Source organism: Mobula birostris, chromosome 3, assembly GCF_030028105.1.
Source record: "Mobula birostris isolate sMobBir1 chromosome 3, sMobBir1.hap1, whole genome shotgun sequence".
Taxonomy (NCBI): Eukaryota; Metazoa; Chordata; class Chondrichthyes; order Myliobatiformes; family Myliobatidae; genus Mobula; species Mobula birostris.
This window is the reverse complement of record NC_092372.1, coordinates 194,557,856-194,817,564: the sequence shown is the minus strand read 5'-3', so window position 1 is coordinate 194,817,564 and position 259,709 is coordinate 194,557,856. Positions and strand designations below refer to the sequence as shown.

The window sequence follows — 259,709 nt, the reverse complement described above, 5'->3', positions numbered from 1 at the left end:
TTCACAACCTACAAGTCTGATAGCAAATTTCATTTTGAAAATCTTTAGTCCACAGCCAACTTGTTGGTGAGACCGTTTTGAGATTTTTGTTTTCATTAGGTTGGTTTTACTTTCAACAGTTGCTGTGTAGATCAGGTCAATAATGGCACAACACCATGGAGGAAAGGTCATCTTTTAAAAAAAAATTAACTGGATTTGTGATACATCAAAAATTTGATAAGGATTTTCCTTTCAATTGATGGTACTAGAGCAAAGTTTGCAACAGTTCTGTAATGATCATATAAGAATCTGTACTTTACTGGAAGTCTGTTTAGAACAGATGGGATTGGGAGATTGCAGATAAACATCACTGGACTGACATCAACCTTCAATATCTAAAAGGGAAATCACAGAAAATTAGCAAAAACATGCTGTGTTGATATTTGGAAATTAATTTGTACTAAAGAGGCTGAAAATGGACTTTTTAATTTTCTTGCTTATACACTTTAAAACTGGAAGCACTAATTCAATCCTTCCCACAAGTTTTCCACAATTTCTGCTTCAAAGTTTATCATAAAAACATCGAAAACCTACAGCACAATACAGGCATTTCAGTCCACAATGCTGTGCTGAACATGTACTTCAGAAATTATCTAGGGTTAACCATAGCCCTCTATTTTTCTAAGCTCCATGTATCGTTTCCGCCTTCACCACCGTCGCCAGCAGCCCATTTCACGCACTCACCATTCTACATTTTAAAAAAAACAACTTACCCCTGACCTCTCCTCTGTAGCTACTTCCAAGCACCTTAAAACTGTGCCCTCTTGTGTTAGCCATTTCAGCCCTGGGAAAAAGCCTCTGGCTATCCACACGATCAGTTACACCAGTTCTGTCTGGGGGAATGGAGCAAACTTCCAGCAACGAGAAGCTTGTGGAACGCAAACCAAAACGTTTGACCCAAGTTAAACAATTTAAAGGCAATGCTACCAAATACTAACAAAGTGTATGTAAACTTCTGACCCACTGGGAAAGTGATGAAAGAAATAAAAGGTGAAATAAATCATTCTCTCTACTATTATTCTGACGTTTCACATTCTTAAAATAAAATAGTCATCCTTACTGACCTATGACGGGGAATGTTTTCTCCGATTGAATGTCAGGAATTGTGAAAAACTGAGTTTAAATGTATTTGGCTAAGGTGTATGTAAAATGCTGACTTCAACTCTGTGTGTATATATATATTAATTAGTGGGAAAAAATACGAATGAGTGTTTATGGATTCATTGTCCATTCAGAAATCTGACCATGGAGGGGAAAGAGGTGTTCCTGAAATGTTGAATGTGTCTCTTCGGGTCACCACCTTGATGATAGCAATGAAAAAGGCGTGTACTGCGTGAGGGGGGTTCTAAATGATGGATGCTGCCTTTTTGAGGCATCACCTTTTGAAGGTGTCCTGGATGTGGGGGAGGCTAGGGTCTATGATGGAGTTTGCTGAGTTTACAACTTTCTCCAGCTTTTTACGATCCTGTGCATTGGTTCCTTCATACCAGACAGTGATGCAACTAGTTAGAATGCATTGTACATTTGTAGAAATTTGACAGTGGACTTAGTGACATACCAATTCTCCTCAAACCCCTAATGAAATATAGTTGATGTCATGCCTTCTTTGGAATTGCATGAATATGTTGGGCCCAGGATAGATCGTTAGAGACGCTGGCACGCAGAAATCTGAAACTGCTCAACCTTTCCATTGCTGATCACTCTATGAGGACTCTGTGTTCCTTTGACTTCCTCTGCCTGAAGTCCACAATCAATTCCTTGGTCTTACTAACGTTGAATGCAAGGTGGTTTTTGCGACACCACTCAACCAACTGCTTAATCTCACTCCTGTACACCTCCTTGTCACCATCTGAAATTCTGCCAACAACTATAGATGGCATTTGAGCTGTATTGTACTGGGCTACAGTAAGGCCTTTAATAAGATTACATACAGTAGGCTGCTCAGGAAGGAATCCAGACAGAGCTGGCTAATTGGCTTGGATACGCAATTGGCTTGAAGTTAGAAAACAGAGTGTGATAGTGGAAGGTCATTTCTCAGATACTTCATTGATAGCTACTGATTTGTAATTTTCCCATATTCTCTTGTTCCAGTTGAGTTTTTTGATCTTTAGGCTGTCCTAGGTTTCTTTTTTTTCAATCATTGGAAAATTCCATCTATTTGGAGTGTTCATATCAAATCCCCCAAGTCACAGAGCATCCACCTCTCCAGATTCATCGGCAAGGTATTTGGTTCTGTTCACCATTTGTGTCAGTTACCTACAGCCTGCAGTTGGTGAACAGCATTTAGCTAATGATACGTGATTTATTTGCAATTAGTTAAAATTACAGTACAATAAATATTTAATTACTGCCATGTGACAACAGGTTGTTTGCTGCCTAGTAATCCCTAGAGTGGTAAATGATTAATTACAATGGATTAAAAATTGATTTCTCCGACAATAAAATCAGTCATTCATAACAATATAATTAAAAAGTACTAATTCAGTTGAAACCCATAAAGCTTTATAATGCTGCTGGAGTCCAGTATCCAACTCTCTGCCTTCAAAAAAAAGTTTACCTAGTAAGTGGCAGCTGAAAAGTTTTGAAGTGTTTTATACAAATATTTGGCTCCAACTTAGACTCTGAACATAGCTCCTGCCCAGACTCTTCATTTACAGCTCTTGACCTCTAACACCCCCTCATCCCTGTCCCCAAATCCTAACTCCCTGCCGTGTCCCCAAAAATAACCCTGAAAAGCTAAAAATTAAAGCAACTAAGCCTGAACCATGGTATCAACAAATATCACAGCTTGGCACCATCTTGGTCAGATAAAAATTTTATCATTGAATTTTATAGTAAAAGGCTATTTGGAGGGGTACACGAATAGGAAAAGTTTCAAGGGATACAGATGAAACATGGACAAATTGGTCTAGTTTAGACAGGTATCCTGATTGATATGGATGAGTTGTGCTGAAGGGCCTGTTTCTGTGCTGTATGATTTTACGACTTTTACAATTTTATGTACATGTATCAGGTCAACATTTCGCCTCCTTTGCTCCAGGAGAAATAAATTTAACACATCCAATCTCTCCCCATAACAATACTCCTTCAATCCTGGCACATATCAGGATTAAAATTCATCTGCCAACACCCACTCAACTTTCCAGGTGATCTATATCCTGTTGTAGCCTTAGACATTCTTCCTCCCAGCTCACAACACAAGAACAATAGAATGTCATTTAAAGGTGCATGCAGATACCTTGATGTGTGAATGCTCAATTTCTGAGCCTTTCTGTAGAGACCATACCAGACCAACAGACTGGTGTTGTCCGTGTACCAGATGAACCGAACGCCTTCTCTGCCTGCTTTGAAAGGGAGAATATTACTACAGCTGTGAAGATCCCTGCTGCACCCAGTGACCCTGTGATCTCTGTCTCGGAGGCCAAGGTTAGACTGTCTTCGAAGAGGGTGAACTTCCGCAAGGCGGAAACCCCCAACGGAGTACGTGGTAAGGCTCTGAAAACTTGTGCCAACCAACTGGCGGGAGTGTTCAAGGATACTTTCAACCTCTCGGTGCTATGGACAGAACTTCCCACTTGCTTCAAAAAGGCAACAATTATACCAGTGCATAAGAAGAATAATGTGAGCTGCCTTAATAACTATCACCCTGCAGCACTCACATCGACAATGATGAAATGCTTTGAGAGGTTGGTCATGACTAGACTGAACTCCTGCCCTAGCAAGGACCTGGACCCACTGCAATTTGCCTATCACCACAATAGGTCAATGGCAAATGCAATCTCAATGGCTCTCCACATGACTTTAGACCACCTGGACAACACAAACACCTATCAGGATGCTGTTCATAGACTATAGCTCAGCTTTTAACACCATCATTCCCACAATCCTGATTGATAAGTTACAGAGCCAGGGCATCTGTACCTCCTTCTGCAATGGATCCTCAAGATCCTAACCAGAAGACCACAATCTGTGCAGATTGGTGATAACATCTCCTCCTCGCTGATGATCAACACTGGTGGACCTTAGGTGTGTGTGCTTAGCCCACTGCTCTACTCTCTCTCTATATCTGTGACTGTGTGGCTAGGCCATTCGTAAATTTGCTGATGATTGTTGGTAGAATCTCAGATGGAGACGAGGACGCACAGGAGCAAGATATACCAACTAGTTGAGTAGAGTCGCAGCAACAATCTGGCACTCAATGTCAGTAAGACAGAAGAGCTGATTGTGGACTTCAGGAAGGGTAAGACGAAGGAACACATACCAATCCTCATAGAGGGATCAGAAGTGGAGAGAGTGAGCAGTTTCAAGTTCCGGGTGTCAAGATCTCTGAGAACCTAATCTGGTCCCAACATTTTAATGCAGCTACAAAGAAGGCGAGGCAGTATCTATATTTCATTAGGAGTTTGAGGAGATTTGGTATGTCAACAAATGCACTCAAAAACTTCCACAGATATACTGTGGAGAACATTCTGACAGGCTGCATCACTGTCTAGTATGCGGGGGGGCGCTACTGCACAGGAATGAAAGAAGCTGCAGAGAGACGCAAATTTAGTTGGCTTCATTTTGGGTACTAGCCTACAAAGTACCCAGGACATCTTCAAGGTGCAGTGTCTCAGGAAGGCCATGTCCATTATTAAGGATCCCAGCACCCAGGGCATGCCCTTGTCTCACTGTTACCATCAGGTAGGAGGTACAGAAGCCTGAAGGCACACACCCAGCGATTCAGGAACAGCTTCTTCTCCTCTGCCATCTGATTCCTAAGTGGACATTGAACCTGTGAACACTACCTCACTTTTTTTAATATATCTTGGTTTTTGCATGATTTTTAATCTGTTCAATATACATATGCTGTAATTTATTTATTTTCTTTTATATTATGTATTGCATTGAACTGCTGCTGCTAAGTTAACAAATTTCACGACACATGCCAGTGATAATAAACCTGATTCTGATTCTGATATATTTACTTGGATTTTCAGAAGGCCTTTTGACAAGGTGCTGCACGTGAGGCTGGATAAGAAGATAGAAGACCGTGATATATTACAGGAAAGAGTCTAGTACGCTAGAAGATTGGCTGACAGCAGGAGGCAAAGAATTGTAATAAAGAGGGCCTATTCTGGTTGTCTGCTGCTGACTAAAGATGTCCACAGGGGTCGGTATTGGGGTTGCTTCTTTTCAGACCCTGAATGAAAATCAGGTTTAATCTCACTGGCATACGTTGTGAAATTTGTTAACTTCATGGCAGCAGTGCAATGCAATACATAATAATGGAGAAAAATCTATATTACTGTAAGTATATATGTATATATTAAATAATTAAATAAGTAGTGCAAAACTAGAAATGAAAGAAGTAGTGAGGTAGTGTTCATGGATTTAATGACCATTCGGAAACTGGATGGCAGAGGGGAAGAAGCTGTTCCTGAATCATTGAGTGTGCCTTCATGTTTTTGTACCTCCTTCCTGATGCCAACATGTTATATGTCAATGGTTTCGATGATGGAATTGATGACTTTGTGGCCAAGCTTGCAGATGATATGAAGATAGGTGGAGGGGCAGGTAATGCTGAGAAAGCATGGGGTCTGCAGACAGATTGGGAAAATGGGCAAAGAAGTGTCAGATGGAATATAGTGTACGGTCATGCACTTTGGTAGAAGGAAAAAAGGCATAGACAATTTTCTAAAAGGGGAGAAAATTCAAAAACCAGAGGTGCAAAGGGACTTGGGAGTCCTTGTGCAGGACTCCCTAAACATTTTCTTGCAGGTTGTATCTGTCGTAAGAAAGGCAAATACAATGTTAGCATTCATTTTGAAAACACTAGAATATAAGAGCAAGGGTGTAATGCTGAGGCTTTATAAGAGAGTGTTCAGACTGCACTTGGAGTTTTGGGCCTCTTATCTAAGAAAAGATGTGTTGACATTGGAAAGGGTCCAGAGTGTCGTGGTAGTTGATAGTATTCCTATGCCACTTGGGTAGCCGCTCTCACCTGGAAGGAGTTCAGGTACAGTATAAGCAGTGTTATCAATACAGTTCAGATGATTATCCTGCAAAGCTGGCCTCCGAGTGTCTCTCAGCACTATCCCTCAATAATGAACACAACACTGTGTCAGAAATAGTTGTTTGTCTATGAATTTGTGCTACAGACCAAGTGAGACACCCGACAAGAAAGAAATTACAGTAACACTGATTTTGTTCAAATATATCTATGTAAAAATAGCTAGTTTGCTAGATTATAGGCACCAGGAGGTGCCAGGGTGAGAAATGGCCAGGGTTGTTAGGCAATGCCCTCAAGATGCACCCAAAAGTGGATACATTGTAATAAAACCATAAGACACAGGAGCAGAATTAGGCCATTTGGCCCGACAAGTCTGCTCCACCATTCAATCATGGCTGATCCTTTTCTCCCCCTCCTCAGCCCCACACCCCAGCTCTCTCCCGATAACCGTTGATGCTATGTCCAACCAAGAACCTATCAAGCTCTGCCTTAAATACACCCAATGACCTGGCCTCCACAGCTGGCTGTGGTAATAAATTCCACAAATTCACCACCTTCTGGCTGAAGAAATTTCTCCACATCTGTTGTAAATGGATGTCCCTCTATCCCGAGGCTGTGCCCTCTTGTCCTAGACTCCCCCACCATGGGAAAATCTTTTCCACTTCTACTCTGTCTAGGCCTTTCAACGTTCGAAAGGTTTCAATGAGATTCCCTCTAATCCTTCTAAATTCCAGCAAGTACAGCCCCAGTGCTATCAAACGTTCCTCATGTGATAACCTTTTCATTCTCTGAATCATCCTTGTGAATCTCCTATGAATCCTCTCCATGTCAGCACATCTTTTCTTACATGAGGAGCCCAAAACTGTTCACAATACTCAAGGTGAATCCTCACCAGTGCCTTATAAAGCCTTAGCATCACATCCCTGCTCTTATATTCTTGAAATGAATGCTAACATTACATTTGCCTTCCTCATTACTGACTCTACCTGCAAGTTAACCTTTAGGGTGTTCTGCACAAGGACTCCCAAGTCCCTCTGCATCTTAGATTTTTGGATTTTCTCCCTGTTTAGAAAATAGTCTGCACATTTATGTCTTCTACCAAAGTGCATGACCATACATTTTCCAACATTGTATTTCATTTGTCACTCTCTTGCCCATTCTACTAATCTCTCTAAGTCCTTCTGCAGCCTACCTGTTTCCTCAACAGTACATACCCCTCCACCAATTTTTGTATCATTAGCAAACTTGGAAACAAAGCTATCTATTCTACAATTTAAATCATTGATATACAGCATAAAAAGAAGTGGTCCCAACACTGACCCCTGCAGAACACCACTCGTCACTGGTAGCCAACGAGAAAAGGATCCTTTTATTCCCACTTGCTGCCTCCTTCTAATCAGCCAATGCTCTAACCATGTTAGTAACTTTCCTGTAATACCATCGGCTCTTAACTTGGTAAGCAGCCTAATGTGTGGCACTTGTCAAAGGCCTTCTGAAAGTCCACTGCATCCCCTTTATCTATCTTACTTGTAATCTCCTCAAAGAATTCCAACAGGTTCGTCAGGCAAGATTTTCCCTTAAGGAAACTATGCTGACTTTGTCCTATCTTGTCTTGTGTCACCAAGTACTCCATAACCTCATCCTTAACAATTGACTCCAACATCTTTCCAACCACTGAGGTCAGAATAATTGGTCTATAATTTCTTTTCTGCTGCCTTTCTCCTTTCTTAAAGAGTGGAGTGACATTTGCAATTTTCCATTCCTCTGGCACCATTTCAGAGTCCAGTGATTTTTGAAATGCCTCCACAATCTCTACCATTACCTCTTTCAGGTGTTACCTCAGTTCACCTGGTTCAGGTGACTTATATACCCTTAGGTCTTTCAGCTTCTTGTTCTCCCTTGTAATAGTAACTGTACTCACTTCAATTCCCTTACACACTATAACATCTGGCACACTGCTAGTGTCTTCCACAGTGAAGACTGATGCAAAATTTAGTTCATCTGCCATCTCCTTGTCCCCCATTATTATTTCTCTGGCTTCATTTTCTAGCGGTCCTATATCCACTCTTATCTCGCTTTTATTTTTTACATGATTGTAAAGCTTTTACTATCCACTTTGATATCGTTTGCTAGCTTGCATTCATATTTCATCTTTCCCTCCTAATGATTCTTTTAGTTGCCCTCTGTAGGGTTTTAAAAGCTTTCCAATCCTGCTTTCCCATTAATTTTTGCTTTGTTGTATGCCCTCTCTTCTGTTCTTACATTAGCTTTGACTTCCCTTGTCAGCCACGGTTGTACTATTTTGCTGTTTAAATATTTCTTTGTTTTTGGAATACATCTGTCCTGCACCTTCCTCATTTTTCCCAGAAACTCATGCCATTGCTGCTCTGCTGTCATCCCTGCCAGCATCTCCTTCCAATTTACTTTGGCCAACTCCCCTCTCATACCACTGTAATTTCCCTTACTCCACTAAAATACTGCTATGTCAGACTTTATTTTCTCCTTATCAACTTCCAAGTTGAACTCAAACATATTGTGATCTAGTAGGCTCATCAATAAGCTGCTCTAAAAAGCCATCTTGTAGACATTCAACAAGCTCATTCTCTTGCGATCCATTTCCAACCTGAGTTTCCCAATCAACCTGCATGTTGAAATCTCCCATGACTATCATAACATCGCCCTTTTGACACACCTTCTCTATTTCCTGTTGTAATACGTGGACCACATCCCAGCTATTGTTGGGAGGCCTGTACATAACTGCCATAAAACTTCCTTTCACCCTTGCAGTTTCTTAGCTCTACCCACAAAGATTCAAAATCTTCAGATGCTATGTCACATCTTTCTCCTGATTTGATGCCATTGTTTACCAGCAAAGCCACACCACTGCCTCTGCCTACCTTCCTATCCCTCCGATATAATGTGTAACCTTGGTCATTCAGCTCCCAACTACAACCATCCTTCAGCCACGATTCACCATCACACCTGACAATCTATAATAGTGCAACAAGATCATCCACTTTATTTCTTATACTGTGTGCATTGAGATATAACACGTAGAGTACTGGATTTGCTACCCTTTTTGATTCTGCATCCCTAGAGCACTGATACTCCCCCTTGCTGGCTGCAATTATGTCCCATCACCTGCCTACCCCTCCTGACAGTCTGACTGCATACTATCTTTGCTTTTTTCCACCCGTACTATCCTGACTCCCTTCACTCCGGTTCCCATCCCCCTGCCAAATTAGCTGATACCCTTCCCAAAAGCTCTAACAAACCCTGCGAGAATACTGGTTCCCCTCAGGTTCAAGGGCAACCCATCACTTTTGAACAGGTCATACCTCCCCCAGAAGAAATACCAATGATCCAAGAACCTGAAGCCCTGCCACCAGCTTCTCAGTCATGCATTAATCTGCCAAATCACCCTGTTTCTACCCTCACCAGTGCGTGGCACGCACAGCAATCCAGAAGTTACTTCCTGGGTGGTCCGGTTCTCAGCTTTCTGTCTAGCTCTCTAAATTCTCTTTTCAGGACCTCTTTGCTTTTCCATCCATTTCACTGGTACCAATATGTACCAAGACATCTGGCTGCTCTCCTTCCCTCTCCAAAATGTTGTGGACGCAATCCGAGACGTCCTTGACCCTGGCACCTGGGAGGCAACATACAATTCAGGTGTCCTGTTCACATCCGCAGAATCTCCTGTCCGTTCCTGTGAATATTGAGTCCCCTATCACTACCGCTCCCCTTTTTTCCCCTCTTTCCCTTCTGCACCAAGGACCTTTGCTCAGTGCCAGAAACCCGGTCTCCATGGCATTCCCCGGGAGGTCATCCCCCACCAGAGAATCCAAAGCAGTACACTTACTGGGTAGTGGCTCCATATGTCACTACTACACAGCATGGTGACCCTGCCCTACACAAGTCCCAGGCTCAGCTGGCTACGGCTGACAGTACCCAGTATGGGCCCCTATCCAGGGTGGCGGATCCCATTGCCTTGTGGGTATCTTCGGGAGAAGGCTAACGAGTAAACCCTACACAAATCCGGAGTGGAGCCCCTAAGGCGGTTGGATGACATATCGCGTCACCTCCCGGCAGCTCCTGCAGCCAAGCTGACACCAGATGTACTGCTTCGCATTCCTTTGGACCACATCTGTGAGTCCGAGAGGGAGATCTTGATGTCTGGGTAGCCCAGGATCTCCATATTCATCACCCAGGTCTGCGCCCCCGAACTAAACCGGAAGCATCCATTGTCTACTTAGACAGATGGAGCCATTACATTATTACACTTATTATTGAGTACATCTTAGGGGTGACTACTTCCCTGTAAATCTGATTATCTCCTCGCTCTCTCGTACAAGCCGAAGGTCATCCAGCTGCTGCTCCAAATCCCTAACATGATCTTCGAGGAGCTGCAGCCGGATGCGCTTCACACAGATGTAGTTCCTGGGGAGACTCTGAGTCTCCCAGGGCTCCAACATCTGGCATGAAGAACACACCACAGCCATTTACTACAGTAGGTACAGTAAGAGGGGAAGAAAAGGGACTTAATAGAAGCTTACCCACAGCCAACGCCTCTTTCAAGCCGAAACCTCCTTTGAGCCAAAGCCTGACACTTCTATTCTCACCACTGGCCTGCTCTCAACAATGGCCATCCCAATTGTCCTTTCTGTGCTTTTAAACAAGCGTTGCCGACCTGCGAGAAACCTCATCGTTGTGGTCTGCTTCTGCCGTTGATTGGACCATGGGAATGCCCGTGAAGCTCTCCTTTTAAACAAGCATCAGTGACCAGTGAGAAACCTCATCACTGCAGCCTGCTCCTGCTGCTGACTGGGCTGCCAGGATAATTTATTGAGATACAGCGCGGAATAAGCTCTTCTTGGCCCTTTGAGCTGCGGCGCCCAACAATAATCCAAGCCTAATCACGGGACAATTTACAGGGGACTTTGAGAAATGGCTCAGACAATTTGAAAGATTTAGGGTTACGAGTAATCTTTCTCTGGCTTCAGAACGGCATCGAGCAAACACACAGATATACTGTATGGGTGGACTAGGAATGACAGATGCTCAGAAAGAGGAATACAAAATAGTGCAGGACAATTTCAAAGACTATTTCACAGGAAAGCAAAATGTGATATATGAGAGGGCAAAGTTCAACTCCAGAAAAAAGGAACCAGATGAAAATGTAAATGACTTCATCACAGCGTTGTATGCCCTGTCAGACAACTGTGCTTATGGAAATCCAAGAGATGAGCCCATTAGAGACTGGAATTGTGTCGGGCTACTAGACACCAAATTGTCAGAGAAACTTCAGTCGCAGGCAAATCTCACACCAGAGAAAGCTATTACTATGGTCAGACAGAGTGAGAATGTTCATCAGCAACAGGCAGAACTCAGGCACAGAAACAATGCTGAGGTAAAGTTAGAAGCTGTACAAAGAGAAGGGTAGCAAAAAGGTGCAATCAGTGAGACTACAGAAAGAGGTGACAGTACAGCTTGGCTCAAACAAAACAGACTAGCAAAACAAAGAGCAGGTAAAATGTCCAACTGCAGGAGATGCGGCAAGTCTCCATTCCACGTCAAAAAGCTCTGAGAAACAAAAGAAATGAAATGCCTCCAATGCTATAGAGTTGGGCTTTACAAAATCCAGTGTCACTCAAAAGCATTTCTTCAGCAAGTCAAAGAAGACCATGATTCAGATGAAGAGGGAGCTTTCCTTGGGGGAATAGATTCAAATAGACAAGACTGGTGTACTACAGTTCAGTTGCAAAATGAGGCAGTGGCATTCAAAATGGACATCCCCAAATGTCTGATTACAAAACTGGTGAGGAGAACAGGGCTTACGCTAAACCCAACAAAGGAAGTGCTCATGGGGCCAGGGAAACATAAACTCAGAGTGAAAAGAATGTTTACTATTTCTATCCAGAAAAAATGAGCAACAGTTGAAAGTGGATGTCTACGTTGTTCAGAATCTCTTCTCTCCATTGCTGGGATGACATGCCATTGAGAAGCTGAACCTCATTGCAAGGCTGGATCAATAAACAATGTTCAGTGGCAGACGTACCCAGAGTTGTTCACAGGCCTAAAGGTATTGAAAGATTTGTACTTTATCTAACTGAGACCAGGAGTGACATTCTACTCTCTGACCACAATGAGGCATATACATATCTCATTGGTGAACAAAGTCAAAGCTGAACTTGAGAGAATGGAGGCCCTTGACATCATAACTAGAATAAATGGACTTACTGACTGGTGTATGGACATTGCTCCTGTTACCAAGCCAGAGGGCACAGTGCAGATCTGTGTTGATCTAACAAAATTGAATAATGCAGTGAGGCAGAAGTTTATTCTACCTTCTGTTGAGCACAGATTTGGTATACTAGATGGATCAAAGTTTTTTACCAAACTAGATGCAAACTCAGGGTTCTGGCAGATCTGTTTAGCTCCTGAGTCAGAGAAGCTCACAACCTTTATCACACCATATGGACACCATGACTTCAAGGGACTCCATTTTGGCAAATCATCAGTCCCTGAACTCTTTCAGTTAAGATGAACCAAATTTTGGAGTGACTAGAAGTAGGCTGCCACGCACACAATATACTCATCTTCGAGGGCTCAAGTGAGGCACATAACAAAAGAGTGGAAACTGTCTGGAAAAACTGAAACAGGCTGGAATGGAATCACCCTGAACAAAAGGAAATGTGGATTTGTAAAGTTGGATATGAAGTTCTTAGGCCACCAAACGTCCTCAGAGGGAGTGCAGCCAGATTCAGATGAACTGACAAGAGTTCGGAACGTGGAACAACATACAAACGTATCAGAGATCCGTAATTTCCTTGGCATGGTAAACCAGCTGGGAAAATTCAATCCAGATTTTGCAGGGAGAAGAAAGCCACTACATGACCTCCTCTCTCAGAGAAATGTTTGGATCTGGGATGCAGCACAGGAGAAGTCATTCTCATCACTTAAAGCAGAGCTTATCTCTCCATCAACATTGACGTTCTTTGATCTGAAAGCAACCAAGGTCTCAGCAGGTGCCTCTACCTTTGGCTGAGGGGAGTACTCATGCAACACTGCAATGGTGGATGGAAACCGGTGGCATATCCATCAAGAGCACTGACTCCTACTGAACAGCGTTATGTGCAAATTGAAAATGAGACACTGGCTCTCATGTGGGCTTGTGAACACTTCAGCTGCTATTTGATAGACACTAAATTCCTACTTGAAACAGACCATAAGTCACTTGTCAGTCTCCTCAGCTCAAAGCACTTACCAGATCAGCAAACCTGCAATTCAAAACTGGATGTTTTTCCAATCCAAATCTCAGATCTCAGATCTCAGAAGTGTTGCAACAGTAAACTTGCACTCAATGTCAACAAGACCAAGGGGAAAGTTGGGAGGACACACAACAACCAGTCCTCACAGAGAGTTCAGCAGTAGAAAGAGTGATCAGCTTCAAGTTCCTGGGTGTCAATACTTCAAGGGAATTATCCTAAGCCCAACATCCTGGATCTATCATTAAGGACCCTCACCACCCGGAACATGCCCTCTTCTCATTACTACCATCAGGGAGGAGGTGCAGGAGACCGAAGACCCACACTCAACATTTTAGAAACAGCTAAACAGCTCTGCCATCAGATTTCTGAATGGTCCATGAATAATCCCTCAGTGATTCTGTTTAGCACTATTTATTTTTTATTGTAACGTAAAGTGAATTTCATCCAATCTGACCAAGAAAGCTACCTACCTATTTGCCTGCATTTGACCCATATTCCACTTAACATTTCCTATCCATGTTTTGTAAATTGTACCCACCCCTACAACTTCCTCTAGCAGGTTGATCCATATACCCACCACCCTTTGTGTGAAAAACATGCCCTTTTAAATCTTTGCCCATCTCACCCTTAAACTCTCAGTTTCAGTCTCCCACACCCTGGTAAAAATACTGTGCCCATCCACCTTATCCAATGCCCCTTTTCTGCAACACACACAAAATGCTACAGGAACTCAGCAGGACAGGCAGAACCTTTGGAAAAGAGTAAACGGTCAACATTTTGAGCTGAGAATCTTCATCGGGACCCACTTTAGCTTAATGACGCACTTCCTATACAATAGGGATCAGAACTGAACATAATACTGTGGCGACCCACTTTCTGGGACACACGAACCGGCTCACAACAGCGCGCGCAGGCAGAGGGCCGGCCCCAAAAAGGGCGCCAGGCCATCTTCACCAGCAGGGGGAAAATCCCGCCCGCGGAAAGGGTCTGGGAATATGCATTCCCCACAGCAGTCCCACCCCAGGGAGGGCAGGAACGGGAAGGCTTTAAAGCAGGCCGCGAAATTTGAATAAATTTCTTTCATCGCAACTCTAACTCACCGACTCCGTGTGGTTATTCTAGCGCTGTGTGTAGCACACCGCTACAATTGGTGGCCCCGACGGCCCAAACGATATTTGGACCAGAGATGACTGATGCTGCATCTGTTCACGCAGTTTCGTTAAAACTGCCAAGCTTCTGGACGCTGCGACCCCAATTATGGTTCGAACAAGCAGAAGCACAATTCCACATTCGGCAGATAACCTCGGAGCCCACTCGCTACTACTACGTGCTGAGCTCACTCGACCAGGAGACTGCTGCACAAGTTCCCGGAGGGCGGCAAATACACAGCATTCAAAGCCCTGCTCATAAGGACTTTCAGACTCTCACGGCGCGAACGAGCACGCCGCTTATGCACCTGGATGGTTTGGGAGACAGGCCGCCGTCAGCATTAATGAACGAAATGCTGGCCCTGGCTGAAGGACACAAACCCTGCCTCATGTTTGAGCAGGCGTTCCTAGAGCAACTGCCCGAGGACATATGCCTGCTGCTGTCCGACGCAGATTTCAGCAACCCCCGGGAGGTGGCAGCCTGGGCAGATGTGCTGTGGAATGCCAGGAAAGAGAGAGGGGCATCCGTCACACAGATCACCAATCCGCATGCCCAACGGCAGACCAGACCAGACCAGGCCCGGCAGCAGACCCTACAAAACCCGGCGACGGGAGTGAGGAGCCCAACGAACAATGGTGCTTCTACCACCAGCGGTGGGGCACAGAGGCCTGCCTCTGCAGACCACCCTGCAAATTCCCGGGAAACGCCAGGGCCAGCAGCCGCTGATGGCTACGGCGGCTGGCCATCAGGACAGCCTCCTGTATGTCTGGGATAAGCAGTCAGGACGCCGCTTTTTGGTCGACACCGGAGTGGAGATCAGCGTCTTACCTCCAACGAGTTACGACACCCGCAACAGAGAACCGGGACCCACCCTGAGGGCCGCAAATGGCAGCACAATACGGACCTACGGCACCCGCACGGTGCGGCTACAGTTCAGCTCCAGCCGGTTCACGTGGGACTTCACACTGGCCGCCGTGGCCCAACCACTCCTGGGGGCGGATTTTCTACGAGCCCACAGCCTGCTGGTCGACCTGCAAGGGAAGCGATTAGTCCACGCCAAGACTTTTCAAACGTTCTCCCTGGGTGAAGCACAGTTGCCAGCCCCACACCTGGACTCCATCACGCTGTCCGACGATGAATTCACCAGGGTCCTGGCGGATTTCTCATCAGTACTGACACCACAGTTCATGGCAGCCATGCCCAGACACGGAGTACAGCACCACATCCCGACCCAGGGACCACCCCTCCACGCCTGTGCTCAAAGGCTTCCCCTGGACAAGCTCTGACTGGCGAAGGAGGAGTTCAAGAAGATGGAGGAATTGGGGATCATACGACGGTCCGACAGCCCATGGGCCTCCCCACTTCACATGGTGCCCAAGGCAACGGGGGGGGGGCTGGAGACCATGCGGTGACTACCGCAGACTGAACGAGGCTACAACGCCAGACCGCTACCCTGTGCCGCACATTCAAGACTTCGCAGCAAACCTACATGGCGCAAGGATCTTTTCCAAGGTAGACCTCGTCCGGGGGTACCATCAAATCCCTGTACATCCGGACGACATCCCCAAAACAGCACTTATCATCCCGTTCGGACTTTCGAATTCCTTCAAATGCCGTTTGGTCTAAAGAATGCCGCACAGACTTTCCAGCGGCTAATGGACACGGTGGGACGCGACCTGGACTTTGCATTCATCTATTTGGACGACATCCTCATAGCCAGCAGTAGTCGGCAGGAGCATCTGTCCCACCTCCGCCAGCTCTACTCCCGCCTGAGCGAATTCGGCCTTACAATCAACCCAGCCAAATGCCAGTTCGGACTCGACACCATCGACTTCCTGGGCCACAGAATTACTAAAGATGGGGCAACCCCGCTGCCCGCCAAGGTAGAGGCGGTCCGCAACTTCCCCCGACCCAACACAATCAAAGGCCTGCAGGAACGCGTGGGTATGGTGAATTTCTACCACCGTTTCCTCCCCTCAGCAGCCTGAACCATGCGACCCCTGTTCACTCTAATGTCGGGTAAGGGCAAGGACATTACCTGGGACAAAGAGGCCGCAACCGCTTTCGTTGAAACCAAAGAAGCCTTGGCAAACGCCGCGATACTACTGCATCCCAGAACGGATGTTCTTACTGCCCTCACGGTGGACGCATCCAACACAGCGGTTGGTGGAGTGCTGGAACAACTCATTGAGGGTCGCTGGCAACCCCTGGCATTCTTCAGCAAACACCTACGACCACCCGTACTCAAATACAGTGCTTTCGACCGGGAGCTATTGGCACTGTACCTGGCAATCCGGCATTTCAGGTACTTCTTAGAAGGTAGGCCCTTCACCGCGTTCACAGACCACAAACTGCTTACCTTTGCGTTCACGAAGGTGTCCAACCCCTGGTCGTCCCGCCAGCAGCAACATCTGTCCTACATCTCCGAGTACACGATGGACATCCGGCATGTCTCTGGAAAGGACAATGTCGTGGCGGACGCACTATCCAGACCTACCATACAGGCCCTGTCCCAGTGGGTGGACTATGCAGCACTGGCAGAGGCACAGCAGGCAGACGCTGAGATCCCTAGTTACAGGACTGCAGTCTCCGGTTTGCAGCTCCAAGACCTCCCCGTAGGCCCAGGTGAAAGGACCCTCCTGTGTGACGTAGCTACCGGCCAACCCCACCCCGTCGTCCCAGCAGCCTGGCGCCGGCGGGTTTTCGAATCCATTCACAACTTAGCACACCCCTCCATCAGGACAACCGTCCGGCAGGTCGTCAACAGGTTCGTGTGGCATGGACTGCATAAACAGGTCAGTGCATGGGCCAAAACGTGCATGTAGTGCCAAACGGCCAAGGTGCAGCGGCACATCAAGGCTCCGCCGCAGCAGTTCGAGCCCACCTGCCGAAGGTTCGACCACATTCATGTGGATATCGTGGGGCCCCTGCCAGTGTCGCGAGGAGCGCGGTACCTCCTAACTATGATAGACCGGTTCACCAGATGGCCAGAGGCAGTCCTGCTCACCGACACCACCTCCGAATCCTGCGCCCGAGCACTGATCGCAACCTGGGTAGCCCGCTTCGGGGTACCGGCCCACATTACCTCCGACAGGGGCGCCCAGTTCACCTCCAGCCTGTGGTCGGCTATGGCCAGCCTTTTAGGATTGCAGCTACACCACACAACTGCCTACCACCCACAGTCGAACGGACTAGTGGAGCGTTTCCACCGTCACCTGAAATCGGCTCTCATGGCCCGCCTGGAGAGGCCTAACTGGGTGGACGAGCTTCCCTGGGTCCTGCTCGGAATCCGCACGGCGCCCAAAGAGGATCTGCACACCTTGTCGGCCGAGTTGGTGTACGGCGCACCCCTGGTAGTCCCAGGAGAGTTCATACCAGCCCCAAGGGGGCAAGAGGAAGAACCCACAGCAGTCCTGGACAGACTACGGGAGAGGCTCAGTAACCTGGCCCCCATCCCCACTTCACAGCACGGACAGAGCCCGACCTGCGTACCCAAAGACCTGCAGAACTGTAAGTTTCTTTTTGAAAGACGGGGCGGACACCGGGCACCGCTACAGCGGCCCTACGAGGGGCCGTTTAAGGTGATCAGGAACAACGGGTCCACGTTCGTGCTGGACATTTGGGAGAAAGAGGAGGTTTTAACGGTGGACCGACTCAAACCGGCCCATGTGGACTTGGCACAGCCGGTCCAGGCTCAGGCACCGCAGCGCAGGGGCAGACTTCCCAAACAGAGACTGATCCAGACTGTGGACATTGGGGGAGGTATCGCCAGTTCTGGGAGGGGGGGGTTATGTGGCGACCCACTTTCTGGCACCCACGAACCGGCTCACAACAGCGCGCTCAGGCAGAAGGCCGGCCCCAAAAAGGGCGCCAGGCCATCTTCACCAGCAGGGGGAAAATCCCGCACGCAGAAAGGGTCTGGGAATATGCATTCCCCACAGCAATCCCGCCCAGGGAGGGCGGGAACGGGAAGGTTTTAAAGCAGGCCGCGAAGTTTGAATAAAGCTCTTTCATCGCAACTCTAACTCACCGACTCCGTGTGGTTATTCTAGCGCTGTGTGTAGCACACCGCTACAATACTCCCATTACAGTCTCACCAATGTCTATGCAACTGTAACAAATCATTGCAGCTCTTTTACTCAGTGCCCCAACCAATGAAAGCAGGCATGCCACATGCATTCTTTACCATTCTGTCTAAACGTGTCAGCCTTTTAGGTAACTATGTACTTGTGCCCTAGACTGTTCTGCAACACTCGCTGGAGTTCTGCCATTCACTGTGTATTTCCTGCCCTGATTTCACTTCACACTTGTCTGAGTTAAATTTCTTCTCCTAATCTTTGGCCCAGTTCAATGGTGCAATGGTTCCATTTAATATCACAGAATGTATACAATATACAACCCAAAATTCTCATTTTCCGCAGACATCCTCGAAACAGAAGAAAATCCTAAAGAATGAATGAATGACAGAAAAAACGCAAGAACCCCTAAAGCTCCCTGACCTCCTCCCATGCACAAGCAGCAGTAAGCAGAATCAACCCTCCTGCCACTTATTCTAGCATAAAGCATCAGCATTCCCACCACCCACCATGCAAGCAACAGCAAAGCCCCCAGAGAGAGACCATGTTCTACAGTCCATCAAACACTAACTGTTCACTCCAACATCCCACAGGCTCTCTCTGGGAGGGACAGATATTGCTCCTTCCACAGCAAGAGGGAAGACAACAGTTGCTATTTTGATGTTATAGTCAGTCTGAAGCATAGCACTTTATTTTGAATTTCCCAACTCAAGGATTGGCAGCAAATTCTAGAGAGGGAGGAACAGGAAAGGGAGGGGGAGGGAGGGAGAGGGATATTATCGAGTGCAGAGCCCCCTGACAGCCACTCTATTCTCTTCAATGTTCTGGCTTCTGGCTCCTGAAGTCAGTTTGCAACACCAGCACCGACTTCAGACCGAACCTGGACTTACCAAAACACAGCCGATCGGCAAGCTCCAAGAATGGGAAAATGTTGGCGTGCAGAACTGCAATTTGAGTGCTGCTGTAGATCAAAGAATCTGACAGGACCCCATTACTCTCAAAAGGAAAATAGAGACACTAGAACAGGAAGAATTTAACTGTTTCACTGATGAGCTGGGAGAAGCCACCCTCTGGCGGTACCTTTAGCTCTGCTCCCAATTGTTGAGCTATAACTTAAACTAACCTTCTTTACTGTCTGTCAATTTTGGTGTCATCTGCAAGCTTATTAATTATACTTTCTCATCTAAGTTGTTATTATAGATGACAAACAACAGTGGCCCAGCACTGCTTCCTGCAGCACACTACTTGTCATAGGAATCCAATTTGGAAAATAGCTTTCACTATTACTATCTGACTCCTTTCATCAAGCCAATTTAGTATCCATCTGGCTACCTCAACCTGGATCCCATGTGACCTCACCTTCTGGACTACCCTACCGTGTCAGACCCTCTCAAAGGCCTTGCTAAAGTTGATAAAGACATTGTCCACAGCCTGTTCTCTTTAGTCTTCTTGGTCACCTCTTCAAAAAAAAACTCTCAATCAAAATCATGTGACATGACTTTCCACAGACAAAGCCATGCTACCTGTCTGATTCATTCCTTGCCATTTCAAATGCAGGTAATTGTTGTGTGCCAGAATCCCCTCCTGTAATACTCCCACCACTGATATTAGTAGGAAGCCATCAAAACCTTGAAGAACAACAAGGCCGCTGGACTCAATGGAATACCAGCCGAGGTCTACTAAATTGGAGGTAACTCGCTTTATTATCAACTGCATCAACTTCTCATCAAGAGCTGGATAAATGAAGACGTACCAGCAGACTTTAGAGACTCAGCAATCATTACCATCTACAAAAGGAAAGGCGATCGATCCGAATGCGGGAACTATCATGGAATTTCCCTGTTAGCAACAGCAGGAAAGATCCTCACCCGCATCATGAACAACTGGCTCAAGCCTTTAGCTGAGAAGATCCTTCCGGAGACAGAAGCCGGTTTTAGACCATCAGTGGAGCAATGACATGATCTTCACAATGCGACAACTACGAGAAAAATGTCGTGAACAACTTCAACCTTTCTACATGGCATTCATCGACCTCACCAAAGCCTTTGACTCGGTATCAAGGGAACTCCTATAGGATGCCCTATCCACCTATGGATGCCCTGAAAAGTATATTCAAATCCTGAGACTCCTCCACGATGGCATGCTTCCCACAGTCATGGTCAGCAACAGTAACTGTGAGCCTTTTCAAGTTAGATCAGGAGTGAAACAGGGATGCATGATTGCCCCAACTTTGTTCACCATCTTCATTGCGAGAATCATCCACATTATCAAGGACGACCTACCCCCAGGAATCGAAATTATCTACAGAACAGATGGCAGACTTTTCAATCTTGCCCGTCTCAAGTTCAAAACGAAGACATCCACAAGTTCCCTTATTGAGTTCCAATACGCAGATGACAACAGTGTTGCAGCTCTTTCAGAAAACCACCTACAACAGATTCTGACTGCCTTCAACCGTGCATACACGAAACTTGGACTTACCATCAATTCCAAGAAGACTCAGATCATTTATCAACCGTCACCAATTGAGACAAATCGGATAGAACCATCAATTCAACTTGGCGAAATAACCCTGGAAAACGTGGACCACTTTCCGTATCTTGGAAGTCACCTCTCCTCCAGTGTCGACCTTAACGACGAGATCCAACATTGTCTTAAATGCGCTGGAACAGCTTTTGGACGTCTCCGAACCAGAGTCTTTCATGATCGTGACATCCGAACAGACACCAAAATGTTAGTGTACAAAGCAGTGGTAATCCCAACGCTCCTGTATGCATCAGAAACCTGGACAACATACCGACGACATCTGAAGGCACTTGAAAAGTTCCATCAACACTGTCTTCAAAACATCTTAAATATCAGCTGGGAAGATAGAAGAACCAACGTCAGTGTGCTAAATGAAGCAAAAGCAACAAGCATTGAAGCCTATGTCATCAAGAACCAACTAAGATGGAGCAGTGATGTTGTTTGGATGAAAGACTAACGTCTGCCGAAACAAATCTTCTACTCCCAGTTTAAAGAAGGCGAACGTAAAAGAGGCGGACAACAGAAGAGATTCAAAAACATCTTAAAAGCCAACATGAAGAAATGTAACATTGACATCAACAATTGGGAAACCAATGCCAAGGACAGGAAACTCTGGCAAGACATCATCTGAGAAGGAACAGCAACTTTCGAAGCCAATAGATGTGCAGAATTAGAAGAAAAGAGAAGAAAATGGAAAGCGAGGCAGCAACAGCCAAAGGCCGATCTGCCATCTGGAACTATCTGTCCTGAATGCGGAAGAACTTTCAAAGCCAAGATTGGACTCATGAGCCACTTGAGAGCCCATAAGTAGATTAACAGAACGAAGACCATCATCCTCGACCTCGAGGGATAGCCATGAAAATTAGGCTCAGCAGCTTGTAGTCCCTTAGCATGTCTCTCCAGCCCTTAAGTAAAATCGCAACATTAGCTACCTTTCAGTATTCCATACCTTGGCCATCAAGGGTATAAAAATCTCTGCCAGAGCTCCAACCATTTCTTCCCTTCCATCCCAAAAATCCTTGGATACAAGCTCTTATTTTTATATAGCCTGGGACACCTCTTTTGTAATGATATGTTTCAGAACATCACTGTTCTCTTTCCTGAACTCATTTGCTTCCATAACCTTCTCCACTGTAAATTCAGAACAAAGTATTCACTGAGACCTTGCCCATTATCTATAGTTGCTCCTTACATAGAAAACCACACTAACCCTTATGGGACCTATTCTCCCTCTAGTGTCCTTTTTTCTTGTGTCCTAATATCATAACTAACAAGGCTATCAGTGCTGTCTTGTATATGAGCAGTAAAAAAGGCACAGAACAGTCATTAAGACTTTAATTGATTTCAGTATTATCAGCTAATTACCTTACTTGCTCCACACATATGTGTTTACACATAGGACTTGGGAGTCCTTGTGCAGGATACCCTAAAGGTTAACCTCCAGGCTGAGTTGGTGGTGAAGAAGGTGAATGCAATGTTGGCATTCATTTCTAGAGGCATAGAATATAAGAACAGATGTGATGTTGAGGTTATAAAGCACTTGTGAGACCACACTTGGAGGATTGTGTGCAGTTTTGGGCTCCTTATTTTAGAAAGGACATATTGACATTGGAGAGGGTTCAGAGACGATTCACGAGAATTATCGCAGGAATGAAAGGGTTACAGTATGAGGAATGTCTGGCAGCTCTTGGGCTGTATTCCCTGGAGTTCAGGAGAATGAGGGGGGATCTCAGAAACATTCCAAATGTTAAAAGACCTGAACAGATTAGATATGGCAAAGTTATTTCTTATGGCAGGGGATGACAAGAGGGCATGACTTCAGGATTGAAGGATGTCCATTTAGAACAGAGATGCAGAGAAATTAGTCAGAGGGTGGTAAATCTGTGGTATTTGTTGCTACAAGCGGCTGTGGAGGCCAACCTATTGGGTGTTTTTAAGGTAGAGATAGATAGGTTCTTGATTAGCCAGGGCATCAAAGGGTATGGGGGAAGGGCAGGGGAGTGGGGATGACTGGAAGAATTGGATCAGCCCATGATTGAATGACGGAGAAGACACAATAGGCCAAATGGCCTACTTCTACACCTATGGTCCTATGATGTAGATCTTAATGTTTCACATTGTTTCTTTTTCTTTAACCTATCAGTTTCCAACAGGATTGTTCTAGAGTCATAGAAAACTACAGAACAGAAAAACGTCCTTTGGAACATCTAGTCCGTGCCAAACCATTTAAATACCTAGGCCCATTGATCTGAACCTAGACCATAGCCCTCCATACCTCTGCAATCCATGTACCTATCCAAACTTCTCTTAAACGTTGAAATCAAGTTGCATGCACCACTTATGCTGGCAACTTGTTCTACGCCCTCACGAATCTCTGAGTGAAGACGTTTCCCCTCATGTTCCCCTTAAACTTTTCACCTTTCACCCTTAACCCATCACTTCTAGTTGTAGTCCCACTTCTGACATGTTGGTCCATGGCCTCTTATGCCAAGATGAGGCCATCCTCAGGGTAGAGAAGCAATGCCTTATATTCCATCTGGGTAGTCTTGAATCTGATGGCATGAACATAGATTTTTCCTTCTGGTAAAGAAATTTTTCCCTCCCACTCTCCTGCTCTTCTATTCTCCACTCTGACCTCTTACGTCTTCTCACCTGCTTATCATCTCCCCTCCTCCTTCCCATTCTCCTCTCCTATCAGACTCCTCCTTTGCCAGCCCTTTATCTTTCCTACCCACTTGGCTTCACCTATCACATTTTAGCTACCCTCCTTCCCCTCCCCCACCTTTCTATTCTGGCATCTTCCCCCTTCCTTTTCAGTCCTGAAGAAGGGCCTTGGCCCGAAAAGTCAACTTTTATTTATTTCCATGGATGCAGCCTGGCCTGCTGATTATTCTAGCATTTTGTGTGTGTTGCTCAGTGGGAAAAGCCAGCTTGCATTTACCTCCTCTATACTCCTCATAATTTTGTATACCTCTAACAAATTTCCAAACTCTTCTATGTTTCAAGAATAAAGTTCTAACCTATTCAATCTTTGCTTATAACTCAGGAACTCCAGTCCAGGCAACATCCTTGTAAATTTTCTCTGTACTCTTTCAGCCTTACTTACATTTTTCCTGTAGGTAGGTGACCAAAGCTGCGCACAATATTCCAAATTAGTCCTCACCAAGTCTTATACAACTTCAACACAAGACCATAAGACATAGGAGCAGAATTAGGCCATCTGGCCCATCAAGTCTGCTCTGCCATTTAATCGTGGCTGATCCTTTTCTCTCTCCTCCTCAAACCCAGTTCCCAGCCTTCTCCCTGTAACCTTTGATGCCATGTCCAATCAAGAACCTATCAATCTCTGCCTTAAATACACCCAACGACCTGGCCTCCACAGCTACATGCGGCAATAAATTCCACAAATTCACCACCCTTTGGCTTAAGAAATTTCTCCGCATCTCTGTTTCGAAAGGATTCTGAGCCTGTGCCTTCTTGTCCTAGACTCTCCCACCATGGGAAAGAGCCTTTCCACATCAACTCTGTCAAGGCCTTTTAACATTCGAAATGTTTCAACGAGATCCTCCCTCATCCTTCTGAATTCTAGTGAGTACAGACTCAGAGCCATCAAACATTCCTTGTATGATAACCTTTCATTCCTGGAATTATCCTTGTGAACCGCCTCTGTCCCTCTCCAATGCCAGCACATCTTTTCAAAGATGAGGGGCCCAAAACTCTTCACAATACTAAAGGTGAGGCCTCACCAGTGCCTTATAAAGCCTCAGCGTAACATACCAATTCCTGTACTCAATATTTGACTTTTGAAGGCCAATGTGCCAAAAGTTTTCTTAATGACCCTATCTAACTGAAATGCCACTTGCAATGAATTGTGGACCCATATTCCCAGACCCCTTTGTTCTACCACACTCCACAGTTCCCTACCGTTTACTGTGTAAGACCTACCCTGTTTGGTCCTACAGAAGAGCAACACCTCACACTTGTCTGCATTAAATTCCATCTCCCATTTTTCCAGCTGGTCCAGATCCCACTGCAAGCTCTAATAGTCTTCCTCACTGTCCACTACACCACATCTTGGAATCATCTGCAAATTTGCTGATCCAGTTAACCACATTATCATCCAGATTGTTGATATAAATGACAAACAATAACGGACCCAATATCGATCCCTGCAGCCCTCCACTCATCACAAGCCTCCATTCAGAGAGGCAACCAACTACTACCACTCTCTAGCTTCTCTTGAAAAGCCAATACCTAATCCAATTTACTACCTCATTTTGAATGCCAAGTGACTGAACCTTCTGGACCAATGTCTCAAGTGGGACCTTGTCCAATGCTTTGCTAAAGTCCATGTAGTTAACATTCACTGCCTGCCTTCATCAACATTCCTGGTAACTTACTCGAAAAAGGTTGATTAGGCACAACCTACCATGCACAAAGACATGCCGATGATCCCTAATCAGTCGATGCCTATCCAAATACTCATATATCCAGTCCCTTAGAACAGTGGTCCCCAGCCTCTAGGTTGTGGAGCGATATTGGGCCGTGAAGCATGCAGGGGTGCAGCGGCAGCTGGAGCGCACCCAGCACATCTTTAAGAAAAAAGCCGAAATAAACAAGCTAATTAATTAGGTGCCACCCAGCACATAAATGTCGGCCCAGATCAGAAGCGATTGCCGATTTCACTTGCTCTACGCGATGTTCACTTTTTCGGGTTTTAATTCCTTTATCTGTTTTAGATGTTTAAGTGCCAGAAGACAGTCGCGAAACAAAATGAACGAATTTACAACCAGTTCCTGCCATTACAATCTCAGTTTAACTTTCGATCCACACCCTCGTGTATGGACAGAATTGCGTATGCAGTATAAAAATACCAGAACTAATACGGTACTAATACGGTCGTGGCAATCCTGAAAGGACAGAATACAAACAACATTAGAATCCCACCCTGCATCTTATACATAACAGCGAAAAATGTAAGCAAATACATCTCATCTAAGACGTACGCACATGCTGAACTTCTGAACAGAGACTAAAAATTCACGCTACGCGGTTACATGCGCAATCAGTCCTGATACAATAAAGTTAGACAAAAGGTACACTTTGGCACAACTTTTACAAGGTATTGCCTGGTAGTTAAATTACAAGAAGACTGACCTAATTGGAACTTTGTATAAGCCACGCTACCCAGCGTCGATTCCTTCACTCATGGAAATCTAAAGCATCCACATGTAAAACACGTCAAATTATCGATATTCTTGATCCGCCAACAAGCATAAATGAATTCACATGGATATTGTCAATTAATGCTCACCTTTCCTCACCATGCCCAGCACACTCTGGGAGGAACCCAAATCCAATGCGCTACCACGTCTTCAGCAGAAAGCAAAATGGTCTCCCCACTATCCCATGCATGCGTAATGACATCACCGTCTTCCTTAAAGGCACAGACAACTATTCTGGCATTACCCCGATGGATGCCTCAATACACATTTAACGATACTGAATAAGATCCGATGGGTCACCCGGTTACATATAGCAGTAGAATCTCTTAGGATTCCCCTTCACCTTGCCTGTAAGATCAACTTCTTTTAACTCTCCTGACTGTTTTCTTAAGTGTTCCCTTGTATTTCTTATGTTCCATAAGCACCCCACTTGTTCCTACCTGCTTTGCACCTCCTTTTTTTTCTTAACTAGGACCTCAATCCAAGTTTCCCTAAACCTGTTATCTTTACCTTTTATTTTGTCAGGCACATACAAGCTTTGTACCATCAAAATTTCACTTTTGAAGGCCTCCCACTTACCAAGTACATCTTTGCTAGAAAGCAGCCCATCCCAATCCATTGCCAGATCTTTTCTGATACCATCAAAATGGCCTTTCTCTACTTAAGAGTCTCAACCGCAGACTACACCTATCTTCTTCCATATTTACTTTGAAACTAATGGCATTATGATCACTAGATGCAAAGAAATACAAATGAATGTCATGTAGCCTGAATCAAATTGGCCTAATGTCAAATTGTTATTGGCACTGTCACAGACACCTCTGTTCTCACCATCCACCTCCTTCCTGACTTCAAAGAGCTTTCGACTTTATTCTTTCTTCAGAGACCACTGCTTGACTTGCTGAATGTCTGCAACATTTTCATTTTTGATCAAAAAGACATATGCTTGTATATCCTGCAAATATCTACAGGTTTAGCTAACATCAACAATATTCACAGTGGTAAGATAAAAATCACTGCAGTCTTTAATTCTGGAACAGAGAGGAGAATAACTTTCAACAAAACACTCTCCTTTAAAAAAAAACTTGTGATAAACCACAACAATAAAGTTCTGTTTTATTTTTTATTTAAAAAAAGTATAATATCATGTCCTTTTTATATTGTATCAGTGGTAACAAAACAATTTTATGATAGAACATGTGAACCCCCATATGTCTAAAACAAGTCACTTGATCAAAGAAAGTTGTACAGTGTTTATGACCTGCAAATATAAAACTTAAAATATTGTGCAATGTTGTGATCTGTCATTAACCAGACATTAACTACAATATTATATTTAGAAAGAATGCAAAAATATTATTTTTAAGATAACCATCAGATATAGGAGCAGAAGTAGGCCATTCAGCCTATCGAGTCTGCTCTGTCATTCCACCATGGGCTGATCCAATTCTTCCAGTCATCCCCACTCCACTGCTCTCACCCCACACCCCCTGATGCCCTGGCCAATCAAGAACCTATCTATCTCTATCCCAAATACATCCAATGACCTGGCCTCCACAGCAGCTCGTGACAACAAATTCCACAGATTTACGACCCTCTGCCTAAAGTAATTTCTCCACATCTCAGTTCTAAAAGGATGTCCCTTAATCCTGAAGTCGTGCCCTCTTGTCCTAGAATCCCCTACCTTGGGAAATAAGTTAGCCGTATCTGTTCAGGCCTTTTAACATTTGGAATGTTTCCATGAGATCCCCCCCATTCTCCTGAACTCCAGGGAATATAACCCAAGAGCTGCCAGACGTTCCTCATACGGTAACCCTTTGATTCCTGGAAACATTCTCATGAATCTTCTCTGAACCCTCTCCAATGTCAGTATATCCTTTCTAAAATCAGGAGTCCAAAACCGCACACAATACTCCAAGTGTGGTCTCACGAGTGCCTTATAGAGCCTCAACATCACATCCCTGCTCTTATATTCTATACTTCTAGAAATTAATGCCAACATTGCATTCGTCTTCTTCACCACTGACTCAAGCTGGAGGTTAACCTTCGGGGTATCCTGCACAAGTCCCTTTGCATCTCCGCATTTTGAATTCTCTCCCCATCTAAATAATAGTCTGCCCGCTTATTTCTTCCACCAAAGTGCATGACCATACACTTTCCAACATTGTATTCCATTTGCCACTTCTTTGCCGATTCCCCTAAACTATCTAAGTCTCTCTGCAGGCTTTGTGTTTCCTCAACACTACCAGCTCTTTCACCTATCTTTGTATTGTCGGCAAATTTAGCCACAAATCCACTAATCCCACAGTCGACATCACTGACATACATCGTAAGAAACAGAACTCCACTGGTAACCGGCAGCCAGCCAGAATAGGATCCCTTTATTTCCACTCTCTGTTTTCTGCTGATCAGCCAATGCTCCACCCATGCTAGTAACTCGCCTGTACTTCCATGGGCTCTTATCTTGCTAAGCAGCCTTATGTGCAGCACCTTGTCAAAGGCCTTCTGAAAATCCAAGTACACCATATTTACTGCATCTCCTTTGTCTGCCCTGCTTGTAATTTCCTCAAAAAATTGCAGTAGGTTAGTCAGGCAGGATTTTTTTTTCAGGAAACCATGCTGGCTTTGGCCTATCTTGTCATGTGCCTCCAGGCATTCCGTAATCTCATCCCTAACAATCGATTCCAACAACTTTCCAACCACTAATGTCAGGCTAACAGGTCTATAGTTTCCTTTCTGCTACCTCCCACTCATCTTAAATAGCAGAGTAACATTTGCAATTTTCCAGTCATCTGGTACAATGCCAGAACTTATCTATTTTTGAAAGATCATTGTTAATGCCTCTGCAATCTCTCCAGCTACTTCCTTCAGAACCCAAAGTACATTCCATCAGGTGAAGGAGTTTTATCCACCCTCAGACCATTAAGCTTCCTGAGCACCTTCTCAGTCGTAATTTTCACTGCCCATACTGCACTTCCCTGACACTCTTGAATGTCTGGCATACTGCAGATGTCTTCCACTGTGAAGATTGATGCAAAATACACATTCTGTCCCTCTGCCATCTCTGTGTGTCTCTCATTACAATATCTCCAGCGACACTTTCTATCAGTCCTATACGTACCTACCCTCAACTCTCTTTTACCCTTTATATACTTAAAAAAGCTTTTAGTATCTTCTTTGATATTAGTCGTCAGCTTCCTTTCATAAATGATCTTTTTGTTTCTAATGACCTTCTTAGTTTCCTTCTGCAAGTTTTTAAAAGCTTCCCAATCCTCTATCTTTCCACTAGCTTTGGCTTCCTTGTATGCCCTCTCTTTCACTTTTATTTGGCTCTGACTTCACTTGTCGGCCACAGTAGTGTCCTTCTTCCATTCAAAAATTTCTTATTTGAAATATATCTGTCCAGCACTTCCCTCATTTTTCGCAGAAACTCCAGCCATTGCTGATCTACTGTCCTTCCTGCTAGTGTCCCTTTCCAGTCAACCTTGGCCAGTTCCTTTCCTATGCCATTGTAATTTCATTTATTCCACTGAAATACCGACACATTGAAATTTAGTTTCTCCTTCTTAAGTTTCAAAGTGAACTCGATCATATTGTGATCACTGTTCCCTAAGGGTTCTCTTAACCTTTAGCTCCAGATCATTGCACAATACCCAATCCAGCACAGCTGATCCCCTAGGACTCAACAACAAGCTGTTCTAAAAAGTCATCCCTTAGATATTCTACAAATTCTCTCTCGTGAGGTCCTGGTTTTCTCAATCTACTTTCATGTTAAAATCCCCAATGATTATCATGACAGTGCCCTTCTGACACGCCTTTTCTATCTCCAGCTGTAATTTGTAATCCACATCCCGGCTGCTGTTTGGAGCCTGTATGCAACTGCCATTAGGGTCCTTTTACCCTTGCCATTTCTTAACTCAACCCATAGAGTCTCTACACCTTCCAATCCTATGTCATCCCTTTCTAATGATTTAATATTATTTCTTACACACAGGGTCACACCACCCCCTCTGCCTACTAACCTATCTTTTTGCTACACCATATATCCTTGGAGATTCAACTCCCAATGACAGCCATCCTTTAGCCAAGTTTCAGAGATGGCGACAATGTCATACTTGCCAATCTGTAGCTGAATTTCAAGATTGTCCATTTTATTTCTTATGCTGCGTGCATTCAAATACAACATTTTCAGTCCAGTGTTTGTTGCTTTCTGTTTTAACTGCACCATGCCTCTATTGCCCTGTAACTCATCCCACTGGCTATGATTATGCCTCATCGCCTGCCTGTCCTTTCTATCATCTCTGTGGCACACTATCTTTGATTTAGTTCTGTTTTCCCTTTCCTCAGCCCTATTACTCTGGTTCCCATCCCCCTGCCAAATTAGTTTAAGCCCTCCCTAACAGCTCTATTAAACCTGCCTGCTCGGATATTAGACCCCTTTGGGTTCAAGTGTAACCCGTCCTTTTTGTACAGGTCGTACCTCCCCTAGAAGAAGCCTCAATGATCCAGGAACCCGAAGCCCTGCCCCCTACACTAGTCTCTCAGCCACGCATTAACATGCCTGATCATGCTATTATTGTGCTTGTTAGCACGTGGCACAGGCAGCAATCCTGAGATTACTGCCCTGGAGGTCCTGCATTTCAGCTTCCTACCCAACTCCCTGAAGTCTCTCTTCAGGACCTCCTCCCTTTTTCTACCTATGTCATTGGTACCAATGTGTATCAAGACTTCTGGCTGTTCACCTTCTCCCTTCAGAATATTCTGTATCCAATCTGAGACATCCAATACCCTGGCACCTGGGAAGCAACACACCATGCAGGTATCAGGCTGACAGAACCTCCTGTCTAATATATCTAATATTAACCTACTCAGCTTCACAAAATCCTTCACAAGCCTTAATTCTTGTTTATTCTCCTCTGTGAATCTCCAGAAAACCCACAGAGCTTTTGATTTATACTATTTTAATCAGGACAGTTCTGTTTGATGTTTATGTCGTGGATGATGATTCTGCTTGGTAATCCTCTAGTCCAGTGGAACAATTTACCAAATTAAACACAATGTGTAAGTTGTTAATAACACAAAAATCTGGATTAATAATGTTCAGAATGGTAATTCTCATGGCTTTATCTATTCATTGAATATTGTTGTTCAAACAAGAAAGTGACAGATGAGAGTGTTGGTGAACTGTAAAATTAGATTATTTGTAATTATGCAGTCAGTGGCCACTGTATTAGACCCATATTTTTGACACACCAACATCTGCTGCTGTGGCCCATCCACTTCAAGGTTCAATGTGTTGTGTGTTCAGAGATGCACTTTTGTAACTAGGGCTTACTTGAACATAAGATCATAAGAAATAGAAGCAGGTGTAGGCCATCCGGTCCATCGAGCCTGCCACCATTCAATAAGATCATGGCTGATCTGTCCTTAAACTCAGCTCCACCTGCCTGCCTTTTCCCTATAACCCTTAATTCCCCTATGTAAAAATCTATCTAACTGTATCTTAAACACATTTAGTGAAGAAGCCTCAACTGCTTCCCTGGGTAGAGAATTCCACAGATTCACCATTCTCTGGGGGAAAAAACAGTTTCTCCTCATCTCTGTCCTAAATCTTCTCCCCTGGATCTTGAGGCAATGTTCCCTAGTTCTAGTCTCACCTACCAATGGAAACAACTTTCCTACTTCTATCTTAACCATCCCTTTCAAAATTTTGTATGTTTCTATAAGATCCCCTCTCATTCTTCTGAATTCCAGAGAGTATAGTCCCAGGAGACTCAATCTCCCCTCATATGTTAAGCCCTTTATCTTTGGAATCAACCTGGTGAACCTCCTCTGCACTGCCTCCAAAGCCAGTATATCCTTCCTCAAATATGCAGACCAGAACTGCACACAGTACTCAAGGTGAGGTCTCACCAGTACCCTGTATAGTTGCAGCATGACCTCCCGGCACTTGAATTCAATCCCTCTAGAAATGAAGGCCAACATTCCATTTGCCTTCTTAATAACCTGTTGCACCTGCAAACCAACTTTTCACGATTCATGCACAAGCACTCCCAAGTTCCTATGCACAACAGCATGCTGCAATCTTTCACCATTTAAATAATAATCTGCTTTTCTATTATTTCTTCCAAAGTGGATGATCTCACATTTACCAACATTGTATTCCATCTGCCAGACCTTGGTCCACTCACTTAACCTATCTATATCCTTCTGCAGACTCTCCACATCCTCTGTACAATTTGCTTTTCCACCCAGTTTAGTGCCATCAGCAAATTTTGCTACGCTACACTCAGTCCCCTCTTCCAAATCATCAACGTAAGTGGTAAATGGCTGCGGGCCCAGCACCAACCCCTGTGGCACCCCACTCACCACTGCCAACTGGAGAAACACCCATTTATACCACCTCTCTGTCTTCTACTGTTGCCGTCCTGCCAGCTTGAACCAGCTTAGCCATTCTCCTCTGACCACAGAACTATGCTCACACAGGCATTTTTGCCCACAGGACTGCATTGGATTTGTTTCTTGTACCTGATGTCACAGTAGCATAGTGGTTAGCACGACACTATTACAGCTCAGGGTGTTCTAGCACCTTTCTGAAAGAAGTCTGTCCTCCCTGTGAAATATGCTCCAGTTTCCTCCCACAGTCCAAAGTGTGTTGTCCCATGATTAAATTAGGGTTAATTGGGTTTGTCAGGGGTTGCTGAGGCAGCATGGCTCAAAGGGTCTACTCCATCCTGTATCACTAAACAAGTAAATAAATAATCCATTCTCCATAAAGTCTAGAAACCATTGTGCCCAGGAGATCTAGAAAACCCAGGAGATCAGCATTTTTTGAGATACACAAACCACCCCGTCTGTCAACAACAATCATTCTTTCATCAAAGTCACTTAGATCACACCACTTCCCCGTTCTGATATTTGGTCTGAACAACAACTAAACCACTTTACCATGTCGGCATGCTTTTATACATTGAGTTGCGGCCACATGATTGGCTGATTAGATATTTGCATTAATGAGCAGATGCACAGGTGTACCTAATAAATTGACCACTGAGTGCAAAACTTGCATCATGTTGAAATCAAGTTAGGTTTTCTTGACTAGTGAGTATTGTTAATGGGAGTGGTTTGAATCGCTGGGAACAGTGCTATTTAACAATTTCATTAATTGAGCATTTGTAAATTTACAGCTGCTATAAAACAAGCCCTAGTAATTAATTCAACAAAGAAAGGCTTTGTGACAATTTGGCAGTTTCATACTTACCTGCTGTTAATATGTACCTTTATTCTAAATTTATTTTTAAAATTAATTTAAATTAAAATCTGGCACAGTGTAATTTGATTTCTGCTTGCAGATCAGTAGTCCAGGTTTCTAGGTCACATATTCAGTGCATAATCAGCGTCTTTTCATTCTATTCCTAATATTGCTGTTCTATAAATACTTTTGGTTTGATAATTACTAAGTTATCAAGTGTTGATTGTAAAACTAAATATACAGAACTAACTTAAAATGAAGTGTGAAACCTGTCATTTGCAAATTTTATCTTGCAGGCAGTTTTTGACGTATTAATCCAGCACATTAAAATAAATGTAAGTGTCCTGATGAAGGGTCTTGGCCCGGACTTTTTTCCATAAATGCTGCCTGGCCTATGGAGTTCCTCCAGCTGTGTGTGTGTGTGTGTGTGTGTGTGTGTATGTGTTACCCAAATGTAATCTTATCTACATTCTGCATAAAAATATTACTGCATATTACTCTCTTCAATACATATTTACTAATGTGTCCAGCACCCTGCACTGTGTTCTCCAGCATAAGGCTACTCACAATACTTACAGGCTTTTTACAAACAAGACAGTTTCTTTGATTAGAACAGAGAAACTAAGTCCATTGTAGTGCAAAGTGATCATAGTGTTGCTCTACGGAGGTAGTGATTAAGGTTAGAATTAGAAATGGTGTATTATTGTCTTATGTATGAAAAGCTTATCTTGTACACTGTTCATTCAGGTCAGATCATTACACAGTGAGGTGCAACAAGGTAAAACAATAACAGAATGGAAAATAAAGCATAACAGTTACAGAGAAAGTGTAGTGCAGTTAAACAATAGGGTGCAAGATCATAATGAGGTCGATTGTGAGGTAAAGAGTCTACTTATTGTACTAGGGATCCCTTCAGTAGTCTTGTATAATTTGGGCAGAAGCTGTCCTTGAGTCTGGTGTATTTTTGCCTGATGGAAAAGCGAAGAAGAGAGAATCGCTTTGATTATGCTGGCTGCTTTCTGAGTCAGTGAGAAGTATAGACAAAGTGCATGGATGGGGAGGCTGGTTTCTGCGATGTGCTGAGCTGCGTCCACCAATCGGCAGTTCCTTGAGGTCACGTGTGAAGCAGTCACCATGCTAAGCCATAATATACCCAGATAGAATGCTTTCATGACACATCAATAAAATTGGTGAGGGTCAACAGTGATGTGCCAAGTTTCTTTAGTCTACAGGTTTTGGTGAGCATTCTTGACCATGGTACCTACATGATTGGACTAGGACAGGCTATTTGGAATGTTCACTTGTGGGGAAACTCTCACTTGCCCACAAACATTCCCTAGCAAAGTGATGGGTAACTGAGGGGCAAATTACAGGAGAGGGAAATAAGGGCATAAATGAAAGAGACAAATAAAAAGCAAAAGAAGAAAGCAGGCAAAAGAAGGATGAGAAGCAATTAGACCCACAACAGACCAGGCTTAAGAACTGCTTCTGCCCACTGTTATATAGACTCAACCTCACTAACTACATTGTAATGATCATGATTCTGCACTCTGTTACTGCTTTACCTTGTACTACCTTAATACACTGTGTAATGATTTGATCTGTATGAACAGTATGCAAGACAAGCTTTGCACTGTACTTTGGTACATGTAATAATAAACCAATTCTAATTCCAATTTGTTGCTCCAAGAAAAACAAACTGCTGGAGGAACTCAGCAGGTCAGGAAGCATCTGAGTCAAGTAGAGTTCAGTGTGAATTCATGTAAGGGAAATCAAGTCTGACAAACATTTCATATTTTTGAGTAAGTCTCACTCAACCAGAGTAGATACAAGATATTTGGGCTTTCAAGAGCTGCTTGACAAGGTGCCACATGAAATGTTAGTTTACAAGAACACGGTAAAGGAGATCAAACAAGAAGGAAACAGCAAGGAGAGAAAAGGGGGTTATTTTCAGATAAAAAATCGTAAATTAGAACTCTATTTCAACTTCCACAGAAAATGCCAGACCTGCTGTTTCCAGCATTTCCTGCTTTTTTTTTATGGTTACTTCCAAGTTGGCAATTTGTACCAATGGGGTCACATAAATCAATGCTGGGATAACATATATTAATGACTTAGAGGGGAAAAAACAAATGTACAGTATCCATATCATTATTATTGTGTATATTATTATTCTGTACTTAATTAGTTAATATCATTATATTTATTATTATTGCTAAGTGTGTTTTTAATTGTTGCTGCTGTAATGGAATAATTTTCCACTCGGGATCAATAAAGTTCTTATTATTATTATCTACAGATTATACAATATATGGTAAGGCAAGCTATAGTGAAGACTCAGTTTACAGATAGATATTGATAGGTTAAGCAAGTGGACAAAATACCCAGTAGCATAGTGACTAGCGTAACACTGTACAGTGTTAGTGATCAGAGTTTAGTTCCTACCACTGTCTATAAGGAGGTTGTATGTTCTCCTAGTGACCACATGAGTTTCCTCCGGGTGCTCCTGTTTTGTCCCACATTCCAAAGGGGTATGGATTAGTAAATTGTGGGCATGCATTTTGGCAGGGGAAGCATGGTGATACCTGAGGGCAGCCCTCAGCACATATTTGGACTATGAGAAGAAGCAATGCATTTCACTGTATGTTTCGATCTACATGTGACAAATGAAGATAATCTTTTTAAAGATGTAAAGTTGTTAATATTGCAAAGAGGGTTAATAAAACAGAACTATTATTTAACCAGAGAAGAACTGCAAAAACAGCAGCACAAAGGAATTTAGGGACAATGCCCGTCACAAGGAAAATGAGTATTTAGGTGCAGTAGGCAATCGTGAAAGCTAACAGGATAGTGGATTTTTATTTCAAAGGGATTGGAGTATGAAAGTAGAGCAGCTTGAATGTAACGGTACAAAGCACTAAAGAGATCATATGTAATTTATGACTGAAGTACATATATGTTATCATAAGCTACCTTGAGACTCCTTTTCAGGTAAGCAAAAATACAACAGAATTTTTGAAAAACTACAGACTGTATAAACAGATAGAGCCTGACAACCAACCAACTAACCAATCTGCAAAAGCAGATGAACTACAAATAAAAATAGTACTGAGAACATGAGTTGTAAAGAGTCTTTGAAAGTGAGTCCATAGGTCATAGAAACAGTTTAGATTAGTGGTGAATGAAGTTAAGAATGAATAAATATCCAGAGTACGGTTTTGGGCTCCTTTTTAAGAGAAGGTAATTGCAGAGAATTCAGAGAATATTCACTACGACCATTCTGGCTATAGGTGGATGGTCCATATTCTGATTATGGAAGGAGATGTGATCAGTGATGAAACTTATTTTAAGATTCTAATAGGGTTTAATGGGGTAAATGTTGGGAGGATAGTTCCCCTCATTGGGAGGGTCCATGACAAAGAGCATAGTTTCAGAATAATTTAGTGAATATTTAAGACAGTGACAAAGAGGAACTTCTTTCTTAAAGGATTGTTCTTGAGATAGAAAGCTACGGAGGCTGATTCCTTTAATTTATTCGAAGCTGAGATACATTTTGAATTGTTTAGGAAATTAAGGACTGCTGGAAAGGAGATTAAAGGAAATTTGGATCATAAGGGAAATTTTACTGAAGGGCAGGGCCGGTTCCAGGGGTCAGATGGCCCTCTCAGGTTCCTATTTCTTATGTTTTCATGGTAAGTCAGGAATGTAACTACATATGACCAAGCTGCCTGAATGATTAGCACCACATCAACTGTATTAAACTTTCACTCTTTCCTCCACAGATGTATACTGCTGGCAGTGTGTACCATCGGCAAAATACCAAACAGCAGAAGGACAGTATGTTCATGGGAACCTGTGGGGATTCCTCTCTAGTTTACACACCATTCTATATTGGAAGTATATTGTTGATATTGGGGTACATGTTCTGGAACTTTCTCCCTCACAGCACCATGGGAGTACCTTCACCAGAAGATCTGCAGAGGTTCATGAAGTGGCTCACTGCCTCCTTGTGAAGGGCAGATAGAGAAGGGCAATAAATACTGCTCATGCCACCAATATCTGGTCCTGAAAACTGAATGTCAGTTTTTGAAAAACAAAATCACATTTAAGTGATTGTGTGAACTCACTTTGTAAACTGTAAAGAAACTTATAGTAACTTACTAGCATTTTACAAACATAATAATGTAGGAACAGAAGTAGACTATTTAGTTGTCTAATGATATTTCATCATTCAATGAATGCATCTTTGCCTCATAAGCCTTTATGCTTTTGTTTCAGGAAAATCTCACTTTTAAGTTTGAGAATAGTGTTTCCATCAGCTGCTGTTTATGGAAAAAGGTTCCAAACTTCCCATTTACTTTGCGTGTAGATGTTTTTCCAGCGTCACTCTGATTTACAGGCTAAATCGAAGCAGCGAAGTCTAGTATATACAAGTGACAAGTGACAAAACCTGTTGTTCGGACGGAGATTTAAGTGCTGGGCCAGATTGAAAAGGTCAAGGTGTCAGGGCCTGAGGTGAGGTATGGGCTGGTTAAGATCGCTGCTCCATGATGTTTACTTGGCTTTGTGCAGAACTATGTGTCTTGGATTCCCTTTGCGGACTTCAGTTTAGAAACTCTATTTGCATGCGGTTAATGTTTGCATGATTTGTCCTTTGTCATTGCACACAGGGTGTTCGACGGTCTTTTTTATGGGTTATTTTATTCTTTTATTTTTTATGAGTTCTTTTTTATGGGCATGATGTGGTTTTTATCTTCTGCACATTGGGTGTTAGTTATGCTTTTTTGGTTGTCTTTGTTTTTGGGTGACCCGGCTGGTGGCGTAGTGGCATCAGCACAGGACTGCGGGGCGGAAGGTCCCGAGTTCGAAGCTAGCCGGCTCCCCTGCACGTCTTTCATCTGTGCTGGGTTAAGAGCTGGTGATCTCTTTGAAAAACTCACCCGGCTGAAGGCAATGGCCAACCACTGCTGTAACTTGCCTTGTACGCGATTCCCAACTATGTCAGAGTGGCGTGGGAAGTCGTCGTCGGCTAACTGGAAAAATTCCAGATGCGATGTTCCTTTCCTTTGTTTTGTGGCTGCGTTTTAGGAGATGAATCTCAGGGCTGTATAATCTATATGTACTTTGATAATAAATGTACTTTGAACTTTGATCTTAAAGAGATAGGTTTAATTTTAAGGCCTCATTTATTTCTTGTCCTATATCTTCAATTAAGTACCATTAGTTTCTTTCAATCTATCTTGTGTTCCACTTAATTTGCCAAAAATGTGCATAAAATTAATCTTCTAAATTATAGAATCTTTGTCTTTATGAGCTGCTTCAAACCGCAACTTCAGATCCAAATAATTTTTAGACATCATGATGATGATTTCCTCCACCACCTTTCTAGGCACTTTTCAGCTGCCTGTCTAAGAGCCTCTTAAATGCCACTATCATGAATTACAATAGGGTCTTTTAAGAGGCTCCTGGATAGATATATGGAGCTTAGAAAAATAGAGGGCTACGGGTAACCTGAGGTAATTTCTAAAGTAAGTACATGTTTGGCACAGCCTTGTGGGCCGAAGGGCCTGCATTGTGCCGTGGGTTTTCTATGTTTCTATGTCTACTTCCACAGTCTCTGGACAAAGAAAAACCTGCCCTGCGCATCTCCTTTAAATTTGCCCCTTCTCTCCACAAGTGTTGGCGCGTGGCCAAGTGGTTAAGGCATTGGTCTAGTGACCTGAAGGTTGCTAGTTCGAGCCTCCGCTGAGGCAGCATGTTGTGTCCTTGAGCAAGGCACTTAACCACACATTGCTCTGTGATGACACTGGTGCCAAGCTGTATTGGCCCTAGTGCCCTTCCCTTGGACAACTTCGGTGGTGTGGAGAGGGGAGACTTGCAGCATGGGCAACTGCCATCTTCCATACAATCTTTCCCAGGCCTGCACCCTGGAAACCTTCCAAGGTGCAAATCCATGGTCTCATGAGACTAATGGATGCCTATCTCTCCACAAATAATGTCCTCTAATACCTGATATTTCAACTCTGGGAAAAAGTTTGATTCCCTACCTCATCAATGCCAGTCATAATTTTATACACAGATACTTTAATCAAAATAGCCTTATAACCCTGAAGGAGGCCTTTCAGCCCAATGTAATTGTGCTGAATGAAAAATGGCCACCCAGCGCTTTCTCTCCTTGCAGCACAACCCTGCAGGTCACAGCCCTTCAGCTATATATTCCAAGTACTGTAGTTTTAAAATAGAATGAAGGTTTCTGCTTCCACTGCCCTTTGAGGCACCATACTCCAGACCTCCATCAAACATTGTGCGTTAAGGGTTTCCTCATACTCTCAGCAGTCCTTCTAAAATTAAATCCATGTACTCTGGTTGGAAATTCATTAATAATGTCTTTCCTAGTAAATTGTTCTGACAGAATTTCACTTCCTTGTTGTTCAAAGTCTTACTTGCTTTCAAACAAAAATAGATTTGTTATTGTTTGTATTAAATTTTTGAAACAGAGAAAAACCTAAATTAAATTAGTTGCAGTCAACAAGCAATCAGGTTAATTAATACTGCCAGTCTTGGAATCAACTTTTCAATTAGCAGGAAAAAAACAAACTGCATAAATATATATACAGTAATAAAGAAATATTTGCTTCAGCATAACTTCATTGTTCGTTATTAAGTACTGTAGTGAGTTACTTAAGTGTGTAGCACTTGAGCAGTACCATACTCTCTGTTCCTAAACTTGGTGTAGACTGTATACAACCACACACCTTTGTTGTAAATATTTCTTTGTAATATGGCTCCGCAGCATTTGAAGAATGCCAGACACACCCTTTCTTCTGCAAAACTGTACTTTGAACGAAAATAATTTTTAAGCAGAAGATAATTAGGTTCGGTTCTTGTTAAAGAAGCGTGAAGAAGTTAAGAAACTTTAAGGTTTTGCCAAGTTCACTTCTGTTGGTTTACTTTATAGCATCTTTAAATAGACTTGGATAATATTGCTCAATGACTTTTCAATTAAAATGCCTGATTCATGAATACATATTCTATGGCTTACTTGTTTAATCTCATAGAATTTGACGAATCTCATAGAATTTTTTGAGGATATAACTAGTAGAGTGGATAGGGGAGAACCCGTGGATGTGGTATATCCCAGATTGATTCCTGGGATGGCAGGAATTTCATATGATGAAAGACTGGATCGGCTAGGCTTATACTCGTTGGAATTTAGAAGATTGAGGGAGTATCTTATTGAAACGTATAAAATTCTAAAGGGATTGGACAGGCTAGATGTAGGAAGATTGTTCCCGATGTTGGGGAAGTCCAGAACGAGGGGTCACAGTTTGAGGATAAAGGGGAAGCCTTTTAGGACTGAGATTAGGAAAAACTCCTTCACACAGAAAGTGATGAATCTGTGGAATTCTCTGCCACAGGAAACAGTTGAGGCCAGTTCATTGGCTATAATTAAGAGGGAGTTAGATATGGCCCTTGTGGCTAAAGGGATCAGGGGGTATGGAGGGAAGGCAGGTACAGGGTTCTGAGTTGGATGATCAGCCATAATCATACTGAATGGCGGTGCAGGCTCGAAGGGCTGAATGGCTTACTCCTGCACCTATTTTCTATGTTTCTATGTTAATAAATGTGAAGAAAAAGTAAAGTTTTCAAAAGAATTACAATATTCCTACAATTATATCTTGCTTGCTCCATTGAAGCTGCATAATCCTGGCCTAAACACTAGAGATGCTAGAAATCCAGAGTAACACACACAAAATGTTGGAGAAACTCAGCAGGTTTGGCAGCACCTATGGAGAGAAATAAACAGCAAATGTTTTGGGCTGAGACCTTTCATCTTAAAGGCTCTTGGCCCAAGCCATCAAATGTTTGTTCCTCTCCATGGATGTTGTCTGACCTGCTAAGTTCCTCCAGCATTTTGTGTGTGTTGATCCTATACTACATATTCTAATCTCAGTTTGGTTTATTATATTGAGATGCCATTGGGTACATTTAAAGCAGGGTTTGATGGATTCTTGATTAGTAAGATTTAGACAGGTGGGGCTCATCAGCTTTGGACGGCAGCCCGCCTAGGAGAAGGAAAACTCCAATTTTAAACCTCCGCTGCCTTGCTTCAGGAATAAACCTCAAGGAAGCAATCTGGAGCTGGGACCCTAAGGCAGTTTGATGTTGTTTACAACTTCACTTTGGCAACCTCTGTGATGACACTGGTGCCAAGCTGTATTGGTGCTTGCCCTTCCCTTGGAACGCATCAGTGACGTGGAGAGGGGGAACAGCCAGCCCTTCAAATCTTCCCTCTCAGGCTTGCGCCCTGGGAAGGACACAGTCCACCAGAGGCACAAACCCATGATCCCCTGGGATGGATGGCTGCCTACTATTGACCAGTAAGGGTGTCAAAGGTTACAGAGAGAAAGCAGGAGAATGGACTTGAGAGGGATAATACATCAGTCATAAAGAAATGGCAGAGCAGACTTGATGGGCCGAATGGCTTAACTCTGCTCCTATGTCTTATGGTCACAATAATAATTAGTTGACTTAATCTCCCGTACTTTTTATTTAGAATAATATAGCTGCCAAAGGTGACTGGAGGTCTGGTGCTGTTGCACGGAGTTAATGTTCATGGATAAAGGTGGTCTGTGCACAACAGACACACACCCACATGGGCAGAGTAGTACTTGCCATTGTCCACCCCGTCACATTTCATTTAGTCACCACTCCCTGAGTTTGGGTCTATCCTAACCAAAACATGGATATACAGGGAATTGGATAAAAAGGGAGATCCACTCTCTGCAAAAGTCCATATCTGAGACTTTCAAGATGGATGGTCCTGTTCTATATAAGAAAGACATGTTTGACCTCCATAAAGCTATCAGGGATGGCAAGAGAGAAATCCAAAGCAAGCTAGAGTCTCAGTTTAATCATGTGGCTTCCATGCAACTGGCAGGGACAGTATACCATCATGGGCTATAATGCAAAATTGGGGGCGATCTCCGGTAATGATGCATCTCTTCTGGATAGGCTCAGTGCTTTTATACCCATATTATGTAGGCAAACAAAGCTCCACCAAGGCACAACACTCCATCTCCAACTGGTTCTGTTGCTTACATCTAAGTGGCAGAAGGATCTGCTTTCATGAAGGTAAATTTTTGGAAAGTGAATGGACCAGACGGAGTCCCTGGCTACTATCTTTGCTGACATCTGCAGCCTCTCACTTCAACAGTCTCTGGTCCCCATCTGCTTCAAGAAAATCTCCATCATTCCAGCCCTCTAGAAAAGTAACATCCTGCCTCAATGGTGACTGACCAGTAGTTCTTGAATCAACTATAATGAAATGCTTTAAAGACTTGTCATGACCCACATCAGTACTTGCCTCTCAGACAATCTAGACCAGGGGATCCCAGCCTTTTTTTACGCATAGACCTCCACCATTAACCGAGGGGTCCGTGGACCCCGGGTTGGCAATCCATGATCAAGAACCTATGCAATTTGCATGCAGGAGAAATAAGCCTTTGGAGGATACATTATCACTTGCACAATGTTCAGTTCTGGAGCACCTCAACAATAAAGACGTACATGTCAAGATGTTATTTATTCATTGATGACAACTCAACATTCAACATCATAATACCAAATTAGCTCACCTCTAAATTATGGGAGCTTGGCTTGAGGCCCCCATTTGCAGATGGTATCTAGACTTCTGAACTGAAAGACCTCAGTTTATTTGGACTAATCATAAAATTTCATCTACTGGTGCTCCCCTATGTTGTGTGTTAACTCCCCTGCTCAATTCCCTGTATATCCATGTTGTGTGGCCAAATACACTAATAACTCTATCTTTTAAGTTCACCAATGATATGACAACAAAATGATGAGACAAAAGAGAGATTGTAAACCTTGTGTCAGGACGCCAGAACAACAACCTGGTTTTTATGTCAGCAAGATGAAAAAGTTGGTTGTTGACTCAAGAATCCTGGGGTAAAGAGTGAGGTAAACATAATCCTGTCTTTGTCAACAGAACTGCTGCAGAGATGGTAATAGTTGAGAACCTCAAATTCTTTGATATCCATATCACTAGCAACTTCACCTAGTCCTTCCACACCAATGCAGTGATCAAGAAAGTACATAAGCATATGTACTTTCTTAGGTGTCCAAGAAGATTCAACATGTCCGTGAGAATTCTCTTGAAGTTCTACATGTGCTTTAAGAAAGAACCCTGATGGACTGCATCTCAACCTGATATGGCAACTGGTCTGCTCTGGACTGATTGAACCTGCAAGAGTGTGGTAAGTGCAGCTTGTCACTTCTTTCTGTCCAGTCCATCTTTACGTATGGAACTTTAAGACCAATGATATCAAAGATATCTGTCCTTTTCTTTCTGGGAGAAGATACAAAAGATTGAAAGCCTGAATGTCCAGACTTGGAAGAGATTTTCACCAGCAGCAATCAGACTATGAACAAACCAACTGTTTCAAATCCCCTTACCAATGGTGTTGCCACATTCTCAGACTCCTATTTCTATGTTCTTTAGTTATTCTGTTATTGGCACATGAGCGTTTCTTTTCCTCCTACTTCATACTCTACCCCCCCCCCCCATGAACTGCTTGGCTGTGTGGCACATGTATTTAATATTACCATGTTCTATTTATTAATACATTAACCTGTTTACTCTGTGGGCTTCATCCAAGCAAGGAATTTCATTGGATCTTGGTGTGTATCACTATAAACGAATCCGAATTTATTGAATTCCGTCACTGGACCTCAGTTTAGGTTGAAAGCCTACCTATTTCCTAATTCCATTTCCCTGTCTCACAACTGCCTTCTTTCCTCAGTGCCCAGCAACCCGTCCCCTGCCTTCTGATAGTTTTGGAGGGCAAGTCTTCAAAGATTCAGCTGAGATACTGTCTGGTTCCATAGCCTTTGTTATTTCCAATGCTCTCAGCAATCTTTTGATATTACATGGAAACAAACATACTGCCTATGTAATAGTGCAGATCTCAAGAGGAAATTGAGATAAATAAACCCCTCAGCACTTGAATTCTTGGAATTTATTTCCAATTCCATGTCATGTTGTGTATAATTATTTTGTGTTTGGTCTCTTATTAAAATGTTGCTTATAAATCAAGATGTTATAATGAAAATATTAAATTTTAAATGTACTAACCTAATAAAATTAAAATGATTTTACTGGGAAGACAAGCAGAAAAGACACTGAATGAAACTGTCTAAACACAGGCACTGATTTTGGAAACTGGCTGTTTACCCCAGTGTAAGGAAACACAAGGAAAATTAAATAAATAGGCACTAGAGTAGAAATAATACTCCTGAATTGCTTGCACCAGGAATCTCTGTCACTTCTCATAAACTAAATCAAAAGAACGAGTACTTTTTTAAAAAAAGAACTACACTATATGTTTATCCCAAGCTGAAATTATGTGGAGTCAGCTATGATTGACTCAGTACACCAAGTTTTCACAAATTCAAGTGACTGTGCTGGAATACTCAAAAAAAACCACAAAAGGGGATGAAGTGCCAAACAAGGATTCTTTCAATTCTTGTGAAGATAAGTTTGGCACCGTTATTAATGCAAATCGTTTCGCCTCTTTACTGCAGATGCTGGAAATCTAAAATAAAGTCAGAAAATGCCGGAAATACTCAATAGGTCAAGCTGTACCTGTGGGAAGAGAAACAAGTTAACGTGTTAGAAGCTCGTTCATCAATCAGGTACTGCCCGACGTGAAACTCCGCGTCTCTCCATACGCTCCCAGGGTCCTTCCTGCCGCTCGGGGTCGCTACTAGGCAACCACCGCGCCCTCCTCCAGACAAGCGCGCACACGCGCATCCCAACAGGAAAAAGGGTTGGGAGGAGGTGGAAAGGCGAGCGCATGCGCGCTCACCTGAACCCAGCTGGGGGAGGGGAGAGTGAGAGCGCGAGCGAGAGTGAGTGCTCGAGGTCCCAGACTCCATGGAGAGGGGAAAGGGAAGAAGCTGCACGCGACCCGGCGTCACCGCGAGCGCGCTCGTGTAGGGTGCACGCGCACCGAACGTCACCAAGTGGAAACGAGGCAAGAGCTTGTTTGTTCGACGCCAGGAGGCGGCTGTGGAGCGATTAAAGATTGTAATATAAAATAAAATCTTCAGGGTAGTCGTCAATTCCGAGATATTAAATTAGTCAGTGGGGAAATAAAACAGCGTCGTTCTCCTCTGGCCGCTATCCCGGGCACCCTTCGGAGCAGGTGCGTGATGGTTATTTCTTATTTCTCAAACTTTGATGAGCAGAGCGAATTTTAATGCTAAGTTTGCCCCGTATTTCTTTGCTCTAATTGTTTAATTTATCTAAGATGCCAATGGTCGCTGCCTCCCCTTGCGGTCTGACTGTGGGTGAAGAGGCCGGCTTTAGGGGCCGAGACCGGGGCCTCGGTTAAAACGAAGGAGGAAACGGCAACCACAAGGAAACCTGAGATTTATTTCGTGGCCGCCCTCCGAATAAGTAAATACTAGACATCAACAAACCCACCGAGTCAGACTAGTGTGCATTATTCGCCGCCTCAACCCACGCCCTATGAGATTTGGATTACTTTATTTAAAATTTTGTTATCGTATATTTCAATTTAAATATAGGGTAGATGAACTCTTGCATTTTTTTTACACATTTCTGAGTTGTCTGGCCATTACCCTCTCAACCTCATTTATTCATCTGCAAGGTGGTGGGGTCCTTTTGTTTATTGCTCTGGTTGTGTTAAATCTGGGTCCACTGTTTTCTTGAAGAATGTCACTTAATGAACATGCTTTCACTCGGATGCCAATATATTGGTTTTGAAAACGTGTCAAACAACTACACCTGGAAATGTTTCACTGATCAGGAATGAGCTGATCGGCATGTTGCTACATGACTCATCCACAACTATATTTTTTTCACTGTGAAGGCTTGTTTTAAGCATACTTTTGAGCGTTTTTGATAGTGTCCTTTGCAAATCAGTACCTGCTTTTAGATGCTCTGAATTAAAAGAATGAGCTGTACTGATGCCACACACCAGGTAAAAAGCCTAATTAATCTTGCCCTCACCAGCCTGTCTTAATTACAATGACAGCAAGTATATTTGGAGTTATCACTATTCTGGTCTTCTGGAGGTTGTCCCTCCCATTTTCTTATCGAGAATTTCCTGTAGGTGGATGAGTGCACTGGATACAATAGGGCTGTAGAGCTCAACAACATGCAGCTTTCCAAAACATATATTCCACAACCAAAACTGACATTAGTTCAGCAGTTTCAATACAATCAGAGTATTTGCATGTACCTACAAACAAGAGAAAATCTGCAGATGCTGGAAATCCAAGCCACACACAAAATGCTGGAGGAACTCAGCAGGCCAGGTAGCATTTATGGAAGAGAGGACAGCTGACGTTTTGGGCAGGACTGGAGGAAAAAAAAAACAGATTTAAAGTTGTGGGGGTGAAGGGAGGGAGAAACACAAGGTGATAGGTGAAACTGGAAGCAGGAGGGGTGAAGTAAAGAGCTGGGAAGTTGATGAAAGAGAGACAGGACTGGAGAAGGGTGAATCTAATAGAGGACAGAAGGCCATGGAAGAAAAGGGTGGGAGGAGCACCAGAGGGAGGCAATGGGCAGGCAAGGAGATGGGTGAGAGAGGGAAAGGGGGTTGGGGAATGCTGAAGTTCGAGAAATCGATGTTCATGCCATCAAGTTGGAGGCTACCCTGATGGAATACAAGGTGGTGTTCCTCCAACCTGAGAGTGGCTTCATCGCGACAGTAGAGGAAGCCATGGATTGACATGGAAATGGGAAGTGGAATGAAAATGGGTAGCCACTGGGAGATCTTGCTGCTTCTGGCAGACAGAGCGTAGGTGCTCAGTGAATCGGAATCCCAATCTACATTGGGTCTCACCGATATACAGGAGGCTACGCTGGGAGCACTGGACACAGTACATGATGTCAACAAACTCAGGGGTAAAGTGTCGCCTCACCTGGAGGGACTATTTGGGGCCCTGAATAGTAGTTCAGGTGGATTCCAGAGATGAGGGGGTTAGCCTTTGAGGAGAGATTGAGTCGCCTGGGACTGTACTTGCTGAAATTCAGAAAGATAGAGGAGATCTTATAGAAACATATAAAATTACAAAAGGGATAGGTAAGATAGAGGCAGGAAAGTTGTTTCCATTGGTAGGTGAGACTAGAACTAGGGGACATAGTCTCAGGATTTAGGACAGATGAGGAGGAACTGCTTTTCCCAAAGAGTGGTGAATCTGTGGAACTCTGCTCAATGAAGCAGTGGAGGTACCTCAGTAAATATATTTAAGACAAGGTTGAATAGATCTTTGCATAGTAGGGGAATTAAAGGTTATGGGGAAAAAGCAGGTAGGTAGAGATGACATCATGGTCAGTTCAGCCGTGATCTTAATGGCAGAGCAGGCTTGACAGGTCAGATAGCCTACTCCTGCACCTATTTCTTATGTAGCGAGGGAGAGGTGTAGGGGTAGGTGTAGCTTTTGTTCTGCTTGCAAGTGTAACTCTCGGTTCGACTGGCTTAATCTAGGGGAAGACAACCCTCGGCCCGGCCAAACTTAAGAAATCTTGTTTGGGTGGATGCTGTGCGATGTGTCCCTTGTTAGAAATCAGTAAGTACCATGTAATAACAAACAGTACGCAATATGCAATTAAACGATTGAGCGTTATAATTCTTAATTGGACTATATGGTTAGTAAAGAAACAGAAAAAGAACAGGGCTCATCCTCATGAAACAGTCTAATCAACAACATTGGAGCTCATGGTTTTGTTCATTTGTTCCCCGTTGACCTACTCAGAGCGTAGCTTACCCCCGTTTCAGGTCCCCTCCGTCTGGCGGTCTACCAGCTCTCTCCTTTCTCGTCTTCTCTCCTCATCTCTCCCTGGCAAAAGACCATGAAATCCCTGCTCCCAGACCTATAAGAAAGAACAACATCCTGCTCATTGGCTAGCATACATTCCTAAGCCCACTGTTATTTCTAATCATAACCCAAACATTGCTGCTATAGGGAAACCATTACATTAGCAGTGAAACCTTACAGCGAGTTACACTCTTTACTTCCCCCCCCCCACCCCCAACCAAATTTAGTTATGTCCTCATGGTGTTGAGATAATTTGCTGACCCCTCCTGCAAAACACAAAGTCCAATCCAGGTTTAAAAGGCAGTGACAGCTCCCCAAAACGGTAGGGGCCACACTCTGTTCCCCTGGTGCTACGTAGGCCAGCCTATCCAGTGGTCTCATAACTCTCTGAGACTTCCGCACGCTGTCACCTAACTTCAGGTTCAGCACTACCGGGGATACTTCCAGTCTACCTGCCGAGGCCTCCCCCGACCTATCACTCGTGCCCACCTGCAACTCAACCCCTCTGTCCCGTGGCCAGGACCCAGGCTGTCCACAGATAGCACCCCCCCCCCCACTTCACCTGACTCAGCGGGAGAAGTGCTTGAAGTCTCTTCCTCAATCAATGGGGAGTTAACAAAAGGCAGCATATACCACACATCCAGGTCCTCATTCTCTGAATCAGTATCCCCCTCAGGGATGGGAGCCGGCCTAACCTCTCCTGCTGCAGGCCCTGCAGTTGCCCTGTGTTTCCGCAGAGTCCTTTTACTAGGTGTAGGCTCCAAGTCAGCCTCTGGGTGTACCTGCACCTCTTGTCTCAGGGGCAGCAGGTGGTTCGGATGGAGAATCTTAACAGGCCCATTCCCATCTTTGGTTTCACCCAGAAAACTGGTATGACTCTCCACCATATAGGGCTTAGCCACCCAGCAGTCCAGCAAATTATGTTTCCCAGGTAGCCCCAAATTCACTATGAGGACCTGGTCTCCTGGCAGGAGTTGGGAGAACCCCCCCTTTTGATTGTACCTCTTATTTCCTTGATTCTGCGTGGCAGTCGTGACCCCAGCTAATTCATAAGCTCTTTTCAGCTCTCTTCTCATGTCAGACACATACTTCAGATAAGTCTTTGGTGGTCAATCCCAAAACAAAGGTCAATGGGCAACCTCGCCTCGCGCCCAAACATTAGATAGTATAGAAAGTATCCAGTAGCTTCATTTCAGTGGACCAGATGTTCAGTATGTTGACTCCACCTGCTCTTGGTGATCTCCAAAGTCCTAAGCATGCCTAGCAAGGTCCGATTAAACCTCTTGGGCTGGGGATCACCCTGCGGATGATAGGGCGTGGTCCTCAACTTCTCGACTCCAAGCATGTCCAGTAATTCATGAATGAGTCTGCTCTCGCAATCCCGTCCCTGATCACTGTATATCCGCCTGGGGAGGCCATAGTAAATGAAATACTTCTCCCATAACACTTCGGCCACTGGATGCCCTCTGGTCCTTGGTAGGACAAGCCTGTGCAGGGCCAGTAAAACAGGTCTCTGAGCAATCCATGGGTCTTTTCAACCCCCAAATGTCCAAAATCATCATGAAGTGACCTCAACGCAATTTTCTGATACTTCTCCAGCAGAACCAGCTGGCAACGCTGAGGTCGGTCCGGTGGTGGGGGGGGGTGGGGGCTGACATGACCCGGTATAGGATCTGGTTCCGCAATTTCAACTGAAGCTATTCTAGTAATGGAGGCACCACTACGTGTTTCATCTCTGCCAGAGCCATGTCTCCCTTTTCGACCGCTGACCAAATGATACCGATGCCCGGGTCGTCTCACTGAGCAGCTGCCACTTCCCCAGAACCCAATTCTGGCAGCTGATTTGGCTTCCAACCAGTCAGGTTACAATAAACTTGGGGAATGGCGTCATCAGAAGCTCCCAGTTGATCCACCGCTTAATCCTGTCCTTCCTTTCCCCCTCTCTTCACGGTGATGGCAAACTGACACCTGGCCTTCCCTGGGGCAGGAATGCTCTCCCACTCCTCGTCCTTGACCAGTCCTTCATGCGCCCGTTGGGACAAAGCATCAGCATCAATGTTCCTGCTTCCCGTCCGGTACTTTGGGCTGAAATCATGGGCAATGCCGCCAAACACCGATGGCCTATGGCATCCAGTTTCACTGAGGTCAGGGTATAAGTTAGGGGGTTGTTGTCTATCCTCACCTCAAGCCTGTAGAGGTAGTTACTCAGCTTATCCGCCACCGCCCATTTCAACGCCAGAAATTCCAACTTGTGCGTGGGATAGTTTTCCTCGGGTGACAGACTCCGGTTGACAAACACAACATGTCTCAACCTGGGGTCCTGATCCTGATATAGGATGCCCCCTAAGCCCTCGCGGCTGGCATCCATGTGCAGTACATATGGCAATTGAGGGTCCGCAAAAGCTAGCACCGGTGCCTGGGTCAGCAGCTCCTTTAGTGACTGAAAGTCCTCCTCACATTTTACATCCCATCTCAGTCCAAAGGGCTCCTACAGGCTAAGATACCCTCCACCCTCCTGTCCTTTTTGCCCCCTCCCTTTCTTCCCCAAGGGAGGGTAACCGCACAGAAGCTGATTCAACGGGTGACTCACTTTCATGTAGCCTTTCACAAACCTCCGATAGTAACCACAGAACCCGAGAAATGAGCGCAGAACGCTCACAGTCTGGGTTCTTGGCCAAGTGGTCACTGCCTCTATCTTAGCCGGATCCAACCGTGAGACTATGTGCCCAACATAGATAACAGACGTTTGGCAGGCAGCCCAGCACCTTCAGCAGGCTCGCTTCATATTCTTCCATGGTGGATGCAAACACTGAGGTCATCCAGATACACCAATACCTCAAGCAAGTTTATATCCCCCACTGTCTTCTTCATGACCCTCTGGAAGGTTGCAAGGCCTCCCGATATGCCCTGGGGCATCCTTTCGAATGGGAAAAGTCACAGGGGACATATAAATGTGGTCTTCTCTTTGTCAGCCTCACTCATGTGGATCTGGTAATATCCACTCCTCAAGTCCAGCACACAAAACCACTTCGCACCACTCAGGCAGGCCAGTGCATCTTCAGTCCTCGGGACTGTACACTGGTCAGGGACGGTGTGCCTGTTCAGAATCCTATAGCCCACACACATCCGTACCTTGCCATTCTTCTTTTGGACCACTACTATTGGGGTTGCAAAGGGGCTTTGAGGACTCAGTGATGATCCCAGCTTCCTTCAGCTTACACACATGCTGCTGAATGTCCTCCACCTCTGCAGGGGTCAGCCTCCGCAACCGCTCTCAACAGGTTGTCCTTGGTCACCCGGACAGGTGATGAGGGCTCTTGGAACAACCCACATCAAACACATCAGTGGAAAAGAAGCCTTCCAGCTTCAACATATTCGCTACCTACCTCATCCAACCCGTAGGAACTGGGGCGTCCCCGAAGTTGAATGACTCAGCGGTCAACTTTCTCTCTTTTTCCAGTAGTTTCTCCCTGGCTTGTCTCACAGGGACACTAGACATTACTGTCACTGGGAACAGATGTGCTGGGGCATCCACCACTTGAAGGTGACCTCCCTCTTCATAGTGTTCCTGACAATCACTGCCATCCTGCTTGCCTGTACAACCAAGGGCTTCTGCAATTCGGGCCTCACCAGTACCCCAGCAGAAAATTCCGACTCCCCCTCGTGGTCTTCCGGAACGTCTACTAAGAGGGCCTCGTCCCCAGGCACTCCAGGAAATTTGGGTGTCCCCATCACTCTAGCTACTTTCTCTGGCTGTACCACCATTGGCTTCGACGGGGTGAACCACAGAGTCGCTCAAATAAATTCGGTATCCAGACCAATGCAGCCATGCACATCTCCTTCTCCTTGCAGGCCCCCATGAGTCTCCTCACAAGAGGGGTGTTGGTCCCCACCAGAATTGAAATGCCACCGGAAACAGGGTCCACACACAAACCAGCACTAATGTATCAAGGACCTCAGACACTCCCACATCGGCCTCCGAGAGCTCCAACTTCACTGACAAATAACCATCGTCCAGATAATCACTAGCATTAAGCCCCCAGATCTCCAGTGCCCTGAATGGGGTCAAGGGTAAATGCTTCAGATACTGATTGTAAAATGAACAGTACAACAACGTGACCTGTGACCTGGTGTCAAGTAAGGCTTTAGCATAAATCCTTCTATCCGTAGCGACACACTGGAGCATGGCCCTACTAAGCCTTCGGGAATAGGGCCTTTTTAGATTATGAGAACGCTCAGTCCTCTTTTATTGTCATTTAGAAATGCATACATGCAATAAGAAATGATACAATGTTTCTCCGGAGTGATATCACAGAAAACAGGACAAACCAAAGACTAACACTGACAGAACCACATAATTATAACATATAGTTGCAGCAGTGCAAAGCAATACCATAATTTGATGAAGAACAAACCATGGGCACGGTAAAAAAAAAATCTCAAAGCCCCCGAGTCGATTGACTCCCGAGTCCTCGATAGCAGGCGGCAAAAGGGAGAAACTCCCTACCATAAACCTCCAGGCACCGTCAACTTGCCGATGCCTTGGAAGCAGCCGACCACAGCCAACACTGAGTCCGTCCATCCGAAAACTTCGAGCCTCCGACCAGCCCCTCTGATACAGCCTCCCGAGCGCCATCCTCTGCGGAGCGCCTTCGACCGGCCACTGAAACAAGCAAAGCTGAGGATTCGGGGCCTTCTGCTCCGGAGATTCCCGTTACCACACAGTAGCAGCGGCAACGAAACGGGCATTTCAGAAGTTTTCCAGATGTTCCTCTGTACTCTCACATTTGTCTCCATCAAATCAGAATTGTGCATGGTCCCTTACTTGACAGATTACAGATATTCATCACCGGAGAGGCCGCGCGTGCTGCAGTCGTGCCGCCATCTTCTCCTCACTTTAGGAATAGGGCCTTTTGCTTTCGGGGGTGGGGTGGGAGAGGGGAGGTCCTTGGCATATTGCTGGGAATGTGTTCCCCCAGAGACACCAGGCTGTTCCCTCACTGGGTCTCCTGTAAGTTTTCCCAACAACTCTCTCTGCTTAGGTACCTGAGGGCTCACTCTCCTCCTCGCGTGACACCTGCTGCCAGTGGCCCTCTGCATTATTTGTGCCCTTAGGGGATTTGACCCCCCCCCCATCAGCTCCATCATATGGGAGAGGGTCACACCAGCTGATAACAGCTGAAGCATCTCCGTTCTCAACTCTACCACAGTCTTCTCTACGGCTCCCCCGGATAGGCTATCCATGGTCACATCGCCACAGGGGATCACTACCGAGGACTGCACCTACTGACAGAGGCCTCCCATGCCTCCAATGCATTCTCCTCTTCTTGTACCTCTCTGATCAGCTCAACAAAAGATGGGGGGGGCACGTTTTACGAGACTGTCAGAGACCCCAAGGAATCAGGTCCTGGGACTGGGCGCCCTTGACTATCTGATCCACTCTTAACTGATTCATTCGTAAGGCCAGTGATGTTGTGGGGATGGAACTGGACTCTCTCACGGTGGTGTCTGAAAAGAGGATGGTGTCTAAGTTGCATGCCATCTTGGTCAATGTCTCCCATCCACTACATAATGTACTGGTTGGGCACAGGAGTACATTCAGCCAGAGACTCATTCCACCGAGATGCAGCACAGAGCGTCACAGGAAGTCATTCCTGCCTGTGGCCATCAAACTTTACAACTCCTCCCTTGGAGGGTCAGACACCCTGAGCCAATAGGCTGGTCCTGGACTTATTTCATAATTTACTGGCATAATTTACATGTCACTATTTAACTATTTATGGTTCTATTACTATTTATTATTTATGGTGCAACTGTAATGAAAACTAATTTCCCCCGGGATCAATGAAGTATGACTATGATCCACCTCAGCTGCCTGAATGACCCCTTTGCACTGCAAGCAATTTAGCTGCCTCTAGCCGAAAAATATAAGCATTTATTAAAGCTTCTTCCCTCTTCTCCTGACTCAGGTTCTGAAACCCCACCATGAGCTCCATTGGCCTCCCTGTCGGGCCAAAAACATTGTCCGGTGCTTGCATGTAATTGACAGTTGTCGCGACGGAATACTGCGACCTGCCCACAACCAATCTGTCACTTTACATCATCAGAGCACTGCCACTCATGTAACAACTGAGAGGTCTGCTCCGTCCAGGTCGCGTACTCCTCTTTCCCGTTTAGGGGTGGGCGTTATTCCAGAGAATAGGCAGGGCCTACCATAGCAGGGACTTTGAACTTGGGCATTTTTCCACTTATTTGCCAGAGATACTAACTCAGAATTCTCACTCTTCACTGGGGGACGTGGACTGATTAGACATTCCAAATCTGACCGCTCCTTCCCCTCACTCCTCAGGAACGATAGAACCCTGTCTTTGAAATCCCTGCCCCCAGCTACCGCTACGTCAGCACTGGTCTTCATTAAAACGAGAGCTGTGCCCGCCATTTTATCAAACCTCTGCCCCACAATCGCAATTTTAACAGTATGTAACAGGCAAATTAACAATTCATCCGGAGTATGAATATCTACCCCACTGGTTCAATGCTCAGGGTAATCACACAGCATCCAATGAAATCAATCCTGGATGAGCCCCCACAATTGTAATTCTCTTTTTGGCTAGTGGCTTAATCTAGGGGAAGACAGCCCTTGGCCTGGCCAAACTTAAGAAATCTTGTTTGGGTGGACGCTGTGTGATGTGTCCCCGTTACAAATCAGTACCATAAAATAACAAACAGTACACAATATGCGATTAAACGATTGAGCTTTATAATTCTTAATTTGACTATGGTTAATAAAGAAACAAAAAAAAGAAAAGGGCTCATCCTCATGAAACAGTCTAATGCGCAATGTTGGAGCTCATGGTTCCATTCATTTGTTCCCTGCTGACCTCGGAGCATAGCTTACCCTCGCTCCAAGTTCACTCCGTTCGGCGGTCTACCAACTCTCTCCATTCACGTCTTCTCTCCTCATCTCTCCCCGGCAAAAGACCGCAAAATCCCTGCTCCCAGACCTACAAGACAGAACAACATCCCGCTCATTGGCTAGCATACATTCCAAAGCCCCCGTTATTTCTAGTCATAACCCAAACATTGCTGCTACAAAGAAATCATTACCTTAGTAGTGAAACATCACAGAGAGGCCATTACATTAGCAGTGAAACCTTACAGAGTGTTACACAAGGATAAGTGCCGGGAGGGAGATCAGTGGAGAGGGATGAATGGACAAGGGAGTCATGTAGGGAGCGATCCCTGTGGAAGGAAGAAAGTGTGGGGGGGGGGGGAAGATGTACTTGGTGGTACCACCCTACCAGGGATGGGGTTCCTCTTGTCCTCACCTACCACCCCACCAGCATATCTCCAACGGGCTCCCACCACCAATCCATGGTCTCGTTTACTGTCACGATGAGGCCACACTCAGGTTGGAAGAACAATACCTTACATTCTGTATGGGTAGCCTCCAACCTGATGGCATGAGCATTGATTTCTCGAACTTCCAGTAATGCCTCCCCCCCCCCCCACTTCACCTTTCCCCATCCTCTTTTCCTCCTCCTCACCTATCTCCTTGCCTGCCCATCACTTTCCTCTGATGCTCCTTCCCCTCCTTTCTTTCTTTGGCCTTCTGTCCTCTTCTATTGGATTCCCCCTTGTCCAGCCAGGTTTCACCTATCACCATGTGTTTCTCCCTCCCCTCCCCCACCTTTTAAAACTCGTCATCATTTTTTCTCCAGTCCTGCTGAAGAGTCTCAGCCCGAAACGTCAATTGTACTGTTTTCCATAGATCTGCTTGGCCTGCTGAGTTCCTCCAGCATTTTCTGCATGTTATTTGCATGCACCTAACTGCTTTTGATGTTAAGGTAGTATTTGACTGTAAATAGATTCCAGACTTTAGATAGAGTAGATTCCGGACTCACCTTGAATCAACAAGGATACTCAACAGCTATGGCAGAGCTTAAATACTGTCACCTCTAACAAAGTAAAATCAAGTAAGTTTACTTCCAGATCGGCTCAATGCCTTCTATGCTTGCTTTGACCATCAAAATAGGGTGGAATCATCATTAACTCCCACTGCCCCTGATGATCCAGTAATTCAGTCTCTGAGGCCAACGTGAGAGAATCCTTCAGGAGGGTGAACCTAAGGAAATCTCCCTGCCCAGATGGGGTACCCGGCTGTGTACTAAAGACCTGTGCTGATCAATTGGCTGAAGTGTTCGCCAAGATTTTTAACCTCTCACTTTGGCAGTTTGAGTTCCCCACCTGCTTCAAGTAGGTTTCAATTATACTAGTGCCTAAGAAGAATGTGGTAACCTCCCTCAATAAGGACTGTTCAGTAGCACTTGCATCCATAGTGATTTAGTGTTTTGAGAGGTTGGTGATGAAAAATATTAACTCCTTCCTGAGATGTGACTTGGATCTGGTCCAATTTGCCATTCCGGCACAACAGGTCCACAGCAAATATTGCTTCATTGGCTCTTCACTCAATCCAGGACATTTGGACAGCAAAGGTGCGTAGATCAGGATGCTCTTTATTGACTATAGCTTGCCATGCAATACTGTCATCCTCTCAAGACCTAATGAGTAAGCTTCAAGACCTTGGTCTCAATACCTCCTTGTACAATTAGGTCCTCAAATTCCTCACTTGCAGACACTAATCAGTTTGGATTGGCAACAACATCCTCTCCACGATCTCCATCAGCACAAGTGCACCACAAAACTGTGTGCTTAGCCCCCTGCTGTACTTGCTTTACATTTATGACTCTGTGGCTCAGCACAGCTCCAATGCAATATTTAAATTTGCTGATGACACAGTTGTCGTAAGCCGAATTAAAGTAGTGACAGATAAGCATATAGGAGGGAGATAGAAAATCTGGCTGAATGGTGTCATAACAACAACAACCTTTTTCTCAGTATTGGGAAAACCAATGAGCTGATTATTGATTTCAGGAGGAGGAAACCAGAGGTCATGAGCCAGTCCTCATTGGGGGATCCGAGGTAGAGAGTGTCAGCAACTTCAATTTCCTCAGTCTTATCATTTCAGAGGACCTCTGCTGGGCCCAGCACTGAAATGTAATTATGAAGAAAGTATGGCAGCGCATCTACTTCCTTAGTTTGCAAAGATGGCATGCCAAATCTAAAAAAAAATTGACAAACATCTATAAATATGTGATGTAGAGTATATTGACTGGCTGCATCACACCCTGGTATGGAATCACCAATGCTCATGAATAGAAAATCCTACAAAACATAGTGAGTATGACCCAGCCCGTCATGGGTAAAGTCTTCCCCACCATTGTGCACATCTACATGAAGCATTGTTGTAGGAAATCGGCATCTACCAAGGAGTTCCCGCCACCCAGGTCATGCTGCTGCCATCAGGAAGAAGGTTCAGGAGCCTCAGGATTCACACCACAAGGTTCAGGAACAGTTATTAACCCCCTCAACCATCAGTCTCTTGAACCAGAGGGGATAACTTCATTCAACTTCTCTTGCTCCATCACTGAACTGTTCCCACAACACATGGACTTGCTTTCAAGGACTCTTCATCTCCTGTTCTCATATTTATTGCTTATTTATTTATATGTATATTTTCTTTTTGTGTTTGCACAGTTTGTTGTCTTTTGCACATTGGCTGCCCGCCCTATTGATGTGGTCTTTCACTGATTTTGTTATGAATTTACAGTGCAGGGCAACAAAAGGATTCTTAGGGTTGTATATAGCGACATACATATACTTTGATAATAAATTTACTTTGAACTTTTGACTGTTGTACAAAGAAGCCCCTGTGAAGTTTTGTCAGATTTAATACTTCATTGGCTAGCTCTCTTCCTACATAGTGCTTCAGGATTGAGTATTCAGTCGTTCCATTTAATATCAGAGAAATGTATATGATATACATTGTGAATTTTTTTTCTTCACAGAATTCCACAAAAACAGAAGTACCCCAAAGAATGAATGACAGTTAAAATATTAGAGCCCCAACCCCTCAACGCCCCTCCTACGCAAAGCAACGACCCTCCGCCCACTTCTGCAAAAAAGCATGAGCACTGTCCACTCACCAAGCACGCAACAGTGACGCTCCCGAAACAGATGATGATTTGCAGTACAACATAAACTAATCCTTCACCCGACAATTTGATATGCCACAGACTCCCTCCCTTCCTAATAAAGGGGAAAAATGGTGTCGACTTTCACAGTGAGAGGGAAAACGTTACAAAACAACTTGCTGATTTACGGTGTAAGAAGTCTGTTGTGCTGCTTTTATCCCCCGAGTTCTGTGACTTGAGAATCAGCAACGATGTCTCACCCCACCAATGAGAGAGAGAGTGTGACTCATTGAGTACACAGCCTCCAACAGCTGATCCACAGTTCCTGATGTTCTGTTCTCTCCCGCGACGCTTCATTCGGTGGCACTGGCTTAGATTGAGTCCGTCTCCAAGGCATGAAACCTCAGAACCCTGAAGTCGCACTTGTCATCTAGGCTGTGTCTTTGGGATATTGAATAGCAGCCAGTCATGAGACCCTGAGAGTGGGTTCCACCACTGGGGGGAGAAAAAAACAAACCCTGAGTGTAACTCCAGGTCATGGATTGTTGTGATCCATACCAACCTGTCAGTGTCTAATGGTAGAAGAGCATTAAGTTGTGTTCTTCCTTCAAAGAACCTTTTCTGTGGCTGCAGTGTATCCCACAACAGGTTATCGAAGACCTTGGAACGTGTCAGTTTTCAGCATTTGTCCTTAGCCAGCACCTTGGACTGCAAGCCTAGGTGAGTTTCAGACAGACCAGGAGGCATCTTTCATTAAACTGATAGTTTTCCAACAACAGGAGAGGTAACCTTAGTGCCCCTGTCCATCAGATTCTGATGGGAGTTATGTACAGACCTCCAAACTGTAGTAAGAATGTGGCCTACAAATTTCAACGGGAGATAGAAAATGCATGCCAAAAGAACAATGTTACAATAGTCATGGGGGGGGGGGCTTCAATATGCTGGTAGATTGGGGAAAATCTGGTTGGTGCTGGATTCCAGGAGGGGGAATTTCCAGAGGGCCTATGTGATGGCTTTTTGGAGCAGCTTGTGGTTGATCCCACTTGGAGATCAGCTATTCTGGATTGGGTGTTGTGCAATGAACTGGAATTGATTACATAGCTTAAGATAAAAGATCCCTTCGAGGAAGGTGATCATAATATGATTAAATTGACCCTTAAATATGAGGAGAAGAAGCTAAGGTCAGATGTATCAGTATTACAATGGAGTAAAGGCAATTACAGGGGCATGAGAGAGGAGATGGCCAGAATTGATTGGAAAAGAACACTGGCAGGGATGACGGCAGAGCAGCAATGGCTGGAATTTCTGGAAGCAGTTTGGAAGGCACAGGATATATACATCCTAAAGAGGAAGGGTATTCTAAAGGAAAGATGACACAATCATGGCTAACAAGAGAAGGTAAAACCAAATAAAAGCCAAAGAGAAGGTAGCAGCACGCCACGCGTGCGCAGCTCTCCGGTGAAAATGATAACGTATCTGTTAAATAGGGGCCATGGACAATTCTGATCTGATCGAGACAGACATAAAAGCACAGAGGAACATCTGGAGAAATTTCTGAAACACCGGTTCGTTGCCGCTGTTGCTGGGCAATCGAGAATCTTCCGGAGGGTAGACCCCAAAATCCCCAGCTTTGCCTGCTGCTGGCGACCGAAACTGAGGTCAAATCATTCGGATACAGATGGTACTCGGTGTCGGAGGGCTGATCGGAGGCTCGAAGTTTTCGGACGACTCAAGAGTCGGACTGTGGTCGGGCATGACAGAGTTTTCTTCCTTCTCCCATCTGCGTGAGATGTGGGACATTAGAGAGACTTTGAACTTTTTTACTGTGCCATGGCCTGTTCCTCATCAAGTTATGGTATTGTTGCACTGGTAACTATATGTTATAATTATGTGGTTTTGTTAGTTGTTCAGTCTTGGTCTGTCCTGTGTTTTGTGATATCACACCAGAGGAATATTGTATCATTTCTTAATGCATGCATTACTAAATGACAATAAAAGAGGACTGCGTGTCCTCATAATCTAAATCTAAGCTAAATATAATAGAGCAAAAATGGTGGGAAGTTAGAGGAACACACATGAAAGTTGCTGGTGAATGCAGCAGGCCAGGCAGCAACTTTTATGTGTGTTGCTTGAATTTCCAGCATCTGCAGAATTCCTGTTGTTTGGAAGTTAGAGGATTGGGAAGCTTTTAAAGACCAACAGAAGGCAAGTAAAAAGTCATTTAAGAAGATAAAGATGGAATATGAAAGTAATATGAAAGCCAATAATGAGGATACAAAAGGTTCCACAGGGGTCTGTTGGGACTGATTCTTTTTATGTTATATGTCATTAATTTGGATGATGGCATTGATGGCTTTGTTGTAAAGTTCACAGATCTGAAGATGGGTGGAGGGGCAGATAGTTTTGAGGAAGTAGAGAGGCTACAGAAGGACGGACAAATAAGGAGGATGGGCAAAGAAATGGCAGATGGAATACCATGTTGGGAAGTGTATGGTGATGCACTTTGGTAGAAGAAATGAAAGGGTTGACTATTTTTTAAATGGAGAGAAAATACAAAAAAAACTGGGATGCAAAGGTACTTGGGTGTCCTTGTGCAGGATTCTCTAAAGGTTAATTTGCAGGCTGAGTCTTTGATGAGAAAGAGGTAGTATTTATTCCGAGAGCACTAGATGTAAAAGCAGGGATGTAATGTTGAAACTTTATTAAGCATTGTGAAGCCTCAGTTGGAATATTGAGAGCCATTTTTGGGCCACTTCTCTTAGAAAGGATGTGCTGAAACTGGAGAGCGTTCAAAAGAGGTTCACGAAAACGATTCTGGGATTGATTGGCTTGTCGTATGAAGAGTGTTTGATGGGTCTGGGTCTGTATACACTAGAATTCAGAAGAATGAGGGGTAACATTGAAACCTATTGAATGGTGAAAGGCCTTGATAAAGTGGTTGTAGAAAGGATGTTTGCTATGGCGGGAGAGTCTAAGACCAGATGACACAGCTTCAGAATATGTATCCTTTTAGAACGGAGATGAGGAATTTCTTTAGTCAGAGAATGATAAGTCTGTGGAATTCTTTGCTACAGGCAACTGTGGAGGCCCAGTCTTTATGTATATTTAAGTCAGCAGTTGATAGATTCTTGATTGGTTAGGGCATGAGGGGGTACGGGGAGAAGGCAGGAGTTTAGGGCTGAGAGGAAAATTTGATCAGTCACGATGAAATAGAGCAGACTTGTTGGGCTAAATGGCCTAATTCTGCTTCTATATCTCATGGTTTTAGCAAGCTAAGAGCTCATGGTATTACAGGAAAGATACTAGCATAGCTAGAGCATTGGCTGATCGGCAGGAGGCAAAGAATAAAAATAAAGAGTGCCTTTTCTGGTTGGCTTCTGGTGGGTGACTAGTGGTGTTTCACAGGTATTGGTGTTGGGACTGCTTTTTACGTTGTATGTCAGTGATTTAGATGATGGCTTTGTGGTCAAGTTTGTGGACAGTATGAAGGAGGTATAGGTAGTGTTGAGGAAGTGGGGAGGCTGCAGAAGGACTTGGACAGATTAGGAGACTGGACAAAGAAGCTGCTAGTCGCCTCTGCCACATCTGTTCCCAGGACATCAGATCTTCAAAGAATGGAAGTTTCCCTCCTTACACTATTGATGCTGCCCTCACCCGCATCTCCTCCATTTTCTGAATATCCATGCTCACCCCATCTTCCCACTCTCTTAACAGTGAAAGAGTTCCTCTTATCCTTGTCTATCATCCCATCAGCCTCTGTATTCAACATGTTATTCTCCACAATTTCTGCAGTCTCCAAAGGAAAACTGCCACTAAACATATCATTGCCTCCTCCCAACCCCCCCCAACCCCTTTCCTGCAGGGATCACTCCCTCTATGGTTCCCTTGTCCATTTATCCCTCCCCACTAATCTCCCTCCCAGCAATTATCCCTGCAAATGACCCAAGTTCTACTCCTGCCATGCACCTCCTCCGTCACCTCTATTCAAGGCCCCAAACAGTCCTTCCAGGTGAGGCAACACTTCACCTGCGCATCTCCTGGGGCTGTCTATTATGTCTGGTGCTCCATATACAGCTGCATTGGTGAGACCCTTTGTACGTAGGGGGACTACTTTGTTAAGCACTTCTATTCCATCCACCAAAAGCAGAACTGTGGCCAATTATTTTAATTCTGATTCCTGTTCTGACAGGTCAGTACATGGCCTCCTCTTGTGCCAAGATGAGGCCACGCTGAGGGTGGAGGGGCAACACTTTGTATTCCATCTGTGGAGCCTCCAAACTGATGGCATGAATATCGATTTCTCTCCCCCATCCCCTCCTTCGGTTCCCTTTTACCTGTACTCACCAGCCTATGAATTCCCCTTGTGTCCCCTCCTCCTTCCCTGTCTCCCATGGTCCACTCTCCTTTCCTGTCAGATTCCTCTCCAGCCCTTTATCTTACCCACCCACCTGGCTTCATCCTTCACCTATCACCTTCCAGTTAGCCTCCTTCACCCACCCTTTCCTTCTCAGTCCTAAAGACGGGTCTCAGCCCAAAATGTAGGTAGCTTATTCATTTCCATAGATGTTGCCTGACATAGACATTCCACCAGCATTTTGTGTGTGTTGCTTTGGATTTCCAACATCTGCAGACTTGCTTGTGTTAATAAAATAGAATACAGTACTGTGAAGTGTCTCGTCATGCACTTTGGTAGAAACATAGAAACACAGAAAATAGGTGCAGGAGTAGGCCATTCGGCCCTTCGAGCCTGCACCGCCATTTATTATGATCATGGCTGATCATCCAACTCAGAACCCTGCACCAGCCTTCCCTCCATACCCCCTGATCCCCATAACCACAAGGGCCATATCTAACTCCCTCTTAAATATAGCCAATGAACTGGCCTCAACTGTTTCCTGTGGCAGAGAATTCCACAGATTCACCACTCTCTGTGTGAAGAAGTTTTTCCTAATCTCAGTCCTAAAAGGCTTCCCCCTTATCCTCAAACTGTGACCCCTCGTTCTGGACTTCCCCAACATCAGGAACAATCTTCCTGCACCTAGCCTGTCCAATCCCTTTAGGATTTTATACGTTTCAATCAGATCCCCCCTCAATCTTCTAAATTCCAACGAGTACAAGCCTAGTTCATCCAGTCTTTCTTCATATGAAAGTCCTGCCATCCCAGGAATCAATCTGGTGAACCTTCTTTGTACTCCCTCTATGGCAAGGATGTCTTTCCTCAGATTAGGGGATCAAAACTGCACACAATACTCCAGGTGTGGTCTCACCAAGGCCTTGTACAACTGCAGTAGTACCTCCGTGCTCCTGTACTCGAATCCTCTCGCTATAAATGCCAGCATACCATTCGCCTTTTTCACCGCCTGCTGTACCTGCATGCCCACTTTCAATAACTGGTGTATAATGACACCCAGGTCTCGTTGCACCTCCCCTTTTCCTAATCGGCCACCATTCAGATAATAATCTGTTTTCCTATTTTTGCCACCAAAGTGGATAACTTCACATTTATCCACATTAAATTGCATCTGCCATGAATTTGCCCACTCACCCAACCTATCCAAGTCACCCTGCATCCTCTTAGCATCCTCCTCACAGCTAACACTGCCGCCCAGCTTCGTGTCATCCGCAAACTTGAAGATGCTGCATTTAATTCCCTTATCCAAGTCATTAATATATATTGTAAACAACTGGGGTCCCAGCACTGAGCCTTGCGGTACCCCACTAGTCACCGCCTGCCATTCTGAAAAGGTCCCGTTTATTCCCACTCTTTGCTTCCTGTCTGCTAACCAATTCTCTATCCACATCAATACCTTACCCCCAATACCGTGTGCTTTAAGTTTGCACACTAATCTCCTGTGTGGGACCTTGTCAAAAGCCTTTTGAAAATCCAAATATACCACATCCACTGGTTCTTCCCTATCCACTCTACTAGTTACATCCTCAAAAAATTCTATGAGATTCGTCAGACATGATTTTCCTTTCACAAATCCATGCTGACTTTGTCCGATGATTTCACCGCTTTCCAAATGTGCTGTTATCACATCTTTGATAACTGACTCCAGCAGTTTCCCCACCACCGACGTTAGGCTAACCGGTCTATAATTCCCCGGTTTCTCTCTCCCTCCTTTTTTAAAAAGTGGGGTTACATTAGCCACCCTCCAATCCTCAGGAACTAGTCCAGAATCTAACGAGTCTTGAAAAATTATCACAAATGCATCCACTATTTCTTGGGCTACTTCCTTAAGCACTCTAGGATGCAGATCATCTGGCCCTGGGGATTTATCTGCCTTCAATCCCTTCAATTTACCTAACACCACTTCCCTACTAACATGTATTTCGCTCAGTTCCTCCATCTCACTGGACCCTCTGTCCCCTACTATTTCTGGAATATTATTTATGTCCTCCTTAGTGAAGACAGAACCAAAGTAATTATTCAATTGGTCTGCCATGTCCTTGCTCCCCATAATCAATTCACCTGTTTCTGTCTGTAGGGGACCTACATTTGTCTTTACCAGTCTTTTCCTTTTTACATATCTATAAAAGCTTTTACAGTCAGTTTTTATGTTCCCTGCCAGTTTTCTCTCATAATCTTTTTTCCCCTTCCTAATTAAGCCCTTTGTCCTCCTCTGCTGAACTCTGAATTTCTCCTAGTTCTCAGGTGAGCCACTTTTCCGGCTAATTTGTATGCTTCTTCTTTGGAATTGATACTATCCCTAATTTCTCTTGTCAGCCACGGGTGCACTACCTTCCTTGATTTATTCTTTTGCCAAACTGGGATGAACAATTGCTGTAGTTCATCCATGCAATCTTTAAATGCTTGCCATTACATATCCACCGTCAATCCTTTAAGTGTCATTTGCCAGTCTATCTTAGCTAATTCACATCTCATACCTTCAAAGTTACCCCTCTTTAAGTTCAGAACCTTTGTTTCTGAATTAACTATGTCACTCTCCATCTTAATGAAGAATTCCACCATATTATGGTCACTCTTACCCAAGGGGCCTCTCACGACAAGATTGCTAATTAACCCTTCCTCATTGCTCAAAACCCAGTCTAGAATAGCCTGCTCTCTCGTTGGTTCCTCGACATGTTGGTTCAAAAAACCATCCCGCACACATTCCAAGAAATCCTCTTCCTCAGCACCTTTACCAATTTGGTTCACCCAATCTACATGTAGATTGAAGTCACCCATTATAACTGCTGTTCCTTTATTGCACACATTTCTAATTTCCTGTTTAATACCATCTCCGACCTCACTACTACTGTTAGGTGGCCTGTACACAACTCCCACCAGCGTTTTCTGCCCCTTAGTGTTACGCAGCTCTACCCATATCGATTCCACATCTTCTCGGCTTATGTCCTTCCTTTCTATTGCGTTAATCTCATCTTTAACTAGCAACGCCACCCCAGCTCCTTTTTTTTCATGTCTATCCCTCCTGAATATTGAATATCCCTGAACGTTGAGCTCCCATCCTTGGTCACCCTGGAGCCATGTCTCTGTGATCCCAACTATATCATAATCATTAATAACAATCTGCACTTTCAATTCATCCACCTTGTTACAAATGCTTCTTGCATTGACACACAAAGCCTTCAGGCGCTCTTTTACAACTCTCTTAGCCCTTATACAATTATGTTGAAAAGTGGCCCTTTTTGATGCTTGCCCTGGATTTGTCGGCCTGCCACTTTTACTTTTCTCCTTACTACTTTTTGCTTCTACCCTCACTTTACACCCCTCTGTCTCTCTGCACTGGTTCCCATCCCCCTGTTGTGAACTAACCTCTTCTCGCCTAGCCTCCTTAATTTGATTCCCACCCCCCAACCATTCTATTTTAAAGTCACCTCAGTAGCCCTTGCTAATCTCCCTGCCAGGATATTGGTCCCCCTAGGATTCAAGCGTAGGAATAAGAGAACAGACTATTTTCTAAACAGGAGAAAATTCAAAAATCCGAGGTACAAAATGACTTGGGAGTCCTCTTGCAAGATTCTGTAGATGGTTAATTTGCAGGTTGAGTTGGTGGTGAGGAAGGCAAAAGCAATGTTAGCATTCATTTGAAGAGGACTAGAATAGAAAAGCAGGATTATAATCCTGAGGCTTTATAAGGCACTGGCAAGTTTTCATTTGGAGTATTGTGAGCAGTTTTGGTCCCCTTATCTAATAAAGGATGTGCTGACTTTCAGAAGAGGTTCATGAGAATGATTCCAGGAATGAAATGCTTGTCGTAAGAGGAGTGATTGGCTCTGGGCCTTGATTCACTGGAATTTAGAAGAATGTTGGGGGGGGGGGGGGGTGGAATCTCATTGAAACCTACCAAATGTTGAAAAGCCTATATAGACTGGATGTGGAGAGGATGTTTCCTGTGGTGGGGGAGTCTAGGACTAGAGGGCAGAGCCACACAATAGAGGGATGTCCATTTAGATTGGAGATGAGAAATTTCTTTCACCAGAGGGTGGTGAATGTTTGGAATTCGTTGCCACAGGCAGCTGTGGAGGCCAGGTCATTGGAGGTATTTAATCAATAGGTTCTTGAATTATTAATGGGAGAAGGCAAGAGAATGGGGTTGAGAGGGAAGTAGATCAATCGTGATAAGTGATAAAATAATAAAATTAACCCTGTGCCAATTTGCACATGGCTTTAGTAACAATCCAGAGTTTATTTTTTTAAATCTCTACTTTGTCCCTGTACTTTAGCACACCTTCTCTTATTTTCTCTGGCTCTTGTTTTTAAAATTATATGAGTTAAAGATGATTTTGTTTAGAGGGTGAAAAATGTGATAAGTGGATGCTGTGTTGATACGGTGCAAGGCTTTGAAAGATGGTTTTAATTTACACTTTTGCTAATTACTATAATTTGAATTTGCCTCAAGTTGTGAAAACAAGCATCTTCTAAATTTATCTAAATTTAGCATGTACAATTAGAAACAATTTTCATGGATTTGTATCCACCCACTTTCACTGAAAGTGTGGTGTGTACTTGCTGACATTGCAGCTGATTTCAAATTGGTGATGCATAGTAACTCTGACGTGGTATGTAGTTCCTTATGTGGCATTGGAGGTCTTAGAGGAGAGAATGTGCCTTTACATTGCTGTGGTGCTTGACTTCCTATCTTGTGTGTAGGCCATAGAGTACCTTACTAGGGGTTTCAATGATTAAATACCCCTTTTTCTTCCTAATGTGTAAGACTTATAGGTTGAGTGGCAGAGCAATTTGGGAGAAGTCTACAGAGAATTTACACTGGAAGTCAAATCACAGACCATTTGGTTGCTGTTAGAAAGTACTTGCTGCAAAAGATATCATGCATTCTTGTTCGTAAGTCTGGTTAGGCCACACTTGGAGTATTGTGTCCAGTTCTGGTCGCCTCACTATAGGAAGGATGTGGAAACATTGGAAAGGGTACAGATGAGATTTACCAGGATGCTGTCTGGTTTGGAGAGCATGATTTATGATCAGAGATTAAGGGAGCTAGGACTTTGCTCTTTGGAGAGAAGGAGGATGAGAGGAGACATGATAGAGGTGTACAAGATAATAAGAGGAATAGGTAATGGATAGCCAGTGCCTCTTCCCCAGGGCACCACTGCTCAATACAAGGGGACATGGCTTTAAGGTAAGGGGTGGGAAGTTCAAGGGGGATATTAGAGGAAGGTTTTTTTACTCAGAGAGTGGTTGGTGTGTAGAATGCACTGCCTGAGTCAGTGGTGGAGGCAGATACACTAGTGAAATTTAAGAGACTACTAGACAGGTATATGGAGGAATTTAAGGTTGGGGAGGGGTTATATGGGAGACAGGGTTTAAGGGTCGGCACAACAAGTGCTTGAAAAATATTTAAATAACAACAATCTTATGGTTATTGTTACTGCAATTGGAGTTAAATGTGAGCAATACCAGTCTGTCAGCTCAAGATCCAATTGTGGCCTGGAGGTTAGTTTCCAACAAAAATGGAAAGTTAATCTTGTATTTTAAATCTAAAAAAGTTACGAATACTTTATAAGTGAAATTGAAAATTAATTATGTTCGTGGCATAAACAGTATTTCTGGTGAATTATAAAAAATCAGATTTGACTACTCATTACAAGGTGTAAAACTGCTTCATTTTCAGAAGAGTATTTTTGATTTTTTTTAAATTCTGAGATTACTTGTTAAGAATATCTTACTAGTACAGGATCTGAAAATCGAGCTTTTAGAAATATGTTACTTTTTTAAGAGTATGTTTCAAGGAACTATAGCATTTAGTTCTCATCTGTTTACCATTAAGATTTTATTGATCTTCTATTTCTGAATAAAGATGACAGCTAGTATCATCTAACTTTTTATATATAATGTTGCTTTATCAAGTTTATTCCTTTTTTTGTTTCCTTAATCTGTCTCAGTAATGTTTTGGGCTTTGTATTATCATTGCTTGAGGATTACATTGCAAATATTTTGAAGTAAAAATAGTTGAAGCTTTCAGTAGTTCAGAATTGATTTAATTCTGGAAGAAAATCAAGTGCTAGAAGGGCATAGCTAGTCAAGCAGCATCTGCGGTAAGAGAAAGCAGTTAATGTTTTGATTAATGACCATCACCGTTACCTAAAATGTTAATTGTTTTCTCTTTACACAGATACTGCTTGCCTAAGTTCTTCCAGCATCACTGATCAGATTCCAGCCACTGTTTTACCTTTTCTATTTTGATCTAATTTTGACTGGGACAGAAACTAAAGTGCTATTCTATTCATTTTTTAAAATTGTTAATACACTGCTAAAGCTTACTAGTGATTTTAGATTTGTAATAACATTAATAATATCAGAATGCTATGTTGACCAGTATATTAAAGAAGAGCAAGAAAGTAAATTTGTAATTAATATTTACTATTTTTTTTCTTCCATCTTCAGTGAACAATTGGAATCGCATCATGTGGATTACTGCCAGTTTCATTAAGCATTTTTGAAATGGCTGAGAAAGATCGAAAACCAGATGTACCTGTTGTTCCAGGGCAGGTGTATATTGAGGTGGAGTATGATTATGAGTATGAGGCAAAAGATAGAATAATTTCAATAAAGGAAGGTGAAAGGTATATCTTATTAAAGAAGACAAATAATGATTGGTGGCAGGTTAAGAAGGATGATAGTTCAAAGCCTTTTTATCTTCCAGCACAATATGTTAAAGAACTACCTCGTAAGGCATTAATGCCACCAGTGAAACGTGTACCCAGTTCTGTTAAAGCCAAATCTGCTAGTTTAGGTGCAGATGCCAAACTACAGCAGGTGTCAAATGAAAATGTCTCCAAATCACCAGATTATATGAGTGCTTTCAAGTCCTCTATGGGGCAATTACAAATTAAGGCGTCATCAGAGAACCAGCCGACTAATCTGAACACCAGCCAAATACAAAACGAGGATCATGTTCAAGGGATGGTCCATTTACATTCTGGAATCCAAAATAGTGTCAAAGCTGGAAGCCAGAGTCATGGACATGGTGAAGGTGAAACGCAGTATTCACGAATTACAGATCCAAACCGAATCCTGGTGCATTCACAGGATCTCGATGCAATGGAGGGAGATAAACTAGTTCATGAACATTCATCGGAATGGACGCCAGAGAGTTCAGAAAAGCATCAAGACTCTGAATCTGGAGACGAATGCAGTAGTAGCTCCACAGAGCAGCTACAGGTAGGGAGAATTCGATACTGTTAAGTAGATGATTTTATGGTAATTTTTATTTTTCTTTAAACGAGGAGAAATGCTTTGCCACAGCATTTTTAATTGAATCTTGAACACTTTTTATGGATTTTTGTTATTTTCTTTTTTGTACTTTTTATTGAATTTCATCTTCAAACAAACATTTCCATGATGTATTTCAGATACTGTACATGTATCATATAATCATATTTATCACAAATCTCCACATAATGTTTATCTGAGGTATACACTTATAGAAAGGAGAAGAAAGAAAGAACAATTGAAAGAAGAAAACTATGTACAGAGTAAGGAGTGATTTTTTTTAACAACAATTCATTGACTTGTGAGAATAAAATCAGGCCTATGAGGTGTTATGTAGTTAAACCATTTTTCCAGCATGAATAAAATTGTTCCAACTTATGATTAACAGGTGCTGTTATCTTTTCCATTTTGTAAATGTCCACTGTAATTTCCATCCATACATTTAAAGTTGGGCTCGCCTATGATAACCATTTCTTGGTAAGGGTCTTTTTACCAGCCACCAGCAGTATATTCATTAAATATTTATCTCTTTTCAACCATTCTTGAGGTATATACCCAAAGTATATGGTCTTACTCTCTAAGGGTATTTCACATTTAAAGATGTCTTGTAGGGCATTATGTATCCCACTCCAATAGTCTTTGATAACGGGGCATTCCCAGAAAATATGAAACTGGTTTGCATTTTGATTTCCACAATTTCTACAGCAAGCAGGGGGGTTACTATCATAATGGGATTTCTGAGAGGGTGTAATAAAATATATTCGCAAGTTTTCCCACGTGAACTCCCTCCATTTCTGTGAACTGGTACGCTTCCATTGATACCTCTATATTGTCCAGTCTTCCTCATATTATTATCCCTCCTTCCTTCTCCCATTTTGTTTTAATGTATGAAGTCGAATGTGTTTTAAGATTTGACAAACTCTTATAAACGCTTGAAATTATTCTACTACCCGTTGTCTGAATTATATGCTTTCCTAAATAGCTCCAACAGACATGTACTTGCCTTGGTTACATTTTTAACCGTCCTATTAACATACTGTCGCATCTGTAAATACCGGTAAAAGTCTTGTTTTTCTAATAAGTGTTTCTCTTTGAGCATTTCAAAACTGAACGGTGTTCCTTCTTTTATTATATTGCAAATAGCTGTTATTCCTTCAGCTGTCCAGTCCTTAAATCTAGCATCCAGTTTATTCGGCGTAAAATCCGAGTCATATGCACACCATTTAAGAATTGCAATGTCTCTCTAGTTTATATTCTTTTATAATAGTTTTCCATATTTTAAGAGTCTATTTCAACCACGGGTTGTCAATATTATTTATGTAACTTTGTAGGTTGTTATCAGCCAAAATTGCCTGTATGGGGATGGAAAGTATCCTCTCCTCAGTGTTTTTCCATTGAGCGTCATATGATGGGTTGCACCAGCATATCACAGCTCTCAACTGTGCTGCAAAATAATGATCTCTAAGAGAAGGTAGGCCCCATCCCCCCTTTTCCTTGGCTAATTGCAAAGTTTTGAGACGAACCCTAGGCCTTTTACCTTGCCATATGTATCTCGATAGCATCTTGTTCCATTCGTTGAATTGATTTTGGTTAATCTCTATTGGTAGGGTTTGAAGGAGATATAGTAGTCTGGGCAGTATATTCATTTTAATAGATTCAATCCTTGAACTGAGACCAAGAAAAAGAATTAAGTTTCATCTTGTTATATGTTCCTTAATTTTTTTTATATATAGGCTGATAATTGAATGCTGATAATTTTGCCAAATCTTTTGGCATAATGATGCCCAAATATTTGACGGATTCTGTTTGCCATGCCCAAGGATATCTACTTTCAATCTCTCTTGGTGGGTTATAGTTATATGAAAGTAGTTGGGTTTTATCTATGTTGATCTTGTATCCTGATAATTGGCCACATTGGTCAAAGGATTGCATCAATTTAGGTAAAGAGTATGTTGGTTGCCCTAGACAGATCAAAGTGTCATCTGCGTAACAGGCCAGTTTATGCTCTCTCCCTTTAATAGTAATTCCCCTGATATCTTCATTTTGTCTGATGTATTGAGCTAATGGTTCCAGATAAAATGCGAAGAGTAGCGGAGACCATGCAGAACCCTGTCTCGTGCCCCTTCCTAGGGTAAAACTATTAGATAAATATCCATTGATTTTAATCTTGGCAGTAGGATTGTCGTATAGTGCCTGTATAGTTTTAATAATTGTGTCATGTAGACCAAATCTATGTAAAACTCCGTAAAGAAAATTCCAATTAACCGAATCAAATGCCTTTTCTGTGTCCACGCTTATCACTATTGCTTCAATTTCATTTTTTAATGTGATCCATAATGTGAAGTGTCCTTCGTATATTGTCTTGTGTTTGGCGTTGTTGTATAAAACCTGTCTGATCATTATGTATCAATGTGGGTAGAAACTCTTCTAATTGTTTGGCCATGATGGAGGTTAATATTCTATAATCCACATTAAGAACAGATGTTGGTCTAAATGACCCACACTCCATTTTATCCTTGCCTTCTTTCGGTATAGCTGAGATTATTGCCTCCTTCCAGCTGGGTGGCATTTGTGCCTGTCTTAGGACCCAGTTCAGTGTGGGGAGTAAAATAAGAATTAACTCACTTCTAAACTCTCTATACACTCTGCCGTATATCCATCTGATCCTGGTGACTTGCTTAATTTAAGCCTACTAATTGCAGTTTTTAGTTCAGCTTCAGTTATGTCAGCAGTCATTGTTCTATTTTGTTCTTTGCTTAAAGTGGGTAACTCTAAAGAATTCAGGAAGGTGTCAATTTGGGTTATGCTTCCTCCTGGAACTTGAAAATATAGAGTTTGTAAAACATTTCAAAAGCTTCTTGAATTTCAGTTAGCTTATTTTTTATCACTTTTGTTCTTGGATCCCTTATTCTATGAATTGTATTTTCTGCTATCATTTTTTTCAATTTCCACGCCAGTATTTTCATAGATTTAGATCCACTTTCATAGTGTCTCTGTTTCAGAAACATTAAATTTTTTCTAATTTCTTGTGTAGCCAAACTATTAATTTCATTCCTAATTATTTAAATTTCCTCTAGTGTATCCTCTGCCAAACTCAATTTGTGTTTTTTTTCTAGTTCCTTCAGCTTATTTTGTAATGCCTCTGATATTTTATTCCTTATTTTTTCTTATATGAAGATATCGCTATAATTTTCCCTCTTAAGACAGCCTTCAGAGTATCCCACGGAATGGGAGGTGAAACCTCTGCATTATCATTGAATTCCAAGTAAAGACCAATTTCTTTTTTAATTTATTTCTTAAAATAGGGGTCATTGAGTAGACTCCAATTTAGTTTCCAAATAGTATTCTTTGGTTGTAGGTCAAAATCAACCGATAAATATATAGGTTCATGGTCTCTTACATCTATTGTCCCAATTCCACAGGTGATTATTTTGTCTATCTTTTCCAAATGTCATAAAATAGTCTATTGTTGTATATACGGAATGGGGTGCAGAATAATGAGTGTAATCCCTTCTGTCGGGGAAAAGGTCCCTCCATATATCAATAAGACCAACATCCTCGAAGAGTGTTAACTTTCTTATGTAAAGACTTTGTTTCATAAGTTTTTCTATTGGAAGAGTCTAACTTTGGTTATAATTGTAAATTTAAGTCTCCCCCACATATCAAGAGACCTTCTGTTTCTGTATTATTAAAATAAAAATTATTAAAGTATTAGTAATTTTCTGGAAGAAACTAATATCACTTCCTGGGGGTGCATATATATTCAATAAAGTAACTGGATTTCCATCCACATTTCCCCCTTACCAGAATATATCTGCCCTCCTTATCTCCCATTTCAAAATTTAGCTTGCTTGGGATGAGAATAGCAACTCCTCTTCTATATCCTGATTTATATGAGGAGAAAAACAAATTAATTTCTCTTCAATTTTCCATGCTCATTATCACTTAAGTGAGTTTCTTGTAAATATACTACATGGGCTTGTTCTTTTTTCATTTTTGATAGAATTTTACTGCGCTGACTGGATTCAACAGCCCACTGACATTAAAAGAAATGAATTTTACTTTGTCCTTAGCCATTTATATGTATTTATCTGTTAGTATATCATTGAAATTTGCAGAATATAACTTAATCGATCTACTCCCTGAACAAATAAGAGCCAAGAAATGCGAATAATTAAGAAAAAAGGTAACAAAGGTGTGATTCCAAGGCTGGGGTCTCTAGATGACCCTGGGTTGGGCTAGAAGGAATGTCTAGCCGTGGGGGATAGCCCCTCCTACCTGTGAGTTGAGGCCCCCATTGCAGTACCTATAAAAGTAAGTAAAAGAAACTATGTCCATTACACAGAAATGATTTCCCTATGTATTCCTCCCATGTATATATTGTCATTTAGGTGGGGGGGAAAGGAATGAATAAATTAATTTAAAAAAATTGAGTAATATAAAATCCACATTATAATACGTATTTCTCGAGATAGGTATATCACCGTCTATTTTTGCTTCTGTTTAGTTTATCAGCACTTTTAAAGTTAGCCAAACCTTATGGCTCTTCTGGAGGAGGTGAGGGCTGCCCTCGGAGAACTCACAGTCTCTTTCTCATATCCTTCTCTCGTCCTGTTCCCGTCCCCTGCTTTCTAGGTTCTCTTACTATTTCCCAAGCAGATCGGGATAACTGCTCAGCCAGACTTTCCCTTGGTTTGCCCATGCTAATGGGCAGTCCTCTGTTCTTCATGTCTGTGGTCGCCTCCTCCACCGTCTGATATAATCGTATCCCTTCTTGGTAAAATACCCTCAGTTTAGCAGGGTACAGAGTTTGGAATTTAATCTTTTCTTGCTTTAATATTTGTTTCACTTCGGGATATTCCTTCCATTTCTGTAGGACCGCCAGGGTGTTGGGGGGGGGGGGGGAGGTAATCATGATCGAAGTATATTAACTTCCCGTTCCAAAACACCTCTTCTTACCCCGTGGCCCTTGGTAGAATCTCCACCTTGCTCTTGAATCGAAGGAATCTAAGTACTATTGAGCGTGGTTTACTTCCTCTGTCTCCGGAGGGCCGCGGGACGAGCGAACGATGTGTCCTCTCAATTTCAATCTCCATAGTTGGGGGAATCTCCAGCACTTCCCACAGCAGCTTTTCTACAAAGTCTATCATCAACAATCCCTCTGCTCCTTCGGGAACATTGTAAACCCTGATGTTTTTCCATCGCGATCTTCCCTCCTGGTCAAGCAATTTACTCTCCTGTTGATTTAATATTTTTATCGTCTTACTTAGTATCTGTTCCATGTTTTGCATGTGATCTTCCATCTTCTCAATTTGAGTCTCTGCAACCGCAATTTTCTGATTGATGTTGGCGAGCTCTGACTTGATATCATTGAGTTTCTGTTTTATATCTTTTTGGACTTCCCTTATCACATCCAAAATCCTTATCATATTTGCAGCTTCACCTGCACGAGGCCCAGCGTCAGTTTTGCCACCACGCGCACATGTAGGAGAGCCGCGTGTTGTACCTCTGTCTTCCATAGGCTCTGCAGTGATGCTTTTTTAATCCCCATTTTCCCCCCATTCTTGCCCCCCTTATCAATTCAGATATTTTCGAAAGATCTTATATTTGATGGATTAACGGGGCAAAATATGCGTTTTTCCAGAGGAGCTACTGATTTAAGCTGCCATTCTGAATGATGATGTCACCGAAACCCTCTTTGTTATTTTCTGTTGTGATAATTGTGAACGCCCAAACAGCAACGATACATTTTTCTTTTGTTTAAACAACTTTACTTTCAATATCTCCCTTCAATACCTGATGGCTGGCACCTTTACATCCCATAATTCCTCTCCCTCCGCACGCGCATAACAGGGAGAGTGTGCATGCGTACTAAATATTTATATAGTCCAGATGAACGGAACTCAACAATCTCCCATCCTTGTGTAACAAAAAATTTAATTTGAAAAAGATTTAAAAACAATTCAAATGTCCATTAGGATATGGGAATTAGTTCTAACCCTTGAATTTAATATAATTTTTAAGGTACCAAATGCCTTCACTAAGTACCTTTAACAGCACAAGAATTGGAGCTCCCTTTGCGAGACGGTCAGCTAGTTGTTCCTTCGTAGCTGATCATGACGTGATAAATTTTCTGTGCTTGGACGAGTTCTTTGATGCTGCTCATCTCTAGACAAAGCCTCTTTTCTGTAACTGACTTGGTGGATTTGATGACATCAACCAAAGAGCAGTTGTCTGTGACACAACTTGTATGTAGACTGTCCTTTGGGTCACCATGGAAAACCTCAGAACAGAGTATGGCTTGAAATACAGCATTGTCAATACCTTCAGACATTATGAGAGTTTCTCCTGCCAATGTACTCTGTACAACGCTTCGGATCCATTTTGATTGCCAATAGAGAGGTGAAAATCTTCCCTCTTCCATCAGTGTAATCAAGTGTCCCCCTTGAGTTCCTCCATCAGGAAGATTTCCAAGTGAGGCATCACTGAGGACAATGAGCCTCACTGAGCTAGCTTTTCCAAGCGGTTGAAACTTCAAGACTACTCTTTCAGATTGAATTCTGCACACTATCTTGTTTTCCTCAAATAAAGTTTGTACTGTGCATTTTTTGTGCTGGATGCCAAACTGCAGGCCTCAAACATGATGTCGGTTCTGCTCTGCCCTGCCTTCCATAGAATCTGACCTGCCTTTGACCTAAGTTGTTCAGCTTCAGCTTCACTGAGGAGTGCATCCTATTGTGTGGCATGTGAGGATTCCATGTGGATTGAGTGAAGATTCCTGATGTAGCTTTCTTGATGCAGCTGTACTATTCTGTCAACAGCAAGGCTGGTTATCCCTATATAGCAGAATTTGTCATGTTCCTTCCATCCAACCTGAAAGGCTGACTTTAACTGAGGAATAACTGTTGTGGCAAAGTTTTGTGAGCCTCCCCATATGCAGTCATTTACATGACAGGCAAATATTCCAATCACACAATGTCCTGAATCTTTCTAGTAAAAAAAAACAGCTGGATCCACTTGTGACATCTTTCCACCTGTTTTTAACATTATTTCCTCAATCTTTTATACCAAAGTATGATGCATCTGTTAGACAATATACACACTTCTTGAGCTTCCAGTGTTCCTCCGCTTCTGGCTTCAGGAGGGGGTTTAATGTAAATGTCACGTGACAGCTCCAATCCTGTAAGAATGCGGATTTTACGTCCATGCAATGGGGTTGCCAATGCTTTTGACATATCACTGAGAGAAGTAGTCGGAGAGACTCTGATGCACATGTTTGTGAGTCTTTTTGGAGTTCTTTTATGTTCAGTTCCTCAAGACCTTTAGCCTCCAGGCATGCTTTTGGTGTAATTCCTGTCTAGGTTTCTTTCAGGGTGCACAGTGAAGTGCTTTTCATTTTTTGTCATTTTCCACAGAGTTCTGATGGTGTTCAGTTTATGCTTTGCGTAGTCTGGAATGATGCTCTTTGACATATGTACCTCCATGTCCCATGAATACCACAGACCCGACCAATGACATCTCCAGGACCTTCCCATTCTGCGCAGTCTGCTCTTTTGTAATACACTTTGTCCCCTGTGTCATACTTGTCATTTGTAGGACAGACCTGTGCCCTCAGTTCGAATTCTCTCTGAACCCTCTGCTTCAGTGAAAGCCTTCCTTGATGCGTTCAATGCTGAAATATGTTTCCCAACCCACTCACTCCTTGTAGTGCCCTCCAGAGCAGGTGGTCTGTCAAACAGAACAGAGGGAAGGTTTGGATTCTGGCCGAAGACCAATTGATACGGGCTGTAACCATGTACATTGTGCCTGGTATTCTTTGCCATAAGGGCTCAGTCCAGGGCTGTGTTCCAGTCACAGCCATTGCTTTTCTTTACGTCAGCATTATTTCAGTAAGTGTTTGATTGTGTCGCTCCTGAAGTCTATTACTCCAAGGATGATATGCAGTTGTTGTCTTTGTTTCAGTGTTAAAGTTCCCTGCTATATCTCTGAATTCATCATTATTAAATTCCCAGAATTATCACTGAATACTTTACAAGGTGGGCCATGCACATTTATTCAGGAATGGATGAAGTTTTTTTTACTATCTCTGAGGGTCACTTTTTATTTATGATGCTATTAGCTCTGAAATGTGTGAACTCATCAATGATGTGGCGATACATACTACTTGCTCCAATTCAAGTAGGTCAACGGCTACTATTTCATCGTATTCAGATGCTAGTGGCAGACTAACTGCAGGCTTGGGGTTTCCAATCTTTTGATGCATCTCATAGCTGTCAATTATCTGCTTTTAGTGGACAAATAATTGGCATCTTTGTTTTCTGAACTCTTGAGCAGTTTCTGAAGTCGATCAATTAAAGAGTATCCAAACTGCTTGTGAAGTTTGAGCAACACTTTGCATTTCTCATCGATACTGCTACTACTACTACGTCGACTCAGTCCGAGGGGGCCGGCGTCGGGCACGATGACTTTTCCCTCTTTCCACTTTTCCCTCTCCCACTTTTCCCTCTCCCTCATCAGTGTGTTCAGTTCATCTACATTAGCCGCGCCGCTGTCTTCTAGGAGCGTGTTGACCATAGTCTTGGGAGGGCGCCCAGGGTTCATCCTCCCGTGCTTGGGCTCCCATATGATGACTAGGGTGGCAGGTAGCTCGGGGTGGTGTAGACAGTGCCCCGCTAGTTGCAGTCTTCTCACCTCGATTTTAGTAGAGAGCATCAGTAGGTTGTTATAGAGCTCAACGTTCGTCATGTGTTGTTGCCAACTCTCCATCGATGGTCATGTTTAGTGTGACAGTTAGTAATTCATTTTCACATTGGTTCGCAGTAATAGCTTTATCTGGAATGTTTGCATTCTGATGTCCAGATCTGGTGAGCTCAAGAGACACTGGCTGTTGAAACATCATTGCTTGGTCATTCTTCACATCCAGTATTACTGCTGTTTTCTTTAGGGAAGATTTTCTCAAGAGTAATGGAATGTTCACTGGTACCACCTCCATTTCAATGTAACATTTCGTCTACCTTATTTTTGCAGGAATTTTCACTCTTCTGGTGGAGTGTACAATCTTTCCATCTCCAAATTTGAATGCTTTATTACAAGGTGTATCTGTGTTCACCAGTTTCTGCACTTGATTCTGGTTTCGTTCACTTACATAGCTTTCAAGCCATTTTTGTCCACACACTGTGCGTGTGCGTGCTGTATCAATAACAGCAGATCCTAGAGATTCTGTCATCAAAATCTCTGTCTCCTCTGCATTAGTAAGTGATTCCTTCACAAATAATGTGACATGGCACTCTTGTACATCTTCAGATTTGTTATTTTCTTCAGTTAGCCTAACTTGTTTGGTTCTGTGAGGGCAGTTTCTTGCCCAGTGGGTAAATACTTTGATGTACCGCATATTTCGATCTCCTGCTGTACTTACTGGTTTTGTGCCAGATTGTGGTACCCGTGTCTGGTTCCTCTGGGATCTAAGCTTGTGATTATGCAGTTTCCTGACTTGGACTAATTCTGACAGTTGACTTTGTGGCCTTTTCTCCAAAAATTCTCTTCAGTGATATTTTCATAGATGCAAATACAAATTCTGTGCATGCAGTTAACACTAGCTGTCTGTCCTTTATGTCCAGACATTCAATATCCAACAGTTTAAAAGCTAATACAGCATCAGGAAGATCCATTTGTACACTTACGCATGTAAGTGTACTTTTGTTCCAAATCAATACTATAATCAGCCATATTTTTAGAATTATCTCTATAAATTTTGTCAAAGTCTTCCTTCAAAAAACAGTCAAGCGTATTTATTAGTGTATTCATACTGTCATCTTGTTCAAGTTGTCCACCAAAATTCCCATTGCTGTCTCTCACTCTTCCCGAAAGCGACAGTGCAACAGCCAAGGCTTGCTTTGTCTCCTCCAGTTCCGTAACATGAGTCCATATTCCAATTTCATTTTTCCAGCTTTTGTAAGGCTTACTCTCTTCAAATGCTGGCAGGAACCTATAATTGGAAACCATTCTCTGCTGCCACTGTTAACGCCAAAACAGCAAGGACACATTTTTCTTTTGTTTAAACAACTTTACTTTCAATTAAACTGTTCAATACCTGAGGGCCACCCCCTTTATATACCATAATTCCAATTCCTTCATATGCACACCTGCGTAACAGGGAGAGTGTGCATGCGTACCAAATACATAGTCCAAATGAATAAAACGCAATAATTCTTTTGTTCCTATGATTGATTAAAAAGAGACTATCAGGAATTTTGAAATATTATTTTTGCCATGTGCGAGTGTTTGATCTGATGCATTGTTTACATACCATAGTAGCCCTAACCAAATCAACTTTAGAAACTACTTTATAGAGTATTCTAATATTGCTACATCGTCAATGAACTCTAAGAGTGCATCCGTTTGTGTGTTGATTTATTTTAAATTGTGAAAATTAGAAATTCAAAGGCAATACATTTTAACTACAAATTATAATGTAGAATTTGTAGTCTTAATTTTATTTTGTAAATTACTTTAATTTTTTTGTTGAATATAATCCTGTAATCTGATATTTGCTCATGTTGTTGTTGTTGTTGTTCGTCCTTCGTAGTCGAAGATGACCATGGCTTCAAAATCAAATGGGAGATTGGTGGCTGTGGGTCCGGACGTGACTGATGAGGCCAATCTGGGCCCTGAAGGCTCGCCCACATGTGGGACACAAGTGGGTGGGTGCTGTTGTGGCAGTGGATGCTGCTCGGGCCTTGCGCACAGCACGCTTACGTTGCACCTCAGTGATGCACCTGACTTCAGCTGCACGGGCTCCTGTGGTGATCTTGCTGCGCGAAGCTGGACGGTCGAGGGCAAGCGTCTCCCATGTGTTGATGTCGACACCCAGGCCTTTGAGGGACGCTTTGAGGCAGTCTTTATAACGTTTCTTCTGCCCCCCAACTGAGCGCTTGCCCTGACACAGTTCTCCGTACAGCAGCTGTCTGGCATTCTGACCACATGTCCAGCCCACCTGGCTTGGGCTTTCAGCAGGAGGATGTAGACGCTGCAGAGCCCAGCTCGATCCAGGATTTCCGTGTCAGGGACTTTGTCCTGCCACCTGATGTGGAAGAGTCTGCGGAGACAGCTCAGGTGAAAGTGGTTGAGCTGTTTAGCGTGTCTGCTGTAGACAGTCCAGGTCTCGCTGGCGTAAAGGAGAGTGGTAAGGACCACTGCACAGTAGACCTTCAGCTTGGTGGTAAGGCTGAGTCCTCTCCACTCCCAGACGTTCTCACGGAGTCTCCCAAAGGCGGCGCTGGCTTTGGCAATCCTGTTGTTGACATCAGCGTCTATGTTCACTGCGCGAGAGAGTATGCTGCCCAGGTAGGTGAAGTTGTCGACTGCCTGGAGGTTCTGGCCCTTCACCGTGATGCGCGGCTCCTGGTATGGCTTTCCTGGGGCAGGCTGGTAGATAACTTCGGTCTTTTTGGTGCTGATAATGAGACCGAAGTTGTCGCAGGCTTGTGAGAAGCAGTCCATTTCACGCTGCATCTCCTGCTCTGTGCTGGCGTTGAGTGCGCAGTCATCAGCAAACAAGAAGTCTCTGATGACAGTCTCTTGCACCTTTGTAACTGTCTGCAGGCGCCTAAGGTTGAACAACCTGCCGTCAGTCTTGTACCTGACGTGGATTCCTTCTTCGTAGTTGTGGAAGGCATCTGTCAGCACGGCAGAGAATACCATACTGAACAGAGTCGGGGCAAGAACGCAGCCTTGTTTGATGCCATTTGTCACTGGGAAGGCCTTGGACTCGTCGCCGTCATCCAGAACTTTAACCATCATACCGTTGTGGAACTGCCGGACGATTGTGATGAACTTGCTGGGGCAGCCAAACTTCTCCATGATCTTCCACAAGCCTTCTCTGCTGACCGTATCGAAAGCCTTGGTTAGATCGACGAAGGTCACGAAGAGGTCGCTGTGTTGCTCCTGGCATTTTTCCTGGAGTTGGCGCGCAGCAAAAATCATGTCCGCGGTCCCACGTTCAGCACGGAAGCTGCACTGGCTTTCTGGGAGCAGACCTTGCTCAAGATGTTGGAGAAGGCGGTTGAGCAGGACGCGGGCCAGAATCTTCCCCGCAATGGACAAGAGGGAGATGCCTCGGTGGTTGTCGTAAGACTGGGGGTTGCCTTTCCTCTTGTAAATGCTCATTTGCTCATAGTGTGGATCTGTTTACGACCTGGAAGTTTAGCTTCATTACCTTAAAATTTAAACTAAGGCATCGGATGAGGTATGAACACATATTGAAATTAGTTTCCATTTTCAGGTTTTGGAGCTGACGCTGCAGTATCTAGAATACTGAAATAAAATTGGCTAGATAGGGTTATGTGCAGGTTGTTGTTTTGCAGTGAACCCCCTTCCCCACCCTCTTGGCTTCACTTAACACCTATCTTGTCCTCTTTCCCCTCCCCCCCCCCCCTTTTATTCTGGCACCTTCTCCCTTCCTTTGGTCCTGGTGAAGGGTCTTGGCCCGAAATGTTCACTATATTCATTTCCATATATGCTGCATGACCTGCTGAGTTCCTAAATGTCAAGTTCCGTTTTTGTTTGTGTAGTATTCTATATAAATGTCAAAATTGTTTTCTGCGTTTGTTTGCAGTGGCTAAGCTAAATTTTGCTTTTTATTGAATTGTGGTTTACCATTATAACCATACTCTGATTGCTTCATTTCTCTGTGAAAAGTGTTTTCCTTGTATTGTGTTGCAAAGTGGCACCTGGAAATAATATACACAGACTTGCCACTAGCTTAATCACTGTAATTTGAGGGATTTAGTCATATAAAATATGGTAACACAAGCAGTTCGCAGATGTTGGAAATCCTGGGCAACATACACAAAATGCTGGAGGAACTCAACAAGTCAGGCAGCATCTGTGGAGGGGAATAAACAGATGATATTTTGTACTGAGACCCATCATCAGGATTGGAAATGGAGGACAGAAGCCAGAGGCGGAGGGGAAGGAGTTTAAACTGGCAGGTGATAGGTTAGACCAGGTGATGGGAAAGGTGGGATAGAGGATGAAGTAAGAGTTGGGAGGGGATGGGTGGAAGAAGAGCTGAAGGAGGAATCTGCTGAATTCCTCCACCATTTTGTGTATTGCTCTGGATTTCCAGCATCTGCTGGATTTCTGTGTTTGATATGCTACTGCGCTGCATTGTCCCTTCAAGATGTACCTACTCTGAAGAAGTTTAAATCTTCTCCATGAGTTCTGTGAGACCCTCTCTCACTACTTGCCCTCTCTGCTGCTCTTTGACTCTTTGCCCAGCTTCTTACTTCAACCTCTTCTTCCCCCCCCCCCCTTCACCTTATTCTGGCATCTTCCCCCTTCCTTTCCGGTCCTGATGAAGAGTCTCTGCTTGAATGTTGACTGTTTATTCCTTTCCATGGATGCTGTATGACCTGCTGAGTTTCTCCAGCATTTTATGTGTGATCAGGAGTTCCTAAACGCCAATGTTGATGCTGCCTGACTTGCTTCACAACAGCAGTTATGAAGATTCCTGCTGCACCTGTTGGCCCTGTGATCTCTGTCTCAGAAGGTGATATTAGACTGTATTTAAAGAGAGTGAACCCTCGCAAGGCAGAAGGTCCCAATGGAGACCTGGTAAGGCTCTGAAAACCTGTGCCAACCAACTAGTGGGAGTATTCAAGGACATTTTCAGCCTCTCTCTGCTATGGGCAGAAGTTCCCACTTGTTTCAAAAAGGCAACAATTGTACCAGTACCTAAAAGAATAATGTGGGCTGCCTTAATGACTATCGCCTGGTAACACTCACATTGACAGTGATGAAATGCTTTGAGAGGTTGGTCATGACTAGATTGAACTCCTGCCTCCGCAAGGACCTGGATACATTACTATTTGCCTATCGCCACAATGGGTCAACAGCAGACGCAATCTCAGTGGCTCTCCGCATGGCTTTAGACCACCTGGACAATGCAAACACCTATGCTAGGATGCTGTTCATCAACTATAGCTCAGCATTTAATACCGTCATTCCCACAATCCTGATTGAGAAGTTGTAGAACCTGGATCTCTACAGCCCTCTGCAATTGGATTCTCGACTTCCTAACCAGAAGACCACAGTCTGTGTGGATTGGTGATAACATATCCTCCTCGCTGACGATCAACACTGGCGCACCTCGGGTGTATGCTTAGCCCGTTGCTCTACTCTCTATATACACATGACTGTGTTGCTAGGCATAGTTCAAACACCATCTATAAATTCACTGACGATACAACCATTGTTGGTGGAATTTCAGGTGATGATGAGAGGACATATAGGACTGAGATATGCCAACTAGTGGAGTGGTGCCACAGCAACAACCCATGCCAATCCTCATAGAGGGATCAGAAGTGGAGAGAGTGAGCAGCTTCAGGTTCCTGGGTGTCAAGATCTCTGAGGATCTAACTTAGTCCCAACATATCGATGTAGTTATAAAGAAGGCAAGACAGCAGCTATACTTAATTAGGAGTTTGAAGAGATTTGGCATATCAACAAATACACTCAAAATCTTCTATAGTTGTACCGTGGAGAGCATTCTGACAGGCTGCATCACTGTCTGGTTTGGAGAGGCTACTGCACAGGACCAAAAGAAGCTGCAGAAGGTTGTAAATCTAGTCAGCTCCATCTTGGGCACTAACCTACAAAGTACCCAGGACACCTTTCAGGGAGCAGCGTCTCAGAAAGGCAGCATCCATTAGGAAGGACCTCAAGCACCCAGGGCATGCCCTTTTCTCACTGTTACCATCAGATAGGAGGTACAGAAGCCTGAAGCCACACATTCAGCGATTCAGGAACAGCTTCTTCCCTTCTGCCATCTGATTCCTAAATGGACATTGAAGCTCTGAACACTACCTCACTTTTTTAACATACAGTATTTCTGTTTTTGCACATTTTTAAAATCTATTCAATATACATTATTGATTTATTATTATATTTTATTTTATTTATTGTTTTTTTCACTGCTAGACTGTATTACATTGAACTACTGCTAAATTAACAAATTTCACATCACATGCGGTGATAATAACCCTGATTCTGATTGCTGTGTTTCTCCAGCATTCTGTGTGTTATATAAAATACAGTAATAGGCAAATGGAACACTCTTAGAAGTTTCTTTCTTAATTAGACCCCTTGTAGCTAAAATTAACTTTTTTCCTTTAAATTAATACTTAAATTATTCTCATGAAAATTAAAATGGCCTTTCTAGACAATGACCTACATTTTATAGGCTGGTTGCATTTGCTTTTGATGTTCATTACAGTTGCTTTTGATATTCATTACATTTAGACTTGGCAAAGACTTTTCAATGGCTCTTCACCTTGTATTTTGGGAATCATTAAGTTTGTTAACTTCGAGCTGCCTATCCCCTGCCAACAATCATCAGAAATCTTTGCAGATGGACCAAGCAAACTTGTAATTGTAACTGTCTCAAACTGGAAAATGTAAATGAGACAAACTAAGTCAATGCTAAACAGAACATGCTAATCTGTAAACATATATAATTTAACAGCACATTCTGAGAAGCTGCAATATTATGTATGAGTTTACACTGTTACATAGTTCTTTGTAAGGTTCCAAAAATAAATATTCATTTACAACAAAGTTAATACTGTCCTTGGTGCTTCCGTCTGTTGTATCTGGAAAGGTTAACCTTTCTTAATGTCAGAAATAATCTGCTCATTCCCCTGATGTACCTTCTGTTGTTGAAGTGATGCTGGGAAACATAACTTCAACTGGTTTAACTATTTAGAGTCAGAGTTACTGTATATAGTTCAGATGCAGTCCTTTTTGCCCAACAGTTCCTGTTGACCAAAGTTCAAAGTAAATTTATCATCAAAGTACATGTAGTTGCAAGAAAAAGTTTGTGAGCCCTTTGCAATTACCGGGTTTTCTACATTAATTACTCAAAATGTGGTCTGATCTTCATCGAAGTCTCAATAATAGACAAACACAATCTGCCTAAACTAATAACACACAAAAATTGTACTTTTCGTGTCAGTATCGAACACATTATTTAATCATAGTCTAAGCTGGAAAAAGTATGTGAACCTTTGCATTTAATAATTAGTAGAACTTCCTTTAGCAGCAGTGACCTCCTCCAAACACTTCTTTTAGTTGCTGATCAGACTTGCGCAACAGTAAGGAGGAATTTTTAGACTATTCCTCCATACAAAAGTGTTTCAGTTCATCAATATTTTTGAGATACCTTGCATGAACAGCCCTCTTCAGGTCATGCCACAGCATTTCAATTGGGTTAAGTTCTGGACTCTGACTTGGCCATCCTAAAGCATGAATTTTCTTTTTAATCCATTATGTTATTGATTTACAATTGTGTTTTGGATCATTGTCTTGTTGCATCATCCAGCTTTTATTAAGCTTCTGGTGATGGACTGCTACCCTGACGTTCCCCTGTAAAATGTCATGATACAATTTTTGAATTCATTGTTCCCTCAGCAATTACAAGCTGTCCAGGCCCTGAGGCAGCAAAGCAACCCCAAGACAAAATGCTCCTTCCACCATGCTTCACAGTTGGGATGATGTTTTGGTGTTATTGTGCAATGCCCCTTTTCCTCCAAACATAGCGGTGTGCATTTCTGCCAAAAAGTTCAACTTCTATTTCATCTGTCCACCGAAACGTTATGGAACATGCAAGTGGTCTTTTGCAAACTTGGGATGTGCAGGGGTTTGGAGAACAGTGGTTTCCTCCATGGTGTCCTTCCCATGAACACCATTCTTGTTCAGTGTTTTTCTTATAGTGGACACATGAATAGAGACTTTAGTAAGTTCCAGAGATTTCTGCAGGTCTTTTGCTGTTATTGGGATCTTTTTCACCTCCTTTGGCATTACATGTTGTGCTGTTGGTGTTATCTTTGCAGGACACCCACTCCGAGGGAGAGTAGCAACAGTACTGAATTTTCTCTATTTGTAGGCATTTTCTCTTACTGTGGACCAATGAATACTCAAGTCTTTAGAAATGCTATTTTAGCCTTTTCTAGCTTGTGCATCTCTACAATTCTTCTTCTAAGGTCCTCTGAAAATTGTTTTGATCGAGGCATGGTGCACATAAACAGATTTTTCTTGAGAAGAGCAGGCTCTGTCAGTAACCTGACTTTTTTATAGGGCAAGGCATCTCAACAACCCACACCTCCAATTGCATTTCATTGATTGGAACCCTGACTCCAAATAGCTTTTGTAGAAAGCATTATCTCAGAGTTTGACATTTTTTTTTAACCTAGACTGTGATTGCTTAAATGGTGTTCTTAACATTGAAGTAGTACAATTGTTTGTGTTATTAGTTTAGGCAGATTGTGTTTCTGACTGAGCTGAAGATCAGACCATAAGATATAGGAGCAGAATTAGGTCATTCAGCCCATCAAGCCTGCTCCACTATTTCATCATGGCTGATCCAATTTTTCTCTCAGCAGCAATCTTCTGCCTTCTGTGTGTATCCCTTCACGCCCCGACCAATGAAGAATCTATCAACCTCTGCCTTAAATATACTTAAGGACTTGGCCTCCACCGCTGTCCGTGGCAAAGAATTACACAGATTCACCACACTCTGGCTAAAGAAATTCCTCCTCATCTGTTCTAAAAGGATGCTCCTCTATTTTGAGGCTGTGTCCTCTGATCTTAGACACTCCCACCATAGGAAGCATTCTCTTCATCCTCCTCCCACCATAGGAAGCACCCACTCTATCAAGGCCTTTCACCTTTTGATAGGTTTCAGTGAGGTCACCATCATTCTTCTGAATTCTGATGAATACAGGCCCAGAGCCATCAAATGCTCTTCATATGACAGGCCTTTCAATCCTGGAATCATTTTCATGAACCTCCTTTGAACTCGCTTCAGTTTCAGCACATCCTTTCTAAGATAAGGGGTCCAAAGCTGCTCACATTACTCCAAGTGGGGCCTCAACAATGCTTTATATAAAGTCTCAACATTACATCCTTGCTTATCTACCTTCACACCTTTCGGTTTGCCATGAATCTTCTCTCTAGTTATGGTGACTTCACACATTCCATGACCCCTGACACCTGGAACTTCCACCATACTGCTAGTATCTTCCGTAGTGAATACTAACACAAAATAGTTATTCAGTTTGTCCACCATTTCATTGTCCCCATCACTACTTCTCCAGCTTTGTTTTTCAATGGTCCGATATCCACTTCCCACTAATTATTGCTGTTTATGTCCTCTCTTTGGCTTTTATGTTGGATTTGAATTCTCTTGTTAGCCATGGATGTGTCATCTTTCCTTTAGAATACTACTTCCTCTTTGGGATGTATATATTTTGTGCCTTCCAAATTGCTTCCAGCTGCTCTGCCATCATCCCTGCCAGTGTCCTTTTCTAACCAATACTGGCCAACTCCTCTCTCATACCTCTGTAATTCCCTTTACTCCACTGTAATAGTGATATATCTGACCTTAGCTTTCCTTCTCATATTTAAGTGTAAATTTGATCATATTATGATCACTTTCCTCGAAGGGTTCTTTTATCTTCAGCTTTCGAATCAATTCTAGCTCATTGCACAATACCCAATCCAGAATAGCTGATCTAGTGGGCTCAACCACAAGCTGCTCCAAAAAGCCATCTCATTGGCCTTGTAGAATTCCCCCTCCTGGAAACCAGCACCAACCTGATTTTCTCAATTTGCCAAATTGATCTGGTTCCCTTGGGGCTCTTAGCATTCCGTTTCCCCGTTAGTCTTTATCAAAGGCCTTACTGAAGTCCATGTGGACTAGAGAAACTGAACTACCCTCATCGTCAATGATATTGTCTTGAAAAATTCAACAAAATTAGCCCAATCTACCTATGATTTATTTGGAGTTGAGACTTGGGGAAAATACACCATTTGTTTTAGGTGTAATTGGATAGATAGTTTTCCCTCTGTGAATGCTAGTGAGTGTGCAGACCAGCAGCAGCAAACCTGTTTTTCATTTCTTTCTGATTCTGATTGTTCTTGTTTACTCATTTGAAGAACAGATTTTTCTCCTTTACTATAAAATCCTCCTCCTCAGTATTAATCCTGTTTTGCTGCCTACAGATTTGAGTAACGTGGGCATGCAATTTAGTAATTAGCAGTTTTCCAAAAACTCATTAATTTTGGAACTACTTGTGTTATAATGTATCATATGGAAGCTTTAGCAGACAGATACTGTCAAGTCAAGTCAAATTTATTTATAAAGCACATTTAAAAACAACCCATGATAACCAAAGAGCTGTACAAACCATAACAGGTAGCTAAAATCACAAATACAAGAAACACAGATATAAACAACAAGGCACACAGCTTATAGGCACAAAATAAACAACACGTGAGCCTAAGCACAAGCCAAAAATCAGCCACATCGGGAAGATTCAAAAGCTAGTGAATAAAGTTAAGTTCCTATTGTGTTAAAGTTCCCAAAACTTAATTGTTTTAATTTTACCACAGAGGTATAAAAGGAGCAATATATTGACTAGCATTTGGAGACTGCACTAAAAATGTATCCAGAAATGCAAAAAAAAATCTTGTGCAACACTATACTTTATCATAAATTCAATGTTTTTAAGTAATGCAGTAATAAAAACTTTGGAAATAGATTTCGGGAATAGAAAAAGGTCATCTCTAATTACAGAATTGATAAACTATATGATTTGGATCAGTAATCCAAGGAATCCAGTGATTTTGTATTTTAATCAGTTTATGACCTGGACAAATTTGGGTTCTGCATTCGGAGCATCCTAAGTGTCTTCCTTCCCTCCTGATACTCGGGCACTGATAGAACACCGCTTGTCAATCAGAAAAAATAAATATGGGTAACACACAGGTTACTTTTCTTTGGCATTGACTGAAAGATTGAGCAAGGATCTGGGAATTGTATAACAGTTTTATATTGATGTTTTCATTACCTTTGTGAATAATTTGAGAAATTTCAAGTCGTAATCAACGTCCTTATGAACAAATGGTCAGTTTTTATTTGGCAGAATGCCTTATTGCTATAACTTTCAGACAAGCACCAAGAACTTGCTTGGTTGATGTTTGGGAAGTGCTTTCCTTCATGCACCGATAGTCTCAGTAGAACTACGTGTGGCCCAGAGGCAGCTGCAGATGAGTTGGTGTCTTTAACTTTCTAGAATGTGTATTTGTCAAGGAGGTTTGGAAAGATGTGCACTGATTCTTGCTGAGGTTCATCGTGAGCAGATATGAATCAAAGATCTGCTCTCTGAGGTGTCTCAGGGATGCATTGGAGGCAAAACATCAACTACTGCTGGAACATTTGTCAACTTACTGACAGATCATTTTGGCCTTGCTTAAAATTGCTGTCTTTTTCAATCTGCAAATGATTGTTGGAGAGCGCCGTTTTCTAGGCTTCAGTTCTAGACTCTGAATTGGTTTAAGACCCTTTTGCCATTACACAGTGAAGGATAGGAATCTGTGTTTGTAGGATTAAAAACTTATGTTATACCTATTCATTAAGGAGTACACATGAAAGTAAATAATGTTGGAGCAGGCTAGTGTTAATAGAGCAGTCAGACTTTGGATGAGACCAGGCGCAGGCTAGTACTGTCCAGGAGGCTGAAAACCTCATTATGAAACTTTTACTGAGATGGTCATCCAGAATGCAGGCTTCAGATGGTAGATTGGTGACCATCTGGAGCAGTAAGTTAGTAGTTAGTGTAAGGATCCCCTGTGGTCCTTCCCCTCAACAACAAATATCCCCCTTTGGATACTGCTGGAGAGGATGTTTTGTCAGGGCACAACAGCAGCAGCCAGGCCAGCAGTGCTACAGCCACCCTTCAGGCTCGGCAGGGACGTGTATAGTTGGACAGAGTGATTGTGATAGGAGACTTGATGGTTAAGGGGTGGACGGCAGATTATTTGGCCGCAAAAGAGAAGCCAGGAAGGTGTGTTACCTCCCAGGTGCCTAGGGTCCAGGATGCCTCAGTACAGCTGCAGAAGGTTCTCAAGAGGGAGTATGAGCAGCCAGAGGTCATGGTGCTTATTGGCACCAATGACATAGGTAGAAAAGGGGAAAAGGTCCTATGCAGTGAGTATAAGGAGTTAAGGAAGAGGCTAAAGAGTAGAACCTTTAAGGTAGTAATCTCTAGATTACTCCCAGTGCCGTGTGCTAGTCAGGACTGGAATAGGATGATAGTACAGATGAATAAGGGCTGTTGGAGTAGTGCAGGGGAAGGGTTTCAGATTTTTGGATCACTAGGATCTCATCTAGGGAAGGTATGACCTGTACTTAAAGGACTGTTTACACTTAAACTTGAGGGGAAATAATATCCTTGTGGGCAGGTTTGCTAAAGTTGTTGGAGAGGGTTTAAACTAATTTGGAAGGGAGCTGGGAACCAGAGTGATAGGGCTGAGGATGTACAATGCATCAATACAAGTTAATGCATTGTGTAATGAGACTGTAGAGAAGGACAGGAAGATGAGTGGGCAAAATTGCAGTCAGTGAGATGGGTTGAAGTATCACATGGGGAAAAATCAAAAAGGATGATGAATACAAGACCAAGGTATTAAATTGGAATGCATGCCATATATGGAATAAAGTAGATGATCTTGTAGTGCAGTTAGAGATTGGCAGGTATGATGTTGTGGGCATCACTGAGTTGTGGCTGAAAGAAGATCATAGTTGGGAGCTTAACATCCAAGGATACGCCTTGTATGGAAAGGACAGCCAGGTAGGCAAAGGGGTTGGCATGGTTCTGTTAGTAAAAAATGATATCAAATCCATATCAAAAAAATGAAAAGGTGACACAGGATCAAAAGATGTAGAATCCTTATGGAAAGACCTGATGGGAGCTATATACAGGCCCTTGAGTAGTAGCCAGATGCAGGATATAAATTAGAATGGAAGATAGAAAAGGCATATAATAAGGGCAATGTTATGATAGTTGTGGGGGATTTCGATATTTAGGTAGATTGGGAAAACCAGGTTGATGCTGGATCTCACGAGAGGAATTTGTAGAATGCCCATAAGATGGTTTTTTAGAGCAGCTTGTGGTTGAACTCACTAGGGAAAAGGCAATTTTGGATTGCCTTGTGTAATGAACTAGATCTGATTAGGGAGCTTAAGGTAAACACAAGACAGTGGTGGTAACATGATAGAATTCACCCTACAGTTTGACAGGGAGAAGAAAAAGTCAGATGTATTGGTATTACAGTGGATAAAGGGAATTTCAGAGGCACGAGAGAGAAGCTGGCCAAGGTTGATTGGAAAGGGCACTCTCAGGGATGACGACAGAACAGCAGTGTCTGGAGTTTCTGGGAGCAATTTGGAAGGCACAGGATAGATATAATCCCAAAAATGAAGTAGTATTCTAAAAGATGCAACTGTGGCTGACAAGGGAAGTCAAAGGCAGCATAAAAGCAAAAGAGAAGGCATATGATATAGCAAAAATTAGAGGGAAGTTAGAGGATTGGAAAACTTTTAAAAACTAACAGAAAGCAACTAAAAAGACCAAAAGGAGAGAAAAGATGAATGAGAAGGTAATGTCATGTGACCGGCAATAATGAATATAGAATTGAGTCAGGTTTTATAAAAACAAACATTTATTAAACTCTGCTCAAAAATAGCAATTTTTTAAACCACTAACTTAACCGGAAGTTAACTGCTATACGGCAACTCTGGAACAGTTCTTGAAAGGGTAAATGCGAAAACAGTTCTTAAAGTGGTAAATTCGAACACACTTCTTGGAATGGTAAATTCGAAAGTCCAAGAGATTTATACAGTCAATTAGGAGAGACTTTCCTGAAGTAAAGAATTCCTCGAAGACGTGACGTTACTGCTAATCCCAACCAGAACCTGCCTTGTCCGCAGGATTCACAATGACGTAAGTAAAATGGTTTAAAGGAACTGACCTTTCGTCTGGAGAATAGACACTGTGCAATCCTTCCTGCTTTAGCAGAGGATATCTCAGATGCAGGTCACTTTTCCTTGAACAAAGATTCAATAAAGGTCAATCCTCTCCAAAACCACCAAACGATATCAGCTTTACTCGACTCGGCGAATTCCTGTACTTTGGTAAGGTCTTCACTCTCCAATAGTATTCACAATAGAAAGTAGAACTCCACTTTAAAACAAAACTGCGTCATAAGACGAATACGCAGCAGAATGGAGTATCTGATGAATTAAATAACAAACTAAACTTAAATCTAACTGTCGTCTTCTTCTTGGTGCATTAATGGTGCATTACCGCCACAACTAACGGCGTCACCCCAGGGGTCTCCCTTTTATACCTGTGGTGAACATGTCATCTTGTGACCTCACACTGGTGGGAAGATTAAATCACCCCACCATCACATGACCATTACCTCATACTCATAAGATATTCAATTACATCATGGTCATAAGACAGTCACAAAAATATCCATGAGGTATGTAACAGTAAGCTAACCACTAATATAAAAGAGGATACCAAAAATTTTTCAGCTATATTGAGAGTAAAGGAGAGGCAAGAGTAGATATTGGACTGCTGGAGAATGATCCTGGAGAAGTAGTAATGGGGAAACAAAGAAATGGTGAATGAACTTAAGTATATTGTTTTATTCTTCACTGGAAGGCACTAACAGTATGCCAGAAATTCAGGAGTGTCAGGGAGCAGAAGCAAGTGTAGATGCTATTTCTAAGGAGAAGGTGTTTGGAAAGCCAGAAGGTCTGAAGGTAGCTGATCTACCTGGAGCAGATGGACTACACCCCAGGGTGCTGAATGACGTTGCTGAAGAAATTTTTGGGTGCATTAGTAATCTTTCAAGAATCACTAGATCCTGGAATGGTTCCAGAGGAATGGAAAATTACAAATGTCATTCTACTCTTTAAGAAGGGAGGGAGACAGAAAAAAGGAAATTATAGGCCAGTTAGCCTGACCTCAATGGTTGAGAGGATGTTGGAGTCCATTATTAAGGATGAGGTTTCAGAGTTCTTGGAGGCATGATAAAATAAGCTGAAGTCAGCATGGTTTCCCTAAAGGGAAATCTTGCTTGACCAATTTGTTGGAATTCTTTGAGGAATTAACAAGCTGATTAGACAAAGGAGAGCTGGTGTATGTTGTTTACTTGGATTTTCAAAAGGCTTTGAATAAGGTGCCACATATGAGGCTGCTTAACAAGGTAAGACCCCATGGTATTACAGGAAACATACTAGAATGGATAGAAGATGGGCTGAATGGCAGGAGTCAAAGAGTGGGAATAAAGGGGACCCTTTCTGGTTGGTTGCTGGTGACTGGTGGTGTTCTGTAGGGGTCAGTGCTGGGACCACTTCTTTTCGCGTGATATAGCAACAGTTTAGATGACAGAATTGCTGGCTTTGGCCATGTTTGGAGACAATACAAAGATAGGTTGAGGGATGATAGTATTGAGGAAATGGAGTCTGTAAAAGGAATTACAGATTGAGACAATGGGCAAGGAAGTGACAGATGGAATATAGTATAGGAAAATGAATGGTCATGTACTTTGGTAGCAGGATTAAAGGTGTAGACTACTTTCTAAGTGGAGAGAAAATTCAAATATCAGAGGTACATAAGGACCTGGGAGTCCCAGTTTAAGATTTTCTAAAGATTAACTTACAGGGTGTTACATAGTAAGGAAGACAAATGCAATGTTAGCATTTATTTTGAGAGAACTCGAATATAAGAGCATGGGTGTATTGCTGAAGATTTGTATGGCACACTTGGAGTATTGTGAGCAGTTTTGGGCCCCTTATCTAAGAAAAGATGTATACTCAGACCCCACTTAACGCCGAGGATGCTTTCTTCGGAGTTGGAGCACTATGTACATCAACGGTATGCGGGGTCATTATAACATTATGTAAATGGACATGTGTGCTTGATTTAAAAAAAATTATCAAGCTCAGAATGTATGTTATTTTATGTGTACACAGTAATTTGTGGAGTAACAAACGCACAAATAGGCCTAACCTGTATATCAGTGGAGCAGCAACACATCACAACAGCAGCAGAGGGAAGCGGATGGTGGTTACATTTTAGAGGAGGGACCAGGCTGTAGGTCCTCCTCTAATTTAGGCTTCTTCAAGTAGGTGTTGAATTTGACTGCCTTTTCTTAAGTTTCCTTTCATGAAGCAGTTCTCAGTAGCAGGAAATCATCTCTCTTTTCCTTATTGCTTCGCTCCCAGTCAGGGTCATTATGGGTCCATGATTTGTGTGATCATGGTGATGCTAGTGCTGAGGAATTTTGTGATCAGGTTTCTTGCTAGTGTTTCTTCTTCTCTATCCATGTCCTCAGATTCACCCAAGATGGGTTGCTTTGCAGTTCTTCAAGCTCTTTGTTATTAAGGCTCTCACCATGAGAATGCAGTAACTCTTCAACATCATCATCATTAACATCCTTACACTGTATTACTTACAGTTTCACATCATGCTAATATTTTTCCTAGACATCTTCGATGCACTTCCATCTCTGGAAGTTGCAGGCCGTTTTACAGACATTATGGGTGAAAAAATGGAATAATTGGCAAGGGGGAGGCAGAACATGAACTAATACATTCACATACGAGAAAATCTGCAGATGCTGGAAATTCAAGCAACACATGCAAAATGCTGGAGGAACTTAGCAGGCCAGGCAGCATCTATCGAAAAATGTACGGTCGATGTTTCGGGCCGAGACCCTTCAGCAGGACTGGAGAAAAAGAGATGAGGAGTCAGAGTTAGAAGGAGAGGGAGAAACACAAGGCGATAGGTGAAGCTGGGAGGAGGGGGAGGGATGAAGTAAAGAGTTAGGAAGTTAATTAGTGAAAGAAAGATAGCACTATAGAAGGGGGAATCTGACAAGAGAGGACAGAAGGCCATGGAAGAAAGAAGAGGGGGAGGAGCACCAGAGGGAGGTGATGGGCAGGCAGGGAGATAAGGTGACAGAGGGAAAAGGGGATAGGGAATAGTGAAGGTAGAGGTGTGCCATTATCGGAAGTTCGAGAAATCGATGTTCATGTCATCAGGTGGAGGCTACCCAGATGGAATATCAGGTGTTGCTCCTCCAACCTGTCTGTGGCCCTATCGTGACAATAGAGGAGGACATGGATGGACATGTCAGAATAGGAATGGTAAGTGGAATTAAAGTGGGTGGCCACTGGGAGAAATCCCTTTTTTTAGTGTATGGAGTGTAGGTGTTCGGTGAAATGGTCTTCCAATCTACATAGAGTCTCACTGATATACAAAAGGCCACACTGAGAGCACTGGATACAGTAGAAGATGACCCCAACAGTCTCAGGTGAAGTATAGCCTCACTTAGAGGACTGTTTGGGACCCTGAATGGTAGTGAGGGAGGAGGTGTAGGGGCAGGTGTAGTACTTGTTCCACTTGCAAGGATAAGTGCCAGGAGGCAGATTAGTAGGGAGGGACAAATGGACACGGGAGTTGCATAGGGAGCAATCTCCCCAGAAAGCAGAAAGTGGGGGGGGAGTCGGGGGTGGAGGGAAAGATGTGCTTGGTGATGGGATCCTGTTGGAGATGGTAGAAGTTACAGTAAATTATGTTCTAGATACGAAGGCTAGTGGGGTAGTAGGTGAAGACAAGAGGAACCCCTGTCCCTGGTTGGGTAACAGGGGGGTGGGGTGAGGGCAGATGTGTGCAAAATGGAAGAGATGCAGTAGAGAGCAATGTTAATGGTGGAGGGAGGGAAGCCCCTTTCTTTGAAGAAGGGGGACATCTCCTTCGTCCTAAAATGAAAAGCCTCATCCTAAGAGCAGATGCGGCAGAGACGGAGGAATTGAGAGAAGGGGGTGGCAGTTTTGCAAGTGACGTGGCGGGAAGAGGTGTCGTCCAGGTACCTGTGAGAATCAGTGGGTTTGTAATAGACATCAGTGGATAAGCTGTCTCCAGAGATGAAGACAGGGAGATCAAGAAAGGGGAGGGAGGTGTCAGAAACGGACCAGGTAATTTTGAGGGCAGGGTGGATGTTGGGGGCAAAGTTAATGAAGTTGATGAGTTCAGCGTGGGTGCAGGGAGCAGCACCAATGAGTTGTTGATGTAGCGTAGGAAGAACTAATATGTGATTGGCTGTGAGTGGCTCAGAGCATAAGTAAGCACTGTCATTGGCAGATTGAATGTTTACTATAATGGTGACCATACTTGAGAAGTTTTAGGTGTTGTTTCGAATGAATTTTTGTAATTTTAAAAAAATTCAATAAAGAATTAAATAACCATGTTGTAACAAATCAGTACTATGCAGTGTCTGAGTGTTCTGGCATTGGTGAAGGTCCAGGAGAGATCAATGAGAATGATTCCAGGAATGAAAGGGTTAATATATGAGGAGTGTTTGATTGCTCAAGGCCTGAACTTGTTGGAGAATGGGGGAGGGGGGGGGCGGGGGAGTGGATTTGGAGAGGATGTTTCCTAGAAGGTGAGTCTGGGACCAGAAGGCACACACTCAGAATAGAGGGATGTCGACTTAGAGATGAGGAATTTCTTTAGCTAGATGATGGTAGAGGGCTGTGGATGCCAAGTCTTTAAGTATATTTAAAGCGGAGGTTGATAGGTTCTTCATTAATCAGGGTGTCAAAGGTTATGGAGAGAAGGCAGGAAAACTGCATTGAGAGGGATAATACACCCACCTGGTGTATTGTGTTCAGTTCTGGTCACCTCACTACAGGAAGGATGTGGATACTATGGAGAGAGTGCAGAGGAGATTTACAAGGATGTTGCCTGGATTGGAGAGTGTGCCTTATGAGGATAGGTTGAGTGAACTTGGCCTTTTCTTCTTGGAGTGACGGAGAATGAGGGGTGACCTGATAGAGGTATATAACATGATGAGAGGCATTGATCAGGGGGATAGCCAGAGGCTTTTTCCCAGGGCTGAAATTGCTAACATGAGGGGGCATAGTCTTAAGGTGCTTGGAAGTAGGTACAAGGGGGATGTCAGAGGTATGTTTTTCACACTGTTACGTAACCGGCAACAATGAATATTAATCGAGACTGGTTTTATGAAAACAACCAATCATTTATTAAACACATATAAGCGATAAGGGGGAAAAAAAAAACACAAAGGAAAACTTTAACCGGAGGTTAAACAGGTACACAGCCGTTCATCAACTCCACTCGGCTCTGGTTCTTAAAGCGTTAAATGCGAAAATCGTTCTTAAAGTGATAACTTCGAAAGTCCAACAGTTTTACACATTAAATTGGGAGAGACTTCTGTGGAGAACGATTTCTTCACCGACGCACCTTTACTGCCGGTTTTGTCCACAGGATTCCCGATGTCGAAAATAAACAGTTTAAATCGACTGACCTTAAATTCCTTTTAGAGAGAGAGAGCCTTTTTGCATGAACTCATTGCGCTATTGCAAGAGTTATCTCAATGCAGGTTCTCTTCAACGAAGACTCAATAAGGTCGATCCTTTATTAAACTGTCAAACGATGCCGACTTCTCTCAATCCTTCACTTCGATGAATTCTTCACTCTCCCTTCAAAACTGTCGGAATTGAGTAAATTGGCACTTCCAGCCACAAATTTCCAGTTCAAATACAATATCATGTAAGAGAACACACCTTCCGTTTAAAAAATGAAACTGCGTCACAAAAACAAACACGCAACAGAAATGGAGGTACAACGCGTTCTACCTGGAAATCTACAAACTCAAAAACCTACTGCGTCACCTGAGTTGACCCTTATATAGTCACGGGGCACATGTCATCACGTGACCTCACTGGCGGGAAAATCACATCAGGTGACCTCCTAAAGACCATTACAGCATTCTCACAAAAAAAAACAGATCTCCTTGAGCATGTAACAACACAGAAAGTAGTGGATGCATGGAATGCACTGCCAGCAACAGTGGTAGAGGCAGGTACAATAGGGTCTTTTAAGAGACTCTTAGGTACATGGAGCTTAGAAAAATAGAGGGCAATGCGGTAGGGAAATTCTAGGCAGCTTCTAGAGTAGGTTACATGGTTGACACAACATTGTGGGCCAAAGGGCTTGTAATGTTCTGTAGATTTCTATGTTCTATCTCTATCAGCCACAATGGAATGGCAGAGCGGACTCGATAGGCCGAGTGACCTATGTGTTATGGTAATGTGCTGATATAATGTAAATATTGTAAGCAAATGAAATGATGTGCTGTGAATGGTGATACACTATCTTTGTAGATTTTATTAATGTCTATTTAGGGGAAAAGTAATAATTTGGATATGCTTTCCTCAGCTATTTTGAGTGAAAAATATATGAACAGTCTAACATATTTTATATTCCATTTTTGCCAGCCATTATAAGAAAAAAAATTATGTGGAGCCAGTAATGAGACTTTTTTTTTATTAATTGATGATCATGGATACAATATGGGAAGAACATTTGCTACCAGTGCCATTTGTAATGTGTTCATACTTTAAAAATCAGAAATGAACTGAAATAGACATGATTTCTTTAACTACTGTCTTAATTTGAATTTACAAAAATTGCCATTATCTTCAATAAGTGATTTACGTACTACAGCAGAATGCTACAGGGTTTATAATTTTCTGTTTGGTCTAGATTAGTAATAGTCTAATGTGTTTTGGGTGGCATACTTGTGTCTGGGTTGTAATTAATATTTATGTTGATGAACAGTAGAATCTGTGGTGTGGGATAGTATAAATATAAAAGACTTGGCATTTTGAGCTGGATTGCATCTTTGTTTTTCCCAAAAGGAAGACATCATTTTGCACAGTCTGCTTATTAAACTGCCAGTACAGTGTGCGAAGGAACTGAAAAATCAGGACGTGTTTTCAACAACTGAGTTTTAAACCTGTGCAGTCTTGTAGTTGGTTAATTGCATCCAGATTGTAGCTTAAGATTTTGGTGAAAAAATGCAAGCTGTGTGCTTGCTTCTGTTGAGAATTTTATAATCTGAATTTTCTCGTGTTTCAGTAGGAATAACTGATTGACAACCTGCTGCTCAATATATTTTCTGCAGCTAATGGTAATTTTCAAATGTACCATTTTGCTTAATCTTAAGATGTCAACACTGATACTGTTTCTGCCTTCTTTCCTTCAGTTAAGATTTGTAAAAGGAATTTGAGCATTGCAGACATCCCACCCTGCAAAAACTCATTTCAGGGAGGTAGCAACCTGCCCCCCCCCAGTCGACCTCCAAGGGTGTATGTAATACTTTGTTTAATGATTTTGTCTAATCTGTAAACCAAGTTGGGTATATGCAGAAAATGTGACATTAAAATATGTACCTATATTATCTTGTTTATTCTATTACAACTTTAAGCAAGTCTGTAGGGAGTTTGGCCTCATCACGTAGGACATCAATAGCGTAGCTCCTTAGCAGCCAGCCAGCTAGTTTAAATAATGTTAGCTATGCTAATGAACGAATGACACCTGTTAAACTCACCTCAACATGTCTTTTACATTTTAATCCACCATGGGCAATAGAAAAGTCACTGTTGCAAAGAGTGCAGTGAGCAACACTGTCATTATTTTTGAGGTCGACTATAAAGCCCGCCCACAGAGAAAACTGATAGATCTACTTAGCAGGGGTCCCCAACCTTTTATGCACTGCGGACCAGTTTACTGTTGACAATATTCTTGCGGACCAGCTTGTGGGGGGGGCGCGGTGTTAATAATGACTGGAATATAGGTGATAAGTCAACTATTACTCACCTATAAGTGGCTAATACACCGAATTTCGTTTCTAAAAGGGTTTATCTAACTAATTTAATATTAAACACACTGCATATTTTCCTCGCATGAATATAGTGATAAGTCAATAGCATCATAACATTTTAAGTAACGTTTGAATATTAAACACACAGCGCATATTTTCCTCGTATGAACATATAAAATCATTGGAACACACCAATATCGCTGAATCAGTGGGAGCCCTGGTCTTGTTTCCCTGCAACAAGACGGTCCCATTGAGGGGTGATGGGAGACAGCAATACTCGAAGGGGGTACCTTGTGTGCAGTCTATTCTGCAATTTAGTTTTCGTTGCATTCATTGCAGAAAACTCCGCTTCACAGAGATCTGTTGGAAATGGAAGCAACGTTTTCAGTGCTGTCGTGGCTACCTCAGGATATTCAGCCTTGACTTTGATCCAGAATGCTGGCAGAGATGTTATGTCAAACATACTTTTCAGCCCACCGTCATTTGCAAGCTCGAGGAGTTGATCTTCTTCCCGCGCTGACATGGCTGACGCATGGGTAATGACCTCACGTGCGTTCAAGTTCAACAGTGGACGTGATAGGGAATGAGGAAAGATGCAGCTGACTCATATCGTTTCATACCGCCAAATCATATCATTTCCTTGCTTGGGGACCACTCTTAGCACGAAGAGAGACCAATCAGGATGCTTGCTCTCCCTCTTCCTCTCTTTCTCAAAAAAATCGATTTCCGGGATATTGTATATAATTTCCGGGCGTCAGGGAGCCACTATGAATATGCAGGAGACTCCCGGAACTTCCAGGAGAGGTGGGATGTCTGGCATTGTTTGAATTGCAGAGCAATTCCAATGTGTCCATTTTTTTACTTGTGTAACAATTTCCATTCAAGTAAGAAACCAACAAAGCAATTATTACAGTTATTGAACCACAGTGCTGTACTGAGGGAGAGGGGCAGAAGGCAGTAATAAAACATTATGAGCTATTATGACACTAGCTACCTACTCAACAACTTTTAAGGTTATATATTCTTAATGATGTAATAGCAATTAAATTTCAGAATCAGATTAGGTTTATTATCACCGGCATGTGTCGTGAAATTTGTTAACTTAGCAGCAGCAGTTCAATGCAGTACATAATATATTGAATAGATTAAAATCGTGCAAAGAACTGAAATAGTATATATTAGAAAAGTGAGGTAGTGTTTAAGGGTATGATTTGTAAAAGGTAGCCTGTGCTGATTAGGTTCGCCTTGAAACTTATAGCTGTGAATATAATGAAGCTTTACTTTAATATACAGTTCCACTCTTGCCTTTTTTGATCAACAACATTCCATTTCTGTGTAGTGGTTCAACCTCCAAACATTAGTAAATCTTAATTTTGAGCAACAGTGTTCTGAATTGTTTAGCACATGATTGAAAAGCAAGCTCCTATTATGAGTTCTCATATAGCTCTCATCCGTGCCGGGTCTTTACCATCCCCTCTGACCTTCAACTGTCGGAGGCAGAACGCTTGGTCCTCAGTAAGGGCCTCACCTTTGTCCCCCTTCACCCACACCTCAGCGAGTTCTGTGTTTGCCACGATGCGGAACTTTTCTTCCACCATCTCCGTCTCCGAGCCTACTTCTTCGGCAAGGACTCTTCCACCCCCACCGATGACCCCTTCTCTCGTCTTCAACCCTCCTCTTCTTCATGGACACCCCACTCTGGTCTTCTGCCTGCTCTGGATCTCTTTATCGCTAATTGCCGACGGGACATCAACCGTCTCGACTTCACCGCACCTTGTCCCCATTCCAACCTCACTCCTTCCGAACGCTCTGCTCTCCACTCCCTCCGCACTAATCCTAACCTTATTATTAAACCAGCCGATAAGGGGGGTGCTGTTGTAGTCTGGTGTACTGACCTCTACCTTGCCGAGGCACAGCGACAACTCGCGGATACCTCTTCTTATTTACCCCTCGATCGTGACCCCACTAAGGAGCACCAGGCCATTGTCTCCCACACCATCACCGACTTTATCCGCTCAGGGGATCTCCCATCCACTGCTACCAACCTTATAGTTCCCACACCCCGCACTTCCCGTTTCTACCTCCTACCCAAAATCCACAAACCTGCCTGTCCTGGCCGACCTATTGTCTCAGCTTGCTCCTGCCCCACCGAACTCATTTCTGCATACCTCGACACTGTTTTATCACCCCTTGTTCAATCCCTTCCGACCTATGTTCGTGACACTTCTCACGCTCTTAAACTTTTCGATGATTTTAAGTTCCCTGGTCCTCACCGCTTTATTTTCACCATGGATGTCCAGTCCTTATATACTTCCATCCCCCATCAGGAAGTTCTCAAAGCTCTACGCTTCTTTTTGGATTCCAGACCTAATCAGTTCCCCTCTACCACCACTCTGCTCCATCTAGCGGAATTAGTCCTTACTCTTAATAATTTCTCCTTTGGCTCCTCCCACTTCCTCCAAACTAAAGGTGTAGCTATGGGCACCCGTATGGGTCCTAGCTATGCCTGCCTTTTTGTTGGGTTTGTGGAACAATCTATGTTCCATGCCTATTCTGGTATCTGTCCCTCAATTTTCCCTTCACTACATTGACGACTGCATTGGCGCTGCTTCCTGCACGCATGCAGAACTCGTTGACTTTATTAACTTTGCCTCCAACTTTCACTCTGCCCTCAAGTTTACCTGGTCCATTTCCAACAGCTCCCTCCCCTTTCTAGATCTTTCTGTGTCTGTCTCTGGAGACAGCTTATCCACTGATGTCTACTATAAGCCTACTGACTCTCACAGCTATCTGGACTATTCCTCTTCTCACCCTGTCTCTTGCAAAAACGCCGTCCCCTTCTCGCAATTTCTCCGTCTCCGCCGCATCTGCTCTCAGGATGAGGCTTTTCATTCTAGGACGAGGGAGATGTCTTCATTTTTTAAAGAAAGGAGCTTCCCTTCCTCCACTATCAACTCTGCTCTTAAAACGCATCTCCCCCATTTCACGTACATCTGCTCTCACTCCATCCTCCCGCCACCCCACTAGGAATAGGGTTCCCCTGGTCCTCACCTACCACCCCACCAGCCTCCGGGTCCAACATATTATTCTCCATATCTTCCGCCACCTCCAATGGGATCCCACCGCTAAGCACATCTTTCCCTCCCCCCCTCTCTCTGCATTCCGCAGGGATCGCTCCCTACACAACTCCCTTGTCCATTCGTCCCCCCCATCCCTCCCCACTGATCTCCCTCCTGGCACTTATCCGTGTAAGCGGAACAAGTGCTACACATGCCCTTACACTTCCTCGCTTACCACCATTCAGGGCCCCAAACAGTCCTTCCAGGTGAGGCAACACTTCACCTGTGAGTCGACTGGGGTGATATACTGCGTCCGGTGCTCCCGATGTGGCCTTTTATATATTGGCGAGACCCGACGCAGACTGGGAGACCGCTTTGCTGAACATCTACGCTCTGTCTGCCAGAGAAAGCAGAATATCCCAGTGACCGCACATTTTAATTCCACATCCCATTCCCATTCTGACATGTCTATCCACGGCCTCCTCCACTGTAAAGGTGAAGCCACACTCAGGTTGGAGGAACAACACCTTATATTCCGTCTAAGTAGCCTCCAACCTGATGGCATGAACATCGACTTCTCTAACTTCCGCTAGGCCCTACCTCCCCCTTGTACCCCATCTGTTACTTATTTTTATGCACACATTCTTTCTCTCACTCTCCTTTTTCTCCCTCTGTCCCTCTGAATATACCTCTTGCCCATCCTCTGGGTCCCCCCCCCACTTGTCTTTCTTCCCGGACCTCCTGTCCCATGATCCTCTCGTATCCCCTTTTGCCAATCACCTGTCCAGCTCTTGGCTCCATCCCTCCCCCTCCTGTCTTCTCCTATCATTTTGGATCTCCCCCTCCCCCTCCAACTTTCAAATCCCTTACTCACTCTTCCTTCAGTTAGTCCTGACGAAGGGTCTCGGCCTGAAACGTCGACTGCACCTCTTCCTAGAGATGCTGCCTGGCCTGCTGCGTTCACCAGCAACTTTGATGTGTGTTGCTTGAATTTCCAGCATCTGCAGAATTCCTGTTGTTTTCCTATTATTTTTAAGTAGGTTTCTGAAAAGCGAGTTTAGTTTATTTTGATTATGCATTAATATAATGTATAAATGTCTGGTTAAGAAGGAGGATCATAATTATAGGGGTAAGTTATTGTAGAACTTGGTTCCCCTCTCCAAGTTAGGCACAAAACAAATACTGAATAATATGGGAATTAGAGGTGAAGATGGTGAAAATGTGATGAAGCTTAGAAGAATTGGTTTTCAGTGGAGAAAGTAAGATTTATTTTCAGGCGAAAAGTGGAGTAGTACAATAGTCAAGTGATAGAGGATAAAGGTTTTTAAAAGCATTTAACTGATTTGCTGGAAGTTAGAGCATGTATACTGTTAGATTACAGCATTCTTGTATATAAAGGAATTCTTGTCCTTTGCAAGTCAAATTTAACAAAGAATTAAACATAAACAAAAACTATAATTCTGCAGTTCATTTTAAAGGTTTGAGTGTCCCTCATCCTTAATTGCATTAAAGGGAGCAATGAACCATTGTATTAAATTGGCGATGATAATTACAGGATTCTTGGGTAGAGTTTCAGAATTTTGGCCAATGATGATTTTCTAGTGAGGAATGCTTGTGAACTAAAAGAAAACTTGTGTCTGTTGTCCTTAAATCACTCGTTTGAGAGAATATCCAGAAAGGTGCTGCAGTGCAATTGATGGTGGGCATTGTAGTTATGATGTTCTGGTGATGATGTGTATGTTTAGGGTGGAGGGTTGGGAGTTTTGTCCTGGATGATGAACTCCTTGAATACTACAAATTACATTCACCCAACCAAGTGAGAAAAGTTTCAAGGTCAAAGTTGAGTTTATTGTCATATGCACAAGTACACGCAGGTGCAATGAAAAACTTGATTGCAGCAGCATCACAGGCACATAGATTCATATAAGTGGCATTCACAAGAAAAACATAAACTAAACATATTATACTTTTACAAGAAGAATTACAATTAGATAAAAACTTCATTTTAGTGCAGAGATCGTAGTGTTGCTAAACTGTAGTGGTTAGGATTTTGTCAAGAACCAAGTGGGTTAAGGAAGCAGCTGTTCTTGAACCTGATAATGTGGGGCTTCAGGCTTTTATATTTTCTGTTCAATGGTTGCTGTGAGAAGATGAATAATGCAGTCGTTTCTAACAGTTTGAACATCTAGTGTTTTAATACAATACCTGCACATAGTTTTGCTTTTTGATTTGAACACTTCTAAAGAAAAATTGAAGCTGTATAATGCAGTGGTTCTCCTTGTGGGTCATAGGCCATGTCAGAATTCAAAGGGGCCACAAGTAGAAAACAAGAATTTCTGAATGGGCCATGTTTAAGTTTACCGTTTTAATGAAATAGCACCAAAATATATAAAGAAAGAAGAAATGAATGTATGTAATTTAATTGGAACCCTAAATGAAATGAATGGGAAAATGTTCTAGGTGATGCAAATAAGGTTGCAAAACCACTGTGTGCAACGTCACTCATTATCTCTCCTCCTGCTTGACCACACATAAATCACTGTTCACACCCTGCAAGTTGGCTCCGCTCCACATCCCCACCATCTCAAACTGCAGATTGGGTGGGGCTGTCTGCAGTAAAGCCAATCAGAGAGTATGCAGTAGGAGGCTGGTTCTGTTTGCCTTCTACTGACCCATGCATGAAGGCTGCAGTTACTGCAGTGGGGTCATCTGCCAGAACTCATGAACTTAACCTCAGGTTGAGAAACACTGATTTGTAGGCATAAAGTTGTAGAGATCATAGACTGTTGCAAGAAACATAAAGTTGTTATAGGTGATTTTAACTTTATACATATTGATTGGGATTCCCATACTATAAAAAGATTAGATGGGATAGAGTTTGTCAAATTTGTGCAGGAAAGTCCCAGAGAGAGGGTGTGCGATACGTGATCTGCTATTAGGGAATGAGACTGGGCAGGTGACTGAAGTTTGTGATAGGTCTGATCCATGGGTTGAGATTCTAAATTGGAGAAAGGGCAATTTTGATGGTATCAGAAAGGATCTTGTAAACGTGGATTTGGACAGGTTGTTTTCTGTCAAAGGTGTATGTGTTAAGTAGAAGGCCTTCAGAAGTGAAATTTTCAGAGTACAGAACTTGCATGTGCCAGACAGAATAAAAAGTAAAGATAACAGGTTTAGGGAACCCTGGTTTTCAAGAGAGATTGAGACCCTGGTTAAGAGAAAAAAAAGGTGTGGAGCAGGTATAGGCAGGTAGGAACAAATGAGGTACTTATAGAATATAAGAAATGCAAGGGAATACTTAAAAGAAAATCAAAAGGGCTAGAAGGAAGTATAAGGTTCCTGTAGCAGACAAGGTGAAGGAGAATCCTAGGGATTCTACAGCTATATTAAGAGCAAAACGATTACAAAATTGGTCCACTGGAAGATCAGATTGGTAATCTATGCATGGAGCCAAAAGAGCTGGGGGAGATCTTAAGTGGTGCTTTTGCATCTGTATTTACTCAGGATGCAGATGCAGAGTGTTTAGAAGTGAGGTTATGCAGCAGCGAGGTCGTGGATCCTATAAACATTATAGAGGAGGAGGTGTTTGCTGTATTGAGGCAAATTAGGGTGGATAAATCCCCAGGGCCTGACAAGGTGTTCCCTTGGACCCTGTGGGAGGCAAGTGCAGAAATTGTAGTGTCCATAGCAGAGATATTTAAATCATTCTTAGCAACAGGTCTCTCCACTCCCCTCCCCCCTCCCCCCTCCCCCCTCCCCCCTCCCCCTCCCCCCTCCCCCCCTCCCCCTCCCCCCCTCCCCCCTCCCCCTCCCCCTCCCCCTTCCCCCCTCCCCCCTCCCCCCCTCCCCTCTCCCCCCACCCCCCTCCCCTCTCCCCCCCTCCCCCCTCCCCCCCCTCCCCCCCCTCCCCCTCCCTCCCCCTCCCCCTCCCCCACCCCCTCCCCCCTCCCCCTCCCCTCCCCCCTCCCCCTCCCCTCCCCCCCCTCCCCCCTCCCCTCTCTCCCCCCTCCCCCTCCCCTCTCTCCCCCCCTCCCCCTCCCCTCTCTCCCCCCTCCCCCTCCCCTCTCTCCCCCTCCCCTCTCCCCCCTCTCCCCCTCCCCTCTCTCCCCCCTCCCCCTCCCTCTCTCCCCCCTACCCCCTCCCCCTTCCCCTCCCCCCTCCCCTCCCCCCTCCCCTCTCCCCCTCCCCTCCCTCTCCCCCTCCCCCTCTCCTCCCCCTCCCCCTCCCCTCTCTCCCCCTCCCCTCTCTCCCCCTCCCCTCTCTCCCCCTCCCCCTCCCCTCTCTCCCCCTCCCCTCTCTCCCCCTCCCCCTCCCCTCTCTCCCCCTCCCCCTCCCCTCTCTCCCCCTCCCCCTCCCCTCTCTCCCCCTCCCCCTCCCCTCTCTCCCCCTCCCCCTCCCCTCTCCCCCTCCCCCTCCCCTCTCCCCCTCCCCTCTCCCCCTCCCCTCTCCCCTCCCCTCTCCCCCTCCCCTCTCCCCCTCCCCTCTCCCCCTCCCCTCTCCCCCACCCCTCTCCCCCACCCCTCTCCCCCACCCCTCTCCCCCTCTCCCCCTCTCCCCCTCTCCCCCTCTCCCCCTCCCCCTCCCCCCCCTCTCCCCCTCCCCCCCTCCCCCCTCTCCCCCCTCTCCCCCTCTCCCCCTCCCCCCTCCCCCTCCCCCTCTCCCCTTCCCCCTTCCCCCTCCCTCTCCCCCTCCCTCTCCCCCTCTCCACCTCTCCCTCTCCCCCTCTCCACCTCTCCCTCTCCCCCTCTCCACCTCTCCACCTCTCCCTCTCCCCCTCTCCACCTCTCCCCCTCTCCACCTCCCCCTCTCCACCTCCCCCTCTCCACCTCCCCCTCTCCACCTCCCCCTCTCCACCTCCCCCTCTCCACCTCCACCTCTCCCCCCTCTCCCCCCTCTCCCCCCTCTCCCCCTCTCCCCCCTCTCCCCCCTCTCCCCCCTCCACCTCTCCACCTCTCCACCTCTCCACCTCTCCACCTCTCCCCTCCCCCCTCCCCCCTCCCCCTCCCCCCCTCCCCCCTCCCCCCCTCCCCCCCTCCCCCCCTCCCCCCCTCCCCCCTCCCCCCTCCCCCCTCCCCCCTCCCCCCTCCCCCCTCCCCTCTCCCCCTCTCCCCCTCTCCCCCTCTCCCCCTCTCCCCCTCTCCCCCTCCCCCTCTCCCCTCCCCCTCTCCCCTCCCCCTCTCCCCTCCCCCCTCCCCCTCCCCCTCTCCCCCTCCCCTCCCTCTCTCCCCCTCTCCCTTTCCCCTTTGCCCCCATGACACTATTTTATTGATAGCAGGTGGTTTCCATCAAACTTTCAGTACAGAGTGAACAGAAATGATGAATTTTAAGGGCATGTGTCTAGCATCCTATTACTGGCTCTGATGCTCTAATTATGTCCCTTCATCCCATTTTAGGAACACCTGCATCATAACAATTTCAAACTCTTGTGCTGAAATACTTCTCTGTCTGGTTGATTTGTTGCCTCATTTGACTTGAATGGCACTATATGTTTGCTATTTATTTATGTATCAAATGTGGGACCTTTTAAGTTAGTAACTGGTATAATGATTAAGCTACTCCAATGCTTTTTTTTAAATATAAAGACTTAAAATAATTACAGAATTTTATTGTACAAAATAGATCTGGCAATTCTGTTCTAATGTGATCTAACTACTTTCATATTCTTGTGAGTCAATGCTTTTCGAAAGGTTGGTAGTTTAGATTGATCTCTCAAATGCTGATTAAGATGTTATTATACAATACTTTGAGTAGTTTTTTTTGCTGCATTGGCTTGGTGCTGAATTATTGGCTATGCACTATCAGTACAATGCTGATGCAAATTCTTGCTATCTCAGCTGTAGTATCCTGCTTACTGAATTCATTTACATCCCTATTAGTCTGTTCAGGCATAGAATCTGGAATTTTTTTTATTGGTAAGGCCCCACCCAATGTGCAGGAAGAACTTTAAAAATATAACTAAGTTAAAGGCAAGGCAACTGCAACCGCAGAAAAGTAAAATAGACATTTTTATTGATGTGCAAACATAGGTAGGCATATTTGTTTTTGTGGGTGGTGTGTGCTGAACAGTTTAACATAAACGCTTACACTTTTAAAAATCTTTTATATTTCCTGTTAATATTATTTTGTGGCAAGTTCTGAAAACCAGCTGTCTTTTCCAAGATATCAACTGTTAATCTCCCTCTCCCACTTTTTTTTACATGGCTTCAGGACACATATTTGCATCAGAGGTGTAATGTAGATTCTAGAATTTTGGCAAATTACAATTGAAGTACATCTTGTGTTATATTTTCTTTGTGTGTGTGTCTGGGGGGGGGGTAATTTGAGCAAATCTAATTAGAATGTTAAACCTTAACGAACAATGGATAATGGCAGAGGATATACAGTTATTCTCTTATTCTCTTCTGTTGACCTGGGTTATGTTTCAACTCCATTCCCAAGAACTTTAATGTGTCTATTACAAAAAGTCATACATTTGTTAATTTTAACCTAATATTTGAATATGTAAGTAGTTTTATTTTACTGCCTTCAGCAGGTAAAACAGTAAATGTACTGTGGATTTGAAGCATGAAAGCATCTGGAGATACTGTTAATAGATGGATGTGTAGGTTTAGTAAATATTTGATAGAGTATTACAGTCCTTCCCAAGGTAATGAATACCTGACTTATGGACACCCCATACATAAGAGTGAGTGTTTGGGAGATCGATGGGATGGGAATGGATTTGCTGGCTGCTGCAGGGTAGGAATGGGGCAATGCCCCCAACTCCAGGAGCTGCAACAATTGAGGACTGGGTCGAGCTAAGCAGAACTGGGAATGCTGAGCAGACTCACCCACAAAGTCAGTAAGGCTGGCTGGCAGTCACTCTGCCCACAATTCCTCACTCTCCCCACAATTCCTCACTCTCCCATCACAACTGTTTGTGATCTTCGTTCATGCTGTTTTTGTTCATTTCCAACTTAGTAAAATCTCAGGTTACAAACAGTTCTCAGGAATGGAGCCTATCATAACCTGAGGGTTGCCTGTACATTTTAAAATGAAAACTATTAATTCTTTGTTTTGTGTTTGTGCTGTTTGATAAAATTAACTAACTGATTTTTAATTTATGTTTTGAACACTGTGCTAAAATATTTTAATTGTAATTTCGTAGTTGAACTTGTAAATTGTATTTCTAGTGTTCTGTCAAGTAGACACTTCTGTTGCAAGGCAAACTTATTAAAAACTACAGAAAATGAATTTTAAAAATCTGCAGATGCTAGAAATCTGAAATGAAAACAAAATGCTAGGAAACGCTTGGGTCAGGTAGCATCTTTGGAAAGATGCTTTGATGTTTTGGATCTGTGGCAAGTTTGGATGAAATGACTGAACCTTGAAACTTAACTATTTCTCTTTTAACGGATGCTGCCCGACCCTCTGAGATTTCCCAGCGTGTTTTTTTTTGTTTTAATTTTGAGTTACCCATTCATGATTACTCACAATTGTGCAGCGAAGTGTAAGGGGTTCCTTCTTTTATGTTACTGCGTAGGCTAATTAAAATGGCTTCTTTGTTATGTTAACTGCTGAGAAAGTCCTCCCGCTAGCAGTTTGTTTGGATTATGTTATTGATAAGGGTGAACGAACCAATTGGTTCCGGCAACCGTTTCCTCAAGCCACGTCTTCTCTCTTCATCCTCCTTGCACCTTCTCTGTCAAGTCCTGCGCAAACAACAGCTTTCAGATACACAAGAAAGAATAACATTTATCCCAATTGGTTAGCAAACAAATACAGGTCCCATTATCACTAATTATAACCCAAACATTCTGCTACAGAGAACATTGCCTCATCAGTTAAAATTACAGAGAAGCCATTTTATTAGCCTTAGCAAGAAACATGAAAGAAGAAACCCCTTAGACATGTTTCTCTTCAATTGAAACTTGATGAAGCTTCTCCATAAGTAAGATTTTTTTATGCATGAATTCTCCACAGCAGCATCATTTCCTCGTTTCACAACTGTTAGGAGCCTACGGAAATCGCCACAGCAAATGGTTAAAGTACCCCTGAAGGCCTCATTCTTGCTGCATACATCACAAAGAGTCCAGTCCACGGCTTCGAAGCTCTCCCTCCTAATCATGGGCACTCATCCCAGACAATAACCCTCGCATTTCGGAGTAAATTTGCAGTATTGGTGTTTTTATCGATGTTACAAAGGGCATCTTCATTGATTTTGAGGGTATCTTGAATGCGCTGTCCTACCACCAGGCATCAATGTTGCTGCAATACCGGATGATGCTACAGCAACAGCAACACCTCCATCTCCCCTAACTTTAGCGAGGATCAAGTTGATGATAAATGCCTTGTCCGTTCCTCCTGCTGCATCAATGAAAATTATTGAAGAGAGATTCCTTTCCAAGCAGTGGCACATATATTCATATACTTCTCTTTGTTCGTTATTCAATAGGGGCTCCTTCTGTGAAACAAATTCCTGCTGTTCGTCTGTGTTGTATTGCAGTTCATGCAAAAATTCCAGATTGCCAGCACTCTGAGTAATTGTACCGTTTCTTGGTGTCGGCAAGTTATATTCTTCAAGTGTTTTGCCCAAGTTCTCAAGTTTCTCTTGGAAATACAGAAGAGCTTGTCCATGATATTGGGATCACTGATAGTTCTCCTCTCCATTGGTAAGAAATCTTCAGATATTGCATTTTTGAACCGGTTCCACAGTGTTTGTTAGCAAGAGGACAAACAAATCTCTCATTGCTCTGGGCATTCTTGTTCTCTCTGCCTTTTCCATAGTTTGCTGCCAATGACCGTCAGCTTGCAACAATCCTCTCTCTCTGCAGACATCTTTGAATGATAGGAGGATATTTCCATCATGTGTTTTTAATGATTCGAAAGATACTAGCCCCTTTATGTGATGAAGAAGAAGTCTCAAATAGTAGAGGTCACCACTTCGTGGAGAAACGGTATACACTCGACCCAGAACATTTGCTTCAGAAATCCTGGAGTAGTCCTCCACTCTTTTCCCCATTCTCCTTCTTTCCCACCTCTTATTAGTCCAAGTGTAGAATCTGGGAATAAGGTGTTTCGAAGTACTTCATTGCAATAAGATTTAAATATCTCTTATTGATGGGTTACACTTTGATCTGTCCCAATCCTGCACGTACTGATGGTAATTAGCAGAATGTGACTGCTCGAAATAGAGCTGCCCTGCCCTTTTGCTGCAGTTGGTGTCACTGCTGTGAACATCGTGAGCTGTGAGCTGCTGAGGCTGGCCGTGCGCATGCGTTGTGGTGTCGCGTCGCAGTTTCCATGGAAGCTGGAATCGGGTGTGGAAAGCGGGGCCTGTTGACAAGTGAGCAATTTTAAATGAATATAACCCTGACCTTTGCATGCATTCTGTAAGTTAGCTCATTTTAAGTCCATTTAGTCAAAAAAAGTGCCGCTGTAATGCACCGTTTGGGCTAATTGGAGGTCACAAACAGACAAACAGAGCATGAGAATTTTATATACTAGATAACGTGGTGACCCGTTGGGGCACCCTTTGAAAGAAGGGTAGTGCAGCCTGATATGAGTAGAATGAACATTAAGTTTTCCTGAATGCTATTGGTATCGCTTTGGTTTGGAAACTGAAGTAGAAAACCTCAGTTTATTAAAGAAGAATGACGCATAGCAAAGCAAATATATCTGCTGCTCCTCATTTAATGAAGGACACTTCTGATGGCATCATTTCTGGTTTAACTGCCACCCTTGTGCCTCTCGCTGTCATTCTGGAAACATGCAGCCTTTTCATCCCCCATCTCTTCATCTTTTCTGCTGTTTGTTGTTTGTCTCTGGTCCTGGACATATGCATGCCTCTCCTCCTCTGTCTCTTCTTCTCTCATCTTTTTTTGTCCTGACTCTTTGATCCTGGAGTCATGTGGCCCTGACCTCATCTGATTTTTGTTCTCTCCCTCTCCTTGCTGCTTCCTCATGACGTTTGGCGTCATCTCTTGACCATAACGTCCCCCTTCCCTTTCCACGCGGCATAATTAGGCTGACCATTTTTTTTACCCTAATGCTGGATAGAAGATACGAAGCACTAACACCAAAGGATGCTTATTATTCTTGATGATGTGGTTGGCGCTGTCCTAAATGGACGTGATATAGTCACCGCTATCCTTTGACTGTAGCAAAGCGTTTTATGGGTGTCTCGAAGTACGTCATTACAACAAGATTTAATTATCTCTTATTGATGGGTGGCAGTTAGATCTGTCCCAATCCTGCACATGCTGATGGTGATTAGCAGAATGTGACCCCTCGAAATCCCTCCCTCTCCCTTCCCCCATCCCAGTATCCCTCCCCCTCCCTTCCCCCATCCCAGTTTCACTCTGCCCCCTCCCCCAGCTGCCTATCACCTCCCTCAAGGTTCCGTCTCCTTCTACTACCCATTGTGCTTTCCCCTAATCTTTTTTCACCTTTCTTGCCTATCCCCTCCCTGCTTCCCCTCTCCCACCCGTTTACCTTTCCCCTTACTGGTTGTTCACCTGACACCTACCAGCCTTCTCCTTCACCCCCCACCTTATTTATAGGGTTCTTGCCCCATTCCTCTTCGGTCCTGGCGAAGGGTTCAGGCCCGAAACGTTGACTGTTCTTTTCCATGGATGCTGCCCGACCTGCTGAGTTCCTCCAGCGTGTTGTGAGTGTTGCTTTGACCCCAGCATCTGCAGATTATTTTGTGCCCTTGAAATAGAGCTGCCCTGCCCTTTTGCTCCAGTAGGTGTCGCTGCTGAGGCTGGCCGTGCGCATGCATTGGGCTGTGGCGTCCTGATTTCTATGATGGCTGATCGGGTCTCGGGTGAAAGCTAGCCTGTTGATTTTTGGTGAATGAGCAATTTTATATGAATATATAACCCCGAACTTTGCCTGCATTCTGTAAGTTAGCACATTTTAATTCGATGTGATAAAGTTTAAGGGAATGGGGGATTCTCAGATCCCTGTAAACAATGAATTAAGTACTGACTATGTCTGTGACTGCAGTGTGTTTGAATAATGTCTCACAGCTGCTTTCTTTGGAGCAAGGTAAGGCTTAAACTTCGCCCAGATCCACGTGAGATGTCTCTGGGCTTTTCACCCCTTTTGATTTTGACAAAAAGCAGTATCTGATGGTAATTAGACAGAACATTCCTTTCTTAATTAAAGCATAAATTTGACAGATGTTCTTATCTTTGTAATTAAGTTGTGGCTCAACAAATTGATAGTACTTTTGTATCGATAGTCTATTGACTTGACCGGAATAGTTATCAAACTGATTGTTCTCTACATCAATAGTCCATTGACTTGACCGTAATGGTTATCAAACTGATTGTTCTTTTGTATTGGTGGCCTTATAACTTCTGACAATTCTGACATCGGGCAGTGAACGTAGAACCGCCGGGGAGATGAGAAAGGGTCTCTCCCTGATGTTGGGTTCAAGTTCACTCGCTGGCTGAGCTTGAAGAAATAAGCGGGTGAAAAGATAAGTAACGATCTTTTTATACTGTCGTTATTTGAGCCAGCAAAGTTATGTTTACAGATGTAGCCAAAAAATGTGCCGCTGTAATGCAGCGTTTGGGCTGATTGGAGGTCGCAAACGGACAGACAGACAAAGCATGAGAGTTTTAGTAGTATATAGATAGATTGTCAGAAAATTTGAAAGTGACAGGAAGGATCGGACAAGATGAAAATGATTTGCTACTTAGTCCAAAAATTGAGAACAAATAGAGAAAAATTTGACATGCCAGTTAATAGATAACATTGAAGTTTAATGATGGGTGTTGGAAAAGACACTAGGGTGACTCTTTCATAATCAGAGTACTAACAAATACTGGCAGTGTGAGGTGAGCTGATCATAGAAACAAACCCTATGGGATATTAAAAGGCTTAAGTGAATGTGCAAACTAATGACAGATTGAATGTTATCATCATCATCTTGGCTGATCTGTTGGGTTCAAGAAAGATTTGCTTACATTCCATTTCTCTGGATTCTGAAGCCAACTTGTGATCTGCAGATTCAGCAAGAAGTGGGGCAAGAGATGTTCCTAATCTACAGCAAGATATACATGCAATAGAGTATGTTCAATAGACTGATTCTTGGTAAACATACACCTGTTTCTTATGCTTACTATGATGCTTAATCACTAAATACTGTACATTTAAAATACATTCACTTTTATTAGGAGGCAGTTTTCACAATGATGTACTAAAAAGAAATTGTTAAATGACTGGATAAATTGTTTTGGGCAGTATTGTTTGCTCAAACGCCAGAGGAAATTTATGGTCTTCAAAGCTTGACATTATAATGTTCATATGACTAGTATGTGCTTTATTTTGAGATTATCAGAAAGGTAAAAATTACAGTTTCAAAATTGTTTTGCAGCTAATGTGACATCGATTTTGCATGACTTGCAATAAGTAGAAGAGTTCTGAGCATGAGCAAAGTGGCAAATTGGGAATTATCGATCATGGCTGATCCTTTTTTCTCTATCTCCTCCTCAACCCCAGTTCCCGGCCTTCTCCCCGTAACCTTTGATGCCATGTCCAATCAAGAACCTTTGATACCATGTCTAATCTGCCTTAAATACACCCAACAACCTGGTCTCCACAGCTACATGTGGCAACAAATTCCATAAATTCACCACCCTTAGGCTAAAGTAATTTCTCTGCATCTCTGTTTTGAAAGGCCGCCCCTCTATCCTGAGGCTCTGCCCTCTTGTCCTAGACTCTCCTACCATGGGAAGCATCCTTTCCACATCTACTCTGTCTAGGCCTTTCAACAGTTGGAAGGTTTCAATGAGATCCCCCCTCATCCTTCTGAATTCCAGTGTGTACAGATCCAGAGCCATCAAACGTTCCTCATATAATAACCCTTTCATTTCTGAATCATCCTTGTGAACCTCCTCTGGGCCCTCTCCAATGCCAGCACATCTTTTCTAAGATGAGGGGCCCAAAGCAGTTCACAATACTCAAGGTAAGACTGTACCAGTTTAAAAAAAAGAACAATCATTTCATCTTAGAATGTACCTTGTTTCCTTTTGTCCATACTCTAAATATATTTCTCCATTTTAGGTCACTGTCCTCTTTTTCTTTGAACTAATTGGGACTTTTTTGCCTTCCTTTCAAAACTGGCATCAATGAACACTTCTCATGGAAACAACCATCTTTAATCTGTTACTTAATTTTCTAGAAAGTGCTATCATCAGGCTTACTTCATATCCCTTTGTAAAATTTCTGTTCTCTCACACATCATAGTGATACAAGGCTTCAACAATATTTTCTTGGTCACCTTGCCCTTGTTTTCTTCAGTATTTTTTATATATTATGGTAATCCTTCAGTCCGTTCTATGTGAAACTTGTGTACTTGTAAAGTTTCATGCTGTTCATGGAAAGACTCAGAGACTAAGAGATTCTCAGAAAGGCACATGAACTTGGGGTCAGTCTGTGGGGAGGAATGATTTGATTAATTAGGCATAATTGGATTTAATTAATTTAGCAATGCATCATGGGCTAAAGGGCCTGTCTTGCACAGTACTATGCTATGTTCATGTTTCAGTCAATGACCTTTCATCAAAATTGATGAAATACCATTGACCTGAAACATTAATTCTTCCTATAGCTTCAGGGATACCTCTGAGTATTTCTCACGTTTTCTTTTTATTCTTAGCCCATTATCCCTGAGTTGGTGTATTCTTAGTGTTGGGCATGTGGCCAAGTGGTTATGATGTTCGTCTAGTGCAGGGGTCCCCAGCCGTTTTTGCACCATGGACCGGTTTAATGTTGACAATATTCTTATGGACCGGCTGACCGGGGGTGGGTGGGGGTGGTGTTCCAGTAGGGTTAAACTCACCTCAACATGTCTTTTACAGTTAACCATATAACAATTACGGCACAGAAACAGGCCATCTTGGCCCTTCTAGTCCATGCCGAACTCTTATCTAGTCCCACCAACCTGCAGTAAGCCCATAACCCTCCATTCCTTTCCTGTCCATATAGCTGTCCAATTTAACTTTAAACGACAACATCTAACCTGCCTCAACCATTTCTGCTGGAAGCTCGTTCCACATAGGTACCACTCTCTGAGTAAAGAAATTCCCTCTCATGTTACCCCTTAACTTTTGCCCTTTAACTCTCATGTCCTCTTGTTCGAATCTCCCCCACTCTCAATGGAAAAAGCCTATCCACGTCAACTCTATCTATCCCCTTCATAATTTTAAGTACCTCTATCAAGTCCCCCCTCAACCTAAGTTCCAAAGAATAAAGACCCAACTTGCTCAACCTTTCTCTGTAACTTAGGTGATGAAACCCAGGTAACATTCTAGTAAATCTTCTCTGTACTCTCTCTATTTTGTTGACATCTTTCCTATAATTCATTGACCAAAACTGTACACAATACTGCAAACTTGGCCTCACCAATGCCTTGTACAATTTCAACATTACATCCCAACTCCTACACTCAATGCTCTGATTTATAAAGGCGAGCATACCAAAAGCTTTCTTCACCACCCTATCTACATGAGATTCTACCTTCAGGGAACTATGCACCATTATTCCTAGATCGCTCTGTTCTACTGCATTCTTCAGTGCCCTACCATTTACCATGTGTGTCCTATTTTGATTAGTCCTACCAAAATGCAGCACTTCATATTTATCAGCATTAAACTCCATCTGCCATCTTTCAGACCACTCTTCTAATTGGCCTAAATCTCTCTGCAAGCTTTGAAAACCTACTTCATTATCCACAACTCCACCTATCTTAGTATCATCTACATACTCACTCATCCAATTTACCACCCCACCATCCAGATCATTAATGTATATGACAAATAACATTGGACTCAGTACAGCTCCCTGAGGCACACCACTAGTCACCGGCCTCCAATCTGACAAACAGTTATCCACAACCACTCTCTGGTGTCTCCCATTCAGCCACTGCTGAATCCATTTCACTACTTCAATATTAATACCTAACAATTGAACCTTCCTAACCAACCTTCCATGTGGGACCTTGTCAAAGGCCTTACTGAAGTCCATATAGACAACATCCACCGCTTTACCCTCATCAACATTCCTAGTAACCTCTTCAAAATACTCAATAAGATTTGTCAGACATGACCTTCCACGCACAAATCCATGTTGACTGTTCCTAATCAGACCCTGTCTATCCAGATAATTATCTATACCATCTCTAAGAATACTTTCCATCAATTTACCCACCACTTATGTCAAACTCACAGGCCGATAACTGCTAGGTTTACTCTTAGAACCCTTTTTACACAATAGAACAACATGAGTAATATGCCAATCCTCTGGCACCATCCCCGTTGCTAACGACATTTGAAATACTTCTGTCAGAACCCCTGCTATTTCCCCACTAACTTCCCCCAAGGTCCTAAGGAATATCCTGTCAGGACCCGGAGACTTATCCACTTTTATATTCCTTAAAAGCTCCAGTACTACTACTACTACTTTAAACATCATAGTTTCCATAAGTTCCCTACCTGTATCCCTTATCTTACACAATACAATATCCTTCTCCTTAGTGAATACCGAAGAAAAGAAATTGTTCAGAATCTCCCTCATCTCTTTTGGCTCCACATATAGCTGTCTACTTTGATTCTCAAAGGGATCAATTTTATCCCTCACTATCCTTTTGTTATTAATATAACAGTAGAAACCCTTTGGATTTATCTTCACCTTACTTGCCAAAGCATCCTCATATCCTCTTTTAGCTTTTCTAATTTCTTTCTTAAGATTATTTTTGCATTCTTTATATTCCTCAAGCACCTCATTTACTCCATGCTTCCTATATTTATTGTAGATATCTCTCTTTTTCTGAACCAAGTTTCCAAAATCCCTTGAAAACCATGGCTTTCTCAGACTTTTAACTTTTCCTTTCAACCTAACAGGAAGATAAAGATTCTGTACTCTCAAAATTTCACCTTTAAATGACCCCCATTTCTCTATTACATTCTTCCTATAAAACAAATTGTTCCAATCCACTCCTTCTAAATCCTTTCACATCTCCTCAAAGTTAGCCTTTCTCCAATCAAAAATCGCAACCCTGGGCCCAGACTTATCCTTCTGTATAATTATATTGAAACTATTAGCATTGTGATCACTGGACCCGAAGTGCTCCCCAACGCAAACCTCCGTCACCTGACCTATCTCATTCCCTAACAGGAGATCCAACACTGCCCCTTCTCTCGTCAGTACCTCTATGTATTAGAGTTATTAGGGTTGCCAACTTTCTGACTCCCAAATAAGGAACAAATGTAGCAGTCAAATCCCAGGACACTTTACACAAGCGAAGACCACCATGACCATGAAGCCTTGCGTGGGCACCTGTGTGTGTATGCGTGACGTGCGCATGTGCGTACGTGCGGATTTTTTTCCCACAAATCAATTTTGCCTTCATCTTCCCGACCATACTGTACATACATTATTTCTACTTTATATACGCTGTGTATTTATCTTATCATTCCTGCTTTTACTATATGTTATTGTTATTTATTTTTGGTTTTATGTGTTATTTGGTATGATTTGTTAGGTTATTTTTTGGGTCTGGGAATGCTCAAAAAATTTTCCCATAAAAATGAATGGTAATTGCTTCTGCGCTTTACGCCATTTCGGCACGAAAGGTTTCATAGGAACAATCTACCTTAGCGGGGGAAATACGGGACAAGGGCGGTCCTGTATGGGACAAACCAATTTAGCCGAATATATGGGATGTCCCAGCAAATACGGGACAGTTGGCAACCTTATGTTCAAGTTCAGAAGTATGTGACAGAGAAAGAGGAAAGGTGCAGCTGAATCATATCGTTTCCTCATGGCCTGGTAGCACATGCTTTGCGGCCCGGTGTCGGTCCGCAGCCTGGTAGTTGGGGACCGCTGGTCTAGTGATCTGAAGGTTGCTAGTTCGGGCCTCAGCTATGGAAGCATGTTTGTGTCCTTGAGCAAGGCACTTAACCACACATTGCTCTAGTGTCTGTGTGAGGAGTGGCGTCCCACACAGACTTCCAATCTGTGCCTTGTAAGGCATGAAAATGCCCGACGCAGGCCTCTCATGGTCTGAGTCGACTTTCCCTCCCTAGTTATCCCTTAGGCAGAACAACATTGAGTTCAATGCTTTCTGGCAACTCCTGTGACACTGCTGCTATTCAACTGTATCAGTCTCTGCCATTCCTTTGTGTGGATAGGGGGAGCCTGCTACATAGGCAACAGCTTGTCCTCCATATTATACTGCCTTGGCTTGTGTTTCATGTAGACAGCTAGGATGCAGCATCTGTGGTCAATCCTGAGGGCCTCAATTTTGTCTGCCGTTCACTGCATTAGAAGTCCTCCAGTCATCTGGCATCTCTTCTAGAGCTAGAATGGACTTAAAATTTTCTGTTAGAGTCTCAACAGCCTCCTCCTCTGCTTTGCAAAGTAACCTGGGTTGTATCCTCTAAAGTTCCGGGAGTCTCCCTCATATTGATAGCAGCTCCCTGACACCCGCAAATTATATATAATATCCCAGAAATCGATTTTTTTGAGAGCAAGTGTGTGTGTGTGAGAGAGAGAATATGAAAATATGAATGAATCCTGATTGGTCTCTCTTTGTGCTAAGTAGACCTATCAATTTTCTCTGTGGGCGGGCTTTACAGTTGACCTCTCTCTGCCTCTCTCATTGTCCATCAGTTCAGTTTAGTGTCCTGCAGCGCCATGGCAGAGTGTTCCAAAAAAAGAAAATATAAAATGCACTTCACCCCAGATTATACGGAAGTGTACCCCTGCCTAATAGGGGTTGAAAACAGTGACTTTTCTCTTGCCCGTGGTGGGTTAAATGGCTGTACAAGACATGTTGAGGTGAGTTTAACAGGTGTCATTCATTCATTACCATAGCTAACGTTATTTAAACTAGCTGGCTAGCTGCTAAGGAGCTACTCTATTGATGTCCTATGTGATGAGGCCAAACTCCCTGTAGACTTGCTTAAAGTTGTAATAGAATTTTTAAAAAAATGACTCCATGATAATATAATATGTAATATAAGTACATATTTTAATGTTTCATTTTCTGGGTACCTGGCAAGGAGGCAGTTGCTAAGCGAGGAAGCACAAGAGATTCCCCCCCCCCCCTTAGAAGACAAAGCAGTCCTTCAAAGATGCCAGAGCATTCTATGTCAGATGCTTTCAAAAAATCTTGGAGAATTTCCCAATGAGAGACCAAATCTTGAAAAATCTGTCAGTGGTCAATACAGAGAGCCAAGATGGAGTGAATCCAAAGCAGATTCTCGAATCTGGGGACTCCAAATGAAAAGCAATGGCAGAGATTTCCAAATGTGATCAAGGCAGATGCAAGAGAACAGCTTCACTTGGAAGTCCTGGATTATGTCTCAACTAACCTTGAAGAACTGGTGCCAAACTACAAAAGTTTGTCAGTTGATGAGTTCTGGGGAAGCTGTCCAAAGTAAAATCTGTGAGCACAGGGCAGTTGAAATTCAAAGAGCTCTGCCAGTTGATGATGCTGCTTTTGGTGCTGCCAAATTCTAATTGTGATGTAGAAAGGGCATTCAGCATGGTGCGTCACATTAAGACAGAATTCGGAAGTCAACTGTCTCACAAAACACTTGTGAATCTGATGTCTTCCAAGATTAACAAATTCATTGACACAGACTGCTATGAGGTTGAGACTGCCGGCAAAATGCTCAAATCTGCCAAGCAAGCCACATCACAGTACAAGGAAAGTTTGCAAAAGAAATAGAAAAGCTATTTGCATTAGCATTTAGCTATTAGCATTGAGACTACCAACAAAATACTCAACAAGGAATATATTTATTCCTGAATGCTGAAGCATCAGTATTCCCACCACCAAGCAACAGCAAAGCCTCCAAAAAGAGACCATGGTCTACAATACGTCATAAACTAACTGTTCACTCCAGCATTTCAACATTCCTTAACCTCTCTCTTACTAACATGGGAGAGACAGATATCGCTGCTTCCACAGTGAGAGGGAAGATAAACAGTTGATGTTTTGATGTTACAGCCAGTCTAAAACATTGCTTTTCATTTGGAATCCCCAGACTCGAGAATCAGCAGCAAACTCTCGCTCATCATCAAGAGAGAGTGATTGATCACCTAGTGCAGAGGCCTTCAACAACTGCTCACACTGTCTTTGATGATTTGGCTCCCGCTGCGCTTCAGTTTGTGACATTGGCGAGAGTTCGTGTCCACAGGGCCATGCAAGGCTGCGCCCCGAAGGTGCACAACTTCAGGCCAAACCTGGACATATAGAAAACAAGGCCGATCGGCAAGCTCTAAGGACCGCAGAACACAGTTTGAGTGTCACTGTAGTTACAGGATTCCACTTAGATACAGGACCCCAGCCCTCCTGAAAACAAAGATAGGCATTAGGTGGAAAGCTTTGGGGTGTTCCCCCCCCCCGTCTTTCTCCCCAGATCTCCTGTCCCATGATCCTCTCATATCCCCTTTGCCAATCACCTGTCCAGCTCTTGGCTCCATCCCTCCCCCTCCTGTCTTCTCCTATCATTTTGGATCTCCCCCTCCCCCTCTCACTTTCAAATCTCTTACTAACTCTTCCTTCAGTTAGTCCTGACAAAGGGTCTCGGCCTGAAACGTCGACTGAACCTATTCCAATAGATGTTGCCTGGCCTGCTGCGTTTACCAGCAACTTTGATGTGTGTTGCTTGAATTTCCAGCATCTGCAGAATTCCTGTTGTTAGGGTGTAATACTGTGTTAGCATTTGCATCTGTCAAAGTTCCTTCATTTATAATATCTGAATTTAATTATCAGTCTTATTTTTATAAGGGCATCTTGGGTTTCATATGACCTAACTGACAGAAATCTGACTTTATGCATCTTCTCCCATACACTTTTAAAGCATTTTCAAGATGTAGTAGTAACAATAAATCTTTTGTAATATACATATTGTCTTGTATATTACAGTACATATTACATAAGTTTGTGTTAGGAAGTTTATGTAGAGTTATGATTTGAACAACTATAGAAAATGGGCATTCCTGATTTATGGAAAAGTCAGCTTATGGGGCAGTTCATAGGAACAGAATCATTACGTATTCCAGAGACTGCCTGTATATGAAAGTAATGGAGTATGCAAAATACTTGAAGTGCCCTCTATCTCGCCTTGCCAGTTTATTTTCCATTAAAGACCTTATTCTACTTAATTTATTGTGTAGTGGTGAACTGAAGTAATTTGCAGCCTTGTCACAGGAAGCTTATTTCAGACAGCTTTTCATTGGCTAGGCGTTACTGAAATCTACTGTTTTTTTTCCTGCTGAGTCATAATCTGCACAAAACCTATTTGGATGTTCATACTATTTTGCCAGGTGATTCTAGCATGTAGGAGTGAATGATGCAGTTTTCTACCTTTCGGAGTTTCAGCAAAGAGGACGATGAAGTTTTTGTCTTGAGTTCACCCTTAAAGGTATAGTTAAAATTAGTACTTTCCTAACTTTAGGCTATGTCCAGTCTGCAGTCTCCAGTTCTTTGTAAACCTCTCGTATGCTGTGAGTATGCGTTTGTACCCAACAAATTTAATTGTACTTAAGTATGTAAAAAACATAAAAACATGACAGTAATGTAGTTGCAAGTTTTTTTTGGAAAATGATTTCAAATAGCTTGTCTGTTCAATGTACTTGTATGTGAATTTTTATAGTTTTGCAAACGCAAAGCTGCCTGTTGTAATGGATTGCACAGTTTTTTGGATTTCATCATACAAAGATTGTTCTTAGAGGAAGTTTGTAATTTTAAACTTTTCATCATTTACTTTATCTCAAATTCACTGTATTTTCATAAAGCCCTTGATGTGCTGTTTAATAGGACTGAAGCTTATTATCTGACATATTTAGTACAAAGCACTTGTGGTACTTTGGGTTACAAAAAAGAAATGGTACAAACTAAAACCTTGTTAATTCTGTAATAAGTTTCAGTATTTACTATTTTGCTGGCATAAATACAGTGGATTCTGGTTAATTGGGCCACCGGTTCATCAGAGAATCCACTTATTTGGGACAACTTGTAAAGAAAACACAACTAATTGAGAAGATAGCCAGGGGTTCCCTTCTTTTATTTGGGACACTATGCTGCTTAATTGAGAAATTATGACAGGAGACTGTTGATGAACAATTTCCAACTAGCATTTTTCATGTGTTCTTGTGTCACCATTAGATACCATGCCTTTGTAGAGCAAACAGTTTTTAAATTGCATGCTTTGTATGTGTTTGCATTCAAAACAGCGATTTTTGTCGCAGCTAGTAGGTGAGAAATAAACAGTAACACAATTTAAAGCTGTTTTGCTCCTGCTGTTTCAAGCATTCAGGCTTTGAGATGCCAGAAATGGCCTGGAGTGAAAATCAAGTTATTTCATTACTTCAAGTTAGGAATGGCGAAGGTTTTGAAGGTATCGACAATCATCTTGAAAGGAAAATAGACTTGGAGGGTGCAATTGTTGAAAGCGTTGTATGAAGGCACTCTATTATCTGCACTAGGTGTCTATGCTGATTTTGTTTATTTACAGTCAATCAAAAGAATAAAGCCCTATACACTGGACGAATTTCTCCATTGATAAATATTTGGAACCAATACACAGTTTTATACTAATGTAGTAGTAGAGATGGTGTTCTAATTTGTTCTGTATTTAATTTAAATAATTTGTTACTCAATTAGCTACTCAAGTTGTTTATCTTTTTTATATCTTCTAACTATTTCCATGAAACTTTGGCAAATTGTGACAAAATTTACTGGTACTGATGCGTCCCAATTAACCAGAATCGGCTGTAGTTTTTAAATAGAAGTTCTGCCTTGCCCAGTTAAATGCTTGGACGGTATGACTAGAGCAGAGCATGAGATTATCTAGAAAGCAGACAGTGCCCTGCTGACAATTTAAATTGGCTGCATGTACTCGGCATTTTCATTGATCTGGAAGAATAGGGCGCAGTGCTTTGTTTTCAGTGATGGTTGATGCCTAATGCTTTTGAAAGTAAAAGCTACTTAGATAACAACTCTCTTTTTTATAATGTATTTCTAATAAAAATGTTGTAGAAATGTAAAATATTAGGGTAAGCCATGCATTAGCAATTTTCTTCACAATGCAAGTCTCATGTCAGTGGTAGGGAAATTACTGGAGATTATTCTTAGCGATAGGATTTTTAAGCTTTTGAAAAACTATGGTCTAATTAGTTATAGTCAGCTTGGCTTTGTGTGGAGCAAGTCATGTCCTAATAACTTGATTGATTTTTTTCCGGGCAGGTGACAGAAGTGATTAATAAAGCTAGAGCTGCAGATAATAGTAAAGTGTTTGACAAGTTCTCTCATAGGACACTCATCCAAAAGATCCAAGGTGTTTTGATTTGTAACTGACTTGTCCATAGAAAACAGAGTAATAGTTGATGAGACCTATTCTGGCTGAGGTCTGTGACTGGCTGGTGATTGTATATATAAATAAAAATACCTGAACTGCAAAGGTCTCAGTCCAGATCACTGCAGAACGAGCACGCACAGACATATAATCACCTTAATGAAAATGTAGATGTGTAGATTTCATAAATTTTCAGATTATACTAAGATATGAAGATTACTGGTGGTGTGAATAGTGTAGCTGACTGCCAAAGGGTGTAGCAGGATATAGATCAGTTGTGGATATGGCTGGAAATATGTCATGTGGAATTTAACCAGGTAATTGTGAAGTTTTTCACTTTGGGAGATCAAATGTAAAGGGCCAGTACACTGTTAATTTTAAGACCTTTTGACGTGCAGGAGTCCAAGTTCATAGCTCTCTGCAAGTGGCTGTATATCTTGATAGGGTGATAAGGAAGGCAAATGGCATGTTTGCCTTTATTAGCCTGAGGAATTAAATTCAAGAGTTGGTAAGTTATGTTGCAGCTGTACAAAACTGTAGTTAGATCACATCTGGAGTGTTATATTCATTTCTGGTCACCTCATTATGAGAAGGATGCCAAGGCTTTGGAGAGGGTGCAGAAGAAATTTGCCAGGATGCTTCTTGGACGAGAGGGCATGTGCTATGAGGAGTGATTGGAAAATCCTGGGTTTTTTTTTCCAGAGTGGTTGCAAGGAGATCTGATGGAAGTTTATAAGATAATGAAAGACGTAGATAGAGGTGGCAGCCAATATTTTTTTCCCAAGGCTGAAATGTCTAATACGAGAGGGCATGCATTTTTGGTGAAAGGGAGTAAGTTCAAAGATGTGCAGGCCAAGTTTTTTTCTACACAGTGTCAAGTACCTGGAATATGCTGCCTGAGGTAGTCTGGAGACAAATAAGCTCATAAAGAGGTGCATATATGTGCAGGAAATTGAAGGATGCAAACATTATATTGGCAGAAGGGATTAGGTCATTCGATTTTAATTTAATCAGTGTATCATCATGGGCCAAAGGGCCTATTCCTGTGTGATGTTGTTCTATATTGTAACACAGCTTTTATCATGCATGGTGAATCTTTGCTTATCCTGCCTCTTAACTATTGAAGAAGCAATAAAAAAAACATTAACTGAAAGACAGAAGAATTGAAACCTAGATTCATTCAGGTAGCTGATTACCAGTATCTGTATCTGGCTTGTGACCAAGTGCCAAGTGCTTTCTGTTTAAAATCATAGAAGCTATAGTAATTAAAATGTTTGTTTCTGAGCATTATTGTATCCTTCCATTGTCTATGCAGTCAATTAGATTTTTGGGGAATTTTGGCATTGAGCAAAATAAGCCTAACGATGCTTAATTTCATGTTACTTTTCATCACAACTTGTAGTTGGAGAATTTAATTGTTTTGCTATTGCTTAAGCTGGCAAAGGGTTTATATACTTGTGTTTGAAGTTGCGTGATCAATGAATTCAAATAAACTCAATTTGTTTTCATCTGTGCTAGGCATTTAATTGCACACAAGGACTTGTTACATAGTCATTAACATTTTTTACCAAGCAGCCAATAGAGTTGACAAGCAGCAAGAAGTTTCAATTTGTTTGGGTGTGAAGAAAGTAATAGTTGAGTGCTTCATTGCTAACATTGCTATTTCAGAATCAGATTTATTATCACTGACAAAATGTCATGAAATTTATTGTTGCAGCAGTACAATGTCAGACATAAAAATTGTTGTAAATCATAAATAAACAGCACAGAAAAGGAATAGTGAGGTTATGTTCATGGACAGTTCAGAAATCTGATGATAAGGAAGAAGCTTTTTCTAAAATGTTTTAAGTGATGATCTTCTGGCTCCTCTCTGATAGTAGTACTATGAAGAGGACATGCCCCATTTGGTGTGGGTCCTTAGTGATGGATGCCACCTTTTGATGATGTCCTCTGGTGAGGAGGGTTGTACTGTGATGTTTATATAATTATTGAATTCAGTACTTCAGTTCAAAAGTGTTCATATTTGCACTCGGTACTAGACTAGGAGAAAAGGTGGGATTGGACAACAGCTGTGAAGCAAGTTGGATAAAATATTAAATTGGTCAAAAACTGGGAGATGAAATTCAATAGAATGCAAGTTATTGGACATAGGTAGAAATAACAAGTACGGCATAAATGATGCTGAAGTAGTTTCAGAATGATAGGACAAGTCTTCGAGATATGAAGCTTAATGTGAAATCATACCATGAGTAGACCGTTTGGCCCTTCAAGCCGCCTTCACCTTTATGATAAAGATTCTTTAAAAACAAAGCAGATCAGAAGATGTGTTTTAACAGGCAATCTGCTGGGGGAGCTCAGGTCAAGCAGTATCTGTGGGAGAAGGGGAGGGAGAGGTAGAGAGGACTTGTTAATGTTTTGAAATCAAAATCTTCATCAGTCATGCATTGGAACGATACCCCTGCATCTCTCCCTGAACCCACTGATGCTGATTTGCTTCTGAGCGCCTTAAGGCAGATCCTTGTTCTAGATTCCAGCCTCTTTGTCTCTTGTGTCTCCAGAAGTTATAGTTGTTTTATTGCAGGGTATAACATATACTTTCTGTGAAAATGTTTTTAAAAGATACCACCTTTACAAAAGTGATCATCTCCAGGCAAATGTTTATATTGGTAGAGTGGAAAACAACTCAAAAAATAGAACTGTAGGAGAAAAAAGGTTTAGATGTGTTCTTCTCTTTCTCGCTCTCTCTTTCTCTCTCACGCAAACACACATGCAATGTTTAACCTTTAAATTTAAAGATTTTACTTTATAAGGAATGGGAAAATCGGGAGATAGGCCTAAGATCAACTGAGACATTTTATATTGATGATCCAAAAATATTTTGCTCACATTTCCAGTGAACAAAATATACAACACAAAAAAAAACAGATCTTTACAAGTAAAGCTTGGTAAAAGCCTTACTTGGTAAATACTAAACACGTTTGTGAGTTTGGGGTATTTTTTAACCACAGTGTTCAAATGGTACAAAGAAGTCTTTCAAGATTAATTCAGAATATCATTCCCAAGGATTGACCCAAAGCCTGGATTTAACTTGAGTGTGTTTAATAATTTTATTTTGTATTTTTGTTTATTATTTTATCAAGATAGAAATCTGGCCAAGGAAATTAATTATATCAGGCAGCATCGATGGAAATGAATAAACAGTTGACATTTTGGGCTGAGAGTTTTCTTCAGGATTCGACCCAAAGCATCAATTGTTTATTTATTTCCATCGATGCTGCCTGACCACCTGAGTTCTTCCAGCATTTTGTGTACGTTGCTTGGGGTTTCCAACATCTGCAGAATTTCTCATGTTTTAAGTAATTATAATCACTAGCCTCAGACCTTATTGTTTCTAACTTCAGTGTAACATTAACAACTAAGTGTCAAAATTTGTTTCACACTGGCCCCTCTTGGCAATATTCTGTAGAGCTATGACTTATAAAGCAGCATTATGATGCAGTGTATTAAGTCAAGAAGAGTTGATTGTCTTGGTCCCAATAATTTCTCTAGTTGTATTTCTTCACTAGTACTAACATTGAACTGAGATCTAGATCAAGACCCTTTGTATCTATTCAGTTGCACATGATAGTTAATTCTAAACTATTTGGGTAAGAATTTAAGAACCTAGCAACTCATATTCCCATGGTCAATATTCCCGTAGATCAGTAAACATTCAGCAAACTGCAACTAATCAAAATCTAACACGTAAAATGTAACTGGTTGAGTTATCTTCATAAGTGCTACAACTCATTGCTGATTTTCATGCGAACCTGCAGTATAAAAACAAGTTCTTTTGTCCACAGTGGTAATTATAATTATCTTTTAAAAATCATCTTTACCATAACAGAGGCCTGTAACCAATTATTCAAATGCTTGTCTGGATGCTACTCAAATGTTGTGAGCACCTGTTTCCAACAGCCACTTGGGCAATGCTCAGATTCTCTCTAAACTTACAGTCTGTCTCTTGCCTCTTACCCTTATGTATGTTAGGGTAAAGGGTAAGGAACCTTTGGTTATAGAGAAAAGATTTCTGTTATTTATTCCCCTGGATATTTTTTAAAAGTATGTTAGCTATTTAAGATGAGGTGAACTACATACAAGTGCATATCTGTTGTTTTATTTTGTTTCTGATTCCATTTTAAGTTACTTTTGAGGCATTGCAACATCAGTAAGTTTGCATCAGATGTATTTAGAATTTTCAAACTGGTTTAGTGTAGCAATATCCAACAGTTGAGTAATGTTTCTGTATATCTGACTAATAAAATAATTGGGCCAAATACTGGTATAATTTAATCAATTGGAACCTCATCCTGTTATTTGTGTATGTCATTTGAAGCTGTACTATATAAGAGTTTGCTCAATTTAACTCCCGAGTAACACATACAAAATGCTGGAGGAACTCAGCAGGTCAGCAGTATCTATGGAAATGAGCAAACTGTGGATGTTGCGGTTGAGTCCTTTCATCATTGAAGGGTCACATCGCGAAACATCAACTGCTTATTCATTTCTATTGGTGCTGCCTGACCTGCTGAGTTCCTCCAGCACTTTGTATGTGTTACTCTAGATTTCTGGCATCTGCAGAATCTCTAGTCTTTATCAACTTAACGCCTTTCCTTTTGCCTCTTCTACTCCTCTCCCATCTCATTTTAAACTTAACATTTTTGTTGCAATATTTGGCATTGTGTCGCAGAGGTTGTCAATACTTTTATCAGTGTAAAATATCAGCACACAGTAAAGCAAAAAGCAAGCAAGTTTTAGAAAGCTCTACACACAGTATTATCTGGAGACATTTTTCAGGTTTAAATTTTCGGTTGGCTCTCCCTTCCATTTTCTACCCTGAGTACTGAGTGCACATCTATATTAAGCTATCTCCTAACACTTGTCTGTAGCCTTCTATGCCTAGACAATTCAAGTACTTGGCTACATGCTTAAATGCTGTCAGTGACTCTGCTTCTACTACACTCTGGTGTATTTCAATACCACTCTGGGTCAAAAAGAATCTCCTTCAAGTCCTCTCTAAATTAGTTTCTTGGACCATTTCTTCCAGGACACAGGTAACCTGTGCAAGAGAAACTGGTTGAATCTGAACTGGAGGGGTATCTGATATCCTGGTGATTTGCTGGAAGTGCTCAGGGGTTTTAAATATTCTGGCAGGGCTATGGGATGGAAAGTATAGTGTAGATGAGAAAGATGAAGCAAATATAGACATTAAAATGAACAAGTCCAGTTGGCAAGAGAGGGAGCAAGGAAGGGCTAAACTGCATCTATTTTAATGCAAGAAGCCAGAAGGATAAGGCCGATTAACTGGATGTGTGTATTGGCACATGGAATTGTGATGATACAGCCATCATGGAAACATAGTTGAGGAATGGGCAAGAGTAGTAGCACAGTGTTCCAGGGTGTAGATGCTTCTGGTGTGATAGCAGTAAAGACAGGTAGGGTGGGGGAGAAGTTGCATTATTGATTAGGAAGAAAATCACGGCATTACCTGGAGGACATCTTGGAGGTAAAATTCAGTGAGGCCATATGGGTAGAATTTTAAAAAATAAAAAAAAATTAGAATTGCTGTTGTTGAGAGCAGGGTGGTAGGTATTGCCTGCATTGACTCTAGTAAGGCCCTTAAGAAAGTCCTACAAGATAAGTTGTTCCAGAAGATTAGATCCAGGTTAGCTGTTCCAGAACATGGGATTCAAATAGAGAACAGATATGTGGTTCCTACACAAAGTGAGATGGCAAGTCGGATACAATATTGACTTGGTGGTAGGAGGCAGAGACTGCTAGTCAAAGAGTAATTTTTGGATTGGATACCCATGACTAGTGGTGTGTTGCAGAGACTGGTGCTGGGTCCTTTACTGTTTGTCATATACTGTGTATTAATGATTTGGGGGCCAATGTAGATGGTATGATTAATCAGTTTGCATATGAAATCTCAATTGGTGATAGAGAACAGTGAAGAAGGTTACCTACAGGATTTGGATCAGCTGGGAATGTGGGCAGAGAATTACTTGATGGAATTTAATTTAGGCAAATGTGATGCAATGTATTTTGGAAAGTTACATCAGAGCAAGAGATAAGCAGTGAATTGCAACAAGATCTTGGGATAAAAGTACTAGTTGCTTGAAAGTGGTGAAGAAAGTGTTCAATATACTTACTCTCATTGACTGAGGCATTTGGTTTAGGAGTTTAGACATCTTGTTACAGTTAGTTAGCTGCACATGGAGTATTGTGTGCTGTTTTAGTTGTCATGTAATAGGAAGGATGTAATTAAGCTAGAGAAGGTGCTAGAAAAGATTCACAAGACTGTTGCTTAGAACAGAGGACCTGATTATAAGGAGAGATTGGAAAGGTTGGGATTGTTCTCTGGGGGGAAAAAAAGGACCCTGAGAGATGACCTTAGAGAGGTTTATACAAATTAATGAAGGACATAAATAAGGTTTGTAACTCTCTCACCCGGGCTGCTAACAAATTAGACTCGTTAGTTATCGCTGGCTAACATTCACGTGACTCACCATTGCATAGGTAACAGTGAGATGGCCAACTTCAGTAAGCAACGAACGTGTAAGGTCAGTGTGATTCAAAGTTTCAAAAATTAAAGGTTCAAAGGTCCGATTTAATGTCAGAGAAATGTGTACAATATACATCCTGAAATGCTTTTCCTTTGCAAACATCCACAAAAACAGAGAAGTGCCCCAAAGAATGAACGACAGTTAAACCTCAAAGTCCCCCCCCCCAGCTCCCCCTTCCTCCCGCGCGTAAGCGGCAGTGAACAATAATCCCCCTTCCCCCACTGGCAACAAAAGTTCAACCAAACAGTAAAGTTGGAATGTTCTGTCGAGAGAATGGAGATGATGGTGAATGCTGTATAATCACTGCCCCATGCAAAATTATTGTTTGCCAGGAAATACGGAACTCGCACCAGCATAAAATCAAAGTAGAAATATATTTACAAGCAGTTAACAGCAAAAAGGGTCATTACAGCTAGACCAGTCAAAATGTGCACATAAACATTGGAGCTCATTGCTGGGTAGTTGGGTACTTTGATTTAATTACTCATGGCACTGAACCCACGTTCTGCTTAGAAGATACCAGCCACAGTTTGAACGTCCCTCGAAGACAGTTACAAATGAACTGGCTAGCTCAGAAATATGGGCAGTTCCTCCTTTGGATCCATTCGTCTGCACAAAGCATTTTTTACAACTGTCTTTCTCCTTCGGGCAGGGTTTTGTGTGTGTCTTTCCTTGTGCTGTTCTCTGTACCTCTGTCTTCTCCCAACATCTGCCAAAAAGTCCCAAAAGCAAATCATTTTTCCCTAGAAATTTGATGCCACTAATTTCTCTTGAATGTTTCATTTCAACCCACTGGACAGAATGTTATCAAGGCAATACCGATTGGCTGACATGATATTCCTAAGTTGATCAAAAGATTCCTTGTCTTAGCAGAAACTAAAATACTAGACCCTGAAGCTTAATTAACAGAACACACTGCTTTTTACAGAAAAACCGCAGAAAATAAAATACTTAACAGCATAACATGAGTAATATAATAAAACATGTTCTTAATCAGGGTATTATAGGTAGATAGAATCAATTCCCAAGGCTGTGGAGTCCAAAAATGTAGGGCAGAGGATGAAAGTGTAAAGGAGATTTATGAGGCAATGTTTTTAACAGAGTGGTAGTTGCCTAGAATGCAGTGTTGGGGGAGGTAGTAGAAGCAGTTTCAATTGCAGTGTTCAAGAAACATTTAGACACATGAACATTATTTATTTATTCATTTATGGGATGTGGGTGCCGCCAGCTAAACTGGCATTTATTGCCCATCCCTAGATGCCCTTGAGAAGGTGGTAATGATCTGCCTTCTTAAACCGCTGCAGTCCCTGAGGTGTAAGTACACCCACAGTGCTGTTAGGGAGGAAATTCCATGATTTTGATCCAGTGACAATGAAGGAACGGTGATATGTTTCCAAGTCAGGATGGTGAGTGACTTGGAGGGAGATTTCCAAGTGGTAGCGTTCCCAGGTATCTGCAGTTTTCATCCTTCTAGATGGTAGTTGTTGTGGGTCTGGAAAGTGCTGCCTTAGGAACTTTGGAATACATTTTGCAATATTGGAACTTAGCAATATTTTTGGTATTTTTGTTATCCGCTATAACATTATTCTACATTATTTAGTATTCTTGTATTATTTTGCTACCTTTTTTTTGCTTATAGTGAATAGGCCAAGCAACCATACATCATGTCGACAAACCAAATTGAAAGATTCCATTTTGTTCACAAACCTGTGAGGGCGATGATGAAAGAATATTAGTGCGAGGGCAGGAAAGATAAATGGGCAGTGTTTTGATTCCTATATTTAACATCCTAATTAAAATAATTTTCAAGCTGCATGTTCAATGGGATTAAAGTTTAATAGTTAATTTTTTATTCTTGCAGACAGTACCACCTGTGAGATCAGAATCTCCAGTCTATGCAAATTTACAAGAACTGAAAATATCTCAAGCTAACCTACCCCCCATTCCCACCAGTCCTCCCATGCAAGTTCATGGTGAATGGGAGGTGCATAAAGATAACACAGGACGCACATTCTATTACCACAAGGGAACACAAGAACGAAGCTGGAAGCCGCCTCGATGGACGAGAGATTCTGTAAATAAAGAGTGTGATAACCAAGGCGATTCTCTGAACCGTGGAGTAAGTACATTTATCTTAAAATCTAAATAATATCACATATAGCTGTGTTGTCATGTTTCCAAAATTCCTATTAGTACTTCAATAAGTTTGAGAATACTTCTGGCTGATTACCACCTTAATCTCCCTCAGCTGATGAAGTGGTATTTAATTGTATTAAAGCATTCTTGTTGGGGAATTTCATTTTCCTTCAACTCAGATGTCAGGAGCCTATCGCTAATGAGCTGGCTTGTAGAATCAGACGTATATGGTTTGCACAGAGAACAAAGTGTAATTAACCATGCCCTCACCAGGCCTCGTGCAATTGGATATGGCCATGTCATTAAAGTTCCCATCTACTGAATAGTCATCATGGAGATGAAGATATACTTGGACTCTTGATAACATGTTCTGTTGCACTGCCAATGTACTAAGTGCAGTAACAGTCATGATAGATCCAGCAGCTAACTTCTGCATCCATGCGATTATGCAGTTTGTCAGCATAACCGATTTGAATTAAGCTGCAGCCTATAACATCACAAGCTGGCAATTCCGTAAAGATGTCTAAAACTACTTCCTTACAGGAGACGTGAGCCCTTAGTAAAGAGTTTAAAAGCAGACCAGGAGTTGCACTCTGCAGAGTTGTCAATCCATTTAATCTCTACAATTCCACAACACTGGAATCTGATCAGAGCAGTGAAGTCCTGCCCTAATCCAACACTGTTAGCTTTGGCCAGCTAACCAACTAATAAGACAGGGCAGCTCCATTAAAATTCTCATCCTCAATGATGCTAGGTGTCCTACAGCAGAAGACACAAGAAAAAGCTGAAGAGCTTGCAGGCTTTGTAACCAGCAAGCTGAAATTTCTACCTCCTGAGAAAAATCAATACAAAGCAAGAATTCCAGTTAATTCTAAATGATGTCAAGAAATGTCTGAGAGCATTTGCAGTCATCAACAGGTTTGGCTATATAGTGCTTGTGCTTCAGAATCGACTAAAATATAGACCAAGCTATTCCAGTGAGGGTACTGCACTGCCATCTACCCGTCAATTTAGAAATATTTCTTGGTGTGTTCTCCACAAAAAACAAGATACGTCACTCTAAAGCAACACACACAAAATGCCGAAGGAACTGAGCAGGTCAGGAAGCATCCATGGAAATGAATAAGCAGTCCATTTTGGGCCCAGACCCTTCTTCAGGACCATCCTGATCCTATGAGTGGCAAAGTTTCCCCTCATGTTTCCCCTTAAACTTTTCACCTTTTGCCTTTAACCCATGACCTCCAGTTATAGTTCCAGCCAATCTCAGTGGAAAAAGCCTGCTTGCACTTACCCTATATATATCTCTCATCATTTTGTATACCCCTATCAAATCTCCCCTCAATCTTTTATGTTCTAAGGAATAAAGTCCTAACCCATTCAATCTTTGTTTAAAGCTCAGTTTTCCAGTCCTGACAAAATCCTTGTAAATTTGCTCTGTACTCCTTCAACCTTATTTACATCTTTCCTGTAGGTAGGAGACCAAAGCTACACACAATACTTTAAATTAGGTCTCATTAATGTCTTATACCACTTCAACATAACATCCCATCTCCTGTACTCAATACTTTGATTTATGAAGGCCATTGTACCAAAAACTTTCTTTGTGACCCTATTTACCTGTGCTGCTACTTTCAATGAATTATGGACCTGTATTCTCATATCTCTTTGTTCTATCACACTCCTCTGTGTCCTACCTGTTCACTGCGCAAGACCTATGCTGGTTGGTCCTACTGAAGTGCAGCACCTCACACTTGTCTGCATTAAATTCGATCTTCCATTTTTCAGTCCATTTTTCCAGCTGATCCAGATCATGTTGCAAGCTCTGATAGTCTTCCTTGCTGTCCACTCACCCCCAGTCTTGGTGTCATCTACAAATTTGCTGATCCAGTTAACCACATTATTGTCCAAATCATTGATATAGATGACAAACAACAACAGATCCAGCACCAATTGCTGCAGCACTCCACCAGTCAGGCCTTCAGTCAGAAAGGCAAACATCTACTACTACTCTCTGTCTTCTCCCACAGAGCCAACGTCTAATCCAGTTTACTACCTCATCTTGAATGCCAAGCGACTGAACCTTCTTAACCAACATCCCAAGCGGGATCTTGTCAAGTGCTTTACTAAAGTCCATGTAGATACCATCCACTGGCTTGTCTTCATCAATTTTCCTGGTAACTTTCTTAAAAAACACTCTAAGATTGGTTAGATGCGACCTACCATGCACAAAGCCATGCTGACTATTCCTAATCAGTCCCTGTCTATCCAAATATTTGTATATCCGGTCCCTTAGAATACTTTCTAGTAAATTTCCCTGTGGTGATGTCAAGCTCAGCAGCCTATAATTTCCTGGTATATTTTTAGAGCCTTTCTTGAACAACGGAACAACATTAGCTATCCTCCCACTTCTCTGGTACCTCATCTGTTGGCAAGGATGATGTAAATATCTCTGCTAGGGCCCCTGCAATTTCTGCACTTGCTGCCTATTCCTGATCTCGTTTGGCTCCGCACACAGATTACCATTCTGATCTTCCAGAGGACCAGTTTTGTCACTTGCAATTCTGATGCTCTTAAAACATCTGTAGAATCCCTTAGGATTCTCCTTCATGTTGTCTGCTAGAGCAACTTCATACCTTCTTGTAGCCCTCTTGATTTCTTTTTTAAGTGTTTTCTTGCATTTCTTCTACTCCATATGTACGTCATTTGTTTTTACCTACATATACCTGCTACACACCTTTTTTTATTCACCAGGACCTTAATATCTCTTGAAAACCAAGGTTCCCTAAACCTGTTATCTCTACGTTTTGTTCTGGCAGGCACATTCAAGCTTTGTACTCTCAAAATTTCACTTCTGAAGGTGTTACACTTACTAAGTACATATTTGCCAGAAGACAGCCTGTCCCAATCAGCATTTGCCAGATTCTTTATGATGATATGAAAATTGGTCTTTCTCCAATTTAGAATCTGAACCCACAGACCAGACCTTTTCCATAATTATCTTGAAACTAATGACAATGTGATCACTAGATGCAAAGCGTACCCCCACAGAAACTTCTGTCACCTGCAATCTTATTCCCTAATAGGAGATCAAATATCATGCACACTGTTACTTGGACTACAATGTATCAATTAAAGAAACTTTACTGAACACAGTTAGCAAACTCTATTCCATCTAGTCTTTTTACAGTATGGGAGTCCCAGTCAATATGTGGAAAGTTAAAATCACCTCCTTTCCCAATCTTAGGCTTCTTGCAACAGTCTGCAATCTTTCTACAAATTTGTTCCTCTAAATCCTGTGGACTGTTGGTGGTCTATAATATAGCCACATTAATGGTGGTCATAACTTTCTTATTCTTCAGTTCCACCCATAAAGACTCACGAGATGAGTTCTCCACTGTTGTGACTGAGGACTGCCGTGACATTTTCCCTAACTAGTAATGCCTTTTATCCCTTTAATCCCTCCTGCTCTGTCATGTCTAAAACAATGGAACCCTGGAATATTGAACTGCCAGTCCTGCATGCTCCTCCAACCAAGTCTTACTAATGGCTGCAATATCATAATTCCAAGTATTGACCCATGCCCTGAGCTCATCTCCCTTTCTTACAATACTTCTTGCATTGAAATATACACAGCGCAGAACATTAGTCGCACCACGCTCAACCTTTTGATTCCTGATTTGCTTCTGGCACTCTGGCTCCCATAGTCCTGGAATATTCCCTGTTTTAACATGGAAAATTCCGGGACTCTTAAGTATAATCAGCCAAAAAGGCAACAAACTCAAAAGATAACTTTGGCATGACTGTATAATTGAATTTTCAGGAATGTTTTAGAAAGACAGAGGAGGACAGAGATAAAACAAGGATGACTGAGGTAGATGAAGCTATGGCTGACAAAGAGAATGTATAAGTGGCTATAGGTGAAGATAAATGAAGGTGAGGCTGTGACAATGAAGCTGTAGATTCAGGCATGAAAATGAGAAAAGTTGTCACCAGAGCTCAAGTGACAAATCGGACCAAAAATGGCTGGGCAAGATAGGGGTATAAAATAGTGGTACTACAGGTCGATCTTCACTAATCCGACTACCTGTAATCCGGTTCCTTCGATAATCCGGCACTGATTATGCTTAATGTGATCCTTCTGTAATTCGGCATTTTCACTAATCTGGCACTCCTCAGGTCCCAATGGTGCCGGATTATTAAAGGTCGACCTGTACTACTATTACTGGTAGATTGATTTAAAGGAACTCAGCTGCATTCTGGAAAAAAAAATCAAATAATTGTTACGATTCCAGGTAATGGTGGCAGGACTCGAGAATTTGCTTTGCATTTACTTTGCCGTAAAATTAAGGGGATGTTTTCTGTCAAAGGGAAACCTGCATCTGCTTCTGTATTTTTTCAGTAACAGCATTCTCAAATGCCTGAAGCTTACATAATCAGACACATAAAGCACAACATGTTACTTCTCTAAATGCTTCCAGTATCACATCACGGAAGAGAACTGTCGCAGCTTTTACTCAAGCCACTCTGATAATCAGTTTGATTTGCCACCACGTGGGTGGTCAGAAGAATTGGATGATCGTGGCCAAACTTTGTATGTTAATGAATATACTAATGAAAAGGTACTTTGATTTTTTTTCTTGTTGATTTGCTCTGCACCTGCTTACTCTTCATTTGTACAGCTCTTTCTACTGATGTAAATTATAATAGTGGGCATTCATGCATTAAAAATTTCATTGGATGTGATTGACTATTTGTGACAAATTTCCATTTCCTGTTTGTGGTGATTAATAGACTGCTAGAGTGGATGTAAGTAGATGGGAACATTCTGTCAATCAGTCAGTCTGAATGCTTATTTATCCTATTTTCAGTAAAACAAAGATCCATTTTAAGGGACAAGAACTTACAATGCACTGCTATTTGGTATAAAGAGCTGTACACTTTTTAGCTTGTCAGTTGAAAGAAATTGAGCATATTTGTTAGCCTGATAACAGTCTTATTTTTAAATACAATTATTTTGTTTTTTTTAATGTGATTTCAGTTGTCTCTATTTTAGTGTCTTCATTCAGCCATTAGGAGTTCATATGGTAATCTTACAGATACATTATGCATTTGATGTAACAATTAGGCTGTGATGAATCTCATGAACAGATTTACAAGCGTATGTGAGCTTGTTTTTGTTTACAGTGGATGAAACATATTGATGATCAAGGTCGACCATATTATTATCGTGCTGATGGATCCAAATCTGAATGGGAATTGCCGCAGGTGAGTTTGTAACTTTTGCAGATGCTTGGGGATAATTAAGGTTTTAGAGTAACCTTTGAGGTGCATGTTTTTTTTTCAGTTGTGGATTTCATATGCTTGATCCATGGTTTAAATAAGAAATTCAATATTAAGTCACAGCTACAGACAAGCGTGAACATTTTGGCATCCATGCTGAAGGGAGTTGGGAGACTGATCATTTAAAAATGCTGTTTTTTTTGTACGGGTGATATTTGACTGTTGATTTGTCTCTGCGTGAAGGTGAACTTAAATTAATTAAAACACCATTTCCTAATGAGCACATTTTGCTATTATTAAATGGAAGTTATGGTTAGTGGTGTTAGCTTTTGTTTTGGGTCAGAAGGATATAGAATTGAACTTCAAAACGGATACTTAAGCATTGCGGATGCCATTTCTGCTCTATTAAGGGATTGCAACAGTCTGTCAGCAAAGATAATAAACTGCTGACCCCTCTCTTGTCTCAAGTGTGCATAAAAAATATCATGACAATTTCCAGAAAAGCTTTTTGGGATTCTGGCCAACAATTTTGAGGCTCTATAAGGCACTGGTAAGACCTCACCTGGAGTACTGTGGGCAGTTTTGGGCTCCTTATTTAAGAAAGGATGTGCTGACGTTGGAGATGGTACAGAGAAGATTCACTAAAATGATTCCGGGAATGAGAGAGTTAACATATGGGGAACGTTTGTCTGCTTTTGTACTGTATTCCTTGGAGTTTAGAAGAATGAGGGGGGACCTCATAGAAACATTTCGAATGTTGAAAGGCATGGACAGAGTGGATGTGGCAAAGTTGTTTCTCATGATGGGGGAGTCTAGTACGAGAGGGCATGACTTAAGGATTGAAGGGCGCCCATTCAGAACAGGGATGTGAAGAAATTTTTTTAGCCAGAGGGTGGTGAATCTATAGAATTTGTTGTCACGGGCGGCAGTGGAGGCCAAGTCATTGGGTGTATTTAAGGCAGAGATTGATAGGTATCTGAGTAGCCAGGGCATCAAAGGTTATGGTGAGAAGGCGGGGGAGTAGGACTAAATGGGAGGATGGATCAGCTCATGATTAAATGGTGGAGCAGACTCGATGGGCCGAATGGTTGACTTCTGCTCCTTTGTCTTACCTTGTCTTGTCTAATTTTCTCCTAACCAACAGTTATAAAAATGTTCATAAAATTGCTGGTGAACGCAGCAGGCCAAGCAGCATCTATAGGAAGAGGTACAGTCAACGTTTCAGGCCAAGACCCTTCGTCAGGACTAACTGAAAGAAGAGATAGTAAGAGATTTGGGAGGGGGAGATCCGAAATGATAGGAGAAGACAGGAGGGGGAGGGATGGAACTAAGAGCTGGAAAGTTGTTTGGCAAAAAGGATACGAGGCTGGAGAAGGGAGAGGGTCCCCTCATACCTCATCTGTTATTTATTTATATACACACATACTTTTTCTCTCTCTCCTTTTTCTCCCTCTGCCCCCTCACTATACCCCTTGCCCATCCTCTGGTTCCCCCCTCCTCCTTTCTTTCTCCCTAGGCCTCCTCATGATCCTGTCATATCCCTTTTGCCAATCCATTGTTCAGCTCTTGGCTCCATCCCTCCCCCTCCTGTCTTCTTCTATCATTTTAGATCTCCCCCTCCCCCTCCCACTTTCAAATCTCTTACTATCTCTTCTTTCAGTTAGTCCTACCGAAGGGTCTCGACCCGAAACGTCGACTGTACCTCTTCCTAGAGATGCTGCCTGGCCTGCTGCGTTCACCAGCAACTTTTATGTGTGTTGGTTGAAGTTCCCGCACCTGCAGATTTCCTTGTGTTTGAATGTTACAATAGTCATGGGGGACTTCAATATGCAGATAGATTGGGAAAATCTGATTGGTGCTGGATTCCGGGGGGGGGGGGGGGAGGTTTGGATTTCTAGAGTGCCTACAAGATGGCTTTTTAGAGCTGCTTGAGGTTGAGCCCACTTGAAAATCAGCTTTTCAGGATTGGGTGTTGTGCAATAAACTGGAATTGATTAGAGAGCTTAAGGTAAAAGAACCTTAGGGGAAGGTGATCATAATATGATCGAATTTACCCTGAAATTCGTGAAGGAGAAGCTGAGGTCAAATGTATCAGTATTACAGTGGAGCAAAGGGAATTACAGAGGCATGAGAGAGGAGTTGGCCAGTATTGATTTGAAAAGAACACTGGCAGGGATGATGGCAGAGCAAAAGCTGGAATTTCTGGAAACAATTTGGAAAGCACAGGATATATACATCCTAAAGAGGAAGAAGTATTCTAAAGGAAAAATGAGACAACCGTGCTAACAAAGCTAACATAACAGCCAAAAACACTGTGTATTTTCTAATTGGAGAGAAAATACAAAAAATCTGAGGTGCAAAGGGACTTGGAATTACTTGTGCAGGATTCTCTAAAGGTTAATTCGCAGGTTGAATCTGCGAGGATGGTAAATGCAAGGTTAGCATTTATTTCAAAAGGACTAGAATATAACAGCAAGGATGTAATGTTGAAAGTTTATAAAGCACAGTTGAGGCCTCACTTGGAGTATTGTGAGCAGGTTTGGGCCTCTTTGAAAGGATGTGCTTAAACTGGAGAGGGTTCAAAGGAGGTTCACGGAAATGATTCCAGGATTGAATGGCTTCTTACATGAAAAACGTTTGATTGTTTTGGGCTTGTATTCACTAGAATTCAGAAGAATGAGGGGTAAGCACATTGAAACCTATCAAATGGTGAAAGGCCTTGATAGAGTGGATGTGGAGGGGATGACCAGAGGACACAGCCTTAGAATAGAGGGGTGTCCTTTTAGAATGGAGATGAGGAGGAATTTCTTTCTCCAGAGAGTGGTGAACCTGTGGAATTCTTTGCCATAGGCAGCTGTGGAGGCAAAGCCTTTATGTATGTTTAAGGCTGAGGTTGATAGCCTCTTGATTGATCAGGCATGAAGGGATATGGGGAAGAAGGCAGGAGATTATGGCTGAGTGGAAAATTCATGATGAAGTGCGGAGCAGATTCGATGGGCCCAGTGGCCTAATTCTGCTCCTTTATATTATGGTCTTCTGGCCTAAAAGCAGAAAGTGCTGGAAAGTTCTCTGCAGGTCGGGCAACATCTGTGGAAAAAGAACCAATTAACATTTCTGGGATCCTTCATCAGAACTGAGAAAAGTGCTCTTGCTTTGTGGAAAGCAGCTGTTATTGTTTTCTGTATTATAATTTTGACTACTTAATGGTATTTGTGCTAATTCTAGGCTCATTAAAGGAACTTGAAATCCTATTTACCAGTGGCATTGATGGCTAAGAATGAAATTTATTTAGTATTGTCGTGAAGATGGTTACTAAATGGAATTCCACAGCTATCTTTCTCTGCAATTTAAATACTTATATAGTTCATTAAATGCTCTCACATCGATATATTTGTAGTTTAACCCCATTATTACATCAGTTAGTGTAGTTTTCATGTTAGAATCATTTTGCCAAATTCATATTTTATAGGTTTGAGCATGTGTTGTAGAAAATCCAGTGAGATAAATTCTATATACATTTTCACTGTTAATATTGAACATTGATCATTGTTATAAAGATATTTTTCCTGATCAGATTTATCCAGCAAATGTTTCCTTTAGAGGACTGGAATTAAGGAATATTAGCAATCTACAATGTATACTTTTTCCTCGGAACAACAAACTTGAGAGAAAAAATGGACATTAAGTTAACATGTTACCATCATCTTCATTCCTATATTTCTTTTTAGTTCTAAGCTCCCATTTGGCAGTAACACCTGATAGGATCATTGTCACACTGCCTTAGGAGATGGATTGCAATGTTATGATGCACAAACCATGTCAATTAAATCAACAAAGTAATGATTTCATTGAGTGCACCGATATGGGCATTAAAGAGCAGCTATCCACATGTTTCTCTTGCATGTCTCCTTAATACAAACCATCTATTTTATTTACCTATAATTAAAGAATATTTAATTTCAATTTCAGGATGGTGTGCTTCTTTAGCTATTTATGCAGTGCTTCTAAAGATAAAATGGTTCATTTGTTACATGTGCATCGTGTGCTGTTCCACGTACATAGATTTAGATTCTCAATGTTGTTCGAGACACCTCAAATGACTTGGGAGTAGATTCCCTGAAGTCACTGAGGATACTGCATCTCTTTTCAGCGATTACAACATTCTTGCTGACTCGAGTATTGTAGACTATGACTATCTGAATTTTTCCTTTGTTCATTTGAACCTCTTCTTATAACAATATTGGCCTGGTGTGCATGTTGCCACTGATTTATTTAATCTTATGAATTTGGAAGGTTCTGCAGAATTGGTCTTGATATCTCTCCAGTGTCTTGAGATGCCTGCAATGACTAGTCCAGGTTTTAAAGCATATAGAAGGCAGGGATTATTGCTACCCAAGTCTTGATCTTTAAACATCACCTCAATCTGAGTAATTCTTCATTGTCGACCTAGTTAAGAACTCATTGTCTAAGTAATAGAATGTTGATTGGGGCTAAATGGTGGTGGTGGTGGTGGGGGGGGTGGTGTTGGTGGAAAGGAAAGGTTAAAATGTGGAATGTAAAGTTGTTTGATTGATGACTGGAGATGAAAGTATGCAAGCACTCCTAACACAAACTCAAATCTGGCTCCTTCACTGACAAAATTGCTCCACTGAGTATCAGTATATCCAGTTAGTCAACTGTTGTTAGTTTATTCCATTGTTGGTCAAGTAGAAATGTAAGCCAACAGATGTTTCCTCATTTTATTTTCTTGGCAACCTTCATGTAGAATATCTTTGTGACTCTGAGAATGGAATTCACTTTTTTGCTTTTGCTGTCAGCTTGACCCAGCATACATGCAATTTTTATAAAATACATTTTCAAGTGGTTGAAAATGTCTGTAGTGTTCCATGCATAGAAGATAATGTCAACAGCTCTTCTGAATTACCCTTGCTGGGGAAAGAGCTGTTTACGGAAAAGTGCTGCATTTAGCATTGAGTTAAGGTGGGTTCCTGGTAAATTAGTTTATTATCACATGTACTGAGGTATAGTCAAAAAACTGGTCTTGCACACGGTGGAGAAAGATCAGTTCGTTACAACAATGCATTGAGGCAGAACAAGGTAAAACAATAATAGTGCAGAATAAAGTATCACAGTACAGAAAAAGTACAGTTCATGTAGACAGGTGTAAGATCAAGAGTTCATCTTATCGTACCATTTAGCGGTCTTACAACAGTATGATAAAAGCTGTCCTTAAACCTTGTGGTACATGCTTTCAGTCTCTCTTGTATCTTCTGCCTGATTGGTGGGAGGGGGATCTTTGATTATGTTGGCTGCTTTATGGAGACAGCAAGAAAGTTTGATGGAGTCCATGTTATGAGCAGGGGTAAAGAAATTTGGCTGGTCTCTGTTGACCCTTACCAATTTTTAACGATGCACCATAGACAGCATACTTATCTGGATGCATAACTGCTTGATATGTCAACTGCTCTGCACATTACCACAGGAAGCATGCTACCTATCACTGTTGCCGGAAAGGTGTCTGTGTGTCACCTCCTATCACCTTCCCTGCTCTGCGTCTATTCAAGTGCTCTCCCTCTCCTTCAGACTACCAGAGGATATTACTGAAGTTCTTCAATTTATGGATGGACTGGTCTCTTTTTTGGCTTTATATCTTTTATGTTCTGTGTTTTCACCCATTCTTTCTTGTTGCCATCTGAGCTATTGGGGGGGCGGTGGTTGGGGTTTGATATTCTCACGGAGTGATTTAAATTTGTCGCACTTTGTATATTTTTTTGTTGGGGGGGGAGTTGGGGGTTTGATGTTCTTGCAATTCGCCTGATGCTCTTGTTGCCGTTGTGATAGGTAGATCCTGATGAAAGGCAATAGGCAAATGAGGGAGGGAAGAGTGCTGTTAGCGAAAGGCTGGGAGGTGATTAATGCAATTTGGTTTCACCAGATGGCAATGGATATGATTTTCATTGTCAAAAATTCTGAAATATGGGAAGAATGCACAAACTGTGATTTTTATTTTCCAGTTAAAGCTGAATTTCCAATCTTGTGATAAATGTGCAAGAAGGAAATGTTGTACTTCCTGTAATTGAACCTTTTGTTTTTGAAAACCTCTCAGAAGTTAAAAAGCATCATTATCCATAGTTTGTCGTCAGTCTTCTGGTTCTTTCCTGCCAAAAAATACACACTATTGTACTTTTTTCCAGGAGGAAGACACACAAAGGAAATTCTGCATTTCAGTTTGCTTCATATGTTAAGTGCAAGAAGTCATGAAAGATGCAAGTCTGTGTCCCAAAAATTTTCTGATATATTGTAATATGGCGTCTACACAGAAAAGTTGTTTTTCCGTTGGTCATAAGTTCTGTTCAGCCTGTTTCTCAAACAGCAAGCAAAATTCCTTGCTTGTTTGTTAACATCAAAAACAAAATGGTAGAGAAATTAAACAGGTCAAGATTCTGTCAGAACAGAGTGTAAGCAAGGTAGCTAGTATAAAGAGGTGAAAAGGAGCAGTGAGACAAGCCAATAGGTGGAATTGGGTGAGGTGAGAGAAGATGGGTAGATGGAGCCAGTTGGAATGTAAAGGGAAAGTCAGACACAAAGATTGGAAGGTAATGTGGAACCAGATAAGGGCAGATGGAGCCATATGGAAGTGGAGATGAATAGTACGCCAAAGAAAGAAACACCAGATGAATCACCAGTATATAGGACTGAGACAGACCTTGTTAACTGATGGGTGGAAACAGATTGGGTATGATGAGGCATGATGGACAAATGGAGATAGGTGGAGGATGGTTGGGACTAGATCCATTGGAACACCAGAGGTAACTGTGTATGGAGAGAACGATTACGGGACAGTTCTTTGGCTCCGATCAGATTAATGAAGAACAATGAGATTGGCAGATCTATCCAGCTATATAATCGTGGAGAGACAATTTCAGCATGATATTGACAGCAGAAGTAGTATCTACAGACAAATTTGGAAGGTAGGATATAATTTAGTATCTGCTGTGACAGGGCAAGAGGCGTGTGGGTTGTGGGGATTAAAGCAAGACATTTCAGATATGATAGGCAGAGGTTTGCGATTTTACAACACTTCCAAGGGATTTGAGAGGAAACTGGGGTGTGAGAATGCAAGGGTTAGCGCTTTTTTTTTGAAGAGAGGTGCCAAGCTGCCAGATTAGAAAAGTCCTCAGAACCAAAAGAATAGGAATGGTTGATGCCATCAACTAATGCAGGGAAAACAGAATTAAATATGGTTGTTTCTTTAAAAGATGTAGGCTTAAAAATGAAATGAGTTTGCAGGAGAAATTTAAGAAAATGCATAGAGAGGCATTCTTTGAAGCTGTTAGAACCATGAGGAATTTCAAGAGCATGACCTGCAATGGGGAAACAATGAAAGTTTCAGAGATAACAGTCCAGATTAGCAGCTGCTAGCCTGGAGTGTGACCCCTCTTATATGGGTTGGAGGGTGTTGCTCTCTGAGGTTTCAATAATATTGAGGTACCTTAGTTAAATAGTGTGGAGAAATTATTAATATATTTTCTGTGCATGAGGTGACCTGTGATATTCAGTGATGAAGTGTTTTGAGATGTTGGTGATGAAACATATCAACTCCTCCCTGACAAACAACTTGGACCTGGTCCAATTTACCTACTGGCACAACAGGTCCACAGCAGATATCATTTCATTGGCTCTTCACTCAACCCTGGAACACCTCAACAGCAAAGATGCAGACTTTAGGATGCTCTTCATTGACTACAGCTCAACATTCAATATGCTCATCCCCTCAAAACTAATCAATAAGCTTAAAGACCTTGGCCTCAATACCTCCTTGTGAAATTGGATCCTTGATTTTCTCACTTGCTGTTACCGGTCAATACGGATTGACGACAGCATCTCCTCAACGATCTCAATCAGCACAAGTGCACTACTACAAGGCTGTGTGCTCAGCCCCCCTGCTGTACTCATGTTACACTTATGATTGTGTGGCTAAGCACAGATACAATGCCGTAGTCAAGTTTGCTGACGACACCACTGTCATAGGCCGAATCAAAGGTGGTGACAAATCAGCATATAGGAAGGAGATTGAAAATCTGATTGAATAGTGAAAACCAGTCCTTTAGGTTGTAGCTAATGGTAAATGATGCAACATCTTTTCATCTGCCCGCTGCTGTTGGCATGGCATGCGTGCTTTGGAGAGATTTTTCTGAAGCCCGCTCGCAAATTTTGCATTGTACAGTGGAAACACCTATGACTTGCTGGAAGATACAAAAATAAGGCAACCCATCTAAGATAATCTCTGTGCAAAACAATCTTAATATTGATTACATGGATATGATAACATTTACACTGGTAACATAAGTTTTCTAATCAATTTAAATATAAAGTAATTTTTTAAAACTGTTGGATTTGTTTCCTTGTTCAAATAATTTCTCTATCAATAGTTTATGTTGGAGCAATTCATTTTGATATAACTGTTGGAAAATCCATTCTAATTTAGCCCTTTATTAGCATAATAATTTTTGTCTATATTTCCTTATTTTAAGAAGTAGAATATTGAAATGACATCAAATTTCAACATGAAGCTTCACTCCATTCTCCTCTAATGCCCTCTGTTTCAATATTTCTCTGATCCATTGATTTTCCAGAATTTTAATTAATAGTATTTGAACTGGTATTCTTTCCATAACAGGAACCTCTGAATTGCATAGTGACCTTTTGTGCAAAAGATGTGCTCTGCATTGAAGCTGATGGACATATTGCAGTGATTATATTGGCATGTGTCGTACAGTTGATGTCACTATTTCAAATGTAGTCTGAGTATTTTTGCTTTATTCATTCTTGGGAACTCGACATTGGTAGCTAACTGCCCTTGAAGCTAGTACTGAGCTATTGTAGTCCTTCTAGTGAAGGTGCTCTCACAATGCTGTTGGGTAGCAAAGTCCAGGATATACAGTAGACAAAATGATTTTTGGGAAATGTATGATAATGCATTTTGGTGAAAGAAACAATAGTGCAGAGGTAGCGAGGGTTTTGGGAGTCCTTTTGCAAGACTCCCAGAAAGTTAATTTGCAGGTTGAGTCTGTGGTAATGAAGGCAAATGCAATGTTGGCATTTATTTCAAGGGGAGTAGAATATAAAAGCAAGGAAATGATGCTGAGACTTTATAAGACACTAGTCAGGCCACACTTGGAATATTGTCAGCAATTTTGTGCCCCATATCTCAGAAAGGTTGTCATTGGAGAGAGTCCAGAGGAGTTTTGTGAGGATGATTCCAGGAATGAAGGGGTTAACATATGAGGAGCAACTTTAGGTCTGTACGTTTTGGCAACTTTAGGTCTGTACTCACTGGAATTTAGAAGAATATGAGGGTGGGGGGGTGGTATCTCATTGAAACCTACTGAATATTGAAAGGATTGGGAAGGGTGGATGTGGAGAGGATGTTTCGTATGGTGGGGGTATCCAGAACTGGAGGACACAGCCTCAAAATTGAGGGCAACCTTTTAGAACAAAGATAAGGAGGAGTTTTTTTTAGCTAGAGAGTAATGTATCTGTGGAATGCTGTGCCATAGACTGCAGTGGAGGCCAAGTCTGTGGGTATACTTAAAGCGGAAGTTGATAGTTTCCTGATTGGTCTGGGCATCAAAGGATATGGCGAGAAGGCAGGTGTTTGGGGTTGAGTAGGGTTTGGAGTCAGCCATGATGGAATGGCGGAGCAGACTGAATGGGCCAAAAGGCCTTAATTCTGCTCCTATGTCTTATGGTCTTATGATGGATCAACAGTATCTTTCCAATTTCAAATGATGTGTCACCTGGAGTTGAACCTGGTTGCCTTTATCCATCATACTAGAGGTTGCAATATTGAGAGATGTTGCTGCAGAATCCAGAGCATGTAAGAAGTCCATTTTGTTATTGATATGTACTGTACCCTCTGTGTGCTGGTGGAGTACAGATGAATGTTCAGGCTGATGCACAAGTTGCCAAACAAATGGTCTATCTTTTGTTCTGGATAGAATAGAGCTTTAACTAACTCTTCTAAAGCCCACTCACAATTTTTGCATTGTGCTATCAGTGGAAACAGCTATGACTTGCAGGTTTGCTACAGCTGTTGTGAGTGGTTTAAACTAATGTGGCAGAGTGATGGAAATGAGTATGATAAGAGGTGAGGTTGAGCCAGCTGGTTTACAAGTGGATGGTGTATGTAATATAAATGTAAGGAAGGGCAAGCTAACAATTGGGTACAAATGCAGACAGAACAAAGAGTTAGGTTGTACCATAGAGGCAAAATTCAGAAGTGTGAAGAATACAGACTGAAGGTGCTATATTTAAATGCATGTAGCATTCGGAATAAGGTGGACGACCTTGTGGTGCAATTAGAGATTGGTTGGTATGATGTGGGCATCACTGAGTTGTGGCTGCAAGAAGGCCATAGTTGGGAGCGAAAGGAGAAGCAGGAAGGCATAGGTGGTGGTGTCTCCCTGTTGGTAAGATATGCAACTACATCTTAAGAAAGAGGTGACAGGGTCAGAGAATATTAAAGCTTTGTGAGTGGGGTTAAGAAACTGCAAGGGTTAAAAAAACATTATGGGAAATATATATATATGTATTTCCAAATAGTAGCCAAGATGTGGGGTTGCAAAGGGAGCTGGAAAAGCATGTAATAAGGGTAATGGCACAATTGTAATGGGGGATTTCAATATGCAAGGAGATTGGAAAAACCAGGTGGGTGTCAGATCGCAAGAGAGGGAATTTGTTGAGTGCCTTCAAGATGGCTTTTTAGAGCAGCTTGTGGTTGAGCCTACTTGGGGAAAGGCTATCTTAGATTGGGTGTTGTGTAATAACCCAGATCTTATTAGGGAGCTTAATGTAAAGGAACCCTTAGGAGGCAATGATCATAATATGATTGAATTCATACTGCAATTTGAGAGGAAGAAGCATGTCACATGTATCAGTATTGCAATGGAATAAAGGGAATTACAGAGGCATGAGAGTGGAGCTTGCCCAGGTGGATTAGCGGCAGAGCAGAGATGGCTGAAGTTTCTGGGAATAATTCACAAGGCACAGGATAGAAATGTTCAGCAGAAGAAGTAGCTCTCAAATGGCAGGGTTAGGCAACCATGGCTGACAAGTGAAGATAAAGGCCAAGGAAGGGCATATAATGTAGCAAATGTGATTGGGAAGTTGTGTGATTGGGAAGCTTATATATTCAACAGGCACTTAAAAAGCTATAAGAAAAGAAAAGATTAAATATGAGGGCAAATTAGCCAATAATATAAAGCAGAGTCCTAAAAGTTTTTTCAGTTATATAAAGCGTAAAAGGGGGAGGGGTGAGAGTTGATACTGATACGGAAAATGATGCTGGTGGGGTAGTAAATGGGGACAAAGATATGGCAGATGAATTAATGAGTACTTTGCTTCAGTCTTCTCTGTGGAAGTCCGTAGCAGTCTGCTAGAGGTCCGTGAGTGTCAGGAAGCAGGAGTGAGTGCCATTGCTATTACAAAGGAAAAAGTGCTCGGCCTTAAGGTAGATAAGTACCTGGACTAGATGGACTACATCCCAGAGTCCTGAGAAAGGTTGCTGAAGAGATGATGGATACATTGGTCATGATCTTTCAAGAATTGCTTGACTGTGGCATAGTCCTGAAGAACTGGAAAATTGCAAATGTCACACCACTCTTTAAGAAGGGAGGAAGGCAAAAGAAAGGTAGTTGTAGGCCAGTTCGCCTAACTTCAGTGGTTTGCGCAGTTTTGTGCCCCATATCTTAGAAAGGATGTGTTGTCATTGGAGAGGGTCCAGAGGTGGTTCACGGGGATGATTTCGGGAATGAAGAGGTTAACAAATATGGAACATTTGGCAGCTTTAGGCCTGTACACAGTGGAATTTAGAAGAATCGGTAGGGGGAGGGGGGCGGAATCTGATTGAAACCAATCAAATATTGAAAGGACTAGATAAGGTGGATATGGAGAGGATGTTTCCTATGGTGGGCGTATCCAGAATTAGAGGACACAGCCTCAAAACTGAGGGCGACCTTTTGGAATTGAGGTAGGAGGAAATATTTTTTCGTCAGAGAGTAGTGAAGCTGTGGAATGATCTACCACAGACTCCAGTGGAGGCCAAGTCTGTTGGTATATTTAAGGCGGAAGTTGATAGTTTTCTGATTGGTCAGGACATCAAAGGATATAGCAGGAAGGCAGGTTATGGGGTTGAGTAGGATTTGGGTTCAGCCATGATAGAATGGTGGATCAGACTTGATGGGCTGAATGGCTTAATTCTGCCCCCATGTCTTATGGTCTTATGGTCCATGGTTTCATTCATACTTGTGGAAATAAGTTCCCTTCCTTCTAATTTTTATTTCGAGACATAATTTTAGCACTTCGTTTCATATGTTATGGCTCATTCCTGTTCACCATTTCCGGTACGATGCGTTTGGTCTCGTGTGCAGTCGCAGTAGTGTTGGGCAGGCACAAGATGTTTGCTATAGGTAATAGAAAATAGATCAGAAGTGAAATGCAATGATTTATTTTCAAATATTAACACTTCACTTTTTTAAGTTTGAATCTCCTTGAAACAAAGCTGATTGATTTTTCTTAAATGACTCAGTCAGAAACATATAATGTACTGTGTTCAGTGTTATTTTTCTAATGAGCTGCATGGATATTTTAAATTTCAAGGTAAAATGTATTAATCAGAGTGCATGCATGTCAGCAGATATCTATTTCAAGGGATGTAATAACGTAATGCTCTCCAATTGTTAAGTACATTTATATCTTCAGTGCTTATTTCCTTACACTTAAAAGTGCTACATTTACAAGGGAATAGGAAATAGGAGTAGACTATAAAATGTGTGTGATTCATGTGACCCACATTCTGCAGATGTCATTGTATCAGCTATCCATCCATTTTAAAAAAATAATTGTTTGCTGCTGTTGTCATTTGATGTTCTCTCTCCATGTCCAGTGGGAAATAAAGATTAGAATCAAACTTTGCATGTGAGCTCTAGATAAGGCCAACACTGCAACTTAAAAGTTAAGCTGTTGTTTGATTACTATGAATTAATAAGATTACATTGATAGAAATTAGATCAGAAATAGATGGAAACATTGACTGATAATGGTTAGCAAGAGAAAATCTGCAGTTGCTGGAAATCCAAACAGCACACAGAATGCTGGAGGAACTCAGCAGGCCATGCAGCACTTAAGGAAGAGAGTACAGTCGCCTGCTGGGCATCTCCAGCAATTTGTGTGTGTTGACTGATACTCCATTTTTGAGGTTGACTTTCCCCTTTCTCGTAGCTGATTTCAAGGCACTAAGAATATAGTGACAGCAGGAAAGACTAAGCAACAAATATTCCATATCTGCACCTTTAATATTATCGTTGTTCCTATGTAGTGTAGGCCTGCATTTAAGGCTACTTTGGAGTTGATCTTTTCTCTACCTGTCATCTTCAGGCTTTTGATTGATTTAGCTAGCTTTGGTGTATTGGCAAACATAATTAACAATGTTTTTATTTTGAATTAACAGTACAACTTCTCAGCAAAACAGCAAGAAGTTATTAGCAAAAGCAGAAGCTTGGATAGGAAGCCAGAACCTTTAGTATTGACAAATTGGCGACACAGCACATACGGTGTTAGTCACTTGGACCTTGAAAAGGTAGGAAGTTGCAATTTAAATCATAATCTGTTAAATACATATGTCATCAACATATGTGGTGGATAATTCAGAGAACTGACTCTTTCATAATGAGGTTTGTGTTTGGGAAGCTTTACTGTCTCCTTAGTGGATATCAGGAAGTTTTGTAAATGGAATTTTCTCCTTCAATCTGAAATGTTGCAGATCTGAAATGGAAGCAGGACTTAAAGATAGTAAATATGAAACATTATTTTTGTTTTTTTCTTCAAAGATGTTGCTTGACCTGTGTTTGCAGCCTTTTCCGTCTTAATACTTGTCTTACTCTTTGTAACATAAATTTGATTCTTGAAGTATATAGAATTGAGATTTGGAGGTAAGAGATCTGTTAAATGGAGTGCTAGTAAACAATGAAAATAACATCAATGGTTGCAGTGTACAGTATATGATGGTAACCATGTATTATCTGGTGTTTCATTTTTGCAAGACCTAATGATAAAGACTAACTTAAAATTTCACAGCTGAAAGAATAAAATAAAATTTAATGAAATATTGGTGTCATCTCCAAGGTTCATGAAAGCATTAAAACTCCATTTGTTCTTATGAAATACAGCATAGGCAGTGGTTTCCAGCCCTTGGTCCTGTGTCCATGCCTTTTTGAAAAAAATGTGCAATTAGTCGCATTATCCTGTCCGTATTATTAGTTTGTTATGTGCTGAGATACAGTGAAAAGCGTTATTTTCCATGTCATCTATGCAGAAAATGTAATGACATCAGTGCATTAAGGTAGTTCAAAGGAGACAATAAAGGAATGTGGAATAAAGTGCTAGAGAAAATGAAGTGTGTGGAGACAAGGTGTAAATGTAGAGGATATTTTTGAGAACTTAGTGCATATAAGGCAGAACTTTTAAAGCTAAGAATCATTTTCTCAAGTTGTGCTCTGATTTCCAGTTGTTGGGTCTATCCTTTTCAAGGTAGACCCTTCACACACATAATTTCGTCATTTGCAGTTCCCATTGACTCATCGGTGCAGTTGATGTGTAGCTGCACTTTGCAATTCAGGGCATCACACATTGGTCACACCAACAGAATTGAAGCTTAGTGGAATGATTGCAGCATCAGCTTGTCCCTTAGTGTTAATGGGCACTTGATGGTTGCTGCAAACAAAGAAGCATAGAACAATACAACACAGCAACGTCATGGGCTGAAGGTGATTTCTGTGCAGACCATGATGCTGATTTAAACTAATCCCACCTGACTGCATAAGGGCTATATATTTCTATTCCCTGATCAAATTCCTTCCTAAATGTCTCCTAAATGTTGCCAGTGCATCTCCTGGCCAGGTGTTCCAGACACCTTCCATTCTCTGTGCATAAAAATAGTTGCCTCATAAATATTTTATTAAGTTTCCCCCACCTTCACTTTAAAGCTGTGCCTTCTAGTATTTAGCATTTCCATTCTACACCAGTCATGCCTCTCATAATTTTATATACTTGTATCATGTCACCCCTTAGCCTTTGGCAATCCAAGGAAAACTGTTTAATTTTGTCCGACCTCTCCCTATAGTAATGCTCTTTTAATCCAGGCATCATCGTGCTGAACGTCTTTTGCACCCTCTTCAAAGTCTCTATATCCTTCCTGTAATGTGGAGATGAGAACTGCACACAATAGTCCCAAGAGGCTGATTAAAGGAAGGTTGGCTTTTTTTGTCCCATGTACATCAAAACATTGAAATGTGTCATTTGCGTCTGCAAGTGTTACTTTGCTTCCGCCACTAACAAGCAGGCTCACAGCTTCCTAACCATAACCCATACATCTTTGGAATGTGGGAGGAAACCCACACGGTCATGGAGAAAATGTACGAACTCCTTACAGTCAGCTGCGGAATCTGATCGCAGGTTGCTGGGACTGTAAAACATTACAGTAACAACAAAGTTTGATAGAGCTATACAAAATTTGCCTACTTTTGTACTGAATATCCTGATGTATGTTGTATGCCTCATTACCATTTTATATATGTGTTGCTTCTTTCAGGGAGCTATTAATTTCTATCCCAAATCCCTCTGTAATCAATACTTCTCAGGGTCTTACCATTTTTCTTTTACATTTGACCTCCCAAAGTGCAAAACTTCTGATACTATATAAGTTCTTTCCCGTTTCCTTTATGTTCAGGATTAGACTTCTATCTCTCATTTCTTCACCCATGTTTCCACCTGATTTGTATCCTGCTGTATCCTTTGACAAACTTCCTCACTGTCCTTACTCCACCAATTTCATGTCAAAATGCAAACTTGCAAATCCTCCCACATACATATCCGTCCAAGCCATTTAACATACAGATGTCCCAACAGTGATCTCTATGGAACACTACTATCCACGGACCTTCAGTCAAAATAACAACCCTACACCGCCACAGTCTGTCTTCTGTGGCTAAGCTGGTTTTGAGTCCAATGTACTCAGTCACTATGGATCCCTTGTGCTTTTATCTTCTGAATCAGTCTGCTATGAGAGTCCTTGTTGAATGTTTTAGTGAAGACTATTTATGCAGGATCCACTGCTCTATCCTACAATCATCTTCATTTCCTCAAAACAACAATCAAGTTTGTTGGACATTACCTCCCTTGCATAAAACCTTGCTGATTATCCCTGAAAGATCTGGGCCTTTCCTTATGTGAATAAATCTTATACATAGGAATTTTCTCCAATCATTTTCCTACCACTGGTGTAAGATTCACTGGCCTATAATTTTCTTGTTTGTTTCTATTGCTGTCCTGTAACAGAGGAACAACATTAGCTTTTCTCCAGTCCTCTGGGATCTTTCCTGTGGCTAAAAAGGATATAATGATGTCTGTCAAGACCCTAGCTGTCTCTTTCCTTGACTGACTCAATTACTAGGAATGAATCCTATTAGGCTCTGTGTTCTTGTCCATCTTAATACTCTTCAAAAGACTCAACAGCTTTTTAATATCAGCATGCCCTAGAATATCAATAGTCCCTTCTTGAGTGCACTATCCTCTAATGTCTTCCATGTTGGCAACTACCGATGCAAAGCACTCATTTAGAATCTTGCCCACTTCCTCTGGTTTCAGGAATGAATTCCTTTGTTTTTAGTCCCTTTTAGCTCTCCTGACACTAAGTTCTTTCCTGCTTTCTTTATTTCAGGGGCTCTGTGGTGGGCCAAAGCACTTGTTTCCATACTGTATGTCATTTATGACTTTGTTTTTAGAGAGGAAAACTAGGATTTCATACTATGCCTACAAAAAAGTGCTGGCAAGGCAACTAAAAGCATTTAAAAGCTTTTGATATCTAAATTATATTATTTGATATTAAAATGCAAAATGGGTACACTTACAATAAGAATCAATAAGGTTAAGAATTATATGAGTTTAAAATTTCTGAAGTTTAACATAAAGCAATTTAATTTAAAGCATTTGAGACTGGTAACAATAGTTTAAAAATAGCAGAGTAAAATGTAAACCAGTAGTGCTGACTTGCTCTCCTTTCCTCTCAGGATAGCTTGGGATTGGATGCAAAGAGCATCTAGCTTTGTCTCCAACATGGTGGTGATTTGCTGCAGGGTTCTTGTGAGGTTAACAGCAGAGCTGGAAGTCAGATATAGTAGCCTCTCTGCCTTCTCTGGTTGATCACGGTTACTTGGAAATCTGAGATGAGCCCACTGCAGAGAGAAAATGGTTCCACTGTAGTCAGTAAGCCTGATTCAGGCTAATAATGCCTGAAGCTGGATTATGGCTTAAAAGAGCCATTATACAGAATGATTAAACAATGGGCTAGAACTTCTATTTATATAGCACCTTTTTCAGTAGAAACCTTTTTCAAGGCACTTTACAGGAGTATTATCGAATATTAACATCAAGCCACAGTTGAACTAAAACGAAGAAGTATGTTTTAATCATCAACCTTAAGGTAAAAAGGGAGCTAAGGACGTGGATGTGTTTAAGGAGAGAATTACAGAGCTTGGGCCTTGATCTAAGGCATGGTTTCTAATGATTGATTAGAACCATGGATGATTGAGTGGCCTGAATTTGAAGTGTGCAAATAATTTGGAAGGCTTTAATACGGTTGGCGGTGATTATACAATGTACAGGGAGAGATCACCGAAGGATTTGAAATGAAGAATGAAAATGTTTAAGAATTAATGCCATGTTTAAACATAAGCCAATTAGTTCTGCAAATGCTGGTTATGGGCTTAAGATGACCTTAAACTTGAACAGAGTACCCAAAAGTTTATTGGAACAGCAAAGTCTAAAGTTACATATCTGGGTTTCAAAAGTTGTTGAGTTGAAGCAAGGGTAGAATACTAATTAAGAATAGTAAGCAACTTTGCCAAATTATTTTTCTGTAGTTACTACATAATTTCCAGTGATGCTTGGAAAAGTACCCTTCATTGCAGCAAAAGGATTTTAATTAGGGAACTATTTTCAAAAATATTCTTGGGTGTTTTCTGATAAATGACAAGCTAAAAGAAAAATTAATCTTTACCAATAATTAGAACATGAGTCACCAGAAAAAAATATTAAAATGCTGTAAAATAAGTAAGGAGTATGAATTGGAGTACAATATAAGCAAAAAATATAAGGATAAATGAGTAACCAATGAGAAACGTTTTGATTTTTCCAGTTCACTTCCAAAAAGCACAAGCGCAATTCCTCTGAACATCTCTGTGCTTCATCATCGCATTTGTTTTCGCAGCACCCTGATCAAGTTAGTATTTTTACTGTTTTAATACAAGTTACCCTAAAATATAAATCAATTTCCCTTTATTCCCTTCATTTTGTAAATTTATATTGACTGTCAATTTGATTATAGCTAATCTTGGTAAGATTAATAATTCACAAGTGGTAGCTTTTGCAAATCAGCCTGCAACAGTTCTGATGGCTAATCTGTTTAACCTGGCATTTAAATTATGAAAAGAATGTGTTTTGTTACATTTGACTTGTTTCGCTTCTGCAGTGCATTGCATTGTATCTGTTATTATTGCAAATCACTTTTCTGCTTTCTTGGTTATTGGTTGTGTGAGTGACAATCTAGGTAGTTGTTTTATCTGTATATGAAATAGGCAGGTCATTATAGAACTGGTACAAAGTTTATGAACTTCTGAAAGAACCAGAAAACTTAGTAATTGTGCATTGTGTTTAAGGCTAAATTTGTTTTGTCATTAACCAACACATTGTATTTTAGTATATTTGTATATCTAAATGTATAAAATGTATTTTATCCTGATTGCTGATTAGTCTCATACTTTCATCTGGTTTTGAATTATTACATCATTACCCAACATTTGCATGAGCTATTGAAATGCTTGGTAAGCTAAGTTATAGTAAATCAATCTTAACAATGATTAATATAAATATTGTTAATTTCTGCCTTTTGATGTAAAATAATATTCTCAGTGGAAATTAGATTGATTTGCTTGAGTTCTTCACTCTATGCAGATATAATTGTGCACTTTCTCTACATTCACTTGTTACATTGTCAGATAAAGGCCAATTTATACTTCTGCTTCAAATCTACCCGTAGGTACAGCGTAGCCACATACCCTACGCCGTAGCCTGATGCGCCCCTCCCCAAAAATGTAACTACACGTCGCGGCGATGCAGACCACAACAACCGTGATAGGTCCGCATGGTAGCATCGCATTTCCTCTTACACTGCAATAGCTTCCCATTGGGCGACTGAAGGGCAGGGAAGGAACTCTGGCTGCAATGCTTTCCATAGAGCTTTGCAGACCTCCGAAATTATGGAGGACCCTGTGCTTGACGCCAGTTTGTACCTAGGTGCTACAGCCTGTTGACTTCCACCTGAAGCTAAAACTCAAATGGTGATTGCCAGTCTCTGAGTATACTGTGCGTACTCTGATGTAAAATAAACAGTCGGAGATGATGAACCAAATTGTCAAATCTACCTGCCGACATCTGAAAATATTTGAAATGCATTTCCTCGTCCATGTCTCTCAGTGGCCGGACAAGAACAGAAAATTCACCCTCCTTCAGTTTCAGTTGCCATTGTTTGAAGTTTGAGTTTCTTCGTGTTGAGTTTCAACATGAAGAAACTCAACATAGTGGCATAGTAACCCCACCGCCAACTAGCATTTTGGCGGTGAACTGCAGAGCGACGCAGACACACCAGTGCACAAGTATAAGTGCTCACAACGGCGTAGGCCACTTGTGTAGGCTACTGCGTAAGCTACTACACAGAAGTATAAATCAGCCTTAACTTTCCAACAAAAAAAATTTCCATTTTAGCTTTTCTAGTGTAGCCATATTGTAATAATGTGATTTCCATAGAAAATAAATTTAGAAGGCTTCTTGAACTATATATATATTATATTTGTCTGTTTCCTTTTGCTTCACTTCATCCATTGACATCGTCAACTTGTTATTTCTGCTAATACTTTATAAACTCTTAACTCTCTGCCACCACCTATGAATGACTGCCTGTCTACAACTGACGAAGAGGAGCTTTTCTTTAACATATCAGAAAAGTTTAAGGAATGTTACTTAGATCCTAAATATTTTTTACCGTTATATCTGATTCAACTTCTCCTCTTAAATGTTTGCTATCACTGAGCACCTGCTTGATTGCAAGTTTCAAATTCCGCATAATAACTTTCATAAATGCTACCTATGTGCACTTGTCCATAGCTAGCAAAGTGGCTGTTGTTTATGCTGTTAACTGGAGTTCTTTGCATTGCTGTTATTCTCATTTTCTTTAAAGGAATCCTTTAATGTTACCTTTGTCCATCTCTTTGAATCTATTACACCATTGTTAAGGTGTTATTCGAACATTAAAGACGTGCTGTAATTTAGTCAGAAGTGACCAACGTGTTATTTAAGCTGCAAGAAGGCTGGAAAGCAATTTAAACTTTGTTTTCTTTCTCTATTTCACTTGTCATGCTTGATTATTACAGCACAGAAATCTACCTGATAGTGTCCTGATGAAGGGTCTCAGCATGAAATGCTGACTGTACTCTTTTCCATAGATGCTGCCTGGCCTTCTGAGTTCCTCCAGCATTGTGTGTGTTGCTTGGATATCCAGCATCTGCAGATTTTCTCTTGACACAGAAATGTACCTCTTGGCTCACTGTGTCTATTCCCACAATCATGTGTCCATCTATATTAGAATTGAAGATTCAAGTACTCGTCTAAATATTTATTTGTTCTGAATGTTGAATCTTTGTCTTCATCACCCGCTTAAGCAGTACATTCCAGATTCCAATCATCCTCTGGGTGAAATGATTCCACCACAGATCCCCTGTAAACTTAATACCTCTTAAACTAAACCATTCCTTCTAGCTTTAGACGCATCTGCTCTGGACAAAAGTTTCCTGCTATCTGTGCCCCTCATAATTTCATATACCTCTATCAGGTACTCTATAATGATGATGAACTTAGAGCATGGATCAGTACATGGAATTAATGATGCTATGGCCATTACTGCAACTTGGCTGTCGCAAGGGCAGGATTGGCTGCTTGATGTTCTGGGGTTTAGAGGTTTCAAATGAGATGGGGAGGGAGGTAAAAGAGGGTGGAATGGAATGGCATTGCTTGTCAGGGAAAATACCACAGTTGTAGAAAGGCGTAATGTCATGGAGAGAATTTTTACTGAGTCAGTATGGGTAGAAGTCAGAAACAGTAAGGAAATCCCCCTATTGGCTGATATTCTATAGGACTCTAATATCAGAAGGGACACTGAAGAGCAGGTAAGTAGGTGAATTTTGGACAGGTAAAAATAACAGGGTTGTTGTCGTGGTTCATTTAAACTTCCCTAATATTGATTGGCACTTCCTTTTTGAAAAAGGTTTAGATGGAGCTGAATTTGTTAGGTCTGTTCAGGAAGGATTCCTGACACACTATGTATATGGACCTAATTGAGGAAAGGCCATACTCAATCTCATACTAGGTAATGAACCTGCTTAGGTGACAGATTGCTTGGTGGGTAACCAATTTGGAGATAGTGACCACAACTCTCTGACCTTTAACATAGCCCTGGACAAGGATAGGTACTGTCAATATAGGAAGATATTTAATTGGTGAGGGCATTAGGCAGAAACCTGGGATCATAAATTGGGAGTAAATGTTCTCAGGGAAATGCACACTGGACATGTGGAGGCTCTTCAGAGAGTATTTCCATGTGGTTCTGGATAGGCTTGTCCCATTGGTAAAAGGAAAGATAGTATCTGGGAAAGAGCCAAAATTGACAAGAGAGATGGGACATTTAGTCAAGAGGAAGAAGGAGACATACTCAAGGTTTAGGAAGCAAAAATCAAGCCGGGCTCTTGAGACTTAGGAGGTAGCCAGGAAGGAATCTTAAGAAGGGACTAAGTAGAAGGGGTCTTCAGAAGGCCATGGAAAGTAGAATTAAGGAAAACTCTTAAGGGATTTTATAAAGATATAAGTTAGCTTTATTTGTCACATGTACATTGAAATATACAGTGAAATACGTCAAAGGCCAACACAGTGTAAAGATTGTGCTGGAGACAGTCCATAAGTGTCGATATGCTTCTGGTGCCAATGTACAAGTAACATCCCAATCTCTTCCATATAATCCTGGCAGCATTCCAATGATTTTCTTTTGTACCTGCTCCATCGTACTCATGCCTTACAGTGTGATGATGAGAAATCTAAGCGATGCCCCAACTGTTCTTTAACTTATGTTTATACATTTGTAACATAACACACATACTCTTATATTCATACTCTAACAGAGGCAAGCGAGTATGCCACATGTTGCCTTCACCAACTTATCTATCTATTCTGCCATCTGCAGGGGTGTTAGACTTGTACACCCCATGCAACTTGGTACTTTCTAAGGCTGTACCTACCATTCTTAATGTATTTCTGCCTTATTAGTTATCCAGCATGTATCATCATGGACTTAACAGGATTAAAACTACGCAAAGCTTCAAGCAACTTAGTGTCTTTTACTATTTAATAGATTGTGATATGCAATGAAGGATTTGGAGTCTTTATGAGGTTCCATTTTCTTTCATCTTCCTGTTTGAAATAACTAAATAATATTAAATGCTGTTTCTGGTTTGAAGTAAATGTTCCAATTTTTTGTTTTCCTTCTCAGGAACTTGCTACTAGTCCGAAGCTAATCTACGACAACAACAATGAACCACCTTCCTCACCAAAGGGTCCACAGCCTTCACCAACTGTTAGTATGCCTCATGTGGAAAAAAAAGTTATTTCTAAAGCAATTATTTCTTTTAAAAGTGTTTTAAATATGAACTGAAAGAAACAATATTGATATTTTTTGTGAATGAGAATGGTTGTGAAGAGTTCTAATTAGAAATTATCTAATCATATTGCTTATTGTGATAAAAATTGTTTCATTAAATTTGTAGGTTTCAGAAAAATATGGATTGCTTTATATGACAAAAATCACAGAGAATGGCAAAAAAGTCAGGTAAGTATTTGAATTATGGTCTGTTAATTTCAGTATTCAATTTCTTTGAATGGTGCTTGCGAAAAGTACAACATTGCATGGCAAAGCTGACCAAATTCTTAATGATAATTTGTACTTTTTAGTAATATTGTTTAGTTGCTCTGAGGAATGTAAAGCCTGTCCAATAGCATACAGTCGAAATTGCTCAGAGGAATAAAGGTGAAGATAGTGAAGGCTCTGGCTCTGGTCTTTGTAACCTATGTGACTGATCCCAATGGACCCAAAGATTGCATTAATTAATAACAGGAAATATAAATTTTGCTAACATTAAATAGATTAGAACAATAGATAATAATACGGGGAATGTTATAACTTTCACGTGACAAGGAAGAATAAAATATTCTAAGAAAAATTATTAGAGGTCACAAAAAAGGACAAAGCTGGAAGGTTCCATTTTAAATGCATGTAATATTTGAAATAAAACTAAACCAAGAGTACAAATAGAAAGAGGCTTGCCCTTCTCCGTAAGTCAGCTTTATTCTGGGACCAGTAATTCTCTCGTCTTATCACTGATGGTAAAGGTCTGTGGCTCGGTCTACCCTATGCTGAATTAGGTGGTTGTAGATGTTGAAGCTTGAATCATCATTGAAAAGTGCCACATAGGGCAAGAGAGAAATTTAAATGGAATGCATACATTTTTTTAAACTATGCATTCACTTGTGTGCCATACATATTTTTTGGTAGAACTGTGTGATCTCTTTCAGTACAATAAGCAGAAATGGTATCTAGACCTAGAATTTAGTTGATCAAAAGGACAATATTTTTCCAAAATATAATTAAGAGTAACATGCTTAACAGGGTTTCTTGGTTGAAAAAAAACCTTTATGGCTAATTTCCTGGAGAGGAGGAAATTTTCCACCTTTTGTGACATCAGCCCTTCCAATATGATTGAATTAGCTAATATCTGAAATGGTCTAGTAGCTATTCAGTCCATGGCAATTTGGTATGGAGAACAAATGCTTATGTAAGAGAATTTTGGGTAATGAGGATGTACTTAGATCCTGGATCAGTACATGGAATTGCAATATTTCATTTCAGAGACTGTTTCTACGAGAGACAGGACTGGCAGCTCAGTATTCCTAGGTTTCATTGTTTTAGCCATGATGGGGATGTGCAAAAGAAGTGGAGGGGTTGTGCTATTGATAAATTGATGGGATTATTTCAGTGCATCTACGAGGGGTTCTTGAAACAGAATGCAGAGATTCGAGAGAAAACATACTGGGCCTAGTTTTGGAAATAAGCTCAAAGACTGGAGCCAGAGCAAGTGGCTGAGATATTTAGTACTTTGTTTTGGTATTTACTAAGGAGGAGGATTTGGAGGATAGTGAAGGCAGGCTGGGGAATGCTAATATGCTGGTACATCTTGAGATTGAGGAGGTAGTGCTGGGTCTTCTTAAAAAATATATTAAGATGGTCAGGTTCCTTGGGCCTGATGGTACATATCCCAGAATATAGAAGAAAGCAAGTGAAGAGATTGCTGGGGCTTTGACAAAGATTTTTAGTCTCCTCTAGCAACCGTTGAGGTCCCGAAGGACTGAAGAGTAGCAAGTGCCTTGTTTCGTTCAAGAAAGGAGATGAGATCAATCCAGGTAATTATAGGCCAGTGAACCACATGTCAGTGGTAGGGAAGCTTTTGGAGAAGATACTGAGGGATGGGATTTATGTGCATTTGCAAAAGTATGGCCTACTTGGGGATAGTCCACATAGTTTTGTGCAGGGTAGGTTGTCTTATGAATTTATTGAGATTGCGTTTGGAATATCATGTACAGTTCTGATTGCCCCATTATAGGAAGGATACGGAGACTACGGAAAGGGTGCAGAAGAGGTTTACCATGATGTTGGTTGGTTGAGAGGATAGAGCTGTGAGGAGAGGCAGGACAAACTTGGGATCTCCCTAGAGTATCAGTAGCTGAGGGGAGACCTGATAGAGGTTTCTAAAAATTGTAAAGGGAATAGATAGGGTAGACAATCAGAATCTTTTCCCAGCATAGAAATTTCAAGCACCAGAGCTTTTGTGGTTAGAGTGGGGGTGGTGTTCGAAGTTCAAAGGCAACATGAGAGGCAAGCTTTTTTTGCATTGTGTTTGAGTTGCCTGGAAGTGGATACCAAGTGTAGTAGTGGAAGCAGGCAGTTTGCAGAGTCGAAGGCTTTAGATAGACATGAGGATATGAAGGGAATGGAAGGGTATGGATTATACACAGGAGGATGTTTAAAATAAATTGGCATTGGCACTGGCACAACATCATAGATGAAGTGGCCTTTCCAGTACTGTACTATTCTGTTATATAGACAGTAAACTCTACCACCTGTAAATGAATTCTAAAAATACCAGAAATTGAAATTTTGCATTTGTTGCCGGGGTAAATATTGACTACTAGAATTAGTAATTTTGATCTGCAGTTCTTAAGCTCCTGTTCATTGTCATCTGACTGTGCAGAAATACAATCAAACAAAACAACGCTCCTTCACACCATGGTGTACTCACAAAACATATATCACATGAAACAATGTTACCGCAAATAAGTTAATAAAATATAATTTAAAGTGAATGTAGAGCACAGCACAGGTAAATAGTAAACAGTACAGTAAACAGGTCACTGTCCTAATGACAATACCTCAGTGGTGGCAAGTGTTCATTAGTCTCACAGCCTAGTGAGAACCTAGTGCATAATACTGTTTTTGATTCAGTGAATAGTTTTTAATTTCACTTTTTTGTTTGAAATGTTTCATTTTTTAATATTGTAGGAAGAATTGGACATCATCTTGGACAGTCTTGCAAGGTTCATCTCTGCTATTTGCTAAAAATCAAGGCAGTGGAACTGGATGGGTAATGTTTTTATAATAAAATATGTAACACAGCATCTGCAGTAATTAGAGAGAATTTTTTTGTACAATATTAATACACGATTCAAATATTAAAATCAGGTGCAATGCTAAAATGCGAGAGCAGTGTATTATAAACAGAAAAGATCACCTATCACTTTAGGTCTATGGTTATTAGAAAGTATACTAACTGAATGCAAGTCTCTATCCAATTTAAAATGTATATTTCTTAAATATTTGATGGAAAATGTAAACAATTGCCAGTGATATACCACATAATAGTTCATGCAAACACTTTTTATAAACAGTTTAGGCAATTGCAATTTTAATTTGTAAATTTTTAAATTACATAAAAATGTACCAGTACAATTGCAGATTTAATGTATAGTTGATTCTAGAATTGTTTACGTAACTGAAAAGTGCTTCATTGCATTTATTTTTCTTTTGTAAATGTTAGTTGAGTTATACAGATCATGTGATGATTTTAGTTGTATAATATAGTCGAATGTATTGCACTTACTCTTTTATCACAGAAATGCTTAAGTTGGATAATATGTAGTGTACTCAACTGCTGATGTTCCTTGTTTTTACTTCCATGTTTTAATTTGTGAGGTGGAAGTTGATAATGAGGATTGCAAGTATATATGAAAATGTTGCTAAATGTTAGTGTGCTTTTTTTTTAAGGTTTATAGACCTAACTATTATAAGTAGACCACCTATATTTTCAAAAGTGTTTCAGTATTTGCTGAAATAATTATTTATGCTCAGTATTCCTTCAATGATCACTAGTTCGATGACCCCATCACAAAAGACAAATACAATTTTGGTATTTGTACTTGAGAAAAATACAACATTAATTACAACGGAATACTGCAGGACGGAGGAATCCAAATATCCTTGCATGTGAAAGATCAAGTTAGCAAATAATTTGAAAACTAAGTGGAATGTTGACCTTTATTGCAACCAAGATTGAGTATAAATATTGAGTTTACAGATGTGCAAAGCATCAATGTGAACATAGCTGGAGTACAGTCTGGGTCATTAGTAAGGAGCTATGGACTTGTTTGAAGGCAGGTCAGAGAATATTCCAAATGTTGATTCTTGTATAAAATGATTGCCATGTGAGTGATGTCTGAGAGCAGATTAAGGATGGTGTAGCAGCACTGCTGTTTATAGGGGGAGCCCCAGTGCTTTGTGTGGAGCTGGCATCTTCTTGTTTAAACCAGATGTGCCAGTTTTCCACTACCCAATGATCTGATATCCTTATTCCTTTTCCTTCTAAAGCAGAGTTGGAGAACATTCAATAACAAAATTTTTTTTGTGTGGAATCAAACTATTTGGTCCAACTTCCACTTTTTTTTTTCCCTGTCCCTGCCATCTATTCCAGAGGTTCCCAACCTTTATTATGCAGTGGACCAATACTAATAAGCAAGGGGTTGGGAACCTCTGATCTACCCTTTTCTCGTTTGACTGACTGTTAAATGCATTTATGCTATCTGTTTAATATAATGTGGAGTAAGTTCCACATTGTAATCATTTTGCTAGTTTAAGGTATTTTTCTAACTTTATTGTTGGTTTTATTGGTATATAATTCAAGAGTGGAAACATCTCTGCATATAACCTTTTCAAAACACTGAAGTTCTTCAGCAATTGCCTCCTTTTTAACAAATCATTAGGATGTTTGCTGGAAGGCATTCCATAAAAGTTTATTAATTATGATGGATATTAAATATTTGTAAGTGAAACCAAATCTTCCTTGTCACAGCTGAAGAGATTTCTGTTGGTACCAGTTGACTTCAGCTGAAAGGAATGTCATGATACTAACTGCAATAGTGCTAATATGTATAGTCTTTTGTCTTATTCCTCACTCTTCTGCCATGAAATGTTAACTAGTTTGTCTTTCCACAGAAGTTGCTTGACTTGCTGAGTTATTTCAACAGTTTTGTTCATGTTTCAGATTGCTGCATCTGCAGTTTTATTTGCTTTCCATTGCTATCAATTGCAGAATTTGAAGATTTTGGCTTTTGAAGGAATTGACTACGGTGAAAGTGGAGGCCATTTTCCAAAAGCCATTGCTTGTAGAGCAGTTCTCATAGATTAGAGGGTACAAAATGAGGAAGTAAAATAACAGGCATTTATTGATGGAATGGTACTTGTGTATTACCTGGTATGGAAATTGTTGGAATCTATTTTGCAGAAAGGCATATTGGCCCCCTTGGAAAATAAAAAAACATGGTGCATGATCAGCATAGAATTATAAAAGGAAAATTGATTGACAAACCTGTTAAAATATCTTGATATTTTAAACAAAATGGTCCAGGTGAACTTCGTCAGGACGGGTCTCGGCCTGAAACGTCGACTGCACCTCTTCCTAGAGATGCTGCCTGGCCTGCTGCGTTCACCAGCAATTTTTGTCTGTGTTGCTTGAATTTCCAGCATCTGCAGAATTCCTGTTGTTTGTTTTTAAAAGATCAATGCTTTTAGTCTCTGTCAAGACAATGAGGCAAAGTACCTCTCTTCCTAAGTCAGATATTACATCTTTAGACCATAAGACATAGGAGCAGAATTGAGCCACTTAGCCCATTGAGTCTGCTCCACCATTCCATCATGGCTGATTTTATTATGCCTCTCAATCCCATTCACCTGCCTTCTTCCCATAACCTTTGTTTACCTTGAATAACCAGGGACCCGTCAACCTCTGCTTTAAATATACTGTAATGACTTGGCCTCCACAGCCATCTGTGGCAATAAATTCCTCAGATTCACCACTTTCTGGCTAAAGAAATTCCTTCTTATCTATAGGAAACATTCTCTCTATGTCCATACCATCTGAGTCTTTCAATGTACAATAGGTTTCAATAAGATCCCCACTCTTTATTTCTGAACTCCACCAAGCACAGGCCAGAGCCATCAAATGTTTCTCATACATTAGCCCTTTTTTTCCCCGGAATCATTCTTGTGGACCTCCTTTGGACCGTTTTCAATGCCAGCACATCTTTTCTTAGAAAAGGGCCAAAAATGCTCTCAGTACTCCATGTGGTCTGTCCAATGCTTTATAAAGCCTCAGCTTCTCATCCTTGATCTTGTATTCTAGTCCTCTTGAAATGAATGCTAACATTGCATTTGCCTTCCTTACCACCAAATCAACCTGCAAGTTAACCTATAAGGAATCCTGTAAGAGAACACCTAAGTCCCTTTGCACCCTGGAGTTTTGAATTTTTTTCTTGTTTAGAAAATGGTTTATGCCTTTCAGGGCCCCAGACAGTCCTTCCAGGTGAGGCGACACTTCACCTGTGAGTCTGCTGGGGTGATATACTGCATCTGGTGCTCCCGATGTGGCCTTCTATATATTGGCGAGACCCGACGCAGACTGGGAGACCGTTTTGCTGAACACCTACGCTCTGTCTGCCAGAGAAAGCAGGATCTCCCAGTGGTCACACATTTTAATTCCACATCCCATTCCCATTCTGACATGTCTATCCACGGCCTCCTGTACTGCAAAGATGAAGCCACACTCAGGTTGGAGGAACAACACCTTATATTCCGTCTGGGTAGACTCCAACCTGATGGCATGAACATTGACTTCTCTAACTTCTGCTAATGCCCCACCTCCCCCTCGTACCTCATCCGTTATTTATTTATATACACACATTCTTTCTCTCTCTCTCTCTCCTTTTTCTCCCTCTGCCCCTCTGACTATACCTCTTGCCCATCCTCTGGGTTTTTTCCCCCCTCCCCCTTTTCCTTCTCCCTGGGCCTCCTGTCCCATGATCCTCTCATATCCCTTTTGCCAATCACCTGTCCAGCTCTTGGCTCCATCCCTCCCCCTCCTGTCTTCTCCTATCATTTTGGATCTCCCCCTCTCCCTCCCACTTTCAAATCTCTTACTAGCTCTTCCTTTAGTTAATCCTGACGAAGGGTCTGGGCCCGAAACGTCGACTGTACTTCTTCCTAGAGATGCTGCCTGGCCTGCTGTGTTCACCAGCAACTTTGATGTGTGTTGCTAGTTTATGCCTTTATTCCTTTAACCAAAAGCAAATCAAAAATCAAATCAAATCAAGTTTAATTGTCATTCAAGCCATACAAGGTTACAGCCGAATGAGACAGCGCTCCTCGGGCGCCAAGGTGCCCAAGGCATACCCACGCATTCAAAATAGTGAGAAAGGAAAAGAAAAGAATATAGTTGTGTACGAAAACAAATTTTAGACGGAGTTCCAAGTTCAGCAAATTAATGGTTTCCAGCAGTCCAGCCTATGATTTCACAAATCTGCCACTGGGGGCAGCACCGCCAGGAAAGGCCACCCCCAACTGAACCCAGACGCCCTTTACAATGCAAACCCAAGGACTGAGGCCTCGTTCTAGTTATAACCGCAGCAACACTGCCTCCTCACTGCCTAATCCCTACCAAACAAAGGAAGCAGGCCTGCGGCAATCAATGTCCAACAGGGTCTTGCGATTGCCAAAGAAACGTCTGTGACAGTCACTCACGGTTTCACTGCACACCGCCTTCGTGCCAACTTGAAGGCACCAACTCCAGCGCCTCCAAGTAGCAGGCCGTAGCACAGTCTCCATCCAGGTCCACTCTTCTGAGCATAATCTGGCTTCTCCTTCGGTCCAATAGGCTGACTCGAATCCCCTGGCCTAAAGGCCCAATTCGACATCCCCAGACTTGACCTTCTCCGAACCGCTGGCAGGCTCTTACAATACCCAGCCGGCTACTCCGAACAGGAATATCACTGCTGCAATAGACCTGCTGTACGCGTACAAACATCTGTAGTTATTGGAGTAAAGAATAGTCTTACTATGTATAAAAACACATTTAACAAAGAGAAAAGCACCTTTGGTTGGCCCCTGAGAGGCCGCTGCATATGTATATAGGCTACCATCTTACCAGAATATGCATGACCAAAGTGTACAAAGTGCATGACCATACACTTCTTCACATAGATTCCATCTACCCATTCTCCCAATTTGTCGAAGTCCTTCTGCAGACCCTCTGCCTCCTCAACACTATCTTTGTATCGTCTGCAAACTTGGCCACAAAGCCATCAGTTCCGTTAGACAAATCATTGACATATAATTTGAAAAGAAGCTGTCCCAGCTCCAACCCTTGTGGAACACCACTCATCACTGGCAGCCAACCAGCACAGGCCCCCTTTATTCCCACTGTTTGCCTCCTCCCAGTCAGCCAATCTTCTACCCATTTCTATCCATGCTAATATCTTCCTTGTAACACCATGCACTCTTGTTAAACAGCCTCGTGTGTGGCACCTTATCAGAGGCCTTCTGAAAATACAAGTAAACAACATCCACTGACACTCCTTTGTCTATCCTACCTGTTAATTCCTCAAATAATTCCAACAGATGCCAGGCAAGTTTTACGTAAAATTCTATTGTATTTTCTTTTTTTCCTGTAAACGTCTGCAAGAAAATAAATTTTAGGGTAGGACAGTACCATAAGGTAGTAACTTAAATATCTTAAGGCAGCAAAAGAGTAGTTAACTGTAAAAAAATACTAAATCAAATTAATATTTGATGTGACCATCCTTTGCATTTAAAACTGCATCAGTTTTCTCAAGTACACTGTTGCCAGTTTTATAAGAAAATCAGCTGACAGGTTGTTCCAAACATCTTGAAGAACATGCCACATTTCTTCTGCAGACCTTGGCTGTGTTACTTGCTTCTGTCTCCCCAGGTAATCCCAGACAACCTCTATGACGTTAAGATTCGTACTCTGTGGAGGTCATACCATCTGTTGCAGAAATCCTTGTTCTTCTTTTAGCTGAAGATGACCTTGGCGGTGTGTTCAAGGTCATTGTCTTGCTGCAGAATGGAGTTTGGACCAATCAGACGCCTCCCTAATGGTATTGCATGATGGTACTGCTTGTACTTCTCAACATTGATGGTTCAATTAATTCTGACCGGAGCAACAGCTCAATTTGCAGAAGTGCAGCTGCAAACTTGCAGGGAACCTCCACCGCACTTCACTGTAGACTGTCATCCACGTGGCTCTCTCCAGCTCTTCCTCAAACAAACTGCCTCTTGTTTGAGCCAAATATTTCAAATTTTCATTCATCAGCCCAGAGCACTATCTTGTCATTTTTCAGCACCTCAGTCCTTGTGTTTTTGTGTATAGGTGGGTCTATTGGCTTTGTTTCCACTTCAAAGGAACGGCTTTTTTGTAGTGACTCTTCCATGAAGACCACCCCTGACAAGACTTTACAGGGGTGTATTTGGGTTCCAGTGGTTTTGAGTTCAGACCTGATAGCATTGCTGGATGACTTCTGACTTAGAAGGAACATATGTTTGATGTATCGCCAGGATCCTGAACAAATACTGGATTAATATCATCCACAAACCCAGAAGGAACCTCAAGTCACAGCTTATGCGGGTCAAAGATGAACTGGGACTCAGATCAGCTGGTGTTCACAGGTTTCCCTGTGAATGCAGAGCAATGTATATCGGCCAGATGAGACACATGATAGATATTCGTATCAAGGGACACTCGTAATGTATCCATTTGGGTTACCCAGAGAAATTGGCGGTAGCGGAACATTGCATTTGTAATGGCCATAGGATTGACCTCAGCACAAAACTACTGTGCCGTGCCAAAGGCTTTTGTGACTGCCTGGTAAAGGAAGCCGTTGGAATAAAACTAGAGGAAAAGAATTTTTAAAAAGTCATAGGTCTTGCTGTAAGTAAGAACTGGAATTCAATTGTAAATAAGGTGGGAGAGCGGAAACCTGTTTGGATGAGGACTAGCCAATCAGAAGGGATGGACAATGAGAGTATAAATACCACCGGATTAGACATGCCCAGGCCTCATCCCTGAAGAAGATGTCAGAGTTTATCATAAAAACGTCAGTTATAATCGATACCTGTACCCAGCTTGAAGCCCAAGATGAGTTTATTCATCATAAGCATGAATTAAATTGAATTGCATTTATTACTTACATCCTTCATATACATGAGTAAAAATCTTTACATTGCATCTCTGTCCAAATGTGTAATGTGTAATTTATAATAAATATTATGTACAACAGGATAGTCAATATAACATAGAAATACAGTCACGTTAGCTTGAATTAATTAGTCTGATGGCGTGGTGGAAGAAGCTGTCCCGGAGGCTGTTGGTCCTGGCTTTTATGCTGCGGTACTGGATATGGTAGCAGCTGCAACAGTTTGTGCTTGAGGTGACCAGGAACCCAATGATCCTTTGGGCTCTTTTTATACACCTGTCTTTGTAAATGTCCTGAATAGTGGGAAGTTCATATCTACAGCGACCTGCGATTGAGGGAAGTACAGTTCCCATATCAGGCAGTGATGCAGCCAGTCAGGATGTTCTCAATTGTACTCCTATAGAAAGTTCTTAGGATTTGGGGGCCCATACCAAACTTCTTTAGCCATCTGAGATGAAAGAGGTGCTGTTGTGCCTTTTTTTTTTTACCACACAGCTGTTACGTACAGACCACGTGAGATCCTCAGTAATGCTTATGCCGAGGAATTTAAAGCTGTTCGCCCTCTCAGTCCCAGATCCAGTCAGTTGGGGCTAGCGTGTCTCCATTGCTCCTATAGTCCACAACCAACTGCTTTGTTTTGGTGACATTGAGGGAAAGGTTGTTTTCTTGACACCACTGTGTCAGGCTGATGACGACTTCTCCATAGGGCTCCCTCATTATTATTTGAGATCAGGCCAATCAGTGTAGTAGTATCAGCAAATTTAATCTGTCATCTGCTGCATTCAGTTTCAGTGGCTGACCGTTGCATTTCTGGTACTCAACCCTGCCTGTTTCTTTGTGCTTTTTTAGAAGAGCTTGAATCTCTTGTCTGCCATGCAATTTCTGCCTGGGAGAGACCTTACTGATGCAGGATGTCCACCTTGTGTCTTGTTACTACAGTGCCAATGAAAAGTATTCACCCCCCTCTTAGAAGTTTTTATGCTTTATTATTTTACAGCACTGAATCAGTGGATTTAATTTGGCTTTTCAGCTGATCAATAGAAAAAGACTCTTTCATGTCAAAATGACAACAGATCTCCGCAAAGTGATCAAAATTAATTCCAAATATAAGACACAAAATGATTGAATATATAAGTATTCACCCATAGAACCATGGAAACTACAGCACAGAAACAGGCCCTTTGGCCCTTCTTGGCTGTGCCGAACCATTTTCTGCCTAGTCCCACTGACCTGCACACGGACCATATCCCTCCATACACCTCCCGTCCATGTATCTGTCCAATTTATTCTTAAATGTTAAAAAAGAACCCGCATTTACCACCTCGTCTGGCAGCTCATTCCATACTCCCACCACTCTCTGTGTGAAGAAGCCCCCCCTAATGTTCCCTTTAAACTTTCCTCCCCCTCACCCTTAACCCATGTCCTCTGGATTTTTTCTCCCCTTGCCTCAGTGGAAAAAGCCTCCTTGCACCCCCTTCAAGTTAGTATTTAATAGGTGCACCTTTAGCAGCAACTACAGCCTTGAGTCTCTGTGGATAGATCTGTATAAGCTTTGCACATCTGGACACTGCAATTTTTTCTCATTGTTCTTTACAAAACTGCTCAAGCTCTGTCAGATTGCATGGGGATCATGAGAGAGCAGCCCTTTTCAAGTCTCGCCACAAATTCTCAATTAGATTGAGGTCTGGACTCTAACTTGGCCACTCCAGAACATTAACCTTTTTGTTCTTAAGTCATTCCTGTGCAGCTTTGGCTTTATGCTTGGGATCATTGTCCTGCTGCAAAACAAATCTTAAGTCACTGTTCTCTTGCAATCTTGGTTTCATCAGACCATAGAACCTTCTTCCATCTGACTTCAGAGTCTCCCACATGCCTTCTGGCAAACTCTAGCCGAGATTTCACGTGAGTTGTTTTTCAATCATGACCTTCTCTTTGCCACTCTCCAATAATCTGCGACTGGTGAAGCACCGAAGTACAGTTGTTGTATGCACAGTCTCTCCCATCTCAGCCTCTGAAGCTGGTAACTCTTGGTGGCTTTCCTCACTAGTCCCCTTCTTGCACAGTCACGCAGTTTTTGAAGATGGCTTGCTCTAGGCAGATTCTTTCCATTTCTGACAATTGACTTAAACTGTATTCTGCCGGATAATCAGTGACTTGGAAATTTTCTTGTATCTATCTCCTCATTCGTTCTTTTCAATAATCTTTTTGCGGAGTTGCCTGTGGTGTTCTTTTGTCTTCCTGGTGTAGTATTCACCAGGGTACTGACTCACCAGCAGTTGGAGCTTCCAGATACAGGTGTATTTTTACTACAATCAATTGAAACATCTTGACTGTACATGGGTGATTGCCATTTAACTAATTATGTGACTTCTAAAACCAGTTGGCTGCATCAGTGATGATTTGGTGTGTTGTATTAAAGGGGGTGAATACTTATGCAATCAATTATTTTGTGTTTTATTTTGTAAGTAATTTAGGTCACTTTGTAGAGACCTGTTTTCACTTCGACACAAAGATGACTTTTTCTGTTAATCAGGGTCCAAAAAAGCCAAATTAAGTCCACTGTGATTCAATGTTGTAGAACAATAAGACATGAAAACTTCTGGGGGTTGGGGGTGGTTGGTGAATACTTTTTATAGGCAGTCTATGGTCACTCTTGCCATAGTGTAAGAATTGATGATTTGAAAGTTAGGCTGTCACATCTGTCACACCTTCACCTTTTAATTTAGTTATCCTTCACTCAGTTTGATTTCTTTTACACTTGTTTCTGTTTCATTTAATTAGTTTAGTCATTCAACTCATTATGTCATTGATCATTAGCATTCTGTTAGTTATCTTTATTTAATCATGCAATGGGCAATAAACCAGTAAAGTAATAATGTTTTTATTTGAAAAGTGGTATATTACTTACTATGTTACTTTCTTTAACAAAATACAAAAAATCTAACATTTAATATTTTGGAAAATGAATGTTTGAAAATCTAAAATTTGTTCTTTTCTATTGATCACTAATGCAGAAGACAACAAATAAAAGCTAAATTATTTTAAAAAAAGGGTGCCAAAGACTTTTGCATAGTACTATAGCAACCTTCAGACTTTTCACCTTCCCAAGTACCTTTTCCTTAGTAACTGCAACTATACACACTTTTTCCCCCTAACACACTTGAACATTTGGCATACTGCTAGTGTCTTTCACAGCGAAGACTGACACAAAATACTAAAGTTTGTTTGCCATTTCTTTGTCCCCCGTTACTTCCTCTGCAGCAATCCAATAGCCACTCTCAACTCTCTTTAATCTTTATATATCTGAAAAAATTGGTATCATCTTTGATGTTATTGGCTAGCTTACCTTAATATTTCATCTTTTCTCTCCTTATGTTTTAGTTGTCTTCTGTTTGTTTTTAAAAGCTTCCCAATTCTCTTAACTTAATGACTTATTTTTGCTATATTACAGTGGTGCTATAAAGTTTGTAAACCCTTCAGAATTTTCTCTATTTCTGCGTAAATATGACCTAAAATGTGATCAGATCTTCACATAAGTCCTAAAACTAGATATAGAGAACCGAGTTAAATAAATAACACAAAACATTGTACTTGTTCATTTATTTATTCTATTATTACATGTATTTGTTGGAAAAAGTGTGTGAATCTCTCGGATTATCCAATCATTTAAAGAGAAAATTAGAGTCAGGTGTTTCATCAATGGGATGACAATCAGGTGTGATTGTGGAAAGCCCTGCCCTATTTAAGGAACATAAAGTTAGGTCTTCACTATCAACATCTGATCTTCACCACACAGGTTTTTGGAAGTGTGCCATGCCTCGATCAAAGGAGATTTCTGAGGACCTCAGAAAAAAAAGTTGTCGATGCTCACCAGACTGGAAGAGGGATACAGAACCATTTCTAAAGAGTTTGGGCTCTACCAGTCCACAGTCAGACAGATGGTGTACAAATGGAGGAAATTCAACACCATCGTTACTCTTCCCAGGAGTGGTCAACCAACAAAAAAAAAATCACTCCAAGAACAAGGCATGTAATATTCCAGGAGGTCACAAAGAACCCCAGGGTGGCAGCTAAGGAGCTACAGGCTTCTTGCATTGGCTAGTGTCGGTGTTCATGAGTCTACCAGCAGGCAAACACTGAACAACAATGGTGTGCATGGCAGGATTGCAAGGAGAAAGCCTCAACTCTCCAAGAAGTACATGCTCTATGTCTAAAGTTTGCTGACCGCATGAATAAGCCCAGAAGGCTATTAGAAGAACAGTCTGTGGACGGATGAGTCCAAAATACTTTTTGGCTTAAATGAGAAGCATTGTGTTTGGCAAAAAGCAAACACTGCATTCCAGAATAAGAACCTCGACTTTCCGGCAGGGGACTCATGGAGTGAGCTGCATTTGGGTGTTGCTCCGTACCCTTTACTTTCTTACATGTAACCACTCTTACCTACCTTACCTGTACCTACACTAAACGATCTATATTACTGAACTACAACTTTTACTTATTGAAAATGAATACCAGAGCACGAGAAGTTAAAGAAGGGAAAGGTTCGGGCGGAAACGGGAAAAAAAATGGTGATCCTGGAACTTCGAAGGAAACTCCGGTAACTATGGAACTAATGAAGAAACTTTTAGAAGATACAGTTAATTGAAGACTCAGTGCAATTGAAGAAGTGTTGAAGTTGAGGAAAGAAGAATCAAGAACATTCAGACGTGAGACTGACCAACATCAAGTCAGAATTTTGGAATTAGATGAAGATGGCCGTAAAAGAGAAAAAAGAATTGAAGCGCTTGAAAAAAGTTTAACTTCGGTAACTCAGCAATTGGAACGCTATCAAGCTAAGACTATCGATCTTGAAAATCGTTCCCGACGACAGAATTTGCAAATAATTGGTTTTCCTGAGGATGTTGAGAAGGGAGATCCTACCAAATATTTTTCTAAATTGCTAATGGATGTGTGTTTGGCTCTGATATATTGGAAGAACCCCCGATATTAGATCGTGCTCATTGTTCATTCCGTTTTAATCCGGAGAAATCAGCCTAACCGAGACCGATCATTATTTGGTTTCATTATGTCCACGAGAAGGAACGAGTTATCCGAGCTGCTCGGAAGAAAGGTATGATCAAATTTCAAGATTTCAAGTTCAGAATTGTTGAAAACTACAGCCAAGGCGTACTGAAAAAACGGGTGGCTTTTAAACCTCAGATGGCAGAACTTTATCGTCGGGGTTATAAAATAGCGCTACTGTTTCCAGCCCGTCTGAGAGTGGTTATGTCAGATAACTTGCGTAGCCTGTTTAAAAACCCGATGGAAGCCCGAAGTTTTCCTGATGATCTGCCTTCCTTTACGGAGGATTAATCAATGTATCGTTTGGTTTTTTTCTCTCGTCTCTGATTGTTTAGTTCGAGGTTTTGTTTTCTCGATCTGGCAGTGTAGGTTTGTTTTATATAGTTAAACGATATTAGGCTTTTCTGTTAGTGATCCTGTATATCTTACTCCTAATACCTTTTAGTAGTTATTTAGTTATGGGTTTAATGCTTGTTTTCTTTTTGAAATGTTATTAAAGTATTATTTTTTAAAATGGGGGATTGTTTTCTTCTCCCCAGAATCCTTGCTGTTTCTCACGTCTTTTCTAATCATTTATATTTGAAAAATTAATATAGTAATATGATCTAATGTTTGATGTTCTTTGAAATATGAGTAGCAAGGAGCTATTCGATACTTTTAATCACTTTAAGTTTCTTTTACTGTTATAGCTAGTTTTTACTTTTTTCCATAAGGGTGGTGTCTTTTTTTTTGATAAACATATTTCTGTTGGGTCGCCCTCCGGAAAGATGGGGTTAGGTTTAGTCTTAGATTTAGCATTGGCCACTGTCTGGCTTTTTTTTGGGTTTTTGTGGGAGGTGGGTGGTATTTTTCCTTTTTCATTTTTTCTTTTTAAACAGGCCGACCAGAAACTACCAAAATGTCTGAAATGTCATAACTTCCGGTTCCTCTTTGGACCTTTTTTCCTCTTCTGGGGTCATGAGTCTCTGCTCTGGTTAACCCTTTACATACTTTATACTCGAGCTCATTATGATGGATAAGACTATCAGTTTAGTTTCTTGAAATACAAATGGTTTAAACCACCCGATTAAGCGGAAGAAAATTTTTAAAGTATTCCATAGGATGAATGCTCATATTATTTTTGTACAAGAAACTCATGTCCGGAAAGAGGATAATCAGCGTTTCTTTAGATTCTGGAAGCGTCAACAGTATCATACGAATTCACAGGCTAAAGTAAAAGGTGTTTCTATATTTATAGATTCGTCAATTTCATTTATGCACTATGAGACAATTTCAGATTCTAATGGCAGATTTTTGTTGATTACTGGGTTGCTATTTAACAAAAAAGTTGCTATGCTCAATGTTTATGCCCCAAATGTTGACTGTCCTGATTTTTTAAAAAATCTCCTCACATCTCTTCCCAATTTAAGTGACTATATGCTGATTATGGGTGGTGATTTGAATTGTTGTTTAAATCCTTTGATAGATAGATCCAAGTTTAACCAAGCACTTCCAAATAAATCGGCTACCCTTACCCGACTCTGGAATCTCAGAAATTTGGAGATTCTTACATACGGATGTCAAAGAGTTCTCTTTTTTTCACATGTACATCAGCACTATTCAAGAATTGACTACTTTCTTATTGACTCTCGATTAATTCCTTTTGTTACGGTTGCGAATATGATTCTATTGCTGTTTCTGACCATGCACCGTTGAAATTATTTATTAACTTAAGGGATAAATCTACTAATTCTAGACAATGGAAATTTAATACCACTTTGCTTCAAGATTCAGATTTTGTTAGGTTTATTGATGAACAGATTAAGTTTTCCTTTACAACGAATTCCACGGATGATATCTCCAATGGGATCCTCTGGGATACTTTTAAAGCATATATTCGTGGACAAATTACTTCATACACTGCTAGACTAAAAAAGCAAACTAATAAGGAAACTGGTCGACAAGACTAAAGAAGTTGATAAGAAATATTCTATAGCTCCTAATCAAGAACTTTATAAACAGAGAGTTGAACTTCAAATGGAACATAATCTCTTATTATCATCTTCAATTGAAAGTCAATTAATCAAAACTAAGAGTCAACTTTATATATATATGGTGATAAAACTGGGAAACTTTTAGCTAATCAATTGAAATTGGCCTCGGTTAAACGACAAATTCTTAAGATTCGTAAACAAGATGGCACTTTGACAGTTGACCATGACGAGATTAATAAATCCTTTCAAGAATTTTATACCTCCCTTTATCAATCAGGATTTCCTGATGACTCCACTATAATGCATGAATTTTTTAAGAAACTGAATATTCCAAAATTATCATCTAACGAACGTTCAAAACTAAATGTACCTATTACAGTAGAGGAAATAAAGAATGCTATTTTTTCAATGAACTCAGGTAAAGCACCTGGTCCAGATAGATTTACAGTAGAATTTTAAAAATTTTTCTCAACTACACTAACTCCTTGGCTATGTAGTGTTTTTAGGGATGCAGTTTTGATAGGTAAATTACCACAATCTTTCTATTGAGCTTCTATTTCCCTAATTCTTAAAAAAGATAAGGATCCTACTGAATGTGCATCTTATAAACCTATATCTCTGCTGAATGTCGATTCTAAGATTTTTTCTAAAATATTGGCAACGAGATTGGAGAATGTATTATCCCAAATTATTTCTGCTGATCAAACTGGATTTATTAAAAACAATTACTCTTTTTTTAATATTAGGAGATTAATGAATATTGTTTATACACCTTCACCCAAAATTCCAGAATGTGTCATTTCATTGGATGCTGAAAAAGCTTTTGATAGAGTTGAATGGATATATTTATTCAATACCCTTGAGAAATTTAATTTTAGTCCGATATTCATTTCCTGGATTAAACTGATATATTTTACCCCTTTGGCCTCGGTATTTACTAACAATCAAAGATCCCTTTTTTTTTCATTTATTCCGTGGTACTAGGCAGGGTTGCCCTCTTAGTCCACTACTATTTGATATTGCCTCGGAACCGCTAGCTATTGCCATTCGTGACTCCCCTAATATATTTGGTATTACCCGTGGAAATGAGACTCATAAATTATCACTATATGCAGATGATCTACTATTATATATTTCTAACCCAGGAAAATCTATTCCGGCAGTATTAACTTTGCTTGCTCAGTTTAGTAGCTTTTCTGGTTATAAACTGAAACTAAGTACGAGTGGCCACACATTTTAATTCCACATCCCATTCCCATTCTGACATGTCTATCCACGGCCTCCTCTACTGTAAAGATGAAGCCACACTCAGGTTGGAGGAACAACACCTTATATTCCGTCTGGGTAGCCTCCAACCTGATGGCATGAACATCGACTTCTCTAACTTCCGCTAATGCCCCACCTCCCCCTTGTACCCCATCTGTTACTTATTTTTATACACACATTCTTTCTTTCACTCTCCTTTTTCTCCCTCTGTCCCTCTGAATATACCCCTTGCCCATCCTCTGGGTCCCCCCTCTGCTTGTCTTTCTTCCCAGACCTCCTGTCCCATGATCCTCTCTTTTCCCTTTTGCCTATCACCTGTGCAGCTCTTGGCTCCATCCCTCCCCCTCCTGTCTTCTCCTATCATTTTGGATCTCCCCCTCCCCCTCCAACTTTCAAATCCCTTATTCACTCTTCCTTCAGTTAGTCCTGACGAAGGGTCTCGGCCTGAAACGTAAACTGCACCTCTTCCTAGAGATGCTGCCTGGCCTGCTCCGTTCACCAGCAACTTTGATGTGTGTTGCTTGAATTTCCAGCATCTGCAGAATTCCTGTTGTCTAAGTAAGAGTGAACTCTTTCCATTAAATATGCAGGTTCCCATTTATAGAAACTCCATTTAGAGTGATTATTGATTCTTTTACTTATTTGGGAGTTAAAATTACTAAGAGACATAAGGATCTATTCAATTTCAACCTTTTACCATTAATTAATCAGGTTAAACAACTGATTACTAAATGGTCCCCTTTGTCTCTATCATTGATTGGCCGTATTAATGCTTTTAAAATGATTATTTTACCCAAATTTTTATATTTATTTCAAGCGATGCCGATTTTCATTCCTAAATCTTTTTTTGATACTATTGACTCTAAAATTTCCTCTTATATATGGCAAAATAGAAATCCCAGATTAGGTAAAAAAAATACTTACAGAAATCTAAGAAAGAGGATGGTTTGGCATTGCCAGTCCTAAGATTTTACTACTGGGCAATTAATATCCGATACTTAATATTTTGGACACAAGTTTGGAATATAACTCCAAGCCCACATTGGGTAAACCTTGAAGGCCATTCTGTACAAGGGTTTTCTTTAGCTTCCATTTTAGGAACTTCACTGCCTTTTGCACTATCTAAATTGAATAAACAAATTTTCAACCCTATAGTTAAACATACATTGCGAATATGGTTTCAATTTCGTAAATTTTTTGGTTTGAATGAATTTATGTTATCAAGCCCTATTATATCTAATTTCTTTTTCCAACCCTCGGTAGTGGACCAAGCCTTTTTGATATGGAAAACGAAAGGTATAAAATGTTTTCGTGATCTATTTCTGGATAACTGCTTTATGTCTTTTGAGCAGTTATCTGAGAAATTTGATTTGCCTAGATCTCATTTTTTTTAGATACTTACAAATGAGAAATTTTTTAAATACCACGTTGCCTACCTTTCTGACTTCAAATCCTTCTGGCATTTTTGATAAAATTTTAGGTTTTAATCCTTTGCAGAAGGGATTAATAGCAATAATTTATGATATAATTATGAAATTACAGCCAGATATATCTGATAAAATTAAAAATGAATGGGAAAGGGAACTTCAACTTTCCCTACCTATAGAGAAATGGGATAAAATTTTTCAATTAGTTAGTACTTCTTCTACATGTGCTAAACATACTTTAATACAATTTAAAGTAGTACACAGAACTCATATGTCCAAAGATAAACTAGCTCGTTTTTATTCCCATATAAACCCTACTTGTGATAGATGTCACTCTGAAGTGGCTTCTTTAACTTATATGTTTTGGTCCTGTCCTCTTTTGGAAAAATATTTTTGATATTATTTCAACAGTTCTATGCTTTGATTTAAAACCCCATCCTATTACGGCAATCTTTGTATTGCCAATGGTAGTACATAGACCTTTGTCTTCTTCAGCCTCCTGAATGATAGCTTTTGTTACTTTAATGGTGAGAAGATCTATTTTGTTGAACTGAAGGAAACTAATCCTGCAACTGCATTCCAATGGTTTTCTCAAACCATATTAAGTTTAAATTTAGAAAAAAATTAGAAGTGATACTTTTGACCCTTCGGTTAAATTTGAAGATACTTGGAAACCTTTTATGCAACATTTTCATATGATGTAATCTGACCTTTCGGAACCTTTTTTCTAAAATTATATGATGAGAGGAGCGGAGTTAACGACATTATTGATTGTGTCTGATACAAGCTGTTGGTGTAGCCCTGTTTTGCCTTTTTTTGGGGTTTTTTTTCTCTTTTTCTTTTGGGTTTTTTTTGTTTATATATTTTTTCTTTTTATTTCTTTGTTAATGTTTAATCTCATTATGAGTTTGGAAGTCCTTTATTTCTATGTTACTTAAAATTCATTTTATATATGCTGATGAACATTTTTCCAATCTCTTTGTACCAACTTTGTTATTGAGTTTATAATTTTGAAAAACTAATAAAAAGATTTAAAAGAAAAGAAAGAAAGAACCTCAACCCATCTGTGAAACATAGTGATTGCAATGTCATGGTTTGACCTCAGGACCAAGATGGCTTGCCATAATTGATAAACTATGAACTCTGACTTGTACCCAGTAAATTCTACAAAAAAGGTCGGGGTGTCCGTCTGTGAACTGAAGCTCGAGGAAGTGTGTTATGCAGCAAGACAATGACCCTAAACACACAAGTCTGCCTACCAAAGAATGGTTAAAGCAGAAGAAATTTTTACGTCTTGGAGTGGCCTAGTCAAAGTCCTGACCTTAATCATATAGAAATGTTATGAAAGGACTTGAAGCAAGCAGTTCATACATGGAAGGCCACCAACATCCCGGAGTTGAAGCAGTTTTGTAAGGAGGAATAGTCTAAAATTCTTTCAAGCTGATGTGCAGGACTGGTCAACAGTTACCAGAAACATTTGGTTGAAGTTATTGCTGTACAAGGTGCCGTCACACCAGTTACTGAATGCAGAAGTTCACATACTTTTCCCAACAAATACATGTAATACTGGATTATTTTTCTTGATAAATGAAAGAGTATAATTTTTTTTGTGTGTTATTTATTTAATTAATTGGGTTCTCCTTCATCTAGTTTTAGGACCTGCGTGAAGATTCTAGAGAAAATTCTAAAAGGTTCACAAACTTTCTCGCACCACTGTATATACCCTCTCTTTTGCATTGATCCTGTCTATAATTTCCCTTGTCATTCACAATTGCCTCATCCTCCCTTTAGAATACTACTTCATCTTTAGGATGTATCTATCCTGTGGCTTCCAAATTTCTTCTAGAAGCTCTAGCCATTGCTATTCTGCCATGATTTCTGCTTGTATCCCTTTCCAATCAATTTTGACAGGCTTCTCTTTCATGCCTTCGTAATCCCCTTTACTCTGTAATACTGATACCTTTAACTTTTATCTGCTCCCTCTCAAATTGCAGGGTGAATTCTATCATTATAACTGTCTCCTGAGGGTTCCTTTACCTTAAGCTTCCTAATCAAGTCTGGTTCTTCACACAGAAGTCAATCCAGAATTGCCTTTCCCCTAGTGGGCTCAACCACAAGCTGCACTAAAAAGCCATGTTTTAGGCATTCTATAAATTCCCTCTCTTGGAATCCAGCATCAACCTGATTTTCTGGATCTATCTGCTTATTGAGCTTCCCCCATGACTATCGTAACATTGCCCTTCTTACATGCCTTTTTTATTTCTCGCTACTGTTCAGGGGCCTATTTATCCCTCCCATCAGGGTCTTTTTACGCTAGCAATTCCTTGATTCTTTGTTCAAGTGTTCTAAATCTTCTGATTCCATGTCACCCCTTTGCAAGGATTTGATTTCATTTTTACCAACAGAAACATGCCCTCCCCTCTGCCTGCCTGTTTGTCTTTTTGATAGAATGTGCGTCCTTGGATGTTAAGCTCCAACCATGATCTTCCTCCAACCACGATTCAGTGATGCCCACATTGTCGTACTTGCCAATCTCAAACTGCACTGCCAGATCACCTACCTCATTTTGTATATGGTATTCATTCAAATATAACACCTTCAGTCCTGTATTTATCACCCGTTTTGATTTTGCCTCCATGTTACCCTTCAACTCATCCCACCGACTACAAATATTCCCTGTCATCTACCTGTTCATTCTCACAGTTTCACTACATACTGCATTGATTTGTATATGAACTGCCCATCCCCAGCTCTATCACTCTGATTCCCATACTTCTGCCAACTTAGTTTAAACAGATTGTATCTCGTTTTAAGAGAGACTGAAACATGTTTTTTAATATTTTGTTAGATTGTCAACAAACATGAGGACCTGTTTTTGCACATAAGAGACATTGTATATTGCATCTAATATAATTAACTACTTGGAATATTTGGAAAAATGTAAAGAATTTTGCAAAATGTTATCAGCAGTGATCTTAATGCTTGCCTTCAGAAAATATTGTTGCTGCTGATTCATTGTGCTTTTCATTTGTGACTTCACTTTTCTTCCCTCTTTTCACCAAGTCATTCTACCACAGGACATCCGTCCCATAGCTCGTGCTTTCTCCTCTTGATGCGTGGAAAAGTGCTGTCAAGTGTCGATCTCCAGTCACCTATGTAAACTGTCCACTGTATGTTTTTTCTGCATGTACCATAGCAAAATCACAAATGTTTCGTGTGTAATTTCATACCAGCAGCATTTTTTGTTACACTAATATTGGCTGGCTTTAGCTAGAAAATGTTTCAGCTCTGTTTGCTTGCATGCTTCTGGTGTTTGATTATTTTGTGGCACCCTGCTGGACATAGATGTGGATTTTTTTAAAAGATCTTTTCTGTACTTTTCAACACTATTGCTTGCTTCAAAATATTTTAGTAAGTATTGGGCTTGATATTATTATAAATTTATTAAGATGTGAAAGAATTCTTTTGTCTCAGCACAACAAAAAATAAAAATAGTTTCGTACTGCCACATTTACCAAGGATAGATTTCATTTGTGGCTGCCATTAATCTCATTTTTGTGATAGGAGCATGTGGTTCTTCAGATATTTTTCTCTTGAGGCGAATTTTACCTCACTATTAAGGTTAAAGCTAAAGTTATTTATTTCTATTTGCTCATGTGCACTAGTCATAAAAATTTACTGTGACCTTAAGATTTCCTTCTACAGCCTTAAGTAGCAGGAACTGGAAAATGCCATTTTGCCCTTGAGCCTGCTGTGTCATTTAATGAAAACATGGCTAATCTGAAGTTCCTCAAACCCACTTTGCTATCTTTTCCCCATAATCTTTGATCCTCATACTAATAATCTCATACTTTAGCTATGTACTGATGCCTTCCCCATAGCTCTCTATGCTGGTATATTCCAAAGACAGTCAGGCTTTAAGAAGTACTTCCTCATCTTAGGCTTAAATATGTGCCTCCTTATTCTGAGACTGCCCTCTGGTACTAGATTCTGAAATCCTGTCAGCACTTACAGTCCCTTGTGTAGCCCTTAAGAATCATTAAATCACCTTTTATTTTTCTAAGCTTCAATAAGAAAAGTACCAATTTGTTTAATCTTTCCAACTAGGGCAATACCTCCACTCCTGGGATCATCGTAGTGAACCACGTATCTCTGAATTTTATGCCTGTTAGCCAATGTGCAATAATACGCATCCTTAAGGACGCCGAAAATCTATTGAGATGCTCTAAATTTGGTCACATTAGTGCCAAAAATTGTTGCAGCAAGACTTCGATACATAACTACTTCATCCTTGTGGAAATAAATGTCAGCATTCAGTTCGTCGTCTTCATTATCTCCACGTGTGTATTGGCATTTCTGTGTTTTGTGTTAAAAGATCTCCAGATGTCTTTCTGCAGTGACACTAATCACTGTGACATCCCGCTGGTTACAAATTGCCCACCTTAATATGACCCTTTAGCTTAATCTTTACCTTTACCAATGCATTACTCCCAACAACATGGCTCTGCTCTTTTTAAGAGGCATTTCTGTAAATGCCTTCTGGAAGTTGGAATACAGTAAATCTATTTATTGTACCCAATATGATTAAAACTTAGTTTAAAAACTCTGGGAAATTTTGTCAGATGATTTGCCATTAGATTGATTTTCCAAATGGAGTACTGTATCTTCCTTAATAATTAACTAACAATTTTTCCAGTAATAGTTATTAAGCAAATTAGCCTGTGGTTAAGCACATTTTAACTTGCTGCCTTTCTGATTAGGGCTGTTCTATTTGCATTTTTCCAGTCCTCTGGTAGTTCTCTGGAATATAATGATTTTTGAAGTTCATAACTAATAGGTTCACTATCTTAGTGGCTACAGCTTTCAGAATTGTAGAATGCAAGCTATCCAGGCCAAGGAACTTATCAGTTTTAACCAAAAGGTGTTCCTCCAGTGATACTAATGTTATTAAATTCCTTTCTAGCTTTAGTAAGATGTCTTTATCCTAAATTCTAATGCAAAATACCTGTTTAACTCCTCTGTCCTTTTTCTTGTCCCCTATAAGTATTCTTCTAAATGCCTTATTCTAAATGAGTTCCATGTTCATTGGACACTTACTTTTATACTCATAAGAAATATAGAAGTAACCAATAAGAGTTTATTTGGCTACTTTGCCTTTGCAGTTGATTTAATATCTAAAATCTTTTTCTTTGTCCTCTGTTGAATTCTGAATTTATACCAATCTTTGAGTCCACTGCTGACTTCTGCAGTTTATTATATTTTCTCTTTCAATTTAAGAAGTTCTTTTCTTTCCATAAGACATAGAAGCAGAATTAAGCCACTCAGCCCATCAGTTCTGGTCCGCCATTCCATCATGGCTGACTTATTATCCTTCTCAACTCCATTCTCCTACCATCTCCCCATAACCTTTTGACCCCTGACTAACAAGTAACCTATTAACCCCTGCTTTAAATATACTCAATGACATCCTCCACAGCTGTCAGTGGCAACGAGTTCCACAGATTCACCACCCTTTGGCTAAAGAAATTTCTCTTCATCTTTGTTCTAAATGGGCATCTTTCTATCTCAGGCTGGACCCTCTGGGTCCTAGAATCACCCACTATAGGAAACACGCTCTCCACATCATGCTTTCAATATTTGATAGGTTTCAATGAGATTCTCCTTAATTTTCCTAAACTCCAGGAAATATGGGCATAGAGTCATCAAAAACTTCTCATACATTAACGGCAAACAACAAGAATTCTGCAGATGCTGGAAATTCAAGCAACACACATCAAAGTTGCTGGTGAACGCAGCAGGCCAGGCAGCATTGTAGGAAGAGGTGCTGCCTGGCCTGCTGCGTTCACCAGCAACTTTGATGTGTGTTGCTCATACATTAACCCTTTTATTCCTGGAATCATTCTGGTAAACATTCTCTGGATCCTCTCCAATGTCAGCATATTTTTTTTTAGATAAGTGGCCCTTAACTGCTCACAGTACTCCAAGTCCAGTCTAATCAATGCCTTATAAAGCCTCAGCATCACATCCTTGCTTTTATATTCTCGTCCTTTCGAAATGAATGCTAACATTACATTTATCTTCCTTACTACCAACTCAACCTGCAAGTTAACCTTTAAAGAATACTGCACAAGGACTCCCAAGTCCCTTTGCACCTCTGATTGTTGAATTTTCTCCCTGTTTTGAAAATAGTCTATACTTTTATCCCTTCTACCAAAGTGACTGACCATACACCTACCTATATTATATTCCAACTGCCATTTCTTTGCCCATTCTCCCAATCTGTCTAAGTCCTTCTGTGGTCTCACTCAACATTACCTGCCCCTTCACCTATCTTTGTATCGTCTGCAAACTTGGCCACCTAGCCATCAATTCCGTCATCCAAATTATTAGCATGTAACATGAAATGAAGCAGTCCGAATATCAACCCCTGTGGAACATTACTAGTCTTTGGCAGCCAATTAGAATAGGCCCCTTTTAGTCTGACTTTTTGCCTCTTGTCAATTTTCTATCCATGCTAGTATCTTTCCTGTAATATCATAGACACTTAGCTTGCTAAGCAGCCTCATCTGTGGCATCTTGTCAAAGGCCTTTACAAAATCCAAGTAAACAATATCTACTGATTCTCCTTTGTCGATCCTGCCTGTTATTTCCTCAAATAATTCCACAGGTTTGTCAGGCAAGATTTCCTCTTAAGGAAGCCATGCTGACTTTGGTCTACTGTATCATAGTCTCCAGGTACCCTGAAACCTCATCCTTAATAATTGACTCCAACATCTTCCCAACCGTGTTTCCTTGGTTAGTTTTTCTTGATTCATCCCTTTCTTAGAATCTACTCCTCACTGAGATTTTTCTTGACTGAATTACCTTGCTGTGTGTTTGCTGTGTTTGCAAACTGTTATCTGCTAATCTGTCTGCCCAGTCCACTATAACCAATTCTATCCTTGTTTCTCTTCCCACAGATCCAGCCTGAAGTGCTGAGTATTTCCAGCATTTTCTGTTTTATTTCTATCAACATTCCATTGTAATTCCCTTGATTTAAAGTTAAGCATTGTTATTTCCATCCTAGGTTTCTTACTTTTAAACTGAATTTTTTAAAAATCTGTGATGCTTTCAAGAGGATCTTTTACTCTTAAGGCTGTTTATTAAACCTGCCACATTACTCATTATAAGGTCCAAGTTCTTGGTTGGCTCGATAAAACACTGTTCTAGGAAACTGTCCTGAAATCATTTTTACCTACCTTTTCCAACTTGATTAAACCAATCTATCTGAAGATTAAATCTTCCATTGTGCTGCTGTTCTTTGCATACTGTTTTTATTTGTTAGTTTGTATCCTTTTCTGAAGTGTTGAATTGGTTGGAGTCCTGTACACTACTCCTACCAGTGCCTTTTTTTGCTTCTTGTTTTTTCCCTTTTACCACATCTGAGCATTTCACACGATCGTACATATTTCATCTCTTCTAAACAACATTACCTTGCACTTCTTCCTTCCAAATTGTCCTTCCTTAAAAGTGAAATATTGTTGATCTTCTTATAACCATACCTCTGTAATGGCTGTCATATCATATTCACTTTCTCTTTTGTGTTGTGTGCTCCTCTAGCAGGATGTGGGAGATTCTGGAGGCTGCCAGTGCCCCTGTTTATTTCACCATGGAAAGTGCTTTAGCTGCTGACTGACGTGAAGGAGTTGGAGTTCAATGTGCTCATGATAATCCAGTATGCTGAGAGCATCATAGACAAACGTTTGTATGGTGGTCACACCTAAGGTACAGGCTCAGATAGTTGGGTGACCACAAGAGAAGCAGAAGAGCCAGACAGTGCAGGGCCTCCTTGTGGTTATTTCTTTGGGTAACAAGAATACCCATTTAGATACTGTTGAAGGGGATGACATCAAGATAGAACAACTGCAGCTAGGTCAGTGGCACAGTGGCCAGCTCCGAGAACCAGAAGGGAAGGGTAAATAAGAGAGGTAGGAGGCTCAATAGTTAGGGGGATCAAAAAGGTGATTCTTTGAATGCAAAAGAGATGCCAGGGTGGTGTGTTGTCTCCTGGGTTGATGTTGTCTCAGTGGCTGCAGTACATTTTCAAAGGGCAGGGTGAGCAGCCAAAGGTTGTGGTGCACACTGACATGGGTAGATTGGGGACGAGATCCTGTGCAGTGAGTATAAGAAGTTGGGTAAGTGACTGAAAAGCAGGACCTTGAAAGTACTAAACTCAGGATTATTCCCAGTACCACATGCTATTCAAGGCAGAAATAGAAATATAAAACAGATCAATGCATGGATGAGGAACTGGTGCAGGGGGACAGGGTTTCAGGTTCTTACATCATTGGAACCTCTCATGGGGCAGGACCAGGAGGAACAGATTCCACCTTAACTGAAGAGGAACAATATCCTGGCCAGGATATTTATTTGTGTGACTCAGGATGGTTAGGTGACCAGAGCATCAGGTTAGAAAGTGATGGGATTGAGAGGAAGGTAGATATCATGACCAGGAAGAGCAGACAGAAGCAAGGTAACGGCACAATGAGATGGACAAGTTGAAGTTTGTGTATTTTAATGCTAGGAGTACGAAGATGAGGGTTATGAACATACAGCATGGGTCAGTACGTTGAACTTTGATATAATGACCATATCAGAGATATAGTTGAATGCAAATTCTTGCCTCTACATGGTCACTGGGATATCCTGCCTTTTGTGGTGGACAGAGCAAAAGTACTCAATGAAATGGTCCCTCAATCTCAGTTGGATCTTCCTAATTTGAGGCTGCACCTGGAACACGAGGTACAGTAGATGACTTCAACAGTCTTCCAGGCGAAGCATCACTGAAATGGCAGCTATCCTGGCCTTTTTGTCATCTGTTCCATGTTGTAAGCCTGAACTGGTAACTCTCCCCAAGTCTTTCCATATTACATTGAGGACTGCATTGTTGCTGTTTCCAGCACCTACTTATGCTGAGCTCGTCAATTTCATTAACTTTGTTTCCGACACCCCCACCACCACCACCCTTAAATTTACTTGGTCCATCACTGTCACCCCCTCTTACTGACTCTCACAGCTACCTTGACTACACTTCCCACCCAGTCACTTAGATTATGAGGACACGCAGTCCTCTTTTATTGTCATTTAGTAATGCATGCATTAAGAAATGATATGATATTCCTCCGGTGTGACATCACAGAAACACAGGACAGACCAAGACTGAAAAACTAACAAGAACCACATAATTATAACATATAGTTACAACAGTGCAACAATACCATAACTTGATGAAGAACAGGCCATGGCACAGTAAAAAAGTTCAAAGTCTCTCGAAAGTCCCACGTCTCTTGCAGACGGGAGAAGGAAGAAAACTCTCCCTACCATGCCTGACCACAGTCCGACTCTGAGTCGTCTGAAAACTTCGAGCTCTGATCAGCCCTCTGACACCGAGTACCGAGCACCATCTCTGCCGAGCGCTTTGACCTCAGCCTCGGTCTTGTAAAAATGCTATTCCCTATTCTCAGTTCCTCAGTCCCCACTGCATCTGTTCTCATAATGAGGCTTTCTATTTGGAGAAGGAAATTAGTAGAGCCAGAAGGGGCTTTGGAAAGAAATTGGCAAGTAGGGTTAAAGAGAATCACAAAGCATTCTATACATACAGCAAAAGCGAGAGGTCAACCAGGACCACATGCATGATAAAATCTGCAGATGCTAGAAATCCAAAGCAGCACTTTGGGAGATCAGAAATCTTTATGGCAAGACCCTTAAGTGTTGATGTGTAAAGGAGTCTTGTCCAAATCCATAGCTCTCTGAAAGTGGCTAGGGTGGCAAGAAAGGCAAATGGCATACTTGCTTGTGTTAGTCAAAAAATCAGTTAAGAGTCAGGAAGTTAACTAAGTTAGAGTTGAAAGAAAAAGTTTGTGAACCCTTTTCAATCACCTGGTTTTCTGCATTAATTACTTATAAAATGTGGTCTGATCTTCATCTAAGTAACTATAATCGACAAACAATCTACCTAAACTAATAACACACAAACAATTTTACTTTTCACGTCAGTTCATCAGTATTTCTGGGATACCTTGCGTGAACAGCCCTCTTCAGATCATTCCACAACATCTCAAATGGGTTAATGTCTGGACTCTGACTTGGCCATCCCAAAACACGGAGTTTCTTTTAAAATCATTCTGTTGTTGATTTACTCTTGTGTTTCGGATCATTGTCTTGTTGCATCATTCAACTTCAATTAGCTTAAGGTTACGGACCAATACCCTGACATTCTAGTGTAATATGTCTTGATGCAATTTTGAATTCATTGTTCGCTCAACGATTGCAAGCTGTCCAGGCCCTGAGGTAGCAAAGCAGCCCCGAAACAAAATGCTTCCTGCACCATGCTTCACAGTTGGGATGAGTACAGTGACCTTTTACCTCCAAACATAGCCATGTACATTTCTGCCAAAAAGTTCAACTTCTGTCTCACCTGTCCACAGAACATTCTCCCAGAAACGTTGTAGAACATCTAGATGATCTTTTGCAAACTTGAGACATGCAGCAACATCTTTTTTTGCAGAGCAGTGAATTCTTCCGTGATGTCCTTCCACGAGCACCATTCTTGTTCAGTGTTTTTATTATGGTGGACACATGAACAGAGACTTCAGCAAGTTCTAGTGATTTCTGCAGGTTTTTTGCTGTTACCCTTGGGTTCTTTTTTTACCTCCTTCAGCATTGCATTTTGTACTCTTGGTGTGATCTTCGCAGGATGCTCACTCCTAGGGAGAATGTTAAAAGTTCTGAATTTCCTCCATTCATAGATATTTTCTCTTACTTTGGACCAATGAACATTCAAGTCTTTAGAAATACTTTTTTTTTGCCTTTTTCAGCTGGAGTATCTCTACAATTATTCTTCTAAGGTCCTCTGGAAGTTATTTATACTTTATAGTCGCCAAACAATTGATACTAGAGCGTACAATCATCACAGCGATATTTGATTCTGCTCTTCGTGCTCCCTGGAGTACAAATCGATAGTAAATATTAAAAATTTAAATTACAAATCATAAATATAAAATAGGAAAAGGAAAGTAAGGTAGTGCAAAAAAACCGAGAGGCAGGTCCGGATTATTTGGAGGGTACGGCCCAGATCCGGGTCAGGATCCGTTCATCAGTTGTATCACAGTTGGAAAGAAGCTGTTCCCAAATCTGGCCGTACAGGTCTTCAAGCTCCTGAGCCTTCTCCCGGAGGGAAGAGGCACGAAAAGTGTGTTGGCTGGTTGATTATCCTGGCAGCACTGCTCCGACAGCGTGCAGTGTAAAGTGAGTCCAAGGATGGAAGATTGGTTTGTGTGATGTGCTGGGCTGTGTTCACGACCTTCTGCAGCTTCTTCCGGTCTTGGACAGGACAACTTCCATACCAGGTTGTGATGCACCCCAGAAGAATGCTTTCTATGGTGCATCCATAAAAATTAGTGAAGGTTTGAGGGGACAGGCCAAATTTCCTTAGCTTCCTCAGGAAGTAAAGGTGCTGGTGGGCCTTCTTGGCAGTGGACTTTGCTTGGTTGGACCAAGTCAGGTCATTTGTGATATTGACCCCCAGGAACTTAAAGCTTTTGACCTGTTACACTTGCGCACCACCGATGTAAATGGGGTTATGCGGTCCACTACTCCTTCTGAAGTCAACAACCAATTCCTTCATTTTGCTGACATTGAGAGAGAGGTTATTGTCTTCGCACCATGCCACCAGGTTCTTAATTTCCTCTCTGTACTCAAACTCAACATTACTTGAGATACAGCCTACAATTGTGGTGTCATCAGCAGACTTATATGTTGAGTTCAATGGAAACTTGGCTACACAATCATGGGTGTACAGTGAGTACGGCAAGGGGCTGAGTACATAGCATTCAGGGCACCGGTGCTCAGAGTGATTGTAGAGGAGAGCTTGTCCCCTATTTTTACAGCCTGGGTCCTGTCTGTGAGGAAGTTGAAGATCCAGCTGCAGATCTGAGTGCTAAGGCCCAGGTTCTGGAGCTTAGGAATCAGTTTACTCAATTTTGATTGAGTCATGGTGCATATAAACAGATCTTTCTTGAGAAGAATAAGCTCTGTCAGTAACCTGACTTTGTGTGATTTTTTTATAGGGCAGGGCACCTCTACAACCCACATCTCCAATCTTATCTCATTGATTGGAACACCTAACTCCAAATAGCTTTCGTTGAAATCATTACCCCAGAAGTTCACGTACTTTTTTGAACTAAGACTGTGATTGTTTAAATAGTGTACTTAGTATTGACGAGAAGAAGTACAATTGTTTGTGTGTTACTGGTTTAGGCAGATTGTGTTTGTGACTTAGATGAAGATCATACCAAATTTTATGAGTAATTAATGCAGAAAACCAAGTAATTGTAAAGGGTTCACAAACTTTTTCTTGCCACTGTATTTGCAGATTTATAAGACCATTAGACATAGCAGAATTAGGCCACTCAGCCCAGCAAGTTTGCTCCATTATTCAGTCGTGGCTGATTTATTTTTCCACTCAACCCCATTCTCTGACCTTCTCCCTATAACCTTTGATACCCTTAAAAATCAAGAAACTATCAACCTCAGCTTTAAATATGCCCAATTATAAAATTCTAGACAAGCCATACCTGGGGTATTGCAGTCAGCTCTGGTTACCCCGCCCCCCCCCCCCCCCCATAGGAAGGATGTTAAGTCCTTGGGGAGGATACGGAACAGGCTTACCAGCATGCTGCCTAGATAAGATGTATATTAGAGGCCCTTAGATGGGGCTGATGAATGTGCAAGAAATGGAAGGATATAGACATTGTGTAGGAAGAAGGAGCTTAATTAGTTAATTATTTAATTACTTAGAAACAAACTTGTGGGCTGAAGGGCTGTTCCTGTGCTATACTGTCACAAAAGAATAAATTTTGTGTATTATGTCAGCGATATTTGATCTAATTCTGAAGTGAGCCTCTTACAGTTCTGGGGATGTAAAGGAAAAATGTTCCCGTGTAACATGTTGCACGAAAGGTTATTAATCACCTTAGCCAAGGACATCACTGCAATAGTTCTTCAAGTTTATGTTCTAGGTGCAGCCATTTTCAGCTGCTTTATCACTGACCTTCTTTTCATTACGAGGTCAGAAATGGGGAATGTTCACTGATGAATGCACAATGTTAAAAATCCTCAGCTAATAAAGCTAGATGTAGCCATTGAGGTAATGGGTGATAAATGAGAAATAACATTTTTGGCACAGAACTCCCATATATTATACACATACAGGAATGAATCAAACCACCTACCTATTGTTGTTATTATTATCATCATCATCAAGTTCCTCACCATTTACATGCAGTGGTCACCTACGACCAGAAATTCAACTGGGAGCCGCTACGTAATGGAGAGCATGCGGAGAAGATTCATCAAGATGCACCTGGGATAGATTGTTTAATTTATGAGGAGCGACTGGATAGGTTGGGTTTATTTTCCTTGAATTGGAGAAAGTTGAGCATGACCTGACAAAGGTACATGAAATTATGAGGGAAATAAACAGTGTAGACCAGGAAATCTTTCACCGTAACCCAGCTATCTAACACTGGAAGGCAGAAATTCAGAATAAGGGGTAAAAGATTTAGAAGAGACCTGAAAAATAATCTTTCCAGCTTTGCTGGAATCTGGATGCAGTGCCTGAACAAGTGATGAATAGATACTCTCATAATATTTAATCGCATGAATTGTCAATGCATGGAAAGCTACAGGTAGTGTGCAGGTAACTGGGATTAGTATAAGTATATCATAATCAGCTTGCATATGGTGGGCCAAAGGGTCTACTTTAGTGCTGTATGACTATCAATCTGTAATTACTCCAGCAAAAAGAGGAGATGAGGCTGAGAATCTTGTGACTGAATCACCACCTGACACTTCAAAGCCTTTATCGTCTACAAAGCATGATGGAATATTCGCCACTTGCCTAGATGAGTGCCGTTCCAATAATACCATTGAAGCTAAACATCACTTATACAAAGCAGTCCACTTAATGAGTATGCCATACACCAACCTCAGTGTACATTGCTTTCCAACGAACAAGTATGTTTTGCCTTCTACGAGGTCCACTGTCCTCGCCCAAGCTACTCTGATAATACCAGCCAAGCCTACAACCTCACAGCTAGAAGGACTAGCGCTTCAGATACGTGGGAACATTGTCAACTGCATGTTCCCCTCAGGCTTCTCATTATACCTATTTGGAAATGAATGATTAGTCCCTTATTGTTACTGAGTCCATGTTACAGAATTCCCAGCATAGCAGCACAATGGGAGTAACTTGACTAAAAGGACTGCAGTGGTTCAAAAATGTGGTTACTCACCATAACCTCAAGACCAATTGGAACTAGACAATAATTGTTTTTATATATCCTTCACAATTTGAAAGTGACCAATGTACAGGAATATTTCTGAAGAGGCCAATAATTTTGGAAATAACATGGCTAAAATTGCTGAAAAAGGAGCCTGTATATGATTTAATTGTTTTTTAGTTATCTCAGTAAATTTTAATTTTTGATTTTTTCAGAAATTTGGTAACACACAATCTAAACCTGAGTTCACTGTGGATTTAAAGGGGGCTGCAATTGAATGGGCTTCAAAAGATAAATCGAGTAAGAAGAACGTTATTGAGGTAAATAATTTAGTGTTTTGTACAATGCTGGTTTTTATTTTGTCACAGCTTCACTGCAGTAGTCATATGCTTTCATTCCCCCACCTTTCAACTTTGATCTCAGTTGTAATCAGACTTTGAATATTTGAACAAGTTTTGGCTCTTGGCCTGTGGTTCTTTGTGAAGTAATTTCCCCATGAGCATTATTCACAGATTAAATATTGGCATGACTGATGAATGAAATGAGAGACAAAAATTAAACAAAGATAGTGTTCCTTTCATTTGGGATAGAATAAATAAAGCTTAACAATTGATAACATAAGCCACCTACCAAATCCATACATGGACACTATCAAAATAGTAGATTTTAACATATTTTCTGGCGGAATTCAAAATAATTTCGACATATCATCTCCATAGAGGAGTGTTACCTGTTTTGTAATCTTAAATTATGTGTATTCTCTTTGGCATTTATCACAGCAAGGGCCACAAGATTGGTTGGATCCTTTGAAAGAAAATCGGAAATAGTAAGGCTAAATAGTGTCAGGGTATTTCTATACTGTTTCTACTGAAGCTACAATTCCATTTTGTAGTTTCAGTAGAAAGTTTTTTTTCATGTTTGTATCAATGAAAGCCCAAGATTTAAAGTAGCCTTTGGTTTTCGTTCCCGTAATCTGTATTTGAGTACAAGAATGTGTAATGAAGGCTATATTTGACATCCTGATTTTAAACTCTCAAAAAGGAGAGCTGAATAGCAATAGAGAAGCTAATATGGACATTTCAAACATAGTGCAAAGCTTTGAAATAAATATGTATACCTGAAACAACTTAATTTTTAAGCTAAAACTTAGATAGCAAAGTTAATTTTGCTTCTTTTGACAAATACATGTTTGAAGTTAAATAATGAGATATCTTAAACCAGAGATTTACTGGAAAAGAAGGAATTTTCATCTGTACTAAATATAGAGGTGCAAAATCTTACTTAACGTATTCAATTATCTTTTGCTCGTAAACTCATCTGTCTTCCTGGGAATGTTGCTTTTCACACCAGCGTGCCAACCAAAAGAGCAGGAGGCATCCTCCTAGCCACCAGAGGAATCTATTGTTAATTTCTCTTTTATTGAGTCTAAGTAATGCTTTCACCTCTGAAATGTATTAAGAGTAACTGCATATTTTTAATACGATATGTACTATCAAGCTTTGTAGATGTATTAATAGCACTGGACAACAAATTTGTTTGAAAGTGTTGCTTCCTCAGATTTTTTTTGTGTATGATAGACTGAAGCTGAATACGAATATAATTTCAGACTACTCGTATCACGTAGGAATTTGGAGAAATAAGAAATTAACTTTTACTGAATTTGTTTAATTGCATAAAAGAGCAGATGCTTTACAACAGTTCAACTAAGTTAAAGATGTTTTGTTGATGATTTTCATTTGTACTTAGTGTTGGGGCTTCTTGTTTAAGTGTCCAACAATAATCAGCCAATATTGATGGATTTCTGTTGCCCTGATACCATTTCTCTATGACTGCAATGTCCTGGTCATGCTCATCACTGACAGCACCAGGATTTGCAGGGAAGAAGTGTAAATGGAAATGCAGAAAATAAATCATTAGTGACATGTTTCAAAAGTTCAATTTAATGTCAGAGAAATGTATACAATATACATCCTGAAATGCTTTTCCTTCACGAAACATCCACGAAAACAGAGAAGTGCCCCAAAGAATGAATGACAGTTAAACGTGAGAACCCCAAACGCACCCCCCACCAGCTTCCCCCTCCCATGTGTAAGCGGTGGCGAGCAACAATCCCCCCTCCCCCCAGCAAAACAAAAGGCACATCCGCTACCAAGCACAAGCATGAGCTTAAGTGACAGCAAAGACACAGACCTAGCAGTTACCCCAAAGACTATTGCAATTCATCCGGCATTTGGCAACTCACAAGTTCTCTCACTCTCCCTAATAAGGGAGAGGGAGGTGTCTCCCCTTTTTCACAGCGAGCGGGAGACATAACAACAACCCGCTGGTTTACGATATTAAAAGTTCCGTTTTGTCTCTTTTTATGAGCTCTGTGTCTGAAGATCGCAAAGTTCTCAGGTCTTCGGATCCACAGCAAAAGATTTTCTGGCCTCCCCGATGGCACACAAGTCTCCTGCCATGACACCAACCCTCGATCTCCCCCATCTCCAGAGCCCCGAGATTTTAGGCTTCCAAACACTAGGCCACCTCTCACCTCTCCCTTGGTGTGCTGAACAACGGCTGGTCCTGAAACCCCGAGAACAGGTCCCGTTACCACAAAGAGCCGAAGTCAGTATGTAACTCCAGGTCAGGGTCTTCAAAAGAACCCTGATAGGGAAAAATAAAGATATTAAAGATGGAAATAGACCTGTTTCAGAAGATGCAAGCAAAGGAGTCGCCGTTTAGCGCCGTCTTAACTCCGTCTCTGTTTCACCTCATGGTTTAGTATGCTTGAAGCATGTTGTCAACAGCTGTATGTAGTTTAGTGTTCTGTAGTTGCCAAGAAAATTTTCAGTAACATCCTTGAATGCCTTCCATGCTATTTTCTCCAGACCCACTAGAAGTTCTTCAATTTGCCTTTCGTTGATCACCAGTTTGATTTGTGGACCAACAAAAATGAATTTCTTAACCTTGGCATTAGTTACTCTGGAAAGCACCTGTCTCAAATATTGAAATCCTTCACAGAAATTTATAGCCTTTCTAAAACCTGTCCTGCCATGCAGCGTCTGCCCCGCATAAGCATGCCCAGGCATGCCTTGACAAGATAGTAGACTTTTCAGCTTACATTGTGGGGTGGAATTATGAATTGAAATAACAAATATAGGTGATTTTTTGAAATGGTGCGTGATAGGGAAATTACATGGTGATTTTCATGATCAACAGCCCAACGTCCATAACATACACCCAAAAGTATTCAGGAAGCAAAATCTTTGTTGTTCAGTGTAGTAGTACTTGTGACAGTAAATTGTTAAAGTCTCCAACTATTCCAAACCAATTCTAGAAAGGCTGCTCTACTAAAATGCAAATGTTAAGATTATATGTTTCACTAATGGGGAAAAAATTTGACATTTTCCAGCTCAGAACACGTCAAGGAACAGAGTTACTGATTCAGTTAGATAATGATAATCTCATCAATGAATGGTATAAAGCTCTTGAAGAGACCATTAGTAGTCAGGTGCGTATTTAAGTTGGAGCATTTTGCTTTCCATATTTTTGTTTACTTAATTGCTTTTCACTAGTAAAGTGTTCAAGAAATTTGTATGTTAATTTAGATCTCACAAGTAATTTCATTGCAGACAGAGTCTGATGAAGATGATATGCCAGAGTCTCCAGTCATTGAAAAGCAGGATAAAGATAAAAATAATAAAGATTTAAAGAAATCACGACGTAAGTCATAAGTATATGCATTTTGTAAGGTTAGATTAAATGTATATTTCTGGTTTTACCTCCAAGGTATGATTTCTACTTGACCTTTTCCTTGCATGCAAAGCCTTAGATTGAAGTTATGCTTCACAGTTAGTGACAGATTCATTAATGCATTGTATGAAATGTATTAGTATGAAAGTTAAGTCGTCCACCTTGATAAAGTACTTGAAGTGGTTGGTCATGAGCATATTAACTCCTGCCTATGGAATGACCTGGATCCATTCCAGTATCCCTCCCATTACAAAGGTCAACAGCAAATGCGATTTCATTTTCTCTTCACTCACCTTGGGAACATCTCAACAAGGAAGATGCATATGCCAGGTTGCTCTTCATTGATTACAGCTCTGCATTTAATACTATCATCCTGTTAACTCATCGAGGGAGGGAGGGAATGTCGAAGGGAGGGCATGTGGCCAAGTGGTTAAGACGTTCATCTAGTGATCTGAAGGTCGCTAGTTCAAGCCTCAGCTGTGGCAGTGTGTTTGTGTCCTTGAGCAAGGCACCTAACCACACATTGCTCTAGTGTCTGTTCGAGGAGTGGAGCCCCACAGTGACTTCCAATCTACGCCTTGTAAGGCATGAAAATGCCCAACGCAGGCCTCTCATGGTCTGAGTTGACGTTCCCTCGCAACTCATAAGTGAGCTCCAAACCTGGGCAACTGGATAGTCTATTTCCTCACTTTCAGATCGTAGTTAGTATGGATTGGCAACAACATCACTGTACTCCACCATCAGCTCAGGTGCACCACAGGGCTATATGCTTAACACACCGCTCTACTCATGTTATACTTATTATGTGTCTAAGTACAGCTCCAATGTGATATTTAAGTTTTCTGATGACTCTACTGATGTTGGCTGAATCAAAGGTGATGACAAATTAGCATATAGTAGGAAGGATAAAAATCTGGTTGAGTGATGCCACAACCACAACCTTTCATTCAACATTGGCAAAACCGAAGAGGTCATTGTAGATTACAGGAGGCAAATACATGATCCAGTCCTGTATTCAGTAACTTTAAATTCATTGGTGTTAGAGGACCTGTCTTGTGACCAGCACACAAGTGTCATCGCAAAGAAGGCACAATAGTGCCTCCTTTTTTTTCAATCTTTTTATTGGTTTCATAATGATAAACATACCATAGTATTGATACAAAGTTATTGGAATTACATTGTTATAATTAACATAGTTAAATATAAGCCCATTTGATACATGGGTGTTAAACCTCCCAATCATACAGGATACAAATACAACATACAAAAAAAAGGGAAAAATCATGAAAAAGGAAAAAAATATATAAAACTATACCCCAAAAGAAAAACTAACCTAAACAGTGTTAATCAACTAAACTAAGAAAAAAAAAGACAAGGGCTGTTATGTAACATCAAAAAAAAAGCAACTATTAGTGTCGTTGACTCCGTTCCTCTCAACATATATTAAAAAGAAATAGAATAAGTTTGGAAAAGGTCAAATTACATCATATGGAAATGTTGAATAAATGGCCTCCAAGTCTTTTTGAATTTAATAGAGGGATGATAAATAACACACAATTTTTTCTGAGTTTAAACACAACATAGTTTGAGAGAACCAGTGAAATGTGGTGGGAGGATTAATCTCTTTTCCAGTTCGGCAAAATGGATCTTCTAGCCATTAATGTAAGAAATGCAATCATCTGACGAGCTGAAGAGGTTAAATGACTTGATTCTATCATTGGTAACTCAAGAATTGCAGTAATAGGGTGAGGTTGTAAATCAATATTCAGAATAGTTGAAATAGTATCAAAAATATCTTTCCAATATTTTTTCAAAAAAGGACATGACCAAAACATATCAGTTAAAGAAGCTATCTCAAAGTGACATCTATCACATACAGGATTTATATGAGAATAATAACGAGCTAATTTATCCTTAGACGTATGAGCCCTATGCACTACTTTAAACTGTATCAGCGCATGTTTAGCACATATTGAGGATGAGTTAACTAATTGAAGAATTTTTTCCCATTTTTCAATCGGTAAAGTAATCTTAAGTTCCCTTTCCCAATCAGTCTTAACTTTATTAGATACGTCTGGATATATTTTCATAATTATATTATAAATAATTGCTATTACAGCTTTTTGAAAAGGATTTAAATCTAAAATTTTTTCCAAAATATCTGTTGAATATAAATTCGGGAAGGTAGGAGAAACAGTATTTAAAAAGTTTCTAATCTGTAAATATCTTTTTTTAAAAAAAAGGGATCTAGGCAAGTTATATTTATTAGATAATTGTTCAAAAGACATGAAACAATTATCCAAAAGTAGATCACAAAATCGTACTATACCTTTAGTTTTTCAAGCCAGATATGCTTGCTCCATAATAGAGGGTTGAAAACAGAAATTAGGTATAATAGGACTTGCTAAAATAAATTAATTCAACTCAAAAAATTTTCAAAATTGAAACCATATACATAAAGTATGATTTACTATTGGGTTATCCATTTGTTTATACAATTTAGAAAGAGTAAAGGGAAGCGAAGTCCCTAAAATAGAACCCAATGAAAACCCTTGTAAAGAATTGCATTCAAGTTTTACCCAATGTGGACTTGAAGGTACGTCCAAGTCCCATAACCAAAATTTTAAATATTGAATATTAATTGCCCAATAGTAAAATCTAAAATTCAGCAAAGCTAAACCCCCCTCCTTTTTAGATTTCTGTAAATGTCTTTTACTAACCTAGGATTTTTGTTATGCCATATATATGAAGAAATTTTGGAATCAACATTACCAAAAAAGGATTTGGAATAAAAATTGGCACCGCTTGGAATAAATATAAAAATTTAGGCAAAATAATCATCTTGATATCATTGATCCGACTGATCAATAACAGAGACATTGGTGACCATTTAGTAAACAAAAGTTTAATCTGATCAATTAAAAGTAAAAAGTTAGCCTTAAATAAATCCGTATGCTTTTTCGTAATTTTAACCCCTAAGCGTGTGTAAAAAAAGTCGGTAACCAATTTAAATGGTAAACATCCATAAATAGGAACCTGCATACTTAGGGGAAATAATTTGCTCTTATTAAGGTTCAGTTTATAACCAGAAAAATTACTAAACTGAGCCAACAAAGATAAAATAGCAGGAATAGATTTCCCAAGGTTAGAAATATATAATAACAAATTATCTGCATATAATGATAACTTATGTATTTCATTTCCACGGGTAATACCAAAAATGTTAGGTGAGTCTCAGATAGCAATTGCTAAAGGTTCAAGGACAATATCAAATAATAATGGACTAAGAGGGCATCCCTGCCTAGTACCTTGAGATAAATGAATAAAGGGAGATCTTTGATTATTAGTACAAACCAAAGCCATAGGGGTATGATATATCAACTTAATCCAAGATATAAATATCGGACTAAAGTTAAATTTCTCAAGCACACTAAATAAATATGGCCATTCAACTCTATCAAAAGCTTTCTCAGCACCTAATGAAATAACATTCCGGAGTACTAAGTGAAGGAGTATAAACAATATTCATTAACTCCTAATATTAAAAGATGAATAACAGTTTTTAATAAATCCAGTTTGGTCCACAGAGATAACTTGAGGTAATACCTTCTCTAACCTAGTTGCTAATATTTTAGAAAAAATTTTTGAATCTACATTCTAAAGAGATAGCGGTCTGTATGATGCACAATCAGTAGGATCTTTATTTTTAAGAATTAAAGAAATAGAAGCTCCATAGAATGATTGTGGTAATTTACCTAATCTGATTGCTTCTTTAAAAACTCTAGACAACCAAGGAGAAAGAATAGAAGAAAAAAACTTTAAAAATTCCACTGTAAAACCATCTGGACCAGGTGCTTTGCCGGAATTCATTGAGGAAATAATAGCTGTTATTTCTTCATCCCTAATAGGAGTTTGGAATGTTAAACATTCTTTGGGTGATAATTTCGGAAAATTCACTTTCCTTAAAAAGTCATGCATGATGTTGGGATCATGAGGAAAATCAGAGTGGTATAAGGAGGTATAAAATTCTTGAAAAGATTTGTTTATCTCGTCATGATTAACTGTCAAGGTGTCATCATGTTTGCGAATCTTGATAATTTGATGTTTAACCGAAGCAGTTTTCAATTGATTAGCTAATAATTTACCCGATTGATTTTCAATGGAGGATGTTAATGATAAGCTGTGTTCCATTTGAAGTTCGACTCTCTGTTTATAAAACTCCTTACTAGGAGCAATAGAATATTTCTTATTAACTTCTTTAATTTTATCAACCAACAAAAGTGTTTCATTCTTAATACGTTTTTTTAAACCAACAGAATAAGAAATAATCTGTCCGCGGATATAAGCTTTAAAAGTGTCCCATACTATCTTCTGTAATATTAGTTGAAACAAAGAGATAAGTCTGTTCCTTCATAAACTTAACAAAATCTGGGTCTTGAAGCAAATTAGAATTAAATCACCATTGTCTAATAGTAAAAGAAGTACCCATTAACTTGATAGAAAGTTTCATTGGAGCATGATCAGAAATGGCGATAATGTCATAAATGCAGTCAATTACAGATGGAATTAAATGAGAGTCAATAAAAAAGTAGTCAATTCGAGAATAAGAATGATAAGCGTGAGAAGAATGAAAACTCTATCTTTAGGGTATAGAAATCTGCAAATTTCTGAAATTCCAGAGTCAATCAGAAAAGACTTAATAGGAGTAGCCGATTTATCTGGTAAAGCCTGACTAGATATGGATCTATCCATCAGGGAATTTAAACAACAATTAAAATCACCACCCATTATCAACATATACTTGTTCAAATTAGGAAAGGAAGTGAATAAGTGCTTAAAAAATTCGGGATAATCCACATTTGAGCATAAACATTAACTATAGCAACTTTTTAATTAAAAAGTAACCTAGTAATTAACAAAAATCTACCTCTCGGATCTGAAACAATGTCTTGATGAGTAAATGTAGTTGAGGAATCTATAAAAATTGAAACTCCTTTCACTTTGGCCTGGGAGTTCGAGTGGTACTGTTAATCCTTCCAAAACCTAAAGAAACGTTGATCATCCTCTTTCCTCACGTGAGTTTCTTGTGCAAATATAATGTGAGCATTCAGTCTTTGGAATACTTTAAAAATCTTTTTCCGTTTTATTGGATGGTTTAAACCATTTGTATTCCAAGAGACAAAATTAATAATCTGAGCCATAATTTAATGTCAACCCTTGGGTATATAAAGAGTTAACCATAATGTAAACTCATGAATTCGGAAGAGGAATAAATATTCAGAGCGGAACCGGAAGTCACGACACTGCAGACATCTTTGTAGTACTGAATCAGCCCAATAGAAAAGATTAATGAAAAATGTAAAGACCCCCACGCCCTCCACCTCTAAAGTCCCGAAACTAAGCCAGAAAGAGCTAGAAAAAGAACTAAGAACAAATACTAAATCTACCCCCATTTCTCCAGGAGGCAACTCCAAAGATATGTTAAAAAGAGAACCCCCCCCAAAATCCAAAACAAAACACTGTACTATAATAATCTTTATATTGTGATTTCTAAAATGAATGAAAAAAAGTAAGCGCCAATGCATATTATTAATAAATTACAAACATGAATAATTGAAAATAGTACTTTTTTTTAAAAAAAAAAGGAATTATGGGGAGAAGGAACCTGAGAAGAAGGCGTAGTCAAGAAGAACAAAAGATATTATGAAAGAAGGAAAACAGACTGCCATCTTAATTATACAAAGCAAAAAATAAGCAAGATGTTCCTCCATACAGTAGAAATTTACCATCAAATTGTTAATGACAATGTCAGAAATCAAATAATTAGGAATTAACAAAGTAATGTGAAATCATCAACAGGAAAAAAAAACTTTATTTAAGATGTGAAAAATACCTACACTACTAACTGAAAATGAAAATCTTGAACTTATAAAAGATCATCTTCATATGATGATTATAGGCTTTAAAAAAAAAGCACATAAAACCAGAGCCGATACTGCGAGAGCTAGACATTAATTAGAGTGAAGTATCCATAGCAGTTGAATAGTGCTCATCCAAAAAACTTCGAGCTGCACTTGTGGAATGGAAGACACGATGTGGTCCCTCTGAAGGAGAAATTCTTAAACAGGCAGGATACAATAGGGCTGGTCTGAGACCTTTTTGGTAGCATTCTGATGTCAGAGGTTTAAAAGCCAGCTGCGCCTTCATCACTTCTGGACTGTAGTCTTCCACTAAATGGAACTGATATTGTTGAAATTTAATCGTACCTTGCTGATGGGCAATTCGAATGAGATGGTCTTTAACTTGAACATGATGGAAACGGAGGATCACTGGCCTCGGTTTAAATTCGGAGGACAATTTGGGACGCAATGTACGGTGAACACCGTCAAGCAATGGAGGATCGTTGGGGAATACAGAACTAAACGCATCCTTTAAAAGTTGAGAGAAGAATTTTGAGGGGTCTCCTTCCTCGACGTCCTCGGGGAGACCAATTATACATAAATTCTAGAGGACAGAATCAGTTTTCAAGATCAATAATCTTGGATTTAAAATGTTCCAGTTGTTTAGTCATCAAAGATAATTTCTGCTGCAAATTCTCAATTTTCAAATCTGTTTTCTGAGCTTCAATGTCTAATTCAGTCATTTTACTTTGATGTTGCTTAACTTCACAATCAAGCGATTTCAAAGAGTCTGTAATTGACTTTAAATCTTCTTTAAAACTTTGACGTTGTTCTTCAAATTTTTCATTTAAAAGATTCAACAGAATATCAGTTCAACAGAAGTTCAGTTTGCTTGGATTCACCTTTTTTTCCATTCCCGTCGGAATCCTTCCCGTTTTTAGGATCTCGCCCTTTAGATCTTGTACTTACTGCTTTGCTCATTTCTTCAAATTTCACAGTTACAGTTCAAGGAAAAATCAATAGTATAGAATAAATCTTCTAGTGTAGGTAAAAATAAATTAAGGGAGATCATAAGTTTAAAACAAAGTAACGGTAATGGAGTGAAGCCAGAATCAACCTCACTCCATGAGTGCCTCCTGGAGAATCTCCTCTTTTTTATTTAGAAGTTAGCATAGATTTAGCTTGTCACCAAAAACTTTGACAAATTTCTCTAGATGCGCAGTGGAAAGTATCCTAATTGCATCAAGGCCTGGTATGGAAACACCAGTGCCCAGGAATGGAAAAGCTACTGAAATGGTGAATACAGCCCATTCCATCACAGGCAAAGCCCTCCATTCCACTGAACACAATTTCATGAAATGCTGCTACAGGAAAGCAGCATCTGTCATCAGAGACCCCCACCATCCAGGCAATACCCTCTTCTCACTATTACATTAAGTAGGAAGAATGGGAGCCTTAAGTCCCACATTAGGAGAGCTGTCGTCATTGGAGACTCTATAGTCAGGGGAGCAGATAGGAGATTTTCTGGACGTGAGAAGGACACCCGTATGATTTGTTGCCTCCCGAGTGCCAAGGTCCGGGATGTCTCTGACTGGGTGCACGACATCCTGGTACGAGAGGGAAAGCAACCAGAAGTTGTGATACATGTTGGCACCAACGACATAGGCAGGAAGAGGGATGAGGTCCTGAAGTGTGAGTTTCGAGAACTAGGCAGAAGGCTGAAGAACAGGACCTCAAGGGTGGCGTTCTCAGGATTGCTGCCAGTGCAACGTGATAGTGATGGTAAGAATTGGAGGAGATGGCAGTTGAATGCATGGCTGAGGAGTTGGTGCAGGGGGCAGGGTTTTAGATTTTTGATCATTGGGATCTCTTCTGGGGAAGGTGGGACCTGTACAGATTGGATGGGTTGCATCTGAACTCGAGCGGGAGCAATATTCTTGCAGTTAGGTTTGCTAGCATGGTTCGGGAGGGTTTAAACTAATTTGCAAGGGGGATGGGACTGAGAGCGATAGAGCAGTGAAAGAAGTGCATGGAGTAAAACCAGATCTAACATATGGAGAGGCTTTGAGGAAAGAGAAGCAGAGTAAAGGGTGTAAAGGTTGAAAGGTAGAAGGGCTAAAGTGCGTGTACTTCAATGCAAGAAACATCAGGAACAAAGGTGATGAACTGAGAGCTTGGATACATACATGGAATTATGATGTAGTGGCCATTACAGAGACTTGGCTGGCACCAGGGCAGGAGTGGATTCTCAATATTCCTGGATTTCAATGTTTTAAAAGGGATAGAGGAGGGGGGAAAGGGAGGACGGGTGGCATTGCTGGTCAGCGATACTATTACTGCATCAGAAAGGGTGGGTAATGTAGCAAGATCCTCTTTTGAGTCAGTATGGGTGGAAGTTAGGAACAGGAAGGGAGCAGTTACTCTATTGGGAGTATTCTATAGGCCCCGTGGTAGCAGCAGAGATACCGAGGAGCAGATTGGGGCACAGATTTTGGAAAGGTGCAAAAATAACAGGGTTGTTATCATGGGTGACTTTAACTTCCCTAATATTGATTGGCACCTGATTAGTTCCAAGGGTTTGGACGAGGCAGAGTTTGTTAAGTGTGTCCAGGACGGATTCCTGTAACAGTATGTTGACAGGCCGACTAGGGGAATGCCATACTAGATCTAGTACTAGGTAACGAACTGGGTCAGGTCACAGATCTTTCAGTGGGTGAGCATCTGGGGGAAAGTGACCACCGCTCCCTGGCCTTTAGCATTATCATGGAAAAGGATAGAATCAGAGAGGACAGGAAAATTTTTAATTGGGGAAGGGCAAATTATGAGGCTATAAGGCTAGAACTTGCGGGTGTGAATGGGATGATGTTTTTGCAGGGAAATGTACTATGGACATGTGGTCGATGTTTAGGGATGTCTTGCAGGATGTTAGGGATAAATTTGTCCTGGTGAGTGAGATAAAGAATGGTAGGGTGAAGGAACCATGGGTGACAAGTGAGGTGGAAAATCTAGTCAGGTGGAAGAAGGCAACATACATGAGGTTTAGGAAGCAAGGATCATATGGGTCTATTGAGGAATATAGGGTAGCAAGAAAGGAGCTTAAGAAGTGCCTGAGAAGAGCAAGAAGAGGGCATGAGAAGGCCTTGGCGAGTAGGGTAAAGAAAAACTCCGAGGCATTCTTCAATTATGTGAAGAACAAAAGGATGACAGGAGTGAAGGTAGGACTGATTAGAGATAAAGGTGGGAAGATGTGCCTGGAGGCTGTGGAAGTGAGCGAGGTCCTCAATGAATACTTCTGTTCAGTATTCACCAATGAGAGGAAACTTGATGATGGTGAGGACAACGTGAGTGAGGTTGATGTTCTGGAGCATGTTGATATTAAGGCAGAGGAGGTGTTGGAGTTGTTAAAATACATTAGGATGGATAAGTCCCCGGGGCCTGATGGAATATTCCCCAGGCTGCTCCACGAGGCGACGGAAGAGATTGCTGAGCCTCTGGCTAAGATCTTTATGTCCTTGTTGTCTATGGGAATGGTACCAGAGGATTGGAGGGAGGCGAGTGTTGTCCCCTTGTTCAAAAAAGGTAGTAGGGATAATCCAGGTAATTACAGACCAGTGAGCCTTACAGCTGTGGTGGGAAAGCTGTTGGAAAAGATTCTTAGAGATAGGATCTGTGGGCATTTAGAGAATCATGGTCTGCTCAGGGACAGTCAGCATGACTTTGTGAAAGGCAGATCATGTCTAACCAGCCTGATAGAGTTCTTTGAGGAGATGACCAGGCATATAGATGAGGGTAGTGCAGTGGATGTGATCTACATGGATTTTAGTAAGGCACTTGACAAGGTTCCACACGGTAGGCTTATTCAGAAAGTCGGAAGACATGGGATCCAGGGAAGTTTGGCCAGGTGGATTCAGAATTGGCTTTCCTGCAGAAGGCAGAGGGTCGTGGTGGAGGGAGTACATTCAGATTGGAGGATTGTGACTAGTGGTGTCCCACAAGGATCGGTTGTGGGAACTCTACTTTTCGTGAATTTTATTAACGACCTAGATGGGGGTTAGAAGGGTGGGTTGGCAAGTTTGCAGGCAACACAAAGGTTGGTGGTGTTGTAGATAGTGTAGAGGATTGTCAAAGATTGCAGAGAGACATTGATAGGTTGCAGAAGTGAGCTGAGAAGTGGTAGATGGAGTTCAACTCGGAGAAGTGTGAGGTGGTGCACCTTGGAAGGACAAACTCCAAGGCAGAGTACTAAGTAAATGGCAGGATTCCTGGTAGTGTGGAGGAGCAGGGGGATCTGGGGGTACATGTCCACAGATCCCTGAAAGTTGCCTCACAGGTGGCTAGAGTAGTTAAGAAAGCTTATGGGGTGTTAGCTCTCATAAGTCGAGGGATAGAGTTTAAGAGTCGCGAGGTAATGATGCAGCTCTCTAAAACTCTTGTTAGGCCACACTTTGAGTACTGTGTCCAGTTCTGGTCGCCTCACTATAGGAAGGATGTGGAAGCATTGGAAAGGGTACAGAGGAGATTTACTAGGGTGCTGCCTGGTTTAGAGAGTATGCATTATGATCAGAGATTAAAGGAGCTAGGGCTTTACTCTTTGGAGAGAAGGAGGATGAGAGGAGACATGATAGAGGTATACAAGATATTAAGAGGAATAGATAGAGTGGATAGCCAGTGCCTCTTCCCCAGGGCACCGCTGCTCAATACAAGGGGACATGGCTTTAAGGTAAGGGGTGGGAAGTTCAAGGGGGATATTAGAGGAAGGTTTTTTACTCAGAGAGTGGTTGGTGTGTGGAATACACTGCCTAAGTCAGTGGTGGAGGCAGATACACCCGTGAAGTTTAAGAGACTACTAGACAGGTATATGGAGGAATTTTAAGGTGGGGGGTTATATGGGAGGCAGGGTTTGAGGGTCGGCACAACAATGTGGGCCCAAGGGCCTGTGCTGTGCTGTACTATTCTATGTTCAATGTTACCAGGTTCTAGGAGCATTTATTACCCTACAACCATCAGGTTCCTGAGCAAGTGTGGATAATTTGAATCACCACCACTCTGAACTGATTCTCGGACCTACAACTCACTTTTGACCACTCTTTTCAAAGCACGTTCTCAGTGCTTTTATAAAATTACACATTGTTTTGTCAGTGTTTGTCCATTTATAAACACAGTCCTACCCACCTGGCTTCATCTATCACCTTCTAGCTTGTATTTCTTGCACTCTCCCATTTTCTTATTCTGGCTTCTTCCCATTTCCTTTCCAGCCCTGAAGAAGGGCCTTAGCCTGTAACCTTGACTGTTTATTCCTTTCCATAGATGCTGCCTGACCTGCTGAGTTCATTCAGCATTTTGTGTGTTTGTCGGTTTGTTTAATTTTACATAAAATTCTATTGTATTTCATTTTTTCCTGTAAATACCTGCAAGAAAGTAAATCTTAAGGTGGTACAGTGTTGTGCAGAAGTCTTAGCCACATAAAGAAAAAATTCTGTAAAACAAAGATGCTTTAAAAATAGTGAAATGAAAAGTTTCAGATTTTGATTGTCAATTGTCCATTGTTCAGCACCACAGTCCTTGTGTTTTTAAGCATAAGTGACCCTCTTGGATTTGTTACCACTTTAGAGGAATGGCTTTTTGGTAGCAAATGCTGTGGAATTTTTAAAATTTTTGGTTCAAGCAAGAGGCAGTTTGTCAGGAAAAGAGTTGGCGAGTGCCACGTCTGAGTGTCTGCAGCCATCAGTGAAGCACGTTGAGGTTCCCTGCGGTTTGGGGCTGCGTTTCTGCCAATACAGGCAGCAAACATCTTCTCCTCTGTAATTTGTAATAAATCTATTTAAGATCACCCCTCATCTCTTTTAGCTCCACACGTAGAATTACTTTATACAAACGTTTGTACTTTATTGTTGCCAAACAATTGATACTAGAACGTACAATCATCACAGCGATATTTGATTCTGCGCTTCCCGCTCCCTGGATTACAAATATTAAAAATAGTAAAAATTAGTAAATATAAAAATTTAAATTATAAATCATAAATAGAAAATAGAAAACTGGGAAGTAAGGTAATGCAAAAAAAAAATGACAGGCAGGTCTGGATGTTTGGAGGTTGCGGCCCAGATCCGGGTCAGGATCCGTTCAGCAGTCTTATCACAGTTGGAAAGAAGCTGTTCCCAAATCTGGCCATATGAGTCTTCAAGCTCCTGAGCCTTCTCCCGGAGGGAAGTGGGACGAAAAGTGTGTTGGCTGGGTGGGTCGTGTCCTTGATTACCATTCTGATCTTCCAGAGGACCAATTTTGTCCTTTGCAATCCTGTTGCTCTTAACATATCTGTAGAATCCCTCAGGATTCTCCTGCACCTTGTCTGCTGGAGGAACTTCATGCCTTCTTTTAGCCCATTTGATTTATTTTTTAAGTGTTCTCTTACATTTCTTATACTGCTTAAGTACCTCATGGACACTGTCGAGTTAAACTAGTCTCTAGAAAGTATTGGGACCTAGAGGCAAAAGAAAATAATATTTGAAAGTAATAGCAAGAATCCACTCATAGACCAGATGGAACTCACTGCCTGAGTGCTGCTTCTGCTCGGACATTGGGGGGACCCCGCAGCATCACAGCAGCAGTCCGGGAAAAGCGTTGGAATCTGCAGTAAGATGCTGAACTTTAAATAACTTGAGAGACTGTTTAATGGAAAAGAGCACCACTGTCACTTCGGTTTGGGTTAACCCTAGCTTCACGTCACGGGGATCATCGCGCGTGGGCGCTTCTGGGAAATGGCGCGAGGTTTAAGAAGGGCTCGGGAACCTTCGGGAAGGGTCGCCCGGTTTGAAAGCATAATGGTCTATTAGGGAGCGGAGGGGTAGCCAGTTTTCTGACTAATGTCTAATAACTAATAGGTAATGGTTGGTGGAACTAATGGAACTTCCAAACTGCCGCACTTGCGAAAAATAAAAGGAGGAAAAAGGAAAAGTTGTTTGGTTATTGAGTGGAATCTAGTTTAAAAAAAGCCTTTGTTTGGGTAGATGCATTCAATCCCTTTCAAGTGGGGAAGCTGCACATGTTCAAAGAAGAAAAAGAAATCCGACTTGACAGTGAAAAAACTGGTTGACCGGGAAACTGGAGGACCAGGAAACAGAAATCTGGGAGCTTTGAGCTGGAACAGCAGGAGCAGTAACCTGGAATCCTGAAAAAGGAAGAAAATCAAGTTAAGATAAAACAACATCAAAGCATCATTAAAAAGTTGTACTTAACCTTCTCACCTGTGAACAGCCTGCAGGGGAAATCAAACATGGCTGATCAAGCTATTGGGAAATCAGTTGAGCAACTCAAGGTAGAGCGAACGACAGCAAAAAGATTATTTTCTCATCTGGTCAACAGTATTACCAGGACCTGTGAAGACATGTCTGAAGAGGAGCTCGGAGTCAGTTTCAATAAACTCACAATAGAAGCTGCAAAGTCATAGAAGCCAATGATGATGTGGAGGCCGGATTCATTGCAGAACTGGAGGCGGAGCTGAACACAGAGGAAGTAGCTGTGTTAACTGAGTGGCAAAAAGCCGACCTGGCAAAGATGGCAAATGAGTGTGAGTTGAAACTAAAGGAGATCAGAAGCCTAAACCAAGAGACTCTTTGGACCAACTTTGGAAATGTAGAATTGTTCACAGCACTACAAGCAGCAGAGGATGAATGTAAAAACGTCACTGCTGTACAACCCGATGGCAACCAGGAGGTGTATGACTTCATGCTTAACCACCTGCATGGACTGGTAAAGACAGCGAAGGAGGTGCATGGTCGGTGGAAATGATGGATCCCGCCAGGGGATCAGAGGGACCTTCAGAGTCACCTGAAGGGGCTTGAACTCCACATCCCCAAGTTGGTTTTCAAGAAGGCCCACTTCATACAGGCAAGGAGAAAGGAGGATGCTGAAAGACTAACACCGACGGTGTGGGGCTTTTCCTCCAATTTTCCCACGCCAGCCATCAGACTGAAACCGACAGCCCTTCCCAAGTTTACTGGCGGCAAACGTGATTTTCACAGGTGGAGAAAGGACTGGGGAGCACTCCAGAGGCAGGGAGAGCCAACTGGTTCAAGAGAGGTGAAAAAGGTTCAACTACTGGACAGTCTTGGCGACAAAATCAGAAGAGACCTTTGCTTCACTACTTATAATACTGCAGATGACATCTTCCGTGTTCTCGAAAACTGCTATGGAAATCAAACGTGCATTGCTATTGAAATAGTGGAAGAGTTACAGAAAATACCAATTGTCAGAAGTCATCAGTCACAGAAAATAGTGGAATTAATTCAAGCTGTGGAGAAGGCACTTCAAGACTTGAGTGACCTTGAAGACACGGGTGCTATCAAAAATCCGCTGGTGACAAAATCAATTGAAAGTAAACTAACAGAAACTCTCAAGAAGGAATGGCTGGTCTATGTTGCTGACAGGAAAAATGCTGTGGCACCAGATAATCGGTTTGACAGTGGCTTGGAATTCCTCAGAGGGCAAGAGAGCATATATGAGCAGCTCGAACAACTGAGGGATGAAGAGCCAAGTAGAAAAGAAACCAGGGCTGAGCCAAGACATACCAGAACCAAGTCTACCAAGTCAGGCGACGACCATGCAGAGTGTGTAGTCTGCGGTGATGGAAAGCACAAAAGGAAGCTCTACTTTTGCAAACAGTTTCGAGCACTAAAACTACCAGAGAAAAAGGCTGCAATAAGAAAGTTGGGGGCATGCAAGAGGTGTCTTGAGGTTCATGATGACAGTTCATACTGCAAATCCCCCTATCTGTGTGAAAACCAAGACTGCAAGGATGAACGTACTCCTGAGCATCATTACTATGTGTGCCCCAGTGCGGAAATAAAGAAAAGCAGCGCAGGTCAGAAAAAGAGCAGATTTGGTCCAGAGGAGAATAAAGGCAGGAAGAAATATACAAAGGATCAAGAGGAGTTCTTCAGCAAACTTTCACCAGAATTGGTCAAACAATGTCGCGATGTATTTTCAAACACTGCATCCAAAGCCTTCAGTACTGTGAAAGATAAACCGGGCCTTCTGGTGGAAAGTGGGTTTCAAGAGCTACCAGTGATTATCATGCTTCTCAAGGTCACAGCTAATGCTGGGCAAAAAATCCGAACGTTATTTGACTTGGCTTCAGACACCACTTATATAACCCACAAGGCTGCAAGCAGACTGAACCTCAGAAGTGAGGAAATCACTCTCCTTGTCCATGGAGTTGTGGGGGGATGAAGGTTCAGGTGGAGACAAAGCGGTACCTTCTAAAAATCAAAGTAAACACTCCCAAGGGCACTCTCAAATCACACCAATTGGTTTGTTATGGACTAGACAGCATTGCAAATGCCCACAAATATGTGACACTGAAGCAACTACAGAAATTCTTCCCAGACATACCGCTTGATGAATTTGTGAGACCCAGAGAAATAAATTTACTCATAAGCCATAGAGAAGGTCAGCTAGCGCCTCAGAGAACCAGAGCTGTTGGAGACCTCGTGCTGTGGGACGGACCACTGGGGAAGACGGTCGGAGGAGCACATCTTGATCTCTTTGAGGAGCTGTCTGTGTTGGCCCACATGTCCAGGACACATTTTGCAAGGCCAATGAGAGCGGCTGCTGTAACAAGGAGCTCACCAGCAGAGTCCCAGAGCAACTTCCACCAAACAAACAGGATGGCATCAAGCTCCAGGAGTCAGGTACTTCAACCACCAACTGGGACTTCCTAGAGTGGTGGAGGTGGGATAGTATTGGCGCAGCATGCGAGCCAAAATGCGGGCGTTGCTGCTGTGGAAACCGTCAGCCAGGCGGAAAAGGAATAACTCTTGCTGAGGAGAGGGAAGTTGAAGTTGTATGAAGAGGCCTCACCTATGTCACAGGTGACTGCCACAGCACGAACCACATTGGCACGCCAGATATCTTTCGTTAGAAGATCCAACTTCCTTGCCAAACAATAAAAGAACAGTCGAGGCTACATCTCTCAGGACAGAAAAGCAACTAGCCAAAGAACCCGAGTGGAAAGCGGCCTACACTGCTCAAGTGTATGACATGATCAATCGAAGGGCTGCAATGAAAGTCCAAAGACACAGCTATCAACTGGAAAGGGCCAGTCTGGTACGTGAGTCACCTTACTGCTCCGAACCCGCACTCTGTCACGACCCCTGTGCAACTTGTGTGGAACAGCAGCCAAAAGTTCAGAGGTGTGAGCTTGAATGACCTGCTAATGAAAGGTCCAGATGTCCTCAACCAGATTCGCACTGTCCTACTCAGATTCAGGGGTGGAGTATATGCTGCTCTGGGTGATATAAAAAAGATGTACAATTCGGTTTGGTTGGAAGTCCGAGAAGTGCACCTGTATAGGTTCCTCTGGTGAGACTCTGAGGATGATGAGCTGGGGGAATATGCAATCACAAGAGTGAATATCGGAGATTAACCAGCAGGGTATATTGCGCAGCTAGCAATGCGCGAAACTGCTAACCTCCCTCCTTTCAACCACCTCAAAGAGGAGCGGCAGGTGCTCCAACACGACAGCTACTTGTTGACATTCTTATATCCCACAACAACCTTGACCAGCTGAAATCCATCACAACAAATGTGGAGCAGATCCTGAAGGTCAGAGGTTTCAAGCTCAAGCCTTGGGTCTTTTCTGGGCAAAGTGGGAGGAAGGAGTACAATGACAAGCTGGAGAAGTCCAAGGCAGAAGCCATGGTCTTGCCAAACTAAGTGTGCTATGATGACAACAAGGCACTTGGCCTGGGCTACATAGTAGAAGAGGACAAGCTCCATGTCATGATTGCAATCAATTTCTGGAAGAGAAGGAAAAAAAAATGAGACTTAGCCAAGACATTCTACAAGAGCAAATCAGAGAACAGACGCCAAACCCCCTGACACGAAGAGAACTGCTCAGCCAAGTATCAGGACTGTATGACCCAGTTGGCCTGGTAACTCCTGCTAAGCAGAAGGAAACTATTCTGGTATGAGGGGCGTTCCAAGAGGCAAAGGGCGAAAGGTGTCTAGTCAAAGACACATGGGACATAGCTCTCTCAGCTGGCCTCAGGGAGGATGCAATTAAGCTCTTCGAGGAGTATGTTCAACTTGGCAAGGTAAAGTTCACCAGGGCACTGACTCCCCCATGCTTCACTGAGGGACCCTGGGCAATCACGTTCTCTGATGGAAGCGAGCACGCCTATGGAGCAGTGATGTACCTCAGGTGGAACTTGGACCAGGGCTCAATCGTCAGGTCAGACTGGTGGAATCTAAAGCCAAATTAACTCCCTTGGATCACAAAGGTGATGTTGTCAAAGCAGAGATGTGTGGAACAGTGTTTGCCTCACGCCTGAGAAAGTACTTTGAGCTGCATAGCCGAATCTAAGTTGGGTGGTGGTAACATTTCGTTGATAGCTAAACAGTCCTTGGTGCAGTACAGCGAGAAAGTTATGGCTATCAAACATTCTTTGCAAATAGGATCAGAGAGATTCAAAACAGCACAGGGATCCAGGACTGGCAGTGGATTCCTGGTCTGCAAAATATTGCTGATGTAATCACCAGAGGAGCCAGCCTTCAAGACCTGTACAGGTTCTTGGGCGCCCTGAACGAAGCAGCCCCGCAGGAGACTACGGCAAAAAATGGAACGGAGTGGATATGGCAAATCCATCCGCCTGATTCTCCACACAGGAATGGTGCTGCAGAAGCCGCTGTACGCATTGTAAAGAGAGCACTCCAGAGTCTTGGGGAGGAGTCTGGGCTCAGTTACAGCTAGTTCCAGACAACTCTTCACATAGCAGCCAAGCTTGCCAATGAGCACCCAATTGACGCCGAGGTACAGAGCCAGGAAGTCACACCCAACACTCTTCTACTCGGTCGAGCATCTCAAAGCGGGGATTTCAAAACCTTTGACTTTTCCAGCTACCCCTACAAAAGACTCCGAGCCATGCAGTCAGAGGTAACCAAGTCCTGGAGGTGCTGGAGCCAACTCACTGGTCCTAATTTGCTTGTCAGGAGCAAATGGCATACTGCACAGAGAAACGTCACTGTTGGGGACGTCGTCTGGTTAAGTGACCAAAGTGCACTGAGAGGACATTTCAAGCTTGGCAGAGTCGTCAATACTAATCCAGACAACAAAAGCATCATGAGGGACGTCAACCTCGGGATCTTCCCAAGCTACAGTGTTCCTGTGACAAAAGCTCTGAAAGTAACAACAAGGCATCCAATCTTTGATGGGGGAAAAAAGACGGGATCCAAGCCACCATCCTTCACAGGGATGTCAGGCAGCTGGTTGTCTTACTACCTGCTGAGGAACAGATGGAAAGTCAAGTCAGCAATACATCGTAAGAACACTGAACTGGGACTGCCAAGTTTGCCTTTGAAGCTGGCGATCTCCCCAGTGTTTCCATGGGAAGATTGAGTGGGAGGTGTCGAGTCAAACTAGAGTTTCTAGAAAGTATTGGGACCTAGAGGCAAAAGGAAATAAAATTTAAAAGTAATAGCAAGAATCCACTGATAGTCCAGATGGAACTCACTGCCTGAGTGCTGCTTCTGCCCGGAACATTGGGAGGGCCCCGCAGAATCACAACGGCGGTCCGGGAGCAGCGTTGGAATCTGCGGTAAGATGCTGAACTTTAAATAACTTGAGAGACTGTTTAATGGAGAAGAGCACTGCTGTCACTGCTGTTTGGGTTAGTGCTAGCTTCACGTCACAGGAATCATTATGCGCGGGCGCTTCTGAGAAATGGCGCGAGGTTTAAGAAGAGTTTGGGAACCTTCGGGAAGGGTTGCCCGGTTTGAAAACATAACGGTCTGTTAGGGAGCGGAGAGGTGCAGGTTGGAATCTATCTACAAAGCCCAGAGAGGTAGCCAGTTTTTTCACCTTATGACTAGTGACTAATGTCTAATGGCTAATGGTTGGTGGAACTAATGGAACTATCAAACTGCCACACTTGCGAAAAATAAAAGGAGGAAAAAGGAAAAGTTGTTTGGTCATTGAGTGGAATCTAGTTAAAAAACCTTCGGGTAGCTGCATTCAATCCCTCTCAAGTGGGGAAGCTGCATATGTTCAAAGAAGAAAAAGAAATCCGACTTGACAGATACAGACAGTGCCCAAGGTCAGCATTAAACCCCATTGCTCTTGTAATAGTGAATGGATAGTTTATTTTTTGGATGTCAACTGGTGACTGAATATTCACTATGCCCCCTGGGATCATTCCCTGGAACATTTTCAAAATGGTGCCCTAGGATTTTTACCATTCAGTCATAAGAGCAGAAAGTTGGGATCTTGGACGTTACAACATTCTTTTATGAACAGCTGTAACATGCTGTAAGGTTTCACTGCTAATGTAATGGCTTTTCTGTAATGTTCCGCTGCTGAGATAATAGTTTCTCTGTAGCAGCAATGTTTGGGTTATGACTAGAGAAAATGGGGCATGCTAGCCAATGAGTGTAATTTGTTCTTTCTTGTGTGTCTGGGAGCTGGGAATTTGCAGTCTTTGGCCAGGGAGAGATGAGGAGAGAAGAAGCGAATGGAGAGAGTTGGTGGACCTCGGATGGAGTGGACGGAGCGAGGATCCAAAGGTCAGCGATGATCAGAGGAGGTCGATGGTGGACGAACGACCTTATCAGGAGCTCCAGCATTGCGCCTTAGACTGTTTCTTGAGAATGGGCCCTTTTTCTTTCTTTGTTTTCTTTACTAACCATATAGTCAAGTTAAGAATTATAAGGCTCAATCGCTTAATTGCATATTGTGTACTATTTGTTATTTTGTGGTACTGATTCGTAACGGGGCACATCGCACAGCATCTACCGAAACAAGATTTCTTAAGTTTGGTCAGGCCAGGGGGCTATAATCTCCTATATTAAGCCGCTAGCTGAAGCAAGAGTTACAATTGTGGGGGATGTGTTCGGGATTGATTCCGTTGGATGCTGTGTGATTACTCTGAGCATTGAACCAGTGGGGTAGTTATTCGTACTCCGGATGAATTGTTAATTTGCCTGTTAAGTACTGTAAAGTTGCGATTGTGGGCGGAGGTTTAATGAAATGGCAGGGGCAGCTCTTGTTTTAATGCAGATCAGTGCTGATATAGCGGTAGCTGGGGTGGAGATTTCAAAGACGGTTCTATCGTTTCTGAGACGTGAGGGGAAGGAGTGGTGAGATTTAGAATGTCTAATTAGTCCATGTCCTCCAGTGAAGAGTGAAAATTCTGAGTTAGTATCTGCCCTTACCTCTCTGGCGAATAAATGGAAAAATCAAGTTAAAAGTCCCAGCTATGGTAGGCTTTGCCTATTCTCTGGAATTACACCCACCCCTAAAGAGGAGGAGGAGTATGCGACTTCGGCGGAGCAGACCTCTCAGTTGTTAGATGAGTGGCAGTGCTCTGATGTAAAGCGACAGATTGGTTGAGAGTTTGCGTGGGCGGGCCACTGACATTGTGAGAGCCATCAGGTTAAAGTATCACGTAGTGACAACTGTCAGTTACATGCAAGTACTGGACAATGCTTTTGGCCCGACAGGAAGCCCAACGAAGCTTATGGTGAGGTTTCAGAACATGCATCAGAAGAAGGGGGAGAAGCTTTCTGCTTTTATTTTTCGGCTAGATGGGCAGCTAAATCGTGTGCAGTGCAGAGGGGTCATTCAGGTGGCTGAGGTGGATCAGTTAAGAATGGACCAGATAACCAGGGGCGCCCAGTCCCATGACCTGATTGCTTGGAGTCTCCGACAGTCTTGTAAGAAATGCCCCCCCCCCACCGCCCATCTTTTGTTGAGTTGATCAGAGAGGTACGGGAAGAGGAGAATGTGTTGGAAGTGCAGGAGGCCTCCGTCAGCAGGGTATAGTCCTCAGTGGTGGTCCCCTGCGGTGAAGTGACCACGGATAGCCTGCCCCGGGGAGCGGTAGAGGAGATTGTGGCAGAGTTGAGAACAGAGATAATTCTGCTGTTATCAGTGGGTGTGGACCCCCCCCCCTCCCCATATGATGGAGCTGATTGGGTGGGGGGAGGGGGAGAGTGCGAATCTCCCAAGGGGATGAACAATGCAGAGGGCTGCTGGCAGCAGGTGTCACACCAGAAGGAGAGTGAGCCCCTGGATACCTAAACAGAGAGAGTTGTTGGGAAAACTTAGAGGAGACCCAGTGTGGGAACGGCCTGGTGTCTCTGGGGGAACGCATTCTCAGCAATATACCAAGGAACCCCCAAAAGCGAAAGGCCCAATTCCTGAAAGCTTAGTGGGACTATGCTCCAGTGTGGATAGAGGGCATTTATGCTAAAGCTGTACTCGACGCTGAGTCGCAGGTCACGTTGTTGTACCGTTCATTTTACAACCAGTATCTGAAGCATTTACCCTCGACCCCATTCAGGGCACTGGAGATCTGGGGGCTTAGTGCTAATGATTATCTGTATGACAGTTATTTGTCAGTGAAGTTGGAGCTCTCAGAGGCCGATGTGGGGGTGTCTTGCAGTCCTTGATAGATTGGTGCTGGTTTGTCCAGACCCTGTTAAGGAAGACGGCTTTTCATTTCTGGTGGGGGCCAACACCCCTCTTGTGAGGAGACTCATGGGGGCCTGCAGGAAGAAGGCTGGCGAGAGTTTTCTGGGAACATTGTCCGTGCACCCGCTGTTTTGAGCTACTTTTGAGGAAGTGTGTGGCTGCATTAGGCTGGATACCGGATTTAGACGAGGGACTGTGTGGTTCACCCAGTTGAAGCCAATGGTAGTACAGCCCGGGGAAGTAGTGAGAGTGTTGGGGACACTTATATTTTCTGGAGTGCCTGAGGGCAAGGCCCTCTTAGTGGATGCTCCGGAAGACCACGAGGGTGAGTCGAGATTTCCTGCTGGGGATCTGGTGAGGCAAGCAGAGTGGCAGTGATTGTCAGGAACACTATGAAGAGGGAGGTCATCTTCAAGCGGGGGATGCCCCGGCACATTTGTTCCTGGTGACGGTAATGTCTTGTGTCCCTGTGAGACCAGCTGGAGAAAAACTATTGGAAAAAGGGGGAAGTTGACCACTGAGTCATTCAACTTTGGGGACTCCCTGGTTCCTGCATGTTGGAAGAGGAGGTTGGTAGAGTAGACGTTGAAGTTGGAAGGTGTTTTCCAATGACGAGTTTGATATGGGTTGTTCCAAGAGCACTCGTCACCCTATCTGGGTGACAGAGTTCACTCCGTTAGAGAGCGGTCATGGAGACTGGCCCCTGCAGAGGTGGAGAACGTTTGGCAGCATTTATGTAAGTTGAAGGAAGCTGAGATCATCACCAAGTCATGAAGCCCCTATGCGTCCCCAATAGCAGTGGCCCGAAAGGAGAATGGGAAGGTACGGATGCGTGTAGACAATAGGATTCTGAAATCCTCGACCAGTATACTGTCCCGAGGACTGAAGACGTGCTTGCCTGCCTGAGTGGTGCAAAGTGGTTCATTGTGCTGGACTTGAGGAGTGGATATTACCAGATCCCCATGAGTGAGGTCGACAAAGAGAAAACAGCATTTATATGTCCCTGGGATTTTTCCAGTTCAAAAGGATGCCCCAGGGCATCTCGGGAGCCTCTGCAACCTTCCAGCGGGTCATGGAGAAGACGGTGGGGGATATGAACTTGCTTGAGGTATTGGTATATCTGGATGAGCTCATAGTATTTGGATCCACCTTGGAAGAACGTGAAGTGAGGCTGCTGAAGGTACTGGGCCACCTGAAAGCTGAAGGATTAAAACTTTCCCTGGACAAGTGCCAGTTCTGCCAATCGTCTGTTAGCTATGTTGGGCACATAGTCTCATGGGCTGGAGTAGCTAGAGATCCAGCTAAGATAGAGGCAGTCACCACTTGGCCAAGACCCCAGACTGTGAGCGCTCTGTGCTCTTTCCTCAGGTTCTGTGGTTACTATCAGAGGTTTGTGAAAGGCTCTCCATTGAATCAGCTTCTGTGCGGTTACCCTCCCTTGGGGAAGAATGGGTTGGGGAGAAAAGGACAGGAAAGTGGAGAGTATCTTAGCCCATCGGAGCCCTTTGGACCGAGGTGGGATGCAAAATGTGAAGAGGCCTTTCAGTTGCTGAAGGAGCTGCTGACCCAGGCACCGGTGCTGGCTTTTGTGGACCCCTGATTGCCGTATGTACTGCACACGGATGCCAGCCGTGAGGGTTAGTGGGTGTCCTGTATCAGGATCAGTCCACTGGGTTGAGGCCCGTTGTGTTTGTCAGCCAGAGTCTGTCGCCCTCCAAGAAAAGCTATCCCATGCACGTTGGAATTTCTGGCGTTGAAATAGGTGGTGGTGGATAAGCTGAGTAGCTATTTCTACGGGGCTAAGTTTGAGGTGAGGACGGACAACAATCCCCTAACTTATACCCTGATCTTGGCAAAACTGGATGCCACAGGCCATTGGTGGTTGGTGGTGTTGTCTGCTTATGATTTCAGCCTGAAGTACCGGCCGGGAAGCAGGAATGTTGATGCTGATGCTTTGTCCCAACGGGACATGAGGGACTGGTCAGGGACGAGGAGTGGGAGAGTGTTCCTGCCCTGGGGAAGGCCATGTGTCAGTTTGCCATCACCGTGAAGGCAGAGGGAAAGGAGGGGCAGGATCGAGCAGTGGATCAATTGGGAGCTTCTGATGACGCCATTACCCAAGTTTACTGTAACCTGACTGATCTGAAGACAATTAGCTGCCGGAATTGAGTTCCTTAGAGGTGGCAGCTGCTCAGCGAGATGATCCGGGCATTGGTACTATTTGGTCAGCTGTTGAAAAGGGAGACATGGCTCAGGCGGAGAAGACGAAACATGCGTCGATGCCTCCATTACTGCGAGAATGGCCTCAGTTGGAGTTGAAGAACCAGATCTTATATCAGGTCATGTCACCCTCAGACCGGCGTTGCCAGCTGGTTCTGCTGGAGAAGTATCAGAGGATTGATGATTCTGGACATTTGGAGGTGGAAAAGACTTATGGATTGCTCAGAGACCGGCTTTACTGGTCCCGGATGAAATCGGAGGTCGAAGAATACTGAAAGCCATGCATTCGATGCATACAGCGGAAGACACTGCCTACGCGGGCAGCTCCCTTGTCTTACTTGCAGAGCACCGGGCCTCTGGACCTAGTGTGTATGGATTACCTGTCAATAGAACCCGATGCCAGCAACACGGCGAATGTCTTAGTCAACACGGACCACTACACCAGATATGCTCAGGCTTTTCCTACCAAGGAGCAGAGGGTGTCTATAGTGGCAAAAATGTTATGGGAGAAGTATTTCATCTATTTTGGCCTTCCCAGACAGATAGATAGTGATCAGGAATGGGATTTCGAGAGCAGACTCATCCATGAGTTACTGGGCATGCTTGGAGTCAAGAAGTCAAGGACCACGCCCTATCTCCCGCAGGGTGATTCCCAGCCAGAGAGGTTTAATCAGGACCCTGGAGATCAGCAAGAAGAGCGAGTGGAGTCAAGATGTTGGACATCTGGTTCACAGTTACAACTGTACACAAAATGAAGCTACTGGATACTCACTTCATTATTTGATGTTTGGGTGCGAGGCGAGGTTGCCCATTGACCTTTGTTTTGGGACTGCCGAGGGTGACTTACCCCCAAAGACTTATCTGAAGTATGTGTCTGATATGAGAAGAGAGCTGAAAAGGGCTTATGAATTAGCTGGGGGCGTGGTTGACAAGCAGAATCAAGGAAATAAGAGGAGGTACGATCAGAAGATGAGGTTCTCCTAACTCCTGCCGGGAGACCGAGTCTTCGTAAGGAATTTGGGGCTATCTGCAAAGCATAAGTTGGCTGAGCGCTGGGAGGCTACACCCTATATGGTGGAGGGTCAAGTGCCAAACCTACCAGTTTTCCTGGTGAAACCAAAGGATGGGAATGGGCCTGTTAAGATTCTCCATTGGAACCACCTGCTGCACCTGGGACAAAAGGTTGGAGCCTACACCTAGTAAGAGGACTCTGCGGAAACACAGGGCGACTGCAAGGCCCACAGCAGGCGAGGTTAGGCCGGCCCCCACCCCTGAGAGGGATACTGATTCAGAGGATGAGTACCTGTATGTGTGGTATATGCTGCCTTTTGCTAACTCCCCATTGATTGAGGAAGAGACTCCTGGCCCTTCTCCCGCAGTGTGATTGGACTTTGTGTTTTGCAGGAAGGGGTGACGAATTATCTCAATGTCATGAGGACAGGACTAAATTTGGTGAGGGGAGAATGTAACATGCGGTAAGGTTTCACTGCTAATGTAATGGCTTCTCCGTAATGTTCCATTGCTGAGGTAATGGTTTCTCTGTAGCAGCAATGTGTGGGTTATGACTAGAGATAACTGGGCATGCTAGTCAGTGAGCGGGATGTTGTTCTTTCTTGTGCATCTTGGATTCGGGAATTCATGGTCTTTGGCCGGGGAGAGATGAGGAGAGAATACACGAATGGAGAGAGTGAGTAGACCTCAGACGGAATGGACTTGGAGCGAGGGTCCGAAGGTCAGCGACGATTGGAGGAGGTCGATAGTGGATGAACGGCCTTATCAGTGAGGTCCAATGTTGCGCCTTTGACTGTTTTACATGAATGGGCCCTTTTTCTTTTTTTGTTTTCTTTACTAAGCCTATAGTCAACTTAAGAATTATAAAGCTTAATCGCATATTGTGTACTGTTTGTTATTTCGTGGTACTGATTTGCAACAGGGGACACATCACGCAGCATCCACCCAAATGAGATTTCTTAAGCTTGGTCGGGCTGGGGGCGGGATGGGGGACTATCGGCCCTATATTAAGCTGCTGGCCGAAGCGAGAGTTACACAGCAATTGAGTGTCGGTTTAAAGTTCTATGCTCAGATCTTTGGAGTGGGACTTGAATTTTCAGACTCTTGGTCGGTGGAAGATGGAAGAGCGACACATGGGACTTTAAAACTTAGTCTTTTTTTAATGGTTCCCATTGAAATCTTTGTCTGATTTCAAGTCATCTATACACTACTAAAATTTTCATGCTCTGTCTACTTGTCTTTTTGTGACCTCCAATTAGCGCAAATGGTGCATTACAGCGGCGCTTTTGTGTCTAAATCGAATTAAAATGTGCTAACTTAAAGAATGCAGGTAAAGTTCAGGGTTATATATTCATATAAAATTGCTCATTCGCCAAAAATCAACAGGCTGACTTTCACTGGAGACCCAATCGGCTATCATGGAAATCGGGACACCACAGCCCAACGCATGCGCACAGCTAGCCTCAGCAGCGATACCTTCTGGAGCAAAAGGGCAGGGCAGCTCTATTTCGAGGGGTCACATTCTGCTAATCACCATCAGCATGTGCAGGATTGGGACAGATCTAACTGCCAGCAATCAATAAGAGATAATTAAATCTTATTGTAATGACGTACTTCTTTTCTTTATTTTATTGTCGCCAAACAATTGATACTAGAGTGTACAATCATCACAGCGATATTTGATTCTGTGCTTCGTGCTCCCTGGAGTACAAAACAATAGTAAATATAATAAAAATTTAAATTATAAATCATAAATAGAAAATGGAAAACATATAGTGCAAAAAAACTGAGAGGCAGGTCCAGTTATTTGGAAGGTACGGCCCAGATCTGGGTCAGGATCTGTTCAGCAGTGTTACCACAATTGGAAAGAAGCTGTTCCCAAATCTGGCTGTACGAGTCTTCAAGCTCCTGAGCCTTCTCCCGGAGGGAAGAGGGCCAAAAAGTGTGTTGGCTGGGTGGGTCGTGTCCTTGATTATCCTGGCAGCACTGCTCTGACAGTGTGCGGTGTAAAGTGAATCCAAGGATGGAAGATTGGTTTGTGTGATGTGCTGGGCTGTGTTCACGATCTTCTGCAGCTTCTTCCGGTCTTGGACAGGACAACTTCCATACCAGGTTGTAATGCACCCTAGAAGAATGCGTTCTACAGTGCATCTATAAAAATTAGTGAGGATTTTAGGGGACAGACCAAATTTCTCAGGAACTAAAGGCGCTGGTGGGCCTTCTTGGCAGTGCTGCTTGGTTGGACCAAGTCAGGTCATTTGTGATATTGACCCGGAGGAACTTAAAGCTTTTGACCTGTTCCACCTGAGCACCACCAATGTAGATGGGGTCGTGCGGTGCTCCTGAAGTCAACAACCAATTCCTTCATCTTGCTGACATCGAGGGATAGGTTTTTGTCTTCGCACCATGCCACCAGGTTCTTAATTTCCTCTCTGTACTCAAACTCATCATTACCCGAGATACGGCCTACAATAGTGGTGTTATCAGCAAACTTATATATTGAGTTCGATGGAAACTTGGCTACACAATCATGGGTGTACAGGGAGTACAGCAGGGGGCTGAGTGAACAGCCTTGTGGGGCACCGGTGCTCAGAGTGATTGTAGAGGAGAACTTGTCCCCTATTTTTACAGCCTGGGTCCTGTCTGTGAGGAAGTTGAAGATCCAGCTGCAGATCTGAGTGCTAAGGCCCAGGTTCTGGAGCTTAGGAATCAGTTTATTTGGAATGATGGTATTAAAGGCAGAGCTGTAGTCAATGAAAAGGAGCCTTACATATGCGTCTTTATTCTCCAGGTTTTCTAACGAGGAATGTAGGGCCAGAGAATGACTATCGGTAAGCTGTGGTTGATGAGTGCCGTAACCAATCTCTCGAAGTACTTCATAGCAATTGATGTCAGAGCCACAGGTCGATAGTCATTCAGGCATGCCACCTTGCTCTTCCTTGTTTCTTTTTCTTTTTCTTTTTCAATCTTTTTATTAGTTTCATAATAATAAACATACCATAATATTGATACAAAGTTATTGGGAATACATTGTTATAATTAACATAGTTAAATATAAGCCCAGTTGACACATGAGTGTTAAATCTCCCAATCATATAGGATACAGACATGATATACAAAGCAAAAAAAATCTTTAAAAAATCATGAAAAAGGAAAAAAAAATATACCCCCCCCCAAAAAAAACTAACCTAAACAGTGTTAATCAACTAAAGTTAAAAAAAAAAGACATGGGCTGTTATGTAACATAAAAAAAAAAGGAACCATTAGTGTCGTATCTTGCTGTTCTTTGGCACCGGGATTGTCGTTGCCTTCTTAAAACACAAGGGGATCTTACACTGAAGCAGGGGGCAGTTGAAGATGTTAGCAAACACTCCAGCTAGCCCGCTTGCACAGGCCCGGAGAACCTGTCCCTGGATGCCATCTGGGCCCGTTGCCTTCCTTGAATTTATCTTCAGGAAGACCCTTCTAACGTCCTCTTTGGTAACGATGAATCTCGATGCCACCAGGTCCGGTTCATCCGGAGGGAGTGGGACGCTCCTCTTCTGTTCGAATCTTGCGTAGAATACATTAAGTTCATCAGGAAGAGAAGCACTACAGTTATTGATATTCCCAGCCTTTTCTTTGCGCCCAGTGATCTCATTTAGACCCTGCCATAGTCTACTGGCATCCCTCTGGTTAGCCTGGGCTTTCAACATGTCTTGATATTGCCTCTTGGCGCCCTTAATGGCTTTCCAGAGTTCGCCCCTGGATTCTGTGTAGCGACTGGTATCCCTGGACCTAAAAGCCGCAGCTCTAGCCTTCAAAAGGGACTGGACCTCATAATTCATCTAAGGTTTCTAGTTAGGGAGGACCTGGATCGTCTTGCGAGACACCCATAAAATGCTTTGCTGCAGTCAAAGGACAGCGGTGACTATATCACGTCCATTTAGGACAGCGCCAACCACATCATCAAGAATAATAAGCATCCTTTGGTGTTAGTGCTTCGTATCTTCTATCCAGCATTAGGGTAAAAAAAAAATGGTCAGCCTAATTATGCCGCGTGGAAAGGGAAGGGGGACGTTATGGTCAAGAGATGACGCCAAACGTCGTTGGGGGGTGGCAAGGAGAGGGAGAGAACAAGAATCGGATGAGGCCAGGGCCGCACAATTCCAGGATCCAAGAGTCAAGACAAAAAAAGATGAGAGAAGAAGAGACAAGAGGAGGAGAGGCATGCACGTCTCCAGCATCAAAGACAAACAACCAACAGCAGAAGAGATGAAGAGACGGGGGATGAAAGGGCTGCACATCTCCAGAATGACAACGAGAGGCACAAGGGTGGCAGATAAACCAGAAATGATGCCATCAAAAGTGTCCTTCGTTAAATGAGGAGCAGCTATATTTGCTTTGCTACGCATCGTTCTTCTTTAATAAACTGAGGTTTTCTACTTCAGTTTCCAAAGCAAAGCGATACCAGTAGTATCCTGGTCACAACAGACTGCACTACCCTTCTCCCAAAGGATGCCCCAACGGGTCACCCCGTTGTCTAGTTGCTACTCAAGCTGTCGGCAAAAAGTTTATGGAAGTGATTTGCAACTGAATCTTTCATTCAACTGTAGTTCCACTTCTGCAACCTGTTGCTTGTCATATTTATTAGCTTACCCTCATTTCACAAAAAAGATATACAGCCGTCTGAGCCAGATCAAGAAGCAAATTTGAGAAATAAAAGTATTAAAAGCAAAATATGACTAGTTGAGTTTGAAATCTAGCTGGCAATGGCTGTTTCTTCATTAGCTTGTGATATGGTGAAGAACTGAAAAAAAAAAGTGTTTGTGGCATCTACAGTTATGTAGATTGCTTGTGATGAATGAAATGACAAAAGAGAAAAAGAAAATAGTGCAAAGAAATCTTCAGTGATTCACATCCTATCCTTCATCCATTGTAGCGTAGTGGTTAGTGCAACACTATTAGAGCTCAGAGCGCCAGAGTTTAGTTCCACGTCCTCTGTAAGCAAGTTTGTACCTTCTTTCCCGTGTGTGTGTGTGTGTGTTTCCTCCAGGTGCTCAGGTTTTCTCTCACTGTCCAAAGTTGTACCAGTTAGTAAGTTAATTGGTCATTATAAATTGTTCCGTGATTAGGCTAGGGTTAAATCAGAAGGTTACTGGGTGGCATGGCTTGAAAGGCCAGAAGGACCTATTCCATGCTGTGTCTCTAAATAAATGAATAAACCAATCACTTCATTCAGGATGAGGTAGTAAATTGGATTCAATATTGGCTTCACTGGAGAAGCCAGGAAGTGGTAATAGTTGGTTGCCTCTCTGACTGGAAGCCTGTGACTAGTGGTTTGCCGGATCTGTTGTTGTTTGTTATTTATATCAGCAATCTGGATAATAGCATGTGTGTACTGGATTAGCACCTTTGGGGGGCATAGCGGGCAGCAAGGGAGACTATCAAAGCTTGGAGTAGGATCTGAACCATTTGGAAAAATGGGCTGAAAAACGGCAGATGAAATTTGATGCAGACAAGTATGAGGTGTTTGGGAGGACAAGCCAGGGTAGGACTTACACAGTGAAGTGCAATAGAAGAGGGATCTGAGAATAATTCCTCAAAAGTGGCGTCACAGGTAGATGGGGCCATAAAGAGGGTTTTTGCCAGATTGGCTTTATAAATTGGGTACAGGATGTTGAAGTTGTCTAGGACATTAGCGTAGTGTAATTTGGAGTATTATTTGCACTTTGGGTCACCTACATACAGAAAATATATTAATAACATTGAAAGAGTATGGAGAAAATTTATAGGGATGTTGCCTGGGCAAGGATTTAAGTTATAGGCAGAAGTTGATAGCTTAGGACTTTATTCTTTGGAACATAGAAGAATGAGAGGAAATTTGATAGAAGCATACAAATTGAGGGATATAGATTGGGTAAATACAAGCAGGCTTTTTTCCACTGAGGTTGGGTGAGACTGCGAGCTGGAGGACATGGGTTAAGGGTGAAGGGTGAAATGTTTAAGAGGAACAGGAGGGGGAAATGAACTTCAATCAGGGAGTGGAAAGCTTTGCCAGCAGAAGTAGTACATAAAAGTTTGATTCCAATGTTTAAGAGAAATTTGGGTAAGTATATGAATGGGAGGAATATAGAGGGCTGTGGTCCAAGTTGCGGGTCAATGGGACTAGGCAGGATATCAGTTCAGCACAGGCTAGACTAAAGACCTGTTTCTATGGTGTAGTATTTTGCCTGTCATAGTTAAGAAGTGGAGAGACTGGCACATTGATTTCCAGTGGTGATTGATTGTTTTCTTTTGGGTGCAGACATTTTTTCTGCCAGAAAGAATGCTTTTTTTTTTAGTGAATGTCCTGAGTAATTTTGAGATTTTTCAGTCATGACAGAATATCCGATATGTAAATGGGAGTCATGGAGAAACAAAAGTAGTAGTGAGTTTATAAAAGCTGAGGAAATTGGTGAAGTGCGGTACAGTGGCACAAGTATATATACTGGATGTATAAGAGGGTTCTAATTATCTAATTGGTGCAACATTGTTCTGATTGTATGTGAGCAAATCATTCAATCTACTTTGATTGAATCATGCAGAAAAATAGATAATTATTCTTAGAATAATACATTTGATATTGCTGTTCTCTATGATATCTTGTCAATAAATGTATGAAGCATTTCCTGCACCCAAGGAGAAAAAGATGTTTTTACTCCTATTGCAAATGTTTTGTGAATACCTTTAAAATATTAAGGTTGCTGCCTTTTTACTTGACATCCTGAATTTGTAGAATCTGTTTGATTCTCCACCTTAACCCTCCCTTTAATTATTTAGCCAGTAAATTGTCAGTAGCTCTGCCACATCTTTTTAAAGTGTTGTGTACATGGAAGAGTATGCACATGGTTGGTTGCCTGAATTATTGAAGTGCAAGATGCTTGTCATCAAAGTTTTTGCTAGTACCTCCAGATGCTTACCATGTACCTGAGGAGTATGTATGAAGTTATTTGGGGGGAAAAAAATCAAGAAAACAACAGTTACTCTTCACAATGAATCTGTTTAAATACTCTGATCAGTTGATGCTAAACACTAAAAATTACATAAACGTGTGTAAATTAGTACCAAATATGACAAAAGCCTTATTGCAGAACCACCCACAATGGATGGATTGTAAAACCTGGTTATGCTTGTTCATTAAAAGCCACAGTAAAAGTGTTAATTTGGCTTATTTGCTGACAGAATTGAAATACCTCTGGAGGCTATTTTATTGGAAGGGTCCTTTGAATCAATATGCAGATAGTCACCATCTTAATTCTTAATATTAAAAAAAATATAATCACTTCCTTACAAAGAAGCTCCAAAATTGTGCATCAATGTCTGACTTTTTTGTAGTTTATCCTTTCTTGTTGTTCCAGCAATGAAATCCTCTAGCAATATAGATAATGCAGACCAAAAAAAGACCAAAACAAAATTGAAAAAGTTTCTTACACGAAGGCCAACACTTCAGGCAGTGAGAGATAAAGGCTATATTAAAGGTAAGAAAAGTAAATCAAATCTTTGCAATATTTCGTCTCAAATTACAAGGGACACTTTGCTATTTTTGATATAAGCATTTGACAAATTGCTGTAGACTTTTTGATTTTAGTAAGTAATTCAGTCAGTGGATTTCTCCTCCATTTTTCCTATGAAGGACTCAAGTGGCCTGACACTACTTACAGCCAAGGAGATAGCGTATTTCTCTTAATAGGTCTTTATCAGAACTGTTCATGTCATATACAAGTGTCTAGTTTTCTTCTCGCTCCTTATGAAAAAACGTGGGAGTTCAGCTGAGCCAGCAGAACAACCAAGTCAGTGAGTTTTGGTTTCCTGCACAAATTTGCTGAACTTGTGGAACTTTTCAAACACTAATTTCTAAAAGACAAGAATGCCAAACCATTATTTCATTATTCATATAATTTTTGAAGAGAAGAGGATGAAATGCATGCTGCAGTAAATGTATTTAATTTTGATCAGTCTAAGTTGTAGCTCTTGGGTGATGTATCTAATTTTGATCAGTCTGAGTTGTAGCTCTTGGGTGCCTTGCTGGTTCTTACTAAACCATTGATAAACTGAATTTATGCAACTTGAAAATGTAGCTTGTTCTTATTTTTGAAATATTATAATAAAATTGTTACATTATTTTATGCTGAGAATGTTATATAGTATCCAGGCATTTTGGTATATGCTTAATCGATAATGGAAGTTTCCTTAAAGCCTGTTGTTTAAATTAAACTTAAGTATGAAATATTTAAATATCTTTTTGCTGGAGTTTTTAGGCTGATATAAATGAATATCATTTGCATCCTCAGTGAATGAAAGTTGTTAGATTCACTGTTTTTTTTTACACAAAATCATGGTCATTATGTGAAATTGGATTACCTATAACATTTCTTCATGTATAGATCAAGTGTTTGGATGCAATTTAAACAGTCTTTGTCAGAGAGAAGGCACAACCATACCTAAATTTGTGATGCTGTGTATTGATCACGTGGAAAAAGAAGGTATGGCATTCTAATTGTTTTCTTTAAAGTATCTCACACAAACTCTTAACAATGTTGGTGGAATATTTTTAATGTATCTAGAATTATGCAAATTGGCATATAATTTCAGACAGTTACATTTTCTTTAATTTCATCTTAAATATGGACTAATCACACTTGCAAAATATCAATTTTCAAATTTCTGAGTTTTTATATTCTTGTAATTCAGTCTCTGAGCTTGTATTCCTGCTTATTCTTATGTTGATTCATCTCATGCCATCAGGCTTGAATATTGATGGTCTGTATAGAGTAAGTGGCAACCTGGCTGTGATACAAAAACTGCGATTTGCTGTCAACCATGGTAAGTCTTTTTCTTTATTTATAAAGTCCTTGTTTATAATTTGGAGAAGAACTTGATTTTTAAAAATTTGGTTAAGCCCAAACTCCAAATGTTTAAATGTCACTGATACCTTAATTGTAAACCTAAAAAGTTCCAGGGTGATGGTTGAGATTTTCTATTTTTTAAGATGGCCATTACCTGTATAGTGGCACGTGGCCAAGTGGTTAGGGCGTTGGACTAGCAATCTGAAGGTCGTGGGTTCGAGCCTCGGCCGAGGCAGCGTGTGTGTCCTTGAGCAAGGCACTTAACCACACAAAGCTTCAGTCTACCCAGCTGAGAATGGGTACTGACAAAAATGCTGGGGGTTAACCTCGCGATAGACTGGCCTCCTATTCGGGGGAGGGTGTGGGGGAGTCTTGTACTCTCAGTTGCTTCACGCCACGGAAACCGGCATAAGCACCAGCCTGATGGGCCACAAGGCTCGTGACAGACTTTAATCTTTTAATTACCTGTATGGTATCTTTGTAACATCCGCAAACATGGGCACAAAGCCATCAATTCCATCATCCACATCATTGATATATAATGTGAAAAGAAGTCGCCCTAACACCAGTCCCTGCGGAATACCACTGGACACTGGCAGCCAACCAGAAAAGGCCACATTTATTCCCATTCTTTGCCTCCTGCCAGTCAGCCAATTTTCTGTTTATGGTAGTATCTCGCCATCCTTCTTACTAAAGAGAGAACTTCAGAGCAGAAATCAATAACTGCAGGAGCAACTTAGATGATGGAGTTGCATCTGTGGAAGGAAAGGAATTAATGATGGTTCAGGTCGAGACCCTGCATCAAGACTGAGAGTGGAGAAGGAAGGCAGCCAGTGTTACAGTATTAAGAGAGGAGTAGGTATGAGATGGGCGGCAGTAAGAACATAGAAAACCTAGACAGCACAGGCCTTTTGGCCCACAATGCTGTGCTGAACATGTACTTACTTTAGAAATTACCTAGGGTTACCCATAGCCCTCTATTTCTTCTAAGCTCCATGTACCTATCCAAGAGTCTCTTAAAAGACCCGATTGTATCCGCCTCCACCACCGTCACCGGCAGCCCATTCCACACATTCACCACTCTCTGCATAAAAAAACTTACCCCCTGACATCTCTTCTGTAGCTACTTCTAAGTACCTGAAAACCGTGCCCTCTCGTGTTAGCCATTTCAGCCCTGGGAAAAAGCCTCTGACTATCCACACGATCAATGCCTCTCATCATCTTATACACCCCGATCAGGTCACCTTTCATCCCCCGTCGTTCCAACGAGAAAAGGCCAAGTAGGTAATAAGTAGACTGAGAAGATGGAGCCAGGTGGGGGAGGGAAATAGATGGAATTGGGAGATAGATGGAGTTAGGAGACAGAAGCCCATAAGTGGAAAGGAAAAGAAATGGCAGATGAAAGAAAGGGAGAGCAGACATCCCACCTCTCCCGGAAGTTCCGGGAGTCTCCTGCATATTAATAGTGGCTCCCTGATGCCTGCAAATTATATACAATATCACGGAAATCAATTTTTTTTGAGAGAGCGCGCGAGAGAGCAAGAGCAAGAAAGCAAGGGCGAGAGAGAGCGTGAGAGAGCGAGAAAATAAGCGTGAGAGAGCAAGAGCGAGAAAGCAAGCGCGAGAGCGAGCTCGAGTAAGAGTGGCTATGAGAGAGAGAGAGGAAGCAAGCACGAGAGAGAGCGACCACGAGCGAAAGAGCAAGAGTGAGAGAGTTCCAAAAAAAGTCAGAGTGGCAGAGTGTTCCAAAAAAAGAAAATATAAAACGTACGTCACCCCAGACTACACTAAAGTGTTCCCCTGCCTAATAGGGGTCAAAAATAATGATAGTGATGCTCGCTGCACTGTTTGCAACAGTGACTTTTCTATTGCCCATGGTAGGTTAAGACTGTAAAAGACATGTTGAGGTGAGTTTAACAGGTGTCATTCGTTCATTAGCATAGCTAACGTTACTTAAACTAGCTGGCTAGCTGCTCAGGAGCTACTCTATTGTAGACATCCCACCTCTCCCGGAAGTTCTGGGAGTCTCCTGAAAATTGATGGTGCTACCTCCCTGAAATGAGTTTTTGCAGAGTGGGATGTCTGGGAGAGTGAAAGTGAGGACATAGGTTGAAGGGTGATGAGCAGGGACACAAGCACTCTTAAGTGCTAGGATCTGATATCCAAGATGGGTAATTGTTTGGAGTATTAGGGGAGAGGTGAAGGGCAAATGAGGGAGAGGATTCAGTGTGGGAAGCATATGGGTGGTAGGTGAATGGAATCAGGAAGGAGAGGAGATGGTTGGGGAACAGGAAGGGGAGGTGGTGAGTTGAGGTAAGGAGACACAAATGGGAGCAATGCACACAAAATGCTGAAGGAACTCAGCAAGTCAGGCTGCATCTAGGGAGGGGGAATAAACTGTTGACGCGTTGGGTTGAGACCCATCATCAGGACTGGAAAGTAAGGGGACAGAAACCAGAATAAGAAAGTTGGGGGAGAGGAAGCAGTACAAGCTGGCAGGTGTTAGGGAAAACCAGGAGAGGGGAGGTGGGTTCATACCATTGGATTACAAAGCATACAGGGGTAGTAAGGAGGTGGTGATGTTCTACATACGTTTGGGATTATAGACTACACAACTGTGAACTTTAACCTGGGCCTTAGATATAAAGATCGATTTTATTTTTGTGAATTACAAAACTCTCCATAAAAGATTTAAAATACAAAGCATAATGAATACTGATTTTTCTTGTCTTAATAACTATTAACTTTTTTACAGATGAAAAGCTGGACTTGAAGGATAATAAGTGGGAGGATATTAATGTAATCACTGGGGCTCTCAAGATGTTTTTCAGAGAACTTCCAGAGCCACTCTTCACATATCATCTTTTTAATGATTTTATCAATGCAATCAGTAAGTAAAAATGATAAACTAATGATTGTCTTACTCTCACTTAAATGTTAGTTTGCAGAGAATTACAGTAATTTTATTTTCTACTTGAAGCATTGAATAAATCAACATTTAAGTGACCATATAAGAACCAAATTATCATCATATTTTGCCAACTTCAGTTTCAGGAATGTGGGTTCTGAATGTTATACCTATCTGTCTATAGTTTTGCTTTCTGCAGCCAGTGATTTATGATAATTACTGAATTTAATTGTATTTCTCGCTGATCCATTATAAAGAAATTCATATTTATTGCAAGCATGGTGCATACATGCAATTAAGGGCTTAATCCAATGTTCCACTCAATCCCAAGAAATACTAATGCATTCCATAGTACACTGCAAGGCCTTAATGCCTTTCACTTTCTTAGCGCACAAAAATGGTATGTCAAAAATACATATGTAGTTATAATTTGGTCTCGGTTTAGATAGGAACTGCTTTGTGTTTTTCTGCAAATCTGGTCACTTATTCAAAATACTCTGCCTGCATTAAAGGCCAAATGCATTTTGTAATTTTAATATTTATTAGGACATAACATCTCATTGTTCAAAAGTTTATGTAAAAAACTGATGTATATAGTCAAAAGACTATAGACCCGAATGAAAGTGTATTTTTACAAAATGCTAAATTCCTGATAGCGGTCATTAGATTAGATTAGGTTATGAGGACACGCAGTCCTCCTTTATTGTCATTTAGTAATGCATGCATTAAGAAATGATACAATATTCCTCTGGTGTGATATCACAGAAACACAGGACAGACCAAGACTGAAAAACTGACAAAAACCACATAATTATAACATATAGTTACAACAGTGCCAGCAATACCATAATTTGATGAAGAGGCTGTGAGCACGGTAAAAACGTTCAAAGTCTCTCAAAAGTCCCACATCTCACGCAGACAAGAGAAGGAAGAAAACTCTCCCTGCCATACCCGACCACAGTCTGACTCTGAGTCGTCCGAAAACTTCAAGCTCTGATCAGCCCTCCGACACCGAGTACCGAGCACCATCTCTGCCGAACGCTTCAACCCCAGCCCCGGTCACCAGCAGCAGGCAAAGCTGAGGGTTTTGGGGCCTTCCCTCCGGAGATTCTCAATTGCACAGTAGCAGCGGCAGTGAACCGGCCATTTCGGAAGTTACTCCAGATGTTCCTCCGTGCTCTCACGGCTGTCTCCATCAAATCAGAATTGTGCACGGTCCCTATTTAACAGATATGATATCATTTCACCAGAGAGGCTACGTGCACTGCGTCGTGCCACCATCTTCTCCTCCCTCTCATATGGTTAGATTCAATTTTTTGACAAAAAGTTGTTTCCTATTTAACACAAATGTTTTCATTTAGAACATGGAACAATACAGCACAATAATAGTCTCTTTGGTTCATGACATTTTGCCAACCCAATTAAGGTAATAATGCCTAATTAAACTAATCTCTTCTACCTTTATGAGGTGCATGAGTATCTCTCCATTCTCTGCATATTCATGTACTTATGTAAGAGTCTGTTAAGCACCTCCATCATACCTGCTTCCACTACTGTCCGTGACAACACATTCCAGGCACTCACCATACTGTGTATTAAAATATATTTACCCCTTAAATCTCCCTTGAACTTTCTCCCTCTCACCCTAAATGCATGCCCTGTAGTATTGGACATTTCAACTCAGGGAGAAGGGGAAAGTTACTGGCTGTCTAGTCTATCTGTGCCTCTTATAATTTTACAAGCTTCTAATAGGTCTTCCATGCTCCGGAAGAAAACAACCTCAAGTTTATACTACTTCTTCTATAGCACATGGTTTCTAATCTAGGTAACATCCTTGTAAACTTCTTCTGCATGCTCTCTAAGGAATGGGATACAATACTCCAGATGCAACATAACCAGAGTTTTATAAAACTGAGCCATAGCTTCCTGACTCTTGAACCCAGTGCCTCGCATCAAAAGGCAAGCCCACCCAAGTATTCCTTAAGACCATAAAAGCAGAATTAGGCCATTTGGCTCATCGAGTCTTCTCCGCCATTCCATCATGGCTGATTTATTATCCCTCTCAGCCCCATTCTCCTGTCTTTTGCCCATAACCTTTGACAGCCTGACTAACCAAGAACCTATAAACCACCACTTTAAATATGCTGAGTGACTTAGCCTCCACAGCTGTCTGTGGCAATGAATTCCACAGATTCACCGCCATGAGAAGATATTCCTTCTCAGTCGCTGTTCTATTCTGAGACTGTGCACTCTGGTTCTAGACTCACCCACTATAGGAATTGTCCTCCCCATATCCACTCTGGTTAGCCGTTCCAATATTCAGTAAGCTTCAGTGAGATTTCCTCTCTCGCCCCCCCCCAACCCTCCACGTTCTTCTAAACCCCAGTGAGTAAAGGCCCAGAGCCGCCAAGCAGACCTTGTGTGTTAACCCTTTCATTCCAGAATCATTCATGTGAACCTCTTCTGGTTCTTCTCCAAGCCAGCACATCTTTATTGGATAACGGGTCCAAAACTCCTCACAGTACTCAAGTGTGATCTGACCAATGCCTTATGAAGCCACAGTATCACATCCTTGTTCTTATATTTGATTCCAGGGATGAAATAGTTAACAGATGAGAAGCATCTGATGTCTCTGGGCCTGTACACACTGGAGTTAGAAGAACAAAGGGGGGATCTGATTGATTCCTCTCGAATATTGAAAGGCCTAGATAGAGTGGATGTGGAGAATATGTTTCCTGTAGTGGGTGAGTATAGAAGCATAGTACACAGCCTCAGAATAGAGGGGCATTCATTTAGAACAAAGATGATGAATTTCTTTAGTTAGATGGTAGTGAATCTGTGGAATTAATTGCCACAGACAGCTCTGGAGGCCAAATCTCTGAGTATATTTAAAGTGGAGGTTGATAGATTCTTGATCAGTCAAGGTTAGAAGGCAGGAGAATGGGATTGAGAGGCATGATAAGTCAGCTATGATGGAATAGCAGAACAGACTTGATGGGCCAAATGGCCTAATTTTGCTTCTATGTCCACATGAACTGAATACTGCATTTGTCTTTCTTACCACCTACACAACCTGCAAGTTAACCCATAAGGAATCCTGCAGGACACCCAAGTTCCTCTGCACCTCTGATTTTTGAATTTTCTACCCATTTAGAAAATACTCTATGCCTTTATTCCTTCTTCCAAAGTGTATGACCATACACCTCCCTGCACTTCTTTGCCCATTCAGAGGTGTGATGCTGAGGCTCTATGAGGCACTTGTGAGCCCACACTTGGAGTATTGTGTGCAGTTTTGGGCTCCTTATTTTAGAAAGGATATACTGACATTGGAGAGAGTTCAGCGAAGATTCACGAGAATGATTCCAGGAATGAAAGGTTTATCATATGAGGAACGTCTGGCAGCTCTTGGGCTGTATTCCCTGATGTTCAGGAGAATGAGTGGGGATCTCCTAGAAACACTCTGAATGTTAAAAGGCCTGACCAGATTGGATATGGCAAAGTTATTTCCCATGGGAAGGGAATCCATGACAAGAAGGCACGACTTCAGGATGGATGGATGTCCATTTAGAATAGAGATGCAGAGAAATTACTCCAGTCAGAGAGTGGTAATTCTATGGAGTTTGTTGCCACAAGTGGCTGTGGAGGCCAAGTCATGGGTGTAGGTTCTTGATTAGCCAGGGCATCAAAGGGTATAGGGAGAAGGTGGGGGAGTGGGGATGACTGGATGAAGTGGATCAGCCCATGATTGGTGGAGCAGACTCGATGGGCCGAATGGCCTACTTCTATATCTTATGGTCTGCCAATCTATTCAAATCCTTCTGCAGACTCCTTGCTTCCTCAACACTACCTGCCCCTCCACCTATCTCCATATCGTCTGCAAACTTGACCGCAAAGCTATTACTTCTGTTATCCAGGTTATTGACATATAATGTGAAAAGAAGTGTGGTTCCAATACAGACCCTTGCAGAACAGCACTAGTCACCAGCAGCCAATCAGAATAGGTCCCCTTTAATCTGTTTCTTTTTGCCTGCTGCCTGTCAACCAATCTTCTATTCATGTAATATCTTAACTATGATACCATGGGCCCTTATTTTGTTAAGCAGCCTCATATGTGGCACATAATCATGCACTTCCCAAGTACCCTGAAACCTCATCCTTAGTAATGAAGTTAAGCTACTGGCCTATAATTTCCTTCCTTCCACCTCCCACCCTTCTTAAAGCATGGAATAACATCTACAATTTTCCAGTTCTCCGGAACAATTCCAGAATCTAGTGATTCTTGAAAAAGTATTACTAATGCCTCCAGGATCCCTTCAACTACCTTTTTCAGAACCTTGGGTTGTGGTCATTTGCTCCAGGTGACTTATCTACCTTCAGGCCTTTCAACTTCCTAAGCAGCTTCTCCTTAGTAATAGCGAATACACTTACTTTCTGCCCCCTGACAATCTTGAATTTCTGGCATACCATTAGTGTTTTCCACAATGAAAACTGACACAAAATACTTAAGTTTGTCCACTATTTCTTTGTGCCCCATTACTACTGCTCAAACATCATTTTCCACCAGTCCAATATCCATTCTTGCTTTTCTTTAACTCTCAGTATATCTGAAAAATATTTTTGTATCCTCTTGATATTATTGGCTAGATTAACTTCGTATTTCAACTTTTTTCTCTTTATGCTTTTTGTTCCAGTTCCCTACTGTTGGTTTTTAAAAGCTTCCCAATCATAGAACCACAGAACCATAGAAACTACAGCACAGAAACAGGCCTTTTGGCCCTTCTTGGCTGTGCCAAACCATTTTCTGCCTAGTCCCACTGACCTGCACACGGACCATATCCCTCCATACACCTCCCATCCATGTATCTGTCCAAGTTATTCTTAAATGTGAAAAAAGAACCTGCATTTACCACCTCATCTGGCAGCTCATTCCATACTCCCACCACTCTCTGTGTGAAGAAGCCCCCCCTAATGTTCCCTTTAAACTTTTCCCCCTTCACCCTTAACCCATGTCCTCTGGTTTTTTTCTCCCCTTGCCTCAGTGGAAAAAGCCTGCTTGCATTCACTCTATCTATACCCATCATAATTTTATATACCTCTATCAAATCTCCCCTCATTCTTCTACGCTCCAGGGAATAAAGTCCTAACCTATTCAACCTTTCTCTGTAACTGAGTTTCTCAAGTCCCGGCAACATCCTTGTAAACCTTCTCTGCACTCTTTCAACCTTATTTATATCCTTTCTGTAATTTGGTGACCAAAACTGAACACAATACTCCAGATTGGGCCTCACCAATGCCTTATACAACCTCATCATAACATTCTAGCTCTTATACTCAATACTTTGGTTAATAAAGGCCAATGTACCAAAAGCTCTCTTTACGACCCTATCTACCTGTGACGCCACTTTTAGGGAATTTTGTATCTGTATTCCCAGATCCCTCTGTTCTACTGCACTCCTCAGTGCCTTACCATTAACCCTGTATGTTCTACCTTGGTTTGTCCTTCCAACGTGCAATACCTCACACTTGTCTGTATTAAACTCCATCTGCTATTTTTCAGCCCATTTTTCCAGCTGGTCCAAGTCCCTCTGCAGGCTCTGAAAACCTTCCTCACTGTCTACTACACCTCCAATCTTTGTATCATCAGCAAATTTGCTGATCCAATTTACCACATTATCATCCAGATCATTGATATAGAGGACAAATAATAATGGATCCAGCACTGATCCCTGTGGCACACCACTAGTCACAGGCCTCCACTCAGAGAAGCAATTCTCTACTACCACTCTTTGGCTTCTTCTGTTGAGCCAATGTCTAATCCAATTTACCACCTCTCCATGTATACCTAGCGACTGAATTTTCCTAACTAACCTCCCATGCTGGACCTTGTCAAAGGCCTTACTGAAATCCATGTAGACAATATCCACTGCCTTCCCTTCATCCACTTTCCTGGTAACCTCCTCGAAAAACTCCAATAGATTGGTCAAACATGACCTACCACGCACAAAGCCATGTTGACTCTCCCGAATAAGTCCCTGTCTATCCAAATGTTTGTAGATTCTGTCTCTTAGTACTCCCTCCAATAACTTACCTACTACCGATGTTAAACTTACTGGCCTATAATTTCCCGGATTACTTTTCGATCCTTTTTTAAACAACGGAACAACATGAGCCAATCCTCCGGCACCTCACCCGTAGACAGCGACATTTTAAATACTTCTGCCAGGGCCCCCGCAATTTCAACCCTAGTCTCCTTTAAGGTCCGAGGGAACACCCTGTCAGGTCCCGGGGATTTATCCACTTTAATTTTCCTCAAGACAGCAAGCACCTCCTCCTTTTCAATCTGTACAGTTTCCATGATCTCACTACTTGATTCCCTTAATTCCATAGACTTCATGCCAGTTTCCTTAGTAAATACAGATGCAAAAAACCTATTTAAGATCTCCCCCATTTCCTTTGGTTCCGCACATAGCTGACCACTCTGATCTTCAAGAGGACCAATTTTATCCCTTACAATCCTTTTGCTCTTAATATACCTGTAAAAGCTCTTTGGATTATCCCTCACTTTGACTGCCAAGGCAACCTCATGTCTTCTTTTAGCCCTCCTGATTACTTTCTTAAGTATTTTCTTGCACTTCTTATACTCCTCAAGCACCTGATTTACTCCCTGTTTCCTATACATTTCATACAACTCCCTCTTCTTCTTTAACAGAGTAGCAATATCCCTTGAGAACCAAGGTTCCTTATTCCTATTCACTTTGCCTTTAATCCTGACAGGAACATACAAACTCTACACTCTCAAAATTTCTCCTTTGAAGGCTTCCCACCTACCAATCACATCTTTACCAGAGGACAACCTGTCCCAATCCACGCTTTTTAGATCCTTTCTCATTTCTTCAAATTTGGCCTTCTTCCAGTTCAGAACCTCAACCCTAGGACCAGATCAATCCTTGTCCATGATCAAATTGAAACGAATGGTGTTATGATCACTGGAACCAAAGTGCTCCCCTACACAGTCTTCTGTCACTTGTCCTAACTGATTTCCTAACAGGAGATCCAATATTGCATCCCCTCTAGTTGGTCCCTCTATATATTGATTTAGAAAACTTTCCTGAGCACATTTTACAAACTCTAAACCATCTAGACCCCTAACAGTATGGGAGTCCCAATCAATATATGGAAAATTAAAATCCCCTACCACCACAACTTTATGTTTCCTGCAGTTGCCTGCTATCTCTCTGCAGATTTGCTCTTCCAAGTCTCGTTGACTATTGGGTGGTCTGTAATACAATCCCACTAATGTGGCCATACCTTTCCTGTTTCTCAGCTCCACCCATAAGGACTCAGTTCACAAGCCCTCTAATCTGTCCTGCCTGAGCACTGCTGTAATATTTTCCCTAACAAGCAGTGCTACTCCCCTATCTTTCATTCCTCTGCCTCAATCACATCTGAAACATCGGAACCCTGGAATATTAAGCTGCCAGTCCTGCCCCTCCTGTAGCCAAGTTTCACTAATCCTCTAACTTCCCACTAATTTTGGCTGTATTTTATGCCCTCTTGTGCTTTCATGCTGACTTTGGCTTCCATTGTCAGTCACAGTTGTCTCATCCTCCCTTGACAATACTACTTCATCTTCGGGATGTATCTATCCTGCACTTTCTGAATTTCCCCCAGAAACTCCAGCTGTTGTGTTCTGTCATTATTTATCATCATTCCTGCAAGTGTCCCTTCCAACTAACTTTGACCAACTTCTCTCTCATGCCTCTGTAATTTTCTTTACTCCACTGTAATACTGATACATCTGAATTTATTTTCTCCCTCTCAATCTGGAGGATGAATTCTATCATATTATGAATACTGCCTCCTTAAGGGTTCCTTTACCTTAAGCTATCTCATCAAATCTGGTTCATTACACAACACCCAATCCAGAATTGCCTTTCCCCTAATGGCCTCAGCCACAAGCTGCTCATAGGCATTCTTCAAATTTTCTCTCTTGGAATCCAGCATCAACCTGATTAAAAATCTACATGCTTATTGAAATCCCCATGACAATCATAACATACCCCATATTACATGCCTTTTCTATTTCCTGTTGTAGTTTGTATCCCACATCCTAGCTACAGTTCAGGGGCCTGTATATTAGTCCCATTAGAGTCTTTTTATCCTTGCAGTTTCTTAACTCTACCCACAAGGATTCTACATCTTCCAATCCTAAGTCACCTCTTTTTAAGGATTTTATTTTATTTTTTTACTAACAGACCCATCTTTGTCTCTTTGTCTATCTGCTTGTGCTTTCTATAGAAGGTGTATCCGAGGATGTTAAGCTCCCAACCTTTCAGCCACAACTCAGTGATACTCACAATGTCATTCTTGCCAATCTATAACTGTGCCTTATTCCATATACTCCGTGCATTCAAATAAACCACTTTCAGTTCTGTTTTTGTCCTCATGTTACACTTCAACCCACCCAACTGACTGCAGTTTTGCCCTGTCAACTGTCTTTCCTCATAGTCTCACTACACAATGCATCAAGTTGTATACTAATTGCCATATCAATCCAGTTCCCTCCCCAACTACCCTAGCAAACTGACCTGCTAAGGATATTAGTCCCCCTCAGGTTTGAAGTGTAACCCATCCTTTTTATTTTTAACAAATCATACCTTCCCCAGTAGAGTTCCCAGTGATCCATAAATCTGAAACCCTGCCAGATTTCCTAGTGTTTGCGTTTTTAAATTCACTACTGCAAAGCCTCTTCCAGTGATGCTTACACTGAAGAAGATTAAACCTTCTCTTCGGGAGTTTAGTGAAACCCTTTCTCACCGCTCCCCATCTATAATTTCTTCAGCCCTTCAACTTTTCGACCACATTTTGCCAATCAACTTTCCAGTTCTTAGCTCCATCGCTCCTCCTCCTGTCTTCTCCTATCAGTTCGGATCTCCCTCTCCCCCTCCCACTTCCAAATCTCTTACTATCTCTTCTTTCAGTTAGTCCTGACGAAGGGTCTTGGCCCGAAACGTCGACTGTACTTCTTCCTATAGATGCTGCCTGGCCTGCTGCATTCACCAGCACTTTTTGTCTGTGTTGCTTGATTTTCCAGCATCTGCAGATTTCCTCGTGTTTGCCCTGCACCATTTCCTCAGCCACTCAATCATGTGCTATATCATCTTATTTCTGCCCTGACTAGCATGTGGTACTGGGAGTAATCCAGAGATGACTACCTTACTACTCTATCAACTTGTGTATCACTTTCAATCTTTGTGTCAGATCTGCAAACTTACTAACTCACCGATCCATATTTTCATCCCAGTAAAGTAAATCAGTGCTCATGGTTTGTATTACTGCTTTCATTCTTTATTCCACAATGGGTTATGGATAAATATGTAAAGAAGGATGAGATTAGATTAGAATATGAGGACACGCAGTCCTCTTTTATTGTTACTTAGTAATGCATGCATTAAAAAATGATACAATATTCCTCCGGTGTGATATCACAGAAACACAGGACAGACCAAGATTGAAAAACTGACAAAAAACACATAATTCTGGAAAGTCCCACACCTCACGCAGACGGGAGAAGGAAGAAAACTCTCCCTGCCATGCCCGACCACAGTCCGACTCTGAGTCGTCCGAAAACTTCGAGCTCTGATCAGCCCTCCGACACCGAGTACCGAGCACCATCTCTGCCAAACGGTTCAACCCCAGCCTCGGTAGCCAGCAGCAGGCAAAGCCGGGGATTTTGGGGCCTTCCCTCCAGAGATTCTCGATCGCACAATAGCAGTGGCAGCGAACCGGACATTTCAGAAATTTCTCCAGATGTTCCTCTGTGCTTTTCACGTCTGTCTTCATCAAGTCAGAATTGACCACGGCCCCTATTTAACAGATATGATATCATTTCACCGGAGAGCTGCGTGCTGCGTCGCGTCGCCATCTTCTCCTCCCGCCTGAATGTTTTTAGGTCTACTATAAATTATTATTAATTTAATTGTAAGTAATGTCCCAGAATTTATTAGCGAATAGCATCTCATTGTGCTTCATTTATTGGATTTTTTTCGGTCTTCTTCTTGGGAAATCTTGAACTGCAGATTGCTGCAAGTTACCCATTTTAGACAATAGAGATCTTGTTTTGCCTTATCCAATATGGTTGAAGGATAGAGAAAAATATTGGGTTGATTTAGAATCAAGCTAGATAAAGAAAGAAAAAAATGATCTGATTGAATGTTATTCTTTTTTTCCCATCAGGACCTGCTTCCCAAGTTTTACCACCACCTAACAAACTAGGGCAATTTATAGTAGTCAATTAATCTACTAATATACACATATTTTGAGATGTGGGAGAAAACAAACAATTGGAGCATGGAGAACATGCAAATTCCACACAAGTAGCACAGGATATCAGAACTGAATGCCAACTGTTGGGCAGCAACTCAGCTGGCTCCATCACTGTGCTATTGGATATAATGATTGTTTGATTTATTTGTTCTTGAAGCGCTCAGACACAAGGACCAAAACATTATAGTAATCTTTAAAATTTTCACTTTAACGAGTAAAACAAATTGTTTTTGGGAAGATAACAGATTGGTCTGTTACTGTTTGTAGCATAGTGGTTAGCATAACGCTACTATAGTGCCTGCAACCTGGGTTCCATTTCACTGTTGTCTGTAAGGAGTTTATACATTCTTCTTGTAGCCCCAGAGCTGTCCTCAGTGTGCTCCAGTTTCCTCATGTTTTCAAGTATGTATGGGTTAGTAGATTAATTGGTCACAGGTGTAATCGGGTGGCACAGACCCAATGTACCAGAAGGGCCTGTTACCATGCTCTGTCTCTAAAATAAAAATAAAATGTTAATGCCGTTTGCCTTTTTTTTCCCAGTAGCTTGTAGTGCACAGTTCAGCCAGAAGATGGCATGTGTTGCATTCTCCAATGTTTGTTAATTTTTTGTCATGCTAGAGATCTTGATCAACACACACAAAATGCTGGGAGAACTCACAATAGAAACATAGAAAATGCTGGCAGCATCTTTGGAGTGAAATGAACAGTCAACGTTCCAGGCCAAGATCTTTGATGATCCTTAGTCCTGATGAAAGGTCTTGGCCTGAAATGTCAACTGTTCATTTTCATCCATAAATGCTGTTGAGCTCCCCCAGCATTTGTGTGTTAATTTTTTGTTCTTTTGAACATTGTATTTGTACACACATATTGGAGACTTTTTTTGCACATCAACTTTAGTTTAACCAGAGCCAGCTTCTTCCACCACTTCCCAAGAACAGTGATTCAAATACAGTAAATGCTATCCATCCCATCTCTAATGAGAATGAACTTGGAACTGTTATGGGTCCACAGTTTAGATTCCTGTGGATGTCACGTGATATTAGTTTCATTTATTAAGTGTGATGTATCTATAGTCTTGTTTTGCTGGAAGCTTGTAGTTTCGATTCCTGGGGGTACCATGTGGTTTACTGGGAATCCATGACTTTGTTTCTGTGAGAGTCATGTGATGACATATTCCCATCGGTATAAAAAACAATTGCTTTCATTTAGTGGGTCAGTCGCTCGTTAGGGAGTCGCTCGGTAAGGAGTCGTTAAGAAATCGACAGGAAGAGAGCGAGAGTGAAGATTGCAGGCTTCGAACGAACCCAAAGGATTAGGTTAGCCGGCAGCACTCTGTGCATTTCGAATGTGACTGACATTTCATATAATCCATATGTGGATTGCAGCACACACTTTTGGTTAACCCCTGCAAGGTCTCGGGTGTTCTGTGGTGAACATTTCGGTGAAAGGGACATTCCCTGTCAGTTAATCCGTGAAATCTCACTCTTCTTGGACTCTTCAAAAAAGGTACTCCGCGGCTGCAAACTTTAGTAACTGTTTCTTCAAGGTCGCCTCTCCGCTGTATTGTGAATCTCCAAGATTGTCTGTTCGTTGTATTGTGAATATACAAGTCTCTCCTCTTACTTATTTCAGGAATCACCCGGACTTCCTAAACTACTACTCTAAGACTGTGCTTGAGTAAGACTTTGTTAAGAATTGTTTCTAAGTTTGACTGTTTGGGAACTATAGATGCATTACGCCATTAACTTCTGTTTAAGTTAGTCGTTTGTTTAATTTTCTATATTTCTGCGTAAATGTTAATAAATTTAGTTGTTTTGCATTAATTCCCTGACTCCGTTCTACATCTATTCGTAACATAAAAATTGGGGGCTCGTGCGGAATCAGAACAACCTGGAGCTGATTGGTTAATTATCGCTCTAATTAGAAAAAGAGAAATTCCTGATTCCTTTTGTTTAATTGGTTTGTGTGTGGAAATCAGCAGCAATGGATGTTGGGAAATTTCTGGCATTGCCAACTCCTGAGGCATTAGCAAAAGCCAAAAGGGATGAGGCGCTGGAAATTGCATCTCTGGGGCCAACCAGAGGTGTTATAGTCTCTTATGAACATGTTTTTTTATGATCACAAGACCCTGCTAGACATTAAAGTATTAAAGTACTACCCCTTCAGTGAGTTGCTTGTTGACAGAGAAGCTGAAGGAGTTCGGCTTGGTGCAGATCATGCTGCTACCTGCATCAGGCATCAGAGGAGTTGGTGTGCGAAGGCGGTGTGCAGTCTTAATAGCAAGTGCTTTTCTTGTGATTGCAAGACCCTGTTGGACATTGTTAATGTAGAATGCTGCAAGTCGGATTCACTGATTTATTGGTGCATCGCGGGGGAGCTGCATGGCCTCGATCATAGCGAGGACTAGTCCTCAAGCTTCAGTGCTGCTTGTTTACAGTTAACCAACAAAGGGGCATCGGAGTCGGTGTGCTCCATCAGAGGCACTGTGGCTGTGTACCTAAGTCGGAGTCTCTGCTGCCGGCTCCCAGTTTTTGCTAGGCAGAAGACAAGCTGTATTGTTTTTGACTGCAGAATGCTGGAACGTTCACAGACTCAGGGTCTTGGACTATATATTTTTTTGTGTGACTGTTAGTACTGTATTTTGCATCTTGGCTCCGGAGTAATCAGAATCAGGTTTATTATCACTGGCATGTGACGTGAAATTTGTTAACTTAGCAGCAGCAATTAAATGCAATACATAATCTAGCAGAGAGAGAAAAATAATAAATAAAATAAAACATAATAAATAAACAAGTAAATCAATTATGTATATTGAATAGATTATTAAAAAATGTGCAAAAACAGAAATACTGTATATTTAAAAAGTGAGGTAGTGTCCAAAGCTTCAAAGTCCATTCAGGATTCAGATGGCAGAGGGGATTAAGCTGTTCCTGAGTCGCTGAGTGTGTGCCTTCAGACTTCTGTATCTCCTACCTGATGGTAACAGTGAGAAAAGGGCATGCCCTGGGTGCCGGAGGTCTTTAATAATGGGCGCTGCCTTTCTGATACACCGCTCCCAAAAGATGTCCTGGGTACTTTGTAGGCTAGTGCCAAGATGGAGCTGACTAGATTTACAACCTTCTGCAGCTTCTTTCGGTCCTATGCAGTAGCCCCTCTGTACCAGACAGTGATGCATTCCATGTACAACTATAGAAGTTTCTGAGTGTATTTTTTGACATGCCAAATGGCTTCAAACTCCTAGTAAAGTATAGCCACTGTCTTGCTTTCTTTATGACTACATCAATGTGTTGGGACCAGGTTAGATCCTTGGAGATCTTGACACCCAGGAACTTGAAGCTGCTCACTCTCTCCACTTCTGATCCCTCTATGAGGACTGGTATGTGTTCCTTCATCTTACCCTTCCTGAAGTCCACAATCAGCTCTTTCGTCTTAATGGCATTGAGTGCCAGGTTATTGCGGCGGCACCATTCCACTAGTTGGCATATCTCACTCCTGTACACCCTCTCGTCACCACCTGAGATTCTACCAACAATGGTTGTATCGTCAGCAAATTTGCCGATGGTATTTGAGCTATGCCCAGCCACATAGTCATGGGTATAGAGAGAGTAGAGCAGTTGACTAAGCACGCATCCCTGAGGTGCGCCAGTGTTGATTGTCAGCAAAGATTTGCGTTTAGCTGTATTTCTGTATGTTTGAATGACAATTAAACTTAATAAACCAATTCCAATAAACTGTTGCGTCAACTAATGAATAGGAAATACTTGAATGATATTCTGATTCCTAAATGTGCGAACCCACTATTTCTTTAATATAATTCTAAATTAATTTAATAAATTGCAATTAATAGTGTTATGCATTATTTATAGATTATTTTTGTGTTGGTGTGTGGCCTAGTGGTTAAGGCGTTTGTCTAGTGATCCGAAGGTCGCTAGTTTGAGCCTTGGCTGAGGCAGTGTGTTGTGTCCTTGAGCAAAGCACTTAACCACACATTGCTCTGCGATGACACCGGTGCCAAGCTGTATGGGTCCTAATGCCCTTCCCTTGGACAACATCGGTGGCATGGAGAGAGGAGACTTGCAGCATGGGCAACTGCCGGTCTTCCATACAATCTTGCCCAGGCCTGCGCCCTGGAAACCTTCCAAGGTGCAAATCCACAGTCTCACGAGACTAACGGATGCCGATAGTGGATTATTTTTAATGTATTTAATGACAAGCATAAAACCAATTATATATAACCAATTAAATAGCCAGCAATGTTGACTGTGTTTTCAATTCCATAGATGCTGCCTGACCTGCTAAGTTCCTTCAACATTTTGTGTGTGTGTGTGTGTGTGTGTGTGTGTAGCTCTGGATTTCCAGCTTTACAGAATCTCTTATATTAACCAATTATATCTAATGTATTTCAGAATCTCCAGACTACAAGCTCCGCATTCAGGGTATTAAAGAACTAGTTAGACATCTACCTAAACCAAACCATGACACGATGCAAGTTCTGTTCAAGCATCTTGTGAAGTAAGTCTGAATTAAATGATCAGTTGAATATTTCTCTGATCGAAGGAATATCAGATGTACTTCCATTGTGGTTGACTGTGCCTGGTAATTTGGGACTGAAATTTTCGTCTCTTAAGATTTGATATTTAAAATTATTTGCTTAATATTTTATTAAATTGCAAATATCAGAGTCAAGAAGTCTGCAACATCTTGGCTGAATTGGGCATCTTGTGCCCCATTTGTTAAACATTCCTGTATTTTTAAATGATTTTTAAAAATTACCCCCCTAGATATTGAATTTCAAGCTGCAATGCAATGCAGCAAGACCACTTGGGGATTTGGTACATTGGTGAGATACAATCTGAACATTGTATAACCTTAACCAATTAAACTAATGACTAAATAATTAAATAGGAAGACTTTTTTCAGAGGATGAATTAGTATTTGTAAATTATGTTCAAATCAGGAACAGAAAAAAGAAAGGGAAAGACGGGTGGATTAAGATATTTTAAAAATGAAGTTTTTCTTAAATTTTACTTTTTAACAATTTGAAGGAATAAAGTACCACTTTTTTTCCACTTGCTTTTTGAGACATTAAATTGCATTGGTTATCTGCTATCTCATTGTAATTAGGATAGTCCATAAAGTATCAAACTGTGGTGAGTTTAATTGCAATTAATTTGATCATAAAGATCAGAGACTAAATGCAAGATAGAACATAGAACTGGACAGCACAGGAACAAACCCTACAGCTCACAATGTCTGTGTAAAATACAATGCAAAATTAATCTAAATCTCTTCTGCTTGCACATGAGCCAAATCCCTCAATTCCCTGTGTATCTGTACATGTATCTTAACATCACTGAAAATCACTGTCATATCTGTTTCCTGCATTGCCCACCAGCAGCCTGTTCCAGGCACCTTCCACTTTGTATACTGCAAATCCCGTTAAAACTTCTCGCCAAAACATATGCCTCTTGTAATTTTATAAACTTCTATCAGGTCTCCCCTCAATCTCCATCTCTCCAGAGAAAGCAACTGAAGTTTGTTGAATCTCTCCTTGTAGTTCATTCTCTAATCCAGGCAACTTCCTGGTAGACGTCTTCTATACCCTTTACAAATCCTCAACATTCTTCCTGTAATAACGTGACCACAATTGCATACAATAAGATGTTAAAGGTCAACAGTACAAATTGTACAGCGGCACATGTAATTCACAATTCACTGTATTGTTTTCATGTTACAAATTGCTTGTTAGTTTGGGTCTTAATAACGAATTCCATTATTTTTGCAAAAGCTAGCATAGTATTAACATTCATTCAGTCATTATCTCATCCAACAATTGTTATGTGTCAATCAGAAATATATTCAGTGTTGCTGATGATCTGCTCCATTTCTTATAATTGTTAGTCATATATTCATTGTTTGATGAAACATCAAGTGAAATAATTTTTCTGCCCCATATCCATGTTCACCTCGAGCCGTAGTAGATCACTGAAAGTGTGTCTTTCATATAGAATGAAGCACCAAAATACTATGATGCAATCATGAGCCTTAAATGCTGTCTTAAAAGAGAGCAGAGAGTGGTGCGAACAGCCCAGCACATCTGTAGATGTGAATTTCTCACTATTCAGGACATTTACAAAGACAGGTGTGTAAAAAGGGCCTGAAGGATCATTGGGGACTTGAGTCATAGTCACAAACTGTTCCAGCTGCTACCATCCAGGAAATGGTACTGCAGCTTAAGAGCCAGGACCAACAGGTTCCAGGACAGCCTCCTCCACCAGGCCATCAGACTGATTAATTCATGCTGATACAACTGTATTTTTATGATATATTGACCATCCTATTGTACTTATAAATTACTATAAACTGTACATTGCACATTTTGACGTAGACGTAACATAAACATTTTTACTCCTCATGTATATGAAGGATTTAAGTAATAAAGTCAATTCAATTCAATTATGCAAAATTTCACACAGATTTGTAGAATCTCTTAAATAGCACTGTAGGATTACCACAAAGATTATCAGAACAAAAAAAAAGGAAAAATATTGATCAAGCTACATCCAGATGATTTTCTCAATGGCATCTATTTCCGTCGTGAAGTTTGGGATTAAACAATAAAACAAAAGAACAAGTAAGTGGAATGTCATAACAGGTTGACAGACATCTGAAGTACAAAGGATGATATTTTGGGTGTTCTTGCTCTATGTCAATAAATTGGGCATTCTGTTTTATCCATTTAAGTGAGATAGAATTTTCTATAAAGAGAAGGTTTTTAAGTATGTTGATGGTGATACTACATGATTAAACAATATTATTATATCTTTCTAGGGTTGTTGCCTGTGGTGAGCTAAACCGAATGACCATTCAGAGTGTTGCCATAGTATTCGGGCCAACTCTCCTCAGGCCTGAGAAAGAGGTGAACAATATTGCAGTGCACATGGTATACCAGAATCAGATTGTGGAATTGATCTTAACAGAATATGAGACCATATTTGGACGCAGTTGAAATACACTGCGAAAGGAAAACACATCTACCAAAACCCTTAAGTGTTTTTTTTGTATTTTGAGTTGACCAGAAAATGGTAAACTTTGCACTTGTTTTCCACTGTTTTATTTTTTAAATGAACTGTAGTTTTTTTTAAATGGTTATCATTCTTGAAAGCAGGTGTTTTGCTTAAGATATAATGCAGACATGCAAGAGTGCATGTGACCTGGTTATGACAAAGAGTGAAGACTTAAGTATACGATAGTTACATACACTGGGCTCTTTTGCAACAATATTTGCCTGAGAGACTTAGCAGTACTCTTTCATGCGTGTGTACGTATTTTTAGGAGATTTCCAGCATATAGTTGGCAGTCCTCACATCCAGCCTTTCCTGCTGTTTGATGTAGCAGAAGTTCTAATACTGTATATTGCTCTTGAGTCCTTACTGAAGCATTGGCCAGATATTGTGTAATTTATTTTTTATAGGTTTACTCAAAAGGCAAAAGCTGAATTGTTAAATGCTGATTTTCTTTTTCCTGGTTGAATATGGACAGAAAACAGTCCTGCACTTGCTGTACCCTCAGCCTGCTGTTAAAACAGGGGTTATGATCACATCCAGTGTTTGAAATACTAGTGATGTATAGATGAACAAAGAATATATGTTAAAATAACATGTCCTCAGCCAAACTGTATAATATAGTCTGTGTATAGTTCCTTAACAAAGTATGTTTTCCATACAGTAACATTTCTAATCAAATTTTGCCAGCTTGTAATAAAATTGCTGGTCAGTGTATCATCTGAGATCAGTACTAAGAGCTTTTAGGGGTATTTTAATGACAGGCAACACAAGGGGCTATTCTTAGGTATACTAAGAAGCTGTGTGCACTTTTTAGCTATTGGTAATTTCAGTGCAGGGCAAATCTTAACCATTTGTATTTCAAATGGTACTGGAAAGTAATGTGTAGGCTTGTGCTTTCTAGGTGCTCTACAACAATAGCTGTTTATTTAAAAATGTACAGGCAAAAATTTGAAAAAATCTGCTTAGCAATTTATTGCACAGTAAGTGCTAACAGTTAAATCATCATGTATGCACTGATGGGTATTAAGGCAGATACACTTGAAGCTAAATTGAATTTTCTCGTTTTAAAAGTGTGGACTGGTTGTGTTACAGGTTTTTATTGGAATACTACCTGTTTCTGGGCACATGATCTGAAGAATTTTTTGAATGTATTTTTTTAAACTAACTGCTGTATGACAATATTCTAATCAAAGATTAAACAAAATGATTCAAAACAATCGTTCAGTCTGTTTGTTTCAGAACCCTGAATGTATTTACTTGAGGTGCAGATTGTGCTGGTACTGGACTGGCAAATTAGGTCTAACTGTTGTGAATTGTGAACCTAAATTCATTCATTTTAATGAAAGTTGTAAAAACCCACAATTAGTTTGCAGCAATACTGATGTAACAAACAGAACTCCGATTTTCCAGTGTTAGCATCCTTTATTGGTACGGGTTTACTACCACAAATCGGAATGATTTGAGACCAGTGCAGTGCCAGATTAGTGATTTTGCCGAATCACGTGTGGTTAGGTTAGGATTAAATAAACAAACACCTCTAACCCACTTGATGATCACCTTACCCTAACTTTAACACCTGACCTATTTTTATTGATGCACCATAGAAAGCAAACTATCTGGATACATAACAGCTGCCTGTTTGGCAGTGACCACAAGAAACTGCAGAAAACTGTGGACACAGAAACCGCCTCACCTCCATGAGCTCTGTCTATACCTCTCACTACCTTAGTAAGGCAGCCAGCATAATCAAAGACCCCCACCCACCCTGTAAATTCTCTCCTCCTGCCTTCCATGAAACAGAAGATACAAAAGCCTGAAAGCACATACTATAGGCTCAAGGACTGCTGTAAAGACGATTGAATGGTTCCCCAGTATGATAAGATGGTCTCTTGTCTTTACCATTTACCTTATTAGAATTCTGCACTGCACTTCCTCTGTAGTTTTTACTCTTAACTTGCATTGTTATTGTTTTACCACATTCTACCTTAATGCACTTTGTAATGATTTACCCTCTGAGCGATGTGCAAGTCGAGCTTTTCATTATATCATGTGATTTCTGATAAGATGGCTGTGTGTTCAATCACAAGTGGCTTCTTTGGGGCCAACCAGAGGTGTTATTGTCTTTTATGAACATGTTTTTTATGATCACAAGACCCTGATGGACATTAAGAAATTAAAGTACTACCCCTTCAGTGAGTTACTCCTGGACAGGCACATGGAGTTCAGAAAAATAGAGAGTTATGGGTAACCCTAGGTAATTTCTCAGGTTAGGATATGTTCAGCACAGCTTTGTGGGCTGAAGGGCCTGTATTGTGCTGTAGGTTTTCTATGTTTCTAAAGCACCCTGTAAATGTACAAGTTGGATAAGGGGTTGAATTAATGACGTACAGTTAGGTGGCAGGTAAATACTGTAAACATTATTCTTAACCAAGAGTTCTGCTTCTGGATGTGCCGAGCACTTACCTAAAATCAGTATGATCTTACAATTTTTGTCCAGATCGACAGTTACAGTGAGCTCTCACTTCTGGAACAAAGTAATGTTCAAACCATTCCAATGTAATGTCAGTTGTTATCCATCCTTTTTTGTTGGCACTTTATATTACCAGAAACTGCTTCATACCTTTGCACGCTCTGGGATTTAAACTTTTGCCAATGACTAACAACTTACACCTGTGGGTTCCTGCATCATTAGAGCAGTCCAACACAATAACACCATCTTTTGATGCTTTATAAGCTTGTTGGTGATTTTGCAACTCAGCAGTTGCTTCCTTGTCTGCAAACCATTCTTCACCACGCTGCATGAAATTTTATGCCATATCGCTGCTTGAAACGTTGAAGCCATCCTTCACTGTAATCACACTAATAATCCAGTCCTAACTCTTCATGAGATAATTTTGCTTGTTCCTTCACCATCTCTACTGACAGTTCTATACGTTCACTGATGCAGAGTTTATGAGAATTTTATGTAGTTGTGAACATTTCCGATAATTCATTGTTTTCCTAATACACATCTGCTTTTTTTTAGATTCACTGTCAGCAAAGAACTGGAGAAACTTTCCACTTCATTTCTTTATATCAAAAAGAACCAATGTTATACAAATCACATATGCTTTTCACAGAAGCACCACTGTCAGGTTCTTTTCAGAACTTCCACCTTATACAGGTGGTGTTTGCGCTTTACACCACAAGAAGCATTTCCTTTATTCAATGAAGACATCACTGGGGCTAGGTTGTCACAGGCTATAAAAATAAATGTGGAAGAACACAGAAGAATACCAACAGCTGATACTGCTAATGGCACCTCTAAAACAGTAGCGATGGTTTGGCGCAGCAATGCAGGAAATTTGAAATTGGGCTGCCGAAAATTATGTCTGAACCAGCAGTGGAACCAGATTATTGATGCTGGATATGAGTTGGTTGACCCGTACTCTGTTGACCACTGTGTCTGATTTGTGCTGGTTTTCTTTTCAAACATCTAAGACAAAAATTTCTTAAATTTGTGGATTTTTTAAAAATGTCTAAAATTAATTGATGTGACCTATTTACTGTTTACTTAAGGGGAAGTTTGCTAATATTGATTTAATTCATGTGGAATTCAAATATCCATGTAGCTTTAACCTTGAAACGGGTATTGGCTATGGCATAACTCATTATCTGTTTAAAAGGTGTGTAAAAATGTTGAACATTTAACAGTAGCTTTTCAGGAATCTTGTATCTCTGAGGGTATAGGTATTTCATATTCCCTGTGCAGAATGAGAAACAATTGGTTATTACACCTGTCTCATGAAAGTCCTAAATCTATTACATTTTGGGGCATTGATGTTATCAGTTTTAAATTTTTCATTGCTATATTTTTATGGTTGTTCACTACATGTGTTCCTTGAACCTCTTCCCGTTCCACCTGCACAGCTTTGTAAATTCTCTGGGCACATTTTCTTGAAGTCAGAGTCATATGTCACAGAAACGGGCCTTGTAACCTGACTTCTCCATGCTGACTCAAATGCCTCTCTATGCTAATCCTTTTTCCCTGGCCTCATATCCCTCTGTCCTATCCTATCCATGTACCTGTTTGCAAGTATTTTTTAAATATTTTAATTGTACCTGCCTCTACCACTTTGTCTGGCAGCTCATTTCATGTAACCAGCAGCCTCTGTGGAAAAACTTGCCTCTCATTTCTACTCTAAATCTTTTATCTCTCGCCTTTAGTTTTGGATTTTTCTACACTGAGAAAAAGACTATGATCATCCACTTTATTTATGACCCTCATGATTTTATATGTCTGCAAGTCACCCTCAGCTTCCTTCACCACAGAGAAAACAGTCTCAACTTATCCAGTAACCTATAACTCAAGCTCCCCATCCCAGCAACATCCCTCTAAATCTTACCTTGCAGCTTAATCATATCTTTCCTATTGTTTCGTGACCAGAACTATGTTTAAGGGATGTTTAGGCAGACTCTTATAAAGGCAAGGCATAGAAGGCTGCAGTCCAAGTGTAGGCAACGGGGATTTCTGTAGATGGGCAAAATGGCTGGCATAGACATGGCGTACTGTACAACTCAGACTCATTTATTAGAGATTATTCTGAACATGGATTTCCAGAAGGCAGATTGAACTGAAGCTCTCAAAATTCTGTAAGATAGGAAATTGGAATGAAGATTACATGGATTGTTGTCTTAAAGAACAAAATGTTCCCCAGGGATTTTTTTTTAAACTGGAGCCTGAGCTTTTCATCATATGCATTAATGATCTTTGATTTCAAAATAGCATGTTTTATATCTAAGTTTGTGGATAACACTTGATTTAGGATGAACAGTAAACAGAACCATAAAGTTTCAATAAAACAGGCAAATTGACTAAGTAAATAAAAAGTTATTCAAAAAAATGTTTAACACATTCCTTCCAGATGAGACATTGGAAGTTGTGGGGGATATAGATATGCATGTTCAGAAATAATTTTTAAAAATCAATTAAGGAAACAAATAGGAACTTCAGTGAAAAAAATGAATAGATACTTCATTTGTACAAGATAATTGCCTGAATAATTGTCTGAATTCCCTACATTCAGTTCTTGGCTGCTGTCCTAAGTACTAGCGTAATGAAGGGAACAACACAAATTTA

General features: G+C 41.5%; 1 protein-coding gene across 5 annotated transcripts; it reads left to right on the top strand.

Annotated features, from left to right (window-relative positions):
• The first annotated feature begins 45,552 nt into the window (after nucleotides 1-45,552).
• Nucleotides 45,553-255,793, top strand: arhgap12b (Rho GTPase activating protein 12b). 5 transcript variants are annotated; one of them, XM_072253964.1, is made up of 19 exons: nucleotides 45,554-45,757; nucleotides 69,303-70,079; nucleotides 134,623-134,880; nucleotides 139,376-139,516; nucleotides 140,082-140,162; nucleotides 153,688-153,816; nucleotides 158,431-158,514; nucleotides 162,886-162,969; nucleotides 163,160-163,221; nucleotides 166,006-166,087; nucleotides 197,306-197,410; nucleotides 200,485-200,583; nucleotides 200,705-200,795; nucleotides 232,802-232,921; nucleotides 233,828-233,926; nucleotides 234,189-234,266; nucleotides 237,045-237,179; nucleotides 251,930-252,035; nucleotides 254,355-255,793. In XM_072253964.1, exons 2-19 carry the CDS (start codon nucleotides 69,360-69,362, stop codon nucleotides 254,530-254,532), a joined length of 2,652 nt encoding a protein of 883 aa, XP_072110065.1. In that variant the 5' UTR covers nucleotides 45,554-45,757; nucleotides 69,303-69,359; the 3' UTR covers nucleotides 254,533-255,793. The 5 variants fall into 5 exon arrangements, with proteins under 5 accessions (XP_072110069.1, XP_072110068.1, XP_072110067.1 ...); XM_072253968.1 differs by lacking the exon at nucleotides 139,376-139,516 and having other exon boundaries at nucleotides 45,553-45,757; XM_072253967.1 differs by lacking the exon at nucleotides 153,688-153,816 and having other exon boundaries at nucleotides 45,553-45,757.
• The last annotated feature ends 3,916 nt before the right edge of the window (nucleotides 255,794-259,709 follow it).

Excerpts from the sequence above, each read along its gene's own strand:
- arhgap12b (XM_072253964.1), top strand. The coding sequence starts at position 69,360 with ATGGCTGAGAAAGATCGAAAACCAGATGTACCTGTTGTTCCAGGGCAG. Across the intron at positions 163,222-166,005 it reads GAGAATGGCAAAAAAGTCAG|GAAGAATTGGACATCATCTT; the intron begins GTAAGTATTTGA and ends TTAATATTGTAG. Across the intron at positions 166,088-197,305 it reads AAGGCAGTGGAACTGGATGG|AAATTTGGTAACACACAATC; the intron begins GTAATGTTTTTA and ends TGATTTTTTCAG.